Below are 288,358 nucleotides of genomic sequence, written 5' to 3'. Positions count from 1 at the left end.
CCCTAAATGAAGAAGGCTCTGGGGAAATGCGGTAACAGGTGATAAATATCCCCACTGAACGTATCACATTCCTTCTCAAATAATAAACTGGAATGACTCAGAGAGGTTGAATAAGTTGTCCAAGGTCGCAGCAACCCTGTGAGATAAATAATCCTACGATAATCCCCATAATACAGATGAAAACACTGAGACCTAGCGAAAGTAAGTACTTGCCTAAGGTTTCAGAGGCAGTAAGTGGTAGCACCAGGATTTCAATCCAGATTCTCCATTTGGTCTCCATTTCCGGAGACCGGGCTTATCATCATCTGAAAAATAGAATTTTTTTTTGAAACAGCTACTATAAATATATTTAGAAACCCAGAAAGTTTAAAAATACATCTAAATATGTGTCAAAATATAGACCTTAGGCCGTCAGGCTGAGGGGTAAATCAGTGTTCTTGATATTGACCTCTTCCTGTAATTCTTACGGGGTTGTTTAAAAAACACTCCTTAAGCGTCCGACTTCAGCCAGGTCACGATCTCGCGGTCCGTGAGTTCGAGCCCCGCGTCGGGCTCTGGGCTGATGGCTCAGAGCCTGGAGCCTGTTTCCGATTCTGTGTCTCCCTCTCTCTCTGCCCCTCCCCCGTTCATGCTCTGTCTCTCTCTGTCCCAAAAATAAATAAACGTTGAAAAAAAAAAAAAAACACTCCCTGGGGCACCCGGGTGGCTCAGTCAGGTAAGCATCCAACTTTGGCTCAGGTCATGGTCTCATAGTTCATGAGTTCGAGCCCCTGCATCGGGCTTTGCCCTGACAGTATGGAGCCCGCTTGGAATTCTTTGTCTCTCCCTCTCTCTGCTTCTCCCCCACTTGTGCTCTGGCACACACACACACACACTCTCTCAAAATAAATAAATAAACTTAAAAAAACCACTCCCTGTGTGCATATCATTCAAGAGTTAAAAAAAAGTTCATAACTACTTTTTTTTTCAATATATGACATTTATTGTCAAATTGGTTTCCATCATAACTACTTATTTTTATAAGCGGCATTACCTTTTGGGATGTGGTTTCTAGAAGTTTACCATCCGTTTTGGAAAGGATTTGGGAACTTTAAAGACGTCGCTTAGAATATAGCACTTTAAGCGTGTCCGTGCGTTTGAGACAATTGTCAGCCTTGGCTTCCTCAACAGCCCTGGTATTCCGGTTTCCCACACCGCAGCAAGCAGGGAGGGTGACAGAATGCCCATCACTCCCCTGAGTCACGACATGGCCCCGCAGCTCCTCAGGCGTTTCCGAGAGTCCCCCTGTGGAGTGTCCCGTGTGTGCATAAAAATGGGAGCACTATTTATCCAGCGTCTGTCTGTGGGAACTACGTCCATGGCGGGTTTAGACAAGAGGATGTAGGGGGTAAGAAATCGACTCTCTCCTCCTCCTAATTTCCTCCCTCTTCAACTCCCATCAGGGACCTGGCCTCACCTGATTCCTTGCAAATCTCCCTCTCTTCAACGTGGGCACAGATTCTGTCTCGTGTATGGTTCTCCCAGAAGCAGAACTTGGGATAAAGGTTTGTGTGCACGTTGTTTATTGGGCAGGTGGTACCAGGAAGTACTGAGGAAGGGGTAGGAAGTGACACGGGGAGCAGCTGCCACCGTAGGCCACTGCGGTTGAAGGCTTCCTCTGCAAGCGAGTGTGAAAAAACGCCTCACATTTGCTCCCCCTGTAGAAGAAGGGAGTTGATGTATTTATACACCGACACTGTCCTTGTTGCTTGAGGGCTGCTCCCCGGCGTGCTCCACCATGCTGATGGCCAGCTGGTCTCCAGAGGCTAGAGAAACCCTTCAGACAAAGAAACGCAAGTGCCATTGGCTTCGATGCACATTCATCGGGTGATAAGGGCCTGGCCTTGACGGTGGTAGGGACGGATGCCACCGAGTTGCCGACTCCACCGAGGAGAGAACTTGGCATGTTCCGGTCCAGCAAAAGCTTTGACTCCAGAAATTCCATATCACCCATCTTCCTTTTCCGTGTCTAGAAAATGCTGGAATAGGGGCGCCTGGGTGGCTCAGTCGGTTGAGCGGCCGACTTCGGCTCAGGTCACGATCTCGCGGTCCGTGAGTTCGAGCCCCGCGTCGGGCTCTGGGCTGACGGCTCAGAGCCTGGAGCCTGCTTCCGATTCTGTGTCTCCCTCTCTCTCTGACCCTCCCCCGTTCATGCTCTGTCTCTCTCTGTCTCAAAAATAAATAAACTTAAAAAAAAAATTAAAAAAAAAATAAAAAAAAATGCTGGAATAAAATGTTAATACAAGTCTATGCTTTGCCAAGAGTAGTGTTTTGTTGTTTTTCTTGAGCTGTCTTGGGACAAATTAGTGAAAGAACATTTTCTTGTCCACACACCCCCTCACCTTCAGTAGATACTCCTCAGATCCATTCATCATGGTTTCTCCTTTTCCATGTGATGATACAAAGAGTAAACCAGAGAATTTCCTTTTATTCCTCCCCCCTTTTCCTTGTCTTTGTTATTACTTATGTTTCTGTTTACTATTTTTTAAAAATGTTTATGTACTTATTTTGAGTGAGCGTGAGGGGGAATCCCAAGCAGGCTCCACGCTCAACACGGAGACCCACGCGGGGCTTGATCTCACCAACTGTGAGACGGTGACCTGAGCTAAAATCAAGAGCTGGTCGCTTAACCGACTGAGCCACCCAGGAGCCCCTGGTTCTGTTTATTTTAATTAGAATTTAGTCTTTTATTGAACCTATTTTACTTCTGTAGTATTTTTATAAGCAGTGTTCAGGAACTCACAGAGTCTCTAATCAACTAGAAATGATTCTTTTTTTTTTTTTTCCAGTCAAGATGCTGTGTGCCATCTAGGCTCGGAACTCATGGACCAGAATTAATTTCGCAGGTTAGGCAAATGGATCCTCATAGCAAATGGAGCTAAAGGTTATTCTTTGCAATCATTCCAATCCTAGTATCTAAACACTGGACATTCGCTTTATTTTTTTACTATTATATTTATTGGTCTTTTTATACACTAGCTGTTAACAGCAACCCCAATAGTAGGTAGTATTAGCTAGTGCTCCATGTCTCCAAGCGTTGGAATCCCTCTCCCCTCTTCTGGCTGTGTTATTTGGGATATGTTGCCGTACTTCTCAACTGTTCCTTCATATGTCAGGAGGACATGAGAATAAAACCCAGCTTCTATTTGGGAAGTAGACTTAATGCGTATAAAATGCTCAGTCCAATGCCTACCACACAGTAAAGCCTTTGCTCAATGTAAGTTTCATTACAAAACACCAACACGCACACACACACACACACACACACACACACACACATTTTATTTAAATGGAAGTGATGTTGTTGACTTGTGAGCCTGTATGTGCATCTAATCTTGAATTATCAAGTGACCGATTCATGCCTTGTGTGCATGCTTAAGTAACACGAAGCCGGTAAACAAATGTCTGTGCCCCAATATCTGTGAGTCGTGCTCTCGTCTCTGTGCCTGGAGTCTTCATTCTGCAATGTTGGTTATATCACGGCTTAGTGGGTGCACACGGCCGTGTGTCTGGGCACCCTCTGGCCTTCTTGATCAATACTGACCTAATTCTATCCTGAGTGAAGGCAACGAGATGATTACTCTGAAGTGAATCTCTTTCGCCTGTGCTCCTTCCCCGACGTTAGTGACTGTAACTCACCTCTGGCAGGATGGGGAACCGCTCTCCCGTTGAGTTCTCAAGCAGTAGGAGGGAACAAAACCCTCAGGCATAGCTGTTACTGAGAACTCCTCACGTGGGAGCATTTCACCCACCTTAGCATCAGAGCCTCTATTCCTGCCATCCCAAGTTGATGGGTGGGGAGGTTGACGTAAGTGAGCCCCCAAGGATGTTGAATAAATACACGGCAGGGCAGTCAGATGGCAGTCACATGGCAGTCAGGTGGGCGGCTTTACACTAAAGTTTGCTGTTTAAAAAAAAACAACCACCTTCGTTTCGGAATAATTTTAGATTTACAGAAAAGTTTCAGAGATCGTGTGAGCCTACCGATTAACCACTGAGTTTCGCTGTCTCTTAAGGCTCTCAGATTTTACCAAATCATGTCAACTTTATCACCAGCTCATCTAGCTTCTTAAGTGAGTGTAGCTCTGACCCCAATTAGAGGCTCCGATTATCTACATTCAGGGCTCCGTCACGGAACATAAGGCAAAGTGTATTTTTTCATTCCGCAAGTAATGATCGAGTACTTTCTATGTACTTCGTATGGTGTTAGGAACCGGGGTTACGGTGGTGAGCGGTGCGGTACCCCTTTTTTCCCTAGGGGAATCTGACATTGTACATGCACACACACACAGAGTCTACACAGAGTAGAATTTACAAGAGTAGAATGTTAAGGGGCTTGTGGTCTTTGAGGCCTGGGGCAGAGACCAGAGGGTAGAAGCAGTTTCCCTTAGGAGGTGAGGTTTGAGCTGATACTTGGAAGGCAGCGGAAACTAAAGAACGGAGGATGGGAAGGGAAGACTGTTCCAGGCAGACGGAACATCTATCCAGACTCTGGTGTGTGACATCAGCTTCCCTTTGATGAGTTTCTGGCTCAGAAAGGTGAAAAAAACTTCTAGTTCTTAGAATGTCTGTGCAGATCCCATTTTTTTCCCCTTCAAGCCCCTTTGTAGATTTCACCTGCTGTGTGATTTCTCCTCGGCCTCCTCTCTCATCCCAGAATTAACCACCCTGTACTAGAGCCGAGTCCCGGACCTGCTTCTACAATCTCGTAAGGACACTCTTTTCATTCTTTTTTCCTGGGAATCTCTCTCTCCTCTGCTACATTGGTTATTCCTTGAGGAATGCGTTTTGTTTATATTTTATAACTTCAAATAACGAGTAGCTGGCATTTATTGAGCACTTACTAAAGCATCAGGCATCAGGCACTTTGCTAAACCTTTTCATGCACTATTTTATTTATTCCTTAGGACAGACCTGTGAGATAGTACTATACTGTTCAGTCCTTGTTATTCATTTAGCAAACATTTATTCAGCGCCTATCAGACACTGTTCTAAATCAGGATCCCTAGACTAGGTCCCACGGATCCCCTGTGGTCTTCTGCCTATTTATGGAAATGCAGTTTTATTGGGACTCAGCCATGTTCTGTTTATATCTTGTCCGGGGCCACTTTTCGTGCTACAATGGCAGAGTTGAGTAGTTGTGACAGAGACTGTGTGGCCCACAAAGTGTAAATGTTTACTCATTAGTCTTTTAACTTTAAATTTTTTTTTAATGTTTATTTATTTTCGAGAGACAGAGACAGAGCGTGAGCGGAGGAGGGGCAGAGAGAGAGAGGGGGACACAGAATCCGAAGCCAGGCTCCAGGCTCTGAGCTGTCAGCATAGAGCCCGACGTGGGGCTCGAACTCACAAACCGTGAGATCATGACCCGAGCCGAAGTCGGACGCTTAACCGACTGAGCCACTCAGGCAACCCTACTATCTAGTCTTTTATAGAGAAAAGTTTGCTGACCCTTGTTTTAGATACTGGGAAAGCAGTGGTGGAAAATAATTGGCCAAAATCGTTGCCTTCTGGGCGCTCATTTATGTAGCACTCGTAGCAGAGATTGCTAACTGTTCAAAACTGCTCCTGGGTGATACCTGTACCACGTTTCCTCGCCTCTCTTGCAGTGGGGTGAGGTCCCACGACAGTTCTAGCCAACAGACTGTAAGTAGGAGTCATCGGGGCCATCTCCTGGTGTGGCTCATAAAAATCTCTTACGTGTGATTTTCCATGGTTCTTCCTTTTGGATAAGGATGGCCACAATAAGCTGGAAGCCACCTCCTGACAATGAGAGCACTCTATCATCCTGGCCTTGAATGACAGCATGGGGCGGGACCCTTCCTCTCCCCACTACAGACACGCCAATCTGGAACCACTCGATACTGTTGTATCAGTGAGAAATCGTGTCAGTTATATTTGAGCCATTTTATATTGTTTCGGTCAATTCCTGCCATCATCTAGAGTTTCTCTGCTAATGACAATTCTATTATTATCTTCATTAAAAAAAATTGTTTTTAGTTTATTTATTTATTTTGAGAGAGAGAGCACAAGCAGGGAAGGGTAGAGAGAAGGAGAGACAGAATCCGAAGCAGGCTGCACACCATCAGCACAGAGCCTGATGTGCGTCTTGAACTTGAGAACCCTGAGATCATGACCTGAGCTGAGATCAAGAGTCAGACGCATAACCAACTGAGCCACCTGAGCACTCCTATCCCCATTTGTTAAAAATGTATTTATTTATTTTGAGAGAGAGAAAGAGTGAGCAGGGGAGGAGAGAGAGAGAGAGAAAGAGAGAGAGAGAGAGAGAGAGAATCCCATGTGGGGCTCAAACCCATGAACTTGGAGATCGTGACCTGAGCTGAAGTCAGAACCAACTGAGTCACCCAGGCACCCCGTGATTATCCCCATTTTAACATGCCTTTATTAAGATATGTTCTCTGTTGCCTAAAGACCTGGGGATAGGCAGTCAGGGGTTTTCTATGACGTCCACCATGACCTAGATTCCTTTCTCGTTGGCTCTCCCATCTCCTGGAGTGCTGCCTTTGACACCGTGGAGCCCAGGCGATGACTGCCTCCAGAAAGGTGCGTACGACCTGCATTGACGTTCTCTTCACTTTCGCTCATGTCCCCTAGGTCATTGTGGAGGCCCATGGCCACATTAGGCTAAGAAGGAGGCCAGGGAATGTATTCTCTGGCGGGGTGACCCTGGGCCCAGCTAGTGACCTGGGGATACAAATCCCCACTTCATGAGAAGAAAAAGTGACATACCCCCCTGGAAGAGGACACAAAACTGTTAGTTTGTTTATTTGTTTAGTAATGGGCTTAAATTGACCAAACTTCAATTGAAAAATCTAAATTAAAAATTTTAAATCTAGGGGCTCCTGGGTGGCTCAGTTGGTTGAACATTTGGCTCTTGATCTCGGCTCAGGTCATGATCTCAGGCTTCGAGCTCCGTGTTGGGGTCTGTGCTGACAGTGCCTGCTTGGGATTCTCTCTCTCTCTCTCTCTCTCTCTCTCAAAATAAATAAATAAACTTTAAAAAACATTTTAAATTTAAATGTACTCAATTTTAATGTCTGGTAGTAAGTCTTTTAATAAAAACAAGTGCTTTCTAAGTGAGAGTGCTTCTAAGACAAATCAGACGTGTACAGGCATCCTACTAGAAGTCTGTCTTCATCCCTCCATTGACTCCCTGCCCCTGCGACTCATTCCCTAGAGCTGGGCTTGGTGGAATCTGATCCACAGGGGGCCTCCGGCTGCCCCTGCCCCTGCCTGCTCTTGTGAATATATTTTATGGGGACCCAGCCACGACATTTCACTCCGTATTGTCTATGGCTGCTTGGGTGGGCAAAGTTGAATGTGCCGGAGACTATAATGCCCACAAAACTGGAACTATTTATTATCGGTCCCTTTGCCTAAAATGTTTGCCAGCTTCTGCTCAAGAGCTAATCCGGGTTTACATTTTGTGTCTGCTATTCCAAATCCTTTTCGAGTTTTTGAGTATGTCTGAGTATGTGCGTGTGCAACCACGCAGACACATTTCCACACACAAACACCCACATATATATATATGCACATATATGCACACACAAATACATGCACACACGCACACACATATGTATTTCTAGCCAAAGGAAGTCATACTGTGTACATATCTTGGAGGATTTTCCATATCAGCGCCTATAAGGCTACTTTGTTATTTTGAGGAAAGCATATATTCCATGGTATGGAGGTACAACTAGGGACGTGATCATTCCCTAGTCCACTGATGAACATAAAGCTTATTCCCATTTCTGTCAGCTGTCTTGACTGAGTCGTCACAATGTCTTTGAAGACCCGATTGTAGCCGCCATTCATCTAATTTGTAAAACATTAAATCTTTGCAGCAGGGAGGTTAACTCCATCCCACGCTAGCGTTTCTTGTACACAGTAAACAGGATCAAAAATATATTCTGCATTTCGGATCTTAATGATGCATTATGCACTTAATTAAAATTCACATTGTCAGGAAAAGGTAAGGACTATATTAGATTGTGGTTGTTGGCATCCTGCTTAATATACATTAAGCTTTAAAATCTGTTGTTACATTATGGTAGATCTTCCAGAAGAGACACGAGGCTTTAAAATGCATTTTAAAAAAGACAGAAGGAGATATGAACTCAGTGGAAGAAATCCAGCTTATTCCAGAGCAGATGATAGCTATATATAATAAAAACGGGAGCCAAAAGTCACACCTTAATTTGCGTGTTGTTTAAAGCAGGCAGATTCTTCTCTCTCTTCCTGAGAATTAGAACCGTACAAAGCCGGCGAATGAAAAATGCAAGCTATCAAACTCCAGGGTAAAGCTTGCATGCCATTTTCCATTTTACAAAACCTGATACCTAAGTTTTACTAATCCGTGGGTCAGCTTTAGGTGGGCGCACCTTCTTGGTTTCTTCCTGAAGCTTACCTCCTCCACGCCGTCACATTTTCTTATGTGAGAGACTCATTTTCCTTTTTCTGACCCTAAGAAGCTTCCCTTTGTTCTGAGACTTATCTGCGGGCTTGATGTGAATTTTCCACTTTGTTTGGTGCGTTTCCATTTATAAGCTGTGTTTTTCTCACCTTCTCTGCTTCACGCTCAGTTTATTTCCCTTAAAGATTGAGAAAATGGCTGTGAAAAGTTTGTTCACGTTTTGAGGTGGCCTCAATTCTTATACTTCTGTTCGCTGGAATCTGCCCTCCCACCCCCAGCTCTTGATGATGATTTTGCCTTCCTGGTTCAGCTGTTGGTCATGGTGCGTCTTAAAACCTTCTTCACTTTGTGATTATGAATGTTAAGTTTGCTCTTAATTTTATTGTCTTCCTTTGTTCCTTTGTTCTTTGTTCTCAGTATAGCCGACCTGCTGCTTCTCTGTGATTGTCTTTATATCTCGAACAATTTTGAGTTGTATATTAAACACCCAAGGCAGAGAGTGATAGGTTTCTTTTTCCTCTTCTTTCTCAGGAATTGGATCCCCCCAAAGGTTACCCAGGCATGTGTCACTGAGAACAATAATGACACCTCTCAGCATTGATTGTGGCTATGAGTGACTCCTCGACCAATTTCTGGCCGATGGGATTTAAGGAGGGTGCTTCTCGCCACTATTCGGAAGCATCTTTGCCCAGAGAGGCCATTGGCTGCTTGCTTGCTGAACGTGGTTGTGGGGGTTGGCAGTAGAGTGGCTCTCTTGGACCTGGACGTGTGTGTTGACCTTGGTAGATCTGATAACCAGAAACGCAGGGTAACATGGACATCTCAGTGCATGCTGGGAGATAAAAGACAACAACACCAGAGACCACAAAATATTAGCAGATACTAGTAGAGAGCAGAGAATAGCGACAGACCAGATTCTGCTTCCGGATGTGATTATACTCCAGAATATCTTCTTCCTTGGTGGCTCCCCAAGGGGGAAGGAAAGGGTGTGTGTGTGTGTGTGTGTGTGTGTGTGTGTGCATATGTATGCATGCATGCAGAATCCTGAATTGATTGTGTTTAACTCAAAATGATGGCATTTACCCGGAAGTGACTAAATTTCCTATTAGGTAGATTGCGGACTTGAGAAAAAAAAGAAATTAAATTGAGTTATAGAAAAACAAAAGACGGTTATATTTCTTGCACACTCAAATTTGTGTTCTGTGAAAATCATATCCACTCTGGGAGTTTGGGCTCAAGTAGGCAACCGGGAATCATTGCTGAGTTTTAAGCACGGCAGTGACACTGTCAGATTTGTGTTTTCTTCCAAAGTCTTTTTTCTAGAGCTGGCGGCCACGTGATGGTCACGGATCGTTTTCACCCTCTCGTGGAGACTCTTAGCTGTCCTACATATGTCACTATATTTCTGCAGAGAAAGATGGTCTTTCCTGAATTATTTTCTATTGTCATCATTTGTGATCTTCACTATAGCCCTGTCTTTATATATTTTCTTCAAAATAGGCTTCCAGTCAATTTTTGGAGAGAGTACTTAGATTCTCTTGGTCAAATTTAAGAGCTCGCAATTGGCTCAGGTCAGTCAACTGATAAGGAAGAGTGAAAAAAATGGAGCATGACTTTCATTTGAGAAATGAATTTTTAAAATATGGTGCCTTTTCATCCATCTTCTCTCAATTTTACTTGTTGCTAAAGTGATAGTATGAGGATATTAAAGGACTTTATAGAATAAGGAAAGAAAGAAACCCATTAACGATGACCTCATTTAGGAGTTTTGAAAACTGAATTGAAGCAAGCTAAGATGGAGAAAGAACATATGGGATTAAGTCACAGAAAAATCCAGAAATAGGGCTTGTTTCAGATAAGGCTCCATCCGGAAACTCACGTAATGTCCATCTGGCGTCATGTTTCTTCATTTTGTAGTTCTGTTTTGCGATGTGTGGGCATCATTCTTGAGCGGGACCTACCCTTGAAGTGGCAAGACGATCATAAGCAACTCCAGCCTCCGACACCATAATTTTAGCAATCTCAGCAGTAGGAGGTCTCAACACTAAGAAAAAAAATCCGAGGGAGTGGTTCTCATTGGTCTGTGTGGGCCCATGTTCCTCTCTGAATGAGCCACCATGGCCAAGGTGATGAAATGACTGATAGGGGCCAGGTCTGGGAACTCAGCCTTACTTTGGATTTGGGGGCGGGTTCACTCCAGGGATCACATGGATTAAAGATGATGGAAAGGCAGTTCTCTCTCCTTCTCCCATCCCCAAGTCAGAAGGATAAATAAGTGCCGAGCAGGCAAAAATAACTGGGTCACCAAACTGGTAATTCCATTCCCCAAACACAAGGAACCCTTCCGTTCTTCTGTGTTCCCTTTTGTCTATGTTCATAAACATTATACCTGTGCTTGGTTATAATTGTTATATGCGATAGCTCAGGCATCAGCAGACTACAGTCCAAGGGCCAAATATGGCCCATTGCCTGTTGTTGTAAATAAAGTTTTATTGGAACACAGCCATGCCCATTCACTCAGAATTTTGTCTATGGCTGTTTTCATGCTCCAACAGACAGTTCAGGCAGTTCGGTAGTTGTGATAGAGGCCATATGGTCCAGGAAACATAAAAATATTTACTATCTGGTCTTTACAGAAAGGCTTTGCCATCCTCTGGTATATATTAGAATTAGAATTCTGCTTTTTCACTTAATGATTTCTTTCTTTAAAATTTTTTTTTAATGTTTATTTATTTTTGAGACAGAGGGAGACAGAGCGCGAGTGGGGGGAGGGGCAGAGAGAGAGGGAGACATGGAATCCTAAGTGGGCTCCAGGCTCTGAGCTGTCAGCACAGAGCCCGACGTGGGGCTCGAACTCACGAAACGTGAGATCATGACCTGAGCCGAAGTCGGACGCTTCACCGACTGAGCCACCCAGGTGCCCCTTCACTTAATGATTTCTTATGAACAATTTTCATGTCTTCAGATTCTTCATGATGATTATTATATATTTTGGCCACAGAATACTTCCACTGGGTTGAATTACTCTTTTACTAGTTTGCCCTTAGTGAATAAAGAGCAGTCCTAACGGTTTCCTCTAGGAACTCACTATTTTTCTGCATCTGAGCAAAATGTAGAGGCTCCTTTCAGGTGCTCACTTCACGGCCACCTACGCTTAACTCTCCTGAAGCCCTATCATACCGTAGTTATGTTTGCTTTATATGAAATATCTTGATTTCAGGGGAAACGATTCCCTAAGCATCTTGTTTCTAATATCTAGCACAATGGCAGGCAGTCAATTAAGTGTATCTGCTACCTGTGAATTCACAACTTCTGCTGCTGATGGTGCAGATTATATGATCCCCTGCCTTAGTTAAAACCTTCTGTGACTCTTCCACTGCTCTTAGGATAAGATAAAAAAAAAAATTCTTAACATGATGTATGGGTCTCGTACGGTCTGGCTTTCTTCCTCTCTGGCTTTCTCTGCTCAAGCCATGCTGGATTGGTTTCCATGCCTCCAGTGCCCCCTGCTTCTCCCTGCCTTAAGTCTCTTGCACATGCTGTCTTCTCTGTCTGGCCATCTCCCACCCACGCTTCATCTCATGGAAATTGTTCATAAGGTAGGGCCAGGGATCAATGCCTAAGACAGACAATGTGTAATTCTCCCTGATGTATATGCACCAAACCCTCCTCGTCGTGATTCCATCCAAAAACCTTCACACAAAATAATTCACTTAACAAACCTTTTTGTATTACCATGTGCCAGGAGCTGTTTTAGAGTCTGGCATTAATGCCACAGTAAATCAGGTGTAGCCCTGCCCTCATGGAGCTGGTATTCAGTACCAGCACCAGACAAGTAATCCCCAAGGTTCACACAGTGACATCTGGGAGTCCAGGAAAAGAGAAAGCAAGGTGAGAGCAGAGATGACGGAAGCTGGCCAGGCCTGGGGGGGGGACTCCGGAAGATGGCTAGCAGGTGTGACATTGAAGATGGCAGTGGATGGATGCAGGCTGAGCCCGTACAGAGAAGGAGGGAAGTGGGTTGCAGGCGGAGGGGACTGCACGTGCAAACCCCAGAGGTGAGGACCAGGAACAGAGGTGATTCGGAGCTTGCCAGAGAGCCTGGAGAGGGAGGAAGCTACCTTTACTTCCCAGATGCCTCCTGGTCCCACGGTGGTTCCCTTTCACTCTTCTTGGACTTCTTCCTACCCTTTTGTGCTTTCGCTTCAATCCAATTGTCATCAGGGGCCAGCACTAGAGTTTGGATGAGTATCTTCTGCTATTTTCTTGCAGATAATGACTTAGATTATGATCTGGGGTTGGCTAACTTTTTCCATAAAGGGCCAAGGAGTAAATATTTTAAGGCTTTGCAGGCTATACAAGTCTCTGTCATAATCACTCAACTCTGCCATTAGAAAGCAGTGTGGACAATATGCAAATGAGTGGGGGTGGCTATATTCCATTAAAGCTTTATTTAGAGAAAAGGTGGTGGGTCAGACTTGGCCCCAGGGCCATGATTTGCTAGCCCCCAACTTAGATGATCAACAATATCTTTATATATACGTATATATCTGGACTTACTATTTGTAAAACAGAAACTTCTAGAGTAGTGATTTTCCAATTGCGCTCTGCAGTCCCCCAGGGTTTCCATGGCATTGCATTAAGTCTCAGGAAGTGATGGAAGGATTAGAAGCAGGGGAAGAGGGAGGATTAACCCCAGGCAGTGGGTGCGTTCATGAACCTGACATTGTAAGACACACATCTTTGGAATCAGATCTTCTTTACATGTGCATGAGGATAAGAGCCAAAGTGTGATAAAGCATGGGGATATTTTTCCACAGGAAAAATGAGTTTTTGTGAGTAACTCTTTCTGCAAGGATGAGGTCCCAAAGGAGTTGTGTTCTAGTCTGAAGGAGCAGGAAGATCAGAATTTATTTAGTTTGGCTCTGACTTCTTGTTTGTTTCAAGAGAAAGTGATGGCTCTTGTAATGATCCAATTTACTTTTCAGTCAAACCATCTAGTGACAAGGTTTTGCGTGAGGGTCGAATTCTTATTTTCTGTTCCCGTGAAAGAGGTTATTTGAACCTTATTGGGGCCTCTATAATGCCCTACCCAGTGGTTCTCCTTCCCTCATCTGTGCAAGGATTAGGGGCAATATTTCTCTCTCGTCTGCCGGCTGTCTCCGACTCTCCCCTTTTCTCTAATTCACAAACCCTTCCCTGACTCTGCATTTTCAACTCGTGGCACTCTCTCCATATCCTCTTCCTTTAGAACGCTTACCACCACTCGTCGCATTCTAGCTGGGAGCGTGAGGGATTATTTGTTCTGTGCCCAATCCCACCTGGCCAGGGACCACATCTGATGGGTTCACCATTATTCTTCTGGTGTTGGACGCCGAGCCAGCACTCTGGAGGAACCTGCCGAATGAATTAGCGTTCATGTCACCTCACTGGTACGGGGTTCCAGTTAAACTTGAGGGGTACAAGTTACTGAGCGGAACGGTTCCATGGTGATGTCGGTTAGGACGACGTCTGCAACCGTAACAGACCATCAACAAATAGAGACTCCGCATGTAAGACCTTTATGGCTGACTGTAGAAGCAGCTGGTGAGGTATGAGAACTCCACCTGCCATCATCCCTTCCCCCAGCCTCCCACAGACACGGTGTCATCATACGGGCCGCTGGCTTTTTACTCAAAGCAGGTTCTCTGCCTGAGGGTCTTCTCCTCACTGGGCCTCGGATGTCCGCGGGGGTTACCTGTCCATCAGCACACTCTGCACTGGTTTCCTTCCCTTGCCGGCCTTACTTCCCGCTCCCCTGCTGGTGCTGCCTCCTGGGCCTGTCTTCCATGTCAATTATTTGCGCCCAATGCTTGTCTCAGGGTTTTCCCTGGAGGAACCCAGTGTAAGTTACAGTTGGCCCTTGGATAACGTGGGGGTTAAGGATGCCAAATCCCCGTGCAGTTGGAAATCCACGTATAACTTTTGTCTTCCCCGAACTTAACTATTAATAGCTTCCTGATGACAGGAAGCCTTGCTGATAACATCAACAGTCGATTAACACATATTTTGAATTTTAATTTTTTTTTTAATGTTTATTTACTTTCGAGAGAGAGAGAGAGAAAAAAGCACAAGCTGGGAAGGGACAGAAAGAGAGACATAGAATACAAAGCAGCCTCCAGGCTCTGAGCTGTCAGCACAGAGCCCAATGTGGGGCTTGAACTCACCAACTGTGAGATCATGACCTGAGCCAAATTCGGACCTTTAACTGACTGAGCCACCCAGGCGCCCCAACACGTATTTTGTATGTTATTTGTATTATATACCGTATTCTTACAATAAAGGAAGCTAGAGAAAAGAAAATGTTACTAAGAAAATCATAGATGGGGCACCTGGCTGGCTCGGACAGCAGAGCATGTGACTCTTGGTCTCACGGTTATGAGTTCGAGCCCCGTGCTGGGCATAGAGCTTACTTAAAACAAACAAATAAATGATCATAAGAACAAATACATTTATAGTATGTATTGTATTTATAAAAAAAAAATCCACGTGTAATTGGACTCAAGTTGTTCAAACCTGCATTGTTCAATGGTCACCCGGATTTACTTAACGAGAAGGCTGGAGGTAGACAGTGCTGGGGCTGGTCAGCTCCGCATCTCAGCAAGACCAACCAAGCACGCCGACTTTTCTAGCTGTCTATTCCTCCCCCCTTGGCCAGTGGCTTTTCACCTTCCGTTATGTCCCTTCATGATTGCAAGATGGCTGCCGCAGCTTCAACTAACGCACCCCCCACTGAGCATCCAAAGTTTCAAGGGCTGGAGAGGGGAGGCATGCATCTCTCCTTGAAACAAGGAGAACGTCATTCCCAGAAGGCACCCCTCTATGTCTCATTGGCTAAAATTGGATCCCATGGCCAGCACTTTCTGCAAAGGAGGCTGGGAGGGTGAATCACTGGTTTTCAGCCTCTAGAGTGGGAGATAGTTCTGGCATTGGGAACAGGCACCCCGAGCTACCCCATCACCATAGCCTGGTGCATTCTTCTTTTTTAAACCCCATTTTGTAGCAATGGGTGGTAAGACCACTAATCTATTTGTCAATTCAAAGAGGGAATACAAAACCAAATGTGATTCCAGGAAGGAATTTTAATCTGTTCGTGGCTGAAAAGTTTAAATTTTACAGCAAAAGTTTGAAATCTCTGTAAACGACAGAGATGAAAAGGTCGGCATTTAAATCTGTTTCCTTAACAGATGGCTCCCAGAGTGAGCCGAGATCAGAATTCGCTTTCTGGGCTCAGCCGCTCTCCATAAAGCTGGTTGTGCGGTTTATGACATCAGCAGAGCCCCAGAGTGAATTACAGCTTATCCTTGTATTCACTGTGGTGCCATCTATTATGCTACTGTGTGTAATGTTGATTAGGAAGGTGTCTTTGATAGCTCAGTGGAGGAAAAAATGCTCATGTTGGAGGGCTGAATTACAATAATGGTTAAAGACAAAGGTACATAAAGAGAGGGTTGGACATTAACAGCCTTTTGCATTTTTGCGTGTCTGTGTGTGAGAAGCAAGAATAAGATTAGATCAAGTCATTAAAAAAGGAGATACTCCCCATTTATGAAAAAAGACCTTGCTACTTCCCCTTCCACCTTCATACCTTGGACAATTCCTAACTGAGATCTACATATCTCCTTAAAAAAGTCCTACCACTCCCCTGGTGTTGTGTACCATTGAACCAATAATTTTTGAGCTTTGGAAAAAAAAAAAAAACAACACAAAAAACTTTCCATCATTCCTGGCTCCTGAGAGTCAAAATAACAGGTCAAAGTTCGTTGCAACAAAAGTGAAGGGATGATAGATGGATTTTTCTCCACCCAAATTTGACTGGGTTAGATACTGCTTAAAACACCATTGGTTGCAGTCGGGACACGTTGGGGGCCACAGAATTGACCTGGAGATGGTATTTGTAGTAACATTATTGGGAGGAACTAAAGAGATTTAAATAATTGATGTAAAGACAAGCTTCCTTCATAAACTATAACATAGTGTTTCTCAAATTTGGGGATATTCCAGATGCCTGGACCTTCTACACGTTTGCTTAATCAGAGTCTTAGAGGGTGGGGCAGCCATACCTGTATTTTCAACAAGCTCTTTCAGGGATTCTGACAGGTTATACCAATATGCCATATCACTGCCATAGAGCTTCTTTGAGAAAGCCCTAATAATATCCTGGATGGGTTTACCAGCTGTGCTAGGATTTAGGGGTTAGAAGTACCCGGCATAACGGCCACCAGGCACATGAGCTTATGTCAATTTTTAATTTATGTTAATTAAAGTTAAATAAAACAAATTAGTTCCTCGGTTGCGTTAGCCACATTTTAAGTGTTCATTTTTTTTAACGTTTAAAAATATCTATCGATCATCTATCTATCTATCTATCCTTGAGAGAGTGCAAGCAGGGAGGCGCCAGGAGAGAGGGAAAGAGGGTCTGAACGGGCTGTGCACTGGTAGCAGTGAGCCCGATGCAGGGCTCGAACTCATCGAACCTTGAGATCATGACCTGAGCCGAAGTTGGATGCTCAACCGACTGAGCCACCCAGGCGCCCCACATTTCAAGTGTTCGATAGCCACATGTGGCCAGCAGCTAACATACTGGACCGCTGAAATAGCATTTTCATCACTGCAGAAAATTCTATTGGACAGTCCCGGATTAGACAATCACAAAATAGACACCATGTCCACCCTCATGGACAAAACGGATCAGCTCCCTGGCGCTCCCCCCACCTCCATGAACTGATAAATAAACAATTACAAATTCCGTTTTATGATGGAAACCAAGGGCTGTGATCAGGACTGGTTACATGAGTTGTGGGGCCCAGTGGGAAATGAAAACGCAGGGCCCTTACTTGTTAACAAAATTAAGGATTTCAAATGGCTACAGCAAAGCATTCAACTAAAGACGGGCTCTTCTGAGGAGAAGGTACAGGCCCAGCCTGATTATCATAGGCTAAAGCCACGGGGTTAAGGATGTCACAGACGCTCCTACCAGAAAGTGACAATCTGAGGTGGAAAAAGGTAAGAGCTGGAAATGCAAAGCGTGTGGAAGATGTTGAGTGCACAAAGGACCCAAAGTGGGAAAGAGGATGGCTTATTCTAGAAGCCGAAAGCATTCCAGAATGATCGAGGGAGGGACGAACAGCACAGCGCGAGTCGAGGCTAAATAGCTGGTCACGGCAGTGTCCCTTCAGCTGGTGCCCTGCGGTCAACCCCCAAATCGCAGGAGCAGCTCACTTTCATGGTTCAGCCCACGGACCCATTTTTGGGTTTCTTTTGAATTTGCAAGCCTCCCCAACCATAAGGGATCCTTACGAGGCAGAATGAAATTCTACTTTTTATTTTTAAGACAAGAGGAGAGAGGAACAGGAAATTATTTGCTTTGATTCACAATCTGGTGCGGTAGCAGGTTAAGGAAATGGGCGAGAACGTGCTCAGCTCTGCGCACGAACCAGGGCCCCTCCGGGATGGGGGGCGGGGCGGAAGATTCGTGATGCTGCCTGTGCTGGGGAGAAGCGTTGCCTTGCACAAGCCACTTCCCGAAAAGGTGTTTCATCAACAGAAATGCTGATTCTCTGGCTCCCTAATGCTATATTTAGAAGTGACATTTACATTTCCACAGATCAACAGCTCCGTTTGGTTACAGTTCCAATGCTTTGTGGTGACAGTGAAAATGCTGGCTTTTATTTTACCCTGTTCCCCTTTCTTAGCTGTTGGGGGTTAGCAAAATGAGGAGGCACCTATAATTTGGTAGGTGAAAGTAGTTGAATGTGATTAGTTCGTACACTTTTCAAGAGGTCACAGCGCTGTATCTTGACTTGAAAAAGAGCTTGGGGGAAATTTTATGCTACACCATATTTTCTGTCTCATTCATTAAAAAAAAAAAACCTTTATAGACTCCTGCTTTGGCTACAACCCCCCAAATCTTTCTAATTTTTTTGGGGGGGTGTTAATTTTGAATCTGAGTTTCTGATATCACAGGGGACTTACCTATTGATAGTTCAGATTCAGAGAAAAATTTGTTTTACTTAGCAGTAAGCCACTATTTTGTTGAGGCTTTATATCTGTGGTATATGCACGTGCATGTTATTTTGTGTGTGATGGCATTCACATATTCTAAGTATTATTTTTTGACGTATTTCCGTTTTGGCAAAGGAGCTCTCACAGCTCTTGGTAACAAAGGAAAGGATCAAGTATCTTACTTCCCTGTCAAGAGGGTGGAAACGTGGAAAAGTAAAGATAACCATGGGTACCCATTAATCTATAGGATTATTGATATACCTTTGGTAGTAACATTCTGCAGCCTTCTGGAACCTGATCAGGGGGACCCCATAAAATTATGAGCACGTGTAACCATAAGAGGGCAGTGTGCGCTCTCTCCAAGAGCCCATAAAATTATATGTTTCCCTGCCATAGCTAAAAGGATTTGTCCGGCAAAGGGCAAACCCATTAGGCATAAACATTCAGCATTTTTTTGCTGTTGCCTGTCATAATGGAAACAATGATTTGGAAATGCAAGATTTCGAATCTAGTGTATGTCTTCAAGCATATATTTTTAAAAGTTTTTTTTTAATTAAAAAAAAAATTTATTTCCAACCGTGCTAAACAGACATGAGTTAGACCTAGGATAACTCTTTCAGGGCTGTGGTAGGGAAAACTCACTTGAATGTCTGTGTTGAAGCTCTCATTGGAATATAGATGATCATTAAGTAATAAGTCTTTATCAAAATAATGTCTGAAGTTGAAAAAAAAAATTTTTTTCAAGACATAAAAAGTGATTAGCTCCACAACATGCTGGAAAGTTCCCACCTGCCACAAGCTCATGCAAAGAGGAAGAATTAGGGAATTACCTTCTCAGCCCTGGTGTTTCTGAGATGCATAAACAAGAAATCTCTCTCTCTATGACTGTTGCTAGGCGAGTACCCAAAGGCCGGAGAACGCATTTGTACAAACCTGAGTTTGCGCATTTAAAATAAAACCTGAGTGTTTGCATTTAAATACGGCCCACGGTTACTTCGGAGAGTAGTATCGGAATTGGATTCATCTGTGGGCCTAAAATCATCCTGCCGGAGAGTGGACCTGGAATTGGCCAGACTACGATTGCGTCAACGTTGAAGCCAACGTGGGCCCCTGGTTCTGGCGAGAGAGATCGTGAAGGAAGGGTCTGGTAGGCTCGTCTTTCAAAAAATTCAGCAAATTGTTTGCTTTACAACTGTCAGGCACGGCTGTGTCTGGCAGTGTTGTTTTTCTGCTGACTGCGGCAGATCGAGCTCTTCTGCTGGAATTTCTCTAGAGGGCAGTAAGGATTCGAGGTTCTTTCCGTATTTTTCTGCAATGACCCCTCATCAACGTGCAGCTGCAGCGGTTAGGGAGGGCGGCCCATGCTCCCGGTCGGAGAGAGCGGTCGAGCCCTCCAGAAGGGAGCCACCGCTGCATCCTGTGATGTCCTCCAAAACAATTTTTTGTGATAATCTTCCCCGTTTCAAAAAGAAATGTCTGGATTTGTTAATAGAGTAGAGCTGTATAGACAACAGACACGTATTCCTGGTTTTAAAAACTAAATGGCTCCTGGGTTGGTGACTCACCGGCTGGGTAAGGCCAGGAACAGTTAATCTGGCCGGCATACCTGGGAAAGAGAAATCCATATGAACCAGTGGTCCCCAACCAGGGGCAGTTTTGCTCACGGGGGACATTTGGAGACGTTTTTGATTGTCACAACTGGGGGATGCTCCCGGCACCCAGTGGGTAGAGGCCAGGGATTCTGCTCAAGCCCCTGCCGTGCCCAGGACAGCTCTCACAACAAAGAATTCTTTGGCCCCGAATGTCAATAGTGCGGAGGCTGGGAAGTCCTGATATAAACAATCGGGTAGCCAGGAAGAGAATGTGAAAGTAGATTACAGAAGGTAAAGAAAATCTAGGTTTTGTTTTCAGTGTGTTAGGCTCTGGAGATGAAAAGCCAGGAAGTCTGTGATATTCAGGATTGTTTCTCTTGTGCTTCCTAATGAAAGCATTAAGTTCGGAGACGCGAGCAAATTTGAGCAGTTGGCAAGAGGGGACACTTAGGGGCATTTGCCGAGCGGTGGGAGAATGCCCTTTTCTGTGCTGCTGTGAATATGAGGCCAGTCTTCGCTGCGGTTCCCTAGATGCAGGGCCTCCTGACACACTCATGTTTTTTAAACTGCAGGTTCAGTATAGAAACGCTGATAAGCCGGTGCGGAAACATCCTCTCGGGAAGGAGGTCCTCCAAACGGATCTTTTGCAAATGGCAGACTTTGGTTGGGTGTTTCCGTGGCCATAGGGGTGGTTTTGTCCCCAAGGGGACATCTGACAACGTCTGGAGACATTTTTGGTTGTCACAAACAGGGACGGCGCTGCTGACCGCTATTGGATAGAGGCCAAGGATGCTGCTGGAGACGCTGTAAGGCACAGGACAGCCCCCTCCCCCTCCCCTAGTTCGGAAGTTTTGGGCCCACGGAGGAGAAGGCTCGCTTTATGGTTCCTGGCCCCGTGCAACACATCATCATACATTCCCCTCCCTTTCCTACCCTAGACTCAAAAGTCTCACTGTTATGAAAGTGTCCTAGCCTCAAGCATTTCACAGGTGATTTGCATTTAGGGGCGAAAAGCGGGAGTTGCAACCATATGTTCCCAGGGCTGAGTCACGTGTTGCTAGGCATTTAAAGGGACAACCGTGTACCCAGGGGTGGACAGTTAGATGGAGGAAGCAGGCTGCGGACATTTGGTGGTCCTGGAAACTCCATTTCTACAAGACCCGGTCTTTGCAAGAACCCGAAGGCGACACGTCTCGACAGAACTGTCCAAGAAAGAGTGAATGTGATAATCTGTCAAGAGACAGGCGGGCAGAGTAAAGACAACCTGAGGCCCGGGTAAAAAGCTTGTAGTCAGGAGTTAGCCTGAAGGGCGTTTGCTTTATTCTGCTTTCTATTTTTTTGTCACGGGCCAGGCCTGATGTGGCGAAGGAGGCCACTCTCTTTCACACCGGACACTAGACAGCGGAATCTCGTGGAAGTGAGACTAAATTCCTAGGCCAGTTCACGTGGCTGGTGTGTAGGACAGGAAGTGTACGTGTTGTCAGTGGCTGTGTGACAAGGCAGAGGGAACTTTCCCATAGGCACACACTTGCAGAGTGTTTCTGTCCTTAGAAAAGACCCACTGGGTGACCCCAGCCCATGGTGTCCGATGGATGACAGGAGGGCCAGCCTGTCATTCAGTCATTCAGCGGTTTGACAAACACTGAGGACGTCTCACGCATAAGGCAAGGTGCTGCTGAGGCTTGGAGGTTAATCAGACAGGAAATTGCCCTCAGATGACTGCAGAGGAGTGGGCGGTCCCAGAAAGGTCATGTGACAAGCGCGACTCTCTGCTTTTATCAGTAGCGCCCTTGAAACCACATGTCTGGTCGTGTCATGGGTCTCACTGGTTTCGTATCTCACTCAGGAAGCACCATCGTCTGACCTAGAGACTGGCAACGTTTGTCTGTGAGGGGCCAGGGAGTAAGTGTTTTCTACTTTAGGGGCCATATGTCTCTGTGGCTCCCACCCGACTCTGCTGTTATAGTCTGAAACAATATGGAGACAAATGGGCATGACTGTGTTCCAATGAAACATCACCAATGGATGGTGGATTTCATGTCATTTTCATATCCTAAATTCTTATTCTTTTCCTAATTTTTTTCAGTCTTTGAAAAATATACAAAGCTTTGTTTGCTCGGGAACCATACGAGAACAGGCAGTGGGCTAGACTTGAGCTGTCTACCCCTTGCACAGAACATTACAAAAGAGGGAAACCCTACCCTCTCCAAAAGCAGTCCCCCAAATTCGCATTTTTCTGTCTTTAAGATGAAAGATATCACCCTGGAGATTTGAAAACCTGATTAACACCATAGGAATTAATCTTCCAATATCTGACTTCTTGGCTACACCATCTCCGTTGCTACTCCTCGGCCCTGCCTGATGAAAGCACCTGTGGACAGTACATAAACGAACAGGCGTTGCTGTGTTCCACTAAAACTTTATTGATAAAAGAGACAGATGTGGCCCACTGGGCCTAGTATGCTGGCCCCTGCCCTGTACAATGGAAACACCCCATCTCCCTCATTCTGCTGCACCTTCTTCCTCTCCTTTTCTTAATTGTTCTGTCCCTCTAGGATTTCTGCTACTGCCCAGGCATGCCGAACATGCACCGACCTTGGTACTTGGGACTTGTTATTGCATTGGTTTGGAAACCTCTTCCCCAGGCACCCCTGTGGCTCACCTCTCCCCGTGTTCAGGTTCATCTCTGCTCCTCAGAGGTGGCTTCTCTGACTATTCTATGTGATAGCAAGAGCCTTTGTCTTGGTAGACACCATTCCCATAATCTGTTTTATTATTCTTCATGGCACTTCTTGTCATATGTATTTATTTCCTGTCTCTCCCCTACGATGTGAATTCCATGAGCGAAGGGACTTAATTTTTTCCCACTGCTATCCTATCCCAGTGCTTAGTAAAGTACTGGTATAGGGGTGCCCGGGTGGCTCAGTTGGTTAGGTGTCTGACTCTTGATCTCAGCTCGGGTCTTTGTCTCAGGGTCGTGAGTTCAAACCCTGTGTTGGGCTGGGCATGGAGCTTACTTAAAAAAAGTGCCTGGTATATGGTAGGTGCTCAGTAAGTGTTTTTTGAATACATAAATAAAAATATTTACGGTTAAAAAAAATTTTTTTTAACGTTTATTTATTTTTGAGACAGAGAGAGACAGAGCATGAATGGGGGAGGGGCAGAGAGAGAGGGAGACACAGAATCGGAAGCAGGCTCTAGGCTCTGAGCCATCAGCCCAGAGCCTGACGCGGGGCTCGAACTCACGAACTGCGAGATCATGACCTGAGCTGAAGTCAGACACTTAACCGACTGAGCCAGCCAGGCGCCCCAAAATATTTAGTTTTACTCTTTGGAATCAGCCTTCGATCTCTTGTCTTAACCCACACAAGAGGTTTAAGGTTTCTTTCATTCAAAATTTTCAACTGTTTGGTCTCCCTGCTCACGGAGGCAGTGGGATGTTCTGTAGTAACACTAAGAGTAGTAAAATAACACAAGCCACAAATGTAATTTAAGATTTCTCTTGGGGGGCTCAGTTGAAAGAGTTAAAAGAAAAAAGTGAAATTAATTTTAATAATATATTTTATTTAGCTGAATATACCCAAAATATACTATCAAAATGTAATCAGTATAAAAAAGTTATTAGTGAGATATTATTCACTTTCTGGGGCACTGAGCCTTTTGGTACTAAAATCCAATTTTATTGTATCCTATACTTGCGGTACGTTTCAAGTTGGATTAGTCACATGAGAAATCTTCACTCGCCATATTGGTTATCGGCCAGCACAGGACTATACAGTTTGAGTTTAGGACATGAGACAGAACGGTGCCCTGGTGACTCATAAACAGTTCTTCAGTGGCAGCTAAACACCTGATTTTGGCCAACCTTCCCTGCGTTTCAGTCTGCCAAAGTTTTGGGACAAACCATCACTGTCAAAATTTATTGGTACTCAGGGGAAAATCAAGCTTCCTGTGGCATAATGCAACGCCATAAATTAAAACAAATGCTTTTAAAAAATTATGATGTTACATCATGCTTTGATGTAATGTAATGTGACGGGTTGTAATTTTTATTTTTGTAAGATTTCCCTGATGGAAAAGCAGGAAGTGAATTTGAGAAGGTTTTCACTGCCCAGGACCTCAGAACCTCCGCCATGTTTCTGTTGGCCACAGTGGTGTGCCACTGCCCATAGGATGGGGCAGTAGATTCCAGCTGAGGCCTTAGTCCTGTTTGGCAGGACCCTTGGATGGTCCCTTTGGATTCTAGGTTCATTCTAAGAATGTTCCCAGGTTTAAGAGGGAAATAAAGAGAGGCCTTTGTAGACTAATCCGCTCTATGGGGTTGTATCATTTGGAAACTGGAGTCCGCATTGGTCCACGTGGCATGAAATTTCATCTCATATGCAAACCGAGATTGGTTTTTAATGGTTGTTTAGAGTCCTGTGTTAAGAGAGCTTCGAGGATGCCTTAAAGTCACGTGAGGGAGTACCTTATTCAATCGGCCATCTTTGCAACGTGCATGGGAAAGAGTAGTTGCAGTTTATGAGCTGGGTATGTGACCTCCCTGAACAAATGTGTCTGTTTCCTGCTTCTGGGATGGGCACAAAATGGAGGAGTTCCTTTTCCTACGGTAGGAACAGTTCCAGATTGGAGGTGGAGATCCTCCAAGTGGGTTGGGTGGGTGGGATCCAACAAGTGGGTTGGACTCAGAGGTAGCTCACTTCGCTGGAAGGCTCGAACTGTGGTCGAACAGTTGCTGAGTTTGTTGTGTTGGCAACAATATCCAGTGGTAAGTATGGTGGTTGGGGTGGGATGAGCTCAAGTCTGCAAGCCAGAAGGATCGAGGGGAGAATGGCACATTATAGACAATAATTGGAGTAAGCGATTCTGGGTGGAGAAGGAGACCCGGCAGGGCAATGGACTTTATCTCCCGGTAATCCAAACCCCTTTGTAGAGCCTGGAGCTCTGTGCTGGAGCTGAGGTTGTGTGAGGGTTTAGGGAGAACGAGTCACGACTGATGGGTAATATCTGCCATGAGTGTAGAAGTTATGCAAACCAGCACATATGCTACATATTTACCATCCCTGAGTCATGACTTGTCAACCTCTGTTATAGGGGTAGGGGTTATACAAGACAGCATGCATGTTACATGTTAGCAAACTCTAATTTAGAAGCATGGCATAGTGATGGCATAAATACATTCTCTGGTTGTCTTTGATGGCTGCGTGTTTTGTTTTCTCTCTTTACATTTACATCTGTATTCTTTGCCCACCTAACAGATGCCCGTTAGTTGTCTAGTTCTGTGCTGGGGTTAAGCCATATTCACTCAGTAATAACAAAACAAGTCTCCAGATACACAATATAGGCGGTGGTAAATGCCATCAAACAGGTGGAGGAAAAGGGCCATGGGAGTCTAAGAAGGGCTTCATGAAAGGGATGGTGTTTGGAGGGAGTATTGAAGACTGGGCAGATTTTCAGCGTGTGGGAATGAGCGAAAGGGCATTCGAGTGGGAGGTGCTGGGAGGAATCCGTGAGTGGATATGGGAAATAGCAAGTCGGGGGGGGGGTTTGCAGGGGTGAATGTGCATAGAAAGGACAGTGAGAGAGAAGGCTGATGAGGTCAAATGGGTAGATTCTGATGAGCCTCAAGTGCTGAACTAAAGGAACTGGGGCTTAACAAGCCAACTGCTTGGATGGTGTGGAATGTTCAGTAGCTTCTGCAGGGAAGCTCGAAGAGGCACCAGGTAGAAGCTTCTGCAACCTGCCGTTCCCCCGTTGTAGTTTAGTTTTCAGAGCCTAAACAATTGTGATTTCCAAGAGCCTACAAATGGGTGACAGGAAAATGCGACATTAATTTTGGAATGTTCCTCATCCTTTCCACGTTCCTAAAGAAGACTCTGGCTTAGTTTGCTTCCATCTTATGCCCTTTTCTGCCCTTCAAAGAGGGTCTTGTGTCCCTTGGGTCTTTGAGGTGGAGAATAAAGAGGGAGAAGAGGAGGGAGGAAGGGACAGGTGTTTGAGTGTTTGGGCTGGGGGAGCATCACAGAGCGGTTTGGGGTGAGAAGCTGGGTTGTGCGAGGCAGTAGGGGAGATAGGACAAATATTTAAATGGTCATTTAAGAAATACAAATAAAAAAGAGATAGGACAAATACTTAAGTGGTTATTTAAGAAATACAAATAAAAAAGGCACTTGGGGGGCTCTGTGGTTGGTTGTGGTTGGTTAAGCCTCTGACTCTTGATTTCAGCTCAGGTCATGATCTCATGGTTCGTGGGTTCGAACCCCATGCTATGAGTGCAGAGCCTGCTTGGGGTTCTTCTTCTCCCTCTCCCTCTGCCCCTCCCCTGCTTGTGCTCTCTCTCTCTCTCTCTCTCTCTCTCTCTAATAAACTTAAAAAAAAAAGAAATACAAATAAAGGACTGTCATGATTCTGAAATTGCTTTTGCTCACGTGCAATGTTTTTTTAACTGTGACACAGATCAGGGGCTGCACAGCACGGGTCCTGGGTCCTGCTTCGGAAGCATTACCGATGGAGGCCGCTTGTGCCACACTTTATTCTCAGCAGCTCCTAGAAGACGCTCATCTCATCTCATCTGGGAGTTGGGTTCTAAAGTCCTCACTAAAGGGAACATTCTCGTAGACTCAAAACTACCCCTGAAAAATCTCCGAGCTATAACGTAAAAACATAGCGTCTTGCATGAAGTCCGAGGGAGCCGGGCTTTCTTCTAGGTTAGTAGGGATCACAGCTTCTCTGGTGGAAACTCCAGCTGAAGAGCTGGCTTGCATTTAGGGGCCATACTGTATGAAAAATTTGCCCCGGATCTATGCTCAGCAAGGTGAGATGGTCACCTATGGGAAGGACGTGGGGGTGAATGACAGAGGGAGGCTCAGATTTACACCTCATTTCCAAACCTGTTCGGGGCACATATTCCTGTGGGAAACAGGGACCAGACTCACCAGCGTGCATGGGTTTCTTCCCTTTTGCCTCTCTCTGTCTCTCTCTCTTGGCGTAGCACGTATCATTTATCTGACATGAGTGTAAGGCACCTAAGGATGTGACTTCATGGCATAGCATTATCAGGACCCCTCCAGGATGGCTTTATAGGACTGTCACTGGCCAGTCAATGGCCAGGAATGTCAATGGCCAGGAAGTTCTCACTGCAGGCTCCCCTTAGGCCATCTAGCCCTGAGAAGATCACGCAGGGTGATTTTGGTGGCTGGGAAGAAAAGTTAACTCAAGTTTAAGCGTATTCTTTACTTCTGGTGCTGTTCCTAGATTCTAAATAAATGCAGCCCTGGGACGCAGGCAGCACGGCAGATGCAGAGGCAATCACGTGGGCATGCCTCCCTCTGGAAGCCAGCTAATAATTTCTCATTAGCAAGAACAAGTGAAAAAGATTGCTGTTCCACCAGAAGCCTATTGAATATGATAATGAAGCTCCACCTCTCCTCTCCCCCCACCCCCGTCCATGCTCACATTGAGGCTGGAGACCAAGCCTGCGCCTTCCTGCCCCAGCCCAGAAAGGAGGAACCTGTCTGTTCCTCCCAGCCTCAGTGGAAATGCGGGGGCGAGGTGTGTCTTCACAACTCATGCCCTCGAGATAATGGCCCCATTGTTTTCCTGCCAGATTGGACGGGACCAGTTGGAAGGTATCTGGCATTCCCCCCCCCCCCCGCCCCTTCTCCCTTTCTCTGTTCTCTCATTTCACTCCAGATTTTTCTTTCAGTTTTTGACTTCTTTTCTATCTTTCTCTTCCCGAGCTGCCTTCGTGTGGCTGCCAAAGGAAGGCTTGAGCTTCCGTCTGGAGGAGAGGGGTCTGCCACCTCCCATGTGACGTTTGCTTCATGCATTTCCTGACCAAGGAGGCTGGTGGCGGCGTGTGAGGGGTGTGTGAGGGGCATCTCCCCGCTGTTGAAGGTCCCCATCACACAGCTGTTCATCAGGCCACGTCACATGGCCTGCAGAAGCCGTACTTGATGAGCAGCAGGTGTCCCCCAAGGTTGGCTTTTTTGGGGGGTGGGGAGAACTGGGGAAAAAGGGCCCCACTTGACCATGCCTTATAGGCAGAGAAGGCAGAAAACCCCTTTTGTTTTCAAAGTCCTGACTTCTTTAGACTTCAAGAGTTTCTACACTGGTTAGGCTAGAACATACTTAGACTTTTTCTGAAAATTCTGTCAATGGTCTAAATTTTCGTGCCCTTGGATTTAGGGAGCTGTATCCAATGGGGATAATAAAACTACTAAACCGAAGGCACCAATCGGTCAAAAGAGGGGCCTAGCCAATCAGAACAGATGCTACAAATGAATTCATTGGCCCTGCCTTGCCGGGGCCTCCCAGCTGAACGCGGCCTTAGATGAACTCCATGCCGTGTGCCATTTAGTCACGTTGTGGTCTCAGAGGGGGATGAGTGAGGTCTTCATGTATACCTCCGTCGTATACCAATGAAAGCTATACAACACAAAGGAGAACAAGAGAAAACCTAGAGAAAGCTGGGGAATACAGTCGCCAGTCTGCTTACCATTTTATGCGCCAGGCAGAGCCGGAGATGGGAAATGGGAATCTGTGGTTCCACATTTTGCTCCAAGAGCGGGCAGATCACCCCATTGGTCATGGTTCTAGCATTTACAGAGGCATATTGGTCACATGACATGGCCTTTAAATGTAGGTGAGCTACAGGGTGAGCCAGAAAAGCAACCATCTGTTCTAATTCCTTGGGAAAGATGGTCTGTGTCCGGCTTGCTAGGTGTGCAAGGTGTAGACACGATACCCTTTTAAGGATAATTTGGCCATTTGAAATTTATGCTTTTCACGCTGCCTCGAGAATCCAACTCCTGCGCAAATTGCCACGTCGTTGTGTTTGCGTCTTGTTACCTGGCTAACGAGCACGTCTTAACTTTGAAGGATGTGGTAAAGCTGCCTTCTAGGAAAATGAGGGTCGACCTAAGACCACACAAAAGGATTCTCTTCTTTAGGTCCCGTATATTTCGTGGGGGTTTCCAGACCAAATAATCCTCTCATTTCATCATTGTACCTCCTCCTGCTGTGATAATCCAAGCAAATCCCAAGTTTCTGACGGTTTCTGGTATTGTGTCCATAGAGTAGAAATAATACGGGTTGTGTGTTTGACTTCTGGATCATCCATTTTACATCTCCCAAATGAATCTCTCAGTCCCTTAACATCTGGGTTTCCCACTTGCAAACAAATCTAAAATTACCTAGGAGTTTAAATTAGACTTTCATCCAGATAAATTGTCACACAAATCTGGAAGGAGAAGACTGACTTTAAATGAGTCGTAGAACAAGAGTGATCATATAGGTATCTACTACATTTTATGTTTTGGCTTGAATATTTTGGGCAAATTTGATTTGGAACTTGAGACCCCATGTAGGTTTTGATCCTAAGTAGGTTCCAAACAGAATGTGTTCGGTAACAAAATCCTATGCATGATCTGTTTGCTGAATCATACTGGGCCTTTCAGAATTAAAACATCCATTTATTATTTTCCTACCACAAATCATAAGAAATTGGACAGAATTACTCCCAAGTGGATTTCATAGCTAAAAAAAGTAGTAAACACAAAAAGACAGGAAGGAAATTTAGTTTAAAAAAAAATTTTTTTTTTAACATTTATTATTAAGAGACAGAGCGTGAATAGGGGAGGGGCAGAGAGAGAGGGAGACACAGAGTCGGAAGCAGGTTCCAGGCTCGGAGCTGTCAGCGCAGAGCCCGACGCGGGGCTCGAACTCACAAATTGCAAGATCATGACCTGAGCTGAAGTCGGACGCTTAACCAACTGAGCCACCCAGGTGCCCCGGAGATTTAGTTTCTTAGTCCTAAGTGCTACTAGGCACCAGGATTCAATAAGCCTTGTTGATTTGATTTAAGTTGAAAAGAGAAATGAATAATTGGCATTTCTTATATTGGTGACCACTGTGAAGACAAAATTAAACTCCTAATGCAGGCAAATAAAGGTCAACACTTGAGAAGTTTGAAGTCCCGAGACCAGCAGTAATCCAAATATGATACAGAGAGTACATGGAAATTGTCACCTCATCTCTTTAATAACAACAAATACTTACACATGTCTTAGAACAAAGTATGATTCCAGGTGGAGCTTATGTATCTTAGGAAGTTGAAGTCATCTCGACTAATACTGTGTTTCTAATGATGATGGCTTCCATTTGTGAAGTAATTGACTAGCTCGAAGAATGACTTTGAAATCCATACATTTATCCATTGGTTTTCCTTAAAAATTAATTATAATTAAGAACCCTTCTTAAGAAATGTGCACACACACAGGCACACCTATTGGCATTTCTTATATTGGTTATATCTTATCCTATACATTTCTATACATTTCTATACATTTCTTCTAGCCTGATGAATAGGATCCATTGTTCGGTCACCTTTCGCTCACATGGTAAATCAGAGAAGTGGGCTGTACTTGTTTCAGAGGCGGTGTTTAGTATTGAATAATGTTTGTTCTCAAGAGGACAGCGAGCGACAGCTTTGATCTCTTCTCTGACGTCCCTCCCTCCCACCTTTCCTCCCTTCAGTTTCTGGAAGAAGAGAGCCATGGTGGCGTTTGTCCACCATGGACTGGATGCAGGGGCCTCCTGGACGTGTCTGCACATTTCCACACTCACTTCCCCTTCTGGTTGTACCCAGATTCTCACATCTCCTTGACTTTGCTGGTGCCATTTCCTCCTCCTGGAATACATTTCTGCACCCTTCCCCCCATCCCAGCTAAATCCTACTTGAACTTTAAGACAGCTGAGACAGGGGTGCCCGGGTGGCTCTGTGTTAAGTTGGCTCTTAACACTCAGTTAAGTGTCCAACTCTTTTTTTTTTTTTAATGTTTATTTATTATTGAGAGACAGAGATGGAGTGTGAGTGGGGGAGGAGCAGAGAGGGAGACACAGAATCCGAAGCAGGCTCCAGGCTCCGAGCTGTCAGCACGGAGCCCGACGCGGGGCTCGAACTCACAAACCGCGAGATCGTGACCTGAGCCAAAGTGGGACGCTTCGCCGACTGAGCCACCCAGGCGCCCCTTAGTGTCCGACTCTTGATTTCAGCTCAGGTCATGATCTCAGCGTTTGTGAGGTCAAGCCCCATATTGGGCTCCACGCTGAGAGTGCGGAGCCTGCTTGGGATTCTGTCTCTCTCCTCTCTCTCTGCTCCTCTCCTACTCACACACGCATGTTCTTCCTCTTTCTCTTAATAAATAAATTCATAACAACAACAAAAAAAGAGGATGCAGCTGAAGAAATTGGCGATTGGGCATCCCAACGCGGATTTAGGTATACCCTTGGCACTCTCTTTGCCTTCCAGAAATCTTTTTGTGGTAACACGTTGGTAATTATTGTTCTACCTGCGTACCTCCCCACCTAATCTGCTTTCTTTTGAGGGGCAGAGACTTTGTCTTTCGCCTCTTTATCTCCAGCATCCAGCAGAGTCTAGAACATGGTGAGGTTCAATTAGATATGCTAGTCAGTATAATCAGTTCTCTTCCAAATGCTTCTATGTTTTAGTGGGGGAGACTATCCAGAGGTTGGGCACATTGGTAAGGATCGGGCTGTGTGTGTTTTTTGCCAACAGCAGAGTGCTTTATTTCATTGTTTTGGTTTATTTTTCATGATGATATTTAATTTCTTTTGAATATTAAATAACATTTTTAGGGGGCATATTACTTTGTTGTTAAAGGGAAGGGCCCTATATTTTGTTTTATTATTTTTGCTCTATTTATTTTTTAAAATTTACATCCAAGTTAGCATATAGTGCAACAATGATTTCAGGAGTAGATTCCTTAGTGCCCCTCACCCATTTAGCCCATCCCCCCTCCCACACCCTTCCCATAACCCTCTGTTTGTTCTCCATATTTAAGAGTCTCTTATGTTTCACCCCCCTCCCTGTTTTTATATTGTTTTTGCTTCCCTTCCCTTATGTTCATCTGTTTTGTCTCTTAAAGTCCTCATATGAGTGAAGTCATATGATTTTTGTTTCTCTCTGACTAATTTCACTTAGCATACTACCCTCCAGTTCCATCCACGTAGTTGCAAATGGCAAGATTTCGTTCTTTTTGATTGCCGAGTAATACTCCATTGTATATATATATATACCACATCTTTATCCATTCATCCATCGATGGACATTGGGGCTCTTTCCATACTTTGGCTATTGTTGATAGTGCTGCTATAAACATGGGGGTGCATGTGCCCCTTCGAAACAGCACCCCTGTATCCCTTGGATAAATACCTAGTAGTGCAATTGCTGGGTCGTAGGGTAGTTCAATTTTTAATTTTTTGAGGAACCTCCATATTGTTTTCCAGAGTGGCTGTACCAGCTTGCGTTCCCAGAGTTAATGGTTTTGTTTTTGTTTTTTTTTTTTTTTTGAGAGAGAGAGAGAGAGAGAGAGGGGAGGAGGAGGGGGCAGAGAGAGAGGGAGACACAGAATCTGAAGCAGGCTCCAAGCTGTTAGCACAGAGCCCGACACGGGGCTCGAACCCATGAACTGTGAGATCACCACCTGAGCCGAAGTCGGACACTTAACCGACTGAGCCACCCAGGTGCCCCAAGTTAATGTTTTTAAAAAACTTAGTATAGTGCCTGGCACCTCATTAATGTAACCTCCTGCTTTTTTACTTTGTTGTGGTGAGGAAAGATAAAGAACATCCTACTAAAGAATGAATGGGCCTGTGGACCCCCATACTTCACTCTCCGCTCCTGGGGATTCACCCTTCTCACCAGAGCACCACCAGGTATCCAGCTGTGGAGTTTCAGACTCTGCGCTCCCCCTGTTTATAGAGTCTTAAAGGAATTTAAACCCTCTCCTTTCTCCCTTTTTTGTTCAGTCCCCGTGGCTGTTACCACTTTTCCATTTTCTCTCCAGCTGCTTTTTGGGGGGTGCTTTGCCCATACTCTCCCCCGCCCCATCTCCATCCTCTCTCTGCATGCAAAAACAGCTCCCTGCCCTCCATGGCTTCTCTCTCCCCCAGTTCACCTGTCCACACTGCATACCTGCTGAGTTCTGTGGTTCAGGTTGTGCAGATTGCTGTGTTAATCCTCAAATCAGTTTTCTAGGTGTGCAGGATGGTTTAGTGTTGATCTTGCTGCATTTCATGGACATGAAATGCAAAACAAATTTCTATGCTGTTCTGCCATCTTGGCCCCTCCCCCCTTATTTTTAATTTTTTTAAGTTTATTCATTTATTTTGAGAGAGAGAGAGAAAAAGAACACACGAGTGGGGAAGGGGCAGAGAGAGAGAGAATCCCAAGCACTGGCAGTGCAGAGCCTGATGTGGGGCTCAAACTCATGAACTGTGAGATCATGACCTGAGTCAAAGTCAAGAGCCAGATGCTTAACCAACTGAGCCACGCAGGTGCCCTAGGGTCCTATATTTTAAATATAAGAAAATACTTGCAAATATCCCCTTTAATCATGATAACAGCTAAATGTTGAGCGTCTACTATGACCTAGACAACTTTGCCAAAACAGATATCTGCTGCTTGAGTGCCAAGAGCTCACTTGTTAAATCCGGCTTGGGTGCGTTCCATTGGTTGGAGAGGTGTCCCATACCTGCATTATAACTACTAGGGAGGCTTGGCATGTGAGTTAAAGGATTTCAGCCTTTACAGTTGTAGGTGGTTGCTACTTCTCATCAAGACTCAGTAGTAGGCGTCCACCCAAGTGGATCAGAGAGGGTTCATATTTGGGAACAGGCAAAGAAGCATGGCAAATGGTCACTACATCTTATGAGTGACAGCAGGTATGCTCATGATTCTGTCCCTTTGCCCTCTCTTTCCCAGAGGTCTTTCTCGTGCTACGAGAGCCTGTTTTATACTGGACGCCAGAGTTGCCGAGAGGTACCCAACATGGTAAATGCACTGACAACAAACTTTGTATGGGCTGCTCCTCTCTCCTGTCTCACACTCCTACTCCCCCTACTGGTGCTTCCTGGGATCACATACAAAATAGACTATTGCCATATGCGGATCCTTGCACCAGTTGTGGTGGTGGGGTGGGGTGGGGGCGGGGGGTGCGGTGCTCAATGGAGAACTCTGTTTGGGTCAGCTGGGATCTTGTGCCCACCTCTGCATCCTGGACTTGGGGAAAACCCCACTTAAGCCACATGGGCCACAGATGACAGAGGCCTTGTTTTCCAAAAGGGATCTTGAGGGCAATTACCAAAATAAGAGAGAATAAACTCTGAGCAGAACAAAAGAAGAATAATACACTAACCACGTGTTGGTCAGCAGAATGAATGATTCCACTGGGGGAATAAAACCCTCCAAACTTGAAGGTATACATGAAAGAAGAAGAGAACAGGGAATCAGGAACGGCTTGGGTGTACATTTAGATCTCCCACAAATGCCTTAAAACAAGGTTTGGGGGGACATCTGAGGGACAGGTGGAAGGTTCCAGACAGAAATGAGGATGTTAGGAGAGGCCAGGAAGTTAGGAGAACTTGTAGGGTCTGGGGTCCCAGAGGACAGAGCAGGGAAGGGTTGCAAGAGGGGATCAAAGTCAAACGCCATGGCGGTAACTGGAGGGGACCAACGGGGAAAGTCGCGAGGAGTGGGGAGCAGGGTGGGACACTGGTCTCAACCGAATGCAGTCATGCTTTTCCACTTTGGCTCTTACACGTTTCTCACACTGAATAATCTAGACTTCAGTGTAAGTTTTTGCCAGCCACCGTTCTCTAAAACAGGAATCGCTAAGAATAATAAGACTCTTACATTAAGAGCTGTGAACTTACAGGAAATTATTGAAATGTGCTTAACTCTTGATCGTCACAACCAAGAAGTCTTGAAATGCTTAAACCGCTTTATCATAATTTTGCTTTGTCTCAACAAAGTATTTTGAGATAATTTTTATGGAAGATGCCACATAAAAATAAATTGGTTCGAAATGGCAGAGGCTTTAAAAGATCGTAATAGATTGATAAAGTGGGTCACCGCCTTACATGTCTGGCATGATGCCCAGAGAAAGAACGTGAAAAAGTAGGAAAGAGACCCAAATTGGGAGAGAGCGGGAAGAGTGTTACCGGAGAAAGGCAACCACACCAATATTCAAGGACAGTAGTGACCTGTCAACTTTCCAAGAGTGACCCTTGTCCTCATGCTGAAAATACGTTTTGGTGGAAAACACTCCCATAACTGAAAGGTTTCTGAGAGGAAGAACTAGGGCGCAGATGTGCCTGTGTGAGTGAGGGTGTGTTTGTGTGCACCCCGAGGTAGAAATAAAACGCACATTGTGAGCCCACGATCTTCTTCTCCACTTAATATTCCAGGAAAGGTGGGAAAGTTGGTAAAAATCAGAACGTTAGCCCTTGGGCAGTTGGTGCTGGTCTAGAAACTCTGCCGGTTGTCAATATATTGATGCTTCCTTTCACACGCCTGGTGAAATCTCCGGATGCCAACGAACGCGGCTCTTTCCAGCATGAACTCTTTTGTAAAAAATTGACTTCAAAATGCAATATTAATGTGGGCTCAGTGCAGAGATCTGGGCAGTAGAAAGCAGCCCCTTGCACTGACCACGCCTGCTCTCTGAGAATGTGGAGCAGGGCTTTAGAAGCAGGTCTTGGTGTTAAAGCCACTGGAGGTATTTGCTAAGAATGCACGATGTTCGGTCAGGGTTTGGGATTCTGTCTTTTCCTTCTTGTTCAGATTGTTGAGTTTATTGACACCTTTAAATGGAGATTTTGTTGACTGTTGCCTAGAGGATGTGTGTTTATATGCGTAAACTCAAAAGATTTAAAAGGATATACAGGGAATTTTAAGACTTGGTCCCATATCTGATTTTCAGGATCCTCGTTCCCCTGAGGTACAAACCCTGTTACCAGACACGTGATGCTTGTGTAAGCGTATAGATGGTTCTCTCTCTTGATAATATATGACTTACCCACACACACATATACATGTATATATACATGTCTGTCTATAGGTACATGCATTTATAACAGGGTAGCAAACCGTATACACGGTTCTAATTTTTAAACACTCAATCCTGAATAATTCCACGTATGGGCGTTCAGAATGCACAGTATGGGCTACCTTGTTAGCTTTTAGCCATTGATTTGATACTTCGTGATTGATCCGCCTCCTACTCTGAGCATTTAGGCGGTCTCCAGCATCTGCCTCTGACAGACGATGTCATAATGAATATCCTTGTTGGTTTTATACAGAAGAACATAGTCCACGTCAGTTGGTCTTTTTGGTTTCACGTCACGGAAAATGAACTCTGGCTTTTTGAGATAGAACAGGAATTGATGAGAGGGTCTGTACGGGGCCAGAGGGCCAGAGAAACCAGGTTTTATCGCACCGGCGTAGCTGTCCACACTGCGGGGCCCAGGTGCTGCTGCCTTCACCGGGGCGCTCACCGGGGCTGGGGCTTCCGTGGGAACCACCGCCACCTACATTTCTAGAAACTGGGTGTAGCTCTGTCACAGCTGCTGGTGCCTTTGGCAGAGTAGCTGATACACAAGCCCCGCTTCTTTGTCCTAAAGACTCACTTGACTGTCCGAGCCTGTTCTGTGCATCTTAACTACAGCGGAAGTGAGAATAAATCTCCTACGGGGTGGGGTGGGGGGAGCGTACGCCTCCACCAAAGTTTCATAAGAGAGTCTAGTCCCTCATCAGAAGAGGGTGCATTGCTTGGGTTTCTCCCCAAAGCAGATCCATTTCGTCCCAGGGAGAGAAAGCGTCCTAGACGCTTGAGGTGGGAAGCGGTCAGCGTGCACAGAAAACGTCCCCCTTGGTTTCTGGCAAGCTTGGAAGTGGCCTTGAGTCTAAGGGCGGGAATCCGCAAAGTCCGTTACAGTGGGTTCGTAGACTGGTAACCAAAAAGGGGGGTCTGGGAAGAACCCCAAAGGGGAAAGAAAAGAAATAACCTTATAAAAGAAAGACTAAACCCAAGTGTGGTTTCTTCACTGATTGCGGAACAAACGTTCTCTTGATGGATCTGGTGGCTCATGAGGAATGCATAAAAATACTCGAGGTTGGGGCGCCTGGGTGGCGCAGTCGGTTAAGCGTCCGACTTCAGCCAGGTCACGATCTCGCGGTCCGTGAGTTCGAGCCCCGCGTCGGGCTCTGGGCTGATGGCTCGGAGCCTGGAGCCTGTTTCCGATTCTGTGTCTCCCTCTCTCTCTGCCCCTCCCCCGTTCATGCTCTGTCTCTCTCTGTCCCAAAAATAAAAATTAAAAAAAAAACGTTGAAAAAAAAAATACTCGAGGCAGAGGGTCCGTATTGTTAGGATCTTCTAATTTGTTTACTATCGATAGATACCCGCACATGTGAGGACATTAGACACAATGTTTATTTTATAATTATCAGCTTGTGGGAATATATTTCTATATGCCAATTTTTTTTTTTTTCCTGAGCGGTACTGATGAGTACCCATGAAATTGTGACTGCGCCATTAGGTTTGATGAATCCGTATAATTGCTGCACAAATATTTTGAATTTAATTGCATGTAATGTAGTTAACGCTCAGTTATCAGCGCCAATAAGGGCAGGAGCATGGTTAATTCAAAACAGTGGAAAACCCAAAATCATTTATGTGAGACTTTGGAGGTCCATTTGCAGGTCTACTCAGGGCTGCAGATTCACCTTTCTAATTACATTTTGCTTTAGACGAGTGGGAAAACGTGTTTTCATTTGATAAAGCGTGGATCGACGGGGGAGGAAAGTTGTTGAAGTGTATTCTGGGTGGTTGCAGGAACTGGCAGGAGAAGTTTTCGGCGGATAGCCACACTGAGGTGATTGAGAGTTCACTGGCCCAAATCTCATTAAAGCGAGTCTGGTTATTTCTCTTCATCGTTCGTGTATGTTAAGCACCAGGCACTGTATCCAGCCCTTTACAAAGATGATCTCATCCTTCCTCCAACGCTGTATAATTAGGGGAGGTCGTGTGGTTCGGAAGAATGGAACTTTAAGAACCAAACTGTAGGGATTTCACGTCTTGCTTTTTGCCAAGTTGTTAGCGATGTGACATTAGTTCAAGTTACTGAATCGGGGAAGTTTCCTCTTCTGCCAGTAATTGTAGTGGGTAACCCATAGCTCTGTTTATGGCCCATGAGGACTGAATGAGATCATCTGTGTAAAGCGTGGTGACTGGCTTATTATGATGATGTCCACAGTCAATTATACAGAGAGTTAGTTTCAAAGTCAGAATTCAAGGGGTTGCTCTGCCTACTCCCTAGCCCGAGCTGTCACTGAACCCTCCAGAACAGTGCCACTCAGACTTTTCAGTGCATGAGAATCACCTGGGGACCTTGCTGAAGTGCAGATTTTGATGCAGTAGGTCTAGGACAGGGCCTGAGATTTTGCACTTCGAATAAGCTCCCGAGTGATGTTTGTGCTGCCGACCTGTGGACCACACATCGGGCAGCAAGGCACTAGATGGTTTGGCTCAAACATTTTCATTTCAGTGTAGTTTTCTCCTTGCATCTAGAAGCAGGGTCAAAGAAGTGATGCCTTCTGTCCTTCTTTGCCATATATGGTCCAACCCAGGTCCCAGACTGCTACGAAGTCTTTCTAGGCTCTCAGATCCCTTGGATTTGTCCCTTTCTCACTCTGCTAGTGTAGCCATATGTGTTCTAACATGCTGAGAAGCAACACAGGGAAGCAGCTGTGAACACAGACTCTGGGGTTGTGCAAACACAGACTCTGGGGTCATGCAAGCTCGGGTTCGAGTTGAAGCTCTGCTACCGACTAAGCTGTGTGACCTTGGACCCATCACTTCTCTGAACTTGAGTTCCCTCATCTGTAGAACGGGCATGTTGAGAGAACTCACCTAATAGGTTTATTGTGAGACTCAGAAGAGATTGTTGATGTAAAAAGTCTTTGCTCAACGGTTAGCGCCAAGCAGGTGCTCAGTGAAAGTTCCAGAAGGTTGTCAGCAAGGTGAGGGTGGGCGCTCTGTGTGTTTTGTCGTTTTGCTAGTGAGTCTAACTCAAATGTGGCTGACTCTCTTCTTGGCCAGTGACTCACTCTTCCAGCCCCCCTTCCAGCTGAGGGCCGTCATGTGACTTAGTTCTGGCCAATGAGATGTAAGGCAGAGTCGTCTCAGGACCTCTGGGAAAAATTTGGGATCGGGGAAAGGAAAGGGCCCCTGTACCTTGCGTTTCATACCTCCAACTTCCTGCCTTGGCATGTGGTTGTGATGGTGAAGATTGTGACAACTCTTTTGTTGCCAAAGTGCCACAAATCCTGTCTTGAAGCTGCATCACGGCTCGACTTCCCCCTCTGTCCAATCCTCCTTCCCTCCCTTCCCTTCTGAGATGTGGATCCTAAGAGCATTTCCTCATAAAAGCCCAGATGCTGATTTCTGTCTCAGAGTCAGCTTCCCTGAGAACCCAATCTATAAAAATATATTTGTAAATATATAAATAAAAATTTCTCCCTCTATACAATCCTCTTTCCCTCCCCTCCCAGACATTGATCCCAAGAGCACTTCCCGATAAAAAACCAGATGCCGATTTCTGTCTCAGAGTCAGGTTCCCTGGGAGCCCAATCTATAAAAATATATTGGTAAAAATATAAATAAAAATGATTTAGATTTTGGCTACTCATAAGGACTTCTATGCCTCTGCAAAATAGGTAACCTTGAGCATTTTGCTTGTTTGTTTGTGGTATCTGAAACCCCCTCTAAAAGGATTTTCCCACCATATAAATGTTGGCTATAATCAGATCTTTTTGTTCAAAACTGAACATATCAAAGGCCCACTTTACCAGACTCCCTTGCAGCTAGGATGTCCCGGACTTCTCTGTGGCAAAACTCCTTTTTTTTTTTTTTTTTTTTTTTTTTAACCCCAGTAGCCAGTGATGATCAAGAAACCATGGCAGAGGACTCTCTTTTAGTGATGCTGCAGCCACATTCATGTTTCTGGAACAGCAGTGCCCGCCCCAGCAGCGCCCGCCCCAGCAGCACCAAGTTCATGGGAACAGCCTCTCTCCAGGGCTTGGGGGCTGCCGGGTTGGTGGTCCTGGCCAGGCGGGCTGCAGTCCCCCCACGTGTGGCCACAGCACATCCTTGTCAGACTATTACGAAAGCTGTAATGTGCTTCGTCTGTAATTCTGGATGAAAAACCACCTTTTGTGCGACTGTCTTTAGAAGCCGTTTTCTCTAGCCTTTCTCCGTGTTTCTGTGAGCTTCTCGGTAAGCTCTCCTGTGTGAATCGACCGTAGTCGGTTTTTCTTATTTGCATCACAGAACCATGGCTGAGGCACACCAGGTAGTAGTATTTAATTTGTATCCATGGACATCAAAGTCTTGATATGTATTTGGTTACCGATAACAACAGTAACTTTTAAAGACTCCTAGTTCACAGAGAGCCTACAAGTGCTCATTTCATCCTTCCTCAAAGACCACTGGGGGTTCATATATTGTATTTAACTCACATTTTACAAGGTAGCCTCTGAGAGGTGGGATGGCTTATCGGAGTTAACTAGTAAATAGCAGAGCAGGACCGAAATCCAAGCCCTTTATTTAATTCTCTTAAAGTTTCAAATCTTTTGGTGGCAAATACTATGCTAACCAAAAATTCCAACCTCTGATCATATTGGATAATGGAAACTTTCTAAAAATGTTTATTTATTTATTTTGAGAGAGAGAGAGAGCACAAGTGGAGGGTCAGAGAGAGAGAGGGAGAGAGAGAAAATCCCAAGCAGGCTCCGTGCTGTCAGTGCAGGGCCTGATGATGTGGGGCTCAATCTCATGACCATGAGATCACGACCTGACTCATTGAGTTAAGAGTTGGATGCTTAACTGACTGAGCCGCCCAGGGGCCCTGATAATGAGGATGTTTTAAGTGAAAAATCTCAAGTCTTAATAGAAAACCATATTTTTCTTGATTTAAACGCTACAGAAGGATAAAAGATGAAAAGGTTACTGGAGAAAAGAGATGTTAACAGTTTCTTTTGTGTTCTAATAGAAAAAATTTAAATATAGGCAAGCATATTGAGGCACATTCTTTTTTTAATTTATAAAAGTCAGTGTCCATTATACATAATGTTGTTTGCTTTTTTGAGGAAAAAAATCTTAGACTTCTTGTCAACATCGCCGTAAATAGCTTTGCTTAATTCTGATTGGCATTCATGATTATATGCTTAGGATTTAATCTAAATGATCAGTCTTCTATTGATGAATGTTGTCTTAGTCTGGGTTTCCTAGAGGCAGCGCTTAAGAGAAGCATTTGTATACACATGATAGACTAGTGGAGAGGAACCCAGCCAACCCTCCGGAGAAGGCTCAGGTTTGAGCCCTTAGTGGCCAACCTTCACTTTTGCTTGGAGGGAGGGACACCAGACCCTTAAAGGGATCTGGGTGGGACACCAACAGCATTAGCTTCATATATTTTTTTGGTTGCCAGTCTTCATTTTTTTTTTCCTATTGACCTACTGTGATGAATATCCTCCTATCTTTGTGTGCTATGAGAAATTCTTATAAGATGTGAAAATTCTAAACCAAAGGATGTGGCAGAGAATGCTAGAAGCCTGTACAATGTCCATTTTCCATTCTCCTTACCGACAGAACAACAACTTGCTGGCTGCACTGACATTCCTAGTTAAAAACATGCCATACTTCTCAGCCTTCCTTGGAGACAGAGACCGTTTTGATCAATGAAATATAAGCGGAAGTCATTGGATGGGGCTCCACAGGAGTGGAAGGCAATGGCAGCCACATTCACCTGGAACGTGTCCTTTGCCTCCTGACCCTCCCGTTTTTCTGCCCAGAACAGAGATGTGATGCTGGAGGTGGTGCAGCCGTCTTGTGAACGTGAGGCAACAGGTCCTCAGTTGTCTGAGCAGGAGACATTGTGGAATATTACACAGAACGTTTAGCGGCCTTGGATTCTCTAACACTGGCTTCTATTTATGGAAAGGTAAAAAAATGCCTTATTTGTTTAAGCTTCTAGCAGATGTAGAGTATGTATATTTAAATGTTGGTACGTACCGTGAAGTTGGATTTCATGGAACATTAGACACTAAAGCAGGGTCTCTCAACCTCAATACTCTTGCTATTTGGGGCAGGATAATTTTATGTCATGAGAGTCTATCTTGTGCATTGTAGGATGTGTAGCAGCATCCCTTCCCAATTACAAGAAAAATTATCTCCAGACGTTGCTAAATGTCCCTTGGTTGAGAAGCACTGCTTTAAAATCAGATTGTAAGGCAAAAATTACCTATAGTAAAAAAAAAATACACTTGAAGGATCTATTTAATCACTGACAAAATAGAAAATTCATTCATTCCTGCAAAAGTATTTATTGAAAGGCTACTACGTGCCATGTGCTATTCTTGATGCTAGAAATGGTGTGGATACAGGGCACATAAAAACAGGTAAAGATCGCTGCCCTCCTGGAGCTTATATTCTCCCAGGAGACAACAAATAAGAAATGAAGTACAAACATATATGGTATGTCTTGAATCTTGCGGCATTTACCATCCTTTTTTTTCATATATTTTTAAAAATTTAAATCCAAGTTGGTTGACATATAGTGTAATAATCATTGCAGGAACAGAATTTAGTGACTCATCGCTTACGTATAACACCCAGTGCTCATCCCAACAAGTGTCCTCCTTAATGTCCATCACCCATTTAGCCCTTCTCCCCACCCAACACCCAGCCAGCAACCCTTAGTTTGTCCTCTGTATTTAAGAGTCTCTTATGGTCATCTCCCTCTCTGTTTTTATATTATTTTTGTTTCCCTTCCCTTATGTACATCTGCTTTGTTTTTTAAATTCCACATATGAGTGAAATCACATGATATTTGTCTTTCTCTAAGTTTGCTTAGCGTAACACCCTCTATTCCATCCGTGTTGTTGCAAATGGCAAGATTTCATTCTTTTTGATCGCCGAGAAATATTCCATTGTGTGGAATGGAATACATACATATATATATGTATACACATTATATATATACACACACACACACACACACACACATATACACACACCATATCTTCTTCATCCATTCATCTATGGATGGACATTTAGGCTCTTTCCATACTTTGGCTATTGTTGATAGTGCTGCTATTAAACATTGGGGTGCATGTACCCCTTTGAATCAGCATTTTTGTATCCTTTGGATAGATACCTAGTAGGGCAATTGCTGGGTTGTAGGGTAGTTCTATTTCTAATTTTCTGAGGAACACCCACACTGTTTTTCAGAGTCGCTGTACCAGTTTGCATTCCCACCAACAATGCAAAAGAGATCCTCTTTCTCGGCATCCTCGGCAACATTTATTGTTACCTGAGTTGTTCATTTCAGACGTTCTGACAGGTGTTGGGTGGTATCTCATTGTGGTTTTGCTTTGTCTTTCCCTGATGATGAGTGATGTCGAGCATTTTTTCATGGGTCTGTTGGCCATCTGGTTGTCTTCTTTGGAAGAGTGTCTGTTCATGTCTTCTGCCCATTTCTTCACTGAATTATTTGTTTTTTGGGTGTTGAGTTTGCTAAGTTCTTTATTGATTTTGTATATGTCATTTGCAAATATCTTCTCCCATTCCACTGGTTGCCTCGTAGTTTTTCTGATTGTTTCCTTCACTGTGCAGAAGCTTTTTGTCTTGATGAGGTCCCCATAGTTCATTTTTGCTTTTGTTTCCCTTGCCTCTGGAGATGTGTTGAGTAAGAAGTTGCTGCGGCCAAGATCAAAGAGGTTTTTGCCTGTTTTCTCCTCGAGGATTTTGATGGCCTCCTGTCTTACATTGAGGTCTCTCATCCATTTTGAGTTTATTTTTGTGTCTGGTGTAAGAAAGGGGTCCAGGTTCATTCTTCTGCATGTTGCTGTCCAGTTCTCCCAGCACCACTTGCTGAAGAGACTGTCTTTATTCCATTGGATGTTCTTTCCTGCTTTGTCAAAGATGAGTTGGCCATACGTTTGTGGGTCCATTTCTGGGTTCTCTATTCTGTTCCATTGATCTCTGTGTCTGTTTTGTGTCAGTATCATACTGTCTTGATGATTACAGCTTTGTAATACAGCTTGAAGTGTGGAATTGTGATGCCTTGGTTTTCGTTTTCAACATTACTTTGGCCATTCGAGGTCTTTTCTGATTCCATATGAATTTTAGAATTGTTTCTTTTAGCTCTGTAAAGAATGCTCGTGGTATTTTGATAGGAATTGCATTGCATATGTAGATTGCTTTGGGTAGTATCGACATTTTAACAATATTCTTCCAACCCATGAGCATGGAATGTTTTTCCATTTTTGTGTCTTCTTCAGTTTATTCATAAGCTTTCCGTAGTTTTCAGTGTATAGGTTGTTCACCTCATTGGTTATCATGTTGATGTGTGTTCTTTATCGTTATCAATAATAACAGTAAACAATGGTTTGGAATAGGATGTGTATTCTATAGCCCATGGGACAAATCTGGCCCATCACTTGTCTTTGTAAATAAAGGTTTATTGGTAAATAGCCACACCCATTTTGTAGGTATTGTCTCTGGCTGTTTTTGTACTACCTTATCAGAATTGCATAGTTGGGACAAACTATACGACCCGAGAAACCTAGAAATATTTACTAGCTGGCCCTTTGCGAAGAACACTTGCCAGTTCCTGGTTTAGAGATTTATAGTTGACAGAAAATCTGTGCACACATTATCTTATTTATTCCCCAAAGTAATGCTGTGTCCTTGTTGTTCGCTCTTTCACTTCGTAGGTGGGAGTTTGAGAGCTGGGACGAGTTTCTTACATTCCCTCAGCAGTTCAGGGTGATGGGCTTGTGGGGGAGTCTGTGGCTGTACATAGGATCCTGGTGGGAGAAGTCACGGAGAAGGTGATGGAGACTTGAGGCAGTGAGGGACAAGCATTGTCGCAGAAGGAAGGTGGTGCACCACACGTCTGAGGAACAGTGAGAGGTCAGCAGAGCGAGTGTGAGGGAGACTAGCGGGAGCTGCGGTGGGAGAGGGGAGCGGAGGGGGCAGGTGGGGCCCAGCTCTGGCTTGTCGATTGGAGAAGGTCCTGAGTCTTGTGGAAGGTTTGAGGAGAACGGGGGCCCCATCTGGCTTCCGGTTTAACAGCTGCCTGTGAAGCCCGGGCTGAGAGGGTCAAGGGTGGACGCAGAGCCCAGGTGGGGACAGACTGGTGGCGGGGCCGTGGCCGGGTGCGGGGGGTTGGATTCTGGACTGACTTCGGAGGGAGGCTTGGCTGCTGGTGGGTTGGATGGTGGGAGGTTGAAAGAGAAAGAGGAGTCTGGGAAGACACCAGGGGTTTCAGCGCGAGAACTGGAGAGATGGACCGGGGGTGGCAGAGGTGGGGGAGCAGGTTTGGGAAGGGGCCGTGAACCTGGAGTTCAGTTCTGGACGTGTTATGTTGCAGATTCCTCACCACATTTTGGGAACTGCTGGGGACTCAGGACAGAAGCAGAGGGAAGGTGCATAAGCACGGATCTGGTTCCTCAGACCAGACCATCCTCCTGGGAGAGAACGACAGGTCTCCCTGCCATAAACGGAGAGTGTGGAGAAGATTCTCGGGGTTTTCTGTCTTGCCTCGAAGGTTTCCCTAGGCCTGCAAACCTTTTCGGTAAAGGCCTAGGTAGCAAATATGTTAGGTTCGGTGGGCCGTATCAGTCACCTCAGGCCGCCATAACAAAATACCGTAGACCAGATGTGTTCCATTTCAACCTGTTTACAAAACAGGAAGCTCTTTGCCCACCCCTGGTTTTCTGCCGTTCTGTGAACACGACAGCTGCTAACGGATTGGTTTGCTCTGGGGACGGAGGGGAGAGTAGCATAGGCAAGAGGAACCCAGCCCAGAGCCTGGCACACAGTAGGTGCTCAACACACATTTGCTTCGTTGACAAGAGGGGGGCTCCCTGGCCCCTAAATTGGCACCACGTTGGCACTTCCATTGCCTCTGCTCTCTTGCCCCTGGTATTGCTTTCCTGACCTTCTGCCTTACAGTGACATTGCATCTGACAAGTGCGCCAGGGTCTAAAGTTGCTGTGACATTAGCTCTTGATGAAAAATCATTGTGTCACGGAACCAGCTCTAACTTGGTCACTTATGGTCCCATCACCAGTGGATGCCGTAGAGAGAGTGGATGCCAGATTTTTGACCACTTATTCACCTACGTGTCCTTACATTTAGAGCAGGACAGGAGAGAAGTCAATCCATTTATCACTAGGACCTGGGGAAAAAGACTAGGGAGTCTTTTTTTTTTTTAACAGTTCTGAAATTTTCTGGAACAATAGATGGGGAGTTCTGTACAGGGCAACAGAACCTGGAGTGCTCAGGTGGGTTGATGAGGTGGTGATTCATTTTGATGTGGCTGTGAGGGCTGCACCGGGATGTTACCACCACGAGTCTTGTTAGCGCAAAAATATTAAGCCGGTTCCTGCTCCCTGCGTGCCTCCGATGGGAGAGATCCACCATACAGGAAAACAGGATTCTTTACTAGAAATATGGCTTTGCGTGCTTCTCTTTCATTGTTTTGTGTGGCCGGGAGAAATCAGAGGAAAAGAAACAAGGCAGTGAGCAGCCAGAACTGTGGGGACAGATAGCATATCTGGGGTCTGAGCAAATAGATCTAGAGAATGCAAAGTAGCCTACTGATTTGTGGCAGTGGTGGGGCAGGTGTCCCCGGCTGGTGGCGGTAGTAAGGGGATTCTGAACTTCCCAATAACTATGCACTGTGTGCACGTGAATAGGCATGTGGTCACCTGAGTAGCACCACGCAGAGCCCCATCCCTACAATCCCCAGCCCCTTACTTACATCTCCAACCCTGTGCTGGAGGGCTTAAAATGCCTCGCAAAACTAGTCAGTCTTTCCTTCAGGGAAGGAGGTTTCTTGGTGAAGCAGAATGAACATGAGCTTTGGTTTCCGCGAAGGGCTTGAGGTTTCTGGAGCGCTGTAACAGTTATCTGTCGCTGCAGAACGAATTGCTCCAGACCTCAGTAGCTTAAAACAACAATAAACACTTAGGACCTCATGGTTTCTTTGGGTTAGGAATTCAGAAGCGGATTAAATGGTCAGTCTGGCTTGACGTCTCTCCCAAGACCGCAGTCTGAAGGCTTGAGTCTAGTGGACGCGAGCGTCTGCTTCCAAGAGGGTCCACGCACGGGGCCAGCAAGCTGGTGCTGGCTCTTGGCAGGAGACCTCAGCCCCTGTCCCTCTGGCCCTTCCAGAAGTCTGCCTGAGCGTCTTCACAGCAGAATGGATAGCTTCTCCCAGAGTGAACCGAGAGCAAGGCAGGAGGTACGACGTCTTTTGTGACCCAGTCTCCGAAACTACGCACAGTCACTTCCACAAAACTACACAGCTCTTTCCCATTTCACGTGACAGTGGCATATATCCCCCTCTGCCGGTGACATCAGGAGGCTGGCATCCCTGGGGTATCCTGGAGGCTACTCACCATAAGCGCTTGCTGTACGTCAGACACGTGTGCTTTCTCATTTGATTCTCAGGGTAACAGCAACAGGACAAGGTGGGGTCTATTATTATGAGAAATGTAAACGAATCCGTTTCACTAATTTGTCTGAGGCCACACAGCTAGAGAGCGGAAGGGCCGGGATTGCTGTTTACATGGCCGAGTTCAGAGCGTGGAGGTGACCTTGATCCCCCCACAGACCCTTCTCAGAGAGACCCGAGCTCTAGTCCTAGCTCTGCCTCGATTGTGATAATGCAGCCTGTGTTTGCACAGTCCCAACAGACAATCTGGAAAGCACAAACACCGGGCTTGGCATGTTGAGGTGTTCGGCAGATGTTTTCTGTTTCTTCCCCTTGACTTTTCCGTACCGGGGTGCATAGGGGACAGGTAGCATGAGAGAGAAATTTTTATATAGTGCACGTATGAAATGTGTATATTTTTTTAAGTTTAAGAGTTATGCGTGTGTTTTCATGTGAACTCGGAAAAAATAATGAATTGTAATTGGCAAATTACTTAATTGAATCTCAGTTGTGATATCTGTGAAATGAGCACAAAAACGTGTAGCTCTTGGAGTTGTCTGGATTGAAGAAAGATAATGCATATCCAGGGCCTAGCAATTTATGGTTCGTAACAGGCACTCAATGATATTTATTACTATTAACCCGAGATGAATGTAAAGTATTCTGGGAAATGTGGGAAGTGGATTTCTGTACCTTCTCTGTTTTAAGAGAGAATCTCTTAGCGATTTGAGTTCCATTTAAGATTACGACCCTGCGGTAGAGGAAGCTACGAGGGAAATGAGTTTTCCTCCTTAGTTATGTTCACGGCATCGGTGAGAATTAACTGTTACCGTCTCGACCTTCATAAGGTAAGATCTTTAAAAAGCGGATGTTTTTATGCTGGCGAAAACTGGCTGGCTATAGAAATGCACTTTCGAAAATGGTTTCCTTCCCACTCTGTGGTTGCCTAATTGTCACGGATGCAGGTGTCCTGGCTGCGCGCTCCTTTGGGTATGAAGCCGCCACTCTGGTTTACCTTAAGTGGAGGGACTTCCTCTCCTGCAATTTAATTTCCAAGCCCTAATGCAAAGCAGGCTGATTCGCTTTGACAGGAAACTACAGGATACGCAGAGAGGGGCACGTTTGTGTAGTCAGGTAGCGCTCTGCTATTATGAGTAATACGGCTTAACAGGAAAGGAAAGGAAACAAACAAGATCCCAGGGAACCATGAGTTTTCCCCCAAAGAACTTATTTCCAATGAATCCTAGAAAACAGAACCAGGAGAGGCCCTTAGATGATCAGGAGAAACTAATATTGATCGATTGATTCATAATTTGTGTCTCATCTTCTGAAAATAAATTGTTGTAGTTTAGAAAAGTCATTGACTCTCCCCCCGCCCCCTCAGGATATTACTGCAGGAGCATTCACATACCTTTGGAATAGACGGTCACATTTCAAGATGTCAAGCCACCGATTTGACAATATCTGATTTTGAGATTTTTTTTTTTGTTAGCTTAGGCTATAACCTTAGGGATGAAAACAATTGGCACGGAAAGAAAGTAATGTGATTTTTGTCTTTTTATGTCCTGTCAAAGGCTGCGTGTGTTTTTGAAACATTTAAGCAATTAAAAAGCAAAAGTAAAACGTAGAAGAAATCGTCCTTTATCCCTACTGATGTGAAGAGTTTTGAGGCTGGAGTGGCATTCATAGTTTCTGGTGGCTCTGGGCCATCTCCCTTTCTGAAAACAACGGTTTCTTCTTGTGGACTTGTTTCCCCCACTAACCTAACCCCCTCTGAAGGAGCAGGGGTCGGTCCAGAGCCTCCTGGTCTGTCATATCACAGTGGTGATAGAACAGGGGCGGGACACGCTCTCAGGTTATGGCAGACACCCTGGGATGAGGTTACGTGTTCCTATTCACACTTGGGAGCCGACTCCTCTGCCTGATGTGTTTCCGTGATGGGAGGCTGGAGGCCAGTGGCAGCGTGAGAGCCCCTGATGGCACCGTGTGAAGGTGTGTGGCCCTCAGTCATGGTACACAAACATGGGTTCGAGGGCTGAGTGAGCCACCGACTGCTCGGGTTCTTTCAGGGAGCCTGTGGTAACCCTTAACTCTGCATTCACCACAGAAGATGCTGGAAAAGCAGTTCCAGAGTTAGGTGGAGGAAATGGTGAAATAAATTACATCAGCTTTCGTTTTGTTTCCATGCCTTCTCGTTTTCCTTACGGCTTCCCCTGGTTCTCTTAGAAATACGGTTCCTCAGCTTCTGACCTGATGACCTCCCTTTGCTCTTTTTTACCTTAGGGCCCCAACCCTTTTGGTAGAAAAGATTTGCTAATGCACTCTGATGTGTTAATGATGACTGATTGTAAATATTTATTTATCTTTGCATTTTGCTCCGTAGGATCCTTTTGCAGGGACCTTTTAGCTTAAAGATGGGTCACCCATCGGGTTGCTATTTGGGATTGGGTAGTCATTCCATGCATCCCACTCCCTGTTTCCCTTATCCCGAGGATATCTTCTCCCCAGCATGAAGATGAAGAAAGGGTAGATGGGGTGGTCACAATAGGCTTCAATGCCAAGATCTCCTTAGATTAGATATTAATTTCTTGTTCCTGTAAAATCTGCGATGGTTTGCACAACTTTTCGAGGTAGCATTCAATGACCCTGCTCTGTATCTGGGGATTAGAGGTTCCTGCAGACGTGTCCGGGTAGCAGGAGAGGACACTGCGGAATTAACTGACCATTGACTTGTAAATGCATTTGCTCAAATCTCATTGGTCAGAGCAGCCACACGGGTGGGAAAGTATAATCCTGTCCAGTGCTTGGCAGAATTGGAAATCTTGGTGAGCAGAATCAAGGACTGTCATTCTGAGTCTCTAGTATGACGGTGGGCGAACAGGGATATGGGTATTAGTGTCTTAGGTACTTTGGAATCTCAATAGTTGGACTCCGTCTAGGATTTGAGGTGGGGCTCATTCAGAGGAAGATATTCAAAGGTCTGCTTTTCTTTTTCTTTTTTAACAGTTACCTACAGAGCAAGTGCGCTAAATAGGGCACCTACTTCAGTTGTCTCGGCAGAAAAGATTTATTCTCCCCAAGTAATTTTCCGTTTTAGTCAGCATTCCACTGCCAGCATTCTGTTGTAGCAATTTGGAGGCTTTTTAGGTTTTTGAGAGAATGAATCATGGAGGGAAAGCTCTCGGGTAAGCCTGCATCCTTTGGGAAGTGTTGATCCCCCACGCAGGAAGAAGTTGGACCCTTGTGCTCCTAATGAAAAGAAAGAACAAGAAAAGGAGAGCTGCTTTTGTTTTGGGTTTAAGAGTCTTTCTTAATAAGGAATGATGAACATCAACACCCAGTTATTCAGTAAACCAATTAAATTAAATTAGCACAGCCACGGAAACGAAGGAACAATCCTTCAACTCTTGCATTTATACCATAGACTCAGCAGTCACAATATGAGGCAGAGGAGTAACGATACGGTCTGTTGAGACCATTCACAGTGATTTTTCACGTTTTTATCAAGTTAAAATATTTAAAATGCCTCCCTCTGCCCCAATAGACAGTTCCAGTATGTTGTTTCTCTTTTCTTTCCGTTCATGATAAAATTGAGATAAAATTAGCTTTTTGCACCTTTCCTATTACTGGTTTATATTCAAGGCTGTGTCTTTGAAACAATTCTAGCCAGTCTCCTTTTGAGACTTGTTCATTGCTCTCCCTAGTTAAGCGGCAACAAGGATGGGCCAGTATGGTAAAGAATGCCGGCTTTAGAGAATGGTCTTAGGTCAAGAATTATTATTGCTTGAGGCCTCCAAGATCCAGTTATGGGTTTCTGCAAACCCTGTGGGCTCTTATGATAATGCTTTTCTCCACTATTATTGTTATAAGGCATTAAATCAGTCAGATTCATGAGCAACAAGAGGTCAATGTCTGATTGAAATTCATAAGGTCAAAAAGGAAACTAAAAATCAATTTATAAGATATGAAGATTTAGGTTCAAACTATATCCATGAGCAATAAAATTTCACATCCATAAATGTAAGAAAATCAGTTATTAAACTTGAGGGGGTAAAGAAGACTTATTAAGTTTTACACACACATAAGGCAGCTAACACATAATTTTATCAGACATTACTGAAATCCTGTGTGTAATATAAGCAATGATGGGCTAAAATGCTAAATGGTTTAGCACTAAATTATTAAGTGATGTATCCCTAAGGTATTAAACAGATAGAAAATGCAGAGCAGGTGTCTCTCCTAGCAGACTTGATCACCAGTTTAAGTGCATATTGATAACAAATGCACTTCAGAGGGAAAATAGTATTAGTAATATTTTTGCTGCGTGAAAGCCTGGTGTCAGGATGACTAAAAGCCTCTACCTGACAAAGAAATGTTCATTTCTCTCTCTCTCTCTCTCTCTCTCTTTTTTTTTTAAGGAAAAAAATTAATCATGATAAATGTTAGGTCCCCATGGAACCAAAGGGGAATTCTGGAGGGATTTGAGCATTTTATCTCTTTTCTTCTGTCATCTCTGCATTAAAAAAAAAATTGAATGAATGGAGAAGATCTCTCTACATTATGCAGTAAAAATTGAAATCATGAACACAGTTCATGTGGCAAAATAAAAATATAATTCTGCCAGGATGAGTGCGAAGAAAACTTTGTGAAAGCAAACATTTGGGTTAAAAATTCCAATCATTTAGAAACAAAGCACAAGTCTTCATTCTGTCCTACCAAGACCAGGAAAAGAGAACTTTCTGCTGGTTACCTGCTCAGCAGAGGCTCCAGTTGAAAATTAAAACGCAAAAATACGTGTTTGCGAGTGAGCTGGATGGCAGCTTTCTCTTGTCTCTCTAGACGCGATATGAACCCAAATGTGGCTTCTGGTAGGTGCATGGAAACAAGACATTAACTGGGTCTCTCTGGCCCTTGGATGTTAGATAAGATAGGCTGGAGCCTCACTGCATACAATGGAGGTTCGGAACAGTCTCCCCAAACTTCACGAAATTCCTAGGAGGCTTATTTTTTTAAACTCGACCACCTTTGGATCTGAGGGCTGTGTTTGCTGCATGACTTGGGCTCACGAGTCTTTCCACTCTCCCACCTTGCTGGTGGCCCAGGTGTTAAAATTACACATACATATAATTTGCACATCATCCACTCGGAGAAATTGCGTAGAAATACAAATTCAATAGGTGTATGAAGTACACCTACTCTTCATTTTATACTTTGAAACAGGTTTTCGAGAAAGTTAAGTGGCTCAAGGCTATGCAGCTTGTGCATGGAGCTGGGACCCCAACATTGGTTCCTTTTTTTGTTTAATTTTTTAATGTTTATTTATTATTTTGAGAGAGGGAGAGACAGAGTGTGAGCAGGGGAGGAGCAGAGAGAGAGAGAGAGAGACACACACACACACACACACACACACACACACACACAGAATCCGAGCAGGCTCCAGGTTCTGAGCTGTCAGCACAGGGCCCCACGCAGGGCTCGAGCTCACAAACTGCGAGATCATGACCTGAACCGAAGCCGGCCATTTAACCAATTGAGCCACCCAGGCGCCCCCCAACATTGGTTCTAAGTCCATGGTCTTATTCACTCTCTTCTAGGCTTGATATCTCCCCTTGGGTTAGACATAGGCCAACAAACGATGTCCCACAGGCCAAATCTGGTCCTCCATCTGTTTTTATAAATAAAGTTTTATTGAAACATAGCCGTACCCATTGTTTACTTATCGTCTATGGCTGCTTTACCACTGCAATGACCAAGCTGAATAGTTGAGACAGACACAGCATGGCCTGCAAAGCCTACACTATTTATTCTTCAGTCCCGTACAGAAAAAGTTTGTCGACCCCTAGTTTAGGTGGTAGACTAGTATCTACTCCATGGACAACTGTTTTCATGAACATTAAGTATGACATGGTAAAAAGAAATGTTCTGGGGTCAAATAAGTTTGGGAAATGCTAGGTCGGACAAAGTTAAACAGCCTCCTTTCCAGAGCCTTTAACCTGTGTGTGTGCTGTGTGTGTGTGTATCTGTGTGTTACATTTCATAGGTCACATCTGAGAAAGGCTGGGTTGGGTAATAATTTGGGGAATATACTCCAGAGGGCTGCCATTTGAATGTCTGGGTGTTCCTTGGCAAGGCGGCTGGAAAAGAGTGGAACTTGCGATGGTTATTTTAATAGAATCTCCAATATTACTTTAGAAAAAGATTTTAGTCAGTGGTCTAAAAGATCATTGGAGTTTTCCATGACCTGGGCAGAAGCTAATCTTTTTTGACTTTGTAGGAAAAAAATGACCCACCAGATACAGTTTTGTTCCATTTTATTTTCCTTCCTGTTACTCTTTCTTGAGTCTGTCTGTGAGTACCGGCTTCAAGTGACCCAATGGATGAGCGGGAATCAAATGATTGTTAAAAAAAAAAATTGTAAATGGCAGACCTTATTTAATTTAATATTTTTTAAATAAAAATATTACATTTTTTTAAATGAAAAATACTACATTTTTAAAATAAAAATATTACATTTTTAAAAATAAAAAATATTACATTTTTTAAAATAAAAGAATATTACATTTTTTAAAATAAAAGAATATTACATTTTTTAAAATAAAGAATATTACATTTTTTTAAAGAAAAGAATATTACATTTTTAAATAAAAGAATATTACATTTTTTAAAATAAAGAATATTACATTTTTTTAAATAAAAGAATATTCCATTTATGGTGTTATAATGTAGTTGTAGCATGTAGTTATTTTCTGCCTAATTGATTGCTCTCTGGTGGATTCCTGTATTTCATGGTGTTCTGTAAACAGTACACGTGGCTTTCAGGGGCTCTAGCTGGCTTTGGGAGGTTGGGACAGCTGTGTTAAATTCTGGAAGGTCGAATTACTTACAACTCATTTGGTTGCGGATGACAAAAACCCAACTCCTACTTGATAAGCCATTGATTTATGTAACCAGGAGGTGACGTAGAAATGGCTTTAGGCATGGCTGTTTCCAGGAGCTCCAATGACGTCACTGGGATTCTTTCTCTCCTTACTTTCTCTCATTGATTTATTTCTCTCTTTATTTCCTCTAGTTGATTTATTCTCATGGGGTGTCTAAGATTATTGGCATTGCTAGCTCACACGGTATCGATAGATAAAGATTCTAGATTTTCTTTTTTTTTAATCTCAGTTTAAAAAATTTTTTTGACAGTTCATTTTTTAAAAAATATAATTTATTGTCAAGTTGGCTAACATTCAGGGTATACAGTGTGCTCTTGGTTTGGGGGGTAGATTCCCGTGATTCATCCCTTAAGTACAACACTCAGTGCTCACCCCAAGATCCTATATTTTCTTAAGCAGCTTCCTAGCAATGCCTGAGAATGTCTCTGCTCGGTCCTGCCTGGCTCATTTGCCCAATCCTGGACCAATTGTGTCCAGAAGGAGGTATTCTGATCGGCCAGACTGGATCTCATGGCCATGTGTGTGGCAGGAGGGGCTCCACGTTTGACAGTCCCCTGGGAGGCAGAAGGGGCAATTCCCAAAGGGAAAGGGAGGAGGCTATTGCCTGAAGAGAAGGGAAGTAATATTAAATGGGGAAAACTCACAGAGGTCTATTTTTGGCAATAGGAGGAAGAGACACTGGCTGTGGTCAAAAATATTGGTTGAAAAACACGAGGCCCCACCAGAATGTAAGCTTCAGGAGGCCAGAGTTTTTATTTTGGTCACTACTCCTACAACAGGGCTTGGCACAAAGGAACAGGCATCCACTGAGTGAATGGCTTGTTTAATCGGCTGTAGGAATTTAAGAACTGAGCGCAAACGTCGTGGATAATCCTGTGTGTGATGTGTTTATAAAATGATTATGGAATGTTCACAATTGTCCACTCCTCTGGACAATTGTCCAGAGTTTTTTTACTCTGTTGCCCTTTGAGCCAGGCTGAGCTAGACTGCCGGAGGGCGGGGTGGGGCGGAGAGGGGTGGTGGTGAGAGACCACGTGGACGAGAGCTGAGGGGTGCTTTCCAGCAGCCAGCCAGACCCCCAGCCCACTCAGAAACCAATCAAATGTCGCCAGTGAATCCCGGTCAAGGTCAAACAGGCTTGGCCCGGATCTGCGGACCCTCCCACCCCAACTGCTAATTTGCAGACTCAAGAGCAAAATAAAGTTCTTGTTTTAAGTCACTGAGTTGTTTGTTTGTTTTTCGGTGGGGGAGGAGGGTGTTGTCATGTGAGGCACGTTCACTGATGTAGTTATAGGTTCTTGCCTGCATGGCAATACTATCAGAGTCCAACACTCTGGTGACCAATTTTTTCCCCCTTGTATTTGGTCTCACTGTAAAGCCTGGAAGGTTTAAGGTCCTCAAGTTCATGCTCTGGGTTTTCCTTCCCCTGCTGTGCAAATATATGCCCAACATTTGCATTTTGATCAGTCTTTCTATAATCCCTGCCAGATTTGCAATGGAGGAGGAGAGAGTGTTTTATAATTATTAGTATTATTTTATTGTCACATATATATCTCAGTTAATGCCGACATGATTGTTCTTGCTGTTGTAACGTGAATTAGAAACGTTCACAGCTGGGTATTGATCATTCATGTAATTGTATGAAGAAAGAAAAACAATCCCCTCTCTGCCTTTGAGAAACCAAAACAGAAGGAAGGATGAGGCAAATAAAAAATCAAAACATATGTGGTATTTTAAGGGGCACTGTCTTTATTATTATTTTTTCTTAACAAGAGAAGCTATTCTTGTTTTAGGGAGTTTTCTATTATAATAAATATCAATAAAGTTGTTTATTTGGGAGTTAAAAAATACATGCTTATTTGAAACGATTTCCAGGTAAAGTTTTATAAAATTGCTCTTGCTTTATTATATTATGTACATTTTTATGATATTAAAGTATAAATTATATTACATAGCATTATAAATTGTTATTAAAGCGATCTGCGGCATAACTAGCAGAGAACTTAAATATAACTGTAAAAACTGAAATAAAAATCTATTAATGCAATAAACCCACTTAATAAAAGTTACTTTCGTATTCAAAAACAAAATATTAAGGCATGCTTCAGATCTGAAAGTCAAAAATGAGGGAATAAATTAGTGGAGGTTTAGAACCTTGTAGCAGCTGACTAACAAAGCTCTAGGGGATTATAAAATTTCATGCTCTTGTAATAAAAAGGATAAAGGATTGGCTAGAAGACCACTAAAAGTTAAAATAAATGAACATAAAGGAGATGAAAAAGTCTGACAAGGCTGAGACCACTAATGTGTGAAGACTAAAGAGATGACATTAAAGTGTTAGAGGCTGGAATTAAATGTAAAATGAATTCTGGTAGCAGATTAATAGAAAATTATAAAGGTAAATGAGTTCGGTTTCATGGTTTCGGAAAACTTTATATAGCTCATTATTTTTCTTAGCACTTGAGAAGAGGCAGAGTAAGACAAATTAAAATCTGGCGTAAACCATATTGGAATCGGCAAGTGCCGATTATCCCTCAGTGCTCATCGCCCCTTACTCCCTAGCAATTGACCTTTAATTGTTGAGTGGCTCGTGGAAGCCCCAAATAAAGCGAGATTTTGCAGATTCCCTTGCTCCTAAGTGGGACCGTGAACCCGACTTCTTGTCCAATTAGTTGTAAGAGTCCGTGACAACTTCTGAGAAATGTATTTAAAAGGAGGTGGTGGGTACTTCTTCGCCTTCGCCGCCGTATTCCTTCCTGATGGCTGGAAGGTGGATGTAACAGCTGGAGCTCCAGCAACCGTTTTGGAGCAAGAAGTGGTCATGGGAATAGGAACTGTGCATGGGGGAGAAATAAGACAGAGGGAGCCTGGAATCTTGCCACTCTGTAGTTTCCGTGTCAACCCTCTGCTTCTGAGCACCAGACTTAAGAACTTTCCCTCAGTGCTATTTTGGATTTCCTATCCTTACAGTCAAAACTCATCTTAACGAAGACTGGGTTTCTCCTGTCTCCAGGTGGGTATGTGAAAACTGATATTGTGTGTTGTAATCAGCAAATGCACAAGCCAGTGGTCAAACTCAGCAAATAAGAACAGCTCCCATGTTGGAGCTGGGGGAGTGGGCAGCTGAGGCCGGGACCCCTGTCTTTTGTTGGTGGTGATGCTGAAAATAAATAATTCACTCCTAGCCGAGGTCTGTTCCAAAATTCAGTACCAGAGCGACCTGGTTAAGTGGTGATGGAATTTGTCCCGAAGCTGGACTTTTGTAGAAAGAACACTGTTGTTCAGGTTGCATTACAGATCGATATAAATAGCTGTTTTGAAAAGTAAATAGCCGCTAGTCATATTTTCTTAAGATCAAGAAGATGTCAATTAATAAAGACAAAGATATTATGCTACTGCTTCTTTGGGCTGACTTTTGAGGATAATGGATTTCATCTGGTTGGAGGCAGACTCAAGCCCTCCACAGCCCCCCTCCCCCATCCCATCTTGGCCCCTCCACTGCCGCAAGCACATTTTCTCTTCCCCTTGACCTTTCCCAACTCAGTCTACCATAACAGTTGAAATGGCACTTGGTTGCTCTTAAGGAAACATCCAGAACCTTTGCTGTAGGTAGCATTTGCCCCTGATCCAGTGTAGATTTTCCAAACCATTAGAACAACTGCTGACCTGCACAGAAATTCTCCTTATGGTCTGAAATTAACGATGGTGGAACTTTCCCGGAACTGTTTACGAAAAGTACCTGGCGGCTTTTGTTTTATTCTGTTCTCCGGGAAGACTTCACAGCTTGTATCTCTTCCCCTCTGCGCTTCCTGCCTTTCCTCCCGGTACCCACAGGGCACCCTCGCCTCGTGCTCGCCTTTGCCCTTGCACTTCTTTATTTCTCCCCCTTTTCCCCTTCCCTTTTCCCACCCTCCTCCCCTCCCTCTTTTCCTCCGTCCCTGTCTTCCATGCTTCCTTCCTTCTCTTCCATCACAGATGCTCTGTGCTACTCGTTTTCTAGGCACTGGAAAGATCGCGGGCAACAAAACACACAGAGACAGTATGTTTTTCATGGTTTTTGCTAACTTGCTTGTCCTTGGAAGGCCCTTAGCGCATAGGTGTTCATAACCTTTGCCGAGGTCCGGTCTCGGCGTGCTCGTCAACTGCAGTGAGGGGTTTACGTGACTCTCTTGGCCTCCGCTCTTCTCACCTACCTGGAAACGCTTGTGAAGTTAACAACAAGTACAGATTTGCTTCTGGTGATGACCATGGCTTGCACAGAAAAGCGTAGAGGTGAAGGAAGGAGGAGGGCAATGGGGGATAGAAAGATACGATTCTAACTAGAAAGTGGAATTTTTAAATAAATTGAGGAATGGAGAAAAGTATTTGATGGTCTTGGGTCTATGGCTTTGTTTCTATAAAGGAACATAGAAAAGTGATTTGGGAAACACAGGGCAGACATTATATTTTAAAATGCAGGTGGATAACCCGAAGCATGGGGGTTAAGGGAGTATCTGGAACTCGGAAATTCACAAAGGAGGTATCCTTTGTCAAAATAGGGCTGGTATCATTTAGGATGGGATAGTCAGTGTAGTAGCTAACAATCCCTCAATATCAGTGGCTCAGCACACACAAGTTTATTTATTTCGTATTCATGCTAGACCTCCAGCAGGGCATCTCCATGGGGTGGGGACGATCTGCTCCCAGCAGTCACCAATGGGCCCCCGAGGTTGAAGGAAGCGATCCTTCCACACTGACCCGTGTCACTGCAACAGTGGACCAGAACATTGCTGTCTTTGTTAGTTCTGGCACAGTCAGGACGCTTATGTCTCATGGTTCTGGAGGCTGGATGTCTGAGATCAGGGTGCCAGGATGGTTGAGTTCTGTGAGAGCCAGAGTCTTCTGGGTTGCAGGCTGCGGACTTCTCATGGTCTCATGTGGTGGAAAGAGAGTGAGCTATAGCTCTGGCCTCTTCTTATAAAGGCACTAATTGTATTTGGGAGGCCACCACCCCCATGACCTACTCACCTCCAATGGCTACACCTCTTCATATACCATAATGTTGGAGAATACATTTCAATACGTGAATTTCAATATATGAATTTTGGGAGCCCAAACATTTAGCCCATAGCGATGGCAAATCACTTACCGCCTCTTAAGGCTTCCACCTGGGAGTAACACAGGTAGCTTTTGTTGACATTTCATTGGCTAAAGCAAGCCACATGGTCACGCCTTTCCTCGAGGGGGTGGGGAATTGCCATCTTACTGTGCACCTGCGAAGTGAGCATCTGAACTCCACGGTGGGCAGCACCATTGTCTGCTGTAGTCCCGACACTTGGCCCTAAGGATGCCATTTCCCCAGGGCACAGGCATCTCCTTCAAAGTGCAAACACCGTCATGCAGATCTTTGAACAACTCGTCTCTAGCTAAGTGCCTGGGACATAGTAGTTTTTCAGTAAATGTTTGTTGTCCTGGATTGATCTCCACTCTGCGTACTTCCCGAAACCTCTCGTGATTTATTGGGAGAATTTTCCACCCTTAATTAGTGAAAAAAAGAAACTCCTTCTATGAGTTTATAAATTATTTAGCTTCAAAGCCCTTCTGAGCTCTTCAAGTACACTGTAAATAATTTACGTTCATACTTGTATGATTTCAAATTTGTTTATTAATGTTATGTTGGAGATAGAAAACAACCTAAGTGAAACCACACTGCGTGATTTTGCAGATCGTTCGGGGTAAGAAAAAAAAATGCTTTTCTTCTCATGTGAAACTCTTGGTGACCCATCATTAGTAGGGTGTGAAGCCTAGCTCTTTCCCAGTGGTACACAGATGTTTGGGCTGATGTAAGCCATGGGGTTCATGCATTTGCCATTTATTGAATTCCTACTATATGCCAGGTATTGAACTAATTGTGTCTACCCTGCCCAATAGATCTGGTGTGGAGCTTTCTCCTGAACGCCAGCATCGTGTTTCCAACTGGCCTCTTGATATCCCCACGTGGATGCATTTCATTGGCCCCTGAAACGTGACATGTCCAGAATGAAACCCCTGGTTGCCAGCCTCCCACCAGCCAGCTCCAGTGGGCTACAAACTCTACCCATTCAGTATCTCAAGTCATAACTTTACATGCAGCCTGACTTCATGCCTTGTCTCACACCCCCAGGTCTGGTCTTCTGAAATTCTCTCGGTGCTACCTGCAAAATAGAGCCAGAGGCCAAGCCGCCATTACTACTCAGCTAGTCTATTCTTAAGGATCTAATGGCTTCCTGTCTTCACCGCTGGCCCCTATGCTCTATTCTTTGCACAGCATCCCAAGAAAGCCTTTTAAAATGTAGGTCACTCCTCTGTCTAGAAACCCCAGCAGCTCCCATCTCAGGCCAAGGAAAAGCCAAAGTCGTCCGTAAGGTCCCACCTGACCTGCATCCCACCCCCCAACTGCTTCCCTGATTCCATCCTCTTATCACTCTCTCCCTCGCTCACTCTATTCCAGCTACAGACAGTTCCTAGCTTTCTTGGGGGTATTCCAAGCAAGCTCCTGCCTCAAGACTTTTGTGCTTCCTCTTTCCTCTGATACAAATGGTTTCCCCAATGTGCCTCGGTTTTCCCAGTCCCTTCATGGACTCAGCACCCCTTCCATACCTTTCACTCTGCATCTTCTGGGGGGGGGGGGGGCGAGGGGTGCAGGGTACCTGGTGGGCCCATGCGGGACACTTATCCTGTTCACTGTGATTGTTTATTTAGGTTTCTATTCCCCCTCGAGATACGAGAGCCCCCCTCGAGATTCAGGGGCTTCTCATCTTTGTATCCCAGAATGTAAGATCTTCTAAAGTTTGTATTAGGCATTTATCTGCATTGACCTTTAAAAGCAAGGTTGAAACATGAACCAAATCTACCCTTGAGATTATCTCCCACTAAGTCAATACTGGTATAAATGAGTAAAAAACTGAGAAGGCTTTATTTTTTAAAAGTTGGTGTGAAGGGCTCAGGGAAACATCAAAAGCCAATTTCTCGATGATGTGCAACTCTTCAAGTCAGAATAATTTAATTTTAGGAAGAATAAAGCAGGAATGGATTGAAAACTGTCTGAACAATTTGAACATAGAATATCTCGCTGCAGGGGACAGAGAAAACAGGGAAGAGACTCCAAAGTATAGAAGGGCCCAGTTCTTACCCAAGTAAGGGTGCATATAAGACTGAGGCTTTTCTATGGCACAGGATGTGCACTCTTGGTTTAAGTAACATGCATGGATTTAAATCAGTATTAGAAAAACATCTGCTTTTCTAATTAGGCTCATACTATCATAAGTTTCCTGACTCAATGCTATTTTTTTTTAAGACAAAACATTGCATCGATTCAAGAAATGGTGTGAAGAAAAAAATACGACACGTGGTATTTGGATGCCTAGTATATTAATGGCTGATGTTGGGACCACTATTTTGAGGACCTGGATTGGCCATTGAGAAGCCAGTTTTCTAGACCTTTGGATCCAGGTGCTTGCCCTGTGGTACTTGCTTAGGATAACCGACGATGGCTACCCTACCTTTTGAATTACGAGATGTTGCCCCTCATCAAACTGATTGGATTGAGAACGTGCCCCTCCCTTAAGCTGGGCCAATCAGATTCTTCTTTTGGGAGTTGAGAATTGGGAGCCAGGGAGACCAGAGGGGTTCCGAGCATGGTTTCCACAGCAGACTTGGTCGTTCTGGGGCTGCTCCATTTTTCTATCTGGATGGAAAAGCAGAGGTAGCTGTGAGATGAAGAGAGGGAGATAGGGAGAGAAAAATAACACAGGTGTATGTACAGAGGAAAAATAGAAATGAGAGATGGGACCTGCTTACTCTCGTTTCCCAGGTTCCTGTCCATTCTTGGTCTGGCTGCATTCTTGCCCTTGGGTTTTTCTGAGACACTATGGCACCCTGATACTCAGTCTCCACCTACCAGCCCATCTTACGTCCAGCATCGTACTCTTAGGCTTGTCTGAGTTATTACTGTTCCTTATTGCAAAGATCCTCTAACAGTGAATATGGAAGAGGTTATTTACTTTCTCTGGGCCTCGGTCACTTAGAAAATGGGAGAAGCTGGCCTAGTGTTTTTCAAAATGCAGGACACAGACCACTGGAGAAAGATGAAATCTTAGATATTATTTAGATCTGACCTCGTGCAATATTGAACCATGTAGCGATTCCTTTTCTAATTGTCTTCAATCCTTCTGCTTATATATGAAGGAGAAAGTCAGTTGGACTCCAATATGTTTGTAATACTTTTCTAACGCCTATTAAGCTCTTTAACAGAAAGACACAAGACATCAGCCTTGAAAAGCTGCAACACCCAGCTAGAAACCTGATATAAATGGTTTTCACTGAATTTATTTTGTACTGTTATTTTTTTAGCCTCACAACACTTGTTTGAATTCTGATTTTTCAGTTATGGTATAAAGACAAAAACTTCCTTTAAAAATAACTAAAAAGTGGGGGCACCTGGGTGGCTCAGTCGGTTGAGCGGCCGACTTCGGCTCAGGTCACGATCTCGCGGTCCATGAGTTCGAGCCCCCGCGTCGGGCTCTGTGCTGACAGCCTGGAGCCTGTTTCGGATTCTGTGTCTCCCTCTCTCTGACCCTCCCCCGTTCATGCTCTGTCTCTCTCTGTCCTCAAAAATAAATAAACGTTAAAAAAAAAAATTAAAAAAAAAAACAGAAACATTTAAAAAAATAAAAAAATAAAAATAAAAATAACTAAAAAGTGGAGGAAAAGAAACAGCTACTGCCTACAATGGAGCTCCAATGATGAATGTCGAATGACAAAAATAGCAATCACCATTTGGCAAACACCACCGTAATAATTATCGCAGGCAAGAGGCGTCAACGGATGCTAACATTTGTGGATGAAATTAAGGGGAGGAGGAGGATATTTACACAGTTTCAGGGAATTTCCCCACAAGACCCTTACGACATACAAAAGGAGGAAAGAGTAACTTGACAGTGGAGAAATTGTAGGCTCTGCCTCACCAAGCGATCCAAATTAATAGCACATCACGTACCTCATGACATGATGCACTGGGAAGGACACAAACACTAACGTGGCACTCGTGGCAAAAAGGCGTAACTCCAATCTAGTCATGAAAGCACACGAGACAAAGCTACACTGAGGAATGTTTTACAAAAATAACGCATCAGTGCTCATCAAACATATCAAGGTCATGAAAGAAAGACCTAGGAGCTGTCACAGATTTGAGGAAACTGTAGGTACCATGACGATTACATGCAATTTGTGATCAGGAAAAGGACATTGGTGAGACACGGGTGATATCTGAGTAAGACCTATAAACTACCTAATACTATTATATCAACATTGATTTCCTGCTTTTTCATAATTGGACTATGGTTGTGTAAAATGGAAATATTTGAAGAGTCTGGGTAAAGAGGATACAGGTATACTATTTTTGCAAATCCCCCCCATAAGTCTGAAATTATTTCAACATGAGAAGCCTCAAAGTCTAAAACTATGTTTTTTCTTTTCTTTCCTTTTTTTTTTTTTTTTTTTTTTTTTTGAGAGAGAGAGAGAGAGAAAGAAAGGGAGGGAGGGAAGGAGGGAGAGAGATCCCAAACAGTCAGAATCCCTGACTCAGGGCTCAAATCCCATGACCCTGGGATCATGACCTGAGCTAAAATCAAGAGTTGGATGCTCAACCAACTGAGCCACCCAGGTATCCCTAAAACTATATTTTTTCATTGATCAGTGGTTCTCAGTAGGGACAGTTTTGCACCTGGGGAGTTTTTGTAGGGACATTTGGCAATGTCTGGAGACAATTTTGGTTGTCACAACTGGGGGAGGGGTGCTACTGAATCCAGTGGATAGAAGTCAGGGGACATTGCTAAATATCCACATTGCACAGACAGCTGCTTATACCAAAAATTTATCTAATTCAAAAAGTGATTAGTGCTGAGCTTCATAAACCCTGTTCTAGAACGATCCAGCTTTTTTATTTTTTATTTTTTTAACTTTTGATTTATTATTGAGAGACAGAGGACAGAGTGAGACAGAGCATGAGCAGGGCAGAGAGAGAGGGAGACACAGAATCCGGAGCAGGCTCCAGGCTCAGAGCTGTCAGCACAGAGCCACGCGCGGGCTGGAACTCACCAACCGTGAGATCATGACCTGAGCTGAAGTTGGACGCTTAACCGACTGAGCCACCCAGGCGCCCCAAGAACGACCCAGTTTAAAAAAAAAAACATGAAAACAAGGAATGTATGAAATATTATGGTATAGAAGTTATGTGAATATTAATATGCAACTGGCATGCAAATCTCTAAGCCTCATTAGAATGTGATCTCTGCATTTCTGGTATTTTGGATTCTGTGAGTTCAAGAGCGGTGTTACCTAAGGTTAGAGGTACAGGCAGGAAGCTTTGTGATTGCTCAGCGCAATTGGCCATTGTTGGTCAACTATTGTCATTGTTTTCCTGGTTGCAGAGTGAAGCACAATCAATCTGACCATTTCTAATGAGATATAGGATAATACCGCGTGGTCGGCTCTTGCTGTCAGCCACTGCCTGGTGGGCTTAGCAAAAGAACGATCCTTCATTAATTAACCTTCACTTCCTATGTAGATTTCATTCATTGAGATGCAGGTAATTAAACCAAGGTCATTTCAAGGACAGACAGGAGAAAAAACCAGCAGTTGGAAGGTTGGTAGAGTTTTTTGGGTAGAGAACTTCGATTCTATTTTTATCCTGGTGCAGAATTGCGGAATCATCTTTTCTCCACTTTTAAATAATCTAACCTTTTTTAGTGGGATCTTTTAAGTTCATCTCAAAACCGTATCTCAAGAATTTTTAAAGATTTAGGTTATAGATACTGCCTGCTGGTTTAGAAATAAATGTAAGGCAAAAGTTTACTTTGTGGGGGGGGTTTAATCATGTAAAGGAAAGGAAATAGGATTATGTTGGAGAGGGGAAGACAAAGAGAAGAACAAGTTTTTTGGGAGAACAGTTGCTATTATCTCTTAGTTTGAAACTGTATACATTTTTTTTTTTTTTTGCTTTTTATTGCTTATAATATTTGGCCGGTATGATATATTCTAGCAGTTAGGAGCATGGGTTTAGAGTAGGTAGATGTGGATTCATGTTCTAGCCCTGCCTATTAACTTAGACCTTGGAAGTTCATTTCACTTACTTGGGCATTGGTTTCCTTATCTGTAAAATGGGTCTGATAGATCAAACCACTCTCAGTATTGTTGATCAGATTCAGTCAAATACGGCACGCATGCATTCTCGGGTGTTCATAGGGTTGGTAGCCGCCTCTTAAGTCCTGCTTGCTTCGTGCTAGGCACCGTTCTGAGGACCTTACTTAGACCAATCCATTTAAGCTTCCCATCAGATCTCGAGTTAGCTACTGTGACTGCCTCTGTTTTATAGATGAGGGAATGGAGACACAGAGAGGTCAAGTAATTTGCCCCCAGGTAACACAGCTGTAAGGAGCAGAGTTGGAATTGAACCCAGGCGGTCTGGGTCTAGAATCTACATTCTTTACTACCACACCATCCCCCCACCCATCTCAGTAATTGTTGGCTCTTACTGTTAATCTCCTCCCATGTAACACTTAAAAATGGACTGCTAAAAGTGAACCAACCCAGGAATCCTTCCCCCTTTGGAAAAGAGGTGGTTCATGATGGGTTAGGACTAATGAGCTCTTTGAGGTCAACAACAGCCATATCGTCAATGTCAGGAAAAGCCTATTTTACTTCATATATACATATGAAGTCTGTCTGTCTGTCTATCTATCCATCCATCCATCCATCCATCCATCCATATCTCGGATAGCAGTTGAAAAGCATCGCCACCTAGTGGGAGGCTGAGTCATGACAAGACAGTGTTGGCTGCCCTTTTGGAATTGCTACGGGTTCCCTTTTCTGTCTCGGCTCCTTAATGTGCTTAAAACATTTTTTTTTTTTCCCCCGTGTCATAGTCTCAAAGCCATTTCGGATTCTGACACGAATGCATTTGGAATTGAGGTTTTACAATGAAAGTTACAATATTACAGCAGAAGCCAGTGACGTTTTGGCTTATTCATACCCCTTAAAGGAGAGCGTATGAATTTCTCAGCTTGCCTTGCTAAGCACTTTACTTTTGGTCATAAAGACAAAATGTTTAATTTGTTAAACATATACAGAATCAGAAGCAGGGCCGTTTAGTATATCTGATATTGCTTGCAGTTATTAAAGTCAGTTTTTATCTGTTTAAACAGGTCGCAAAAAAACGCAGAGTCTAAAGTAAAGGGCTACCCCCCCCCCCCCCCCTACAATATTTAATACATGCTCAAAATTCTGATTAGGAATCAGTGCAAACCAGGAGAGAGAATGAGTTAAGAGGCAGAAATAAAGTTTCAGCCTGACTGGCATTTGAGTTCTAGTCAAGGTTGGCCAACCTTTAAATGATGCAGTGGTTTTCATTAACTTACATCAAAACCGTATCAAACCGGAATTCTCCCTCATACACTCACATATGTATCAAGGCATTTTCTAAAACTGCAGGCTCATGTGTGTCCCCCGACTACTGCCATCTATAGGTAAGCTGAAGAAATTCATCTAACTGATTACACTTTTTGTTCGTCTTGTTCTGTTATTCTCACTTTTTTCTTTAATTCTTTCCTTTTTGTGATATCACAGGGCGCAAACAGCCCGGCGCATTAGAATCCAGCATAACACGGCATAAGATCTTTGACTCTTGTAACACGCAAATTCCTTACCTTATGGGAGAAATGCTATTTTATTCTTCTAAAAATTAATCTATTCTATTCATTTAAAAACTAAGAGTACTAACTGAATGATTTTGTAAAAAGGAAAGTCACGGAGACATGTATAAAAGCCCCTGTGCTCATTATTCTCATTGTTCTGAGAACACTAAGTGATTGATGTACATGAGCCTATTGTCTGGGCTCATGCAAAGCTACGCAAACGTATATACACCTGCTTAACCTCCCTGGGTCTTGGTGTCATCATCTGTAAAGTAGAAGGCAATAGCATTGATATCCAGGCTCTCTCCCATAATTCTGAACCCAAAAGGCTCTGAAAACCTAAAGATTTTCATAACTCATTTGGAAGCAAATCTGACCTAAACTGACATTCAAATGTTTTGATGCAGAAATATCAATTTCTTTCTTTTAAGGTGCTGTCCCAGACTCCGCTGTAGGCATCCGGTAATCCATGCTATGTGCTTCTGGAGAAGGCAGGCTCCAAGGTGGCTTCCCAGATCCCCTATCGCCTGACATTCATGCCCGTTTGTAAACTCTCCCTCTGAATGTGGGCTGAACTTCTTGATTTGCTTCCAACACATAGAAAATGGCAGAGGTAGTGGAATGCCACTTTTGAGGTTAGATTAGATGGGATGTCACTTCCGTCTTGGGTGTTCTCTCTAGGATCACCTGCCCTGGGGAGGGGGGGCAGTTGGCTGCCGTGTTGTGAGGTACCTTGGTAGAAAAATTCAAGTGGTGAGGAACTGAGGCAAGCCACGACTGTGTGGGTGGGGCTGAAGCAGTTTCCCTATTACCTCTGGTCAAGCCTTCAGATGAGACCACAGCCTTGGCCGACATCCTGAGCGTAACCAAGAGGCACAGACACCAGCTAAGCCACACTCTGATTCGTGGACCTTAAGATCTGTGAGAGAATAAATGTTTTCTTTTTTCTTTTAGAGAGCCCAAGCAGGGGAGGGGCAGAGGGAAAAGGAGAGAGAGAACCTTAAGCAAGCTCCATGCTCAATGTGGAGCCTGATGCAGGGGTCAATCCCATGACCGAGAGATCATGACCTGAGCTGAAATTAAGAGTTGGATGCTTAGCCAGCTGAGCAACCCGGGCACCCCAAATGTTTTCTGTTTTAAAGCCACCAAGTTTTGGGTATTTTGTTTCACAGCCATAAATAGCCAACACAGAACCGCATTTTCTTTTTTTCTAAGATTTAAAGTAATCTGATTTTCAAAACATTTCTGGGCCTGAAAGATTCAGGTAAAAACAAAACCTGAATGAGAGACAGTGGACCTGTCCTACCTACTTCATAGAGTTTTTATGGTAACTAAATGAGATAATGCTTGTAAAATGCTTAGAATCATGCCTGGCACATTGAAGTGGTCAGTAAATGTCAGTTACTGTCAATCTTACCAAGATTCCCCTCCCCCACCCCCCCCATTTATGAAAGAGGACTTTGCCTCCATTTTGATCTCCAACTTTCTGGTTGGGTTCTTCTTTCCAGCTCGTCTCTTGGCCCCGCGGGGAGATCCTGAGGGCAAAGCTTCCCCTGATGGGAACCGAAACTACCCCCTCAAGCAAAAGGGTCTGCCCTGAGCCAGCAAGACCCTGCCAGTGATTGACTGTAAGACAATGTTTGGTGTGATTTTCACTGTTTCCCTGCACGTACACACCCACCTTTGCCCCCCAGTTTCCTTATGTAAACCGGGACGTATTTTCAGCCCTTTGGAGGCAGTCTTTGAGCCACTACTTTGCGGTTTTCCCGGAACTGGCCTCATGAAATGAGTTCCTTTCTTGCTTCATTACCGCTTGTCTCTCTGCCTTTGGATTTCATCAGCAGAGAGGGGCTGGACCCTCGTCTTGCATCCCTGTGCCCCGGCTTCTCCCTCCCTCCCTTAGTTCCTTCCTTTCTTTTTCTTTATTTCTTCATTATTTTTATTTATTTATTTATTAAAAAAAAATTTTTTTAACGTTTTTATTTATTTTTGAGACAGAGAGAGAGCATGAACGGGAGAGGGTCAGAGAGAGGGAGACACAGAATCTGAAACAGGCTCCAGGCTCTGAGCGGTCAGCACAGAGCCCGACGTGGGGCTCGAACTCACGGACGTGAGATCGTGACCTGAGCTGAAGTCGGCCGCTTAACCGACTGAGCCACCCAGGCGCCCCTCTTCATTATTTTTAAAGGTATTTTTATTTTGAAGTAATCTCTACACTCACCGTGAGGTTCGAACTCACAAGCCCGAGATCCAAGGGTCACATGCTCTCCTGACTGAGCCAGTCAGGCGTCTCTACAATTATTTATTAAATGAGAGCCACTCCTTCAGGGGCTGCTGGTACTGCTCTTACTGGGACATTATTCTGCAGTTTGCTCCCCTCCCCCAATTTAACAATATTTTACAGAGTGTTCCACGTGAATATATTCAGATAGGAAGTCATTTTTTTTTTTTTATCAACCAAATTCTCTACTTTATCAACATTTATGTATGTAGCTTCTAGTTACTTTTTTTTTTTTTTTTTCCATTTTGGTCATTACAGACAACGCTTCAAAAAACATTTGAGGATATTGTCAACTCACCTGCGTAGTCAGAATCCAACATTTTGAAAGTCAGGTTCACAGAGATGCGACGTACAAATAGTAAAATTCAGCTCCTGGAGGCACACAGTTCTCTGTGTGTTTTCACCAATGTATAGGGTCCCGTCGTTACCACTATATCCGAGCTATGTCACGATTCCCTCTTTGCCCAAACAAAGTCACTTTTGCCTAATATCTTTTGTTTAACAAAGTAGCAGCTAAAAAAATAATACCAGTGCAACATTTTAGGCGCAAAGCCTGTGAATCATCCTCCCCCTGTTCCAACATTCAAAGGAAAATCCAGCCAAACTGGAATGGCTCTTCAATCACTCTCGAGTTTTTTAGCCTTTGCCAAAAGTGTGTGAGCTTAATTAAGTTAAAATATTTCAAAGGGAGCCCAGTTGCACTCATTTGTTTATAATACAAGATTCTCTTTGATCATGGATGTTCACTTTTATAGAAACCCTGTTATCATTTTTGGGATAAGGGATAAAGTAAATTAACTTTGTGTTGGAAAAAATACAGGAAATTAAAGAAGTACCTGAGGTGAACTTCCTTATTAATAACAGAAAGAGGTGACTTTATTGAGCCAGTGGGGCCGGTGGAGTGGAGATGAAGTCTGTGGGAGAATAGTGTGAGTTGCTTAGAGATTATGGATATAATTTATTAAAAAGTTGGCTTTAAAAAATACACTTAATATCCCTCTTTCTGCTCTCTGTGTGAGCCCTCCTGGTTCCTGCAAAAGACAGGCATTGCCTTGGGAAAGTGAATTCAGCAAATGGGTGCAACACGCTTGTGTAATTTAGCTGGAATTTACTAGGGAGGGATTTACATCAGCACTAGTGGGCATCCCAAGCTGGGAGAAATTCAGTGCCCCTCTTCCAATTCTTCCTTTCAAAAGATTCCTCTTTGCTTTGAAGAGTACGTATGTATTTAATTTAATCGTATTTAAAAATCTGACTTTGAGGATCTCCCGTCCCTCCTCCTATTTTCTTTCTCCCTTTCTTAGGCTTAATTTTGTTTTCTTTTGATACATCATCAACATTAAAAAAAGATAGCGATATGAGCACTAGCTAAAGAGTAGCTGGATGCTTGGGGTGTTCTGGGTGGTGCAGCCAGGATTTGCCTTGAGATCAGCAGCCACGAGCTATTGGAGAGACAGTAGATCTTTTTTGTCGAGACTGAGGTTCAGAGACCTAAGAGCGACGAGCACGTCAGGATTTTCTTTACCCTCTCTGGAATTCAGTTTTGACATCTATAAAAGGGGACGCAGCTTTTCTTCACAGAATTATTGGAAATATCCAGAGGACGAAGGTATGTGCAAAGGCTTTGGAAACTACAAAACGTAGTATAAATGGTAGAAGAGACATCTGTAGATAGTTGCTCACCGGACTTGGGTTGGACCCTGGGTCTGCCCCTCACGAGCTGCTTATCCTCCCAAGTCTTGTGTTCTTTACGGCTGAAATGGGGGATGATACGCTCATTAGATGATTGTGGCTTTTGTGGAGTCGAGGCAGGTTCAAGTGCTCTGCAAATTTCAAAGCAGGAGCTGGAAAACTTTTTCTGAAGAGGGGTCAGGTGGTAAACGTTTGAGGCTTTGCAGGTTGTGTGGTCTCTGTTGAAACTACTCACCGCTGCCTTCACTGTGCAGAAGGCAGAAATGAGTGGGTGTGGCTATGTTCCAGTAAAACTTTATTTGCAAAAACGGGTGGTGGGCCAGATCTGCTTTGCCAGCTCCTGTTCTAAAGCACACGTTGCAGCTTTGTTAACATTCTGAGCATGCTTTAAAAGTGGTTGATAACTACCATTCATTCATTTAGCCTCACAGGCTGTTACCGGGAGATGGGGGACATTGTATTCTAGGTTAGTAGAATGTGATCTCAGATGGGAGTGGGGTGGGAAGTTGAAACTATTCAACAATGGTATGGGGGCTTTGAAGAAAACATTTAATTGGATTTATACCTCAAATTTGTACACCAACGGAGATTACAAATAATGTAAACATTTAAATTTGAAATAAAACAAGCAAGAAAGAGAAGGAAGGAAGGAAGGAAAGAAAAAGAAATAGAGAAAGAAAGAAAAATTGGTTTGTAACCTTGGCTTGGGAACAGAGGTTTTGAATCCAGAAACCATAAAAGAAACATTATTTCTGGTACCTTCTCTACAAATAAATGATTGATCAATTAATTCCTGAAATTCCCACTTTATAGAGCAGGGCCAAGGTAATTTTGGAAAAATTTCACCATAGGTGTTGCTTTCACCCAGTGCAGCTGTAGAAAATCTCAATGATGCTCTTATGAATCATCTAGATTCAAGCAATGAGCATCATGGTGAACTCACTGGAAAGAATTAATTGCAAAATGTGCCCCCAAGTAGCTAAGTAAATTAACTTGCTATATGGGATTATAGGTGTTAAACCAATTAAATTTTAGAGAGCATCTGTCAAAAATAATGATTTTTGTTTTTAGAGTAGTTAATATTAAGACATTTCTAAAAGTAGTTAAACAGCAAGACCGATAGTTTGTTTAGATGGATTCTAAATTGTGTCAAGAAAAAGATCATTAAAAGGTTGGAAGACCCTGTCCTCATTTGTACTGTGGCAGCCATTCATTCCTACTGTGAGTACTTATGAGGACCCACTATGTGCCAGGCAGTGCACGCAGGAGTATGCAGACAGATGACCCAATATGACTTTCCACAATTGAAATAGAGCAGAACTTTTTTAAAAAGTTTATTTATTTTGAGAGAGAGAGTGTGTGTGTGTGTACTCGAGAGAGAGAGAGAGAGAGAGAGAGAGAGAGAGAGAGAGAGAATCCCAAGCAGGCTTTGCACTGTCAGCATGGAGCCCAGTGTGGGCTCAAACCCATGAACCATGAGATCATCACCTGAGATGAAGTTGGATGCTTAACAGACTGAGCCACCCAGGTGCCCTGGTTTGTTTGTTTGTTTGTTTGTTTGTTTTTTGTATTTTTAAAAGTTTTTATTTATTTTTGAAAGACAGAGCAGGAGCGGAGGAGGAATGTATATAGAAGGAGACACAGAATCCGAAGCAGGTTCCAGGCTCTGAGCTGTCAGCACAGAGCCCGACGTGGGGCTTGAACTCACAAACCGTGAGATCATGACCTGAGCTGAAGTCAGACACTCAACTGACTGAGCCACCCAGGCGCTCCCCCTCCCCCAGAATTTATTTTAAAATAAGAGAAGGCAGAGTGTGGGAGGGAGTTTTAACCTGATTTTTAAAAAAATACCATTATTATTCTCTATGAAACCATTATTGACAATCCTTTTTATTAGTTTTTAGGACACCACCCACCCACGTACATACATATATACATACATGTGTGTAGTTATGGCGCTTTTTTCTAGCTTACTATGAGCATGCAGTAGTTTTATGAAAAATTAGGAAAACAGAAAAAAACAGGAAGAATGCAATAATTTTCACTCATAATACCACCAAGTAGCCATTATTAATATTGTATTTCTAGCCAGGCGCTTGTCTGTCTTCATGGAAATGCATAAAATTGAATGGGATTGGCATCATGTTAACTTTGTTATTTTATGCACTGTTTTTAAAATTTAGCAACTTATTCATAATAATTTTCCAGTGTCATTAAATAGACAGGATATTTCATTTTTTTTTTCAGTATATGAAGTTTATTGTCAAATTGGTTTCCATACAACACCCAGTGCTCATCCCAAAAGGTGCCCTCCTCAATACCCATCACCCACCCTCCTCTCCCTCCCACCCCCCATCAACCCTCAGTTTGTTCTCAGTTTTTAACAGTCTCTTATGCTTTGGCTCTCTCCCACTCTAACCTCTTTTTTTTTTTTTCCTTCCCCTCCCCCATGGGTTCCTGTTAAGTTTCTCAGGATCCACATAAGAGTGAAACCATATGGTATCTAGACAGGATATTTCAAATGTTGTCATTAACTAATTTGTTGATTGTTGCCAGGTTCTTACTATTATAAGTAATAAATGTCCTTGTAAATAAGTCCTTCTGTGTGTTGCACACACATAAGTTTCTAGGATGTAAATATTTTAGTATGTTTTAAGAACAGGGATACTGAATTATAGTTTCAGTTCATGCTTCTACTAACAGAGCGTGACTATTTGTCTCAGGGTGGCATGCTCCATAGCCACAAATATCAACTTTTTTGTTCGTATTTGCCAATTTTATTCACCTTCTTTGATCTTAGCAATGACCGACTACAGTTAAAGTTGAGCTTTTCTCATGTTTATTTGCCACATATGTTTTTTTTCTTTTGTGAGTTGCCTGTTCATGTTCTTTGCTCCTTTTCCAAAGGGATGCATTCTTTTTCTTGCTGATGATAAGAGTATGCTTTCTGTTAAGATCAGAACCATTATTATATCTCTTGCAATGCCACTGAATACCTGGCACTTTGCCTTTAATTTTAATTATGGCAGTTTTTCACATGTATCCTTTTAATTAATTAAGTCAGACAATTATGCATTTAATAATAAATGCAATCAATTAAATGGGAAGTTAAAAAAAAAATCTCAGACTGGTTTTATTGAGTGGACTTAACTTGAAATTTCTTCCTCTCTCCAATTAGCCACATTTATTGGATAGTTTATAACGTCACACTGATTGACGCCTTGGTCCAAGGGCCTTGGACCTTGCCTAATTGTACACTAAATTCTTATATATGTTATAGTTGTTGATGGCATGTCTGTTCAGATCCAGTAGTAAACTGTCACCACATTTTAGTCTTGGTGCTCGCTTATTACTGTTTTATTTCAAGAATGTCTGGTCTTTGCTCATTGCCTAATTCTTTTCACTGGGCTCAGAGATGTATTGAAATTAAGCTAGGAAAGAGGGAATTAATTAGGACAATGAATGTGGCTCGGCCTTGGGACTGAATAGGTCTTGGCCGCTCTCCTGGTCTCACAGTCCGTCTCATGGCGGAGCTGACGGCCCTTCCTCTGCTCATCGCTCTGTCCACTCACTCTGTGCCTACTTCCTGTCGTTCACACCGAGATCCCTTGTAAGGTCTCCTTTGACCTATATTGGCTGAAGAACTAGATTGCTTGGGAGGTGAATCAAGAATTTATTAGCGTTACCCTGGAAGGAAACGACAGGGCCTTGGACCAGGTTGGTAGCCGCAAAGTGCCAGACAGACGTGAGACGTTATTTGGAAGATTTGGGATTTGACACGCACCCTGGCAAGATCGACTGAGAGATAAGAAATGAAGGACAAGGGAAGAGGATGGATCAAGATTAAAAAAAAAAAAAAAAAATTCTAGAAGTCATGCCTGTTCGTTGTAAAAAATTTGATAATATAAAAGCATAAAAACAAACAAAAAGCTCTAATCCCATTATAAATGTTTTAGTGTGTTTCCTCTCAAGCTTTGATATATCGATGAAAATAAAATTAACTTTTTGACTCTTGGTCTGGATTGATTTAAACCTGATTTCGAGGGTGGATTTAGGATGCCCTCTCGTAAACTAAGGGTACGTGCCATTTACAAAATCCACTTTGGAAGGACAACTTGACAAAGCCTATGGTCATTGTTTCGGAGAAGTGAAACTAGGGTAGAATGTGTGATGGGCGTGAGCGCAGACTGAAATGCGCATGTATTAAGGTACCGTGGGCAAAGGGCTGGTGGCTTCAAATAGGGGCCCCTGGGCCGCAGGTGCCAATCGTGCACACGCCAACTTGATTATTCTGATGACGTCTTCTCACATGGGCTGCTCTCCAGACTGCTCCCGGTGAAAAGCAGCAGGGATTTCTCAATTTAATGCTGTTTGGCTAACATTAGTGAGCTGAAATAATTTCCTTAACATCTACCTCTATAAACCCATTTCCACTCTTACTTCAAGGTTGAGGTAGACATCTGTGTGTGTACATATGTGTTAAAGTCTGCATTATTCATCAACATTATGTCACCAATATCTTCTGATTAGTGCTGGCATATTTTCAACATTAATTCTAGAACGGACCTACTTAATTAAACTTTATTTCTAATGGCTTTTCAATGGATTCTCTTGAGTTTTCTAGAAAAGTCTCTCATATAATTGTCCAATACTTTCACCTTATCATTTCCAATAATTGTACTTATGATTATTTTCAAGTCTGATTTTCTTAGCCAGGTTGAAAAAAAAAGTCTAATAATATTGGCAAAGGCAAAGGCTTCATTTATTTATCTGTCCTGCTTCTGGTTTTAATGGGACTGTTGTTACAGTCTTTAAAGCATGATCCAATCTATTGATTTGAGATCGATATTCTTCTTGTGTTTCCGAAGTTTACCTGGACCTCAAGTTTATGAAGAATTTGTCATTGTTCATTCAGAAATTAGCCTTGAATTTTATCTACTGTCTTCAGATTAAGAGGATTAAGATTATGGTGGTTTTCTCGTTTATACTGGTATCTTAAATTTATTTTGAGCTCCAATAATGATGCTTTTAGGAAAACAATACTTTTCTTTTAAATACATCAATTTTTAAAATAAAATACGTACTGACTGTCTTGTACACTTCAGATCCTGTGTTGAGTGTCTGGGATACCCCAGTGAACAAAGTAGATGTGGTTCTTTCCCTAATGGATTGAATAATCTAGTTGGGGAAAACGGGAAAAACAGCGTGGCTTGAAGTTGGCTGTTTTCTTGGATGTGATTTTAGGCAGCCCACATTCATTTTAGACGAATAGAGCTCTCATTTTAAAATGAAAGACAGTGTGATCATAAGATGTAATGGAGGATATGGTTTTAATGCACGTGGTTCTAGAATGAACTTGCCCTATGATGGAAAAGACCTATTAAAATTTAAATTAAATATTTTCAGAGATATATTTATAACTCCAGGAAAGGCAATGCAATTCAAAGTTCATTTCACTGATGTTTGAGGCTTGCCGATTCAATCAAGTTAGTATCCCTGTTTTGATGTTTTGGCTAAGTCTGCTTATGATGCTGTTGGGAGTAGACATGTCTCAAAAAAAAAAAAAAAAAAAAAAGAAAGAAAAAAAAGGTAGTTTTAGTGTTTTTAATGGAAGTGATTTTCTACTAAGAGATGACTCATGCATAAACCCTGATATATATAATAGACATTGCTAGTTGTTTGTTGGTCTCTTCTTATGGTACCAATAAAACTCTGATTTTCTTTGGGGAGGAAATATGTCCATTGAAAACATTCATATCCAAGACTCTTGCAGCTAGGATGGCAACTGACCCAGTTTTATCTAATGAGATATAAATACTAGGGTTTCTGGGAGAGATTTTGCAAAAAGGTTTAGACTGGACTGGCACTTTCTTTATGGCCTCTTGCCTCTGTTCTCTACCTGGGACACAGACGTGATGCCTGCAGCTTCAGCAGCCATGTTATGATCAAGAGGATAAAGCACGTACTCCAAAAATGAAGAAGCAAGGTGTAGACAAAGCCTTGATCCTGGCTGATAGACGCATACAGGTGGAGCTGCTCCCTCTGAATTTCGGTTACTATAAACAAATAGACCTACATGTTGAGTATTTTGTTACCTGCCGTCACTTTTCTAAGAAACGCACAGGCATTATTTAAAAATAAAAACGAGACAATTGCTGCCACGGGGTGGAACCAGCTCTGTCAGAAACTTTGGTAACAAAGGTGACTGTGTAAGCCCACATATTTTCAAAGTACATATCTGGGCTTGGGAGAACATTGGGACAGGATATTGGGAAAGTGTCTGGAATAGTAACCCCAGCTTCAAAGGCTTATCCCACTGAAAAGGATATTCTATTCTATTCTATTCTATTCTATTCTATTCTATTCTATTCTTTTATTTCTTTTATTATTTTATTTTACTTTTTGCAACTCAAATGATATAAATGCTCAGTGACCTGGAGACTTCTCTTGCTGCTGCTGGTTTTCGTCACACACACAATAACAGGAGACCATCGTGTATTACAGATTTAAAATCTCACTTGTGCAAGGAGAAACTTTCTCTTAAAAGTTGACCGATATTAATTGTATTATCGTGCCTTCAAAGAACACAAATGACATTTTAGTTTTTATTTTTTTAGAGAGAGAGCATGAGAGAGCGCGAGCAGGGGAGAGGGGCAGTGGGAGAGAGAATCTTAAGCCGGCTCCATGCTCAGTGCGGAAACTGATGCGGGACTTGAGCCGATGACTTGAGCCGAAATCAAGAGTCGGATGCTCAACCAACTGAGCCGCCCAGGTGCCCCAGCACAAATGAGCTTTAAATGTTTGTCTTCAGTGTACCTCGGTGTGAGGAGGAGTGGGTTGTTTGGGATACCACCCTGGGGCCGGGTCTTGTAGAAATAAGGCTATGCGGCAGCTGGGTGGTTCAGTCTGTTGAGCGTCTGACTTTGGCTCAGGTCCTGATCTCATGGTTTGTGAGTTTGAGCCCCACAATGGTTCTCTGCTGTCAGCATGGAACCCTCTTCAGATCCTCTGTCTTCCCCTGTCTCTATCCACCCCTCATTCTCTCTCTCAAAAATAAGTAAACATTGGGGGGAAAAAAAAGAAATAAGGCTAAAATGAGGCAACACTCAACAATCTATATTAGGTAACAAAGGCAAACAAATCAAAGAAAGCATGAATGATTACTGTGTCTGCTTCATAGAATCCTTACTTGCCATTGGTTGTCAGGGTCGTGGAAATCAAATTTCTTAATTCTACTTTCCCATGAAGAGGAAAGACCAAGGTTTGCACAGTCCTTGGCTACATGGCCACTGTCTCCATGTAAATCAATAACATGCTTCTGGGATAGGGTGTGCACTGGCAAAAATTTCTTAGTGGAACATCTGTTTCAGCCAAATAAAGATGTTTCTTATAAACAAAATGTAACTATGGCCATGAGAATCTCCTTATCAATTCCTTAGCTTTCTATGGGCACAGGCAGGATAATTTTTAAGAGACAGATGAGAGAGATCCAGATGTTCTCTCCCCAGAATAGTGTCTTATAAAAATGTGTTTTCAGGCTGTTTGGATTATTAGCAAATCACAGCGGAACTGACGGTCTCTCAACTCATCGCGAGGGCCAGAACTTCGGGACGATGCTGGGGGTTTTTCAAGGCTGTTGGAAAGAACTGTGCCATGAAAACAAAAGTTTGCGAAGTAAGAAAGGGAACTCCTGTTTATTGGGCACCTGCTGTATGTAAGCGCTCTGCACCATGCTTTCGTATATTTACCACGCAACCACACCGTGAGGAAGGTGCTGGGTCTCTCCTTTACTGATGGAGAAAGAGAGGCTCAAGGTCACGCCTTACATAGCGGAGCCCACATCCATGAGCAGGAGAGTAAATTACGGAATCTACGCCCTTCCATGGAGCCATGTTGGCTCAGGCTCATGGTAGACAGCAGAGCCTAGTTGGGGATATGCGGTAGGAAATGTTAACATGAAGTGTTAACAAATAAAAACAAATTTTAGCGTGCAGATATGAGAATGCAGCCCGTGGTTGACCGGCAAGTGAGAGCTAGGAGTCGTGAGTTTGTTGTGAGGCAGGGCGACCTGGGAAGGCCTCGCCTTTACGTAGGACGTAGGTCCAGATGAATTCTGGGAAGGCTGGAAGCTATGAGTCTTGTAGGTGATAAGCATAAGGTGTGCTCGTTGCGTTGTTAGTAGCTCGTTTGACTACGGAAGGTTTTATGAAGGAAGCTTAAAGAAAGCCTTCAACAGGTCATAAATTTCAGGCTCTCTAGACTTTCATTCAGTAGGTCAGTTTTGCTCTTACCAGGGTCAGTGGACTGTCTTTCCATCCCTCCTCCCACACCACCTTGGGGTTCCTTGCTCTTATTTTCAGGGGTTTTGAAGTTCTCCAGGATAGTTCATTTTTTATTTTCTAAATCTTGGTGATAATGAGAAAAAAATCGTGAGCACATGATGGAAAACCAGCCCAATAAGTGTATACATACTATCTCGTGATGGTCTTGCCACATGGAGGCTAGATAATAGCACAGCTGCTGAAACGCATCAAAATCTCGCAGTTGTTGCGTTGAGGAAGGTTTTGGAAATTGAATCTGCACACCGCATCCAGTAGGCTGGACATACCAGACTTCCCTTACAGAGTGCGCGTCCTACCCAGCTGAGCCGATCCCGTTACGAAACTTGCCAACGTGAAACCCTTCGGTATTGGACAGTAGAGCTATTTATTAAAACCCAACGAAGAAATAATCAGCTCTGGAGGCAGATGCTGTTGGTGTCCCATTCACATCCGAATGACACTTAGTGTTCTTGCGTGTGCCTAGGTAATCAGCTACAGGTACCTCTGAGTCTTTCCCTAGGAGATTTCTCTTGGCACCTGTGTGCTTGGGGCAGACCGGTTGTGTTCGGGAGTTAATGTGAGGAGCAGTCATCCACAATGACAAAGGGGCATTGGGGGGATAAATACCCCCGTCTCCTCTACCTCCTGGGGGGTTAATTCTGTGGTTCCAGGGGCCCTGAGCTCTATTCGCCTATCACAGTAACCTGCTTATCAGTGTATGGTCTATTGGCCTCCCTTCCTTCTGTACCATCTCCCTACATTGCTTACCGGGGCTTACTAAGATCACTTCCCAAACAAACCCCTGTTCCAAATCTTTGTCTCAGGTTTGCTTTTGAGAGAACCTAGCCTGATCCTGATCCCAAAGCATTTCATGACTATTTCCATTCCAACACAGTGCTCACATTATCTGTAACTGAACGAAACAGTTCTGCGGAGTTCTTAATCTACGCCTCAATATAACTGGCATACGAGGATTACTCTTCGGCAGGCTTTTGGTTCCGGTTATCCTGAACTAGAAATAAAAAAATGTCCGTGATTAATACAATTTTAGACACACGTTTCTGACCACGGCTCTTCCTTGCGTTGGTATTATTGAAGTTGAAATACAGAAACAGATTAAGTAAACAACCCTGAGGTTACATCCTTCTCCTATTCAACCAAATATCAGAGATTTTGTTCCAGCCAAATAACATCATCTGTCACATTAAATTAATGCTGGGAATTTAAATTTTACTGGTTTTGCGGTTGTACTTGAATATCATTTGAAAATTCATTCTGGATTTGTAGTCCTATCAAAGCTGTCAGTTTAAGGAGTTTCTCACTAGGTTTATGTTTATACGTATGAAATTAAATTATAATGAGAGTCCATGAGAATACATATATATATGTGTGTGTATACATATGTATGTATGTTACATATGCATATATATATGTATGTGTATGTGTGTATATATATATTTCCCTTATAAAGGAAACTACTCAAGCCTAAGGAAAAACTCCTTTAAGTGATTGGGAGCCACTGGAAGGTTTTGATCAACAAGGTGACCTCGTAAAAATGGTGTTTCAAGACAAATTAACGGAGGACGACTTTAAGTCGAACACAGCAGTGCCTGGATGATAGCACAGACACAGTAGTATGATACGTATAAAACTATAACTATCAATAATTATAAAATAATATTTATATTATTAATGATAATAACTTATATCAATAAATTTAATATAGATGATTATAATACTAATTTAAAAGTACAGATTAAAATGTAATAACTATTTACATATATATCTAATATGGGTTGCTATAATTAGAAACTGGCGGGTCAGAGGAACTGTGTGACTCTTTCTACACGGGACGTATGTGTATTAGTCCCACTTCCACCGGAGCGGAACCCTGAGATGAGAGTTCATGTAAAAGTGACTTATGAGGCATGGGCTCCCAGGAGGAACCAGTAAACGCGCGATTTCCGGCAAAGTTCCCGGAGGGTAGCTGAAGTCCGACCCCACAGAGGATCCCTGGGATAGAAGTTACACCTCCAAGTCGATCCGCATTTGAGCCAAGCGAGCTGGGCTTTCCGACTCCTGAACCAGCCAGTCATTGGCTCAGGGCTGTCGTGTGGGATGTACCTTCCAGAACATCCTGCTTTCCTTAGTCAGAGAGCAGTCTTCCAAAGAGGGTAGCAGGGGACGGTCTAAAAGCTAAAGCACCCATAATCCAGAAGGCATGTTCCCGGAGATGGTCAAAGGGGCCCGAGGGCATCTGTGTGGAGTGCGGACAGTGTCCACTACGAAAAATAAGGCCTCGAGGCGATCTGAGTGCTCTCCTCTGTGATCTGACAAATGGACGTCTCATTAGTAGAGAAAAGGAATTTGGGAGGGGAGCTGGGCAGGGGGGGGGATGATGACTCACAAGCACCCGAGTTTTAGGAAGCATGAAACAGCCTAAAATCCCCTCCTTCACCACTGCTCTACTCCAAGCCGTCATTATTTCTCAGCTGGATCACAGCCTCGTCCAACTACGTGCCTCAATGTACCACGTGCGTGTTGACACCTTCCTGCCAATCATTCCCTCCCCGAGAGATGGGCTTTTCACCCTTGTCCACTCCTTCCATCCTTCGACACACATCTCACGTATTACCTGCTCTGTGAAGCTCATGCCAGAGTTACTCAGCACCTCTTTTTGTCTTCTCACGGTCCTTGAATCTGACAGAGCTCGTAGCATTCCACACTATTTTCCTCTTTGTGTCTGTCTCTTCCGGAAAGTGGAGACACGTCTTCTTGTATCTGCTGTGCTCCTCGGTGATCAGGATTCTGCTTTCAACTGTGATCTTCAAACTTCATTAATGGCTACTCATGATATGAATTACATTTTACACCGTGATTTACTACATATGCTCATAACACACACACACACACACACACACACACACACACGCACACACACACACACACACACGAAACAAGAGTTTCATGGAACCAAATTTACGATGATAGAATGCCATTCACTCTGATGTTTTCTATTCCATTCTATTCTGTTTGTCATGAAATGTGTGCTGGCCAAAGTCCGCAGATCAATTTATCTCCTAATGAGTCATGATTCTCAGTTTATAAAGCTCTACTTAGCGTAAGCTGAAGAACTCTTTGTTGATGTGAGTTGAAAAGCATTGGTTATTTTGAAGCGAACTTCAGACATCATGCAATTCGGTCTATAAATACTTCGGTATGAATTTCAAAACCATAAAAACTCTTCATTTTTTCACACTTAAAAATATAACATTTGCATCTAAGATATATGACAATGTCTTGAGATCATCAGGTATCTATCCAGCCACAGTTCACGTCCCTCAATTGTTTCAAATAGTTTTTAAACACTGTATTGGATTAACATTTCTTTTCAATCTCTTTTAATCTATTAGTTATTCCTGCCTCTTTCTTTCCCCTTCATCATGACGTTTTAGGTCTTTTATAATGTGGCTTTGCTATGTTATTTGAGTATATGAAAATCTAGACAAGAAAGCAAATGGGGTGGATGAAATCCCTAAGTTTTAAGCATCGAGCTAGTGGCTTATGAGGTGCAAGTGACAGTCTATGTTAAGAATAAACAATGACTAAGGAAGAACCTTATGGGATGTAGGTGGAATTCATGAGACATGTGAAATATGCAGTGTAAGCGGGTAACTTACAAGAATGATAAAGGCAGAATAAGTGGGATATTCAGTGGGACCCATAAGAATCTTACAAGTAAATAGAGATGCAAAGCCCAAGTCACAATGAATGATCATGACACTTCTGGGCTGACCGCTCTGTCATCCCTAAATCAGCCCCCACAGCAGACACCCAGTGTAGTCCTCTTCTGTCCTTGCCTGTGCCCCACTCAAGACACACAGAGAAAACCCATCGCTGCTCGGCAGGGTAGGTGGCTAACGACAGCTGTGGACAGGCGGCATTGCTCGGAGAGAATGAGTCGTGTGTCCCTGGTCCTAAGCATCTTCCATCTGCGGCCCCCTTGCTCAAACCACAGCTCTGTTCCTTGCAACTCCTCTCTAGGGTTGGGGAGTAGGTGCTAACGAGAGTGGACCTATGAATGTTTCTAATTCCACAACTCAAGTCCTGGGATCCTTCCACTTGCTTGTGCCGTATCCAAAGTGTGTTAACCGCCCGTCTCTTTCTCCTTGCTTCTTCTTTAAAAAAGTTTTTTTTAAAAAAAATATTTATTTATTTTCGAGACAGAGAGAGACAGAGCGTGAGTGGGGGAGGGGCAGAGAGCCAGGGAGACACAGAATTTGAAGCAGGCTCCCAGCTGTCAACACAAAGCCTGATGTGGGGCTCGAACTCACGAACTGTGAGATCATGACCTGAGCTGAAGTCAGACGCTCAGCTGACTGAGCCACCCAGGTGTCCCTCTTCTTTTATAATCAAAAAATTTTTTCTTTATCTTTAAAACTTTTTTTTATTTTAGAGAGAGAGAGCACACGTGAGTGGGGGAGAGGACCAGAGGCAGAGAAAGAGAGAGAGACAGAGAATCTCAAGCAGAGAAAGAGAGAGAGACAGAGAATCTCAAGCAGACTCCATGCTCAACACAGAGCTCGGTGTGGGGCTCGAACCCACAATCCGGAGATCACGACCTGAACTGAAATGAAAACTCTGATGCTCAACCAACTGAGCCACCCAGGCGCCCTTCTTCCTTTATAATTTTAAACACTATTTTAAAGCCTTTAGTTTGGCCGGTTTGTGAGACTGAGCCCTGTGTTGGGCTCTGTGCTGATAGCACAGAGCCTGCTTGGGATTCTCTCTCCCTCTCTCTCTGCCCCGTCCCCACTCATGCTTGCTCTCTCTCAAAATAAGTAAATACACTTAAAAAAAAAAAAAAGACTTCAGTTTTTCTGAGCAGTTTTAGGCTCCTAGCGATATTGAAAGGAAGGTATGGAGATTTCCCACCCCCCTTGCCCCTGTGCATGCATAGCCTCCCCCACCATCAACATCTCCCACCAGCCTGGGGTATTTGTTATGGGCACACCACTTTCATCCAGAATTCATAGTCTACATTAGGGTTCACTTTTGGTGGTGTACATTCTGTGGGCTTAGACGAATGTATGACAACCCCTACCCGTCATTATTCGCGTCCTACGAAGTATTTTCACTGCCCCCCCAATCCTCTGCTTATTCATCCATCTGCCCCCACTCCCCTTCCCCATTCTTGATAGGTGTTTAAACTGATTTGTTAGACTTGATTCAAGCATCTTCATTTGGTCTGTGAACCCTTCTGTGGTGTGACTTCTGGGATCTGGTAATGTGTTTGGGGGGCAACCATTGCCTGAAAGTAATTTCCCACGCATCTTTGCAGCCTAATTTAAAGACGCTGCTTGTAACTCGTTTTTAAGTCACCTAATGCTGGTCGCTGATCTAATTTCCTCCCCGCTCCCACGTCGGTATACTTCTTTTTTTTTTTTTTAAGTTTATTTATTGAGAGAGAGAGAGAGAGCGAGCTTGAGAGGGAGGGGCAGAGGCAGAGAGAGAAAGAGGGATAGAGAGAATCCCAAGCAAGCTCTGCAATGCACAGAGCCTGACCTGGGGCTGCACCGGATCAACCCTGAGATCATGACCGGAGCCAAAATCAAGGGCCTGGGGCTGAGCCCAGGGAGCCACCCAGGCGCCCCCTCCCCCTACTTCCCTCCTGATAGAATGCTAGTGTTCAGACAGCCCCTCCTTCCCATTCAATCCGGGGCCGAGGGAGGCCAGCTTTACACCTGATTGGTCTAAGGCATTGCCATTCAAATTCCGCTTGGCAGTGATTGGCTCATGCATGATCACTCGATGTCGTTCTGGCCAATAAGTTGTGAAGGGAGGCCTGCTGGGGCGGGAGGGGAGGAGGCTTCTGTTAAAGGGTTCTTCAGTCCCAGGGAAGAGATGCTTCGCAGGCAGAGAAGTCGTATTTCTCTCTACGTTGGGTAAGGAGGTGACACGTGCCATTGAGTCACCTTTGTCCATAGCACCCCTGGGATGCAAAGAAATGAGAGATGGACGCAGATCCTCCTTGTCTAATACAGACATCACTGAGCTACTGACTCAACCCACCCTGGGACCCACATTACCTCTTACCTTTTTGTTGATAAAACGTCTTCATTCTTGAAACGCTTCAGCGCACCTTGGCATTGCAAGTGAAAGCGTCTTTAACGGAAACACCTCCCCAAAGCTATGGTTGGAATTAGTTACACTGGTCATTTCTTAATAAATGGTTGTGGCCTATCAGTACTAGAATCTTTGGGGGCGGTTTCTTAAAGCACACAGTCTGGGCCCCCCCGGCAAACATATTGAATTCAAATTTGAGTGGGGCATCTGCGTTCTCACGCACACACAAAGGCATTGGAAATAATACCATCAGCTTGATGAGATTCTGTAAAGAAAAATTACCCAGGGGCGCCTGGGTGGCTTCCGGCTCACATTCCAAAAGTTCGAGCCCCAGTCCATGAGGTCGAGCCCCGTGTCGGGCTCTGTGCTGACAGCTCCGAGCCTGGAGCCTGCTTCAGATTCTGTGTCTCCCTCTCTCTCTGCCCCTTCCCCTGCTCATGCTCTGTCTCTCTCTGTCTCAAAAATAAATAAAAGCAGTAAACAAAATTAAAAAAAAAAGAAAAATTATCCAAAACTTGCCAATAAAGCTAAGGCTGTGTGTTTCCTTTGTTCTGTTTTACTGTGAATGTTGAACAGACTCACGCAAGGGTTATTTAATATCTAGGAGAATGCATCTGTGTTCAATTTGCTATTTGCTATCTGGTTAAAGTCAGATAATGTAAGTTATATGTTAACTTATAGATTTCTGTGTGTGGGGGGGAGAAATAACCCCCAATGGTTACTATTGAGTGATTCTGCAGGACATCGCCTGCTTTTGAATCTCTTAACAAATTCATTTCAGCTTCCTTTTGTCCAACTTCTAAATTTGCGTTCTGACTTCTGCTTTGAGTCTCCCTTGCCATCATATTGGTTCCCTCATTTATTAATGAGTTGAATAAACATTTTGACACAAATTCATTCTATATTTGTACATGAGCCATGCTTTCAACTTTTTGAAGATTAGAATTTAATAGGATTCTTAGCCCTTTTGTTCATTTTTCCCCTCTGGAGGAGGTGTGACATGATTCCTTATTACCATTAACAGTTGCTTATCTTGATACCTGTGGGAAAAAGGTGAGGAAAGGACTCAATTTTTCCATTTGTGCAACTGGCTGTTTGTATGTTTCTAAATTAGACGCTGCGGAGGCTATTGTTCTCACCTTTGGCCACTGTCCTTGGTGACCGTAAGTGATGTTTCGAATGCATTCTGGTGCTGAGCTAATTTCCTGTTTTTACGGACAACACGATGGCTCTATTCTCTGGAATACGCGTAGAGCATCTAGGGCAAGTGCGACCCAAGTTTTAATTAGCTACCATTTAAAATCTGATTGCCAGAATCAGATGATGCCAGTTTGCACAATCGTTTGGAGCAGGTTTCTTTGGAGGCAGGTTGCCTGGGGGTTGGAATCCCAGTCTTGCTGTGCTGAGCATTCCATGGCCTTGGGCAGGTTCATTGAAATTATTTTGTCTTTCATATGAAAAGGGGGATCACAAGCAGCCACTTCAGAATGTAGTTTTTTAAGCAAGAGGGAGGAAGTTGAATGGGGTAACTTGGAGCTCACCTCTGAGACCGACATTTAGGCCTGTGATTTTTGCGTGTTGCCTAATGTCTTTGAACACCATTTCTTCATTCAAGGCAGTTCCTGTCTTGTGAATTGCAGTGAGTTGCCAGCTTCCTTAAACCTAGTCCTTTGGTCCAGCATTCACGTATTTCGTTGTATCTCCACTTCCTCATGCACACTTATCACAAATTTTGTCATATTTAGGTACTGCTTATACCTACGTGATACTGCTTATATCATCTACTTAATACTTTCATTTAATTAATTTCCTTAACCAAGTATTTGCCGACCATCTACTTGTCTAGGCACTGTTGAAGTTTGGGGACACGGCAGTGAACGAGTAAGACAAAGCCCTGTGCCTCCGCAGAGCTCCTGTGTCACATTTCTCTTCAAAAGACGCTCGCTCCCGTTCCAGAGAAGGACAGATGTCATATGTTCTCACTCCTATGTGGATCTTGAGAAACTTAACAGAAGGCCATTGGGGAAAGGAAGGGGAAAAAATAGTTACAGAGAGGGAAGGAGGCAAACCATCAGGGACTCTTAAATACAGAAAACAATGGGGCGCCTGGGTGGCTCAGTCGGTTGAGCAGCCCACTTCGGCTCAGGTCATGATCTCGCGGTCCGTGAGTTCGAGCCCCGCGTCGGGCTCTGGGCTGACAGCTCAGAGCCTGGAGCCTGTTTCGGATTCTGTGTCTCGCTCTCTCTGACCCTCCCCCGTTCATGCTCTGTCTCTCTCTGTCTCAAAAATAAATAAACGTTAAAAAAAAAATTAAAAAAGAAAACAAACTGAGGATTGATGGGGGGGTGGGGAAGAGGGGAGAGTGGGTGATGGGCATGGAGGAGGGCACTTGTTGGGATGAGCACTGGGTGTTGTGTGTAAGTGATGAACCGCGGGAATCTCCCCCCAAAACCAAGAGCGCACTTCACACACTGTATGTTAGCCAACTTGACAAGAAATTATATTGAAAAATATAATGAAACTATTATATGCATTTTGACTAAAAGCACTCAAATGAAAAAAAAAGATACCAAAGACACTCGCTGTCAATTGAAAACCAATATAACCTGAAAAAAAAAAAGGTCATTAAAAAAATGAAAGTCGTAAAAGCAAAACAACGTTGGCCTCACAGATTCCGGCTAGATAGCTTTGCCCTTTCTTTGTTTAAAAGGGAGATTTTCAACTGTTAGGGGTGCTTTGGACTGACTGGTAGCACACTGAGGCTTTCTCCTTGGCATCACTGGGAAAATCAATAAAGACCCAGAAAAGAGAGAGCTTTTCTCCATGTGCGATTCGGTGTCGTTTAATTCTGTTGTCCCAGTTGACTTCATTCATCAACAGGTTCCTCCACTGGAGATGCCACTCAGATCTGACCCAGTAATGCGCTTAGCACGTTTCCTGGCACGGGGAAAATGCTCATCGGAGCTACTTTTGGCTGCAGTAATACTCACCATCAAATAGCACACGTTCTGCTGCGCACCTTCATGGATAGGAAAGGTCTGGGGCTCCTGGGCCCGCATTCTAATCACTCATAGATTTCATGTCTGTTTCACCAGGCTGCTATTTCACTATTCCCTCTTAGACTCTGCCTTCAGAGCTCAGGGAGCTCTGGGCGTCTTGTCTTTGTATCATTTGGCTTCTAGTACTCAAAGCCACATCCTGTTATGTTTGGTTGCTAGGTGGAGAAATGTTATCATGGGCTTCAGCAATAATTTATCCACAGAGCTCAAGGAGTTGTCATGTTCTCCTGACAGTGAGCTGTAGCACTTTATCAGCTCGCCTGTAAATCAGGCATGTGTGGGTGCGGATGCCAGTACTGTTTGATCTCTCTCAGACACTGTAATAATCTGCTTTTGTCTGATTGATTCCTTCACATCACCACGCACGTTGCAACAGAGAGTGGAGTGCCCTCTGTTTATCTCGGCTGGTCATCTGCGGGAGGCCAACAGGGCAGAAAATGCTCTTCGTGCCGAGACGTAAGAGTTTTTGGAATCAGGGCCTTTCCGTCATATCCCCGAGCTGGTTTCGTTCAATAAATCAATGATAGCAGAATTGAATGCACCATAAATACCTCAAACCATATCTCTTACAAGAATGTAAGAGTAATTCATGGAAACAGGAAAGGTAACTTTGTGGGGAAGAATTACGACCCCTACAAGCCACGGACATTCAGGGCTTTTTATTGCCTGTGTTCACAACTCACCCTTTGAACTTTGGGGGAAGGAGAATACACACTCGTGGCTGGCGTTGGCTTCCGGGGAGTGCAGGGGGTAGAGACGAGTAGAACGAAGCCTGTCGAGACCGATCACTGCTTTTGAATCTAAAAATGAGTTTTTCTCCAGTTCTGTCGGCTTCTGTTACATACGGTCCTCTTTATCAAAGGGTGCGTCGCATCTTCATAACGGAGGGAATTGGGCTCTGCCGTTTGATGGCTGGGAGTCGCTCTCTGCCACCCCCACGCCAGGACCACCATCGTGTGACGTTTGCTCGCCTTTCTGATGCTTAAAACGTCTCCCTATCCGGCAAGCCTGATCCCTGTTTCCTGGGCTCCTAATTACTGACAGGTAGTTTGGGGCACATTTTGGCATCCCCGGCCCCCAGGAGTCGGGCAGAAACCCGTGAGCTGATTACTGCCTTGGCATAGCAGCAGCTCGCTGTGCCGTGACCCAGGAGCAGTAGCATGTGTCCGGGCTGCCCTCGTTGAAAGCCGAGGTCAAGCCGTATTGTAGATGTGATTGACTGAATCCCACCGGAGAGGATTCTGACGCAGCGTCCCTCTCTTGGATGGCGGCAAGATGAAATTACATAAAGAAGCCTTTCAGCTCAGAAATGAATGTAGCTCTGGGAGGGGAAAAAAAAGACAGCTTGAGCTGGCTGTGTAATGCACAGCCAGAAAGTTGTGCTTATTTTCATAATGGCAGTCCAAATAATATTAATGATTATTTGTTCCATTTCTATTGGGTGGTCAGGCATATTTTAGAGGCACCAGATACATGTATTAGAAGCAGTAAACGTCATGTTTAGGAGTAGGCAAACCGCACCCAGGGGCCAAATCCAGCCTGCCACCTGTTTTTGTCAATAAAGTTTTATTGGAATACAGCCACGTCTATTTATTTACAAGGTGTCTATGACTGCTTTCTGCTACCACAGCAGAGTTGAGCAGTTGTGATAGAGACCATCTGGGCTGCAAAGCGGAAAATATTAACTATCTGATGGTCCCTTACCGGAAACATCTGCCAGCCCTGGGGTTAGAGGGTTTTGCCTGGAGCCAGACTGCCTATTCAGATCCTGGCTTCACCACTCACCAGTTCTGTGACCTTGGGCAAGTTACATAACCTCTTTGACCTTTAGTTCCCTCACGTGTAAAATGAGAATTGTAATAATATTTATTTAATCAAATTGATGGTGGTCTGATGTTCACATTAGCTACAACAGCTGGGTAACAATATTCCTCCGGAATGACTTCTTGTCTGTCCCTTTATGTCCACACTGAGGCTGGCCTTTCACTGCTGATGTCTTGCGTGTGCTGTCCCCATACGTCCGCATGTATGAATTTACAGGAGTAGATATGCATGGCCTAGAACTTCGGAAAAAGACCAGGGCAGAGTTACAGGCTTCTCAAGCAGTGATGCTTTACAAGTACTTCAAATATGTTCCCAGAGTCAGGAGATTTATTCTGAGATCTGCACAAAAGTGAGTTGATCTGGCTGTTGGAATCAGAATGACGGTGGCCTCGGTGGTATCATGGGATGATCTACAACACATTTGAGAGGGTGTGTGTTTGCTCTTCATAGTTTTAAAAGGTCTTAGGTGCAGTTTAAACACAATGAAGGCTGAATCCACTCTGTGAAACCTTGACTCTTGGAGACCGGATCTTGAAAGCTGTGTTGCTGCACTCTCCCACTGGGGCCAGCAAACTTTGCATGTAAAGGGCCAGAGAATATACGTCCCAGCCCTGCTTCTATTCGACCCTCTCACTGTAGCATGAAAATGGACACACATGGGCATAGTGATGTTCCAATACAACTTTACTTACAGAATAGGTGGTGGGCCATGGGCCCATAGTTTGCCAACTTTGCTTTGCCATCTATATTGTAGTAAGGTTCAGAGTCAGTCCTTGTTTTCAGCTTCTTATGGGAATTGGCTTATTAATTCTAACAAGGACCTTACACGGTAGGTATGTTGATAGCTTTATCACGCATCTTCACTAACGAGGAAGTTGAGGGACAGGGAAATTAAGTAATTTTGCCAAGGTCACACTGCTAATAAGCGGTAGGAAGAGGGTGTGAACCCAGCCCATCTGGCTCTGGGTTCAGTACATTAAGCCATTATCTCTACTGACTCCTTTAGTCTTGGTGGAATTCGTGCTTTTCTTGGTAAGAAAACCAGTCCAGCCTATGTACCTATTAAAGACTTCTTTACCAAAAACGGTATTTTTGACTTCTCAAAGTGTCCCTTGCTGGGTCAGTAACCAAAGAAGGGGACACTCTGTCTTTATGGATGCTAACGGTTTGGGGGTCACTTCATGGGCACATGACCAGCTCAGAGCCACAGGATCCCGCACTCAGGAGCGGGGGGTGGGGGGGGGGGTGCGGAACCTATGTTTGGGGTTGAATGTTCTTGGTTGCCACCTTGAGATCATTAATTTTATCTTAAAATTTTTGTTTTGTAAGTCCGACGGGACATCATTTGTGCCAGGGACTTGGGGCCTTAGCTCACACTACATCCTCCCTTCCGCTGCCTGCCTGGCTCCCTGGGTTCTCCCAGCCTACTCCCCCACGCTGCCCAGGGACAGCTGCTGCCCTTGGCTCTGATCCCCATGCTCAAGGGAGTGCCAAGAAGCAAATCAGAAACCTCCCTGACAAATGGAAAGATGGACTAGGGAAGAAAGGAAGAAAGGAAACATTTTTCCCCCCCTTTGTGTACAAGGGGCCCTGCATTTTCATTTTGCACTTGGCTTTACCAGTTGTGTAGCTGGTCCTGGCTGTCAACAGTAGCATCACCTGGGAGAATCTCAGACCCCACCCCAGACCTGCTGACTCAGAATCTGCATTTTTACAAGACCCCCGGATGATTCCTGTCCATTCAAGTCTGAGAGGCTCAGCCATCATTGGATGGCCTCCAAACGTGCCGATTATCTGAACGTCTGAAAAAGCATCCCAGGTGATTCTGAGGCTCAGCCAGCAATGGGGTCATTGCCTCGTGTGCATATTTCCCAGCCTTACCTGATGATCAGAATCACCTGGGGCAAGTTTTTAAAAGCAGAAGCGCCCAGGCTCCATTCTCTATTTATGACAGTCTCCAAAGGAGGGCCTTTGGGAATATATATTTTTAACGAGCACTCTGGCTGACCCTTCCTACCCGGTAAGTTTGGGAAACTCTTTAGAACTGATGCACTAGGACCTGGAAGCATCCCCCAGATGCCTAACTTGTATCTATATCTGTCACTTTACCCGTGGGCCCTGGCTTAACCTCGCATGTAATTTATAAGCATTTTAACTAGCGCTGCTTTATCTCAAGCGTCTGTGTGTTTGCAGGTAGCAGTTAAGAGCCATTTCAACGTGGGTTACGGTGGATTACGATGAAAAGGCGAATGTGTGTGTTTTGACACCCAGGCCTGGTATTGTAAAGATATCGAGACAGAGCGGGACAGCCCGGCCCCTGGGGGTTAGTTCTTCGGTCAACCTCTGTCAACATTAAGAGGAGAGAAGGGAGGAGAAAGGGCAGTGCCTCCATTCACTGGTTCTGTGCGCACGCACAGAGGCTTCTTAAAGACAGTTGTGTGGCACGGGGGCCGGGAAGGTCAGCGGAGTACCAGACAGTGTCAGGGGTGACCAAGAACGGCAGGGCCTCATCCGGTACAAAGCACAGGGTATTGGGATCTGGGGTACGGGCATGGTGTCTGCCGCTGTCCCCGAAAACAGGCGTGGAAGGGTGGAAAGAAGCTGGTCCTTCTTACGGGAGAGGCACTGGGCAGTCACCACTCAAAGCCCCGCTAAGGGAGCTCGAACTTTTCTGTCCCCTACAGAGACTGTAAAAGAGCCATAGCCCCAGACGGACAGGAGCTTTAAAGCAGGAGTTTCAGGCTCCAAAGCTTCCAGGGGTCAAGGCAGGCCAACTGGTGTCCCGTAGCCTCTGAATGGGACAGGCCTGCAGCTCAAGCCAGCGGCTGCCGTGTGGGATGTGGGTTCAACCTTCTCCGAGATCCTGGTTTCTTTTCTTGTTTTTGTTTTTTTTGTTTTTTGTTTTGTTTTGTTTTGTTTTGAGACACCCGAAGCCTGGATTTTCATGTTATTTTCTTTATGAAAATAATGACAATGAGGGGCGCCTGGGTGGCTCGGCAGTTGAGCGCCCGACTTGGGCTCGGATCACGATCTCACGGCTTGTGGGTTCGAGCCCCGCGTCGTCTCTCTGCCGACGGCTCAGAGCCCGGAGCCCACTTCAGATGCTGTGTGTGTCTCTCTTTCTGCCCCTCCCCTGCTAGCTCCCTGTCTCACTCTTTCTCAAAAATGAATAAACGAAACCAAAATAAAAAAGGCAGTGACTCTTGAATTTGGCGCAAATTGAAAACAGAGCTGAGGCCAAACCAATCTCATTTTGGGGACTGATCTGGTTTGCAACATTGGTTTTCACTCTTTCTCTGGTGAATAAGGAGGAGTCACGGTGGGCTGGGGCTCTGGTGCCTTGGCCAGAGATGGAAAACTTGTACATGCAATGTGTGTGTGAGTGTCCCAACTCCTTTGCTCCTAAGAAATTAGAGTTGAAACATGCTTGTCTTCTTGGGCTCTTGTTCTCTCTCTCTCTCACACACACAGGCACTCCTGCGTATACACTGATGTGTGAATTCACGCAACTGGGCCCGTGTACGCACATGTATACGTAAATGTTAGTACCTGCCGTTCCCACCTTTCATCCCTTTGGACCGATCAGTGACCATGCAGTGCCAGTTGCTAAAACCTGTACACCATACATATAGAATAATTACAAGCTGTTATGTTAACGTATATCCATATGTGAGAAAATATAAGGAAATGCAAAAACAAATGTGAAGAAAATATAAGTTACGTAGATCATTTTATATCGCGTGACACTGTATTATATTGTGGAATGTACATATGTTGACCTATGTCAAGTCCTCCCAAATGTCAGACCCTGGGCCAAAAGTCCTAGCGGCTTTGATTATCTCTGGACCACCCACTTGGCAGTTCTTTTGTTAAAGAAGCAATAAATATCCCTATGGTTTCAGCCCCTGCTACTCAAAGTGTGGTCCTTGGACCAGCTGCACGGGCATACCCTGGGAGCTTGTCAGAAACGCAAAATCTGGTCTACGGCCGTACCACCCTGAATGTGCCTGGTCTTGTCTGATCTCGGAAACTAAGCAGGGTTGGGCCTGGGTAGTACTTAAGCTGGAAAAATGCACACTCTCAGGCCCCACCCCAGACCTATTGAATCAGAATCAGCATCTTAAACATTATCTCCGGTGATCATGTACACAATAAAAATTTGAGAAGGACTTTTGAAAGCAGACTCAATGTCCTTCTTTTATCTTGGAGCCTTTTTCCATGCTGTCTCTTTGCCCCCAGATGTTTTCCCCATCCTTCCCTGCATTGCGCTAAATGCTGAGGGTTCACCCCTGCTCGTGTAAGGATTTGCTATCTAGTGGGCCTCTTGCCTTGCGGGCTAGTGCTTTTTCCTTTTATTTTAGGCAAGCTTTAGAGCCTCTTGTGTTATCTACTACTGTATAACAGATTACCGCTGCATTGAGCAGCTTAAAACAACACGCGGTTATCGCGGAGTTTCTGTGAGTCAGGAACCTGGGTGCAGCTTCGTTGGTTTGTCATGAGGTTGTAATACGGGTGTCAGGGCTGAAGTCTTACCTGAAGGCTTAGCTGGGCAGGACCCATTTCCAAGCTCGCTCGCGTGATCCTTGGCAGAATTCAGTTCCTTTAGGGTTGTGACACTGAGGTCTCTCTTCTTTGTTGGCTGGAGGCTGCCTTAGTTTCTTGCCACGTGGGCCTCTCCAAAATGGCCGCTTACTTTATCGCCTTCATCAAGGCAGGGGGAGTTTGCTCTCAAGAAGGAAGTTGGAGTCTTTAAGTAATGGAATCACAGAGGTTAGTCACTTCTCTTCAGTGCTTCCATGTTCTCCTGCTAGAAGCAAGTTACTTCATGGAGGGAATTACACAGCCCATGAGTAGCGGGAAGTAGGGCCATCTTGGAGGTGGTGGCCTGCCACGCCTTTCTGTCTCAGTTTTCTTATTCACAAAACTAGAGAAATGACAAGACCTAGTTCACGAGGGTCGAATTAAATGAGGCAGTTTCTCATGCAGTCCTTTGCCACGTGCCTGGCACACAGGCAGTGCTGAAAAACGTTGGTTTTCTATTCTTATCGTATATGGTCTTTTTCGCACCCTGCTGATTAGTATTGCTGTTGTTAATGACAAGCATTAAACAAATGGAGAGCTCAATAAGTAGAGATATGTACCCGAGATGATGCCAAATATGTTACGTAAAACTTCTAATGTAACCTTACTAATAACGATGTGAGGTAGGTGCTAATTTATGAATTTCACCATTTCTATAATTGACCAAACGAGTTTTCAGAAAAAACAAACTCAGACTATTTCCCAAGATCATACTCTTTGTAAACAGCTAAGGGTGATTTAGGGATTTCTCTACCATTGTGTGTCTACATGTATCTAATCTGGACATTTTCTAACACTCTTGTAGGGTATCCACCTCCCCACCTAGGAGTCCTTGACATAGGCAGTCAGGTCCTAGGAGTAGTTTTGTCAAGGAATGACTGCATTATACTAATGACTATTGGGTAATGACTGCTCTGCTGTCTTGCAAGGGGAAAGACATTGTGTGGGCTTATTTCTTAAACAAATGTGTAAATTCTCCATTGGTTTTGTTTTCTCACTTTATGCGGGGCACCAATTATGTGAGAGGCACCCATAGTATAAGACCCTGAGGCTGTGGGGATAAATAAAGCTTTGTCCTTACCCTCCATGAGTATCTAGTCTTATGACCATGATGTCTGCTGCCTGTCATTCTGTCTGAGCCAGAGGGACCTAGTTGCCCCCAAAGTCAGTTGTTCCCTTTGCCCCGCTAGTAATGGGATCCTTGATTTCATCTGGGAACATGGCAGTCTAGCTAAAGACTACATTTCCCAGCCTCCTTTGCACTGGGCACTGGCCCAGAGAAAGTGAGCAGAAGTGGTAATCAAACCTTTAAAGAGTGGGGGCATTTCCTCTGGTTTTCTTCCCCTTCCTGCTGGTTGAGATGTGGAAGGAAGTGGTGGGGATTGGATCAGCCACCTTAGCCGGTGAGAAGTTGTGTGTCGAGAAAGACAATCGACAAAATACAGGAGACTGTGTTCCTACCATGGAGCGACCATATCCGGCCTCATGCTGGTGCTTGGGCTGTTTCATGGAAAAAAAAAAAACAAAAAACGCCTTTTTTTTTTCTTTATGTTATTATTATTTTTGTCTTTGTTATGTCAGCCAGACCAGTTTCCCAATTTACAAAGTGCCTAAACTCCGTGCCTGGCAATGCTGTGTTTCACTTTTTGGTCTTTAAAGGCATCCTGACGGCATCAAATTGCTTAACTTATGCCATATACTCAGGACAGTGTTTGAAACATAGTAAATTCGTGACAAATGAAGCAATGATTATTATTATTTACCATCGCTAGTAGGAATAGAACCACTGTAGTTCAAGGGAGACTTCGATGTCACAGATAAAGAGCTTTGAGAAAAGGTTCCGTTGACCCGCAAGACTGTAAACTTTCTAACAGCAAAGATGCTTTACTTAAGTCTGTGTCCTTAGCACATAGCCTAGTGATGGGAAAACATAGGCATACAGTAAGTATTTGCTGAATAAAGGGTTGAAAAAATAACCTATATTCAAGTCTAGGTTGCAGTATGTCCTTAAGTGAGTTACTTAACATCTCTGGGCCTCATTCGTCTTTGAAACTCTAAACCAGGTGACTTAAAAGATTACTGCTTGCTCTAATATTTGGTGATTTTCTGATCTTTTAAGCAATCATAGAGGTTACTTTCTTTCTTAACAAATCTGCTAGACACAGAGATACCTGGGTAGGCAGGTATGTAGAGGATGAAGTGACCTATATCTGGGCTTCGGCCCCTTGGATTTCCATAGCTGCTTGTCACCTATGTGGCCTCAAGCAAACTGACTCCTTTAGGAGTTCTGTATTCCTCATTCGTGAAATGGGACAGTATGTGCAAGAGGCCTCTGTTGCTTTCACCTGCCCCATATATCCTGTCCCCTTCAGCTGGTGACAAAGTCCGTTTTCTCCTGGAACGGCTCTTCCCTCTTCTCTCTGTGGTTTGGCTGGGACGGATGCCATCCCTGTTCCAGGGCTCTTGGGGCCTGGGGGGATGAGGTCATCAGCTTCCCCCCCTGGTCACTGTGATGTGTTGTTATCACCTGCATCCAGGCCTGACCAATGTAGGGTTCTGTCTTCCTTCATCTCAGTGACCGGTTTAGAGGCGTGTGTACGTGAACCGAGCTGGGACAGCGGGATACAATCCTGGTACTTTCATCCTGATGTTGAAAAGAAAGGAGACCCATCTTCCCACTGAACCTGACGTAGATGGGCCTTCTGTAACCCAAGACCTGCTGGGAGCACCAAGTGGACAGAGCGTGGCCAAGAGGGCAGCCAGTATTGCCGAAGGCTGACCGAGAGGCGGACGGAGTCTTCACCCTGTTTGAGATTCTCCGTCCATCCCTGCCTGAGGCCTGTGGTATGTGGGGACTTTCCAGTTTTTTAAACCAGTGATTTCTCTTTGAAAGTCATTCTTAAAGCATTTCCTTAAGTTTTCTTTTCAGTAATCCAGTTTAAATTGAAGTTCAGTCCCTTAAATCTGACCAAAAAAAAAAAAAAAAAAAAAAAAGAATCCTTACCGATATAGTAATAGTTATACTTTGGGATTGAAGTTTTGGGGAAAATTAAGTGAGACAATCCATATGAAGTTCTGGGCCAACAGGTGCCTGGTTAATGCTAGCTACTCTAGTGATGGCATCGGGGAGGCAGGAAGAGGTCAGGGGTGACGGCATGGCTTCTGGAACCATATGATCCTAACGGCAAGTCCCTTCGCCATCATGCAGGGGCCCTCCCCTCTGTGCTTTCGTTTCTCCTCCTGTAAAATCGAGATAAAACTGATATATGCATCGTGTTAAAGGGGTGAATGTGTGTGACAGCATGCCCTGTGTCTGGTGTTCAGTTAATGGAAGCTGTCATTTCCTGTCATTTGTCCTATTACATCAGGTAATAAATTCCTAGGTTGCAAACTCTGTTGTAATGGGAATCTTACTTGTTATTTTTATCTTTATTATTTTTTAAAGTTTATTTATTTTGAGAGAGACAGAGAGAGAGTGAGCACATGCACAAGTGTGGGGGGGGGGCATTGAGAGAGGGAGAGAGAGAACTCCCAGCAGGCTCTACGCTGTCTGTGCAGAGCCCAATGCAGGGCTTGAACCCGCGAACTGTGAGATCATGACCTGAGCCAAAACCAAAAGTCTGATGCTTAACTGACTGAGCTCCCCAGGTGCCCCTATTTTTATTTTTAAAAATTACACACACACACACACACACACACACACACACACACACACACAGAGTGTGTGTGAGTGGGGGAAAGGGGCAGAGTGAGAGAAAGAATCTTAAGCAGGCTCCATGCTCGGTACGGAGCCTGATGCGGGGCTCAGTCCCACGAACTGTGACATCATGACCTGAGCCGAAATCAAGAGTCAGACGCTCAACTGACTGAGGTACCCAGGCGTCCCAGGAATCTTATTTTTTAAAAAATTCGCTGCATCTCTAGGTCCCAGCCCTGTACTTGGCACACGGTAAAGTAAGACTGAAGTTTGTCATATGAATCATCTTTTTTAAAAAATCAAATCCTGTTTGACTCAGTCCTTATAACCTCCTGAATGGATGTCCTGAATTCAACCTATTCTCCATTTGACCTATTCTCTACTGATTTGTTTGCAACCCATTGTCACTGAGTGCCCACTGGGGGCCAGGACTTGGGGCACTGGTGTTAAAGCAGGGAACAAGACAAGGGGCCCACTTTTTGGGGCTCAGATTCTAGTAAGACAAATACAAGATAAACTAATGAATATATACTCTAATAGCAGGAAGGGGAGAGAACTCCCAGGCACATAAAGCAAGGTGAAGAATAGGAAGTGAGTATCTCTATAGATTGGGTTCAATGCCATTTAAAATCCTGCAGTCTTGGGGCACCTGAGTGGCTCAGTCTGTTAAGCATCAGACTTCGGCTCAGGTCATGATCTCACAGTTCGTGAGTTCGAGTCCCATGTCGGGCTCTGTGCTGACAGCTCACAGCCTGGAACCTGCTTTGGATTCTGTGTCTCCCTCTCTCTTACCCCTTCCCTGCTTCCACTTTGTCTCTCTCTCTCTCAAAAATAAATAAACATTAAAAAAAAAAACAAATAAAATCCTGCAGTTGATTTTCTTATCAGTGATCACACCACATCAGTTATCAAAACTTTCTGTGACTCCCAATTGCTTTTGAGATGTAGCCTCTACTGATTTCGCTTTGCTTCAGTGCTGCTGGTCTTTGAAGTCTTAAAAAAAAAAAATCCATCTCCATGCTGCCTGCCTCAGGGCCTTTGTGCATGCTACTTTGCTCTCGCAAGCATTCCTTTCTCTCCCTTGACCACCCAACACCTGTTCATCTAGTACTTCCTGAAGGCGGTCTTCTTTGACCTCCATCGGAAGACTAGATCAGCTTCTGTGACACATTCTCCAGGGTTTTGTTCTTCCTGAAAAACACTTCTTACACTTGCAAATAACATATCGAGTACTTGATTTAATGCCTACCCCCCTCTGATAGTTTTATAAGCCTCCAAGAGCAGACTTCTTGGCTTCTGTACCGGTGTCCTCAGCCCTTAGGTGTCAGCATAAATGTTCAATATTAAGTCAATAACTATCATTACGTGTTGTAAATATTCGGAGGCAAGACTGGCATCCACCTTCGCCCTTGCTTGCCTGCACCCACTTCCTCTCCTCTGTACCGCACACGCAGATAACATACCGGCACATCAAGCGAGTGTTACAGGCAGGTTGGGGCTTAACAACCCAGACAGGGGAGAAATGGCTCCTGGCAGCCCGTGGGGAGACATGAAGAGGGCTTTTGAGAAAGCTCCTGGGAGGGGTTGTGCTTGGAAGGTGCCTCTAGGAATTAGCCAACCTGGGCCTGTTGGGCTTCGATGAACTTGGGGCTCCGGTGGAGGGGAAGATAGAGTTAACCCTTTTCTGGTATGAAGTGTGGAAAGAGTCTAAACCGTGAGGACGAAGAGAGGCGTTTGTCCCAAGAAATGCCACTCTCTTACCTGAAGCCGAGAGCTGCAGAAGCTGCTGACCAAGCAGCGAGGATCCCGAGCTGGCTTCGGGCAGCGTCACGGTCACGTTTTCCAAACTGTTACAAAGCCTCCTTGGTGAAGAACTGACCTTTAAGTTTACATCTGAGTGACTCTGGCCGCAGCGTTTCTCATGATGAGAAGGTCTTAAGCCCTTGCTGTCCTGTTTCATGAGAGTTGAGGTTTCCTCTACCATTTCTTAATGAAATGCTTCAAAAATGACTTTTCAATCAGAAAGGGAAAGCCGATCGCTTCTCGTTCGGTGATTCTGCGTCCCCTGAGCCGGGAAGAGCCGAAAGGGATTGGAACATGACAAGGAGGAAGCTGGCTGACCAGCCCTGGGTGTGTTTGTACTCACTCTTCCCACTGAAAGGATGGCCTGGCCCCCCCACTCCTCCTCTAGCCTCCAGCTTGCACTTGTGTTCTTTCCAGAGCCTTGAGAGACGCCCCACGCTGGTGACATCACTTTATGACTATCAGCATCCACCCATCTTCCGGGAAATAGCAGCAGAGTGAGGGTCAGGAAGAAAAATGTCCGAAAGGTCTGCATACTGAATGGTCCAAGAAGCTCGTAAGTATTTTTAGATGATTCCCCAATCATGGGCTATTTGACCTTCTGGATGTGTGGTCACTGTTTGCACGTAAAAGGGAACCAGCATAAGAGCATCCAGTGCTTAAAATACTCCCTTTGTCCGTGCAAAATCATCTAAGGTATTATTTTGACCAAAAAAAAAAAAAAAAAAAAAAAAAAAAAACCTCTCATTCCTCTTCGGATTTTGTTAAAGTGAGAATAAAGGTGTTTGTTTTTTGACTTCTTTCCTTTTTCCTCTGAGTCTGTTCCCGATTAACCTCATAAGCACTTCATAAATCTTGCACCTGGGTAATATAACACTGCACAGTGCTTTTTAACCAGAACATTTTGTTTTTTGGGTGGATCTGGCACTGAATTGCAGAAAGGGGCAGCGTTGGGGAACGTAGAAAGCGCTGAGCCCTGGCTGGGGCAAAGCCTGCCAGGACCGGCTGGAATTTCTGGAGCGTTACCAGTGAGTTCTCTGTCGCAGAGTGGGGCTTCAAAGCCACACCAAGTTACTTCCCGTTCCGATTTCTTGCTTTTCTAAATTTTCTGCGTCTGCTGCAATAAAACTTTATTTCTTGAGATTTTTTTTTCCTTCCCCCAAACAGAGCTGTCTTTTATTTCCTCCCGCACTCCTTCCTCTGTGCTTCTACATATACCAAGAAATTTAATTGTGACTTTAAGTTTGCTAGGTGGTATCTAACCAATGCTTGATTTATTGGGAATAGGGGAAATTTGCTACTTATAACCTGCCTTGTCCTAAAAGGAATATGTTGTATATTACCACATATTGCACACACAAAGTAGTGAATAAAATGAAATCATAAAAGGCTGTAAACACAGAAATTCAGGATCAGGGAAAATAGCAAATATTAAATCAAGAACATATTAAAGAAGTATATGTAGGAGGCATGTTGCCAAGCTCAGCTACAATGGTGTTTTATATTTGGCTCTGAGCTTCCTGGTAGCCAAAGAAAAAAAGGCTCATTCTAAGAAAACCCGAAGTATTGTGAGTCCACAGGAGATGCACAGCATTTCATAAACCTTAATTTGGGAAGGCATCTCACGTAAGGGAATGGGGGTGATCGACGAATTAAAGTAACAAACAGGGTGGTGATTTTCGTGGGATTATACCTGGTAGCATCATTCAAGAAAAGCCAAGGCCACAACACGAATGTGCTCAGTGAGGGGTTTCCATAAAGGTAGCATGGTCTGAGAATAAGGCGTACACACAGAGGGAATAATTAGGAGAATCTGCTTTGTAGCATGGGTACGTGGAGAAATGAATGTCATGTCACTTTTAGAGAGATTGTCCCTTGTGGTGGCCAACAAGAGGCATAATAAAAACCATCTGTCTAGATTGGGGACTATGTGGATGGACTGGCTGAGTTCTCACCTGGGAACACTGAGCTTACGTGTGATTCATGGGGACACATTTGACCTCTTGCGTAGATTAATGGTTTAGTTGACAGGGACTGCTTAATTTCACAGTTGCATTATGGGGGTTTCTCAGCCCAAATCCTGCCTGTCTGGCTATGACTGAGACTTTGCCTCTCAGACGGGCCCAGAGCTTTTAACATGCCTCGGACAGAACATTAAACGCCTTGTCATGCCTCAGTCCACTTAATCATTACTAATGATGATAATAAAAATGATGACAGTATTCGAGGCAGAGGCGGACAAAGGCAGGGTGGTTACTCACAGAGTTGAGCAAGGTGTCAGGGCAAGAAAGCCCAGGCTGGAGAGGGAGACTCGATTCGTGCCCCAGCCCAGACGTGATTTGTAAGCTAGGGTAATTCTTTCCTGGCTTCAGTTGTCCTAGGTCGTAAGGGAGGCTATCGTAGGACTTCTCAAAGTCCCCTCAGGCCAGCAGCATCAACATGAATTTGACCTGGGAACCAATTACAGATGTGGGTTTGAGAATGTGGCACAACCGATGGGATGCGGTTTCCAAGTCAGCTGGTCCCCTCTCCCTCTCTCTCTCTAGTCTCTTTTTCCAATTTCTCAGAACCCAACCATGAGACAAGCCTGGACTGACCTGCCAGAGGATGAAAATCCACACAGAGGAGAGCGGAGCCATTTCTCCAGAGGCTGTCCTAGACCCGCCAGCCCCCAAGCAATCTGCTAGCTTCCCAAGAGGAATAAGTGAGCTCAGGTGTCATTAGGTGGGCCTGGCCCATCCAGAAGATACACTAAGCCAACCTACAGACTTGTGAGTGGACGCAAATGGGTATTGCTTTAAGCCACTGGGCTTTGTGGCTTTTTGCTATATAGAACTACCAAGGCAATAGTGGTTCAAAATCGAAATTTTGTAATTCTGCAATTCTAAAGGTCTTCGCTTTCATCTCTTATTAGCAATCCTGAATTCACAGGTAGCAGATTCAGGTGTGAACGTAACCGTTGCTTTATTTTTTCTGGACTGAATTGATTTCCTCTTCCGAGCCCCTGTTCCATCACGAGGCGGGCAATTAGTTACTTAATTTTTGGTTGATTCCAGGCAATCTAGGCCAACACATTTATGGCAGATGTTACTTCTTACCACTACTCCACTTCTTTCCTTCTGAGTGAACAGGAGGACAGCACCTCCCCACCTCCTTGAAGGTAGGTGTGACCAGAGGACTGTTTTTGGCCAATGAAATGGGAGCAGGAACCGGTCACTTCTGGGAAGAAGCATTTAGGAGTTTCTGTGCAGTTGTCCGTGTTCTTTCTTTCTCTTCCTTCAACCGTGGAGGGATAGGTTGTTACATAAATGCCACAAAACTGAAGTACCTTGAATGCCAGGGTACCACATGGGGGTCTTCTGCCTCAGGGGGTTGCCTGGACGTGTACTTGGTTTTTCATGAGCAGGAAAGAAACTTTTGTTTCTTAATTTTCTCACAGTTATGGAGGCTGGAAGTCCAAGATCAAGAGGCCTCCAGGTTCGGTTTCTTCTGAGGCCTCTCCCCGCTTGGTGTGCAGACGGCCGCCTTCTCCCTGTGGTCCGACATGGTCTTTTGTCTATTCATGTGTCCCCAGTGTCTCTCCGTGTGTCCAAAAAAAAATTTTTTTTTTTTTTAATAAAGAAAGCGATGGTTTTGGATTAGGGCCCACCCAACTTAATCACTTAAGCCCCATTTTAACTTAATCACTACTTTAAAGAACCCTATTTCCAATATAGTCACATTCTGAGGGGCTGGGCATTAGGACTTTGACATATGAATGTGACCCCATAAATCCTGGAAATGTACATTCTTTTTTTAAATTTTTTTTTTAACTTTTATTTATTTTTGAGACAGAGAGAGACAGAGCATGAATGGGGGAGGGTCAGAGAGAGAGGGAGACACAGAATCTGAAACAGGCTCCAGGCTCTGAGCCGTCAGCACAGAGCCCGATGCGGGGCTTGAACTCACGAACCGCGAGATCATGACCTGAGCCGAAGTCGGACGCTTAACCGACTGAGCCACCCAGGCGCTCCGGAAATGTACATTCTAAAGGCACTTAAGTAGGACTAGAGAGTCAGTGGATGGTTGGGGTGGGGTCAGCGCGTTGACTTTCCGGTCCACTGATGGAGTGTTTAGTGTTGTGTGGTCCATACATATTACTCCCACTTTGCTTGTCCTGACCCAGACAGCTGGTTCATCCTGCTCTGTTGGCTATATCTGCATCATTCCTGGCCCTACGGAGGAAAAGCAAACCATCCTGGGCACACCGGCGTGAAGAAGCAGAATGAGAGCCTTCCCAGGCCCATCTGATTGGGGATTTGCCTAGTCATTTTTCCACTGCTTTCACACCAACTGAACTCTCTCCACAAACCTTAAACCCTTCGGATTTCACCCAGGGATCAAAGCCCGGCCCCCTCTCCTTTTGGATCCCTCAAAGTTCTCTAGGGTTTCTATCATTTCCCTGAATTTGGGGGCTATTCTGGGATCTGTATGTGGGCCTGGGATTTGAGGCTCCTTTCTAGAGACCTACGGTTTCACAAGCATCTAAATCTGTTTGCCCTGGCTCTGTCTCCACCTCTTCTTGGGTGGGGAAAACTTGCATTACCTAACCATATATTCTTTAGTAACTTTTTAAAAAACTTTCTTTCTTTTCTGGACCTCGACACCTTTGCCCTTCAGATCCTCTACTATAAACCTAGCTGGGGGCAAGATCTGCGCATCTCCATGCGTATCTCAAGATATGCCAAGTTAAATCTTTTTATTTATAAAAAGACTAAACTTTGAATGGAGAAAAGCCATGAGATGGGAATAAATTGCCAGGAATTAAACACACCTCACTCAGCATGTCAAAATACTTACCCCTGCCTCAGAATAAATAAGTTTGCCCTAGTAAGATTTCTTCATCTCAACACCAAGAAATAAGTCTAAATTCCACTTCGAAGGAATTCAGCTTTCACAGTGAGAAGGCGACACCTTTGACTTCGAAGGCAAGTTCAGGGTCCAGAAAAAAGGGGAAAGTGACTTGATTTTAGCTGACCATTGAGAAAACTAAAGTAGTTCATTTGCATGCAGTGTTTGAAATGTAGTGCAGAAAGTCAAATATCTCAATATAAGAGCAACACTGATAGTGCACAAATATTATGAATGCTTCCAAGCAAAGTAAGAACATTCTGAGTGCAGAAATGAATTTGTGATCGATATAAAGAAGGATGAATAGAGAATGATCTATAGCGTTGGTCTGAAACATTGTAAAAATGTATCTGAATACTGGTTTTCCCCAGTTTCATTCGCTGTGAATCACTGCATGAAAGATGTGTCCAAGTGAATGAGAGCCTAGGAATCCTTTAAAAATAAAAAGTTTAACTCTCTAAGAGAGTTTTCTCCTTAGGGTCAGCTGGGTCCTATATGTTGAGATTAGGATGCTTAACACCCGGATTCTCATTTTCCCTCGTGAAACCTCACTCTCCATTGTCATTTAGTCCACCCCTCTGGTCCTTCGTGTTTTCTTGACCTCTCCAATCTTTTCAGGAGGGATGGATTTCTTGAGGCAGTTTATTGCTAAGCCACCAAATAAGAAAGCATTCACAGTATGCTTTGTTAATCTATTCATTGGTTTAGTGTAGGGCTCAGCAAACATTTTCTACAAAGGGCCAGATAGTAAATATTTTTTGGCTTTGAAGGTTGCTCTGTCTCTGTTGCCATGACTCAGCTCTGCCAGCATAGGGAGAAAGCAGCTCTAGGCAGTAAGTAAGTGAGTGGTCGTGGTTGTGTTCCAATAAAACTTTATTTACAAGAAGAATAGGCAGTGAGCTGGATTTGGGTCTCAGCCTGTCATTTGTGATTCCTGGTCTACTGACCCCTTGGTCATCATTGGGTGTGGGGGTAGTGGAACTCTCCTAATAATGGGAAAATGTCATTTTCTGGTGAGTTCTCATTTCCATCCTCATTTAAAATTTTTTTTTTTAATTTTTAAAAATCTTTATTTATTTTTGAGAGAGAGAGGCAGTGTGTGAGCGGGGAAGGAGCAGAGAGAGAGAGACACACACAGAATGCAAAGCAGGCTCCAGGCTCTGAGCTGTCAGCACAGAGCCTGACGCGGGACTCGAACTCACGAACTGTGAGATCATGACCTGAGCCGAAGTGGGACGCTCAACCCACTGAGCCACCCAGGCACCCCTACATCCTCATTTTAAATTTCTAAATGCTCCGTCTTTCTTCTTTCCTCCTGTGGTTCAGGGACCTATATGTTGAAAGAGCAGCTGGCGTGAGGTGAGAAGGTGAATTCTATTTTGGATTATTCTGGTAGTTCAGTAGAAAGCATCACCTAGATTGATGTGTGTATGTGTGGGGTGGGGGTGAGGGTGGGGGCGGGAGCAAAGCACCTACTTGCTGTGAAACAGAATGAGGTAACATTTCTTGTAAAGAAGAGCTGGGCTGCAGGCTTGCTGGGTTCTTGCTTGCTTTCAGCCTCATTTTCTTCTGTTCATGGTCCCTGGAAGCTCCTCAAATGTGGCCCATTCTCTCCAGAATGTGTATCCTGTGAAAAGGCTAAACGATACCTAACACGAGCCAACCTAACACGACCAAGGGCATTTTCTTTTACCAGAGGCTTTCCAAATATTTTCATATTTATTTTCTTCTGATTATAATACCTATATTTGTTTCTTATCAAAATTTGGCAACTACTGGAAAAGTATGTTTGACAAACTACCATTTATTGAGTCTCTTTTATTCAGCGCCGTGCAAGTCATTTTATGTGTGTGTGTGTGTGTGTGCATGCATGTGCATTTATTTACATCTCTCTCTCTCTCTCTCTCTCTCACACACACACACACACACACACCCACACACACACACACGCAATCCTAAAGACTCATGACAAATTGTCGAGGTAGCTAGTTTCAGGGAGAAAAAATTTGAGGCCATTGCCCAAAGTATATTGGAGGTGGAATTCAAACATAGTTGTCTGATTGCAAAACTCCCATTTGAGTTTCCCAGGGTACTACACTACCTTTAAGAAGACAGAAACAATAATCACCTGCAGTCTCCCTCAGGGAAAACCGGGGTTACTTTTTTGCTGTTTTTCCCTCCCCGCCAAGGTTTTCTGTGTTTCCTTCTATTTTTTAAAGCCTGGTTGAAATCATGCTGCAAAGTATAATTTTATTTCCTTGTTGTTTTTCACTCTACACGATTATTTGTCATTTGTTGGTTGGTGACCCTCCCGGGAGCTTGCCCGGTATCGTCTGAGACTGGCCTTTGTATTCCAAGGCCCTGGAGAGACCGAAAAAAGAGGCAGGCAACTCCAGGCTGATAGGTGGCAGTTTTAACCAGCAGAGGGAACTTTTACACATGAGGCGTGTGTTAGGCGAGACAAATGGTAGCAAGACAAATGGATCGTTGCACCTGCCAGCCAAATCTAAAAAGTTTATAAAGAGGCCCTGACTGGGCTCAGTCACGTATACTGTGCCTGTGTTCTCAATATCACATCACGATCTCACGGTTACGTCCTTGGAGCAGACCCTGGGAGCAGGGACGGCAAGCAGAACCCGTATTCCAAGGACAGGGGAGGGGCCGAGGAGCCCCCGAGTTCCCTGGGACCAGCACACGGGTCACCCGGTGGTCACGACTTTTTGATGACCTTCCCCGACCCATTCCCAAACCTCTTTGTGAGTATCCCTTTCATGGTGTATACTATTTTGTTTTTCATTTTGTATATTGCAATTTCTTTCACCAACTCCCCTCTGTCGAACATTTCAGTTATTATTGCTAGACTTTCACTGTTTTAAACAAAGAGGTAATGGACGCCTTTGAGTGTGAAACATGTGAAACTTCAAAACTCTGAAAAGTTTTCAAGAAACCTACAAATACTGTTCTGTAAAAGGGGCAGCTGAGGTCAGTGAGACAGACACTTGCTTTGGGGGCACCCCAAAGTCTTAGTCATTGAGAAAAAAATAGTATTTCGGTGCAACATTTAGAAACGAAATCTAAATGAATGCCCGAAGTCCAAATCCATGATGAACAAAATGGCAACATTTTAAATAAAGGCAGGGTCAGTACGACAGATTTTTCCTTTAGTCTTTGGCTCCAATATGGCTGGGCACATGGTCTGTTACTGCTCCAGTCCTGGCTGAGGTGGCATAATTGGTGTTTGGAAGGAGGTACCTGGAACCAACTTTATTCCTATTATTGTGCTCTCCGGGAAGCTATCTGTTAGGTGTTTTCTCCCGAGAAGGGGTGCAGGGTGGTGGGTATTCGCAAGGGTGCTGGCGAAGGCTGCCTGATTTCAACCCCCAACTGTGCCACTTACGTCACCAGCTTGGCCAGAATACTTCCGCTCTCTGGACCTTGCTCTCCTGATGTTCTCCATGGTGATGATGATGACCCTTCATGCCTTCCATTGCTGGGAGGACTTAGTGAGTTACGAGTGGGCCCCTTCTCACAGCCAGTGCTTAGCTTGTGATAAAGAGTCAAGAAATGCAAGTCCTTCTACAGCCAAGGTGTAAGCCTGTGCCCCCAGGCCGAAGGTAGCCCACAGGTCTGCTTGCTTCCTTCCATGGGGCGTTGTTAGATTAAAACAAGAAATTAGTTGCCAGAATTGTAAAATCACCAGGTCGCACATTAAAAAAAAAAAAATCCTACAAAAATCAGAAGATCTGGCAACCTGCTTGGTGGTCACATTTGGCCAGATCTGCCAACCAGCAGATTTCTTTAGATGAAATGAATTCTCCCCAGTTCACCCCAGACCATGGCTGTCAGATTTTGAAAATAAAAATACAGAACACCGGTTACATTTGAGTATCAGATAACTGAATAATTTTTTAGTGTAAGTATATCCCACGCGATATTTGAGACATATTTACACTAAAAAGCTTACTACTTAAAGATTTCTCCTGAAATATTAACAATGCTTCGTTTGTCTGAAATTCAAATGTAGCTGGGCATCCTGTGTTTTATCTGGCAAGCCCTCCCTGCCCCCCACACCAGCTTTACTGGTCTGTCATCCCACTTGACTTCTGTGGTCAGCGGTTCGGACCAGGCATGTCTCTAGGCTATAGAGCTAAAATTCCAGGCAGAGGTAATCTCTGACAAGCTGCGCAGAAGTGTGGTCACTGAAGTGCTTTTTAGCTGTTTAATGAACTTTCTTCAAGCTTGGGGGCCTTCGCTGCCTAGGTGTGGTGGAACAGGTGCAAGGAATAAATAAAATCATCTAACGCTGGCTCAGCACCGCTGGGCGAGTCCCCTGGGCAGGTGCTTATGTGTGTGAGCGAAGTGAGATGAACCCCCAGCACTCGGTGAGCCTTTGTCTTTCTCTCGCCGTCGCTGGAGTGTTTTCAGATAGAGAACCAGGTCTGACAACATCCCTGTGGAAACAGCAGCCATTTTTTTAGGACCAGGACATGAAGGGTGGTGATGTTTTCCTTACACCAGGTTGCGAGACCTTGCCAAGGATCTCTACTTATGTCTCTGTTTGATGGAAGAGAGAGGTAGCTACCTCTAACAGGACTGCTCTGCACACGGACTGAAGATTCTATTCTCTCTCTGGCTTCCAGCAAGGGGAAACATGCAAGCCTGAGCAGGAGAGCAGAGATTAGCTAGAACAGGTGTCTCAACCTTGGCACCATTGGCCTTGGGGTTGGATATTTTTTTGGCATCGGGGGCTGCCCTGAACAATGAAGGGTGTTCAGCAGCATCTCTGACCCTCACCTCCTAGATCCCAGTCCCTCCCACTCCCCACCCACCCCAGTGTGACAACCAAAAACATGTGCCCATATTTCTAAATGTCACCTGGGAGACAGATTCTCACCTAGTAGAGAACCGCTGTACTGGAAATATCACCAAGAGGCTAAATTAGGGCACAGATGCCTCCAAGACCAGGGAGTAACCTCACTGTGAGAGCCAAGTTTAAGGTCATGGGGGTGGGTGGGCACCTAGAGCTGAAGTTCAGCGATGAAGGTTGTTGGCCAAGTTAACGTCTTCTGCGGGCAGAATTTGGGCTAAGAGGATCTAGTCTGTAACAATCCAAATGGACAAATTAGCTTAGTTACTGTTTGGTTTATGGTACTAGTGATTATGTATTTCACCTCTGTGTGTTTACCGCTCCTTGGATACCTCTCTCGTTCTCTCTTCAGCCCTAATCTCTCACCCCCACAAGTGCCCTGTAGACCACTGCTTCTCAGCCAAGGTGACCCCCCACCCCTGGCAACGTTTAGCAACGTCTGGAGACATGTGTGGTTGCCACAACTGAAGCACGCATGATGGGTAGAAGCCAGAGATGCCACTGAACATCCTGCAATGTGCAGCATAGCCCCCCACAACAAAGAATTTTCTGGTCCCCAATGTTCACACTCTGGAGGCAGAGAAACCTGGCCATAGTAGGAGTGAATATATACGCTCGCCTAAACAGTCCAGGAGAGCCTTCCCTACGCAGCCCAGGCACCTGGGGGTTCATGGGACTCGTCTTAAATTCACATCTGGGCATGGGTCAGTATTCAGACTCTATGGAGGGACATTTTCTTTCCTTCCCATGTTGCACTCGTGCCCAGAAATAGCAAGACCAGCAATACTGTGAGGATATAGGTTCTTATGGAACCGTTCCCTTCTTTCTTTGGGGGTTTGGGTACTTTACAGAAGCTCACCTGGGTCTCAGATTCGTACCTGATCCTAATCTCTGATGAACACCATCAGATAAAGAGATTCTCCTAACACATTGAGGACAGACAGTGCAGAAGTTTAACAGGTCTGGTGAGGAGAGAAGACTACCGGCGGCTCGGGGAGAAAAACAGACCAACTCAGTTTCCATACACAGCCTTTTATCACCTCAACATCATTACCAAAACACCATTTCCACTATTTACGTGGTTGCAAAAGGGAACAGCTTTGACCACCCGTGTTTGATCGCGTTCCTGATACACCCCTCCCCCAGCACCTCGTGCCTTCTGTTCCCTTTGAAATATTATTTGGTTTCATCTTTTTTTTTTTTTTTTTTTTCCTGCTGGGACTCTGTGTTTCTCTCTCTCTCTCTCTCTCTCTCTTTGTGCGTGTGTGTGACCACAATTGTAGTTTCAGTAAATAAAACGGCTGCTTGATAACGTGGAACGGCCCGGCGCTTAACTCTGCCCTTGGAGATCCTTTACATCAAACCAGCGATCAAAAAGTGGTGGAGATAAAATTTGTCATCAGGGATTTCCTACAAAAGAATTACAGTGGAGAAATGGCCTGATCGATACTATGGATTTTCACTGCAGGGGCTGGTGGTCCAATTGCTGTGAGACACTCACACAGATAAAAGGGCATGGCCACCACTCTGTCACAGACTGCTGACTCAGCAAAAGCTTGGCAGGTATTTATAGGCCGGAGTGATACAGAATTATCACCTTGCAGTGCCCGGCTCGTGTTCCTTCTGAGATTGCCTTCCTTTATGGGATTGCTAAATGCAGGTGAATGGAAAAATGATGGCTAACAGCTGTCAAAATGCAACAGAATGAAGTACTTAAATCTTTTTTTATCCATTAAAAGGGTAACAACCATACATATATCATGGCACAGACGTTGTAATGATATTTGGGGGCTGGTAAACGAGGGGGTAATAAACAATGCATGTTCTGATCAGAAGAGCAGAGGAAATAGACTTGGGGGTTGGTGGGGGGGGGGGGAAGGCCGGGCTTCCCTGAAGCCTTATAATTACTTTAATGGTTGAACATTATCTAACAGAAGGAAAACAGAATTACATTTGCGTCCTAATCTTTGGGAGACCCGCTTTCCCCTTAGTTGGCATTTCGAAGGCATGGAACTATTCCCTAAAACACTTAACCAGGCTCACTGCGTTCTGAAATTACTGAATTTCGTGTATCCTAGGTTAATTAGAGCATGCGCAAGACCAGTGATTTATTGTTAAGATTCTCCAGGTGTAAGGCCCGGGGTCCGGTGAGAACTTCCCCTTGTGTGTTTCCAACCTCTGTGCTCTGGCTGAATTTCAGATGTGCCGGGGGGCGAAACTTTGGAGGCGGAGGAGCGCGGACGTAGCTTCTCTCCCACGGAGTGTGGTTATTCCCGGAGGAGAAGTCCTATCAGCCGGTCGCCGGAGCTCCGGAGTTCCTTAGCCATTACTTACATAAGGTAGGTAATTGCCCTGATTCCCAGTTAATGTTTCCTCGAGGAACTCCTCTGGAAAAATCTTACTAGCCCCTAAAACATCCATCTTGTATTCGTCTTATTTTTTAGTTAGTGGGAATCAACTTCCAGAAAGATTTGAAATACCTCTTATGGTTCCCCTGTAGAATCATGGCTTGTTTGAAAATATGCTGCATTGTGCCTTATACATCCCTTTCCCTAAAATATTTTACTCAGTTTTCAGTGAACCGTTTTTGGTACGCTTGAACATTGAAAGAAGAATCTTTTCCTCATTCTCAATATTTAAAAAGTATTGCAAGGCAAAAAGGGAAAAAGTATATATATAGGACGTCATCAATGAGCAGGCCTCTTGACAGTAATGAATACTCCATTTCTTGAACACCTGTGGTGAGTTAGGCCTCATGCAGGGTGTTGAAGAAACGCAGTGAATGAAAACAGGCTTTCAAGTTAGGGAGTTTACGGAGAGGAGGACAAGGGAAGATATTTATTGAACAACTACTTTGTGCCAGGCCCCTGGCGTATGTTATAATGAAACAGCAAACAGCTACAAAATGCCAGACGGACTCGTAAGTGTTCTGTCGACTTGTCTGCTCCTCATCACAGCTCTGGGAGGCAGTGTTACTACCACGCCCGCTTCACAGGTGGAGAAACTGAGGCGTCAGAGTGGTTGAGTAATTTGGCCAAGGTCACGTGGCCAGGAAGTGGGGGAGCTGGAATATAACACAGGCTGTCTGACTCAAAGGTTCAGACTCCCAGGGTTCCCGGGTGGCTCAGTTGGCTGGGCATCCGACTTCCGCGGGGGTCATGATCTCACGGCTCGTGAGTTCAAGCTTGCCACCCGGCTCTGTGCTGTCAGGGCAGAGCCTGCTTTGGGGCTTCTTCCTCCCGCCCTCTGCCCCCTGCCCCTTCCTGCTTGCACTCTCTCTCTTAGAAATAAATAAATCTTAAAAAAAAAAAAAAAAAAGTTTCAGAGGCCCTACTGCAGAGCTACCCAGCTTCTCCCTGCCTGGAAACTTTCTCCTTTTATCCTCACGAAGGTCCCACGAAGTAGGCGTTCCTACTGAGTGACTTGAGAAAATCTCACGGGCTCACGAAAAGTGAGCATTTTGCCCGGCCAGCTACTTGCAGAGCTGGGATCTGAACCCAGGCACACCCGCCTTGACATTCCCTGCCGGTTGACTGTGTGTCATTTACAGAGGACCCACCAAGCCAGCAAGGCTCTGCAGCTTGTAACTTCAAAAAACAAGTCAGGGAGTGCAAGCCATAACCTGCAGTCCAGGGAAAAGAATTTAATTTCAGGAAGCATGCCACTGCCTGGAAGGAACATTAACAAGACTTTTGTACCCAGATCGTCCCTGGCCAGCGTCGGGTAGGACTCAAAAATGTAACCGGCACCTTCCGGAACTGTCCGTGGGGAAATCATCTTTGTGCCTGTTTGAACTGCCTTATACTGGTGGAAATCATTGCTACTATCATCACAGGATTGTTGTATGGGAGTTTACTGTCACTGGCAATAAACATAGATGAAGGGGGGGGGGAATAAGAAAACAAAAGGGAAAAATAGAAGCAAAAAATGCACCAGAGTGAAAAAAGTATCCATAAACGCGTTGTTTTTTTGTCTCTCTAGTTGCTCTGATGTGCACAAAGGAAATAGATGGAATAAAATCACATCTCAGGAACACCAACATAAATCCCCCCTTGCTTTGACAAGTACGTAATTTTCTTCAGAGATGCTCTTCACGTCTGGAGAGTTATGAGCCAATTTCATTCCCATCTGACAAATTTACAAAGAAACATTAGAGAAAAGGGATTAGGAAAGCGAGAAATCTTTATAGACTTTTTCCTCGGGCTGTATTTCCCTTCCATCTTTTGGCTCTTCCTTGAGGACCATGCATGAGCGACTCACGCAGGACGGCCCCCATAACTGAGAGCTCAGCTGAGGCACAAAATGAGACATGTGCTTTCAATTAGCAAATGGTATTTACACGATTGGGGGGGTGGGAGGCGGGACGGGGGGGGGCGAGAAGAGCGTTATTGACAAATATTTAGATGAAGTCTCTAAAGTATCGTTCAAAGTGGTATTTGTGAAATTTGACTTTTTTGTGAGAAATGCAGGGAGAGAGAGAGAGAGAGACAGAAGAAGGGAGGGAGGGAAAACTGAGTGGTCTAAGGGGGTTTATACTGGAGATAAGCATTCCAGAATAACAATAAAGGATTGATTATCACAAAGCATACATTTTTTCCCCCCTCCTGGTAGGAACATAGGTTCTAAGAGGAACGTGGAGCTTTTTTGACCTTTAAAAAAAATCTCCATTGCCAATTTCATTATACAGTGTTTAGAGTGACCGGCTGTGTAGTTTGCCCAGAACTGTCCTGGTTTCTGAACTGAAAATCACGGGTCGTGGGAACCCTTGCCTCCCAGGCGAACTACGAGGGTCAGTCGGTCACCCCGTACTTGATGCCGGTGGTTCCCGCCCAAGTTGCATGAGTTTTTGGCCGTTGTTAATTCTCTTCAATACTTGCAACCTTGGATTGTTCACTTTTTGGCTTTATTGACTAGCAGAGTTGCTGCGCGTGCTATGCCGCACACACACTTAAATGCATATCCGTATGTATTTTGGTCAGTTTGAGATTCTAGCAAGAATCTTCGATTAAGGTCACCGTGAGGGCTTAGAATTTTGATGGAAAAATCATACTAGTGCTCAGAAGTTCAGGAAATGTATTCCTTTCCTGGAGTTGAGATTAAACATAATATAATGCAGATGCTGTTGGATGCAGAGCCCAGATGACAAATGTTTTATAACAGGGACTTAGGGAACGGAGTAAAGTAAGAGATACATCGCTTCCAAGGCCTTCGTTGAGAGCCGCAAAGCACTCATAATACTGGATGTATAATTTGGCAGGAGGAAGGTGAGATATTTGTGTGTGTATTGGCATTGTATATTTTTCAGAGGGTCCAATCGGATTTATGGTGGTCTTGTTGATAATTCATTCACCTTACAAGAGAGTGAAATGGAACCTCGTTTGTGTAACTAATTTCAGCTTTCTGTTCCAAAGCGTGCCCACTGCTGCCACTATTCAAGTTGTTTGCATTCTTAAAAAAAAAAAACAACACAAACCTCTATCTTTGGCAACGCTTACTGTTTTTCTTTTTTGAAAGTCACAAGAAAATCTCTATTGTTTACCTTCATGAGAAATGGCGATTTGTATTGATTGGAAGGAGGTGTTCCAAGCCTTCAAAGTGGAAGAGAGACAAACATTTCCTTTGCCTGCAAAAATCCTCAAAGGTCTTGCATTTGGGGGTTCAGTTCAGGATCCCCAACCCACGCGTGGACGTGTAATTTGGATTTGATCTCTCTTGAAACTCTTACAATAAAATGCTCCCTTTGGTCTGACGGCTGGACATGAAAAGTGGTGCTTCTCTGGACGAGGAGTCTTTGTGCCCAGACTCAGAGAGAGAAACAGTGACAAGGGGTGCCCATCGATAGAGAGTCCCAGAATGGAAGAACAGGGATGTCGCGAGGTGTCTGACCTGCCTGACCTCTGGAAAACCTGTCCCGCAGCAGGTGGGGGACATTCCATCCTCATAGAGCTGATGGAACTTGCAGATGGCTCTTCACTTAACAAGGGAGCTGAAGTACAGCGTTGCTGAGAAATGAGATTGATCGTGATGAGAGAAATAAAAATTTAAAATATCCCCTGGTGGGGAAAATTTTTCTTTTTATTTCTGCATTTGAATCTTTTAAATACTGTAACTTTGGGGGGAAAGTTATTGAGACATAAAAGGAATATTTGAACTGCTTCGGAGTTTATGATAACCACAGTATAATACATTATCTTGAAAGCCTTTATAGTATGCAGTTACAAACTTCCAGGAAATCTATTAAAATGCAGCATTAATTAACATAAACTTTTTATAGTGTTACTAATATTCTGCAAACAACTAAGAGTTTAAAAGCCCTTTTTTACAGGCATTTCTTGCTGCCTATACACCATGATCAGAGTGAGTTATAGGGAACACTAACGGAAAGAAAGAAATGAATTTTCGCGGATTGTCCTGAACGGGATATTCACCTTCAGTATCTGCCTTGAATTTGCACAAGTGTAAAGACAAAACTTGCCAGTTTGCCTCGTACTTTCTATATGCTTAGGCACCTGATCATAGGCAACACGCTGATGTTTCACTCCCCATTCTTCCAAGCGATGGTAAATAGCATCTCTGAAACAACTTTCGAAGTGAAAGCAGCTCCTTGAACTCTGCGTGACTGAGTTTGGCCGTGTCCCCTCCCGCCACGTTGGCCATGTCGCTGTCTTACCGTGCTGCAGATTCCATTTAGACACTCAGGGATATGTCAAGCGGTCACAGACACCGAAGCGGTATTTTTATTTTTTTGACGTCTGCTTCCGGGTGGCGCTGGTAAATCTCCCAAACCCGAGTCGTGACCTTTTTTAGAGGGATGTTTTTCATTTCTGTTTTGAATCCCAGAGGGGAGGAGGCATTTCGACATCTATGCCCAAAGGGCACAACTGTCTCCACGCAGGAGCGGAATGAAGATGAGCTGGCCCGGAATTATCCAGCCTTAATTACTCCCCAACTACCCATGCTTTGCTGCGTCCGCTCAGACACAGATGGGAGGGGAGGGTCCCTAGCTTGCCTCCTCTGCCAGTCCTCTGTAAATACTACAGCTACGATTCCAGCCAATTCCTTAGTTTCCTAAGGAATTCCATGATTCCGGCTATGATTCCTTCGTTTCCCAGGTCTTTGGTGTCATCTGGGTAAGACTGACGATGTTTCAATTTTAGTTATCTTCTTCGAACGACACGCTAGCTTTACTCTTTCAAAAAAATTTTTTTAGTTTTTTCCAGGTTTCTTTCTTTGGGCTGTAGAATCCTTCAAAAGTGCCTTGCCATATTTTGCTTTTCCCTCTTCCTTCACGGCCTGATTCTCAATCCATACGGGACTGAGATTCTAACCTGCCAATCATAAAAACGCATTGTTACGCACATGCATCGTTCTCTGTGTGTGTTTCCGCCATGAAGTCTCTCGCGTGTGGATCCAACGGATATTTATTAAGTGTGTATTACATGCCAGGTGTTACGGAAGTGCCGGTGAACGTGACTGATGAGCTTGTCTCCTCGTGGGGGCAGCCATCGCAAAGGGCGAGCAATGGAACGAATAACAGGGTGTGAAATCTGTCGAGGAAACACCCTGATGCTGTAATTGGGTGTCGCCGACGGGGCACTCGAGGCAGGGTGGCGAGGGACATCTTCTGCAAGGTGGTCCCATCATGGCTGCAACCTGAGTGATGAGAAGAAGCTTGTGACGCGCACACCCCGGGGACCAGTGTTGCCGGCAAATGGAGCGCCAGGTGCACAGGTCACGTGGGAACTCCCCTGGTGTGTTTTAGCCAGAGCGCTCAGGCTAGTGTGGCTGGTTCTGGGTGAACAGAGATGTCAGAGAGGTGGGAGATACGCAGTGTCTGTGATGATAACAGCTTCCATTGATCAAGGTGGGCACTTAGAGTGCATTACCTCTATACCTTCAGGGAGAAGATTATTGTCACGTTTAACAGGTTCAGAGAGGTAATGTGACCCCTCCAGGGTCACACAGCTGATAAGTACCGGAGTTGGAATTCAAATGCAGATTCGTCTGATTCCAATATTTGTACACACACACACACACACACACAACATGTTGCGTACTTAACTCAATATGTGCTTGGCACTTTGTAAGAGTTGACGGTAAAAAAGCGGACAAAATAAAATTCTGACCCTCACCTCCACTAGAGGGAATCTGAAAAGAACTAACTGTAGTTTGTCAGATTGTGGAAAGTGCTGTGGAGTTGGACGAACCAGGGTAAAGACTGGAGGGGAATCCGTGGAGCTTGGGTTTCTCTCTTATGTAAGAATTTCAGAAAAGGCCTCAGTGGTAAGGGCGTCCCTGAGCCCAGATGTGAAGTGACAGCAAGCCAGTGGGCTCTCCAGGAAGAGCGGTCCAGGCAGAAGAGCAGCGAGGGGAGAAAACTCTGGAATGGGCATGTGTGCGGCATGTTGGAAGAAAAGCAAGGATATCGGGGTGCTAGATTCAAGTGAACGAAGGGGAGAACAGGAAACCTGGTGGGCCATTGCAAGGATGTAGGCTTTTACTCTGAGTGAGGTGGGAGTCATTGGAAAGTGTTGAAAAAAAGGAGGCCGTGGTAGCAATTGTTTTTTTTTTTTCTTTTCTTTTTTAAGTGTATTTACTAATTAAAAAAAAATTTTTTTTTTAACGTGTATTGATTTTTGAGACAGAGAGAGACAGAGCATGAACAGGGGTGGGTCAGAGAGAGAGAGGGAGACACAATATGAAACATGTATTTACTGATTTTGAGAGAGAGAGAGAGCAAGGGGGGAAGGGACAGAGAGAGGGAGAGACAGAATTGCAAGTAGGTTCCATGATGTCTGTGCAGAGCTGGATGAGGGACCCAAACTCATGAACCGTGATATCATGACCTGAGCTGAGATCAAGAGTCAGACGCTTAACCTACTGAGCCACCCAGGTGCCCCAGCAATTTGGGTTTCACAGGATTCATCTGAAAACTGGGTAAAATGTAGACCATTGAGGGGGGTGAGGCAGAAGTAGAAAATCAGGTCAGATATCGTGGTGGCTGGGAGTAGCACTGTGGCAGTGAAATGGTGAGAAGGGGGTAGACTTATGATATGTTTCAAAGTAGAGCGAACAGAATTTGCCGTTGATTGCGCGGTGAACCCTGAGAGAAAGAAGTCATGGATGGCACCACGTTCCAAACAATGAGAAGGATGAAGTTGCCATTTACCGAAAGGGACAAAAATCATGGGGCATGGGCCTATTTTGGGGGGGACAGGTAAAAGAATTTGGTATTCGCCCTCCCATCGTGTTCCACGTCTCTATTTATACCGTCACGGATACCTCTTGTTTTTGAGAAGTGGGTCAGCTGACGGGCAGACATTATTGGAGTAGAAGAGTGTCTACATTTCTCCTCTTTCTAAAAAAAAAAAAAAAAAAGTTGGGTTTAAGTCAAGTGGGAGGGGTGGGGCATATCGCTAAATTAGAAACATTAGAAACAAAATGACACATAAACCTATACCCGTCCAATGAACCCATTTCAAGGGCAGATTCTCCCCGAGACCGGCTGGTTTGGGAATCTGGTACTAGAGCTGGGAAGAGTTGGGCGTATCAAAGGGAAGTTTTGTTTTGTTTTGTTTGGCTTCTAAAAACATATCTGTAGAGGGGCGCCTGGGTGGCTCTGTCGGTTGAGCGTCCGGCTTCAGCGCAGGTCATGGTCTCACAGTTCGTGGGTTCAAGCCCCACGTCGGGCTCTGTGCTGATGCCTCCGAGCCTGGAGCCTGCTTCCGATTCTGTGTCTCCTTCTCTCTGCCCCTCCCCTGCTCATGCTCTGTCTCTCTCTGTCCTTCAAAAATAAATAAACACATTTAAAAAAATTAAAAAAAAAAGTATCTGTAGTACATCAGCTCTCTCTCCTACCCTCCTTGACTAGGTAGTTATTTGGGGGAATGACAAAAAGAATGTGTCCTTTGAGACTGGGGCAAGAACTAGCTAGAGGAGCTCCCTTCTTTGCCAGAGATAGATGTTGAGATTTCGTTCGTAATTCTCTTCTTGTCTTCACGGACCCAAGTCTTCACACAGAAAGCCATTCGTGACTTCTGGAAAGGAGCCTAGGCACAAGTTTCCTGGGTTTTAGTATGGGGCTGGGGAGAGCAAGGAAGAAATAGAGAGGTATTTATGCAAAACCCAGACTGTGTTCTGCCCGTGTCTGAGGTGTGGAGGGAGCTCTTGCTGGCTGGTCTGCAAGCCAAGACTCGAAGAAAGGCCATGCTTCTCACTGAAGGGCTGTTCCTTGACGTCACCAAGGGCATCCAAGGTCAAGGTTATGAAATCTCTTGCCTAGCAGAGCATTCCCCAAGGCCTTGCGTGGTGAGACGGTCTCTCACGAGGACTCAGGGCTGCTTCTGTTCTCCACGTGGGACCTGCCTGCACACGCCTTGGTGGGGCCGAGCGGCCAGAATATTCTCCCGCCACAATGTTTGGGAACTGGGAAGAACCAGGACATAGGTCAAAATAGGTGACCCCCAGTAAATTCAGCTTGCAGATCCATTTTAATTGGCCTGTGTAGCAATTGTAAAGTTATGTATATTTACAAATTGCATATGTGTCCACAAATAAAAGTGGAAAAAATGTTGTTATTAAATTTTTTTAAATATTTATTTATTTTTGAGAGAGAGAGAGAGAGAGAGAGAGAGAGAGAGACAGAATCCGCAGCAGGCTCCAGGCTCTGAGCTGTCAGCACAGAGCCCGACACGGGGCTCAAACTCATGAACCAGGAGATCGTGACCTGAGCCGAAGTTAGACACTTAACCGACTGAGCCACCCAGGAGCCCCCAAAATGGAAAGTTTTATGTAAAGATTCAGATTCCTGGCTTCTGAAATTTGGAGGCTCTGGCCATACAGGGCCATATTTCTCTGGCCACAGTCGGCAGAGAAACATCGACTCATTTTATGGTCTCTCCAGTTCACTTCTGTCCCCACCCAGGCATTGTTTTACCTGCCTGCCTCTTCTGGACGGTTGGGAGAGGACCCCTGACCTCTATATATGTATGTGTAATATCGGTGGCTGTAATATATATTGCTGTAAATGCCTTAGATATCATCTTTAATTTAAAGAGCGGCCTGCCTTTCAGATAATCACCTTCAGCTTTTTAAAACCAGAATTGTTAATTACCCTGGCAGCATTTTCTTTGCTTTAGACCCGATAAAGTCACTGTTAAGGGATGTGATTATTTGGTGGGGGAATCCGAAAGGTACCCTTTCCCTTTTTTTTTTTTTTTCCTCTCTTCTGTTCTATTTTCTCTTTGCTCACACCCTCCCTGCCAACCAGCCCAACACGCAAGAAACCCTTCAGGTGTTTAAAGGAGCTGGAAAATATTCCAGGAAATGCTGAAAGTTTGCCACGTTGTCAGAGGATAAAAGCGCGATGTTCAATCCAAAGGCTTTGTGTAGTTTTTTCCTTTTTTTTTTTTCTCTCAATGCAAGTTCCAAGTTAAATTTTTGGATGCTTATCTTCTCTACATTTTAATGAGAAGCCTTTGCTCGGGATTTTTTTTTTTTTTTAAACAAAGGCACAAAAGTTTAAACCCTTCGCACAATAGCAGTGTGTATGAAGTGACATGCTGTTTTTATATTTTGAAAAACACCAGTGCTCACATAATCAGCAGGAGCAGGGATATTGGACAAGTAAATATGGAATATTTCGCTCGCAGGCAATCACTGAATCTATTAAATATGCAAACCAGGCAGCATCGTATGGATTTTTTCATTGCAGCATTTTATAGGGGTAAGTGTGTAAGGCTGGGTATATAGTCAACTTTTACGAGTCGGATCATTTTTTCCCCACTAGTTTCTGTGGTAATTACCAAGATGCTTATTGTAATTTCTGATTGATCTTCAATTGGCACAGCCTCATAACACTTTATCTTGACAATTCTCTGCCTGTGGGCCTTAGTTATGTGGTGAATGATTTATCTGTAAACCTTCGACGTACTCAGGGGTTCCATGTTCAGAGAGATCTGCTTGTGAAGCGAGGAATGCTTTAATAAAGCAAATAATCGAGGTGGTTTCTGCATTTAGGAGAATACGGCACATTGACCCTGGTGGGAGGGACCTGTTCTCCTTCATAACAAGTCTATGCATAGTTGTATATTAATTTTTCGCTTTATTTCATGTCTGTCTTCCCACCGGGCTGTCATTTCTCTCAGAGCAGGAATCCTGCCTTTGGGTGTTTTTTTTTTTCTTTTTCTTTTTTCTCTCTCTTGTTTTAATTGTTATTCTTTAAAAAAAAATTTAAACGTGTGGTAAAATATCTGTAACATCAAATTTACCATGTTAGCCATTAAAAAAAAATTATTTATTTATTTTTTAGAGAGAGAGAGATGGTGGCGGCGGGGGAGGGGGAGGGTTAGAGGGAGGGAGAGAATCCCAAGCAGCCTCCACGCTCAGTGCGGAGCCCGGAGTGCGACGCGGGACTCGAACCCCCAACCCTGGGATCATGGCCTGAGCTGAAATCAAGAGTCAGACGCTCAACCGACGGAGCCACCCAGGCGCCCCTGCCGCGCGAACCATTTTTAAGCATACAGTTCAGTGGCATTAAGCCCATTACCTGTTGTACAAGTGTCCCCACTGTCTACCCCCAGAGTGTTTTCATCTTGTCACACTGAGGCTCTGCCCCCTGAAACAGTAACTCCCATTCCTGTGTCCCCCACCCCCCCCGCCCCCCGACCCCTGGCAACCACCCTTCTGTCGCCCGTTCTGTGAACTTGAGTGCTCTAGGTGCCACCTATGAGTGGAATCACACAGTATTTGCCCTTTTGCGACTGGCTTATCTTGTTGAGCGTTAACGCCTTCCAGGTTCATCCGTGTTGTCGCCTGCATCAGAACGTGCCTTCGTTTTTTTATAACCACATACCTGGGATCTAGCGGAGTGTTCGGATTCTAGTGGGTGACAGCAGACAACGATACGTGTTTGTCGAGGGAATGCACGAAAGAAGGAGCAAATCGATCAGCCACCCTCAATTCCTCTTCTTGGCCTCAGGACCAGAGACGCAAGTAGGTTCTCCGTAACTCTTTGAGGCATAGAAAGGAGTGACCCGCTTTCCCGGCTCGATCCCCAAGAACAACCGAGATACTTTTCGGAATGTGAAAACGCCACATTTCCCCCTTGCGTGTGTTGCTTAAATCCAACGTACAAAACACAAGTCGGTGGCATATTTTCTTGGGCTTGTAATTTGGGTTGCTTGCTGCTTGCTGCTAATTAACCAGTTGGCGATGTACTCTCTTTTCATCTGCCTCTGAGCTTGTCAGGAGTCACTGACAAGCCCAGTGAAACTGGGGGGCACTCCGATAATTAAGGTTTGGAGGGCTTCTTGCCGACCCCATCACGTACCAATCGCTTTCTCTGCCTCGACTGATGGGTGGCTGACATATGACAAAACAGTGGCCCTTCTCTCATATACACAGCAGCAGGACACTTTCCCACCTTTTAATGGCTGAGCGAATTTCATCCCCAGCAACTCTGACAAAATGAAAGTGTATTGTCAAAGTTGTTTGTGAAGATGACTGTGTTTAGAAAGAAAAGTCTTGATACGTTCAGAGTGCTCTCTCTTCTCACACACACACACACACACACACACACACACACGAGTCTGTATTCTTAGCATCGAAATGCAAAATGTAAACTGTACAAAGTTTTATTTGAATATTTAAATGGTATAAGGAGAAATGGCTTGGCGTTCTGGATCCTTCTGCAACATTACACTTACAGTCGCCTGAGCCTGGTTCTTATCTTTAAAGAAACGAGATTGATAGAAGGGTGTCCAGTAGTTTCCTTAAAACTGGTAAGATCTTCACGTGCAGACTCTGAATCTGTAGCATAAAATCATCAAAGAGTCGCAAGTCATGTGTTGGGGGGGAAGGGCCTCTCTATTCCCCTACTGATGTTTACCTTATGTTTCCCTGCATCTTGCATTTCTTTATTTTTTCTTAGAAAGAGACAGAGAGAGAGAGAGAGAGAGAGAGAGAGAGAGCGCGCAGAGGCTCTGTCAGTGCAGAGCCTGATGAGGAGTTTGCTCCCGCAAACCGTGAGATCATGACCTGTGCCGAAATCAAGAAGCGTCAGAAGCTTACCTGACTGAGCCACCCAGGTGCCCCTGTATTCATCTTCTATCCACATGTTCGTTCATTCATTCATTCATTCAGTAGACATCTCTGTTAGTAAAGTTGGTGGCACAGGGGACAGATACAGGCACTGAGACAGAGTTTAGGGTTCGAGATGTCTATTTGGAAGCAACATCTGCTAAGGGGAGAGTGGGAAGCACGTTTGGACGGAAGACCTGGCCAACTGTGTGGGGAGCTCTGGAGCATGCGTTGTCCCTCGGAGAATCATGTGTTGGGCCAAAATGGCGGGGATTTATGGCAACGCCTTGCTTGGTCACGGCTAGCGGGCTGCCTGGGCAGGGCATGACCTCGAGGAGACAGATTTCTGCACACGTAGACCCTGAAGGAGCAGCTCTCTGGTGACTGCACTCCTGAAGCTGGGCGGCGAATCCTTCGGTGAAGGGAAATCTGGGTGGGACGTCTCTGTGTCTGCCATAGGTGACGAAGAGGCAAGGAGAATAACACTGTTCCGTGACGTAGTCTCTAGAGGCTGACTTTCTAGCTTTGATTTCTGGGCCAGTCACTCCTTGAATGAGTGACCCTGCCTGGTTATTTGTCTTCTTCGCGGGTCAGTGTTCTTATCCATATTATGGTGTTAATGATACCCACCTAACAAGGTAATTTGAAAACATGGCGCAAAAAAATGGACTGGAGGCACTTAGGGGGCACTTAATAAAGGTTAGTTGTCACCATTCACACAGTAACAATATTCCATATAATATGTAATGAAAAGGTGTAATATTAAGTAATATCACAAAAAGAAATGGAGTCTTCATTTGCTTCTATGTAGGAACAAACACGCTGGGATGACGTTCGTGAGGAAAAGGGCAGTTTTATCTACACTGTAGATAATACAGATAAAAATTTTATTCCTCTGGGTTTGAGGACCATCCTTGCCTCCTCGATCGCTGGGCAAAAATACATTTGTGTCCTGTGTGCATTTTTCGGCCCCGTCAGAACAGCAAGGATCTTCTCTCTTGCCCTCGGGTAACATCTTTCAGGAAGAGACCCAACCAACAGATTTGTAGAAGACGATCTATTCTGGGGATGTGTGGGGCTCCACCCCGACTGCACGGGGTCTGTTTAACCCGATGATTTGGTGTCTTTTGGATCTCAGAGGGGTTCTCGAGGACCGCGCTGACAAGTTCAACAGTGAAGACAGAACACCGAGATTAAGCAAGGTTGGTTACATTTGTAAATGAGAAAGGCTCAGAGCTTTGTTTGAACAAATTGAAGCAATAGATCTTAGGTGAGCTAGAATTCTCACAGCACTGCAAAATTTCTGTGAAAAAAACCCCCCATCGGTGACTGTTGCAGTCCTGGAATTAACAGCCCTACTGTGTGTTGACTACGAAGACCGTCGCTGTTTTGGTGTTTGTTTTTTTCCTTTCCGTCTCCATTCCCCCTTGTGGTAATAAAACCCACTCTCTGCGTAAGCTAGGATTATGGTCTGCTTTGCCCAGGCCCCTCAAAATGGTAACTTAAAAAAATGGAATTTTATTTCGGCTTCACAGAAATAACAGCCCAAACCGATAGGGTGATCCTGCTCTGTTAGGAACCTTGGGTCCTTCTGTCCCATTGCTTTCTATTATGATGATGCTCTATTGTCCGCAGGACCCGAGATCGCCATCGTAGTGGCTGTATTCCAGCCAGGAGGGAGGGAGAAAGGGGGTGGCCCTCCCTTCCTTTTAAGGGCACGATATGCTACTTGTACGTGATCATTTCTGTTGACACATTAGTTAATCACGTGGCCCCAACCACCTGCAGGCAAGACTGGGGAATAGGGACTTCGTGTGGCCACGTGTTCAGCTAGAAAGCCTATGACTATGGAAGGCAGGTTGGAGAGTGTCCTGTGTCATTGCTCTCAGACTTCCTTGGGGAAAACTGCTTCCCCGACTCTCCCAGGGTATGTGGTTGGTGTGGGGCCATTCCTACCTCTGGTTTCCAGCAGTGGGCAAGTGACCCACTTGGTCCCTCCAGGCACCCCATCACCATGACTGCAGAGGTTAGTTTACAGTTGTCCGGGCAACCCAAGTGGGGCCAAAGAGGTTCGGTCCCGGGTCCTCCCTCCAACTAGTGGTGAAGAGACTGCTCGTTCTTCTGGGGTTGTTTTGTTGGTTGAGTGTGGAATCCTAGGATGGCTTCTGATAGTTTTGCCTCCTCTTGGGACTGGGAAGCCAATACAGAGAAAGCAGAGCGAATGGACTGCTCATGACATCGTTAGGGCGTCACTATATCTTGGTCCAAGCCATGGACATTTCTGCCTCAAGTTTATAGTGGCCTCCTCCCTGGTGTCCCTGTCTTCCTGCCTCCACGTCTCTACGTCCACCTGTCTGCCTGTCTGCCGAATGTTCATAATATAGATCCAAACAGCCTCCCGAATCCTTTGGAACCCAAGTCAGGTGTTGTACTCAAAACCTCCAGTGGCCTTTCCTCTCCCCTCTGGCTCCAGTCCTTGCAGTGGTCCCTGAGGCCCTCCACCTGCCTTCCCTTTGTGACTATGACCTCACTTCCTAACACCTTCTCTCCCTCTTCTGCTCCAGACACAGTGGTCTCCTTACTGTTCTCTCACAGGCTCTGCATGTTCCTGCCTCAGGGCATTTGCTCCTACTGTTCCTTTTGCCCGGGAATTTCCCCCCCACCCCCCCATCCCCAGTTACAGGCTGGGCTTGCTCCCTCTTGTCCTTCTGAGCTTTGTTCCCCTGATGCTTTTTCTCCATGAGCTCCTCTCTGCCTTCCCTGTTGCCCCACATGCCTAGACCCCTGGGAACTGCTTCCTAATGCGAGAGCCACCTTTTCTTGACCTAAGGGATTTTTCTTCCTCTCTGTGAGGGATAGGGCAGACGTTCTGGGGGAGTTAACAGCTCTGAGAGCAACCATAGCCAGTGGCTGATTAAGTGGTGTGGATAAGTACCATAGGCTCCTTCACTTCTGGGGCAGGACGACTGAGGCATGCTGCGTATAGTGGCCCAGAGGGCCCAGTGGGCCACGAGTCCCACTTGCTCACAACCATATTGGCCGCCTTCCCTTGACAGTCTCACCTTCTCACTCCCCTCCTGTGATTCCCCCCTCCCAAACAACCTGCTTACTCTTAAAATCCTCATCTCAGGGTCTGCTTCTGCGGGAACTCGGCTAATGACACCCTTTGTCCTGCTCTGTTTTCTCCGTAGCACTCATCACGGACTTTGTCTCAGTCGTTTTGTGTGGTCTTCAGATCGCACGTCAGCACCCCCTGGCAGTTTGTGAGAAGGGCAGCTTCTCGGTGATTCTCTAACTTTGACTTGTGTCAGAATCACCCGGAAGTTTCTCAGACCGCACATTTCTGGGCTTCCCCTTCTGAGTGCGTGATTCGTTAGGACGGGAGGGAAGGCCCAGATGTGGTATTTCTGAAAACGTGCCCAGGGGACGCTAACGTGGTTGACCCATGGGCCACGCTTTGGGATCCAGTGGTTCTATGGTATTATTTCTTTTTATTCATTGTCTGCCTCTCCCCGCCGGAATGCAAGCTGTGTGGTGGCAAGGATTTTAATCTCTTGAATTCACTGTATTCCCAACACCTAGGTCAGTGCCTGGGACATGTGTAGTCAGCACTTGAGTTACATATTTTTGTTTTTGTTTTTTAATGTTTATTTATTTATTTTGAGAGACAGAGACAAAGCATGAGCAGGGAAGGAGCAGAGAGAGAGACACAGAATCCGAAACAGGCTCCAGGCTCCGAGCTGTCAGCACAGAGCCCGACGCGGGGCTCGAACTTACAAACCGTGAGACCGTGACCTGAGCCGAAGCCAGACGCTCAACCGACTGAGCCACCCAGGCGCCCCAAGTTACACGTTTTGAAAACACGTACCTCAGGCACAGATGAAGTTTACTTAACCGAAGAAATGTTTAGAATTGACTATCAGCCTCTGGCTTGTTAACCCGTCCTCTGGTCTTCATGACTCGTATTTTAGCTTTGTCTCTCCGTAGCATAAACAAGTCTTACAACAGTCTTATATCTATTATAATTGCGGTTATTAACCAACATTTATTGCACACCACATAGATGCCAGTCACCGTGTTAGCCACGTCAATGCGTTGTCTAGTTTACTCCCTGTATTAACTCTGGGAGGTAGGTACTATTTAATCTCCATTTTACCGACGAGGAGACCGGGGCTCGGAAAGCTTCATGGACTTGCCCAGTTTTACGCTACGAGGTGGTAGGAGATGTCAGAATTCAAGCTCGGGTCTGACTTCAAAGTCTGTATGCTGCCCCCTGGGGTTCCCCTGTTAAACTTCTTCCGGTGCCTTCTTGCTAGGTGACCCACGTGGCTCTCCATAGCTGAGTCCGCACGTGTAACTTGGTCAAAGAGTTGACTGGTGCTGGTTGAGTCACATTTCCAGATACTAAATGCTGATGCTGATGGCCCTAGTTGGAGCAGACGGGTAGGTCCAACTCTTAGGTCCTCTTAATATAACTCCATGCATAGGTTTTCCAGACAGGATTTTTTTAATGCCTCATATGTGGCTCTTTGTTCCCGTATATGTGTAGAGTGAAATTTTGGGCAGTCAGGTGGAGCGTTGGTTAATCGTGTGTGTGTGGGGGGGTGGGGGGGTCGCTCTCAAGGGAATTTGAATTCATTACTACCCTCGGGCCCGGCACCTCATGCGTTGTCATTGACTACCAGTAGATCGGCCTTTGGGGACCGTGTTCTAGCTGTGTCCTCATGTCTCCCATGGCCAGTGTCAAGGACTCTGCCTTCATTTATTTGCTCTCTTACACCCATCCCTTTCTATTCAGGCCCTTCTTCTTATGCTGAAACTTTTGCATTCCCCCCGCCTTTCTGTCTTCATCAGAGAATGTCTGCGTTACGAAGATTGAGAAACGGGGATTGTTTGTATAGTCACAGCAATTGTACATAAAAGATGTCAATTCTTTTGCGTTTTTTTTTTTTTAAGATGACGTCTCTATCATCAGTTGACTCTCTTGTCTCCTGTGGATTTTGTATCACACAGGCATGACGATTTCTATATTTTAACTTACATTTCCATTTAAGTGTAGAAAAAGTAGTTTTCATCTCCTCCATGTTGGTCAAATGGCCTTCTGCTAATGATGTAATTAGTGAAACCATACAAGACAAAGGGGGAGATCTTTCCGTTTTACAAAGTCAATGAAGTGGCAAAATGCGCCACGTTTGCTGTGTGTGCGAAATATTTTCCCGAGCTCTACTGTAGTAATGTGTTTTTTGAGCAGCTACTGTGTTGCTGAAACTAACTTATAATAATTTGATGACTGTGTGCAAGATGAATTTGCTGAAATACGGCCTCCTCGGTGGCTGTCATCTTTGGTTTGGGATGCGAACAGGCTCTCTGTCACCCGTGGTCGCAGCCAGAATGTATTCTGGCCTGGAAATTTCCTTACCCAGCCTCCCTCTGTCTGCTACCTTGTCCCCAGAATCTCCCCACAGTTTTTTCTTCCAGAATTCTGTTTCCCGGCAAACAGATTCTGCTAAATTTTTACCAGCTTTGAGAGTTGTTTTCCTCCTTTCTCACCTCAGTTGAATACCCGAGGTCACCACTTGGTCAGGGGGAGGCGTTATCTCTGTCTCCTCCATATTGTTCTTGGTTGGGAAGGTAGGTGGGTGATATCTCACTCACTGATGTATCTTTCAGATGGTTTTTCCTACTCCCTCATGTCAAACTTTCTGTTCATTTGAGGTTCATTCCCTTTACCTGTGTCAACCTATACGCATCCCAGGGTTTGTTGGAGCTGGTTTGTACTAGCTCCGCAGGGCTAATGGGGAGCAACTTTTCCCACCTTCTGTATTCAATGATGTCATGCTGGTAGCTTGAAACTGGCCACGGTGGGAGTATTTACACCATGGAAATTGGCAAAGGCTACCAACCAGAGCTAGTTATTAAATATTTACCAGCATATCGCTGATCATGTCTCTGTGATTTCCTGGCCACCTTCCTCATTTGTTGAAAACTTGGCTCACGGATTGCAACCTTCTTTTTCCCTTCCAAGCCTGACAATCCTCTCAGAGATGTCTATGTTGAATTAGTGGGTGAGGGCCAGGGTTACTCAACATCCTGCCATGTGAGAGAGGGTCCAGCACAGTGAAGGATTGTTTCACATCCCCCATGACTTTCTAGCCTCATGTCAGAAAGTTGGGTAGTTAAAAAACACGATTATAATGATCTTGACCTAGAACCAAATTCTGCTTTATATATAGCACAAAGTGTTCTTTGTATACTTTTAATACACACTGCATAAATGGAAGGAGAATTGTACTCTGTTTTGTTTGGAAATTCACCAGCAGTTCTTCACTGTTTCAAAAATCATGTCCCTGATGGCAATGACACCTTGGTCACCTCTTCGACCCACCTTATCAGTCTGTATTTGATTTACTTTTTATTGATTTGCTTTTCTCCATAGCACTTATAATCATTTGATGTATTTACTGCTGCCCGGAATGAAGGAAGAGCTGGCTCTATTTTACCATTCTTTTTGTTTTTGTTTTTTTCGTCTCCAGTTCCTGGAATAAAACGAATCAGGGCCGAGTAGTAAATAGCTTAGGCGTTCTGGGCCATGTGACTCTGTTGAGTCGACCGACCTTGGACACTGTAGTGTGAAAACAGCCACAACAACATGTAAATAAGTGTGTGTGTCTGTGTTTCAATAAAACTTTATTTAGAGGGACTGAAATTTGAATTTAATATCCTCTTGCCAGGTCAGAACATGCTGCTTTTTTTGATTAAAAAATGTGAAAATCCTTCTGAGCTTCTAGGCCTTACAAAAACAGACAGAGGGCTGAATTAGGCCTGCAGCCTCTAGTCTGTCACCAACTGTACTGGGTGTTTAAAAATCACTTGTTTCGTGAACGAACGCACGACTATGGATGGGCTCTGTACATATTAATGCATGTTTAAGGCACATATTAAAACCTATTTTTTAGGGGCACCTGGGTGGCTCAGTCGGTTAAAGCATCCGACTTCAGCTCAGGTCATGATCTCGCGGTCCGTGAGTTCGAGCCCCGCGTCGGGCTCTGGGCTGACGGCTCAGAGTCTGGAGCCTGTTTCCGATTCTGTGTCTCCCTCTCTCTCTGCCCCTGCCCCGTTCATGCTCTGTCTCTCTCTGTCTCAAAAATCAATAAATGTTAAAAAAATTTTTTTTAAAAACCTATTTTTTAGCTTATGTGTTGGAACAGATATGGACCCAGATCAAATGGGAGTTTCGAATACGTCTGCCTTGCTCTTTTCAATATTTTAAGCATCCCTCACTAGACAGAGGGATTAATACCATGAAGTTCAGAAACAGAATCTGACTTAGCAAATGTCTAAAAACTCTAATGTGGCTCATAGACTACAACACAAATAATCTCCAGTCATATGTATATTATATATATATAATATATATATATTCTCCAGTCATATAAATATATATATTATATACATATATATATATATATATATATACTTTATTTATTTATTTATTTTAATAAACAGAAGAGGGGCAGAAAGGCTCTGTGTATTTTCAACTTGAATGAACATCCACAGCTTTTTCCTTTGACTTGTAGAGTTTATCTTAATTGAACTTTTCAGCACTGCCATTGTCTTTCTCTGCAAACTCTGTTTGGAAAAAATAGACCTTAAGACCCCGGTAAGAGCACTCAAACTCCTCAGAGCAAATAACTTAAACATAACAAATTGAAGCTTACAAAAGTCGGAATTGTAAAACTAATAGGGCTGTTAAAACCAGCTTTCCTGAAAATTATGAATTGGTTGGCCTGTTTCTTATAATGGCAAATAGTGAATCTTGATCATTCATCAGCGCACATGTCATAAATTAGGAACCGAGAGTGGCTGCAAAATTCTTTATTGCACCGCCGAAAGCTGCCTTCCTATCACGTTGTTAGATTCCGGTGGTGCCGGCACAGATCTGGCAATGAAAGTTTTAAAATCGTAACAAGTTGTCAAATGTTTATCAACGGGATTTTATGAAGGCCTAAAAAGTTATGTACGATACGGCACAGACCATTAGGGGAATAATAATAGTAATAAAGAGACTTTATTCTCATCAAGACTTATGTGGCAGCTAGCTTTTTCTCCCCAAACTTGGTTAATGGAGGTTGGGAGAAGCAAATAATTCAATGCTAGAAATAGAACAGCTTGTACCGTGAGATGGAGTATCGGTATTATGTGTTGAATGGAACGTAATGGATATGTGGGGCTGTATCTCTGCAGATATGTAGATCTCTCTGTGTATTTATGGAGAAAGATATTCCGGGATGAAACACAGCCTTAACAAATGCCGTGTCAGCTGTGTTTTATGGGTTCTGCTGGGTAACGGGATGATGGGCTCTGTGATCAGGCTGAACTGGGTTCAGTTCCTGACTCCTCCACCCAGGATCTGTGTGTCCTCTCTGCCCGGAAGCCGCCTCTTGCGCAAAAAGAGGGGTAGTGGGGCGCCTGGGTGGCTCAATCGGTTAAGCACCCGACTCTTGGTTTTGGCTCAGGTCATGGTCTCACGGTTCAAGAGTTCGAGCCCCATGTCTGCACTGCCAGAGCAGAGCCTGCTTGGGATTCATTCATTCATTCATTCATTCATTCTCTCTCTCTCTCAAAATAAATAAACTTAAAAAAAAAGAGGGGTAGTAATAAAACCTATCTTATGAGGCTCATTGTGAGGTTTGCAAAAATAAAGCATCCAGCATGATTCCTCCCACGTGTAGAGCCCAGATCAAAAATAAACATCCCATTTACATCCCTTGTTAGCTGTGTGACCTTGGGTGGGTCACTTTACCTCTCCCGTCTTAAGTTTCTCCACTGACCCTAGTAGAATTAACAATTTCTGCTCACTATTTTTTGTGACATTGCATGGGGGTTCAACCAGATATTCTATGGAAAGAGCCTTGCACACAGTCAGCCATTTCACCCGGGTTCATGCTAACACCCCCCCCCCCCCCCCCGCCCCTTTCTTTTATACCTAAAGGTGAGGCAAAATAAACTATATCTTTGGAGATGCAGTAATACAATAACCCTGTTTCATAAACCACCATTAGCCTTTCTTCTAAAGGTTCTGGAAACTTCACGAATATCCCCAGGTTCTGCGTCTACCCCATGAGGCTGTGGGAAGGGAAGCAGAGGTAGGTACATTCCACACCGTCCGCGGGAGGGTAGGCCCCCGGGTCTCCCGTCCACCTCTGCATCCCTAGCATTTTCGTCTGGCATGTTCATGTTCTGTTTGTAGATGCCCAGTTAATATCTTTAGACAGATGTATCTCCAGCAGGGAAAGGCGACAAATAAATCAACCAATTCATGTTCTATTTGTTCGTCTGCACCAAGGGTGGGTGTACTCTTCATCAGGATCCCAGCAGGAAACAGACGGTGTGCTCCAGCTGGGAAATTGGAGGAGAATGTACAGAAGAGGGTCTTGCCGGCAGCCTGGGTGGCTCATGTGGACACCACACGGGACGGGGCAATGTCTTGGGTGGGCAGATGGAGGGAGATCCTGCAAGAGAACCTCTGGCCGGGAGGGTAGGGCTCCCGCCCCGCCGTGAGCTTTCCTTGAGGAAGTTGCTGGCTTCGGATGTGTTAGCACGGCCCGGCTGAACCACGTCTCCCAGAATCCCCTTCTGTGGAGCTGTGCGGTCAGGGAGGGCCCCCGAGAATCTGCTGTGGGATTTGGAGCCACTGTGGCTGGTCTGCTGACTCACTCCCTTGGCCTGGAGACAGCAGCTGGGCCTGTCATCGCTCCCATCTCTGGGGGTCTCTTCCAGTTTTGGGGCTCCCAGGCCAGGTGAGTGTCCAGCTCTGGGACGCAGGGCCTACAGCCACCAAGCATCCTTGTCACTGTGGTCAACCTCGTCACAGACAAGAGGCCGTGCAGGCTTCGGTCTCTCTGTCTGAGCCCCAGCTCATCCCCGTGGGTTTCAGTTTGTTCTCTGTCTTCCCCACTTTCCATCCATCTTCCTCCTGACCGCCTGCCCTATGGACCTCAGACTCCAGCACCTGATGTAAGTTTATTTATTTTGAGAGAGAGGGAGCTGGGGAGGGGCAGAGAGAGAGGGAGACAGAGAGAATCCCAAGCAGGCTCTGCACTGCCAGTGCAGAGCCCAATGTGTGGCTCGAACCCACGATCCGTGAGATCATGACCTGAGCTGAAATCAAGAATTGGACGCTTCACTGACTGAGCCACCCAGGCGCCACTGGCCTCTTCTTATAAGGGCACTAATCCCATTCGTGAGGGCTTTCTCTCATGACCTAATCATCTCCAAACACCATCAGGTCAGGATTAGGGTTTCCACATAGGAATTGTGAGGGTGTATGCAAATAATCAGGCCCTAACAAACACTGACTGAACCAGGGAAACCAGCTCTTGGTGATGTCACTGACACTGACCAGGGGTGGGAAGAATTAGTACCTCGATCTTACTCTTCTCTCTTGCTGCGATATCCTGCCTTCATCGCCCTTTAAGCAAATCCAACCAGAAGGCAGAAGGTCAGTCTCCTGGAGCCCAGAGAAGAGTGGAGAAGAGTAGAGAGAGAATCTAGAAGATTAAACCATCTCTAGGGAAATGTCTTCCCCAAAGGTCATTTGTTTAGGTCACTTTATTTATTTTAGATAAGTTAAATTCATTCATTCAGTGGTGAATTTCACATTTATTTAATACCTGTAGGCCAGGCACTGTGCTAAACGCTGGGACACACACACACACACACACACACACACACACATACACACTGACTGTAATGTGGGAGGCAATTTATTGGGTCTCACTGTGTATTTTAGTCTCTCTGATATATTTCCCCTGCCATGTGAAGAAGGGAAACTGAGACTGTGAATTTGCCTGGTTGAATTTCAACAAGTCTGTTTAAATGCCTCATTTAGCATTTTACAGCAGCTTGTGTGCTGTAGGGCCAAAGGCAAAAATTTCCAAGCTTAAATTTTGGAAAATCTACAGTTGTTTGAAGGGTATTGTACTGGAGGAGGTAGAGACCAGAACTTTCGGGAGCAGATGGAGAGAGAGAGGTTGGGGAGCAGCCTCGGAGCTGGTGGAGGGGATTTGCCTTTGCATTTTTGCCATCGGATGGGTCAGGTCCCGCTTTTTCAGTGCCCCCCAGGAGGTGGATAAATCTTAGAGGGGATATCTGGGGTGCTCTACAGATATGATACTTTTGGAAGAAGTGTGTGTGTGTGTGCGTGTGTGTGTGTGTGTGTGTGTGTGTTTTGGGGGGCACAGCATGTATCAGTAGTGATAGCTATCATCTAAAACCCCAAAATCCCTTTTCTGAATGTTCTGAATGTTTGGAGCTGTGTTCACTTCCTGGGGTCCTTGCCTGATCCGAGAGAGGGTTCGAGAGCCCCTCCTGATAATGAAGATTGGGTTTCTCACCTGCCTAACAGAGGGCGTTTGAAGCAGATTAAGCTTAATCTTGAGAAATATAGAAATATCACATCTTGTGTATTGGCCGTTAGTGACTAAAATTTGTATGTCTACAAGAGTTACATTAACGGAAGCTACTTTTCCAGAAGGGGCATTATATGCAAAGTGTTGCACTAGATGTTTTTCTCCTTTAATTCATTTGTCTGTTCAAAGACTATTTATCAAGGATCTGTTTTGTGTCAGACGCTGTTCTTAGAAAGGTTTTTTGCTTTGCGTGAAGTTATGACAGTGAGTGAAACAGACAAAGCCCCTCATGGAGCTTAAATAGTGGTGGGAAACAGAGATCCGAATGAAGCGGAGGAGTGAGCTATGTGCAAATCAGGAGGAAGGACATTCTGGGCTGGAGGAACAGCAGGGACAAAGCTCTGGGGCTACGAGGCTAGTGTGCTGCAGAGGGAGGGAGGCGGAGAGTGATGGGGGATGGGGACAAGCAGGTCTTGTACTAAGGACCTTATTCTACTGGCATCAGGTCTGTTCGTAAGTACTACTTGGTGTCTATTTTAGGGTAATTTTGAGTCTAGTGAGGAAGACAAACCTATAATCTGGTAATTCTTTTTTTTTTTTTTTTTTAATTTTTTTTTCAACGTTTATTTATTTTTGGGACAGAGAGAGACAGAGCATGAACGGGGGAGGGACAGAGAGAGAGGGAGACACAGAATCGGAAACAGGCTCCAGGCTCTGAGCCATCAGCCCAGAGCCTGACGCGGGGCTCGAACTCACGGACCGTGAGATCGTGACCTGGCTGAAGTCAGATGCTTAACCGACTGTGCCACCCAGGCGCCCCTATAATCTGGTAATTCTAACCAGTGTGCCCAGGGGAAAAGCTCAGCGCCAACTCTGGGGAGCACAGGGTGGGCGTAGTCTGATGAGTCGAAGGAGCCTCACAGAGGGGCATCTTGAAAGATGTAGAGCAGTTTGCCAAGGACGGTGAAGGGTCTGGTCTTTTCTGTCCTGGAGTCAGAGACAATGGACTTTATTACTCAGCACAGCCGACTGTATGAGCTGTGTGTTTGCATTGGTTCCCCTTGTTTCCGAGGTCCCCGGGGGCCCAGTGGAATGGCCCAGGTAGATGCTACATGTATAGGGTTTGCAACGCAGCTAAGGGGCCCATAGCTCAGGAAAGTTGATCTTTTATAAGGGAGCTTCTAGCAAACTTTCATTTTTGCCCTGGAGAAGGACATTATCTTTTTTTTTTTAATTTTTTAACATTTATTTATTTTTGAGAGATAGGCAAAGCACAGTCAGGGGAGGAGCAGAGAGAGTGGGAGACACAGAATCCGAAGCAGGCTCCAGGCTCCGAGCCGTCCGCACAGAGCCCGAAGCGGGGCTCGAACTCGCCAACTATGAGCTCATGACCTGAGCTGAGGTCAGACGCTTAACCAACCGAGCCACCCAGGTGCCCCAGAGAAGGGCATTATCTTTATTAGACTGGCCAGGAAACAAATCTGCCTTCTGCCCGGAGGGTGCTACTATTTCTGTCTTTCAAGGCTGTGTGCTATATGAACATCCCGGAAAGGATAGTCCAGAACAAAAGCTGTTAGGGCCTCTGCTCACTGGACGTGCAGAAACATGAAACATGAGGAACCTATGGAGAACTGTCTCCCCGAAGAGGACTGAGTTAGTGAACCCTAAACTCTATTAGCACTTTTATGAGTTGACATCGTTCCGGGCCAGGTTAAATAATGGTGTTGCAGTTTTTCTGAGTGTTTAGACTTCCAGAGGGAGGCAAGGGAACTATTGATCATCAGAGGCGAGTGGAAGATTCTTAGGGGATAGACGAGGGTAAATGAGGCACTTCAGGTGAGCAAGCTTCAACATTCACTGATCATTTTTTTCAGCAAGTATTTCTGCAGGGCCTGCTCAGTGCCAGGTGCCGCTGGGGCCGCATTTGGGATGAGAAAAAAAGGATGTGCCGAAGGTCCGCAGGGCAGGCCACAAAGGGGTCAGAGTGCACTGAGGCCAAGTCTGTGGTCAGGTGGATTTCTCAGCCTGGGGGCCTGTCAGAATAATGAAATCAAAATCTCTGTGACTGGGGCCCTGGTATCTGTGCTAGTTGGAAAACGGTGTCCCCGGTGAGTCTTAGAGGTGGCCGGGTTTGAGAACACTGCCATGGACGAGTGGAAGTGCCAGGTGTCCCTCCTGCCCCGGCTGTTGCTATGACTCTAGGGGCTGCTTCCGATCTGGTGGGTTTTCCATCTGGAGCTGCTGTTTTCCCTGAATTTCTGCTATGAGGGCCCAGGAGCCTCTGAGGTGGGACTCATTTCATTGTCTTTAGCGTAAGTTCTGATGCTAATACAGGGTTGATTATTCTTTCTTTCTTTCTTTCTTTCTTTCTTTCTTTCTTTCTTTCTTTCTTTCTTTCTTTCTTTCTTTCTTTCTTTCTTTCAGAGAGAGAAAGAGACAGCAGGGGAGGGACAGAAAGAGAGGGAGACACAGAATCAGAAGCAGGCTCCAGGCTCTGAGCTGTCAGCACAGAGCCCGATGCAGGGCTCAAACCCACGAACTGTGAGATCATGACCTGAGCCAAAGTCGGATGCTCAACGGACTGAGCCACCCATGCGCCCCAGGGTTGATCATTATTGATACAAGGAGAGGAAAGCAATTTTTCTGTAGCTCCAAGGTCTGGGCTGGATGTTTTAACATGCCTTGCCTCTGGCCGTGTGCTAGCACATTTTGGGCTTTCACTATATCCCAGAACTTGCATATCACCAGAAATTGATATTTGTACAGAATCAGAATAGGAGCAAAAACACAGACTTTTGGATCGGAGGAATGTAGCTTCGAAATCTGGCTCCACCCTTACTGGCTCTGTGAACTATTCTGGATTTCCTACCTTCTGAGGGGCTCGGTCTCCTCCTTAGCCTGGCAGAGGAAGATCGTACCTCCCCGGCGGGGTTGTTTGGAAGGTTAAATGAAATAAGGCACCTAAGGCTTAGAACTGTGTCTTCCTACATAGTTAGGATTCAGTATATTTGAAATTTCTTATTACCTCACTTAATCCTCAAAAAGACCCCCACACTATAAATCTGCATTTTCCCAATGAGGAAACTGTATCTCAGGGAGGATAAATAAGAATATGGGAGTATAGAATATGGGTAAGAATATGCATATAGAATATGGGAGTAAGAATATGGGAGCCTGGGTGGCTCAGTTGGTTAAGCATCCGACTCTCGGTTTTGGCTCAGGTCATCATCTCACGGTTTGTGGGTTTGAGCACTGGGTCTTAAAATCTAGCTGAGCCCTGGACGGACAAAGGGGATGGGAGAGAGTATTTATCAAGAGGGAGCAAGGCACAAGCAGAGCTCAGAAGACAAGAACGGATCATATTTGCAGAACTAACCATGTTAATATACATAGTAATTCAAGTTTATTGGTTTTGCTGGACTTTAATAAGGTAAGTATTTTCTCATTTTCATGACCTTTTTCTGGCAAAGAAACTTAATTAACAAACCTTTCCGTTTCTTGGAGGTCTTCTCTCCAACAGCCCCACATCAGTTTTGCTGAGCACCACACTATGGTGTATTTGGATATTGATATTCTATCTAAATCATGCAGACAGGGAAGCTCGGAAATGCAGGGCTGAGGGTTCTCTTGATCCGTGGTGAGGGAACACATAAGGCTCCAGGAACCGAAAATCACCCTGGGATGTGCCATGTGGGGTAGATTCCACCAAGAACTGGGGGTGCAGGTGTCAAGCTAGGCCACGAGTTGAGAACAAATGCCCCACCCCCACCCCTACTGAAATTTGTTCTGTTTTGTGTTGTTTTAACCAGGGGGCCAGGAGGGAAATCTCCTGTACAATATTAAAAATTCACAGCCACAGTTTAAAACATGGAATTACAAAAAATGAGATTTGTTATTTCTCTGGAAAAGTTGGATGATTGGCATATCACCAAGAGGTACTTTGGGCCACAGGTGACAAATAAAACCTAACTTAGACTGGTTTACACCATAAGAATTTGTTATCTCAGATGAAATAAGCTCCAGGTGTGGCGTTTCAGGGATCTGGTCCAGATGACCCCAGGGCTCTGCATGGCGAGACGGCAACAGAAGTTTCTGGCATTATAGCAAGACAAGTCTGTCCGGTGGAAGAAAGACTATCCCTTCTTGTTTCTTTGGAGCTCCCGGCATTAATTCCCTTAAGTCTCATCCCCGAGAATTGTGTCACACATCCGTTCTTATGCTAGTCACCGAAAAAGGAAACAGAACTTTCCTAACTGGCTTTGACCAGTATGGTTCTAGACCTGGAGGAACAATGAGAATAGGATGACCTTTCCCCGAGTCACTTAGGGGGACGGGCTTACATGTGCAAAGAAGGAGAGGGTGGGAACTGGGAGGCAGTCAACAGCATCCATAACAACTTGACATTATAGGTTCCATGCTGCCTCTCGGTAGAAGTTGGCTGGACCTGGGTATGTGTTGCCCCCTTTAGAGGGATGGGGAGTATTCAGTTTGCCACAGTATTATTTTATACCCTATGTGCCTCAATATCTACTTTACCTGCTTAGCTCCTCCAGGCATTGGAATTTGGGGCCCCGTGTGTACCGCTTCAATATGCCATCATTTTGTTAAATGGTATTTCCCATTGACATCATCTGGCATGCTTTGATAATCAATTAGAGTGATTGCTTAATTGTTCCTCTCCCGCTTTGCCCATTAGATACTGCTTGTCAACCTTCCAAAGGCCTGATCTCTTCTTTCCTCTTGTGGCCAACGTCTCTTCTCAAATCTTACTTTTGATGACTCACTGAATCTTTGGGCCACCTGGAAAACCCCAGCGGAAGTCCTTGGTCCCATTCACGCTGCCGTGAAAAAGTCCTCAAGAATTTGAGTCTTCACAAAGCTGTCTCCATAATGAACTAGACTTAGTGAAGAGAGAAAACATACAGTGTCAATCTTGGCTAGTGACAGGGTACAATTAACCCAGGATCAAGTTGCAACAAGATGGATGGGGCCAGATGGTCTTGTTATCCTAACAAAGGGACTATACAGTAAGTGCCCTTCAGAAGGGAGACATTTTTCCTACATAGAACTCTGGAATGAAAGGAGACAAGGGTGAACTCTTCACAATTTCCAAACAGATATTACAGAGTAGGAAAACTAGCAAATGATGTTTTAAATCATCCTTCCATTGCAGCTACGGGAAGATTGTGGGTTGAAAATACTGTAACCATCAAAGACCCATTAGGAAATTCCGAAATCTTAAAGATAGTGGGTCAGATAAGACAAAGAATGCGCATGGAATCAATTCATTCCTTCAATAAGAAAATAACGTTTTGTACACACGCATCTGAGTGTTAGGGATATGGCAATGGACAATTTGGATAATGTCTTTGCCCTCTTGAAATTATGGCTGGAAAAGTTAACAAGAAAGTAAATGACACATGGCAAAGATGATTTCCGAGTGGCGCCTGCTAGAAAGAAACTGAGAAGCCACGTGTTAAATAGTAACAGAGAACAGAAGTAGGTAATGGTGCGCCCGTAAACGTTCGATAAGTGGTTCTCCGGGAGGAAGAAGCCCTTATTTGTAGTGTTGGTCGATTTCCTTGGTGTTGTAAATACCTCCACCATGGCTGATCTCAAGCTAGCACATGCTGAGCAGTCGGAAACAGGGGCCCACGGTATGAGCCATCCCCCAGGCACCTCTGGGAATGTGGTATAGTACTTTCAAAAGTGGGCAAGGAGGCAAAGTCTCTTTGAGAAAGTGACATTTGAGAGCGAAACTGTGAAGGGTAAGGAAGCGGCTAGCCACGGGGAGGAAGGTCCAGCGGGAGAGCTCTCCAGGCAGAGTGGGCATGTTGCAAATGCAAAACGTTAGCAGATCGGAGTGCCGGGTGGGATCTAAATCATGTAGGGTCTCGGGACCATTGTAACAAATTTAGATTCCATTATCCGTTTCCGTTATCTGAGGTTTAAGCCGGTGGTCAGCCCCGTCTGTTTAGCAAGAGGCTGTATTGAAGTTTCCCGGAAGGACCTCGGTATATGGTTGTCCTAGAGCAGGAAGAGATGGAAAAAGAGAAACAGAAGACTTTGATTTGACAGCTTATGTTTTGACTTGGATTTGCTCAAGGGAAGAGCTGTGTGTGAACCAATTGGTATCATGTCTGGTGCACTGTAAGCACCGGATAAATGCGAATTATTGGAGATTTTGGACATGGGCCTCAGGAAACGTCACTGACGTAGTGATGGCATTGGACGGGCCACACAATCATGGCATCATGGACGAGGGCGTCATAGTAGAGCTCAACCATGTTGCTGAAGATTGTTTAAAACCAGTCGCTATCTCCAGCCTTTGAAACTTAGTTGAGGTTAGATAGATATCAGCTTGATACTTATCTCACAGGGATGAGAGCTGGCCAGATTATAAGCCACATTTAAGCCTTAAACTGTAGTGCACTTATTCATTTATTCATTTGCTCTGATCAGGGGCTCTTGTCCGGCCACCAGAGTGGACCCCACCTGGTGCCTTCACGCAGGACATTTTAGGTGCAAGGGAATGAAAAGGAAGATTCCTTGTGGGGTTTTCCTTGGAGCTCTTGTTGATTTCTTTCCCTCCTTTCTCTGCTAACTAGTAAGCAGGGATTGTTCAAAAGAATGTAGAAATATTTTTATTTGTATTGACAGAAACAAAACCATGGATGACATTAGTAGGAAGCCTTTAGCGAGTGCTTGCTACACATTTGTGCAGTGTGCCAAATGCTTTACGTACTTAGCTAAACTTAATAACAGCCCGAAGAAGTGAGGACACAGTTACCTTTATTTTGCAGATAAAGAAACAGATGCTCAGAGAGGTTGAGCAGTTGCCCAACCAAGGGCCTATGGCTAGAGAGTGGCAGAGCTGGGATTCACCCTGGTTTCTGCAGACTTTCTACAGCCTCTGGCCCTGACCCTAAAATCCATCAGGGAAATACACAACTTTCTAGAATCTGGCCCTGTGTCTTCTGAAGTTCGTTCTTTGTGTTGCCTCTTTTCTTGCCGCCACTCCTTATGTTCCAGGTCCGTGGGGTTTCCGTGACATCTTCCAGTGGGATCTACACTTTCAGTCTGTCCTCTTCAGTGCTAACTTATGAACAGCTCTAAATTGAACCCTTTATGGGGTAGCTCGGGCCATACCGTGCCTTGACTTAGAAACCTCAGTGGCTCCTTATTGAATGAAGAGCAGACCTTACCTCCTGGCATTGTGAGCTCTGGCAAAGAGCTTGTACTTCAGCCCAACAAAGGACTGAACACTGGCCTTTTTTGTTCCCTGGTGGAGGGCTGGCTGTTTCTGTGTCTTCATCTCATGATGTGTCTCCTCTGTGCTACTCCCTTCTCCCAGCATTGATGTTAAGAGTTCGTGTTTCTGGAAGGCAGAGAGAACGTTTAAGCAACGTGAATTTACATCATGACTATACAAGAACGTCACATGCCTTTATTCTTCAAAATCAAATGCAATCTGTTTGTTCCAAGGTCCCCCCACCCCCCAACCCCGAGAGTTGGTGAGCACCTCTCCCTAAGGATAGTCTAATCCTGTTCGGTGATTCTTAGTTGTTCAGCTTCTCATGGTGTCAGTTTCCCCATCTGGCCAATGAGATTACAGTGTAACTTGCAAGGCATTGGAAGATCCTTTACACGTTTAATGCAGATCTGAGCACATAATGAATGTTAAGATCAAGCTAAGCAAGGGATACAATGTGCTTTGCTCAGTGTCTGGCAAGTAGGAAGGGCTCAATTAATGTCAGCTATCACTACCTTTGTTACCAGCATTATCATCACCATCCTCACACGGCGTACTGCGTGAACGTCGCAATGACTAATGCCTGTTGGTTAGTGAGAGCAATCAATCTGAAAAACACCAGGAAGGTGGGGGGAGCTTAATTCAAAGATCGTACTTTGCCTGAAGTTTTATGCATATTCAATTCTTCTCTAAAAACCATTTTGTAAGAGTTGATTCCCATGGTTTTGCACTTAATGATATCTAAATACATTAAAAATATGCCTCATGGAGCTCTCTGAGTGATATAGGATTTTGATCAACCTCACTTGTGCTGGAAATGAATTGATTCAGTTTAAATATTTTGTCTAAAAGTTATTTGGCCTGGAAAATACCAATCTAATTCCCTTACAAGTAAGAAAATTATAAAGAGGGAGATCTAATCAGTGAGTAGAATATAGCCTGAGAAAATGTGTATCAGCATACCTTAACGTAAGTAGAATAAATCTTGGAACTTTAATATCCCCCTTTCTTGGACCTAAATAGGCCCCTTTGGAAAACTATTTTATTGTTTCTCATTAAATTAAAATTGTGCTGAGGTGCCACTATCTACCGTTTCCTATTATTATTAATGTAAAAAAAAATCTCTGCATATTCAGCATTTCCCCAGTTAAAGCCAACAGAAAATCTTCTCCACACTTAAGCTTAACTCGGCTCATTTTTAAACAAAGTTCTTTTTTTGTTGTTGTTGTTTTGTTTACAGCTGCATTTAAAGATAGCAATCCTTTCTAGTGACAATTAAGTGAATTTAATGTATAGGTTTCCTCCTGTTCCATTAAGGGAGCAGCTCTTGCAGAAGCCTGGGAGGTGTTTCAGAGGAAGGCAGTGTCTCATTAACCTTAGGACAATGCAGTCATCTCTGGGAAACCGGATGTAGGAAGCATCATTTTTCAAAACACGCTAGGCTATAGTACATTAGAGAAAATACTCTTAAACTTTTGTTCCAGCAGTGAGGTGGAAGGGGTTTCAGTCACTTTGGGCAGATACGACAGAAAATCACCGACTGGGAGGGCCTATAACCCCAGAAATTTATTCGTCACAGTTCTGGAGGCTGGAAGGCCAAGATCAAGGTGCTGGCAGATTTGGTTCTGGTGAGAGCCCGCTTCCCAATTTGCAGATGGCCATCTTCTCATTGTATCCTCACAAGGCAGGGGGCAGAGACAACCAGCTCTCGGCCTTTTCTCCTAAGGTCATCAATCCTATTCCTGGGGACACCATGCTCCCGAATTAATTCCCTCCCAAAGGCCCTACCTCCAAACACCATCGCACCGGGGGGGCAGATTTCAATGTAGGAATGTTGAGGGGACACATTCCGCCTATAACAGAAGCCTTCATGTAGGTTGATACTGAATTTCTAGAATATTCTTGCCGTTCGCAATATTTCTCAAAAAGGCCACACTGCAGCATCTTATCTGTTCACGAAATGGATGCTGGGCAACAACAGAGGCCACCCGGGTGACCCACGAGGCACAGCAGGCCCAGAGAGGGGTGATGTTTGGGCCTAGGACCATGTTTTGTACAACAGCGGTCACTGGAGCCCTGTTTAGACCAAGCAGCCCCCTCTAATCCCCTTTTGTATTACTAGTAGCTTCTGGTCCCCCAGACAGAGTTTTCAACCTCCGTGTAAAAAGCAATGAGCATGTAAGATGGTTCCAGATGCTACGGATAGATCATAGCTTCCAAGGTACCAAAGGCACAAAACATGGGGAGATCCTTTATGCCACTCAGGGTAAGTGTCACAGCCCTCATAAAGGCTGTCAAACCCTTATGTGGCACCTTTGTCCCCCAGCCCTTACCACATTATCTAGTGCTTTCTGCTTGGCTCACTCCACACCAGCCTCATGGGCCCCCTTGCCCCTGGAGTCGGTGACACTCCCTCACCTCTTTCTGTTTTTTTTTTTTTCTTAAAGGCCACCTCGTCCGGATCATTTTCTCTGGCTCTCCTTTTTAAAATGTATGGGAACTCTCTGCCTTCCAGCACTCACTGATCCCGTTCCCAGCTTTGTTTTTCTACCAAAGTCTTTGCCACTGTCTGAAGTGCCGAATATGCTACTTGTTTCTTCATTCATTGTCTGTCTCTTCCAAGATAGACCATAAGCTTCGTGAGGGCAGTACCTTTGTCCTCCTCACCTCCGTCTCCCCAGCACTGACCGTGGCACAGGCATCCGATACACAAACTGAAGAATGAATGCGTGAGCGTGATACAGGCCGAAAGAGGCCCAGGATGCTATGGGAACTGCAAGTGCTTCAGTGAGGCTGCATCATGGCGTTTGAGGTTGGGTGAGGGAGAGGTGGGGGGAGGGGCGGACACGCGTGTGAACTTGGACGGGGCTACAAGGGGGAGCCGTGGAAAGACGAGCGCCCAGAAGGCAGCAGAGGAGCAAGAGTGCCAGGAATGTTTTGCACTCTGCTGTTTTGCAAACCAAAATAGTGTATGTCGTTATTAATTTCTATGCATCTGAGAACAGGACCTTTTTAAAAATAAAAAAAAAAAATGCTAATGAGTCTGTTGAGATGGCATTTTCCCAAGATCCTAAGCACGTGGTTTACCTGGTCTTTTCCCCGAGATACTGGCTTTGTCTCAAGCAACTTCATGCCTCAGAGAGTTGATCAGAAAAGGAGGTGGGTGAATGAGGTAGATCCAGCTTGCACAATAGGGTCACCCAGACTGGATTCAAATCCCAGCTCTGGTCCTTGCTAGCGGCGTGACCTGAGGAAAATTAGTGAACCTCTCTGAAACTTTATTCTCCTCTGCAAACTAGGATTAAATATACCTACTATTCCAAGGCATTGTGAGCATTGAATTAAAAAAATAAACACGTGGGGCGCCTGGGTGGCTCAGTCGGTTAAGCGTCTGACTTCAGCTCAGGTCATGATCTCACACTCCGTGAGTTTGAGTCCCGCGTCGGGCTCGGTGCCGACAGCTCGGAGCCTGGAGCCTATTTCCGATTCTGTGTCTCCCTCTCTCTCTGCCCCTCCCCTGCTCACGCTCTGTCTCTCTCACTCTCAAAAATGAATAAATGTTAAAAATAAATAAATAAATAAATAAACATGTCATATGCCTCCTGTCATAGTAGGTACTAAATACATGGCAGTCATATTTATGACTTTATGTACTTTATTAATGATTTATTTATTTATTTATTAATGATTTATTAATGATTATGCAAATTAGTGCATTTTATTTTTAAGAATGCTAAAGGTTGACCTAATTTTTGCAAGGAAACTATAACTGAAAATGTAGTATTGTGGCTTTTCCTGTCTTTTTTTCCTCTTTGCTTCCTAAGCATGCTGCTGAATAAAACATAAAATATGTAATATATGATATATGCAATAATATACAAGCACTTGCGTTTTGCTTATTAGCATCTCCTAGGGCTGTATTTTATTGCGTTAGAGGTCAATATGGCCATGGGTGATTTAGCAGATATGGACCATTTCTGTTTCTGCCTCTGTGTCCTTCCCTAATACGGGTGTAAGTTGCCACTTTGGGGGAAGTGATCCCTGAGTTGTAGATCAATGCCATAAATGTCTCCCTCTTTTGAGGAGTCAGGTAGACGCTGCTTGGAGACCACAGAAGAGCACCTCATCATTTTTTGAATCCTATGAGTACTATGGATTACACTTTATTTAATATATACAGCATGTAAATAAGTTTCAGAGGCATAAAAGCTTCAAAACTAAACGAAAAGGAAAATTTAATAACCGGCCGATTTTTAGATTGTGCACTAAATAATCTGCTTTTCATCCTAAGAAAGGGGAGGAGGAAGGCAGAGTTTAATAGACATATATAACAAATTAAAATCCAGTATCTAGGGGGTGTAAATCACATTCCGTGAACCAAACAATGTGGTTTTCATCAGATCTCCTCCAGCCACTCCGCCTGGGAACCCAAGCATAATTCAGCCAACTGTAAAGCAGGAAGCCACCCCCGACAAAGGGCAGAAGACAGCCCAGAGCCCACGGCTCGTTGCCAAATTCTGCCCAGCCCAGCTCTGTGTATACTACCATGTCTGTCACACGAGGTGTTCGGAACTCTCCTCCTAGGGCTAGGGTTAAAAGAAGAGAATGTAAAAATAAATGAGACCTTTGTGCAGCTGTGCCTATCTCGGGGTTGAAGAAAGGGAACTGGTTCCGGAATATACAGGAGCAGAGGTTCAGTGGGGCACGATTTCAAGTGCTAGGGGACGTCTGGCCACGTCTGGAGACACTTGTGGTTGCCCCAGTGGGGCAGGTGCTCTTGGCTTCCTTCGGAGGCCAGGGGTGCTGCTAAATAAACTTCCCACAATACATGCAACAGCCTGCCTGCCCCAGTAAGGAGCTAACCCAGTCAACAGAGCGAGACTGAGAAATCCTGTGGAGAGGTCGCGACTCCAACTGTTGGTAAGTTTGAGATTTTATTCACAGGACTTGGTCGTCTAAAGTCCGCGGGGTTAGAAACAAGTTTTTCTGTTAGGACGCCCAAGGCTCCGCTATCAACGCGAAGGCTCATTTCTAGCACTGTCTTCCACGGGAGTGACGTGGACGCGTCCTGTCCTCATCTGCTCTGGGTTCTCTCTTCGCGTTTGGTGAGACGCCACTTTGGGTTGGCACAGGGCCCCGAGCAATTGGTTTTGATTTGGTCTGCGGAAGGGCGTCGGTGTGGGGAGATCCCTGGTCTTTCCCTCACGTGGATGGGAACTTGCATCCTTGCAAAGTGGGCCCATGAAATGGCAGTGATGAAACCCAGCGTGAGCCACCGCGGCCCCTTGTTCCCTACCAGTGTCTCCTCTGGAAGGCTGAGGAGCAGAGGCGGGGAAGCAGGGACGATTTTTCTCTGCCTCTGTCTGTGTTTCACCCGGGCCTGTGGTTAAACAGAAGACTTCAGTCTCCAGGCCTGTCAGTCCCCCTTACATAGCATCAGATTTGTTGTAAAAAATTCATGCTGTGGGCTCTGAGGTAATGATCGTAGCTCCAGAAAAGTTTGTTAAAGATTGCATTAGAGAGATGCTTTTTAATGGACAGTCTCTGCTTGGGCGTATGTACTTCATAATGGTATATTTGGGAGAGAAGAAAAAAAAAAAATAGGAGAGCCAGAGGATTTCCAGCAAATTTCACTAAACTCTTGCTGTCGTTGTCCAAATGTCCCTGAAAATTTTATGGGAGGAAGAGTTTTGTCCTTCTTATGCTTGACTGAATAATTTGTTAAATTATGTTTTAAATCAGCATTTCCTCAAATTGAAGAACTAATGTTAAAGCATATCATGGATTTATTATACATGCAATCTGCATAAAAGTTAAAAAAAAAAGTCAGCACACTTCAGTGGTATCAGGGTGCCGCCTAGAAAGATCGTACAAAACCGGTGGCTAAGATGAATATTGTTGGTGTTCAGACCTTCTGTTACCCAATTATAAAAAAAGCATAGCGTAGCCACCCGATTGAGTGGGCTCATAATCAAATCATAACCATTTGGAATAAAATGGAAGCTTAATGTGGAACTGCTGATACAGCGATTTTCATTAAAGCTCTTTTGTATTTTGAAAGTAAAGTTCTAAATTTCAGCTTTCAGTGATTTCCAGACTGTTCTCTGGATGCAAGTGGTAGGTGTGGATGCTGGAGGCATTCAGGAACCCAGGGACTGCTGAGTGCTTTGGATGTCCAGACTTTCACCCCAGGCTTTGGCCAAAACAGCCGAGGGTCATCTGTTTTATTTATAGGACTTCTACAATTTTTTTGTGTGTAGAGACAGGAATCTATGGCTAAAAAAAAAATGAGAAAAGTATTGGAGTAGTTGTTATAGGTTTCCAGGTGAAAGAGCTATTTTTTAAATGTATATAAAAAATGCAAATGATTCACACTGAAGAGCAAAGAAAAGATTTTATTTATTTTTTTAATGTTTATTTTTGAGAGAGAGTGTGAGCGGGGGAAGGGCCGAGAGAGAGGGAGACACAGAATCCGAAGCAGGCTCCAGGCTTTGAGCCATCAGCACAGAGCCTGACGTGGGGCTCGAACTCATGAACCTGCGAGATCATGACCTGAACTGAAGTTGGACGCTTAACCTACTGAGCCACCCAGGCACCCCAAAAGAAAAGATTTTAAACTCCTAGATGAAAAAAAAAAGGCAATATGTACTGTAACTCCTCTTTTCCCTGGTGGTCTGTTGAATTTAATTAGCTTTAACTGGAACCTACACATAGTTTATAATCCCTTCCTCCCTTTTTTCCTCCCTCCCTCCCTCCCCCCTTCCTTCCTTCCTCCATTCCCTCTTCCTTCCTTCCTTCCTTCCTTCCTTCCTTCCTTCCTTCCTTCCTTCCTTCTTTCCTTCCTTCCTTCCTTCCTTCCCTCCTTTCTTCCTTCCTTCCTTCCTTCCTTCCTTCCTTCCTTCCTTCCTTCCCTCCCATACATATCTACCGGGTAGCAACTTTTATACAAATACAAAAACAAGATAATTTCAGGCAGTGATAAATGCCAGGGAGGAATTTAACAGAATGATCTGATAGTGCCTTGCCAGAAGTTGGCAGAACCTATTTTGGACAGTTACTTTATTTGGAACAAAAAAGTTGGTGCAAGTCCCTGAAAGTGTGCCCTGTGATGTGAGAGCCTCTTTTCCATTCCATTCCCAACCCAAGATACAATTTTGAAATAAAAAAGGGTCTTATATGTCGTTAGTTACATCATGTATTTTTTTTTAGTGTTTATTTTTGAGAGAGAGACCGAGAGAGACAGAACGTGAGTGGGGGAGGGGTAGAGAGAGAGGGAGACAGAATCTGAAGCAGACTCCAGGCTTTGAGCTGTCAGCACAGAGCTCGATGTGGGGCTTGAACTCACGGAATGCGAGATCATGACCTGAGCCGAAGTCGGACACTCAACCGACTGAGCCACCCAGGTGCCCGCGTCATGTATTGTTATACTTTCTTACATGGCAGGCATGGCATTGGGTGACATCTGGCCTAAAGTCTAAGCATCACACCCGAGTAGAAGGTACTAAGTAGTTACATTCGTAAAGATTAACTTTCATTTGGGTTAAAGTTGAATGCATGTGCTAACAGAGGGCTCCCAGAGAAAATGAATGTGGTTTGTTGTGGACTGTATCTTTTCAAGGGCAGTACATCACCTGCAGGATGAAGGATGAGAAGGAGCCAACTCTTCCGAGATATGTAAAGACATAGATAGTCCTCACCGTAAAGGCTGGTGAGGAAGAGCTCACTATGTTAGAAGGACAATACGGACATTCATGACAGCTCTGGGATCTCAGAATCAGATGAGGCTGACGGCCTTCCCCGACGGGATCACATCTAGTCTACCCTGTACTGAGCTTCTCTGAAGGGTCCTTGTGGTGTTCTGGGTGGTCCCTCAGTAGATGTTGATGGCCTTCATGCATCATTGATATGAAAGCATGAGGCATAAGAGACCCCTCACCCCCACCCCCCGCCCGCCTTCCATCTCTGTAGCAAAGAGCTACATGGAATCCAATGGCTGATTCACATCCGCTGTTTCTGGTGATGGTAGGTTGACAAATTCCATGGCAAGTCTAGTTCAACATTTACAAGGCATTTTAGCCACAGTTTAAGATCATTGCCATAATATTTCTTAAGTTGAAATGTAAAGCTGACCCCAAATTAACCATCGGTAATGCCATTGAATATATCTTTCCAAAATGTTTTGGGTTTTTTTGTATGTAATAGGTAACTATATAATTCATATGTTAAAAAAGCTTTAATTGTGTATGCAGGTGTGTATATAAATCTTTTTGGAAGACTATGTTCCTTATCACTATTATAGATCTACGTGATACTTTTTAATGCTAATAATTCATCCTTTGGAAATAACCACGATTTATTAACAGGGCATGGGAATCCTGACTTTGTTGTCTGTTCGTTGTCTGCCCTTAAGCAATTTATTTACTTAGGTTAGGAGAAGAAGAACATTCTAGGCAGAAGAAATGTATGTGTGGAGTATGAAGGTGGGAAAGAACTTGGCCCACTGAAAGGACAGAACAAAGGCCAGTGTGTTGGGACTTAGTGGGTGAGGATGTAGACTGTAGATGGTGAGACAGATGCACCAGGGCGTGGCCATGTGGGGCCTTGTGCTCCATGGAAAAACCAAGAAGGTTAAATTTTTTTTTTAATGTTTATTTAATTTTGAGAGAGAGAGAGAGAGTGAGGCAGAGAGAGAGGGAGACACAGAATCTGAAGTAGGCTCCAGGCTCTGTCTGAGCTGTGAGCACAGAGCCCGACACGGGGCTCAAACTCAACAAACCGCGAGATCATGACCTGAGCCGAGGTTGGAGGCTTAACCGACCGAGCCACCCAAGGGCCCCAGAAACCAAGAAGCTTTAAACTCATGGAGTGATATGACAAAATTTGAGTGTTCAAAATTTATATGAAGAATGGCCTAGAAGAGGGCAGGAGTGGAAGGATATATGTGTGTGTGTGTGAGACACACACACACACACACACACACATATATGTTTTTTTTATTCTTGGTTGAGTATTTCTCATTTATTCTTTAGGGAAAACCTCTCTAGAACCAAGACTTCCATGCGAATGCTACAAATATTTGCTTTTTTACTTTAATACATGTGAAGTACCCACATTTTGCAAATATTTGCTTTTTGTCGTAATACTTGAGAACACTCTGCTGAGTCCTGGGTGACTGGTTGAAAGAGATCACCAAAACTTAAAGACACGTGGACACCCGCTGAAGTGACTTCTCTAAAGAGAGAAATGAACGGGTTCTGTAAAACGTAGTTGGGGGGCAGTTGGTTAAGTGTCCGACTTTGGCTCAGGTCATGATCTCACAGTTCATGAGTTCGAGCCCCTCATTGGGCTCCGTGCTGACAGCTCAGCGCCTGGAGCCTGCTTCGGATTCTGTGTCTCCCTCTCTCTCTCTCTGCCCCTCCCCTGCTCACACTCTGTCTCTCTCTGTCTCTCAAAAATGAATACATGTTTAAAAAAATTAAATAAAAAATAAAAGGCAGTTGGAACACCCAGACCGTATTAGCATAATATTGCTACCACATTTTTTTTTTAAAAACCTTTTTATTTAGAAAAAGTTTGACTTAATATATCACAAAAATAGCACACGGATTTCCCAGAAGGCACCTTTGTTTTACTCAGATTCTCCAAATGCTGACACCTTACATAAACAACGGTACAATAATCTAAACAAAAATTAAAATTGATTCAGTACTAACCTACAGATCTTATTTGAAATTCCAAACTGCCTTACTGAGGCCCCTTTTCTGGTTCGAGATATAATCCAAGATCCTGCATTGCATTTAGCGCGTTCTATCCTCTAGACTCGTTGGATCCGGGTTACTTTTTCCGACTGTCTTTCGTATTCGAAGAGTACCAGATGGTTATTTTGTAGAATGCCCCGCAACTTGGGTTTGTCTGCAGATTTGTCTTGGGTAGACCAGTGTGGTGCAGCATTGGGGAGGATTCCACCGGAATGGTGCTCTGTCTTTCCCAGTGCACCACTTCAGGAGGTACACGATGTCAACACGTGTTACCCTTAGCGATATTAACTGTGATCACTCAGTTAAAGCGGTGTCTTCCAGGTTTAACCACCAAAATGTTACTATTTTTCCTTTAAATTTTTTTTTAAGTTTATTTATTTGGAGAGAGAGAGAGAGAGAGAGAGAGACAGCATGTGAGTGGGATAGAGACAGAGAGAGAGAGAGAGAGGGGAGACCGAGAATCCCAAGCAGCCTCTGTGCTCTCAGCGGGGCTCAAACTCACAAACAGTGAGATTGTGACCTGAGCCAAAACCAAGAGTCGGACACTTAACTGACTGAGCCACCCAGGTGTCCCTCTATTTTTCCTTTACAAACATCCCATAAGGAGGGACTGTGAAACTGTATAAATATTCTGTATTAGTTTCCAATTCCTGCCTTAACAAATTACCACAAATTTGGTGACTTCAGACGACAGGGATTTATACAATACTGTACGTTAGAACAGATGCTGAAATGGGTTGCACAGGGCTAAAATGAAGGTGTTGGTAGGACAGTGTTTCTTTCTGGAAGCTCTACAATTCAAATTACCCCTTGGTAAGTAACACAACATATTCACAGGTTCCAGAGATTAGGACATAGATATCTTTGGGACCATTATTTTGCTTACTACAATTCCATTCTTCATGAAAATTTCAGCCCCTGCATCTATTTTTTTTTTAATCATTACAGACTCATGTGGTTTTCTATTTTATTCAACAGATTTTACTGTTATATATATACTTTACTGAATGATACAAATATTATTTTGACGCTCAAAGTATTTGAGATCCGGCACCTGGGAATCATTTAAGGATGACTCCTGGGTCCTTTTGACCTGTTGGTGTGTTGGTACCATCGGATGTTCCAGGATCCTCTATTACTTTGCTTGCACAGCTCCGGAATCAGCCATTTCTCCAAGGGTTCCTGGTTTCTTTTATCAGAGAACGGCATTTAGAAACCAAGATTCGGTGCCCAGTGTGCTCATTGCTACTGAGTCATGTCTGCCTCTTGGTCCTCCCAATGGTCAGAGTTAGGAATGTAGGCAGAGTCCTCTTTTCCTCATAGCCTTCAAACATTGTAAATAGATTTACTTCTTTTCTTTTTTTTTAATTGTTATTTCATCCATTTAGCTCTGAATTTTATCAGGAGTCAGGAGATTTGTTCCTAGACAGTAAAATCACTTAGGTATATGTTACTGATCTGTAAGGTGAAAGTTGCTTATAATAAAACTTAACTTGCTTCTAGTGACGCCTGAGGATTCCTCACCTCTCCCATCGATTTCAGACCTTTATCAACCCTCAATAAGTCCAGCATAGCCAGTTTTACCTCTGGCAATGAAAACAATTGCTGTTTCATTATTTGAACCACGGATACGCGTCCTTATTCAATGAAATGGAGGGTCGCTCATACCAAGAGGAAAATAGAGACCCTTCCCCTACAATATACAGCAGGTTCATATCTTTTACCTCACACTTCTGGGCATATGCTCATTTGGTATCCTTTTGGTAGAATATTCCGTACCGACACTGCCTTTTGTTCTGAGCACCTACAGATGAACTTAAGAAAATTAAAAGCATATGAGAAACTTTTTCAGTATGTATGTGAGGTCACAGACACGGTTCTTTTCTGTATAGTAGACACTGAGGAAATACATGGTTGATGAGTAAACTAAAGTTTGAGTGTTTTGTGTCCTTTGAAAACTTAGAGCCTTGTCTGTTCTTCCTTTAATGACAAATTTTACTGCTCTCCTTGTATTACTCCATTTTATTTGAGCTCTGTTTCTTTCTTTTTCTAAATAAAAATGTATCGATACTGGGGCCTGAAGAGAGTGAATAATTCACACATGTTTAAATTTGGTATACTCTTTCAAAGGGGATATCGTGGACTTGGGGGTTGCACGGGAACTTTTCGAAGGAGTGAACTTGAACTGTCACTAAAACACCAAAGCCCCCAGAGGACTCTTTGGGAAGACATGGTTCCAAGTTCTATTTAAGGGCACGAAGCTTATTATTTACTGCCAGACCTACAACTTGTTTCCTTCCAGAACTGTCGCTTTCATTGATGCAGTGGAGGGTCTTTCTGCAGGCGAGTTTCTTATTTTCCCAATTCTGGAAATACTGACTCAGTGAACACTTCCTCCAGGTTTCTGATACCAGGAGGTCACAGACCTCAGGAAAGCTCTACATTCTACACGCGGTGCAGCCTGGGCACGATTTCTCTTTTAAAGGAACATTACAGTTCTAAGCAGACTGTCCTGTTATGTTGACCAGACTTTATTTTCTCCACTTTTCGCCTAGTTCACGTGACAATTTTCCGTTCTGCTACGACAGGAAGACAAGCAGGTGGCAACCTAGAAATTGGAAAAACAAGCAAGATGGCTTCTGGGCAGAAGCTGAAGAAGAGTAGGGGAGCTTCTCAACTGTTGTCTTAATCAGTTCTGCTTTGCTACTGATTAGAGGTTCAGAACTCCTTTAGAAGGACCGCCTCATCACTGAACATCTTTCTGCCAACACAGTGCGGAAAAGCAAATTGAGATGTTTCACCCATGAAATGCTACTCTTCCTATTTTAGTTTGTCTGATTTTGCTCCTACCCTCATCCCTATCTTATTGTTTGCTAACTGGAACCAAACAAAACACAGGGTGTTAAAGTCCTAGCTTCTCTCTCTCTCTCTCTCTCTCTCTCTATGTACTTTACCAACGTGAACTACTCTCAGAAGACAGTGTAGTGATTGCCAGCATAGGTTTGTTCTCAGACAGACTTAGGACCACTTCACGATCTGTCCATTATTATGTCTAAATATTCAGAGGAGCTACTTAGCTGTTAAATTTATTTATTTATTTATTTTACATTTCATTTATCGTTTTTTAATTTATTATTTAATTTACATCCAAGTTAGCATACGGTGCAACAATGATTTCACGAGTAGATTCCTTAATGCCCCTTCCCCATTTAGCCCATCCCCCCCCCACAACCCCTCCAGCAACCCTGTTTGTTCTCCATATTTATGAGTCTCTTCTGTTTTGTCCCCCTCCCTGTTTTTATATTATTTCTGCTTTCCTTCCCTTATGTTCGTCTGTTTTGTATCTTAAATTCCTCATATGAGTGAAGTCATATGATATTTGTCTTTCTCTGACTGACTAATTTCGCTTAGCAGAATACCCTCTAGTTCCATCCACATAGTTGCAAATGGCGAGATTTCATTCTTTTTGATTGCTGAGTAATATTCCATCATATATATATATATACATATATGTATGCATATATATATATGTATATATATATACACCAAATCTTCTTTATCCATTCATCCATTGATGGACATTTGGGCTCTTTCCATACTTTGGCTATTGTTGATAGCGCTGCTATAAACATGGGGGTGCATGTGCCCCTTTGAAGCAGCACACCTGTATCCCTTGGATAAATGCCTAGTAGTGCAATTCCTGAATCATAGGGTAGTTCTATTTTTAATTTTTTGAGGAACCTCCATATTGTTTTCCAGAGTGGCTGCACCAGTTTGCATTCCCACCAGCAGCGCAAAAGAGATCCTCTTCCTCCGCATCCTCGCCAACATCTGTTGTTGCCTGAGTTGTTGATGTGAGTCATTCTGACAGGTGGGAGGTGGTATCTCATTGTGGTTTTGATTTGTCTTTCCCCGATGATGAGTGATGTGGAGCAGTTTTTCACGCGTCGGTTGGCCATCTGGATGTCTTTGGAGAGATGTCTATTCATGTCTTTTGCCCATTTCTTCACTGGATTGTTTGTTTTTCGGGTGTTGAGTTTGAGAAGTTCTTTATAGATTTTGGGTACTCACCCTCTATCTGATATATCATTTGCAAGTATCTTCTCCCATTCTGTCGGATGCCTTTTAGTTTTGCCGATTGTTTCCTTCGCTGTGCAGAAGCTTTTTATTTTGATGAGGTCCCAATAGTTCATTTTTGCTTTTGTTTCCCTTGCCTCCAGAGATATGTTGAGTAAGAAGTTTCTGTGGCTGAGGTCAAAGAGGTTTTTGCCTGTTTTCTCCTCGAGGATTTTGATGGCTTCCTGTCGTATGTTTAGATCTTTCAACCATTTTGAGTTTATTTTTGTGTATGGTGTAAGAATGTGGTCCAGGTTCATTTTTCTGCATGTCGCTGTCCAGTTTTCCCAGCACCATTTGCTGAAGAGACTGTCTTTATTCCATTGGATATTCTTTCTTGCTTTGTCAAAGATTAGTTGGCCATATGTTTGTAGGTCTGTTTCTGGGGTCTCTGTTCTGTTCCATTGATCTGAGTGTCTGTTTTTGTGCCAGATACTTAGCTGTTTAAACTCCATTTTCCGTATCTATACAATAGGTGTAATAAAACAGTGAAGTCACAGCTTACCCAGGGTTCAGATTTTAAATTAACTCAGAAGCTCTAAATTGGCTATAGTTAATGTTATTATTTGAGAACTCTCCTATCACCTATTAAATAGAGTACTGTTGGTTTTATGTATACAATTATACAGTATAGGTTAGGTGTTTGTAAATGTATAGCAATGCATAAAAGAAAGTACACTATAAAAGAGACAGCACACATGCAAAACATAATTTTATAGTATGTCAGATATGCTATTAGATTGCTATTTGTGTTTTTTGCTTTTTTCTCCCTATTAACGTGGTTGAATTCACATATGATGCAACTCCAGTTTATCGCAAGGAGTGGTGAGGAATAAAAGAAATCATGTGTGATTGGCAAATTGCTAATCCCATGTGAATGATACAGGAGGTGATGGTAAAGATGATGAAGAAGAAGATGATGATAAAGATGATGATAAATGATGATGATTTGAAGATTTGAACCATATTCAGTTTCCTTAGGCTAATGCTTATTATCGTAGGGTTTCCCACACTGATAAAAAGGGGGAAAATCTCAAGCGTAAGACAATATTCTTTCCATCAGTCAACAAAATTGATGTAAGTGTACAGAATCTAATACCTAATGTACAGAAAATTGCAGCTCCGACTTTAATTTCACTCTGTTCAATGGCTCATAAGCCCAATGTACTCTCACCCGAACCGTGTGACTTAGGTAGGGTTACACCTTCCACGTGTAGACGGAAGTACTTTGGTCTCTGTTGACGCGAAAGATCACGTAGAACAACGTTATTTTGTGGTTACAAGACATCAAACCGCAGTGAACTTTAGTTCCCTAAATGACTCTTTAAATATTTAATATCATGTTGAAGAATGTACAAATGTAAGAGCAGAGAGCAGGTTAGAAGCTGGGAGGGAAGAACATCACAGATGAAGGACGAACAATGGGCTCTTTGTAGAATGTTCACTGGGTCTCCTTTTGCTGAGAAAGCAAATCACGTGGCTGATTATTTGGGCCATATCTGCAGATAACAAACATTATTCTGCAATAATAAAAATATGCATTGTTATAGTCAGAGGAGATTTTTTTAAAAAAGGGTTAATCTGGCCTTTTGAAATTCCCTGTTTAAATATTAACTTTTTATTATGGAAATTATCAAACACGTATTAAGTAAGGAGAAAAGTAGAATGATCCCCTTTTGTACCCCATCAATCAGCTCCAACCGTTACTGACATTTTACCACCTTTATTCCATCTTTGCCTCAGTAATCCCCAGCCCCATCTGCCTTTTTTACCTGGTGTATTTTTAAAAATTTTTAACGTGGTTTTTATTTATCTTGGGAGAGGGAGAGAGAGAGAGTGAGAGAGACAGGATCCGAAGCAGGCTCCAGGCTCTGAGCTGTTGGTACAGAGCCCCACGTGGGGCTCAAACTCCCGAACCATGAGGTTGTGACCTGAGCCAAAGTTGGAGGCTTAACCGACTGAGCTACCCATACGCCCCTTCCTGGTGTATTTTAAAGCAAATCCCAGGCGTTGTATATTTTCATTGTAAGTTATTCAATATATGTATGTACCTTTATAGAGTAAAATTGTAAAAAAAATGTAACCACAAATTAGTAGTAACTTTTAATACCACAAAAGTCAGTTGTAAGTCCCTTTTAAATAGTAGGGACATTTAAATTTTTTTAAAATGTTTATTTTTGAGAGAAAGAGACAGAGCGCCAGTGGGGGAGGGGCAGAGAGAGAGGGAGACACAGAATCCGAAGCAGGTTCCGGGCTCCGAGCTGTCAGCACAGAGCCCGACGCGGGGCTCGAACTCAAAAACCGCGAGATCATGGCCTGAGCCAAAGTAGGGTGCTTAACTGACTGAGCCACCTAGGCGTCCCCCGATAGTATAGGCATTTAAAACTATCAGAAAACCTTGCCTTTGGTAATAAACCTGTTTTGATGAACTGTTACACTGGTAATTCATATTAAGTACCCAATTCCACCCCGATTTTGTATATGTGCTGCCGAAGGGAGCACATTTCCACCCTGATTTTGGCAACACGTGCTCTGGAATTGTCATATTACACGTGGTGTAGATCAGCCTTGGCAAGATGCTTCTGTAAAGGACCCAGATAATAAACATTTTCAGTTTTGCTGTCCATCTGGTTGATCTCTGTTATGGCTACTCAACTCTGCCATTGTAAGTAAAAGCAGCCATAGATAATATGTAAATTTATGGGCATGGCTGTGTTCCAATTAAATGTTATTTACAACAAAAGGATTTGGCCCTTGAGCCACAGTTTGCTGTCCCTGGCTATAGATTAAGCAATCCGATCCCTATCCAAAGAAGGGTCTGCGAAGCCTGCGGTCCACGGTGCCTTGACTTCATGGTTGGCGAGCAGGCCAGAGCCAGACCTGTTTCCAGCATTTGGAAGATCTTGAATAGGTCACTTTTTGATTCATGGTTTGTCATTTATTAGATGAAAATGGAAGCGCCCGTCTTTCTCGCTTAAGGAGGTTGCTGCTGGACTGAATGAGATCAAGAATGTGGGAATGTTTACTGAGCCATCGGTGCTGCTCAAATAACAAGGTACGATTATCCATTTTATGTTGCAATTCTGGATGGTTCTCTGTCGATGATTCTTAATTACACATTGTTTCCCCCCGCCCCGCCTTCCATTCTTCTTTGTAATGATGAAAAGCAAACTTGGATTCACCGAGCGCTTTTGCATATCTGCCAGGGAGAGTTGTAAGGGGGTCAAAGGGTTGACAGGTGTCATCCTGGTTGATTAATCAGGTGCTATTATCTCAATTTTAATGGCAAAGCAATGGAAATGGACAAAGGTTCAATCGTGGCCCAGCACCCGCTGGGAGTGAGTGACAGAGTCAGGACTTGAACTGTCTGACTCCACAGCCTTTGATCTGCCCCTCTAGTGACATTTAGGGTGTCTGTCCCCTTTCTCCTTTTGGCAACAACCTGACCCTTTCATAGGTTAGGTGGTGCTTCCTTACCTACCTGAGTTCCTTTCATCTTCCCATTGGAGACACTAAGTAACTCATCCAAGTCGCCACCCCGGATACCACCTATGCATCCTCAAAGATCTATTTCGTCGCCATTTCCCGAGAGGGACCCCTTATCCTGCAGACTGGGGCAGGTCTCTGCGTGAAGTGTGTTTTCTGTTATACCCTGTATTTGCTTTGCCATGCACCGCTCACTTCTGTAAACGAGAGGGGGCCTCATGGAAAAACCTGCATGAAAACAGAAATTATGTTGCTCGTGTTCCCCCCGCTCTATCCCCACACCTGGCCCATCATTACTCAAAAAATATCGATTGAACACATGTTTTGTTTTCCCCTCTAAAAATGCCAGGGATAAAAGTTGTACATGTTTGAGTGAAGTCTGCATCCTAATGATAGGTATTGCCCCCGTGAGTTGAGTTGGTTGTGGGAACCTTCTTGCGGGGAGGCTGTGAGGAATGGCAGTGTAGTGAGTCTATGCTGGGGGGTGTGGTCTCATAGATACCAAGCCTACCTGTGACCGCTATGTCGCTAATTAGATGGAGGGGCAGTGGTGGGAGTGAGAGGGTGCAAATACCATGTATCTCCTGCCTGGGGAGGGGAGAGGTTGTCCTCCTCCTATTTGGGAACGTGAGAAGGGTGTGGGGGTGTGGGCGGTGGGTGAAGGTCACCTTGGTATTGCTCGTGAAAGCACCGAGGGAAAACGACCTCAAAGGAAGGGAAACAGTTGTTGCCAACTGAACTATCATCAGAGGCCGAATGGGTAACGGGAGCGTGGGAAGGGCTGGGCGTAAGAGAGGGAACGAGAAGTTCTCCGGTGACCTGGGTTTAGCAATTTCTGAACAGATAGTTGGACCAATTCCACTGTTCCTGGATACTTCTATTCACAGGTTTTCTTCTTCCCCTATTAATTTCTGATTTGGCTGCCAGGGCCATTCTGCCCCTATTATCTTTAATTAGGGTCTTTGCCATTTTTCATCAGCAGGGGCCGGGCAGGCGATGCCAAGGTGCCTGAGGGCTCTGTGTGGGCACCTAGGTTAATGTCGGGCCGTGCTGGAGTCATAAAGTGTGTAAGAGTCACTCATTGGACCGGACCCCCATTTATGTTTAATTATCTTAAACGTTGCAAGTTCAGCTCTTAGGTTTGCCAGGGTCTGTTGGGTAGACAGAATGTTGATGGAGTCGCCTTTGAGTCCCTCCAGGGGGCCAAAGGGTAGACCCGAATGAGGCTACAAAGACCAAAAGGTCTTACGGCAGGACTTAGGTGAGAGAACCGGACAAAATTACCATCGGATCCAGCCCTTGCCGTTGAGAAAACATCCGGAGGCAGAACCTTAATTGAACCAACTGCTCAGGAGCCTGGGTATTTAGCGGACGTGAAACCGTCTGGGATGAACCCCTGGGATTGGTTTCTCCCTCGGGGTGTGTGGGGATGGGTCAGGGAAGGAACAGGTGAATATGGAAGCCCTCGGATGAATACGGCCTCGAATAATAAAATACGGCTGCAACGCACCGTTTCCTGTTTGTCTAAACACGTGTGCCCAGCAGTTAAAAGCAATGAGGAGGAAGGAAGTCTTTCACCAGGAAGAGCGGACTAGGGGAGTGGAGGCCCTGGGCCTTCACGTGGTACTTCTCCTGATTACTGACACCCGCGTGCTCATAGCAGCCCGCAGAGCTACAGCCACCAACCCCGGTATTTGTCACTGTCACTTCCCAAGCGCTTGGCATTGTTCAGGAAATTGTATGTGTAAAGCGGACCTGCCTGCGTCCAGCTTCGACAAGGGAACAGCCGTGCAGGGGTGCTTGAAACTGAAACGGGCTTATGTGTCCTATGATGTGCCCCAGCAAGAGCCATAAATAATTGTGACAAGTTTTTTTTCCCATCCCATGTGACAGTCCTTGACTCTGCCTCCTGTCTCCTCTCCCCTCTGCCTCATAGACTAGACCTGCCAGGCTGTGTGATGATAGATGTTACCGGGCAGCAAATGACAGCTGGATAGATTTTTTAGTTGGTGCTTTAGAGGGAATCAGATATGCTGTATAAAGCAATAAAAAAAGCACACTCACAAGGTGGGTTAAAAATAGCTAGCACAGCAGTAACCCACTTTGTTGTTTATCAAAAGTTAAATCTTACATGGTAAGTCCTAGTGATGTGTTAATTTTTCAGGCTTCTGTCAGAGTGACGCTGACGACAGCCCCTAAAAAAAAAAAAAAAAAGAAAAAAGGAAAGCAAAGAAAGAGAAAAGAAAAGAAAAGAGCAGGGATAAAAGCAGTTGACCATTTCTGTATTTTTTATTTATGTATATATATATATATATATATATATATATATACATACACATATATATATATATACACATATATATATATATATATATATGTCTAATGGGACGAAAATACCTTCTTTTCTTCTTTAAATGGTATCGAAGAAGAGAATTGGGCTCTGGGTGCCGTGCCATATTGCTGTGATATTTTTTTTTTCCATTCTTTTCGATCTTGAATTTAAAACATAAAATTGGAGATGTTGGAGGCCTGGAATTATTCTACCCTTGTTCAATTAAATCATTATTATTATTTTTTAAGCATTGCTCGTCCTCCTCCACACACTCTATTGATCTAGATTCTGTGTAACAAATGGTCTGGTTTCCCAACCACCTTGGAAGTGTCATGTAAGCGTCAACAAAACTACTTAGTGTATGTTTTATAAAGAATTACAGCCTCCTCCGGATTACTCAGGCTTTCATCTCGGGCAAGCCGGCTTGGCTACCTTGTGTCTCGATGGATGTGCGGAGGTGTTAGGACATGATTCAGTGACCCGCCCCGCTCCCCAGTTCACGTTCGTGACAGCCTGCCATGTGCTTAGTCACCGCATTTCTGTCTTCCCCTGCACTATACGGGGGGTGGCTGTGCTGTAATTTAAGAGTGCCCAGTATATCAGATCATGACTATTTTCCCCCTTGATTTTTCTGATGGATCACGTTAGCAGGGCTATAGCTCTCACCTGGCAGCATGTGGGCATGAGGAGGCTAGGAAGCACAAAATGTTTCTCAGAAAAATATGTCGTTCGGGCTCCGTACCAGGCAAAAGGGATAATTTGAGTTCTGCCTCTCTCATTCAAATTTGGGGATAGTTCAGCACCAGTACGGTCGCATTCCCGGCAATATCAGCGTATACGTGTGTTATTGGGTGGTGTTTATTATTTTGATTGTTGTAGCATTATCTCTATAGAACAATTTCCATAATAAAACGTACATTCTGTGGCTCTATCGCTCAACTGGTTCATTATTTTTCCAGCAGACATGAATTGATGGGATGTAAGAGTGGCACGAAAACATAATGAAATGGTCAACAGGGCAGGTTTGAGGATCCTGTTGCCAGAATTCAAATTCCATGTCATTTTCTTACTTCCTGGGCGGCCTTAGCGAGTTATTCCTGGGCGGCCGAATAACTCCCTGCGCCTTAGTATCTTTATCTGGAGAATGGGGGTGCTAACTACCCCATATAATACAGTTGTTTCGAGGGCTGAATTGTCTTGGTACAATCCCTGACAGCACGTGTTGAATAAATATTATTTTAGTTATTACAATAATTATTAACTTAGTATAATCATGACTGGGGTGGTTTTACGCGGGTTACCTGCATCTCTCTGCTCCTCGTCTTTCTGATTTGATGACTGTGTGTTGGATGGGTGGATGGAAAGTTACTTTAGGAATGGAGCCCTCTCCGAGCTTAAAGAAACCATAACAATATACAATAATAACAATAACAAAATATAACAACAATAACAAAAATAACAATATTCTGTGTAAGTAGTTTTTGATAAACCATCCTAGTGTATGGGAGAATATTCTATAGATCACTGATAATGCTTTTTTTGGCAAATATCATCTGTTCCTTAATGGGAAAGAATCTTAAATGAGATGCTTTGTGTAGACATAGCTAGTGGAATACTGAATTTTTTAAACTTTTATTTATTTTTGAGAGAGAGAGAGAGAGAGAGAGAATGCGAATGCATGGGTGAGGGAGGGGAAAAGAGAGAGGGAGAAAGAGAGTCCCAAGCAGGCTCCACACACAGCATAGAGCCTGGTGTGGGGCTCAATCTCACAAGCATGACATCGTGACTGGAGCTGAAATCAAGAGCTGGCTGCTTAACCAACTGAGCCACCCAGGTGCCCCTACCTGAATTTGCTAGTCAGACTTGCTTTTCTACTCCTCCCTGCTCACCATCTAGCTACCTTACGTAATGGTACCAAAGACCTCTTTGAGTTGTAAGCATAAGACATAGGCAGGTTATAATCTGCTTCCAGAATCATTGAAAAAAAATTTCTGGACTGTGATTCATAGTGAGGGATACAATCATTGTGACCCAGCATGTGTGCACATACATAATATACGCACATTGTGTTGAAGTGAATGTTCCACAGAATGCTAGTTCTCCTTCCCACACGGGATACACTCTGGTATTTTCAATTCCTTTCTCTGTCATTAAAAAAAAAAATTTTTTTATGTGTATTTTTTAGAGAGAGAGAGAGAGAATGAGCAGACTAGGGGCAGAGAGAGAGGGAGACGCAGAATCCGAAGCAGGGCTCCAGGCTCTGAGCTGTCAGCACAGAGCCTCATGCGGGGCTCGAACCCACGAACCCTGAGATCATGAGGCCAAAGTCGGCCGCCCAACCGACTGAGCTACCCAGGTGCCCCCTTTCTCTGTCATTTTTAAAAAGTAGTGCTCTAGACCAGAAGTTGGCAAACTTTTTCCTGTAAAAGGCCGGATAGTAAGTATTTTTGGCTTTGAGGACTAACTCCCAACTACTCAACTCTGCCGCTGTAGAGTGAAGGGATCATAGACCACACAATCAGATGAGCATGACTGTGTCCCCCAGAAGACTTTGCTTATGGGCACTGAAATTTGAATTTCATGTGTTTTTCTTGTGTGCGTCACGAAATAGGATTCTTCTTTTGATTTTTTTCAACCATTGACAAATATAACAATGGTTCTTGAGTTGGGGGGGGGACGGGCAAGATGGGTAAAGTCAAATGGGAGGCATAGGCTTCCACTTACGGCAAGAACAAGTCAGGGGGAAGAGAGGTAGCTTATGGGGACCAGGGCCAATGGTGTCGTAACAGTGTCGTATGGGGACAGATGGCGGCTCCCCTTGTGATGCGTTGTACACCTGAAACTAATGTAACATTGCATGTCAACCATACTGCAATTGAAAAAAAAAAATTAATGTAAAAATCCATGGAAACGTGGATGGAAATTTAGATTCTATGTTTTCAGAGCATTATTTTTTTTTCTGAAATATTCAACATTGTCTACGAAAATTATAAAGCCAACGCAAAAAATTAGCGAGTATTAAAAATACTCAAATTAATGGGTATGGAACATTCTATTTAACTTTTTGAATCTACGTAAACCTCATTCTGTATGTCAATGAAGTTAAAACGACTGAAAAAATAGCCACCATCCTTAACTTGCAGGCTGTAGGGAACAGACAGTGGGCTGGATTTGGCCCCTGGGTCGGAGTTTGCTGGTCCCTGTGGTAGTCGACTGAATGGACCTGATGGACCCTAGTTTATAGGACGCTCTTCCTGGGTGTCTTCCAACGTGACTTTGAAGAGATAGTTGGGCAGGGGTGTAAATAGTTGCTAATGGGAAGCCAGCATCGTTGTTCAAGTGGACTTGTGAGACCCCAGAGTGAAAGAAGATGTTTACCTTTAGCAGAAGTTCTGGGCCCCGGTGGCTTACCCCACACCCCACGACTGTGTAAAAGCGGTCCCATAAGGCTGCCACCTCCTGCTGTTTGACCACCGACACACTTCACAAAACGTCTCTGGGACTTGGGTTCGGAGTGATATCCTTGTGGGAGCCCTATTTCAAAGCAGGAATCTGGGGAGTCACCCTCCTTCACTGGTGGCAAGCGTTATGCGTAGGGATGCACAGCACTCATGAGTGAGAAAGTTCTTTGGCTGTGAGTGGTGTCTCAGTTAAGGAACCCATTTTGGAGGCTCCTCTGTGCACAGTACTGCATAAAGCACAGGGACAAAGTGACAAGCCTAATTCTGTATTCTTGGGGGGTTTACAGATGAATTTGAACTTGGTTAAAGGCAACAGGTCAACACGTACACACACACACACGCACACACACATACACAGAAACATGGTCTCATTCAAACGGGAGCCTCAAGTGTTGCTAATATCACAATAGGGGTGGCAACGAGAATACCTACAAACATTTTACCATTTTGTAGTTTTCCTGTTGTTTTTACATAGGTCATTTTGTTTGATTCTTCTTTTTTTTTAATTTTTTTTTTAACTTTTTATTTTTATTTTTGAGACAGAGAGAGACAGAGCACGAACGGGGGAGGGTCAGAGAGAGGGAGACACAGAATCGGAAACAGGCTCCAGGCTCTGAGCTGTCAGCACAGAGCCCGACGCGGGGCTGGAACTCACGGACCGCGAGATCATGACCTGAGCCGAAGTTGGCCGCTTAACCGACTGAGCCACCCAGGTGCCCCTCATTTTGTTTGATTCTAACAACAGCTTTGTGAGATGGAGGGACCGGAGGTCGTGAATCCATCTTAAAGCAGGAAAATGGAGTAACTCCTCTGAGGTCCCACCTTCAGTGAGGTGCCAGGCTGAGGATGCAGGTCTTAAGAATTCTTATGGTTTCCACTAACAGTAGTGGAAATACTTTGAAAAGGAGGAAAGTGCCAAGTGGGTTCTAGAAAGTCTCATGGCCATAGATTCTCAAGAGAATCTGGAGATTCTCCAGGTGTACTGCAGGTGTATTTGTGTGTGTGTGTGTGTGTGCATGCACACCCTTACCCAGGTAATGTTGATTTTGGAAAAGAGCACAGGAGTGGAAATATAAGTTCTGTGTAGAGACAGCAAAGCCCTTTAAAAGGACCACCGATGGTTGCTGAATTAAAACCAACCAAGGAACCAGCCCACCAAACCAATCAAATACTCTTTAAGCCCTGTCGCCCCAAAAAGGCAATTCCAAGTGAGAACCCTGGAGTTAAAATTCACCTCCTGGGGCGCCTGGGTGGCTCAGCTGGTTGAGCGTCTGACTTCGGCTCAGGTCACGATCTCGCGGTCCGTGAGTCCGAGCCCCGCGTCGGGCTCTGTGCTGACCGCTCAGAGCCTGGAGCCTGCTTCTGATTCTGTGTCTCCCTCTCTCTCTGCCCCTCCCCTGCTCATGCTCTGTCTCTCTCTGTCTCAAAAATAAATAAAAAGCATTTAAAAAAATTTAAAAAAAAATTCACCTCCTAATAACCACCCTGGCACCAGCTTCCTGTCTCACAACTGTCGGATGGTCTACTGTGAAACAGTTCGAGTAACATAAAAACTACCATCAAATCCTTTGGCGTTGTGTCTGAAATTAGCCAGCAAATTAGGAAATGAGGAGAAACGTTGTTCACCCTTGGCCTGTCCCCAAAAGATGAATTGAGTGCCAAGTCCCTTTATGATTCTGTTTTCTCCAGGAGAACTTTCATGAAGATAATTCGTCTCTGTTGAAAAAACATTTTAGCAGCCTTGAAAAAGAAGGTTTGCGTAGTTCAAGAAGATGTAGATAAAGGGGGCCCAGTCACTTCAAGTTTTTGGAAGTCGAGAGGGCGCCATGGTTTCAACTCTATGAGTAGTGAAAAGAGGCGACAACTGACCTGAGGTCATGGCACTATTTCCAGTGAGAGAACCCTGCCCCCCCCTGCTTCGAAAAAGGGTGCTGCACATTTAAAACTCCTATCTCCTAGTGCCTGGGGATTAAGTGTTCCGCACAGCCCCTGGAAATCTGTAATGTTAACAGGTTTGATTATTCTTGCCAGCATATGCCTACCTTCCACAATTTTGAAAACAGGGTCGAGTGAGTCGGTTGCTTTGTTTTCTGTTTTCTGTGTTTTGCACCGTGAGTCTATGAATTAATGGACGTCAAGTGCAGCTGACTTAGGGAGTTAGCGGTTTGCTCAGCGATGCCTAGGTGAGCAAGGCGCTTGGTTAGGTCCCAGCGAGGCCTTCCTGCCGGCCCCATCTCAAGTAACCTCCACCTCTCAGACACTCTTCAGTACATCTTCCGGTCTTAATTCCTTCATGTCCCTTACAGGAGCCTGATGTCATCTTGTTGATACATTCTCTACTGCCTGTGTCCATATTGTCACTCCCGTGAGAGCACCCCCCCCCCCCAGTTCTGCACGCGGGGTCAGCAAACCATGGCCCGCGGGCCGTATCCGGCCTGCTGCTTGTTTTGTGTGGCCCAGAAGCTAAGAATACATTTTATATATTTTTAAATGGTTGGAAAAAAAAAAAAAAAACATCAGAAGGATAGTATTTCATGACCTGTGAAAATTATGCGAAATTCAGGTTTCAGTGTCCATATGGAAAGCTTTACTGGCACCCCGCCACGCCCATTCATTTATGGATTGTCTGCAGCTGCTACAACACACAGACGCAGAGGTGAGGACTTGTGATAGAGACGGTCTGGCTGCCACGGAGCCTAAAATATTTCCTGTCTGGAGCTTTGCAGACAAAGTTTGCACACCCCTGCTGTGTGCCCAGCACTGTGCTGGGTAATGCATAAGCGCCCAATAAACGAGGCAGACGAATGAACCAAGAGCCGAGTGTGGGGCACGTTATTTCCCCATGTCCCTTCCCTGCCCCTAATAAACAAGGAAAAGGAACAGATGACTTTTGACCGCCCCCAGTTCAGCAAACTTCCCTTCCCCAAAATGTCAGCTCTTAATCCCCTCAATAAAAAGGCCCGTGTAACCGAGAGAATACATTCAGAATCATCCGCAGTACAAGAAGACGGTCTGAAAATAACAAGGGGAAAAAATGTACTAAACGCATCTGCACACACACAAAGTTGCTAGGGAAACATAGCAGTTCCCTGCGAAAAGCCAGCACCATCACATTTATAAAGAATTGACAAGGGCTGACCTTTGTCTTCTCTTTTTCTGCCTGCTTTTTACCAGGCACAGAAGAGCCCTGTGGCTTGGATGATGCTTTTGATAGGCAGATTTTTGGATTCTGTGCTGTCTGCCGGATGAGGGGGTCCTGCTTTACGGCTCTGCTAAGACCTAGAAAAATCTTTTATGAGTGTCACCTCCAGAACGACCCAGTCTATGCAATTGAAAGGTGCATTTTCACATTGGGATTTGGCTTCTATAGTCCTGAGGCGAGAAATGACATATTTTGTTGCATTATTTAAATATTCCTGCTGAACACCAAATTAAAAATATCCATTAAAGGTTTATTTGATATCTTCCTAATTATTGCCCATTGCACATTTGACAAATTCTTTACACATTTTAATAATTGCGACTTTCTTTGGAAGTGACACAAAAACAATTACTTTTTCGAAATTCCACTGTGTATATGCTTTTGAAACTACATAGCCATTAAAAACAGTCTGTCGAATTAAAGGTTGGGCAATTAATTAAGTGCAAATTCTGTAAAACTGGACCAAGGAGAAAATTCATCAAACCTATGAAATATGACCTATCTTGTCCAAAAGACAAATATGTTTAAACAAAAGATGAAAATTGATGACAAAATTACGGGTAGCAAAATGCACACAGAGCAAATATAAGACAGCTGTACTTGGTTTCTGCGTGTTGGGTTTACCCTTACAGGATTCATGATTCATTACCTTCATGGTCTTGTAAAACTTTGCGCAGTTAATCTCCAAAGTACTGTATCTGGAATAATAAAAGTTCTCAGGAAGAGCATGGAAGGCCGTTATATTAGCGATTTGCTGGTCTGTAGAGGAGCCTGATGAAATGCAACCCAGTTTGGGGACGGCAGCCCAAGGGGTGGGCCCCCCGAGGAAATTGAAACCCGGGTTGCCCGCGTGGGCGCTTCCTTCTGTTTCTCTCCTTTCGGACCTTCTGACGTGGCCTTGCCTTCCTTCCTCACTCACGTGAGTTTTCAGTATCAGAAGCCCCCACTGCACGTTCATCTAGAAAGGACTCTGCCCATGAGAGGGCTTTGGCTCTTACCAAAGCGACAGTGCTTGGCTCTCACCGTTGACAACTGCTGGGTGCGTTCGGAGCGTCCATCGGGCCACCAGGAGGCAGAACGGTATTTACACGCGTTGGGTCTGTAAGGGGCCCCGCACTCGTGCATTACAAGTTCTGGGTATTACACTCACTGAGCGTTCAGGGTCAAGAATCCACATCAATCCTTGTCTGAGGTGGACGGAGGAGGGAGGTGGATTTTCGGGCTGTGGGGATTGTTAAGGATACAAGGCTGTTATTTCCATATTAAAATGTAATGGTCTCATTAAAGTTAAAACCACTGTTAAACTTGATTGAGTAAATTAGTTAATTAACCATAGCATCCAGAGCATTCCTCCGGGGCATACCTCTATTCCTCAAGATGCTGAACTCAGCTCAGAGTATCTTATGCAGGGTAGTATGATAACACTCATCGTGGACTGACTTATGGCAGAATCTGTTAAAAAAAGAAATCAAAAGCTACAAGGTGAGGGTGTTACTCGGTGTTAAAGGAATATGAAAATAGCCTCCAACGAAAGAATTTTATTTTTATGCTGAAATCTCTCAAGGTTTTCTTGATTAAAAAAAAAAAAAAGCACCTGATAAGCAGTTTGTGGAGTGAGTGTTTTAGCCAGCAGACTAGAGGGCTTTTTTCTTCTTGATTATTCTGCCTCACTTTCCTTCTCTTTGCTTGAATATCCAAAGATATCTCTGTGGGGTCAGACAGAACTTTTCCAAAGCTTTTTTTTTTTGGGGGGGGGGGTTGTGTTTAAGTAAGCGGCTTTGAATCAGGGTTGCAGTGAGTTTTTGTGGGTGAAGGAATGGACGGGGCAAATTTAGGAGACATCTCAAATTTGCTGTTGCAAGCCTGGTCTTGAAATGTCGGTTCTCATTGGGTTGGCTACCCATGACGCAGACGGCTGAAGGAACCATTGAAAGAAGTTCCTGAAATTTGATAGCAGTCAGCCCAATTCCTGGTATGTCTTAGTTCCTGCAAATATACAATAATAATGATAAGCAACTACCTCCTCAGGGTGTCGTGAGCATTAAATGCGGGAATACATGTAAAGTGCTTAGAATATTATCAGGCATATGAAAATTCCCAGTAAGTACTGACTCTTATTAGGGTCACTAGAGTCAGTAGAGAGAGGAGGGTGGACAGGGATGAAGAATGGTCCCGAGGCAATGTGGCCAGAACATTTGCTCTGCTCATCACCTCCCAGATAGGCTTTTTCTTGGGTGCTGTGTGCACATAAAGGGGCCAGGGAATCAATCTCCAGACACTGAATGGCCAGGAAACCTGGGTTTTATGTGACCTGTCTTTTTTACCCGCTCTCCTTGAACGTAATGAATGGCCTAATCAAAGCCTGGGAGGGAGCGGTATTTGGGGTAGGGTCCTGCAGGTGCGGATATAAAGGTTGACCCTCAGAAAGACGAGTCTTGTAAATCCAATGCATAGAGGGGTCAGAAATAAACAGTAAACCAGAACCTAGACGTGACTGATCTTCTCCCTCCATAGATACATATGGTGCCTATTTACAGATTTAAAAAATATTTAAACAATTTTTCATAACTATTAAAAAATATAATTTTCTATCTCATACCCATTTAGGTTCCCCTAAAAAGGAGAATTTGAAGGATCTGAAAAGCAATCGTTGATTTTTGCTGTTAGGGCAGGAAACGTGGTGAGAGGTTTGAGAAGAGGACACAGAAAAGGGAGGGAAACGTATGAAACGGTTTCCAAAAAGTCAACCAGGTCAGATGAATTATTTTCTAAAACTGCAGGTTTGGAACGAAAACCAGATAGCAGGAAACCTGCCAAAATAAATGACAGACCTGTAAAATAAATGACGGCATTTACCAGGCGCTAGATAACGTCTCTGTAACAACCGTGTGATGAACGGGCTGGTGTTATCCCCATTGTGCGGGTGGCAAAACCAAGGCACAGAGGTTAAAAGACTTGCCCAAGGTCACCAAGCTCCCACGCGGCAGTGTTAGGATTTGAAACGATACAGTCTGGCCTCAGAGCGCATGTTGTTACCCCTCTGCCCCGCTGCCTCGGTTTCAGTGCCACTCGCCAAAGGTGGGAGAGCTTCTTAAGTCCCCGTGCCTCGCTTGCCAGTGTGGCTCAGGGGTCAGATGGTCTTGGCTGTTAGCTCCTGCTCTTTAATTATTCTATGTGTGATCTTGGAAAAGAATATTGATCTCGGAGCTTTCATTTCTTCACCTATGACATGAGGATAATAACGGGGACTATCTGCGGGTAGGTAGGAGCTGCCTCCCTGGTGTCTCCAGGGCTCACCTTGGAAGCAGTTTGCTGTTGAGAGGAGACTCTCGGGCCCGCTGGGAGCTTCTTCTTTCAAGCATCGGCATCTCTGCTTGGAAGTTCTCTCTGCCCAGCTGGCAGTGCTGGAGGTGATGCCCCCAGGCGCGACCTCTAAATCATGGGGGTGGGAATTGATGGATAAACATCCCACATCCTCCCCCCTCCCCCCCAGGGGGACGACACTGTGTCCCACACATCTCTGGGGGGGGGGGGGTGGGTGGGATCCTGAGTTAGATCCGGCTCCAGACACCCCCGGTGGCAACCAGCTTATTACAGCACGCTTTATGGCTTTCCTCCCTTCCGCAAGTCCCCCTCCCAAGCCTTCGCTATATTCCCGCCCTAACTTCTCAAATAAATGCCGTCTTTTCAAATCCTTTGAGTTCCCCTTCGGGGAGAACCCGAACAAAGGCACCAGCTTTTAGGTGGGTTAGGAGAATTCAGCGAAACAATGTGTGTAAATAGTGGACGGCTGGCATGTTGCAAATGCCCAAGTTAGCCGTCCGTCTCATTGTGTATCGATCATGATTTCATTATCGGAAGATATGACTGAATTGCGAAGCTGTCATAAAGAGTCTGGTTCCCTTTCCTGGATGCTTGACGGCTGACAACTTTTAAAACTCACGTATCCTTTTTCTCCTGCCCCACATCTGGGCAAGCGGATAAGAAAGCCCAGGCGATTCCTACTTGGTTGCCGGGAGGAATTTTCGACCACACATGGAAACCCTGGTGGAGATCACCTCTAAACCACCATAAAAACCCCAAGTCACGCTCCTTTCTTTGTTCTCCCAAGGCCTTTTGGACCTGCTCCGAAGCCTCCCCTGCTCACCCAAAGAGCCTTATTATGCAGTAGTAAACCTTTCCATATGCACCTGATATGTATGCGGTGTCGTCAGTCTTGACATTTGAACCAGATCTTAGGTGAGCGTCCATCCTGTTTCTATGGAGTGGCCACAGTAGAAGCAAGTCTGGTCCCTACCACAAAATGCAGCACAGCCCTCCCTAAGATAACAAAGACATGTGGGAGGTTTAAACATTGGTATTATTTATTCAAGGAGGGGTTCATGGGGGCAGTGGCGAGGGTTCAGGGCAGGGGTCTGGAGCTCAATGGCAGAGACTGAAGGGATGAGTCATGGAAGGCTGATGAAGGTCGAGACATCGATCCGCGGAGAGTGAGCTCACCGTTCCCTTCTCAACAGCAAGAATAAACAGATCTGGGATTCGTACACAGCTTTTGCTTAAAGGAAGGTGTACCTTTTTGACCGTTGCAACACATTCATCGGACACGGACACGGACTGGGATTTCCATGAGGAGAACTGGTGTTCCAGGGCGCAATCTGCATTGAGCCTTACAGGACAGAAATTTATTTGGGGCTTAGGCCAATGGACAGGGTAGGAATACTGATCCTCGGAATGCAGCAAGACCATAGATGTTCTAAATTCGTATCCCATCGTTTGTAGAAAAAGAACCTCCATTCCAGTTTTCATAATTTCAGACCAGGTTGCCCCAATCCAGGGCACTGAATCAGAATTATATAACTTAGGTCCTCACCTCTCCAGTCAAGCGTTGGCACGTGTGTGCAAATTTCAAGGAAAGGCTGTTTGCTTCATGATCCTGTGATCTTTAATTTTAACCTTTAAATTTAACAAACATTTCATCCTGATAACTTCTTAATGGACAACGAGGGAGAATTCTTTCCAAGACTGTAAAAATCTTAATTTCACCCTATAGGTTTGTTTTAACTAATAAAAAATTCTGCTTCGTATAAACATTTAAATGTGAATGATGTTAGTAGTCAAGGATACCGTGCAGCTAGTTGCTGGAAACATTATACAGATTTATACATTTCGTACATTTCTGCACATTTAAAACATGAATGAAGTTAGGATGTTACAAGTAGACTTTTTTTTTTCAAAAATTGCTTTAAAACCAAGGCACTCTTTTATACAAAAATTACAGAGAGAGGGGCGCCTGGGTGGCTCAGTCGGGTCAAGCGTCCGACTTCGGCTCAGGTCCGTGAGTTCGGGCCCCGCGTCAGGCTCTGTGCTGACGGCACGGAGCCTAGAGCCTGTTTCAGATTCTGTATCTCCCTGTCTCTCTGACCCTCCCCCGTTCATGCTCTGTCTCTCTCTGTCTCAAAAATAAATAAACGTTAAGAAAAAAAAATTACAGAGAGATCGCTCATGAGAGAGACACAGGTGACATGGATAGGCTCATGGTTAAAATGCAATCACAACAAAGAAGTATCTGGCAGGAGGAAAAAAAATATCAGAATCCCAAGATGTTCAAATTCTGGCATCCTTGCTGTAATCGATAGTGCTCGCTGGGGAGACAAATTAGAGCAGGTTTTTTTTTTTTTTAATTGGGAAGAGAGTGGGCATGGACTGAAACAAAAGTAGCAGAATGTCATTCCCTCTGTGACAAGTGGGTGCCTGTGTTCACCCTTGTTCCCTTGGAATTCCCATCTCCTACACGCCGGTGGCTCCCTCGGAGAAGCTTTAAGTCTCAGCCTGAGGGATCACTCTCACCACGGGAATGTGAGCCCGTGCTTGTGGGCGCAGTTGGTAGATAAATATCTGAGCCTTCTTGCCCTTACGTAGGAGACTTCTGGGTTGTGTGCCTTAAGTCTTCCCAAAGCCCTCAGTAGGAATGAACCCCAGTTGCTCACAGCATCGCCAGCTCATTCATTCATCCTTTCTGGAAGGGCTCCTATCCTTTGTTCACTGCCTCATATTCCCCTTCATCATGATCCTGGGATCACCCTCCAGTCCTTGTCTTTCTGGGGGAACCAACCTAAGATAACGTCCAGGAATGCATTTGTCTGGTGTCCATTTTTTGCATCCATCCCTCCTTTCCTCTTTCTCCCCCTCGTATTTTTATTTTTTTTAAATGTTTATTTTTTTGGAGAGAGACAGAGAGAGAGAGAGAGAGAGACAAAGACAGCATGAGTGGAGGAGGGGAAGAGAGAGTGGGAGAGAGAATCCTAAGTATGCTCGCGCTGTTAGCACAGAGCCCGATGACCTTGAGATATCACAACCTGAGCTGATATCAAGAGTGGGAGACTTAACCCTCCGAGCCACTCAGGCATCCCTCCCCCTCATATTTTTAGAATTTTTAAAAAATATAATTTATTGTCAAATTGGCTTCCATACAACACCCAGTGCTCATCCCAACAGGTGCCCTCCTCCATGCCCATCACCCACTTTCCCCTCTCCCCCCGCCCCCCCACCAACCCTGTTTGTTCTCTGTATTTAAGAGTCTCTTATGGTTTGCCTCCCCCCCTTCTCTTTTTGCAGCTGCCCTCCTATTTTTAATACCAGCTGTGTGCACAGTGTTGGTGGAGGCTAGGAAGCTTCCAGTCAACTAGACTCTAGTGAGAGAGACAGATGGGATAGTAGATACCGAGTTCAACCTTTGGGAATTCAACGAACACGAGGTATGAAAAGTAAGAGACAGAAATAATGATTTCAGTGGCTGTTATTCCACTCATAAATGCAGACCCTAGCTGGAATATGAGGTGGGAATAGGAAGCTGGGGTTTTCTCAGGAAGCCTCGGGTTGTGTGTACCTCTCAGAGAACATCTCCTGTTGAGTGCGATTTCTCACATCTAAAGATCCAACATGCTTCTGTTTTTCTTGCAATGTGGTCTCTAAACGCGAGCCAACTACTTTATGAGGGGCCTAACCGAAGGCACAGTGTTTTTTTTCCCACCACGGGAGGAAAAACTAGCTGTGACGGTCTGGGCGAGACTGTCCCTCTGTATCATGGGACCTTCGTAAGGGATTTTGAAAGCTATTTTCTCCTTACATAATCTTTGCTCCAGGCTGATTTTCCAACCTGATTCTCTGAAGATGTGACTCCACCCTTGTCACAGGGCAGCGTGGTGGATGTTTTCGGGAAGGCCTGTGCTGACACACGCCTGCAGACCCGTGGCCCCTGGTCAGCCTGGGGAAGACGTCTCAGAGCGGGTGGAGTTTGGACGGAATCTCTGAACCCAGGAGCCATTTGCCCAGGGTTTGGCAGAAGAATCTAACGCAGCTCTTAAACTTTTACCGCACAGTGTCGGCTTTGCCTTCCTCAATCCCTCTACCCAGATCTTGTGGATTTCACCGCCGTCAACATGGTAGACCGTCTGTGGCGCGTGGCTTGGAGACGATGAGACAGAGATTCCCCCAATCAGAGATTCATTTCAGACCTCTGATGCGTGGACAGAACAAGCCGGTGGGGCACTTTCCTGCCTGGCTGTCGTGTCTCCAAAAGATGTGTTAGGCATGTCAACCTGCGAGCCTGGGTTCTCTGAGAAGCAGACGTGGGGCAGGGTGGACACACATGAGCTCACTGGGGGAAATACCTACAGAGGACAACAGGAGGGTCCTGGAGAGATGCGGGGAGAGCCACCAGCCTGCGGGAAGGGTCTGATTCAGGTGAAGAGAGGTGGGACGGAACCTTCTAGTGAGTAGCGCAGTTCTGAGAACGTTCGACAAGGCTGATGAGCCACAGCGGCCTGGTGGGCGAGGACCAGTCTCCTGGCCTCAGTACCCTGCTGCCTCAGTCACGGCTGGGAGCAGCCTGCGGGATGCGTGGCCTCTGTGAGAACGTGGTGGCGGGTCAGAGCACAGGGTCTGGGCTTGCTGGTCAGTTGTGCCCCGCTGTCTGGGAGGCCCGACTTCACGGCCACCGTGATCGGTGCTCCCCCGGCTGTGGAACACCTACCACAGAGAGTACTTGAAACAGTTTTAGGTAGTGCGTTGAATTGTTTGGTATTCAGATTATTCTTTTGATAATTCTCATTCATTCTGGTACATGCAGGAGAAAGACTCGGGTGGATGTTATCGTTTTTAATCCCCCCCCTTTTAGCAATAGGCAAGCCTCAGGCTGAGAAACCTTAGCAAGTTACAGCATCCAGGTAACACGGAATACTTGTATTCGCTGTTTTGTTTTCATGGGTACTTATCATCCTGGGGGATTTCAGTGTATCTCCATTTATGGCTGATGATACTGATTTTCAATTTCTCCTATTCAAACACATTTTTTTTTTCTTTAAAAGTAAATCTAAGTAAATAAATGGTAATCAACTTAAATAAAATGTGAAGTAACTCAATGGAGAGCAGGGGGTCTTGGGGAGGGGTGTGTGTGTGGGGGGAGCTTATGGCGTGTTTTACAGATGCCTGCAGTTTGGATAACCTTGACTTAGGTCAGGGTTAAGACCAAGTAACTTGCTCGGTCCGGCTTCTCTCAAATTTTCACAGCAAATGGCTCCCCTGCCTCACCATTTTAAGTTATGCCCTTTTCAGTCTCGATGGGGTCACTGATGGGACTGTCCGGTTTGCCAGTGTTTTCTGCGATCTCGTGGCTGGAGATGTTCACGCTGCTGCTCATCCTTTAAACAAATCCCCAGAGGACACATCCAGCTTGAATTTAGTTCTAGGGGGATCAAAAGTATTGTCTCTGAACGAAGGTGTATACTTTTTCCTGTCAGAAAAAGACAAGTATACCTGTCAGGATGCTTGCCTTACCTTCTAGAATCCTTAGGGCTGAATTTACTGCTTTTCTGTTCGCATCTGTTTCAATCTGGCATCTGAAAGCACACCCTCTCTCTAGGTCCTTCAGAGGACTCTGTTATTTAAAAAGATCTGCAGAAGTCTCTCACGTCCCTGCGCCCTACCAGATGGTTCCTCCCATGGCCACGAGGACTGGCGACCTGCCTGTATCAGCTAGAATAAGCAAGGTAGCACTCCGATCATAAACCAGCCCCAAATGTTAGTGACCTAAAAACAACAAATGTTGATTTCTTGCTCAAGCCTCATGCCTATTTCAAGTGAGCTGGGGGCTCGCTCTTAAATCTCCTCACTGAGAGAGCCTCCAGACAGAGCCTTTATTACCTGCATGGTTTTTGGTTGTGAGGCCAGGGGAACAAAAGAACATGGGTGTTTATTCATATTATTCAAAAGGCATCACCAGAAAAGGGACGGAGGCCACGTCCGTTCGTATTCCATTGGCAAAAGCGAGTGTTGGGACCATGCTGACCTTGGAGGAGGCGAAAATAGGCAGTTCTACCATTTTCCTGAAAGGTGGGGCACTGATGCATTGGTGAGTAGCCCTCGATATTCCCACACTGCCATACTTGTTCCACAGCCCTACGACCACCTCTTGATATCTCCGAGGCTTCCCGAGTCAGCCTTTGCTCCAGTCCATTTGTCTGACACGACCTGTGTTTAGTCATTGCTCTTCCTTCCTGTGATTGTCATCTAATCTTACTGGTGGTATTTTAACTCACATTGGACAACATCTGTGGTCCCTTGTTCCCCCAGTGCACCATTCAAGCAACGTTTTTGTTTGTAGCGGAGTTTTATTGCTGGTTTGGGGGGCAGTCAAGGGAAGTTACAACCCAGGGTAGCAAACGGCCTCAAACCGTTGAGTGTATACTTTGGGTAATTTGTTATTTTTATGGACTTAACTGTTGTGTCTCTGGTGCCCAGAACAGAGTATGGCACAGAACAGGGGCTCAATAACCATTCGGTGAATGAAAGCGTTCACATTATCCTGGACGTTAAAAAAATTTTTTTTAATGTTTATTTATTTTTTTTGAGAGAGAGAGAGAGAGAGACAGAGTGTGAGTGGGGGAGGGGCAGAGAGAGAGAGAGGAAGACAGAATCCAAAGCAGGCTCCAGGCTCTGAGCTGTCAGCACAGAGCCCAAAGCGGGGCTCGAACCCACAAACTCTGAGATCATGACCTGAACCGAAGTCAGATGCTTAACTGACGGAGGCACCCAGGTGCCCCTATCCTGGACATTTTTAGATCTTTTCCTGTCGCGTGGAATTTCCCGCAGGCTGACACCTCCTGAATGCCTCGCGTGTTTTCTGGAATCTCCTTCCATTCTCCTTTTCTTTACATTATATCTTTTCTTTTCATTCCAGACTCCTCACCTCACAGACTCTAGATTTGCCAGCAAAGGGTCATCCTTGTTCATCTTCTTTTTTATATTAAAGTATTTATCCCTTCCTATGGTTTACTCCAGACTTCCATACTATGCCCTGAAAGGTCCCAGGTTTATGCTCAAAGTATCCTACCAAAGAAGTTTCCTAGGTTAAAAAAAGAGGGAAGGGACCTTCCTAGGGATGAATTACATCACATGCCTTGAAAGCAGACATGGTCTCAGTCAGTGCTTATTTTCAATACTATTTATTGCCTTTCTGTTAAAGTATATTTTAATTTGAATCGCTTGTGCCGAGATTTTTTGTTTTTCAGAGCAGGTGCATGTATCAATAAATAGTTCATTCTTTTTTATTTTATTCTTTCTGCTGTGTGGATAATACCACATTTTGGTTTTCCATTCACCCGTTGATGTGCATTTGGGTTGTTCTCAATTTTTGGCTATTGTAAATCATATCGCCATATGTTTTCATTTTTCCTTAGAGGGGATTTTCTGGATTATGTGATAAGTGTATATATTCTTAACTTGTTGAGAAACTTATAGGTCTGTTTTCTAAAGTGACTGTATCATTTTACCTTTCTACCAGTGGTATTTGAGGGTTCTAGGTGCTCTCCATTCTTACCAATTCTTGGCATTGCCAAACATTTATATTGTAGTTATTTTGGTGGATTTATAGGAGTGTCTATCTCTTTGTGATTTTGATTTGCATTTTGGTAATGACCAAGGATGTTACATACATTTTCATGTATTCCTTGATTATTTCTATGTATTGTTTTCATGAAGGGTCTGCTCAAATCTTTCACCTGTTTGTTTTTCCACCTGTTTGTTTTCTTTTTTTTTGAGACATTGTTTGCATATTCTGGACACGGGTCCTTTGCAAGATGTATGTTTTGCAACTATTTTTCTCTAGTACTTTATTTTTTTCTTTCTTGTACTTACTTGGAGTTTAATTTGCTCGGCTTTTTCTAGCTCCTTAAGGCAAAACTTAGGTCACTGATTTTGGACCTTTCTTCTTTTTTGATGTCAGCAGGGAGGACTACAGATTTCCCTCTGAGCCCCGCCATAGCGGCGTCCCCCCAATTTTGATATGTTGTGTTTTCATTATTGATTTCTGATTTAATTCGGTTACGGTCAGAGTACATATTTTGCGTGGATTTAATTTCTTAAATTTCTTGAGACTTTAAAAAATAGGCTTTTTAAAAATAGTTTTAGATTTACAGAAGAATTGAGATCAGACAGAGAGTTCTCATATCCCTTACACCCAGTTACCCCTATCCTATTATTACCGTCGTATATTAGTATGGTATAATCGTTACCGTCAGTGAACAAATATTGATACCTTATTGTTAACTAAAGTCCGTAGTTTATTTAGATTCCCTTTGTTTTTATCTGTTGTTCTTTTTCTGTTCCAGGACCCCATCCAAGATGCCACATTACACTTAGTTATCCTGTCTGCTAAGCTCTTCTTGGCTGTGCTAGTTTCTTGGACTTTCCTTATTTTTCATGACCTTAAAAATTTTGAGGAGTACTGGTCAGATACTTTGTAGGATGTCCCTTTACTGGAATCTGTCTTGTGTTTTTCTCATGATAAGACTGGGATTATGGGTTACTCAGGGAAAGATGACAGTGACAAAGTATAGTTTTCACAATATATCAAGGGTATATGATACCCATGGTTGACAGCTGTTGATGTCAGTCTTGATCACCTGGTTGGGGTGGTGTTTGTCAGGGCCCTTCACTATAAAGATACCCCTCCGATTCCATACTTTATACTTTGGAAATAAGTCATTATACACAGCCTACACCTAAGGAGTGGGGAGCTAGATTTCCTGCATGTAGAAGTCTCGGTTAACTGAGCCTCCCTCTGTATTTTGGATATGTCATTCCAGTATCTTCCGGCTTCCATATTTCTTATGGGAAGTTAGTAGTTGGTCTCATCTTTGTTCCTTTGGATGTCTCATGTTTTTCTCAGGGGCCTTCAAGATTTCCTTATGGTTTTTGGTGAGCCGTTTTCATTAAGCAGGGGAAATGTGTTACTTCTTCCAGAAGCTGAAGTTCCTGTCCTGCTCGTGCTAAACAGTGGTGATGATGGTAGTGAAAAATGTGTAGCCTCTAAGTCACATTTAGAGGTATCACTAAGACATAACAGTTACTAAATGATGTTGTGGTTTAATTTGGCCACTTATTGATTTAGTTGAGTTTTCTAGAAACTTCTAGCCGAAAAAAAGGTGAAATTGCTGCAGGTAAATTTGGGTTCATGTACCTCTAGGATCTCTCCTTTCTCCTTCTACTCCCTGAGTAATTTTGTTGGCATTTTGCAGAAGCTTGCTCGAACTTTCACTTTAGTGTCTGGGTTTGGGGCTCTTACGGGTTGGTATATAGCCTTGACATTTCCAGAAGACATGACCATCATGTGAAAACTATTATATATGGTGGGGAGGAGGGGAAGACTTTCTTATTTTGATGAAACAGTTCTGAGAATAATCTTGTTGCTGACTCAAACCCATTGTCATGGTTTTCTTGTTGGGCACAACATCTATTGGCTGTTATTGGATCCCTTCGTTCTTAGAGGCACCATGAACAACCCGCCACTTTGATGACAGCAGAATTGGATAGCAAGAGAATTCTATTCGTATTCAATCTCTGATGGTAGCAAAGTCATAGAGAAAATAACTGATATTGATTGACAACCTACCATCTGTCAGATGTCATAGTAGACCCTTTACATACTTTTCTTCTTTTTAAAAAAAATTTTTAATGTTTATTTTTGAGAGAGAGAGAGAGAGAGAGAGACAGCACGAGTGGGGGAGGGGCAGAGAGAGAGGGAGACCCAGAATCCCAAGCTGCTCCAGGTTCTGAGCTGTCAGCATGGAGCCGGCCGCGGGGCTTGAACTCATGAAGTGCAAGATCATGACCTGAGCCAAATTTGGATGTTTAGCCAATTGAGCCACCAGCTGCCCCCTTTTCTTCTTCTTCTTCTTCTTTTTCTTTTTTTTTTAAAGTTAATTTATTTTGAGAGAGAGAGAGTGAGTGCAAGTGGGGGAGGGGCAGAGAAAGAAGAAGAGAGAGAATCCCAAGTAGGCTCCATGCCGTCAGCACAGAGCCATTCATGGGGCTCAATCCCATGAACCATGAGATCATGACCTGAGCCGAAATTAAGAGTCAGACGCTTAACGGACTATACTTTGGTTCTTTTTAAATCCTTAACACAATCCTTCCAGGTAAGTATTAATATATCTAGTACTCATTATTTTCATAGAAGTTAAATTTTTCTTTCTATTGTTTTTTCTATGCAACTGATGTATGGCAGCTGGTGTATTTGGCATTGCAGAAGGTTTTCTTACGTTTGAGCCCCAAGTGTCTATTATTTCTCTGGCCACAGTTTTGGTCAGTAGTGGTCACATGACCTAGTCTGATCCCATGAGAGTCAGCCCCAGAACTTTCATCTCAATTGTTGGAGGGAGAGAAATTTTATTTTACTGCTGGCTTTGACCATGGGAGAATCTCACCCTATTGATGCTAGTGGCCATGTTGCTATCCCACAAAGCCAGAAGAAGAAAACCTCGCTGACAGCCCAGGGATATGGAAAGAGTCAGGTCTGGGTAAAATTGTTTAACTCTTGGGCTAACTCCTACCTGAGGACAGCTACATCTCTATCTTTTAGTTACGTGAGCCAACAAATTCTTCTTTGGTTTGAATCAATATGAGCAGTTTTCTGATGGTTGCAAGTGAGATGGCCCTGATTCGTACAACCTCTTTCTCTCTCCTGCACTGAGCAGAGCTCAGCAAAGGCTTCTTTGGAAAGCAATTGCGCTGAGATAAAAACAAAATATTTAATTTTTAATTTAATTTAATTTAATTTTAATTTAATGTAATTTAATTAATATTTAATTTTTAATGTTTAATCCTGCAGTTTGAGGACTAAGTGTCCTTGGACCAGTCCTGTCCTCTTCCTGGGCTTTGATCTTCTCTTTTAGGGAATAAATTCATTTCTCTGTAAGTGGATTAAACTCTATCTCTTATGGCCCCCCTTGGTCTAAAATTCTCTGATTCTGGGAAGTACTTATTTCAAACTGAAGTGTTACTGACTTTAAGATTTAATAGCGGTTATGAGATTGAGGTTTATTTTTTTTTTTACACTGGGTTTATTAAAAATGTTTACTTATTTATTTTGAGAGCGAGAGAGGGAGTGAGCCGTGGAGGGGCAGAGAGAGAGGGAGGCAGAGAATCCCAAGCAAGCTCTGCACTGTCAGCATGGAGCCCAATGCAGGGCTCAAACTCATGAACTCTGAGATCATGACCTGAGCCAAAATCAAGAGTCGAATGCTTAGCCAATGGAGCCCCCCCCAGGTGCCTTGAGGTTTTCCTTTTTTAAGCTTATTTTTTTGAGAGAGAGAGAGAGAGAGAGAGAGAGAGAGAGATTGGGGAAGGGGCAGAGAGAGAGGAAAAGAGGGAGAGAGAGAATCCCAAGCAGTCTCCACACTGTCAGCATAGAACCCCATGTAGGGCTCAAACTCACGAACCATGAGATCATGATCTGAACGAAAATCAAGAGTTGGACACTCAACCAACCGAGCCACCGAAGTGCCCCAAGAGATTGAGTTTTAAAGTCAGACAGACACACACACACATTTGAAACCTGGATCTGCCTCTTACAGTTATATAACCAAAAGTAGATTTCTTAACCTGTTTACCTGTCAATATTCCTAATTACAAAGGGAGATGTAATTCACAGGGTGGTTGATTAAATGAAATAATGCATGTGTAATCATATACGGTAAGGACTCAATAAATGATAACTATCATTATTTATTACTCCTTCCCAGCGGCATCTTTATCTTAAAATAGCATTTCCCAAGATGTGTTTGGTGGAAAACAGTCCTGCAAATGCCTGCACAAAAGGATTCTGTAGTCAAATACATTTAGGAAATGCTTATGCTCTGCTTTCCCTTGTTTTTCAAGGCACATTAGCATATTAAAAGCTCTAAAAAGTTCTTCAATAAATAAATCTGCTTAAATTTGTTGATCCAGCATCTCAACCCGTATTTGGCTACACAACACTTTCCCCTTCACAGGTGCATACCTATTAACATATATTAACAAGGAAAAGAGTTGAAACCTTGAAGGTATGATTTCAGGCACCCATCAGTGGGTGGGAGCAGTGGAACGGAGCATTTGGGGGGAATCTAGACCTTCCCAGATGTGAGTGCTTACTTTTAAAATTGATTATTGAAGTGTAGTTGACGTGCAACCTTATATTAGTTTCAGGCGTGCAACATAGTGATTGTGCAATTCTGTACATTTTTCGGTGCTCACCATGCTTTGTGGGGTCACCATCTGTCCCCATAGAACACGATTGCAATATTGTTGACTCCATTCCTTATGCTGTCCTTTTCATCTCCATGACTTAGTTATTTTATACCTGAAGTTTGTAACCCTTCGACCCCTTTACCTGTTTCACACATCCCTCTCCCTCAACCTCCTTTCTGGCAACCGCCAATTCTCTATACTTAAGATTCTAGTTTTTGTGTGTTTGTTCTAGATTCTACATGTACGTGAAATCATATAGTGTTTGTCCTTCTCTGTCTGACTTATCTTACTTAGCATAATTCCCTCTAGGCCCATCCATTTTGTTGCAAATGGCAAGATTTCCTTCTTTTTTTTTTTTTTTACAGCTGAATAATATTCTGTTGTGTATACAGACCACATCTCCTTTATCCATTCATCTATGGATGGATACTTGGGCTGCCTCCCTACCTTGACCTTTGTAAATAATGCTACAATAAATACAGGGGTGCATGTATCTTTTGGAATTAGTGTTTTCATTTTCTTTGGGCAAGTACTCAACAGGAATTGTTGGATCACATGCTATTTTTATTTTTAACGTTTGCAGTTCCTATTCCTTACTAGAAAACATGGCTTTATCCAAAAATGTAGCCTACAACAGAGGTTGGCAAACTGTGGCCCCTGGGCCAGCCACCTGGTTTGAGAAATAAAGCTTTATTAGCACATAGTTGGATCTGTTTGTTTATGCATTGTCTGTACCTCCTTCAATGTTACCAGGGCAGAATAGAGCGCTGGTGACAGACACTGAATGGCCTGCAAAGGCTAAAAAATAGTTAGTATCTGGCTCTTAAAAAGAAAAATGTGTTGACCCCTAACCTGATGACAAGATTACATCTGTAAGAACTACAGGAACTCAGAGTAGTTTTTTTGTTTTTGTTTTTTTGTCCATCTTAGTAAGTTCTTCTTTTTTCCAATTCATAAGGTGACATACTATATCTTTACATTAATAATACTATTGAAAAGATGTCAAAAGAGTTCACCAACTGTTTTATTCAAAGGGAGCAGAAAAAGCAGGAAATTTCCTGAAAATATAGGAATTTGTAGCTCACAGAAATTTAATTGACCTTCAGCTTTCCTGGCCCTTAAATGAGTAGTTCTTGTGGAAGTTACATAGTTGCCCCATTTTCTTAGGAAAATGTGTCACGTTCTCTTCATGTAGTATCCAGTTGTCCTCCTGGGAATAAATGACACATTATGGGATGTTACTGTATCTTTTGTCGTGTCTAGTAAGTTGCACGGTTGAATCAGTTTTGGGGTAGCAGTGCCACTGAGGGGGAAAAGAAACAGCATTTAAAACCAGGCTCCTTTGGCCCCCAAAGGAGGTTTGAATGCGTGGCCAGGACCCCATCACGGGCTGTCGAATGAACCTTCTGAGAAGAGTCACCTAAGTTCCTAATTTGTATCCTACCATAAGGACTTTGAAGGAGCTCCTAGACATAGCTGGCTGAAATTTCTCTCTTCCAGTTTTGGGAAGACAGGAAGAAACCGTGCCTTATCCTACAACCTAGGAATCCTTGGTCTCACGGAAGACTGAGTTTGTGGTTGCAGGAATTAATGTTGAGTTCTGAGTTTTAAGGGTCTCTGTCTATCCATTCACTCAACAATCCACCGAGAACCTTCTCTGTACCTCACACTGAGCATGTAGAGGGGCGGGAAAATTAGACAACATCCCTGACTTCATGGAGATGCAAAATCTAATGGAGGGAGATATATCGCAAAGAAAGTACTCAGGTAACTGTGTAATTGTCACCTGTGATGAACGCTCTGCAGTGATACAGGAGGGATCCCTTAGCTGCACAGAGTGGTCCAGGATTCTGCGTCTGAGGACGTCACCTAAACCCTGAGAAACACCAGAGAACTGGGTCTACCTGGGAGAAGGAACCTACATTCTGGGTAGAGGGAGCAGCATGAGGGGAAGGCTTTTATTTTATTTTAATTTAATTTTTTTGAGGGGAAAGCTTTGAATCTGGTGGCTGCGATTTGGCAGTAGACCCTGCCAATTCTTGAATTGGTTGAATTTCAAATGACTTCACTGTTCCTGGCCTCAACGTTTCCATCTCCTAAGCGGCAAGGACAACTTTGACGTGAATGCTTTGCAGGGAACCGTGGGAAATCCTGTTAATATTTTTGATCAGAATTAAAGGGAGAAAAATAGCTTTCATGTTAATGTCATCTCATCTATGAAAGTCTTGCATAACGGTGCCAAAAGAATCTTAATGGTCACTCAAGCATCCTCAGATTTGTGAAGAGGTAGGGTGGGGCAGAATCGGAATAGAATTAGAATTCCATTCCACGTTTTCCTAATTCCAATCAAATCCGCCAAATCCAAGATCATATTACTTCCTTCTAAGCTGCTGACTGGAAGAAAACTTCCCAGTGAGATTCACGTAATTTATTGTGGAGTTAAAAAAAATAAAAATAAAGTAAAATCAAATAGAATTCCTTATTAAGCAATTTGTCCCAAACTCAACCATACTAATTAAGCCTCCATGGATAAATATATTCATAAATAGTCATGTTTTATCAAAGTCAAATACGGTGCAAATTCTTGTGTTCATGCACTAATAAACCTGAGTTATTAAATAAACTCGGTGCTCTACTCTTTAAATTAAGGCTCCATCCACTAGTAAATGTTTAATAAAAATGTAAAGATGGGATGTTGTTTGATGAAGAAATACATCCCCAGTACTTTCCAGTTGAATCCAGCTCAGTGAAATGCAAATTTCATAAATTCCAATCCATCAAATAGAAATTTTACTATAAAAGGTTTTCATGGCAATAATAGCTGTCAACTACCAATTAATGCACACGGTCCCATTTTCCTTAAGTACGGTATTGAACTTTAATGAAAGGTTACTTATTCTATCAAATTGCTTTATACTTGGTAAGATTCAACTTAACCAAAAATTAACATCAGTATTCCACAAAGAGAGCATGCAAACAAAATTCACCCAAATGACAGGGGAGCCTAAATGTTTTTGTTGCACACAGAGAAATATGCTTCCAACCCACATTTTAAAAAGTGCCAAGAATTCATCTTTTAAACTGATGTTATCAGGAAATTTAACCCATTCTCGACTGTATGTCTTTCCTGTATTTGTTTGCCTCCTTACTCTGAGCCACATAGAACACGTGAGCATCATTTTTGTGTATGCCAGGAGGGCAAAAGCTTAACCTCACAGCAGCCAGCCAGTGTGGGATACAGCAGCGAGGCCAGGGACTTGAGTCTAACGTGTCTGGGTTCAAATCCCAGTTCTGTCATTCACTAGCTGTGCGATCCTGACCTGGCTGCTTAGTCCAACTGAGCCCCCGATTTTTCATCTGTAAAATGAGAACAATAAACTTATCTTTGAGGATTGCTCTGAAAACTAAGGAGAAAAGAGTATAGACACAGTTTGGAACACAGGACGTATCTAATAAACGGTAGCTGTGTGTATTATTACAGAATTGGCGTGAGGTAGGGAAGGATGTCAGTATCCTAATGCAGAAAGTCACAGCGCACCCACATTTAGATGTGTGCAAAGATGGGAGTGTCTTAATGGATGTTGCAGTTTTGCAAAACAACGCTTATTCGGATCTCCTAGAAGTAACAGCGTGCGTGGGCCATAAGGAAGACCGATCAGGATCACGCTAGTGACCCAGGCACACTCTGTCACCTTTGAAATCTCCCTAAACACCAGGATTAAGTGTTTCTTCCGAAAGCCATGCACCTATCAGTGTGGAATGTCACTGAGTGATTCCTACTAAATAAGCAATAAAGTGGAATCAGGAGTCTGGGGTTCTCGTCCCAGCTTTGACACCAACCAAATGCATGTCCTCGGACTATTCTTCTCCTTTTCTAGACATCAGTGTCCTCATGTGTCAGCTGAGCAATAGGCAGGGGTAAGTGGAATAGTATAAGTAGCAGGGAGGTGGTGGGGTGGGGTGGGGGGAGCTCTGGCCAAATGGCAAGCGTGTGTGTCTTCCACAGGGACAGCCTCAGCTCTGCCCTAGCTGTCGCCTTGTGGGAATCTGGACCAAGTATTGCCAGATCTGCAAGAAAAGTCAGAAATTCAGACTTGGCAAATAGTTAAAAACGATTATTTTAAAGCACTCTGCTAGTCAAAGAGAAACGTTTATAGGACGATTTTATGCTTGTGGGCTGCCCATGTGTAACTCTGGGCTGGATGTCTCCTGAAAGCTCTGACCAGAGCACATTTCTAATTTTAGGGAAGTCTCAGTTGTGTGTGTGTGTGTGTGTGTGTGTGTGTGTGTGCGCGCGTGTCTGATTTTTCTACTCTATAATCCTGAAAAATGATTTACAAAACCTAAATAGATTCTGGCATGAACTAAGCTTAAACTGACTGCTTTCTATCACGAATTAATATTAACCAGAGCTTGTCAGATACTAAATATTTGTTTTAGGAATACACACAGCCCCGGCTTTCATCTGGGGTAGGCTCTAATCTTTGGCCTGTCAGTTCTGGGATATAGCACTGGATAAATCATGCTCTCTTGAACAGATAGATGCCAGGGTGGTTGTGTACAAATGGAACAATGTGTCAATGAACACCCGAGTTTGGGTTACATCTACTATAAACATCGACATTCCTTTGCAATGAGCCCATTTGCTGGTTAAGCAGTTACAGCTTTGGAAGGTTTGATGCTTCTGTGCTCAATCAGGTTCTAATGATTTCAGATGTTTGCAATTAATGAACCATTAGATTAATTGGTCGAGTACCAGAAGAGGGGTTTAAGAATTGGGTCAGAACCACAGACAAACTATTACCCACAGGAACAGCAATCACCAGAGGCAAAACGGTGCGACATTGAATTAATGATTTTATTCACTGTCCCTCATCCCTCTCTCCCAGTGTTTTTTTTTTTTTTCCCCTGGACTTAAAAAAAAAAAATAGCACTGACCAGTCTCTAGGTTGGGCAAACACAGAAAGGGAAGAGAGGGCTGAAAAAGAAAAAAGAAAGAAAAATGGTTGCTTCCTATTTCTGCAGTTAAGACTTGATCTTCTGAAGACTGAGCTCTTCATGGGTACCAAAACATGACTCCGTTTCTCAGCGTTTGGCTGGATCTCTCTCTCTCTCTCTCTCTCTCTCTCTCTCTCTGGGCTTTCTTCCTAAGCTCCTGTGTTTTATTAATTATGTAACACGTCGGCCATCTTAGAAAAATGATTAATGGGGCTTCAGAAACATGGAAATAAATAAGGCAAGCCTCAATATATGATTATGTAGGCTTGATCTAAACCCCAGGGTGGCCATCTTTTAAGAAGTGTGTTAGGAGTGGAACACCAGCCCGTCTCCACAGTACTTAAAAGCTGGCATCACCTGAGTTATCGCCTGGCAGTGGATGGTGCTTTAGATGAATTCGTAATTTGAAAAGTTAAATTAACCCTGAAATATATTATTTGCTGTCTGTTTCCTACTCGGGAAGGAGATCCTCACGTAAACAGACCCTTGCTCGCTGGGGTGAAGAGTGAGCTGTGCTCAGATCCTTGCGAAATTGATGGTCACTGTGCTTTTTCCTAGCACGGAAGGGCAATGTTTGGAAAAGGGCACCACCACCACCACGAAAGCGTATTTTCAAAGAGAATTCAGGAGCTTTCTTTGTAGTCTGTGTTGCTGTTTGACATATCGTGATGGTTTACATGCTTACTTGTTCACTTCTGGTCTCACAGCTAGAACGTGAGCTCCGTGAGGCCTGGGTCTTGGTCGTTTCGTTCATGGTTGTATCTTCGGCGCACTGCAAGAATCCCGGCCCCCAGCAGGCACTCAATAAATCTTGGTTGGGTGAATGCAGAAAAGAGTATTTGTTGTCAAGAGAAAATGACTTTGGAATTCCTGTGATTCTGGAAGATTGGCCAATAGAAGTTGGCCCAGGCAGTGACCTTATTGCTGTGAGGACAGGCTCATTTATTAGTTTATTCGACCAATCTTCGTTGAAGACCTCCTATGTGCCAGACCCTAATCCAGAGAGGCATGAGATGTCATTAAAGCATTCCGAGTAAGGTAGTAAGGTGATAAAATTTTAAATTTAAATTTTATTCAAGGGGCAACCGGGTGCCTCAGTCAGTCGAGTGTCCAACTTCAGCTCAGGTCACCATCTCGCAGTTTGTGAGTTCAAGCCCCGTTGTCGGGCTCTGTGCTGACAGCTCAAAGCCTCCTTTGGGCCCTCTGTCCCCCTGTCTTTCTGTCCTTACCTGGCTCATGTGCTCTCTCTCAAAAATGAATAAACATGAAAAAAATTAATTCAAGTAAATTAGAAATAAAATTATTCTTAGACGGTGACAGGTGCCCATTTTTAGTTTTTTGGTTATTGTTTTTTTTTTGTTTGTTTTGTTTCTTGTTGTTTGTTTGTTTGTTTGTTTGTTTGTTTTTTTGGAGGGGACTCCCTTACAAGAGGGAAAGTTAGTTACAGATGCTCCTAAACTAGAGTAAAATGATAAAGAGCTAATGGTGTGGAGCGAAAGGCCTTACCTCCCATAATCCATGCACTAATCCAGTCCTGCCCCAGAGACGTTTTAGTCTGAGCCTATTTCTAAAAGTAACTCAAATTTCAGAGATTTAATGAGATTGATTGGTTTCACTTTGGATTCAGTAAGAGTTTGCTAGAGTGGAAGGTGTTCAAAACGTATTTTCTCCTTTTGTCAAACTTGCAAAGATACTGTCAATTCATGAAATTATTTGATCAGTTCTCCATTTGTACAAACACGTAAGCAGGTCACATATGTCCTGCCTTAGTTGCCAGGGTTAGAAATGAACATAAAAATGTTGTCTGTGAGTCATGTAGATGGTACTCAACAAATGTTCGATGAATGGTGAAATGATACATAGGGTATTCCCAGTCAGAAGTGGGTATGTAAATAACACAACCTGGTCCTTGTTAGAAGAGATGTAAGAGAAAGTCGGTGCTGTGGGAGAAACTAATCCTCCAGGAGCATAAAAGGAGGAGATCAGCTCAGATCCCTGCACCAACAGTTGCTACGGGATTTGGAGAATGAATAGGAGTTCCTAAGCAAAGAGCACAGCATAGCCTAAACAATGGCCAACATGTAGCAGTGTCTAAATCTCTGTCATTTTGTAATTTAACCTTTTGCGTACCCTAATTTTTGCCATGACCTTTTCTTACTAGTTAATATTTTTATTTAAATAGTCTTTGTAAAATGAGCCTTATCCTGAGTAATAAGAGCTATGAAAGCATGGTTCAACGTGCTAATGTTAGATTTTCCTAATACACAAACATGACATAGATTGCTATCCACTGTCCATGTCCCCTCTTCCCTCTCTTTAACAGAACCCCAGCATGTTGGGTTATCCAACCTTCCTCTCTCCATGCAATAGCATGCTTCAAGGAAAGCTGACCACCTTTCCAATTCCAGAAGGTAGAACCTAACTAGTCTAAGCCAGTCATCAAAACTTTATTCCCTTCTTCGGTGATTGGTTTGGGCACAGTCGGATGACCCAGTTCTGGCCAATGAGAGGTAAGGAGAGGTCCACTGGCATATTTCTGGAAAAGGTTTTCTTATTTGGAGGGTGATATTTCTACATCTCTGGAGCTAAAGAAACTCATCTTATGACCATGAAAGAAACTAGCCTGTAGGTAAAGCTCACGCTATAAGGATGGATGGCAGTGTGGACACATGGAAAGAATCTGTGTTGATGAATCATAGAATCTCTCTCTCTCTCTCTCTCTCTCTCTCTCTCTCTTCGTGTGTGTGGATGTGTGTGTGTGTTTATTCATCTTAGAGAGAGGAGGGGGGAGGTGCAGAGAGAGAGGGAGACATAGAATCCGAAGCAGGCTCCTGGCTCTGAGCTGTCAGCACAGAGCCCGACACGGGGCTCAAACCCACAAACTGCGAGATCATGACCTGAGCCGAAGTTGGATGCTTAACCAACTGAGCCACCCAGGTGCGTCTAGAACCACTCTCTTAACCAGCGGAGAGTTGCTCTATGTCTGGGCCTCGTGCTCTATGGGACAATAGTGAAGGGCCAGATAGTAAATATTTTAGGCTTTACAGGCCGAGAGGCAAAAATCAAGAATATTATACAGGTACTTATAGATTGACAGGCAAAACAAATTTCTACCAATTATTTGTTGATGAAATTCAAAATATAATTAATAGGGTATAATTTTTTATAGCAAAGGTTTACTAATGAGAAGAATGGGATTCTTTTTTTCCTCTTTTTGTTTTTTTTAGTGTGCATCACCACCAAATTGTTTGCAAATATTCAGAACTGTTCTTGATTTGCAGACCATACAAAAAACAGACGATGGTTCACATTTGACTTGTGGGCTATAGTTTGGCCAACCCTTGTTTTAAGGCGATTTTTATTTTGAAGTTTGTATTGGCTGAAAATGATTATTCACAAATAATCTCTACTTTTCATAGCCAAGGGCATCCTTATTGATACACATTAAATATTAAAATAAAAATTTCGGTATGAATCATGCCAACCCACCTTCTGTCCACCAAAGGCATGATTAGCAAACTTTAGGAAATAGTAGTTAAATTCATTAAGCACTTACTTTGTGCCCTTTCATCCCCATTTATGTGCAAATGAACCATATACATGAACTGGCTTCTGATTTGAACTTCCCAAACTAACGGGCACATCTCAGGGAAGTCAGATATAGAAACAGATGATGCAGCTTTAAAAAAAATTATCATCACATTTCTTTATGGTTAAAGAGCATCTGGAACAATCTAAGGAATTAGAAGGGGAATAAGATGTTTTACAACATAATATGCCCCAGGACTGCCATACAAGTGGGAAACGTGTTAGTTGAATAATGGCTCTGTGCCTGCATTTTTTGTTTTTTGGTTTTTTGTTTTTTTTTTTTTGTTTATTTTTTTTTTGGTCTGCTTTTTCCAGATCTTGAGAACATTACTGTAGTGAGGTTAGCTCTTTATTTATTTAGTTTTGAAAATTTTTCTTTAATTCTAGCATTCCAGGGAATAATGTAGCACTCCAAATAATAATTTATCCTAAAAAAGGAGAAATCCTCCCCTTCACAGGGGAGAGAACAAAGAATAAAAATGTGAATCATTAAAAAGCAGGAAAAAAAAAACCCCACAAAGACTGTAAATAAACCCCTGTAATTATGCATTACAAAAGGAAAGTCAACTCCAAATGGTTCAGTAACCTCATCACCAGCCTTACTAATAATCATGGCAATATTCTTTCCCTTAAGATAATGAGCAGCGCACGCTGGAAAGAAAAAAAAGTGTAAACACGAGCAACGATTTCTCATCTAAATACAAAACAAAATGCAGTGACTCACCTTAAGGTTTGCGATCCAGCCCTAGTGCACAGAATTTTAATTTACCGTCTCTCTCTTCCTTTAAAAGGTCAACCAAGGGGGGAAATACAACCAAATTATGAAACTTGCCTTTCTGACTCGACAATACATTTCGCCCGGGGCCCTCCTCCGACGGTGGTCCCACCTGAAAGGAACCCAGAGAATGAGCACTTCAATCATTAACCGAATTTAAAGACAATAATTAGCAAACAATTTTGTCATCTTTAGAGCTGTGCCGCCGCCACGAACATTTCTGTAGTTCTTCAATTACGTGATAAATCAAAAGTGATACAGAAAGACAGCGTAATAATGCGAACGCGGTGGCTGCCTCGAACACCCCGATATCAGCTTCTCCTCCCCTCCGCCGTCCTTCTGTTAATTTATTTTACTTTCTTAGGCAGTGTAGCCACGAACGCATCATCGTCATCAAGGCTCCTTCTGTCTCAGAAAATGATTCTTACTGGTTGAGCCCAGTGACAAGGTAGAGAATGGGGTTGCGTTTTCCTTATTCTCCACACCTGGCCTTTCTTCCCTCGAATTTATTTGGAAAGATCGAGAAAAAAAAAAAAAAAAGAAAAAATCTTCATGGCCAGGGACGAAAGGACGGAAGAGCATTATGCAAAACGGATGTAAAACAGTCTCTATAATGTTGCATGCCGCTATTCTTTCTTTCTTGCCTGTCAAGGCAACTGATAGAATTCCGCCCTGGACTCCTACCTTTATGTTTCCTCTCGATTATGGCTGTTCCCCATAAAATTGGATCATCTCTAACATACCTACCAGGCTATAGAAGGAAAGATAAGTCAGATTTTTTTTTTTTTTTTTTTTTTGGAGGTTTTATCTGTTGGAGTGGGTTCAAGTGCCGTACTCTTGGAGCACATCCTATTTTTTTTTGCTCCTTCAAGAAATCATTTGAGGCCCTGCTTCTTGGGTAATGCAACCTACTTCATTGAAAAAAGAGTGGCTCTCAGCCTCGTTGCATATACATGGGCTCGCGGAGCGCTCGTGTGTTTGGATATCACACGCCCGGTTCGAGGCCTCTCTCTGCCTCCCGGCGTTGGCCAGCGCAAGCTCCTTCAGATGTCCCCTCGCCGGCTCCCCCCACGTGCATGTGGGAGGCTGTCACGTAGGGCTAGGTGATGTCAGTCACGAAGGTTGGAAAATTGATTTCAGCTTTTCGGGAATGTTTTGCGCTGCAATCACACATACCCGAGTTGGAGAGACGTGTCCGCCGTTCGTATGCCGTCATCTGGTGGATTTTCTTTTCAAAACTGCCACCTCTCTCTCTCTCTCTCTCTCTCTCTCTCTTTGCCCAAGGCCCCGCCCCACTTTATTTGCATTAGTCCTTGAGCTCATTAGCTCATCTGACAAATGCGTAGCAAGTATTAGGCACTGCTCTAGAAACTGGGGACCCGGCGATGGACAAGATGCTGTGCGGCTTGCGTTTTTAGAGGCAGTTTCTAGAACAGAAGCTCTCCAAAGCCTATGCCAGTGAGGGTATTTCCCTGAAAGCCTAAAGGAGCCCGTAATTGGAAATGGCAATCCCTCATGGGATCTGGAGCCAGAAACTGCTATTCTGTTACATATAAAGCCACTGTTTTATTCCTTCTGGGGCCACATTGCGTCTAGGCTCTCTTTGTTCCGCATGTCTGCTCCAGTGTGCGAGAGGCCCCTTCCCGGGTCATGTGCTGGGGCTGGGAGGACAGGGGCACACCTCTCATGACTTATTTTATGCCTTATGTTGAGGGCATTTCTAAAACACTTTAAATTCCTCTTATGATCAAATTAATAGTATGTTCAGTGGAGGAAACTTGAAAATAGAAAAAAAAAATCAGGAAAAGAAAATCCCAAATATTGTCACCTCTTAGAGACAACTGCCATTAATATTTTCTATGCTCATGTTTGTGTGTGCAAATAAAACTGAGATGTTATTCAACACATTTTCCAAAATAACAGTATTTTTTAAAACCCGTGATACATATCCATTGTGTGAAGGAGTATAAAGAATGGAAAATGAAGCTTTTCTCAGAAATGCCCACCCTTCTGGGGCGCCTGGGTGGCTCGGTCGGTTGAGCATCCGACCTCGGGTCAGGTTATGATCTCACGGTTCGTGTGTTCGAGCCCCACGTCAGGCTCTGTGCTGACAGCTCGGAGCCTGGAGCCTGCTTTGGATACTGTGTCTCCCTCTCTCTCTCTGCCCCTCCCCTGCTCATGCTCTATCTCTCCCTCTCTTAAAAATAAATGTTAAAAAAAAAAAAAGAAATGCCTACCCTTCAGAGATAACCATTGATCCCAGATTGATATATATACTACCAGATTTTCAAGCTATGGATGTGTGGTTATGTATCTTTCTATGTAAATATATATGCATGCCATTCTTTTATAGCCTTCCATTTTTTTAACATTTATTTTTGAGAGAGAGAGAGACAGAGAGAGAGAGCAAGCAAGCAAGTGGGGGAGGGGCAGAGAGAGGGAGACAGAGGATCTGAAGCTGGCTCCAAGCTGTGAGCACAGAACCCAATTCAGGGCTTGAACTCATGCACTGTGAGATCATGACCTGAGCCGAAATCAAGAGCTGGCCACTTAACCAACTGAGCCATCCAGTCCCCCATTCTTTTATATCCTCTAAACTTTAGCATAATATTCTACTGAATGGATATACCATGATTAAATTAAGATTCCCTTTCAGTGGACATTTGGTACATGTCCACTTTTTTTTTTTTTTTTTTGGTAATTATTAGTCAATTTTGCCTAGTTGTCCAAATATTTCCCTAAGATAGACGGCCACATCGGAGCCAAGAGATGCCATTTTTTAACCAAAGAGAAGGGAGACTATCGTGGCTAAATAGGTATCAAAGAAATAAACCAAATAAAGTAAGCGAGCAAACAAAAAAACCCCAAGACCTGCAGTATCGGAAAGTTCTTATGTGAGAACGAGAATAAAAAATATAAGAGGCAGTACCTAAAGACGGCAAAAGCAAAGGAAAAAAAAAAAACCCACCACTTCTTTTAAAAGAGGCATCTACAAATGCAGAGGTGGAAGCTGATGGCAGAATTGCCTCTCGGCTCCGGATTTCTGACGTCTGTGAGGCAGGCACAGAATTCCCTGTGTATTCGCTGCATCGTCTAGACTTCCTGATACAAACTCGTCTTGTGCGCCAGCCCACGCACTGGCAGAGGGGTAGTTCCTGGGAGGAATCTGGCATTTGTGTGTTAAGTCTACACTGGAACACAGGACAGACCCCGCTCCAGAAGGTCAGTGCACCTTGAAAAGCGGAGGGGCTGTGATTGGGAAGGGGAGTGATTACGTTATAAAGGGATCCTTCAATTTTAGGACGTTTAAAGTGAGGGCACTTAAAGTTGGGACGAGCACCGGGTGTTGTATGGAAACCAATTTGACAATAAATTATATTTAACATAACAAAAATAAAGTGGGGCATTCTTGTACTGAGGCAAAACTTCAACACATCGGAAAGAAGATTTGATTTCAAAATCACTTGAATCATTTACTGTAGGTACTTTCAAAGACACTACTTGGGGTGGCGGTGGCTCTTGGTCACATGTATTTTCTGTCACAAAAATGGGAGGTAATATTTTGTATGTTTATGTTGCTTTTCCATCCAGTTTCCATTTATTGCTTGACTTTTCTTCACACAGTGAGGAAAGATATAATCAGAAGTTGGTCCAAACCTGTTGCCCTGGTTTGGTCTTGTGATTCTGTTTAAAGGTTGAACAAAGCAGGGGCTCCTGGGTGGCTCAGTAGGTTGAGTGTTCGGCTTCGGCTCAAGTCGTGATCTCTTGGTTTGTGCGTTCAAGCCCCGTATGAGGCTCCCTGCTGTCAGCATAGAGCCCGCCTCGGATCCTCTGTCCCCCTCCCTCTGCCCTGCCCCCACTTGTGCTCTCTCAAAAATAAATCGAACATTTTTTTAAAAAAGTTGAGCAAAGTCTACTCAACAAGGGTTGAAAACGGCGTTACCTGATCTTTCCATCCCTCCTGTTTATCTGCACACCACGGAGTGGAATTATTCTAAGCATGCTGCATCTATATACTGTCTCTGAGTCTCCACTCATTATGGTAAGCTCCACCAAAAAAAAAAAAAAAACAACTATACACACACACACACACACACACACACACACACACACACACATACCTGGAAAAGCAAAAGTTGTACTTATTAAGAAATCCCTCTTAGCCAGTGGGGCTCCCGCAGAATCTGGGGACATCAACAGTTCCTTAACTACAAAACTACTTCCTAGCCTTCTGAATTCTAAAAATCTCTGAAGTCCAATATGGATCCCAAACACACCGATAGGGTTAGAAATAGCATTCTCGATAAAGAATGCGTAAGAGTAGGACACGAAATAATGTATTTCTCTTTGAAACCATGAAAGTACACCGTATTTGTCTAGAAACGTGTGTGTGAAATTTAAACAACCCCGGAAGACATCCATCAATTTTTTTTTTGTTTTTTTTTTTTTTTTTAGTTTTCAATTGAAATTCTACTCTCTCAAAGTTTGTGTGGCCGGCTCCCAATTTCACACTCTTCCTCGCTCCCGTTTCCCTCAATTTCCTTTCCTTTATGACCCCTTTCGGTTGCGTCCCTTGATTTATAGTCATTTGTGGGATTGCTCTCCTTTGCTTTATGGCAGTTTATGTCATACTGGTCTTGTCATAAATGACTACCATAAAGTGAGGTAAAATATCGTAAAACATTAGTGAGTCCCTGATACTCAAGGTTCTTCGGAATAAGCCCTGACAGATTCCAACCGTGAAAAAACAGATTTGGCCCTTCGAAAGGGGTGGCATTTGTAAAAATAATAAAAGCCTGGTAATGGCCACTGAGGTTTACTGAATTCTTTCTGTGTGCTAATCACCAGGTTAAGCCCATGTCACACGTATGATCCTCCGTGCTTCTCTGTGCGACAGATAACAAGTTTGTCATCGCCTGTATCGTGCGGACAAAGAAACCGAGGCACGGAGAGGTTCAGCACAGCCAGCAGGTGATAGAACTTCGACAGAGTTCACACTTCACTCCAGGGCCCGTGCTCTTAACTGTCAGGTGTGGCGTTGACTGAAATGTGGCGGCTGGCCTTTGGGAGACCGGTTCCGTGCCCTGTGAGCGCTTGTCCCAGCCTCCGGTCCTGCCTGCCCACCTCAGAAGCCCCCCCGACGCGCCGTGACGGGGTTCCCCACACCGCATGCATCTCCTGACCTTGCCTGACCGCTGCAGCCCCCAAGTATTGGCGACATTGTCCTCTTCCCGGTGTGAACTCCCCAACTTGTGCCTCAGGATCTCAGCTTTGCCAGTGCTTCCTGGAGCCAGAAACCCCAGAGCCGCTTTGGACTGCTCCTCTTGCCACACGACTCCTGTCTTTGCTCCCTGGGAGCAAATGCATCTCCTGCGGGCCCACACTTCTTCGCTTTACCTTCTAGGAGCTGGGGAGTGCACGCTGCTGTTATCTCTGTCCCGGATTGCTGGAGAGCCGGTTCCTGCCAACACTCCCAACACCCTCTCTTCTGCGTTCTGCGTGGGAGCAGACGCCTTCATAAAACACACGCCGCCCCTGTGGGGCTCTTAGCCCCCCTTGTCACTGTCACTGGCTTCCTATTGCACTCTGTCTGACTCCTGCCTCCTCCGTGACCTTGTCTCAGGCCCTTGTCTCTGCCTCACGGGCCTCCCTCTGAATCAGGAGAATTCTCTTCTCATTTAGAACCTTCAGACCAGCATTCCTGTCCGCCTAGAACTCCCAGGCCCTGACTCTTACCTGCTTTTATTCTTTACTTTTTTTTTTTTTAATTTTTAATGTTTATTTTTGAGAGAGAGAGCACGAGCAGGGGAGGGGCAGAGAGAGGGGGAGACACAGGATCCGAAGCAGGCTCCAGGCTCTGAGCTGTCAGCACAGAGCCCGACGCGGGGCTCGAACTCGCGAACCGCGAGATCATGACCTGAGCTGAAGTCGGACGCCTAACTGACTGAGCCACCCAGGCGCCCTGCCTTTGTTCTTTATGTAGCAAATCCGCTCTTCAGTGTTAGCACCTCAGATAAATTCATCCCCCGTCGTTCTTTAATTCTCTGTTACGACAACTGTCTCCTTCATCTCTCTGCTCACATTGTTCAGTGGTTTGTCCACTTTGTGCCGATCTGTTTCCCCATCGAGATTGTAGGCTCCGTGAAGACAAGACAAAATGCCTCTTGGACTCAATAGGCCTAGGGTCCAGCACAGCAGCACGCTGGATCTTTGTTGAGTGGGCATGTGTGGCCTTGTAGGTATATCTTCATGCTTTATACTGGATCGCGAAGCCTGGAAGGACGGTTGTGTATCCTCTGTTTCTGGTTAAATATGTTCTAGTGGGAACGTTCGCCTTGTTGGCATAACATGGATGTTAATTTAATACGTAGCAGTTGACTGAAGTATAGCAACTCTCACAAACCTTGGCACGTAGGATTAAGATGCTGCCCTTGGGGGCGCCTGGATGGCTCAGTCGGTGAAGCGTCTGGCTCCCGGTTTTGGCTCAGGCCATGATCTCACAGTTCCGTGAGTCTGATCCCCATGTCGGGCTCGGCACTGACAGTGTGGAGCCTGCTTGGGATTCTCTCTCTCCCTCTCTCTCTCTCTATCCTGCATGTGTCCTCTCTCTCTCTCTCTCTCTCAAAATAAATAAACTTAAAAAAAAAAAAGGAATTAAAAAAAAAAAGTGCCCTTCACTGAGAGGCAGATGGAGAGAGAATAAAAGGCAGGAATGGATCATAAGACAAATTAGGATGATGGTTTCTCTGATCCATTCAATTTTTTAAAAGAAATATTTGAGCGTTTTGGCTACAGAAAAAAATAGGAAAAGAGAAGACAAATAAGAAGCAGGAGGAAAAATAGAATCAGTGTGGTTTCTCTCTCTCTCTCTCTCTCTTTTTTTTTTTTTGCCCCCTCATCTGCTGTCTTTTCCAAAAATCATTTTAGGTTTCTTCTGTCACATCCATAGTGAAGTGTAAATTACAGTTTCCAAGATAGATGGCCATTTGCAGTGAATTTTAGCAAGGAACGAAATTTTATTTGAGACTGAAATTTGGCATCCCTCTGCCTCTTCATGCTGGGAACTATTTTTTGTCTTTACAGAATGCAATGAGACATAAATCCTGTTGCTTTCATTTCTAAATGGTGCTACACCAAGCCGAAAATGGACTGGGAGACAGGAGTGTCTCCAAGCTTGGGCCAGCCTTGGCAATCCTCATTTATAGTGCCTGTTGTACTACGAGGGAGAAATCCAATCAGGGTCCTATAAAAACGGGAGGCTATTTTTAATTGCACTCACTTTTAATCCCCTTCCTCTCCTTGCGAATTTCTTTTCACCCTGGCATTCCTAGCCGAGTGGATTGCCACCCACAGGAGAGCCTGCTGCATCCAACAGCTAACATTTGACGTGACACCGTTTGGAAAGCTGGCAGCTCACAGAGCATATGGCGGACTTCAGATGGTTTTGAGGGACATTTGGCTCGGGGTTTCTCATGGTGGGAGTGCGACTGGCACGTGGAGAAGGCCAGTTCTCCTCTCTGTGGGACTGTCCTGTGCGCGGCACGATGGTTAGCATCCCCAGGCCCCCAGTATTTCATGCTAAGTGATGCCTCGTCACAGTGACAAATCAGAGTACCCCATCCCCAGTTCTAAACGTTACCCTTGGGGGACACTTCTGCTTTGGGAGAGAAGCACCAGGAGGGTTTTAAAATTTTCCTCAATCGTCTCAAGATGGAGATTCCATCTTGTGGTCAGGAAAAAAAATGTCAGTAACAAATCCTTGGCTGTTCTTAAGTGGTAGTAAGAAGGACAGCAGTGATTAATATCGCTGGGGCATTTATTATGTGCTAGGTGCCCTCAAAGCATTTTGTATGCGTTTCTCCATTTGGTCCTCCATGAAGTAAGTGCCTGTGTTGTAGTGAGATCTATTTAATCGTGAGACCCAAACATGTCCAAAGACCCATCCAGGATTGTTCCCGGAACCCCAAAGACTGGACATGGCTGAGATCGTAGCTGGAAGGATCGATTCTGTGTTGTCTCCCCTGTGCCTCCTCTTTCCACTTCTTTTCCTTTTTTCTTTTCTCTTTCACTTTCTTCCCCTGTATAATTAAACAAAAAATTGTTCTTTCTCAATGGCTTCTTGCTTGGCATCCCAAATCGTTTAATCTGGCAAGCAACTGGGTTTTCTATCTGCTGCTTACGACATCAAATAATAATAGATCATCACTAAATTTAGAGGGCAGTTTGGGATATTGGGGTTTCTGTAGAGTCGGTAAAATTCACTTTGTGGTGGTGGCTGGGTGGGGGACTTCAGGAAGAAACCTGGTGATGTTGCAGGGTGGCCACGACAGGTCCAACAGGGGGCTCATGTGACCATCAACTAGGAGAGATGGAGCGTAGCAGGATAACACGGTCAGAGTAACCAATGATGCTTTCAGGGTGAGCCCCAACCAGAGGTCACAAGGACAGATGTTTGGAATCCAGGGATTGACCTTCAGTTGAGTTGCTGCACCCTGGGCAACTCCATGCGGCGTCCTCGGGGGGAAAGCCAGCAGGAGCTTCTTTGTTCACCAATGTGTCGTGATTCTTCTGTGCAAATGTGTATTGAGACCTGCTCTGTGCCGAGGAATGGGGGTGCAAGGGTGCGTAAGATATGACCCCAGCTCTCCGGGAGTTCACAGCCTGGTAGGGCAAATCGAAACATGAATCGTGTCATGCCCATCATAACAGAGGATGATTTCTCAACCGCAGCACTAACGCTGGGGGTCAGATCATTTTTGGTTCAGTGGGAGCCGTCTTGCTCATTACAGGACATCCTGTTTCTTTCTTTCTTTCTTTTTAAAATTTTTTTACATTTGGGAGACGGAGAGACAGAGCACAAGTGGGGAGGGGCAGAGAGAGAAGGAGACAGAATCCGAAGCAGGCTCCAGGCTCTGAGCCGTCAGCACAGAGCCCGACACGGGGCTCGAACTCACCAACTGTGAGATCATGACCTGAGCTGAAGTTGGACACTCAACACCCAGGTGCCCCAGGACATCCTGTTTCTTTCTAAGACATGAAATTTTAGCTCTGTCTTTTGTTTGACCTACTATGGCCACTCACACCCTTGAATCAGAGCATTTCCTTAAACAAAGTTAGCTACCTCCCTAAGAACATTTCCTCCATGCTATATAGGCATGTTAGAGTTTCAAAACCTTTGTCTTTTGTGTATAAACGCATTCTTTATAAAGTAAAAATACTTTAAACGTCAATATAGAAAGATAGGTTGTATTGTGTTCGCATGTTCTTCTAGTTAAGCTCTTCCAGCTGCAAGACTAGGGGTACTCTGAACTTGAATCAGGCCAGCAAATGGGCACAGAGATAAGGGAGCTGGCCGGCGGGTACTATGGTGCTTGGGGGCCTGGAGTTGGCGACTCAAAGGGTAGAAAGTGCAGAGTCGTCTGTAGAGGGTGACAGTAGCCGAGGCATTACGATGTCAGACCACAGCGTAGAGCCAGGAGAATGCCAGCTTCAGAGGGCCCAGCTCCCAGAGGCCATGATGGCTTCTGCATGGCTCCTGTTGGATGCACTGTATGTCCTTGGGGCCTGGGTGTGAGGCGAGTCCTGTTTTCCTTAATTCCCTTTGTAGTCTTACGATAAACCCTAACACCTGAGGTAACATGAGCATGAGCCCGTCCCTCCCAACTGGGAAAATAGATACCTTGATAACATCCATGCGCATTATATAATTGTGGGGAGGGCAGAGAGGAAAGAGGGGAGACATTATCTCACCTCTGGGGCAAATCCTTGCTTTGTTGAAGTTGATGAAACATTTGAAAGTTAATCTGTTGAAGGAACTGGAATTCTCTGGGCGCAGGCCAACCCACCATCGGGAGGTGGGCTTGAATTGTTGAAGAAGTACAATGGCTCGTGAGAAGAAGTGTGCCTCTGAGTCAGTAGGTCGATGATTCATGAGCAGATGATCAAGATCTAGCCAAGACAATATAAGAAATATTCAAGCATCGGAACGGGCTCATTTTATACGTCATCTTCTCAAGGAAGGCTGCTTGGATACCCTTCTTTGCCTTTCAAGACCGACTTCCACCCCTACCAGCCTCTGCCATCTTCTACCCTCCTTCACACTACTTTGGATTATAATGATCTGTTTACCCATCTGTCACTTTGCTGGGCTCTGGGATCCTGGGAGGCCGGGCCTGTGTCTAATTCATCTTTAAATTTTTTTTTTTTTAAACATTTATTTATTTTTGAGACAGAGAGAGACAGAGCATGAACGGGGGAGGGGCAGAGAGAGAGGGAGACACAGAACTGGAAGCAGGCTCCAGGCTCTGAGCCGTCAGCCCAGAGCCCGACGCGAGGCTCGAACTCACGGGTCATGAGATCGTGACCTGAGCTGAAGTCGGACGCTCAACCGACTGAGCCACCCAGGCGCCCCTGTCTAATTCATCTTTATATCCCCAGCCTCTAACCAATAACCTCCATACAATAGGCGCTCAATAAATTGTTGAGGGAGTGAATGAACGAATTCACTCCTAAGACTTACCCACGTACTTTTTAAGGAGGGGAAAAGAATTCATTTTAACTTGAATATAGGTTTTCTTCCCCAAAGAGCGTATTGATAAAGAACAGCTACTGATTTCTTCCGAGAGAGAGAAAAATGAGAGAACGGTCCTCCATGCTATATTTCAAACTTATGTCAACTTTTCTTTAAAAAAAAAAAAATGTCCGTCCACCAGCACTCATATCATTTTTCAAATTTTATGTCATCCTTTTTCAGATGCTGCCCATCCATCATTTTAGGCAGGGAGTATCCATCATGATAGAAGCTAAATGATTTTCAAAGCTGTCAGGGAGTGGACACCAAAAAGGTCCCCGTTTCATCTGAACAGAGTTATCTGGGGCTGGCAGTGAGGATCCTGCTGGGATAGGAGAGGTGGCATCCTGGGAGCGCCTCTCAAATTGGTTTCAAATGGAACAGAGGAAAAAAATTCATTCTAGAAGGTAGATATCAATTCTCCACGTAAAATGTCACACATAACACCCATCAGTATCACAGTTAGGCAATAGCTTCTTTACAGAGCAAGGTTTTAGGTAAAAGTTTGTGTTTCTAATGAATATGGTTTCCTTAAAAATATCTCTCGATGTAGTTTTATCTCATTTTTGAAGGAAATCAGGGGCACTGGGGTGGCTCAGTCGGTTAAGTGTCTGACTTCGGCTCAGGTCATGATCTCACGGTTTGTGGGTTCGAGCCCTGCGTCGGGCTCTGTGCTGACAGCTCAGAGCCTGGAGCCTGCTTTGGATTCTGTGTCTCCCTCTCTCTCTGCCCCTCCTCCACTTACACTCTCTCTCTCTCTCTCTCTCTCTCTCTGTCAAAAATAAATAAACATTTTTTTAGAAAAGGAAATCATGTTTACTTGCAAAATATAGAGAAAGGTAAGCAAGAAAATAAAATTTATGAATTATCCCACCATGCAGAGATAGCCAATGTGAATATTATTTTTGGTACATTTTTCTTCCGGACACACAGACACATTGTATATGTGTCATTTGTGTGTGTGTGTGTGTGTGTGTGTGTGTGTGTGTGTGTGTGTGTATATATATATATACACATATATACACATATATATACATATATATATATACACACACATATATGCATATTTGTGTGTATATATATATATGTGTGTGTGTGTGTGTGTATACCGAAATTATTTTTGACAAATTTGGTGTTATATTTTTTTGTGGAAATAAATATGCATATTTGCAAATAACATGCGTATATGCAAATAGTGCAAATAAATATGCATATTTATTTGTGTATATATATGTGTGTGTGTGTGTGTGTGTGTGTGTGTGTGTATACTGAAATTATTTTTGACAAATTTGGTGTTATATTTTTTTGTGGAGTTTTCTCTCCGGACTGTCTCACTAAATTATATCCTAAACATTTTCCTATGTCATTAAATATTCTTTGAAAACATGATTTTTCAAGGCTACAGTCTATTTGATTTTATGGATATACCATAATTTATTTACCTCTTGTTAGCCATGCTGATCGTCCTGGCTTTTGGCAATGTGGTATTTTATTTATTGCGTTTTCCCTGTCTTTCAGCTTTTTTGTGTGTTTGTCATCTACATAATTCTCAAGGATCATAATCTTATCTTTTTATTAGAATGTCAAAGATAGGTAAATGGATTTTGTTTTTATAACTCACAAAGACGCAACCTACAGGCGGCTTTTTGGTTGTCTCTTAAATCAGAAAGAGCTATTATATACGTTCCCTTTTATAAGATGGATTAAATTCTGTCAATTAAACGAGTGTGCTTGTATGTCTTTCCCATTTACTGATGTGTTGTGAGGTGATGTACAAGTCCTCGTTGTAGATCAGAGGAGGCTACAAATATGTCCAGAGCACATACCCAGGAGGTGTCTTTAAAGGAGAGAATAAAATGATGGCTCAGCCCTTGCCAGATTGGAATCTTAGCCCTGCCACTGTCTTGCTGGGTAAACTTGGGCATCTCTTTTGGCCTCTCAGAGTCTCAGCTTTCTTGCCCGTAAATTTTCTAGAGACAGTAGCATCTAAGATTTTGCAGGTTAGATATGAGGATTCTCTGGAACAAAGCATACAGAGTAACTATTGTGGGGTGCCCCAAACAGGAGTTATTGTTAATTGTTTATCCTGGTTTCTACCTGCTTAAATACGAGAGGTTTCTCTTTGGAGAAACATAATCCTTTTTGGGTAACCTGGTATTTGGGACTTCTTTTGAATTTTCACAGCTTTATTGAGGTGAAATTTACCTACCAAAGAATTCACCCATTTAAATGTACAATTCATTGATTTTTTTTTTTAGTAAGGTTGTGGAATCGTACACTTACTTCCACAATCCAAATGTCGGGTAGGCTCTGAGATGCAAGATAAAGGAAGTTTTGCCCAACAAAAATGTGAGCCATCTCATTGTTTAGCCAAAGGAGCTTAAATGGTCATGAGTTATACCCAAGAAGTATCACCCAGAATATATGACCGGTCGTACATGGTGAATATAGGTATTGCTAGTTAAAAGGGAATTAGGTAAGGCTGAGTGTCTTTGTAAAGAACTTATTCTGACATGATTTCTGACTTAAAGAAATGAAGCAAGAATAGTGCAAAGTATCCCTAGTTATAGGTTACTGAGATTCCCCAAATATTAATATTTACTATATTTCCTTCTTTCTTTTCATGTGCTCTAATATATCTTTATATGCATCTATGCCTGAATCCGAATCTATATTTATATGTTGTAGACATACAGCCTATGTATATATCTATATTATCAGTCTACAAATTATAGCTAGATATGTGTGTATGCACATATATCATACAAAATTATATATATATATAAATTTATATAAATATAAATATAAATATATATATATTTTTTCCAGAACTATTGAGTAGTAAGGTGCAGAGATGATGTCCCTTTATCCCTAAATACTTCAGTGTGTATTTCCAAAAAGCCACATTCTCTTATTCTCTTATAATAATCATTAGAAAAGTAAAATTCACCTACTACTGCTAACATACAGACTTCTCTCAGATCTTCCCAATAATGTTCTTTTTAGTCAAATAAAATCCAAGATCAGGTGTTCTTTATAATAAACTGAAATATAAAATCAAACATAAGTTTAATGTCTTTATAGGCTCAGTACCTTATAAAAGGATCAAAGGGTGTGCCTACTCTTGGTTATTTTTAGCAACTCACACAAAAGCCATTTAAAAGTCTTTCATGGTCATGTTAGATTTAAAACTACAACTCCTTCTGTTGCACCAGGCAAGGAGAATTTCTTCTTGGTATTCTCAGGAGCTGGCTGTTCCTGGCCTATAGTCAATGATTGGTAAAGGTCTGTTAACCAAACTTGGAAAGAAATCAGGTTTAAAAGTGATTTCTACATCATCGAAGGACAAAGGTATTTTAAGCTTGATTCATCTGGGGATTGTATTTTCTGTTTTTAAATTATATATATATATTTTAGAGAAAGCGTGAGCTGGGGAGGGGCAGAGGGGATGATGGGGACAGAGGGTCCGAAGCGGGTCCTCCACACTGACAGCGGCTGACAGCAGAGAGCCCGATGTGGGGTTTGAACTCATGAGCCACAAGATCATGACCTGAGCTGAAGTTGGACACTCAACCGACTGAGCCACCCAGGCACCCCTGTGTTTTCTAATTGAACTTTAGGAATTGAGGAAGATGCATAGAAACGTCTTTCTATTATTCGGGTGCCACTGGGCAAATTGTGATGTTATTAACAGTAATCATTACGAAAACCTCTGCAGTGAGACCAGTTCCAGTGCCTATGGCAATAAACTGAACTTTCTGTTTCTCAGAACCAGTCCTTCTAGAACCTGCAAATGGCCTTCAGTCTCAAACTGAGGACACTTTTGAACGGGGCACCTGGGTGGCTCAGTCGGTTAAGGTCATGATCTCATAGGTCGTGAGTTCGAGCCCTGCGTCGGACCCTGTGCTGACAGCTCGGAGCCTGGAGCCTGCTTGGGATTCTGTGTCTCCTCTCTCTGCCCCTCCTCTGCTCATGCTCTCTCTCTCTGTCTCAAAAATAAATAAATGTTAAAAAAAAAAAAAAAACAAAAACAAAAAATGGGAGAAATGGCCTGTCCTGGTTGATTGCAGCCTTGTCTAAATTTTCAAACAATGACACTGCGTGGCGGGCACGAAGGAAAACGTTAGGAGAGGCAGGTAAAGTGAAAGGGAGGAAGTTTATTTCTGTAGTTTCAGCCTCTTACATTTCCACTGGCTTTATCTGAACAAGAAGCTCAGCCTGCTTGGACATTTAGATTGCATGAACTAAACGGCTGAAAGATATTTCCAAAATGAAAACGGCTATTGAGACTTCACGGGGATTACACTGAACCAGACATAATGAGCCAAGTTAAAAAACTAATAACGAAACAGCTTAGGTTGTGATGAAGGGTCTTTCCGAGAGAAAATAAATCTAGCCACGTGCCACCTAAATATACTTTTCTGTTTTCACTGTCTAATAATATGCAGAGATTCATTTGTGGAAGGACTAAGGCCATAGTGTAAAAAAGCAGTTACCGGAACACAGAAGTTTATGCTTCTCGAAGCTCAGTGAAGAATTGGTTGGACCATCATTCTGGTCCCTGAACTTGAAGAAGGAGGGGAAAGATCTAACGAACCCCCAGCACTAAAGGATTCGGGTTACAAAAACGTTGCATGCCAAGAGTTTCAGTGAAAAATGGGAATGCGTTTGTACCAGCATTAAGCGCTTTCATCCCTCTAGAAAGTGCAAACAAATTCCAAGAGGTCATCCGGCTTCTCTGCAGCCATCCGTTTCTTAAGTCCTCTGAACATTCTGGCGAGGTGGAGACAGCACATTTTAAAATATGGGGCTTTCTCCTTCCCTGTGGGAGAGATAAGCCTTGATTGACTTTCCCTGAAGTGCGCCAGACTCGGGGCTGCTGAATCTCAAAACTCCCTGTTGCCTTTGACGCAAACACGTGCCCCGAGCAAGAGAAAGTGACGGGAAGGAGGGATCCTGGAGATACAGCAGGAGCACCAGCGTGGGCGGCTGACCTCAGAAGAAGAGAGGGGCCGCGGCTGGAGGATGCACAGTTTCCCGTCTGGCCCGAAGTTCGTAGAAACGCAGCAAGTAACCAAACGCGGCCCCCTGGAGTCTGACCACGCCTGGATCGCCAGGGAACCCGGCATCACCATTGACAGTACTGTGTGTCAGGCTTGGATTTGCGTGTTTTCTCTTTGCCAGTGGTTCCCCGGTGTCTCAGTTACTATTTTTTCCATATACTATTAGAACAAAAACAGTGTACTCAATCAGGTTGTCACGTAAGGTCGCGTGCGCATACACACACACACACACACACACACACACACACACACACACACACACACACCTATCATCCAACATCATGGTAATTTCATTTAAAAATAGGAAAAATGCCTCACTTAAAAAAGCCATTCCCAGAGGCACCTGGGTGGCTCAGTCGGTTAAGCGACCGACTTCGGCTCAGGTCACGATCTCACGGTTCACGAGTTCGAGCCCCGCATCGGGCTCTCTGCTGTCAGCCCACAGCCTGGACCCTGCTTCGGATTCTGTCTTCCTCTCTCTCTCTGCCCCTGCCCCATTCTCTCTCTCTCTCTCCCAAAAATAAAACATTAAGAAAAAAGCCATTCTGAAAAAACAAAATTCTGACAAGGGTACAGGGGAAAAAGTCATTCTGCAAATGTACCACCCTAATTCAAGATGTAGATAGTAGGGAAATTATATGCACGGAAAGATGGGAATGTGAGAATTCTCTGTACTTTTCCATCTTTCTATAAACCTAGGACTGGCCTAAGAAAAAATAAAGCCTATTAATTTAAAGCAATGCTCTAAGATAGTGTAGCTGCTTTGTAAAAACAGTTTGGCAGGTACCCAGAATGCTGAGGATAGAATCATATGACCCAGCAATTCCACCCATAGGTATAAATGCAAACAAATAATAAAAAATTGGAAACAGGTATTCAAACAAATACTTGTGTATTCATAGCAGCGTTATTCACAATAATCCAAAGGTGGAAAACACCCAAATGGTTATTGACAGATGAATAAATAAGGAAAATATGTCATATCCATACCAAGGAGTATTATGCAACCATAAAAAAGAATGAAGTTCTGACACTGGCCATGATCTGGTTGAACCGTGAAAATACTATGCTAACTGAAAGAAGCCAGACATGATGGGTCACATTTTGCATGCTTCTATTTATATGAAATACCCAGAAGAGGCAAATCCATAGAGGCAGAAGGGAGATTAGAGGTTTTCAGAGGCTGAGGGGGTGGGCACCGGGAAATGACTTGCTAATGGGTATGGGTGTCCTTTGGGGATGGTGAGAATTTTTGGAGTAGACAGATGTGATGGTTGCACAAATTTGTGAATGTGCTAAATGCCCCTAAACTGAACACTTCACAATGGTTCATTTTATGTAATGTACATTTTACCTTAAAACTAAAAATAGAGACGCGTCCTACAAAATAGCTGACCCATAGTCCTCAGTATTGTCAAGGTCATCAAAAACAATGGAAGTCTGAGAAACCGTCACAGCCAGGAAGCTCCGAAGGAGACATTATAACTAACTGTAATGTGGTATCCTAGACGGGACCTTGGAACACAGAGAGGACGTTAGATAAAAAATAAGAAAATGTGAATTAAGTACAGACTTTAGTCTACAATAACACAGCAATATTGCTTTATTAATCATAACAAATGTAACATACAAATGTGAGATGTTAATAAGAGAGAAAACTGGATGCAAGGTATATGGGAATTCTCTGCAATATCTTTTCAATTTTTCTCTAAACCTCATTAGTTTAAGGTATTAAAAGTTTAGAAAGAGGTGGCTATCTGAGCCTCTCCGCAATCTGCCCCCCCTCCTTTTTTCCTGCCTATTTTGCAAACTCATGGCCTGCAGGAGGAGCAGACAAGGACCAGCATCAGGCTACTGAGGGGGGACGGGGCACAGAGGGAGAGGCCACATCAGCCCGGAGCTGCCTGTCTCCACACTCTTTGCTCCCCTGAGAATAATGGAATAAAATAACCATTTAGAAAGGGCCATTCTTTTAATTTTGTTTAACTAAAAATGCACTGTTATCACATATATTCATTTTCTAGGTTTGCCATAACACGGTAACACAAACCGAGTGGCTTAAAACAACAGAACTGTATTGACTCACAGTTCTGGAGGCCAGAAGAGTGAAATCAAGGGGGCAGTGCCGGGGGCCCTCTGAAACTCTGGATAGAATCGTTCCTTGCCTCTTCCCGGCGGTGGTCATTGAGCCTTGGTTCACAGCTGCCTGGCTCCAGTCTCTTTCTCCGACTTTATACAGATCATCACATGGCCCTTCTCTTTCCGCCTCTGTCTTCGCACAGTATTCTCCTCTTCCGGTGATGCCATCATAGTGGATTAGGGCTCGCCCTAGTGACCTCATCTTAACTTGATTATATCTGCAAAGTCCTCATTTCCGGATAAGGTCACATTCATAGACAGCTGTGAGTACAGCCACAATGTAATCTTCTGGGGGGACACGGTTCCACCCATGAAACAGGATTCTTCTTGTTCAATGGTGGGCCCATGAAAACATTTTCAGACACCATCACGGGTCTATTCACTGGTATTTGGGATGAAGGACGCGCGTGTGATCTTTTTTTCTAACGTCACAGCTTTATGAGGTAGGACCCTATTTGTGCCCGCCGACGGTCTCTCCCATTTTGCTGGTGATGCAGTTGAGGTATAGGAAATTTCAGTTGTCTTTTTTTCGGGCTGCACAGCTGAGAAGCGCCAGAGCCAGAATTTAAGCCTAAACTAGGTTAGAAGTTTTTGCCCTTTCCACTAGTGACGCTGTGCTTCATCACATGGTTTTTGGCCGTCCACGTTCTTAATGAATCAGAGCAGGAGACTGCCAAGAGTTGCTGACTGGAGGCGATTTGGGGGGGGGGACATTCTTATGTTCCTCCGTATTGGTTTAGTCTTTCCCTCCTTCGTGTTTCCTGCCACTGTCCTTAGTGAACTGAAGGCTTGCCTCATACCCTGGTGTGCAAGCCTCTCTCCCCCTCCACCATTCTGGCTCTCGAGTCTGATTTACTGATATCTACTTGTCTCCATGATAAAACGGAGAAAGCTTTTACCAAGTAAGTTTATCATAGAAATGTAACTATTCTGTGTATTGTGCAAAATGGTCCCCCCCCCCACTCCCCCGCCTTTTTTTTAAATCCAGGCAAATACATTGGAGTCATTAATTTGAATACTAAGTACAAGGTGCTGTTTAAAAATCCACAAGATGAATAACAAATCATAATTCTGGCAAGGCGAAGGCATTCTTCAAAGCCATCGTTTTTATAATCCGTAGACGATACTACGATCGTAGTCGTTGATGGCTGATTTAGAGTTTAGCACATGCGCCATTACCTTTCCGGGGGATATATTTCATGCACCCTCACGTTGCAAGCAGTTCCTGACTCCAAAACGGAGGGGGGTCACGCGGCTGTGCGGAGAGCCTCCTCAGGGTGGCTGCTGCCCCTTCACCCTGGGGTTCACACGGGGGTCCCTCCCCCAGCTGCTCCGAGGACCCGCCGCACGACTGCAGCCACCCCCGTCAGCCCGCCGCCGAGGCCCCGGAGAATATTTCCTTGTTGATCAAAGTCTCCGCGCTTTGAGGCTGCGCGGCATTTTTGCAGCCGGAGTTAACATGACAGAGGTGGGCGGAACTCCTACTCTGCGCTGATCGCTGATCGTCCCCAAAGCAGCTCTGTCATTACTGTGGCATGGTGTGGGACACGGGGAGCCGGAGCTGATGAGAGCCTTGCTCACTTCCCCTCACCTGTCAGCATTCTGGTACGGGCCCCAGAATTCTGTCAACTCCTCTCCGGAGAGCCTTCTCAGGCAAGAGGCCGGCTGGAAACGGAGGAGGCATTCATTCATGCCCCTAAAAACAGCCTCTCAGCCAGCGATGGATGTGAGTCGGGGGATAAATACTCCAGCTTCCTTGCTTCTTCCTCCCCGTCTCTTAGTTCCCCGGCAGGACTGGGCCCCAGTCGCCCTCGGGGTCACCACGCGTGATGGCACACAGTCCAGCGGCCTTCCCTCCCGTCTTCATTCCTCGCCGACTACCGGGTCTTCCTGGGAGCAGGTCCAGAAGGAGGTCCCTGCACTCCTGTCTTTGTCTTAGGGCTTCGTTTTGGGAGAACCCAACCCAAGACAGCCACCGCACTGGAGAGTGGTTGTCCATTTCCATTGCAAGTGACAGAAACCCCAACTTAAACTGGCTCAAGCAGAAAAAGAATTTATCGGCTCATGTAATTGAACAGTCCAGGCTAATAGCTCCAACCTCAGGCACCATTGGACCCACTTCTTTAAACGATGTTACCAGCCCTTGATTTCTCTCTTTCCTTCTCTCTGCTCTTGCTCTCCTCTGCATTGACTTCTTTCTCCGGAAGGGGAGCTTTGCGGTAGCCACAGATTTAATGCCGGAGGGAAAGGGAGCGACTCCTTTCGGAGAACTCCGGCAAAGTCCTGAGACGAGATCTGATTGGCTGTGGATGGGTCATGTGCCCATCTTTGAACCAGTCGCTGTGCCCAGACCCCTGTATCTGGCTACTCTTGGGCCCCACCGCCATGAGGAAGGCTGCACCCAGTCTGTGGCTAGGAGGGAGAGAAGACAGGGTGTGGTTGTTCTCCAAGAAAAACTAATGTTCTTTTACCAACAAATCAGCGCTGTAGAAATCCACACCCACACCTTCTGAGTAGTACTGCCTTCCTCTGAGAACAAGTGCTATCTTCCAAGAAAAAATAATCTCGTTCCAGTTCATTTCAAGTAAACTATGTCATGAATGTTTTACTATTATTGGGGACGCTGAGATGCAGAAAGGGAGTGAAGTTCCTAGGAACCATGAACTAATTATTTTAAAATGTATTAATCATCTCATCTGCAGTTTTTTGTTTGTTTCCCAGTAGAATTATGGGAGATGACAGAGGGGCACATGATCAGGGTTCAAAGGATAGAAAATATTCTAGAAGGGGCACCTGGGTGGCTCAGTCGGTTGGGCGTCCGACTTTGGCTCAGGTCATGATCGCACAGGTTGGTGGGTTCGAGCATGGGTTGGTGCTGACAGCTCAGAGCCTGGAGCCTGCTTCGGTTCTGTGTCTTCCTCTCTGTCTCTCTGCCCCTACCCCGCTCGTACTCTGTCTCTCTCTCTCAAAAATGAACATTAAAAAAATTGAAAAAAAAATATTCTAGAAGAAGGCAATGTTTACATATTGCAGGATGAGGAGAGCTGGGAGGGACTGGGGTGGAGGCTTTTTGGCCCCTCGATTTGGCTCTTCTGATTGAGTTTTCACGTAACAGAAAACTTCAGAAGCTAATATGGTCACATTTCATTTCTGCCCATAAAACAATAGTGTGCCACTTACTGTGGCTTTATTTGCACATTGAAAAAAAAAAAACAAAAAAACAACCCAAAATGTAATGGCTTAGAGGTCAGCACACTGTTTCTATAAAGGGACACGGACCAAATATTTTAGGCTTCATGGGCCAAGAGGCAAAATAGAGGACAGTATGTGGGTACTGAGGTAGCAATAGAGAAAACAAATTTCCACGAAATTTTTCTTGATGAAATTGAAAATACAGTAATAATGCTCAAGTTCAAGGTTTTGTAAAACGGGCCTATTCATGAGAGAAAAAGAATTCTTACTTTGCAGGGGATAACGTTTTCTTTAATTGGGATTCAAAGTTAGTGTGTTCACAATCATGAAAGTGATCGCAAATATTCATTTGTAAAAACCATTCTTCCCTGGCCATGCAAACACGTGTAGCCGGCTGAATCTGACCCACAGCCAGTAGTTTGCTGACCTCTGGCTTAAACAAAAAGAGAATTTATTGACTCACATAGTTGAAAAAATTTGGAGGTAGTGCAGGCTTCAAGCCGAGCGAATTCAGAACTGCAGTTTCTTTTCTTTGAGAGTGTCTTCATTCTACCCTCCTACCTAGGTTGGCTTTCTCCTGAACCTGGATTCCTTCAAGGTTGCCCTTGGAAACTGACACTGCCTGCTTCCTTATTCATATCCAGTGAGGGCGAGAGAATCCCTTCTCTGGGCCACTGAGCAAATGTCCTGAGCTTCCCTCTTGTAGGAGCGAAGCTGAGCCGATCACGTGACGAGGGGGTGGCACCGATAAGAGAATTTCCCTGGGTCCAAATCTCAGCTTCTGTGCGGTGACAGCGACATGGGGTGAGGGGAGCAACGGCGACACCTCCCCCCCACAAATAAACTTCGAAGAGTTAGGACACCGGGGGCAGGGCAGACGGGCAATTTGTACAAAGTGAACATATTGGGACCTTATCTCTAGGTTTCTGTATCTTGGAGAGGTCCTGTTACCCTGGGATATATTTGTATTATTAGGCTGTGTTTTCTCAGAACGAACAGTAGGAATTATTAAAAAGTAGTTATGGCAGTGGTTCTCGGAGGCTCTGTCCTCAGCACCTAAAGTCTTGCCCCTCGAATTGATTCCTCATTAACAAAACTTTAACATTCACCTGAGTGTTTCTGTCAGTTCTACGTCCTCTGGCTTTTAATGGATATTTTCTATTACTTTCTCCTTCTTTGAAAGGGATCCCTGAGAGGAGGCATTCAGTAGCCTTGACAGAATGATTGAGTCATGCCTCTTTTTAATTTTTTAGGGCGTAAGCCTGATTTTCTCCACGCCTAGCCTGGCACTTCTGATAACATGGAGGGGTCCGGTCTGTGGATTTCCCTGGGCAGTTACCACAGGTCCCCGTGCGGATGAAAATTTGTCTTAGGAAATAGATCACATGTTTTCCCATCGTATATGACCGTTTTTAAATGTCGGTGAAGGCCTTAGTGAGCCATAAACTCATATGATGTCATATCTCATATGATCAAAAAACATCGGGAACGCTCTTCTAGGTATGGACTATGGAGTCCTATGGTACAGGACTATAGAAATTACGAGATGAACATGTCAGAGCCTAAATTCTTAGGAAATTCATAACATAGTAGGGATAAAGGAATATTGTAGACAGGACGCCTTTGGTTACGAGCAACAGAAATTCAATTCAAACTGCCCAAGAAGGAATGCGCTAGGTTATTTGACCGAAAAGTTCAGAAGTACGAATTTACTTAGCTCACTCGTGTGTGCCTAGATCCAGAGTCTAAGTTGTCTCATCAAAATTTAGTCCGTCCCCATTTCCTGGTTTTGCTTTCCTCTGTGTTGGATTCACTCTGTGTGTGTGTCACTGCAGCGTAGACAAATACCGTCCAGGATTACGTGATGGAAGCTCCAAACTCCTACGTCCCTCTAGCAGGAAGAGACATTCACCTTCTCCATAGTTCCTTTGAATTAACTCCCAGTGGTTGGATTTTTCATGTGAACCAACCAGCACGGCAACAGGAATGGAAGATACTGACAGGACGGATTTGGGACACGTGTCTCTATGCATCTGGGAAGAGGTTAGCGCCAATCAAACCATATGGACTGATGATTCAGTCTGTGGATCTTTGAGGGGACAAGGAAACGAACGCTCTTGTAAGGCAAAGGGAGAGTAAACTCTGGAAAGGCAAAAAGAGCTAACACTCCCTGGAAACAACAGAATCCACGCCCCAAGGAAGAAAATAATGAATGACAGGAGAGAGACTCAGCTGCTCCTTCAGTGCTTTCTTTCATAGGTATTTACTGAAACTTTTTATTTTAGCAGAGACTGTCAATTGCCAATATCTACCCCCACCGTCTGTTTCTTCTTCCTCACAGAGTCACTGACTTTGTCCAAAGCCCCACCCCCTTTAAAGGGCCATGCGTTTGAGAGAAGGCTGCGGTATCTCCTAACCCAGGGGCAGATCCTGATTGTCACGTCAGCCCTGTCCGTTTTGCTATGCGACTTAAATGTTGCGACGTACGCAACATTTTGGGCAATGGAGTGTGAAGTCTCTAGGAAGCTTCCAGAGAAGCTGTTCTTGCGCTTGGAAAATATATATAATTAGGAGACCTCTTCAAACCTTAAGGAAGCTATCCCGTAGACCTAGCTCATGTGAAAGCGATGTTAAAGTAGCTTGGGTTCTTGCATGCTGTCACAGAGGACACCAATGGCTCCAAAAGTGACCCCCCTCTAGATTTCTAGCTGTATGGGAAAATTACTTCCCATATTCAAGTGACAGTGGGGTTTCATGTTACTTGAAGTGAATGCAACTCCTATTTGCCATGGGCCCTGAGCCAGGCCCTCAGGATAAGAAATGAACTGGATATATGCCTCCTGCTCACGCGAGGCCTACAGTCTACTAGGGCAGAAGTTGTTCTTTTTCTCGGTTTATTCCACTCCTTGCTCTCCGCAAGGTCAAAGCATCTCTGGGGAGTGGATCAAGAAAACCAGGAAGACAAAGTCCACCAGCGCGGCCCCTCCCTGATCACATGCTGTGGCCTTGCCAAGAGAATCGTGGAGCCTTTGGAGCCAATAGCTCTCATTGTCGGGAAACGACATTTAAAGCGCCTGGCCCTCCACTGTTGGGTCAGGACCGCCATCTTCAAAGACAATGGAAAACACTTACTTCTCTGTTCCCACTTTTAAAACCCCAATTACAGGCACGATGAGGCTCTGTGGAACCCCACCAGCACCAACAAAAATAAAGCACTTAGCTCATGCAATCTTGTCTCTTTATTTTCAATATCACTTACAATATAAGCTTTTTACAAAATCAAATCCTTTCTCACCAATGATATGATTTTCCCTGAAAAGGCTTTGAAGTACCCTGCCGTTATCACTTCTGTACACAAACATTAGCAGAAGCCCTGCCAGGCAGGAGGGACAAAAATAATTGTTCAGCCTTCATTTTAATTTAACCTTTCGCAAATTCCTACTTTAAAAAAGTTCCCCTTGACTTACTGGCATCATATGGAGATAATTTATGAGGCAGTCCATTCTTGTTAAGACAGCGAATCTCCATGAATCTTTTCCTCCATGAAAGACTGTCCTGGACCCTTCACCCCTTTTAATTTAGGCATCCTGCTCTCTTTCTTTACCATTTGCATGGGTCCTTTTGTCACCTTAACACTCTTGTCTAATGGTTTCTGTACAATTAAGGCATTATGGAGGTGAACGTTAATATGTCTCTGAAAATTTACGGAGTCCATATATCTTGATGTTGCAAAAGGATTTGCCAGAAACTGACTAGGAATGCAGGTGTCCCGCTCTTCTAGCTGGTATGCGAAACGGAGTTCATTATCTGTCATATTGGTAGTGGGACTAAGCAGAGACCGTGGCCAGGAAGGTGTGAAAAGAGAAAGGGTAGCCAGCGAGGTGTAAATCAAGAGGCACCCACTGGTTGAAACTGTTTTAGCATCAGATTTAGCACAAAAGTGGTTGAAAATGTCGGCTCTGCATTCAAATCTCCCTGTGTTCGATTCTCGCTCAAACATACATTCGCCATTCACTTTTTTATCATAATGTGTCTAACCTTCAGTTTCTCCCTTGCCAAATGGAGGCATATTTAGAACACAACCCTGGGGTGCCTGGCCGGCTCAGTCGGTTAAGTGGCGGACTCGATTTTGGCGTAGGGCATGATCTCACGGTTTGGGAGTTCTAGTCCCGCATCGGGATCTGCACTGACAGCATGGAGCCTGCTTGGGATTCTCTGTCTCCTCTCCCTCTCTGCCCATTCCTCACTTGTGCTCTCTCTCTCTCTCTCTCTCTCTCTCTCTGTCAAAATAAATAAATAAACTTTTTTTTTTTTTTTTTTACGGAAGAGCACAATCCTAACTCCTTCTGGCTCACCAGGTTCTGCTTGATCTAGTCTCTGCCTGGGCTTCAGCCCCTGTCACGCTGAGCACTGTAATTCTACCCTGTTGGCCTCCTTCAGGTGCTCGCGTGAAACAGCTCCTTCCGACCTCCCGGCCTTTGCTTGTGTGGCTGCTTCCTCCTCCGTGAAATACTTTCCCCCCAGATGCTCACAGGGAAGGCTGCTTCTCCTCCCTCATGGACCAGGAAGGAGAAGGAAGCTTACCTTCTCGCAGGAGATCCTCATCAAAGCATAGGTTCCCCAAAGGCAGACCTGAGTAGTTTCTTTGGGAGGGGACTCCAGGAATCAGTCCCAGGAAAGGAATAAGGAAACGGGGGGAGTCGATTACAGGTGATATTAATGAGAAATTTACTACTATAGACAAGTCAATCTGCTGGGGAGTCTCTGGGAGACTGTGTAGGACCTCCTTAAAGTTGTCCCCGTAACGGGGCCTGGGGGCCAGGATAGTTATCCACTGGTGCATTCCTCCTCTGCTGAGGGTCACTCCTGGAGGTGTTAATTATCTAGCACTTCTGGCCTCTGCTGCCACGGCGCTGAGCATGAGGCCACACTGGAGGAAGCCCTACGACAAAGAGAGGCAGGTGCTAGAGGTAGGAAGTCCTCTACCTGGTATATGAGGGAATTGCCCACCAGGCTTCAGGTGGCATTATGAGTGGACCAAGAGAATACGGTGGCTGCTGACTGGCCTCTAAATGCCTCACTTTTTCTCTATTCCTTTAACCTGTCTGCTGTGGTCTGAATGTTTGTGTTCCCCTCAAATTCATACGTTGAAGCTTTAATCCCTAAAGTGATGATCTTTGGAGATGAGGCCCTTAGGAGGTGATTAGGTTTAGCTCAGCCCCTATGATAGGATTAGTGCCTTGAGAAGAGGGGGAAGAAACCAGACCCCCCCCTCTTCTCTCCATCCTGTGAGGGAACAGCAAGAAAGAGGCCAACTGAATCCAGGAAGAGGGCTCTTACCAGAACCTGACATGTTGGCACCTTGCTCTTAGACTTTCAGTCTCCAGAACAGTGAGACATAAGATGTGTGATTTAAGCCCCCCCTCCCCATCTGTGGTAATTTGTGAGGGCAGCCTGAGCTGAGTGAGACCCTGTCCGTTGCTTTGACTCCACTTACCGTGATTGGTAATTACACTTTTATTTATTTGCATGTTTATTAAAATTATATGTTATGGGGTCTACGATCACAGGGAATATGTGTGTTTGTTCTTGAATGTTTCCTGAGTGATCCGCAAAATGAATGATATTCAAAATATTTACAAACCACCATGGCAGGGCTGTTGATCATTCACAAGTTTGCCCACCTCATAGTTAGAGGAAGTTTCTAGCACTGGAATGGCAATTCTATGACATGAGGCGTTTAAAGTAGATCAGACCTTTGTTGGTGAAAATCCTGAGATTCTTCCTAAAGCCAAACCTTACAGGTTCAAAGTACAGTAAGGGGGGCAAGTTAAAGCCCGAGGATCTCAAAGATGAGCGTCTTGGGAATGAACATGAAAGATTTTTTTTTTTAAAGAGTAGAATAAGCAAGATGAATTTTTGCATATTTAAAAATTAAAATGTGCGTGTGTATGTGTGGTGTGTGTGTGTGTGTGTGTGTGTGTTTTAGGTTCCACTAAAAGCCCATTTAAAATCTACTTGAGTGCTTTTTCATTTGGTTTGTAAGTATTCAGAACAGCAGGATAAAAGTTCAACTTTTGGCAAACCTCTACCTTCTCAAGCCAGGATGTATGACTAAAAAATTGGAAGAGGGAAACAAATCTAACACCTACTTTGGGAATATGCGGACGGGTTTCTCCCTAAAAGGTTAACTAGAGACAATAATTACTTTTTCCAGAAATCACCCGACTGACATGCTGCTGTCTTGATTTCATTGCCGTTCAATGATGTGCATTTCTTGCCACTTATAAAGGAAACAAATGAGGTTAGATGGCAAAGATTATGAAAGGAATTAGCAATAATGAGCCTGGTAACAAAAAACATTATTATAGAAAATCGAGTTGACCTTACTTTCATAATTATTCGCCTTAATTGTTTTTTTGTAGTGTAATTTGAATGAAATTAAATAATACTAATATTCCCCCTGCCACTGACTAGGAATTTTATGTAAAGATTAATAACTTTCAAAACTAAAGATTTGGCTGCTATCTTTCTAGAGACCACTGTTGCTATCCCGGAAGCTACATGTCCTCAACGTGATTGAAGGTCACCTATGTCAAGACCTATAATTTACTACTCAAATACCTTGAGTCATGTGGCCCAGCGGCATGGGAATCAGGGCATCTGCTTCTAAACTTGATGGGATTCGATGTTCTCCTGATCTTGGTCCTCATGGACTTTTCCCACTTTGCCTCCAGCCTGTTGGTCTTGGTGGATCAGCCATGGCTGACACTTCCGTGTAAGGGAGCCAGACTTTTTCAGTTTATTTGCTTGGGCATAATTGGAGTCTGAAACTTAAAGTCTTCTTAGGACACTCCTTTAGAGCATCCCACACGTAAAACTGGGATTTTGAAAGTGGATAAATATGGCGCTTTTTACTTTTTTCATAATTTTGGACAATAGCAATAGAAGATTTGTGCATTTTTCATGTACCAGGCACTGAGTTGAGTCATTCACATGCACCATGTCACTTAGCCTTTTCTATAACTGAATGACATAGGTACAATTGTCATCTCTGTTTTGCAGATAAGGAAACTGAGATTTTAAAGGTTGGATGAGTTGCTATGGTCTGAGCAGCGCTGATCCAGGATTTGGACCCTCCCATCTGATCCCCGAGCTCTTAGTTGGTGGGTTGGAATCAAACTGGCAGAAGTATTGGTCTTGGCATTTGGTAGCTTGTGGTCCCTCTCAGCTCCCTCGCTTAACTTCTTTATATATAGCTAAGATCTCTCGGTTCGAGTTCACACTTACAAAATTGGAATAACACTAACCTACTGAGTTGCAGTGAATATTAAATGGAGAACACAGTGAATTGCCTTGAACCTCGATGAACAGCAAGGGTACTCAATAAATGCTCACTTTTCCTCGTGACTTTTCCCCTCCAAGGTCTGGAAAACATTTAGCACAATGCTCGGCCCATTGGAACCAATCAGTAACATTATTAGCTAATGTTATTTAGCTAATAACATTAGCTATTATTTACTGAGAATCTGCCAAATGCTGGCCCCCTATGCTTTGCAGGTGGCATATCTCTAATCGTCACAACCACCTCAAGCTATAGATACTATTTTTGTGCCAATTTTAGAGAGAGGGGCTGGGCGATGTCCACCTGGTAAGCAGTGGAGGTGGGGTTGAGGCTCAGAACCTAAACTCTGAGTCAGTCTCGTAGGGTCAGCTACTGTGGTTCATTACGTCAACTGTGTGAGTCTATGATTGGCTTGTAATATCTCCTTTCCATCACAGCTGAAGTGATAGCTCTGATTTGAACTCCAGTGGCCTTCACTGTCTGTCTAAACCAGCAGACAATAGATCATGCCCTTGAATTTATTGCGGCCTTTTATGCTTTCTGAAGTGTGTAAATCACTATTGCCTTCGTTCATTCACTGAGTCAGTCACTCAGTCACTCAGCAAACATCATTGTATCTCTATTATATTCCAGATACTGTGGAGGTGCCGAGGGTACAGTGGAGAACAGAAGGGGTATGGTGTCCATTAAGGGGAGAGCCAGATTTTATGGGGATTAAACCCTTCCATTTGGAGGGCTCTCTTTTGGAAGAGAACATTAAATTATGTACACAAAATTAAAGGCCTCAGAAGGGGCCTGTGTAGGCCCTGGGTCCTGAAACTTAAACTCATGAGCTCAGTGGTGAACGTACTACTGGAATTTGCCATTATGGATTTTAGAATGCTAGGATCTGTTGAAGGCCAGATATAGGAGGGAAGCCTTGAGACCCCAATAGCCATCAATAGACCAAATCAAAACGAAGCAGAACGTAAATATGACCGTAGACCTTGAGGAATTGTGAAAATCCTTGCTTCAGGTGACCTTGAAGGGACTGACAGCTGAATTTACTCAATGTGCCATCCACACAAGTTCCTAAAAGTCCTTTTCCCCAAGGTGGCCCAATCAGATTAATGTTAATATAGGCCATTTGGAGGTTTGGACTAGAGCAGTGATTCTCAACCTCGAAGACACATGAAAATATCTGGAGAGATTTTTTGTTGTCACAATGGGGCGGGGGGGTGCTACTATGGAGCAGGAGGCCAGGGATTCTGCTAACGTCTTGCAGTTCACAGGAGCTGCCCCATAGCAAAGAGTTATCTGGTCCCCAATATCAGTAGTGCTGAGATTTTTAGAGCCTGACCCAGAAGACACGGAGAAACAAGTCTCCTACAAAGTAATTAATTAGCTAATGAACTAAATAACTAGTCAGTTAACTAACCAACCAGCTAATGCTGTGGAGCTGTTTTGACTGGATTGATGGCGACGTTTCCCCCGAATTAATAATCGGTCAATTTGTGGGTGGGAAAGCCTGTTGAGTTGGTTATCGTATAGAACCAGTCTCTCTGTTCAGTTACAGTGGCAATGACAATGTGCATGTGTGTGCACAGGTGTGCGTGTGCGTGTGTGCGTGTGCACGACGTTACCTGGCAAACTAATAACTTTTTCCTTGACCTGAAGTTTCCAGTGTGGTTGTGTATCAGTCACAGCTTTGAAGTCTCTGCACAAATTATCTACTTTATTCCTCACTCCAACACTGTGGATGGGATTAGTCCCATTTCGTAGACAAGGGCTCTGAGCCTTGTAGGTAAGAGGAGCCGGTCCCAGCCCAGGCTTCTCAGCCCCAGAGACCTGGCTGTTAGCTGGGATCTCTGAAATGTCCTTGCTCCACACCCTCCTCAATGAGTTTTGCTCCCACCAGACATTTGCATTATTATTTTCCTGATTTTAAAAAATTTAAATAAATTTGACCTCAGCCTTTGAGATCCTGGAATTATGGGTTCGGTGCAATAGCATGTATTATTTTTCTAGTAAATTTTGGGGAAACACCACCTTAAACCCACGATGTGGAATTCCTTCTTGCCAATATCAAAATGGATTTTTAATGATCAAGCACTATATAAGTGGAAATTATTGCAATAATGGATTCATTAATCCATGTGAGGGCCACGGAGCACCCTCTAGAAGAGGGTTGAATGGCCACATTAAAGTAAGATCAGCAAAATAAAGAGTGATGATAAAGTAACAGATTAAAGGAACGCGCTTTTAAGGGGCTCCTGTGATTATATGCAATCAAAGGAGAGCTAGTGGGTTAGCTCATTTCTGCCGAGCACAGTTACATAGCGTTCAATTTGATAAAGGAGTCTGCAGTAACTTTCAAACAGAGAAATGGGAATTAGTGACATTCCCTCTCCAATTACTAATTTTATAGAAACGCAAACAGCTCAGCAAAGGGACATATTGTCTGTTCCGGGGCTTTCCATGAACAAATACCTTGGATAGTGAGATGACGCCCTGAGTGAAGCAGGTGCTGATTTCTGATGTTCCCTGGAGTTCTTTTATTTTGTTGTCAATAGGTTTTGTAATTGATTGGGGGGGAAGACACAATAGGGTAAGAACAATACCAGGGTTATCTCAAGAGTTCTAGAGAAATGATTTGTGTCAAATGAGGTGAGTATTCTTTTTTAATTTATATGTAGTGCAGTTCACAAGCTAAATTCTTATTGATTTAGCCTCTCCCCACCACCCCCTCCATTCAGCTGGGATAAACCCTCGTGGCAAATCTTCTATGAATAAAATTGTCAACATCTCCTAGGAGTGACTCAATCTATGATATCTGTAGACTTCAAATATGAGTGTGGCTGGCATAGTATAAGGAAAATAACTGCCAGAATATAAGAAAAGCAGGTGGATTCCCCCACCTGATTATGATTAACACACCTTCGCAATGATTCTTGACCAAGATTTGTAAATAGTGACTGTCATGGCTAATTGAAGTGTTTCCTGTAATTCCCCATAGACGTTCAGCTTCTATCATGCCAACGTAAAGAATTGCTTTGGCGGAATAGCTTCAGGATAATCTCATCTTTTATAATCCTCGTGATCCCCCCCCCCCCAACTAGGCTTGAGAAGTAGGGAGGAGCTTTGTCTTGATTGCCAGTCCTTAAGATCTTCCCTACGTGGCACTTCCTGCATTCTACCCAAATGCATTGTTCGTTATCTGCCTTTCCACTTGCATCATGGGCTTATGCAAAGCGACTTCCCATGGGGCTTTAAGTGTAGCAGGTATCTAGCAAATGTCCACTAAAGAAATGAATTCCTCTCTCTCTTGAACTCTTTTCTCTAGACCAGTGCTTTTCAACAGGGGGCAGTGTTGCCCCTCAGGGTGTATTTTGCAATATCTGGAGACATTTTGGGTATCCCAAGTGGGGTGAAGGTAGGGTGCTACCAGGGAGGTAGAGGCCAGCGATACTGCTAAACACCCTACAGTGCACAGAACCACCCCACCCCCCAGCAAAGAATTACCCAGCCCCAAATGTCAATAGTACCCAAGTAGAAAGCCCCTCCTCTAGAGGTATCTCACACAAACCTAGAAAGGGAGATGCATTTTCTGTGACGCCGATAGACCTAAAGCCTCTCAGAGGTACCCTAGCAATACACTCACCATGTATTTTTGTCCAATTTGCACCTGTAGGCGGCTACTGGCAGGTTTTGGATTTGGCTAAGGGAAAGATCTGGGAATTCATTTAATCTGGGTTTAGTGGAATCTGCGTGTGTGGTTCTAGGTCACCATCTGTATAGTTAAGTTGCTACTCACTGTACTGCTCGTAGCTCAACATTCTGGGATGGCTTCCAGAATATTCCTAATGCCCACTTTGCCATCTTCCCCAGGATGGAGACACAAAGGTATGGGCTAGAGGTTCTATAGAGATACGAGTATTTCCTAGGCACCCAGCACTTGATGTATGTGGGTAGTGGAGAAGATACAGGTTTAAGACCTATGGAGCCAGAAACCAGTCATGCGAAATTTCTGCAGTCATTAAATGTATAAATTGAAGCAGAGGATTAATTTCGTTGTCATGATGCCATGACCAAGCAGAATTTCTTTCCTGCCGGAAATAAACTTGATAGTACATTGTATACAATTTTAAAAGCACCGTAGATTATTATTGTTTTTAAAAAGCGATGTCAGATAAAACTTACCAAGAGTTCTTGAATTGTAAGGCATAAACCTGTACCAGTAGTAAGAAGGCAAGTGCATCTTATATGTGGGGTCACATGTGTTGTGTGTCCCAATTATCTAATAATATGCAACCAATTTCAATTAACCGCTAGAGACAGGTCTGAATTACGTGACTTTTTAATGGAAGATATTGAAAAATTATTGTCATAAAAAAGGCTATCAAACGGTGGTATGCAGTCTAAAATGTGGAAAAGAGATGTATTATAGAGGTATATCAGGCAGTGAATTAATAGGAACTGTTGTGTGTTTTTTCTGGATCTTGTGAGGCATGTGGTATTTTTAGCTTTTGAAAATTTGTGGTTTCTTATTTCATAAATATTCACTTCTGTGCCTGATTTTACATTCTTGCATTGTTGTTCGTGGTTAGCATCTCCAAATTGTATAAACTTCAGGCCCCATGTAGGCAGGACCTTCCCATGCCCAGATGACTCGTGCACTGATAGCTCTAGACTAGACGTATCCTGTGAGCCCCTTTGAGTGCTAGATTCACATTCAATCACCTTGACCTCAGCTTTGAGGTACGTGGAATGTCAGAGACATCTCCAAACCCAGTATGTCCAAAGTCGGTCTCATAACACGGTGCCCCCTTCCCCATTCCCCCAACATAGAGTTCTGTCCGTGTTTTCTCTCGAGGAAGGGAAATAACCTATTTGAAAACCTGCAAGTCTAGGGCTCATCCTTGGTACGTATCTTTTGGCCACCCCTTTCCCTGGTTCATGGCATCCTGCCTTTTTTAGGTTTTGAATATCTTCGACATCCATTTGTTTCCCTCTCTACTGCCTCCATTTGTCTGGTCCAAGGTACCATGACCGACATCTTGAACTCTGAGAACCTCCAGAGGCCCATTCGTTTTACCCCTGGCTCCCTTTGAAACCACTCTCTACAGAGAGTCCAGGGTGATCTTTGTGAAATACAGATCTAATCATGCCAGGTCCCTATGCAAATCCTTGGGTGGCTCCTCAGTGCTCTGAAGGTTATAAACCAAACAACTGAACGACTTTACAAATGGCTAAGAAGACTTCTCTCTCCGGCTTCATCTTGGGTCTCCCACTGTGCTATCACTCTCTCTCTCTCTCTGGGCTTCCTCCTGCAGTAGGATCTTTGCACTACCTCTACCTCTGTCACTTCCACCTGGTGCATTCCTGTCCATTCTGTAGTCCTCTGCACACCATCACTTCCTACACAACTCTTCTCTTGACTTCCCGAGTGGTTCAAATCCCCCGTTCTTACTACAGAGGGTCCGTTCGGAGCGATTGTCATGGTTGCCATCTTAAAATTGACATTTGCTACTTTTTAATGAATGTCTCTTCCCTGCTAGATGATAAGTCCATGAGGGCAGGGACTAAGCCCAGTTCTGCCCATCACTGTGTCCTTAGCACTTACGTAATACTTACCCATAGTTGGCGGTTTATAAGTATCTGCTGAACGAGTGAATTAATAAAGGGTGTATCAGGGACGTGGGCAGTCACAGACGATAATTTCCAAAATGGCTGTGGCAAAGGCGTTTCATTGCATGTGACAGTTTTGATGGATGGGGCAGCCCTCAGAGCTTAGTGTTGAGCAGGATCCCGAGGCTGCATTCAGGCTCCACTGAATAGGACACCAGACTTCATTAGAAGATTTGAGGTAGTGCCCTGTTGGATCAATCCTGGAGGGGATGTTTTCTCATATCTCGTATCTCTCCTATCAGACAAGGCTCTGGTGTGGTGAGACTGGAGTTTTCTTGGGGGAAGAGCAAGTGATGAAAAAAGACTTTTTAACTATTGTTTCTCCTTCCAGGGCTTACTCTTTTGGGATCCTCATTTTATCTTTTATTAACTTCCTTCCATTACTTCTCTTGCCTGGAATACCACATGGTTATCATGCATGGATGGACTTGAGAATGACTACCATTTATAGAGGAGCGTCCTACCATTGGAAAACCTAGAAGACAGTAGAGTTCAAGGAGAAAAATCCATGCAAATATGCACCTGGACTTAGAAGGTGTAGTGAACTGAATGGGGGCACCAAAGGATCAGGTTCAAATTCCTGGAACCCGTAAACATGACCTTATTTGGAAAAAAGGGTCTTTGCAGATGTGATTCAGTTGAGGGTCTTGAGGTGAGATCATTCTGGGTTATTCACTTGTGGGCTCTCACAAGTGTCCTTGGAAGAGAGGGATGGAGGGAATTACACACACACACACACACACACACACACACACACACACACACACACACCATGAAGATGGAGGCAGAGATTGAGGTTGTGTAGTTACAACCTATGGAATTGCTGGCAGCCAGAAGGTGCTGTGAGAGGTAAAGGAACAGGCTGTCACCTAGGGCCTCTGGAGGACTGTCACCTAGGGCCACCATGGCCCTGCTGACACCTCGATTTCACATTTTTGGCCTCTGGAACTGTAGGAGAATCAGGTTCTGTTGTCTTAAGCCATCAAGTTTGTGGCGATTTGTTACAAGTGCCACAGGAAAGTAATACAGCGAGTATTATGATTTTTTTCACTGCATTCATTCTTTTCTGTGACCTTTCTCATCCTTAGGGTGATAAGAACTTGGGCAGGATTGGCTACTGAGAAGAGGGTCAAGGGAGAGTCTGTGGGCTTTTTCCTTCTATGGGGTTTTAGATCTGAAGTCTTGGCTGGGAACGAAGAGTAGGTTCGCTTAGAAGACTCTGAGATGAGTAGACATTTCTTAGGGATGTAATGCAATTGAGCACAGGTAGATTCAGGGCTTGGGGTATCTTGAATTTTTCTCACAGGAGTATAACCTCATATACATAGGGGATCAGCTATTGACCAACTCTAAATCTTAGGATCATGGATGACAAATCGGGGGAAGTGGTCAGTCCTCAGTAGGTGGGTGATATTTGGGCAGAGAACACAATAAGGTAGCCATGCAGTTCCAGGCAAGAATTTAATTTGGCCACAAAGCCACAAAGGCTCTGAGTCAGAGACCACTTTGGCTTTATTTAAGGAATGGCAAGAAGGCACAGAAAGCTGGGACTCAGTGAAGATGTCGTATTATTTGGTGCACATAGGTTTTTGATTATTGCATTTTCTTTGGAAAAACATCTTCTATCACGACATTATATTCCCCTGAACCTGTTCTTACTTTAACCTTAAATTCCACCTTGTCTGGTGTTAACTTTGATTTTCCTGGTTGGTATATGTTTTCCCATCCCTTCATTTTTTAATTAGAAAGAATCACTTTGTTTAAATTGTATTTCTTGTAAATAACAGATATCTAGGATAAATTATGTTCTATCTCTCCAATTTGAGAAGGCAGGAAGATATGAATTCCATTTAGAAAGATTTCCATCAAAATTTGTAACATGAAAATGTCTTGGTACTAAAGAGACACTTCCATTAGCTTAATGTAATTTACATATACAAAATAACTCATTTCCTCATGAGTTTAAGTAATTGAGGAATTACTGCACATGTCATTCAATATCTCAAAATTTTAGCATCTTTCTTAATGTACATGAGTTTTTAAAAGTAAAGTCACAGCTCCTTTGATCTGTAAAGAGTGAAATGAAATTTTACTGAATGTAGGCAAAAGTTGTTAATTTATGCAACTCATAACAACATCGGTCTCTATCTCGGTGAACAGTCACACTGTCAGTATGGCACGTGTTCTGAAGTGATCCAACCGTGTGGATGGAGTTACTGTGACTCATCGAGGGTTTCTCAACTGCACTGAGGACCAGAGTGATGCTCCTGGGAGGGGACCAGCTGTGGCACAAGCCATAGCCTGTGACTCTGGGAAGTATAGAGTTTCAGCCCATGAGGGAATTTTACCCCTGACCTTGGCCTCATTAGCACTATGTTGAAGCCAACTGTGCTAATTGGTCACACATGGCAAAAAATTTGGAGACCTGGAAAAGAGGTCAGAGCATAAGATTCCAGATTTTAATGTGTTTGTTTTGATGAGAAAACCCGAGACTCTAGAGTCAGATGGAGCTTGGTTTGAGTCTTAGCTCTCTTCCTCTGGATGGCTAGGTTACTTTGATTTAAACTTTGAACAATGGGGATAATGATGCCAACTTGGAAATGGTATTTATTTATTTATTTATTTATTTATTTATTTATTTATTGAGAGGGTGCAAGTGAGCCAGGGGCAGAGAGATAAAGAGAGGAGGCGTAGAATCTGACAAGGGGCAGAGAGAGAGAGAGAGGGAGAGAGCGAGAGCGAGAGCGAGAGAGAGAGAGAGAGAGAGAGAGAAGCAAGGCTTCTCACCCAACGCGGGGCTCGAACTCAACAAACTGTGAGATCATGAACGGAGCCGAAGTCAGATGCTTAATGACGGAGCCACCCAGGGACCCAGAAATTGTTTTGCAATGTCAGTGTAAGGAAAACAGCCTTCATGGGGATAGCTGGAATAGGGGATAGTACACAGTCAGTAAATATTCTTCTGTGGGTTGGCGTGCGTCATTATGGAGTGAGCTGGTGACGGAGATCAGCAGTCTCCTCCTAGTTGGATTCTTTCCCCGCTTTCTCCACCCCATTGCCTTCTGGGACACAACTGACATGTGTGGGTCCCATTCATAGCCCAGTGCAATATCAATGCAATAAAAATAAATTCCCCATAGAGCAGAGCCACATAGAGTGTTTTTAGTCTGTTTAGCCCTTAGTCTGTTGAACATATTGGGATGAAGTGCATTCAGGACCCATCCCTCCTCATGTGTGCTCAGAGAATATACAATACAGGAATACAGGGCGGAGCATTTAACCCCTCAAAACCTTGGTTTCCTCAACCGTAGAGTGGGGACTATAACGGTTGCTATCTCGAAAGGTTGTTGTGGGGATTAATTGGGAAGAGACAAGTGAAAAATCCAGCTGGACGTGTGCAACAGCGATTGAAAGCGCTCAGTAGATTCACATTACCAACATCAACACCGAAGCGACAATTGAGTTTTCGCGGCTACCACCCAAGAGCCCGGACATGTGTCTTATTCACAGGCTCTGCCCATTACGGATGGCCAGGGCTGACTTCCAACTTCTCTGAGCTGCCCTTTTCTGAGCGCCCATAAACTTTGAGCCCCCATAAACTTATTTACTCAGAATGTAAAACAGCCGTCTTTACGTCAGTATGTGGACCACGTATACACGAAATATTAATTTCGTCTCAGGAATGAGTACCCCATGGTAGTCTCTTAAAAGGCTGATACTCAGGGTCTCGTCCCAACATTAGCCTTGGTCCTCTTCCAAGGATTTCTTACCCCTGGGCTCTGCTCTTTCATTCTGTATCAAACGATCCTGTCTTATCATGAATCAGTGGTGCTGACCTCTCACGGACTCCTCAGAGCCATTTTCCTCATTTCCTCTCTCTGTTTTTTCTGTCCAGTTTCTCTTGACTCCAACCAGGTGTTATTCATGTTGTGTATTCTCTAGGCTAAACTATATTTTTTTTTTCCCAAAAGAGTTTCCAATGTATTCATTCCACTGCCCAAGTCTGTTTTTCCTCTGCATCTTTCACAACCCCTGTGCCTCACATTAATCCCCTTTGCCCACATGCATGTGCTGAGCCTTGGGACTCCCCGACCTCATTCACACAATCATTTCCTCTTCCTTACTCAGAGTCCTTTTTTCCCTCCATTTTTGAGCGCCTTTTGTAGCCTTACTGTCTTTTTATGAGCAGTGGTAACATTTTAAATATGATGGTTACTTTTGCCTCTCAAAATATCCATTTAATCAGCATAGACCAGTGATTCTCCATCAAGGGTGATTTTACCCACCGAGTGACATAGGTGACTGCCACCAATGTGGAGGTGCTTCTGGCATCTAGTGGGTGGAGCCAGGGATACTGCTAAATATCCTTCAATGAACAGGACAGCCCCCATGACAAAGAATTATCTGGCCCCAAATATCAATAGTGCCAAGGTGAAACACTCTGGTATAGGGGCTCCTGCGGGGGCTCAGCCGGTCAAGCATCCGACTTCAGCTCAGGTCATGATCTCACAGTCCATGAGTTCAAGCTCTGCCTTGGGCTCTGTGCTGACAGCTCGGACCCTGGAGCCTGCTTTGGATTCTGCGTCTCTCTCTCTGTCTGCCCCTCCCCTGCTCACGCTTTGTCTCTCTTTCAAAAATATAAACATTTTAAAAAATTCTGGTATGGATTATAACGTATGTTTCTCTTAAAAAGCTAAAACAAAATAAAAGACAAAGCAGTCATAGGATAGTTATAAAATAAGTAGTAATAACTGATTTATTGTTGATGATTTATTGTTGATAATTTATTACGTGACAGGCAGTGTGCCAACACCTTTCCCTGCCTTTTCTTATTTCATCCTCGTAACTACCCCATAGAGTAGGAATTACTATGATCCCTCTTGCAAATAGTAACACTGAGGCCCAGAGAGTTTAAGTAATGCAATGAAGGTCACACAGGTGTTTAAGGACCAAGCTGAGATACAAACCCGGGCAACCGATGGGAAGGGCTTCCTTATTTTGAACCACTGTCGTCAACATTGATGCATCTAGGAGGAGACCGACCACATATCACAGAGCGTGGATGCTTGGCCTACAGTCTCTTGAATAAGCTTCAGGAGGCCTGTGAACCCCCTGGAAATACGTACATGATTTTCATGAATATGGATTTTTTTTTCCTGGGGGGAGGGGATACGGCCCAAATGGTCCAATTATCTCAAAAGAATTTGCCGCAAGCAATACATAGGGAATCCATGAACGTCTTATTTTTGACTTTCAGGAAAAGGAAAGGATTTGGGCCCTGGGTAAGGCTGCCTTCCTGGAAAGGTATGATTCTTTGCTAGTGGGCTCAAAACCTCTGATTCAGCCTATGGACCACCATTGGTTGAACTTGATAAGTCACCAGGCAGTGTTGGACTTCCAAGGACTGGTAAACAATGGGCATGATGTAAATTTGTTGAAACCTTAAAAAATGGGGTGGCCTCAGGTGATTTAGTTATATATGACTAGGAAATGTAATGGCTTCAGGTACTAACTGGTTTCCCACTATTGGCATATTTGACAGTTATATCAGATATCTGCATTTGAAGATAGGGTTGCCCTGGGATTCACTCATGTTGTCCTCTGTGACAATGGGAATTGTCTCCAAATTCATGACTTACTTAGTACACTGAGTATCCACAGGATTGCTTATCTGCATTAATACCTTCAACCTGGCTACCTCCAGCTTTGCAAGCTTAGGGTTCACCTTCACACTTCCTTAAATTTTCTAATTGATTATTTCTTTCTAATTATTTATTTTTGAGAAAGAGACAGTGGGAGCCAGGGAGGAGCAGAGAGAGAGAGAGAGAGAGAGAAGCTGAAACAGGCTCCAGGCTCTGAGCTGTCAGCCCAGAGCCCGATGCGGGGCTCGAACTCGCGAACCGGGAGATCGTGACCTCAGCCGAAGTTGGATGCTTAACCGACTGAGCCACCCAGGCGCCCCTGGAACATTTTAAATGCCCATCTGATATTCAACAACTTTGATATTTTCTCTTAGTTGTGATCGTTTGTTGAATCTCTATTTTCCTTATTGATGAACTTGTCTGCTGCAAATGATGATAGTAACTGCTTCCTTTTTTTTAAATTTTTTAAAATGTTTTTTATTTTTGAGAGAGAGACAGACAGACAGAATGTGAGCAGGGGAGGGGCAGAGAGAGATGGAGACACAGAATCCGAAGCAGGCTCCACCCTTTGAGCTGTCAGCCCAGAGCCCGACATGGAGTTCGAACTCATGGACCGTGAGATCATGACCTGAGCACAAGTCGGAGGCTTAACCGACTGAGCCACCCAGACACCCCAATTGCTTCCTTTCTAATCCTTATCCTTCTATTTGCTTTGCTTTTCTTAATTTGTTGGCCGGGACCTTCAGAACTCTGTTGTCCGGCATCAGTGATGGGGCATGTCTGTTGTGTTGCTAGATTTAATAGCAACTCTTCTGAATTTTCAACATTAAGAGTAACATTTGCTATAGGTATTTACCCTGTTAAGGAATTTCCTCTTTACTGTTGTTTTGCTAAGTTCCTCTTATTTAAAAAAAAAAAAAACCCTGAAGGATTGTTGACTTTTATCCATTTTGCCTCTATTAAGGGCATCGTGTAGCGTTTAAAATTATATTTCTAAGTTGACTTTGCGTTTCCCTGCTTTGATCCACGATGTTCTAGTTTCCCAGTTTAGCGCTCAGAAAACAATCGTATTTATAGGACTTTGAAGTCCTATGCACACTGTTACCACCCATGTGTATCTTACCGCTACATTCTACATGCTCTTGGAAAGACATTGGCTGAAATGTAATAACTACTGAAAATATTGCCAACCTGACCTACTTAGACAGAAGGTAAGGGAGAAAACATATTTATCATTTTCCATAAATATATATGTCTCCAGATGTACATATTCACAGGGAGTCTGAACAAAACTGCATTACGAAATGTTCCGTGAGGTCTCCAGGGTCATAAATCAACTGAACTCAACCAGCAGTGTGTCTTCTTCAATAGGCTATCTTTAGTCCTTGGGTCCGTCTATGACCAAAAGAGAACCAGAGAATCATTTTCCTTTATAATAAAGTTTATTTTTTCCAGCGCTAAATACTGGCCGTCCTTGCTTTGCATGGCTCTGCCATGCACAGACGTCAGTTACCCTGTTATGGTTAACTCACACCAGTCCTCTCGGCAACATGATTCGGTTTTGAGTTGTCACCGTATATTAAGTGTGAGCAGTTGCATGAAATACAAACTTCACCGCCAGCCCTTCGGGCCACGAATCACCACATTCGGGGAGCAGAGGGGCTCCCCGAGGAGGGACCCATCTCATCCCTTCCTTGGTCTGTCGGCGACTGGTTTCTGCACATCTGTGTGCGGTCCGCACACAGACAGCAAAGCGTGTGGCCGTGTCGCCTCCTTGCCCTCCCAGTGGAAAACCCACGTGGCATTTTATGCAACTGACCAGTCGAAGGAGGGCACCATCCAACTAACTTAAAAGTACAGCGAAGAAATGAAAATTGACTCTGGGAGTGAAACGTTATCGGAGGGACAGCTGTCCACGGGAATGTGGCCACCGCCGGTGCCGGAGAGGCTCTAAATGTGCAGCTGAAGGAACTTAGTGGGGACAAACGTGTCAGGAAACAAGGGAAGTGTTCGTGACAAGGAGAAAGTGACGCTGACCAAAGCTTCACATTTAGGAATCGCAGAGATAGCTCATGACAGTGAAAGCAAGGAGATCAAGGTGTCGGAAGCTGATCTGAACTTCAAATTAAGCATGACGATTCACCGAGGCACGGAAAAGAAGCTCTTTTTTATATCCTAGGGTCTATAATGAGAAGACGACCAACCAGCCGTATTCAAACAACTTGATGAGTGTTCACAAAGAAATACACACATTCATTCCCAGTGTTTCTAATGATTAAAGTATAGCGTATGAAATAAATTTTAGCTTTGCTATTTCTTTTTAGCATTTTTGTATGCATTTATAAGCAACAGTAAGGCAGTTTTAATGTTTTGGCAAACATTTTAAAGGTCACGGAACGATTGGAATTTTTACCACTGATTATTAATATCGTTTTGCACAGTTTCAGCCTGTAAAGTCATTTTTATAGTCCCACATTACTCTGCAAAGTGAAGCCTGCCCATACAATTTGCTTGTTGAAGAATCGGTGGAAAATTAGAGAGGAAAAAAAAAATACACATAACCCCACTCCTTTATTTTCAGTCTTTTAAATACGCTTTATTTGATTTTTTTTTTACATTTATTTATTTTTTTGAGAGACATAAAGAGACAGAGCACATGTTGGGGAGGGGCAGAGAGAGAAGGAGACACAGAATCTGAAGCAGGCTGCAGGCTCTGAGCTGTCAGCACAGAGCCCGACACGGGGCTCGAACCCACAAATAGCGAGACCATGACCTGAGCCAAATTTGGGCACTTAACTGACTGAGCCACCCAGGTACCTCTTAATATGCTTTATTTTTAGAGCAGTTTTAGATTTATAGCAAAATTCGGCAGAAGGTACAGAGAGTTCCCATAGAGCCCCTCCTGCCCCCACGCACCCAGAGCCTCCCCCACCCCCCACATCAGCACCCCACACCAGAGTGGTACATCTACGACAACCAATGAACCCACATGGACACATCATTGTCACCCGAAGTGCATGGTTTACACCAGGGTTCACTCTTGGTGTTGTGCACCCTATATATTTTGACAAACGTATAAGGACATGTATCCACCATTAGAGTATCATGCAGATAGTTTCACTGCCCTAAAAATCCTCAGCGCTCTGCCTGTTCATCACTCTCTCCCCTAACCCCTGGGAACCACTGATATTTTTAATGTCCCCATAGTTTTGCCATTTCCTGTTTTTTTTTTTTTTTTTTTTTTCCCCTTTTGGTTGATTTCAGAAGTACAGCCATTAGGTCATCAGCCTCCAGTGGTAGTCAGTGTGTCAAATCTAGCCCACAGATCAGTTTGCTTTGGCCAGCACGCTTGTTTAAGTGTATTTTATTTTTAGTGGAACCAATAAAACAGTTTGCATATAAGTATGAATTTCCTATTTTTCTTGAAGAACCGGGAAATAAGGGTTCATGTTCCCACATGCTGGCAGGAAGCTGGACATCAGTGACCACTGTCCCTTTAGAGGGCCATTTCCATGTCCCTATAAGCATTTGAGTTCGGATATCCTGGATATGATGATCGAATGATTTTTAAAGAAAGAAGTGCCACACTCTTATCTGTAATACCAGAGAAAAATTTTAAGACCCGTAAATAACTCAGTTTAATAAATTGAAAAAAAGTTGAATAAACTTTGATGTATCCACTCAATAAATTATGATACAGACAAAAGCAATTGTTAATAATGTCTGTATCTTAACATGGAAAATTGATATTAAACCAATCAGCACATTTCATTATCCTTGTGTTAGGCAGCTTCCAGAATGGCTGTCATGATCTCATCTCTTGATATTCATTCACTCCTTGGTGTAATTCCTTCCTCGTGAGAGTGAGCTAGCTCCTAATTTACTTGTTCCTAAATGAATAAAATATGGCAAAAGTGATGGAATATTACTTCCAAGACTGGGATTGAAAACTGAATTCCATCTCTCTGTTCTTTGTCTCTCTCCCTCTCTCTCCCTCTCTCTCCCTCTCTCTCCCTCTCTCTCCCTCTCTCTCCCTCTCTCTCCCTCTCTCTCTCTCTCTCTCATTTGCTCTTTCTGATAAAGCCAGAGAGACACATGTGGCAAAGAGCAGACAATGGCCTCTGTCCAACAGCCAAGGAAGAACTAAGGCCCTCAATCCCAATATACCATATTCTGCCCACACCCCTGAGTGAATTTGGAAGCGGATCTGGCCCCAGTTGAACCTTGAGACAACTGGCCAACACCTTGGCTGCAGCCCGTTGGAGACTCTGGAGTTGGAGGACTTGGTTAAGCCATGCTTGGATCCCACTGAGACTTTGAAGTACTAAATGAATGTTTGGTTTTTGTTTTTTTTTTCTGCTAAGCTTTCAGGCATAATTTGTTACACAGCAATAGGTAGCTAATACACCCCTGGTAACAACAGTTGGTTCAGAAGTATGCACGTGAGCAGTTCTAGGCAATTGTAGGCAGACTCTTAGTTTTTCTTCGCTTGCTTGGAGATGAGAGGGGAGAGAGACAGAGACAGAGACAGAGAGACACTATGTGTTCTGGGGCTATTGCTATCATTTTGAGACTCGGTGGAGAAACCCTTGTCTAAAAGAAATCTAGCACAAATCAGAAAGCAAAGCTGAGAGGTGACGAGATATCAGGCTCTGGTGACATCATCGAACACCTTCATCCCACGGTGACTGAGGCCAGCCCTCTACGCATAAGCCATAGACTCCCTTTTTTCTTAAGCCTGTTTCTATGTTTAATAACCGAAAGAGTCTGACCTGATACAGATCGTAATAAGCTCATGACCAGAACCTCAGCTGTCCGGAGGAGGAGGACTTGTGACCCTGGAGCGGGCAATTCCCATTTTGTTTCGACTGACCCTCTTTGCAGTGTCTGTTTACAGCTTTACGGGAGTGAGGAAGAGGCATTTGTGAGTTTGTGAGCACAGGTTAAAGAAAGTAATTGGAAACTAAGTAAGCACAAAAACATCTTCAATCAAAGAAACATTTTGTAAGCTGAAATATTGTTCATTTTTATGATGGTGCCTGTATATCTTCATATACAAAACTTCAGTATCATTAGGAAGTGTCACACAAAATAACAAACACACCTTTTTCAATCTGGTTATAAATATGCGGAATGGAGTTTACTTCACCCAAGCATTACACGCTTCCAACTGATAATATATCAATAAAAGCTCTCACTCCGAGACGTCATTAAAGCCACATTTGTTCATTTCTATTTATTATGAGGGGAAAAAACCAAAAATGAAAAAAGTGGATTTGAGTCATATTTCCTGTGAGTTCATCATTTGCTGGCATATAACACTTGTGAATTTTATTCAATTCATTTAAAATGATTTCTAACATGCAGCCAGAAAGTTAAGAGCAGCAAAGAATTCAAACTGATCAGCAGGCATCTGAGATTTCTCAGGAGACAGATTTAGAATCACAGCGAAGGTATGTTTTCCTTAAGGAACTGTGTCTTAGAGAAATTATCTCTAATGAACCGGAATTTTCCCTAATAAATTCAGCTTATTTGTGCTTTGGAATCAGTAGACTCAAGTGACCTTCTTAAGATAGGTGTGTTGTTTCTTTCTTTCTTAAGAATAGGTCAGATATAGGCCACGATCTATGATGTTCATTTCAGACGCCTTCAGAATTCATTCTTTTTTTTTTTTCTTTCTTATTTATTTTGCAACTATGTGTGATTACAAAGAAGTCAGCTGGGCTAAAGTGATGGGAACTGATGTAAGTCTTCTCCCAGAATCTGAACAAAACCTTTCAGATTCTGAGAATACCCAGATAGTTTTCAGAAGAATTAGGAAACAAAAAAACAAAAAAAAGAAATTCCAATCATACCTAAAGCAAAACAAGGTGAAAAAAGGCATGTGCCTTCGTAACAATTCCCCCATTGTCCTTGGGAGTTGAGATGCTATAAAAACCATTTTCTTTGTAATGATTCTGCCGATTTGAAGTTAGCCTTGTGGGAATCAGGTATCTTAGAAGATAACCCTGTGGGCCTATAATTTTAGCGAAACCGCACAGAGGGTTGCAGACCTGGGGATTAGTAGCAGATCCTGTCAACGACTCAACCTGAATGAATCTGACCACAACAACAGCGGGTAACGTTCTTCGCGAACGCCTGATGTTCATGTGAGCCTTTGTGGACCCAGCCACTCGTGTTCCGTTTCTTGCCCCTCCTCCAGAAGGTTGGAAAGCTCCATAGCATAACTCCCAGATTCTCCTGTAGTTGGGACTCTGTGTGAGAGTTAGGTACTGTTCATCGGTTGTCCTAGGGGAGTCTGGAAGGTAGGAGTGACCATGAGGTCTGGGACTCTGATACCTGACAAGTAAGCACTGCGTGGTGATCCCCTGGCGGCCTGTTGCCCTGTTCCAGCGTCTGGTTGCTAGGTGGCAGGGCTAATAGTGGAGGCTGTCCTAGCCCCAAAACCAATGCTGTGACCTTCAGACCAATAGTTCTTTCTCCAAGCCTTCCAACGATTTGATGGGCAACTCCTAAGTCCCTTGCATAAGGCTTCCATTCCGAACCCTCCTCGTGTCCATGTTCTTGCCCCATAAATGGGCCAACACGGCGACCAATACATCCTGTGGGGACCCAGGACTGTCCCAGTTTTAACACTAAAACTCCTGTAATCCTGGGAAACCCCTTAGGCTCTGGAAAACCAGAATGGTTGGTCACCCTCACATGTAGCCGCCCTGGGTGGGACTTTCTGTCTACCCCCACCCTTGCCTGTGAGCTGACCGTGTAGCTGGCTTTGCCAATGGGATGCTAGCAAACGTTACCCAAGAAGTTCTTTTGCTCTTCTGCCCGGGGAGTGGCCTGGGTCGTCCTGCTGGCGAATGACACATTTGACCGAGATGCACCGGCCAACAGCACCAAGACATGGACTGAGCCTATCATGGCCAAGAGAACCACTCAGCCAAGCTAAGCCCGAATCTCTGATCCACAGACCCATGACTTAAATAAATGCTCTTTGTCTCAAGCCAATGTATGTGTTTCGACATTATCATAATAACGGAGAGCATACCTAATACCCAAATTAACTCATTTCATGCTTGAAATAGCTCTAGTGAGTTCTATTTCCTGCCTCGAATCTTCACTGATGTAGAACCTTATGCACATTTGCTCTTTCAAATGTCAGAACCACCTGACGGGTAGGTGTGATTACTGCTCCCATTTTACGGATGGCGGTCGTAGATGGTGAGTGCATCATCCAAGTCCACACAACTGGCAAATGTCAGAGCCGGGAAGCAATCTGGATCTGCTGGACGTCAAAACCCACATTCCTGACTGTCAGACCACACTGACAGGCAAACTAAATCATATCTAGAGGGGGGAAAAATGCAAGCATGTTTCTGCTGGGAAGATTCCAGAAGAAGCCAGGTTTCCAAGGTCCACATGGGATGGGGGCTATAAAGGAGTGCAGGTTTCATGCAGAGAATCTGAAGCTCTTGCATATTCCAGAGCTGGATTCTTCGAGCGTTGTGCAATCTCGTCATCTAACACGATTGGATCTGGCCCTATCTTCAGATTGACTCACTTCTTCCACAACAACGTGTTAAATGACCATCTCAGATAATAGCCCACTCGTCTTCGCAAAGGGAATACACCTCACTCAGGCCCTTCTTTGATTTATAACCTAGTCTCCTAACACGTGGACCCAACAAACGGGAGATCGCTGACTAGCTGGAACAATGAACTTGTTAGTTAACAGAATTAACCGTGTGTTGTTTAACCGTGATGACAGTAATAAAGCAGAAGATGTGGAGCCGATATAGTCACAACTGAATCGTAATGGATGAGATATTTACAGCAAAGCTGTTAAAACATTGAATAAAATATGGGAAGAGCAAAAGCAGATGTGTTTTTATTCTTCTGAGTTGAAGCTTGTAAGGTAAAAAGATAGTTTAAGTAATAATCACAGGTTCTGATTCACAATGCATTAATAAATATTCATGTGGTACCAGCCGCTGAAACTTTCCAGATACAGAAATAAAGTGAGGAAGCCTGTTCTTGCCTTACACTTTGCTAAGTTTAGATTTCCAGACACACATGTCAATATCTCCATTAGCTTCTTGTAAAAGTTCTCTTACTTTCTGCAGCCTTCCAAGTCTTGCTGGTGAAACACTTATCTGTCCTTCCCCCCCGCCCCCCACCTTGCCCCGAAGTCACAGTATTTCCCCCACTCAAACCAGAAGAAAGTAGAAAGAGGCGATGGTCTATTAATAAAGAAGAGACCTATAATTTAAGTAGAAGATTGAGGTGGAAGGAAATGAGCATTTCTCTTTTGAATTAGGCACAGGTAAATGAGCTTCATATCCCTCTGGAAATCCGCAATCCCAAATGAATCTGAGCGGCGGGGGTGCTTGGCTTTTGCAAGATCAAGCAAAATGCATTTGTGTGCTTTAACACCCCTTTTGTTATTATCTTGCCTTTGTTTTCAAAGGTCAGGGGAGTTTTCGAGAGCACAGATCCGAAACAATTTGGGAAGCATAATCTGGGGGCCTTAGTGTATCGGGATCCTGCGTCCAGACTGTTTCCCTGCATCTCGGCAAGAAAGACAGAGGCTTGGCACGCACCTAGCTTGGATGTTAGGTGGGGAGGAAGGGAGAAAGAGTGGCCAGGCTGTGTCGCAGAGGCTCAGACACCTCCCACTGGGGCGGCCACAGCCCTCCCCGTGTGAATGCCGTGTTTGGATCTCGGAGGCTCCTTGATGGATGACCAAGAGCACGGCAGTTGGTAGCACGACGGGGCTTGTTGAGGTTGCTATGACATCCTTTGTTCCCCACTGTCCTGCTTTTATTGGCGTGTGTATATACCTTGGCTGGTATGTAGAACCACAGGCCTTTGTGTTGCGTTTTCGCTTTCCCTCTGCTTTATTAATACCCGTGTCTTTTTGTCTCCTCGCTCGTCACTGCATCTTCTGCCTGGATTTTCATGGAATCTTCCGTTTGGGCTCCATTCTTTGGTTTCCCTCAAATTATCTCTGTTGGCTCCAAATTCCGTTGTTGCTTTCCACCTCTCTTCCCCACTCTGGTTTTTTGTTTTTTTTCCTTTCAACGAATGCCAACCCCACAGACTCGCATCGTGTTTTTCATTTCCTGGCTGGGTTGTGTCTTCTCCGGAAATCTGCATGTGATGTTCTGGGCACTTGTCTGTGGTCTGGAGTCGTGGGACGCGAGAAGTCGGGGAGGGTGGCTTCCTTTACTCAGGCTGAGGCCGGATGGGGAAGCTTCCACTTACCAAAGCTCCTTCCCTCCCCCAACCAAGGGAGGATCGTTCCCTGGGAACTTTCCCTGGGCACAAATCCCAGAGCAAGCAGACCTCTCAGGGGTTGAGAGGCCCCGACCAGTTCCTTTCTGGGGGATCCCAATAAAAACATACCAGAAAGGAGAATGATACAAATTGCGATATATTTTAAATATGTATGCTTAGCAAAGGAACACTCCTTGCACAAATCTAAGGCTGTACCATTGTGTCACTGGAAGATTTAGAAACCGTGTTGACTCGGCACGTGCACTATCGATAGCCTCGCAGGCAAGAGTCACTAACCAAATCCAACCACACAAGATGATACCTTAGAAGGCATGCGATATTCAAAAGCTCATGTCACTTGGTTTATTGCCTAAGTCCTGAAGGAGTTGGTTGGTTCCCTGATCACATCCTGGTTCTCTCCTTGCTCTGTGCATGATTAACAAGGCATTTGTTCTCAATGGGGGAAAAATGTGAGTTCTAGAAGGCATCCCCCCTCCCCCCATGTAACTTTAGCAGAGGAATTAATTATTACTATGTAATCATCTCTTTGGGAAGACTATTTAGAACGTGCTTCTTGTCTCTTTTCCCTTCAGTTTTTTTTTTCTTTAAAATTGGACAGCCTAAATGTTAACTTTACTGAACATACTATAACACTTAACCCAGGTAAAAAATGACTGCTTGCCAATGACTTTTACATCTATATTAAGACCATGCTGGTTATGTAGTGTGGTTAAATATAATCTGTTCAGAGAGCGTGGTGGGTCCAGGCGTCAATGATATGCTTCCTTTGAAAACACAAGGATTTTGAACAGTGAGTCAGGTAGGGCTACTTAGAAATTTGTGCAAATAAGAAAAGTATAGCTATTTTTTTTTTAGGCATCAGTCTGTATAACTTTACTCTGTGTGGGATTTTTTGTTCATTGGCTCAGAAAGATTTTTGGCTCTCAGTGGGGCTTTGCTTTTTTCCCTGCGTAATTGGTAAGTGAAAGAACCAGCCTCTAATGAGTAAATGACACATCTCCTACATTGAATAAATAAGTGGTTCAATACTGTTGGCGTAACCTGGGCTGTGATTTTTATCCCAGTTTAAATCCTTAGCATACTCTGGTCCTAGGACCTCATTCTCTCTTTTTTTTAAGTTTATTTATTTATTTTGAGAGAAAGAGAAAGAGAGGGAGAGAGCGCGCGCGCAAATAGGGGAGGGGCAGAGACAGAGGGAGAGAAAGAGAATCCCAAGAAGGCTTCTCATTGTCAGTGCAGAGCCTGATGCGGGGCTCGAACTTAAGAACCATGAGATCACGACCTGAGCCAAAGTCGAACGCTCAACTGACTGAGCCACCCAGGAGCCCCAGGACCTCATTCTTGAGGTAAGGCTCTTTATGAATGACAAGTATTTACAGAAAAGGAAGCATCTGGCTGAGTCTGGGCCTTCTTCCTTTTGCGCAGCACGTCTGAATTCAGGCTGTGTAACGGGCTCTAATCCCGTGGTCCAGCAATTGGACCGTCCTCCCTCTGCTTTCCCGAGAATTAATTTCTCGTTATAAATAAATATGTTCTGCACCAAGGGCTGAGCATAGCAATGCTGAGCACATTTCCTAACAGATATTTCAAGGATACAGAGGAGTGCTTGCACCTTCCCAAAAGCAAGACGAGGGACATTCACAGCAGGTGGAGGAAAGGTCCTTTTGGCAGGCAGAGAGGATGCGAAGGTTCTGCTGGATGAGGCTTTCCTGGCCGAGCCTGCCTGTGTAGCTCAGGTTAACGCACACACATCTTCTGCTCAAAACTGGGCCCACGGCTCTGACAATGAACTGACAACCTGGCCAATCAGATCCAAGTCGGCCATGTTGCCAGGGTAACCAATACACAGAACTAATACACAAAACCAGAATGATCACAGTGGGGGAAAAGCATACAAAATGCATTATTTTTACGCCTAGAGAGAAAGGAAGGAAAACAACCACATAGGTTTGACCATAGGTAGAGAGAACCGGTGCCTGTTTATCTCTTAAGTACGCCCCACCCATTGATTTAGGACCCTGTGCACAATGTGTATGTTTCCATATATGCACATGTCTATATTGATAGAAGATATAGTCCTCGCTTCTGGGACAGAGTGAATCTAGTGTGGAAGCATGATGGCAGCTTATGGTTTGAGGTAGAAAGATCTGAAGGTGCAGGGCAAAATTTAGCATCTGTCGTGTTTTCTGACCAACTCCTGGTTCTGCAGGATTCTTCTGGGCTCACTGAACTCCGTGAATGGTCCCTCGTTTCGGTATGTAAATGATGCTGCCGACTGACTAAAAAACACCCCGAGCTCTTACCAGGGGTAACTATTTCTGGTTGCACTGGGCCTCCCACTTTATCAGGCATCCCCCTATCGTAGATGCCAAGTGATCTTTTGAAAAATGCAAGTCCCACGCAGTCCTTCCCTGGTCTCCAGTCGTAGCGAGCAGCGTTCCTACCGTGGTCCTCAAGGTCCCCCTGCACCTGCCCCTCCCAACCCTGAGCCCTTTTCTTATTCTTTCCCCTGCAGACCGGCATCCCTCCTCTTCTTTTCTGAGCATGCCTTTCTTTTTTGAAGGTTTGTTTATTTATTCAGAGAGAGAGAGAGAGAGAGAGAGACACTGGGGGAGGGGCAGAGAGAGAGAGGAGGAGGGAGAGAGAGAGAACTCCAAGCAGGCCCTGCACTGTCAGCACAGAACCTGACATGGGGCTCGAACGAAGGAGCCGTGAGATCCCGACCTGATCAGAAACCAAGAGTCAGATGCTTAACCGACTGAGCCATCCAGGTGCCCCTGGACTTTATTTCTTTCACAGACCTTATGTCCTCCTGAAGTATAGTCCCCCTTCCTCTCTCTGTGGTAAACTCCCAGAAGTCATTGTGCACATCTTGTTTCCTGCTCTATTCCCAGAGTATAGGACAGTATCTGAAACCAAAGAGGTGCTCGATAATAATTTATTGAATATAAATCTCAATCAGAAAATGCAGGGAATGTGGTAAGCTGTAGATGAGAAGGCTGAGGGTTCAGGTACCGTACTCAACTGGTCATTTAACAAGTGTTTATTGAGCATCTGTTATGTGCCAGGCTCTGTTCTAACAGCGGCAACGAAGGCATGGGAGCGAGACCAACAAGGGCTCACCCATGGGAGTGAGCCCCACAAGACCAACATCTGTTGCATGTTGAGTTTTAGTGTTGCCAAGAACGGCTCTCAACACCTGTGTGGTCGTCCCACACCCCAAAAAAAAATACAGGCGACAAGTAAATTATTAATTTTGCTGCTTTCTCACGAGGACATATTTCAGAGCAGTGAAATAAATGGCCCAGGTTCACATAGCCGGTGAGCAGGAGCATGGAGACTCCTCTCAGGCAGTCGGATTCCCTGCCCCCCACCCCTCCTGAACTGCTCCATGATGCACCAGTTGAAGAAAACGTATTCTCATTTATTTATTTTATTTTTTTAATGTTTATTTATTTTTGGGACAGAGAGAGACAGAGCATGAACGGGGGAGGGGCAGAGAGAGAGGGAGACACAGAATCGGAAGCAGGTTCCAGGCTCTGAGCCGTCAGCCCAGAGCCCGACGCGGGGCTCGAACTCACGGACCGCGAGATCGTGACCTGAGCCGAAGTCGGACGCTCAACCGACTGAGCCACCCAGGCGCCCCAACGTATTCTCATTTAATGCTGGCCAGAAGTTCGGGTGGTGGGTACTGTAATCAGCTCCATAATCCTGATGAGGAAATGAAGTGCAGAGAAGTTAAAGCGTTCCACACAGGCACACAGCCCACAGGTTTGTGGGCAGATGCAGTGGGGTGTGCTTTTCAACTGAGTTCGGATCCCAGGGCTCTCGACTGCTACAGCGTGTAAGTATCAGCGGTCATTCTGAAGCAGCGAGTCAGATGTTTCCACTATCCTGATGTGACCTCCCGGCTTCCTGGCGTTTCTTGATTTCTCATTCATTTTAATATTCTCCACATGGCAGGCTGTGTGCTTCAGGATGACACCTGAGAGTTTGGCGAGCTCCGTGGCTTAAATCACTCCTTCTCTGTCTCCCCTGAGATAGACATCTGTTATATTGCTTGCCCCAAGTCCAGTCCTCAGATTTCCTTCTGGGGACTCTCTGCTGTCCCGCATCTCAGTCCATAAAGTCTGGAGAGGTATGAGTCCTCTTTCTGCTCTGGGTGTGACAAGTGATCCCAGGGTGGCCAATGATAGTGATGCCAGGCACTTTAATGAGGTCTTTTGGGAGCCAAAAGCCACCTTTTCACCAGGACCACAAAATCCATAGATGGAAGCCTGGTGCTTTGTTACTCCGAGGGGAAAGTCAGCCAGACAATAAAGCCAGCGTTAATGGAAACAGAGATGAGAAATCAAGAGAGAAAAAGTCTTGATGAGATCTTGAAATTGCTGGATCTAGCCTTACCTGAAGGTAGATGATATGCCACTTAAACTTCTATGGTATGTAAAAAAAAAAAAAAAAAAATGAAGGCTCCTGTTTGCTTAAGTGAGATTAAATTAGGTTTGTGACACTTTCCGCCCAAGTTCTCCAAAGTGAAACATCTCCTTCAGGCAAAACTCCCTTGTGTTCCGGAAAAATTTCCATCAGAAACTGGATTGGCTCCTAATGGTATTTCAAACTAAGGTGTGAATCACTGGGAGTACTGAGTCACCATTGGTATGTTTTGGAGATTAAATCAATATTTGAAAGCAGCTGGAGGGTGACTGACTGGCAGTAGGTGCTTAAAAACTGCTCTGGGCCTTTACCTAAACTGTGCACTTTCTTTTTTTTAAGTCCTGGAAAATATGTACTTGGCCAGTTGCACATACATTTCTAATTTGTGGGGTATAAAAAGATATTTCATGTGAGAAGGAGTTCTCATCATCCTTTTGTGCCTATTTGGTTTATTTAGCATGGCTTTGAAGTACAAAATTCCAAGAGTTTTACTGTTTTCATAACCTTCTTCCCTCTTGCCTCCTCCCCTGTCACACTTCCCCCTCCTGTCCCCACCTGTCAGGGGGATCCGCCAGGTGGATCTCTGGCTTTTAAAGACTGCACACTCTTCTCCATGGGAAGGAAGGGCGTGACTCACGCCTGACTTGTTTTAAGATCACACAGTGAAGTTATAGGATATCTCTTTTTTGCTTTGTTAAAAAAAAATTACAAAACAAATACCAATGCATTATAATAAGCGCAGAAATGTAGTGCATAGGATTTTTTTCTCTATTCCCCTTCAGTGTTGTCTCTATTAAATTACTGATATTAACAGCCTGATGCGCGTTCTATTCCTTTTCCTGTAGCTCGATAACCAGATAGGAGCACGTGGGTGTGTGTGCACGTGTGCATACACATACCTGTCAATTTGCATTCTCTTGCACGCTGTTGCTTTTGGACTTATTCAAATGTAGGACCGCTGGGTCAAAGAGTATGTGTAATTTTAACTTAAGTAAACAGAGAGGATTATTTTCCAGAAAGTTTGCGGGGCTTCACTTTCTTACCAGTCTGTACCCCAAACCACTGCCAGCCAAGGACGTTTTTGCATTTGGTACCATCTGTCAGTTTAATGGGTGAAACAGGTCTTTTGTTGTTGTTGTTGTTGTCTTTGTTATTTATTTAGTTATTTCATTTAAAAATTTTTGTTGTTGTTTTTGTTGAGGTTTTATGATCATTTAGATTTCCTGTCCTGTAATTGTCTAGTTAGCTGATGTATTGTTGGCCCTTTTACTTATTTATTTGTAGGAACTCTTTGCATTTTAAGGATTAAGGATTGCCAAACGTGTTGCAGGCATTCTTGTCTATTGTTATCTTCCCACTTGATTTATGGTATTTTTTTTTCTTTTTGCAAAACAACGTGTTTACCTTTTTCTGTGATTTAAGACCTTTGTTAAAATGGCATAAGTACTTCCCATTCCTGTGGGTTAGGAACTAGGGGAAGGATTTAGGGCACTTTAAAAGTTACAGTGAGACTACTGATGGTCACATGTCTCACAGAAAGTTCTAGAGAAACGTTGCCATGCTTATGGAGAAGCAGTTGCAAATGGCAGACACCCAGTCCATCCCAGTAGAATTGATGTGACAACAAAGCTTATTATTGTGACTCCTGGGGCACCTGGGTGACACGGTCAGTTAAGCATCCGACTCTCGATTTTGCCTCAGGTCATGACCTCAAGGTTTGTGAGACTGAGCCCCGAGTTGGGCTCTGTGCTGACAACACAGAGATTGCTTGGGCTTCTCTCTCTCCCTCTCTCTCTGGCCCTCCCCTGCTCTCCCTCTCCTCTGTCTCTCAAAAATAAATAAATAGATATTTAAAAAAATTATTATTGTGTCTTCTTCATTGCTGGTTGGCAATATTTGAACCAATCCTCCTCCTATTGGTAGGAAGAGGATGCCACTGTGACGTGACTTGTGGCCACTATGATTTCCCCCGGTCACTGGAGTCAAACAGTCTTTAAAGGGAAAACTCATGAAACAAATTCTTTTTTTCCCCCCAATTGAAGCCTTCTCTTAGAAATTCCACTCCTCTACCCACTGTGGTATTATTATATCTTCCGAAAAAAGATCCCACAACATTATTTACTCGGTCAAGAGACGGCAGCAGGTTGCCCGTGGAGGGCAGAGGTTCGAAGGTAGGCAGGGAAAGGACCGTGTATGCAGGTCCTGTAGGCATTCCCGGGGTTTCTGGTGGTGGGTTCACGATTCCTATCCAAACAGAGTCTGAGGAATCATTTTCTCAAACTCCAGATATAAAATGTGAGCGTCATTTTGAATGTGTCCCGGGCTCGGAATAAGCCTTCCTTCTCTTCTCTCTCTACCCTGCCACCCCTTTGCTTTGGTGTTGGGCACTGAATCCTGGGACAGCTAATATGTTCAGAGACCTTTTGCAGAGAAATTATTGTTTTTCTTTATAGGACTGAGCACCTTCCCCATATGAGTCTTTCTGGAAATACCCCTTAGAGTCTAATACACAGTCCCATTTCACGTGGTTTTCCTGCCTGTTGTGTGTTTTTTAGGAGGTTTCCCAAATGATAATGGCAGCTGATATTTATTAGGTGTGGCTCGTGGTGATTCCAACACCCACATACCATGCCGGGTAGGTTCTTCATGGAAATTATTTTCTCGGATTTTCACAGCAATCCTATGAAGTAGCTAGTCTTCTAATCCCCTCTTTTACAAATTAGGGAGCAGGCTCAGAAAGGGTAGAGTAATTTGCCCAAACACACGGAGCTAGTAAGGAACGGAACAGAGATTTGAACCCGAGAAGTCTGGCAACTGCAACACACGTTGCTTTTCTAAGTACTCAGGATGAGATTTATTTATTTTTTTTAACTTTTACTTAAATTCCATTTAGTTTACATACAGGGCAATATTGGTTCAGGAGTAGAATTCAGTCATTCGTCGCTTACATACAACACCCAGTGCTCACCACGACCAGCACCCTCCTTTATCCCCGCCACCCATCCAGCCCATCCCCCTCCCACCTTCCTCCATCAACCCTCAGTTTGTTCTCTATAGTTAAGAGTCTCTAATGGTTTGTTTACCTCTCTTTTTTCCCCTTCCCATATGTTCATCTGTTTTGTCTCTTAAATTCCATATATGAATGAAATCACATGGTATTTGTCTTTCTCTGAGTAATTTCACTTAGCATAATATACTCTAGCTTTGTCCACGTCGTCGCAAATGGCAAGATTTCATTCTTTCTGATGGCTGAGTAATATTCCATTGTGTGTGTGTGTGTGTGTGTGTGTGTGTGCGCACACACACACACATCATGTTTTCCTTTTCCATCAGCCAATGAACATTTGGGCTCTTTCCATAGTCTGGCTACGGATGAAAAGGCTGCCATAAACATCGGGGTGCACGTGCCCCTCTGAATCTGTATTTTTATATCCTTTGGGTAAATACCTAGTAGTACAATTGCTGGATCATAGGATAGTTCTTTTTTATTTTTTTATTTTTTTATTTTTTCAACGTTTTTTATTTATTTTTGGGACAGAGAGAGACAGAGCATGAACGGGGGAGGGGCAGAGAGAGAGAGGGAGACACAGAATCGGAAACAGGCTCCAGGCTCCGAGCCATCAGCCCAGAGCCTGACGCGGGGCTCGAACTCACGGACCGCGAGATCGTGACCTGGCTGAAGTCGGACGCTTAACCGACTGCGCCACCCAGGCGCCCCAGGATAGTTCTGTTTTTAATGTTTTGAGGAAACTCCACACTGTTTTCCAGCGTGGCTGCTCCAGTATGCATTCCCACCAACAGTGCAAGAGAGCTCCTCTTTCTCCGCATCCTCGCCAAAACCTGTTGTTTCGTGCGTTGTGAATTTTAGCCATTCTGACAGGTGTGAGGTGGTATCTCATTGTGGTTTTGATTTGTCTTTCCCTGATGATGAATGATGTTGAGCATCTCCACGTGTGCCTGTTAGCCATCTGGATGTTTTCTTTGGGAAAGTGTCTATTCATGTCTTCTGCCCATTTCTTTGCTGGATGATTTGTTTTTGGGGGGAGGGGTGTTGAGATTGATAAATTCTTTGTAGATTTTGGATATATCATTTACGAATATCTTCTCCTATAGCATAGGCTGCCTTTTAGTTTTGTTGAATGTTTCTTTCGCTGTGCAGAAGCTTTTTATCTTTATGAGGTCTCAGTAGTTCATTTTTGCTTTTGTTTCCCTTCCCTCCGGCGACGTGTCTAGTGGGAAGTCGCTACAGCTGATGTCAAAGAGGTTGCTGCCTGCATTCTCCTCCAGGATTTTGATGGTTTCCTGCCTCACATTTAGGTCTTTCATCCATTTTGAATTTGGTTTTGTGTATGGTGTAAGAAACTGGTCCGATTTTATTCTTTTGCCTGTTACCATCCAGTCTTCTCAACACCATTTGTTGAAGGAACTGCCTTTTTTCCATTGGCTATTCTTTCCTGCTTTGTCAAAGATTACTTGACATATAGTTGTGGGTCCATTTCTGGGTTTCCTATTTTGTTCCATTGATCTATGTGTCTGTTTTCGTGCTGACACCATACTGTCTTGATGATTACATCCTTGTAATATAGCTTGAAATCCAGAATTGTGATGCCTCCAACTTTGCTTTCTGGGTTGCTTTGGCTATCCGAGGTCTTTTGTGGTTCCAAACAAATTTTAGGATTGTTTGTTTTAGCTCTGTGAAAAATTCTGGCGGTATTTTTATAGGGGTTGCATTAACTGTATAGATTGCTTTGGGTAGTATCGACATTTTAGCAAAGTTTGTTCTTCCCATCCATGAACATGGAATATGTTTCCATTTCTTTGTGTCCTCTTGGATTTTTTCCATATGTGTTCTGTGGTTTTCAGAGTAAAGATCTTTTACCTCTTTGGTTAGGATTATTCCTAGGTATCTTACTGTTTTTGGTAAGATGGGATTTCTTAAAGCAAGGCTCAGGCCAGGGTGAGAGAAGTCCAGGAAGATTCTGAAATTTTGTGCAGAGAGTTGCGCTAGGTTTAATTTGTTTTGTTAATTTCTCAGTGGCTGGTAAGTTGATCATGTACCCCAATTTTAATATATTTTGAGCATGCTCCACCAATATTTTGTATATTTATTTACAAATTATATATTTACACTAAGGTACTGATATCTTATTATCTACTGTAAAGCATATAAAAAAGTTAGAGTTTTAAATAAGTTAAAACTGAAATGATCTATAATCGAATTATTCATTAATAGGGCAGGGACCTCTTTGTTCTCACTAAAGAAAATTAGTATTAGCAATGAACTGCATGCTTAGTTTTACACATTTGATGACTTGTGATTTTTTTTTAATGTTTATTTAATTTTGAGAAACACAGAGAGGGTGAGCTGGGGAGGGGCAGAGAATCCTAAGCGGGCTCCCCACTGACAGAATCAAGTCTGATGCTGGGCTCAAACTCTCGAACCACGAGATCACGACCTGAGCCAAAGTTGGATGCTCAACCGATTGAGACACCCAGGTGCCCCTTGTGATGGTTTTATACCACTATTTAAAAACACCAAGACCTAACATGTACTTGGGATGAAGTCCATTGTTCTGGACACCTACTGCTGTGTACCCAACCATCCCCACATTTAGTGGTTTAAACCAACAGTTTTCTTTTGTCACGATTTCCGGGGCAGGAATTAGGAAAGGGCTCAACTCAGTGGTCCTCGTTTGGAGCCCGCCATGTGGTGCAGTCCACTGCTGGCTGAGGAGGCGGTCATATGGACATCCACAGGGGCCCTGGGGCTCGGATGGGGCCATTGAGCAGAGCACAGTCATATGGTCTCTCCATTATGATGGTCTCAGTGTAGCTGGATTTCTTACCTGACAGCTTGCTTCTTAGAACAGGCATCCCAAGAGAACCCAATGGGGAAGCTGCATGGCTTTGCTTGACTTAGTCTCCAAAGTCACATAGCATTTCTTCCTCCATAAACTGTCCATCAAAGTGGTGCTAAGCCTGCCCACGTTCAAGACGCGGAGAATCAGACCATGCCTCTTAAGGAGCAGATCGTGGCACTGTATTGTGGACCGGCATGTGGGTGGGAGATGTTGTCAGGGGAAAATATAATCTGCCCCACTCATCATTAAAGATTCAGTCATTGAAGAATAGATATTTATAGAACACCTACTATGTGTCAGGCTAAGAATATGGAGGAGTGTTGGAAGAAATGATGTCCTGATCCTTCTGGAGCCTATGTTCTAGTACAGAAAATATTGGACCATGGATCTAAAAGTAAATCTAGTATTTTATTTTATTTTATTTTATTTTATTTTATTTTATTTTATTTTATTTTATCTTATTTTGTTTTATTTTATTTTATTTTAAGTTTATTTATTTTAGAGAGAGAGAGCAAGCAGGGGAGGGGCAGAGAGAGAGGGAGAGAGACAAAGAATCCCAAGCAGGCTCCGCAGCAGCAGCATGGAGCCTGAGGCTGGGATCGAACCAAGGAACCATGAGATCATGACCTGAGCTGAAACCAAGAGTCGGACGCTTAACTGAATGAGTCACTCCGGCGCCTCAAACGTGAATCTATATTTTAAATAGTCTCCTTGATAACTTTATGGGGTTTTGCTTCGATTGCTCGACAGATCTGAGCTCAACATCACTGTTGTTTGTTTTCGTTTTCGTTTTTGTTTTGTTCTGTTTCCTGCCAACACGGTAACAGAAAATTTCATCCTAGGAATAGAAGCCACAGCTTAGCCCCTTCCTGGTTGTATGCAGATGCTTGCATTGTTGGAACTTTCTTCAACTCAGGTTTCTTGGCAGGAATTTTAAAGCCACTGGTACTTTCTGTGAGAGGTGCTGTAGTGAAGAGCAGACCATGCCGCATGCGAATTCGCATTACTGGGCACACATCCATTGCAAGAAGCCTCAAGAAGCTCTAGCCTAGAGACAACCAGAACTCCACTGTCCCTTCGCCCCCAACCCCCCTGCTTTCTTCCAGGATTCCTGGAACACCCTATGCAACCGACGCAGACCGAGTGAGGCAAATGTCAAGCTGTTTTATTAAAATACAACAAAGCACAATTTGTTGTTGTTTTTGTTTTTTTTAGTATGACAACAAGTATGAATAGAAAGTCTAATGTTGCCTTTTTTTTCTACCCGTTTTCCATTTTGGAGGCCAGTGCTCCAGACACAATCAGAAGATGCTTCCTTGGGGCGCCTGGGTGGCGCAGTCGGTTAAGCGTCCGACTTCAGCCAGGTCACGATCTCGCGGTCCCTGTGTTCGAGCCCCGCGTCGGGCTCTGGGCTGATGGCTCGGAGCCTGGAGCCTGTTTCCGATTCTGTGTCTCCCTCTCTCTCTGCCCTCCCCCGTTCATGCTCTGTCTCTCTCTGTCCCAAAAATAAATAAAAAGTAAAAAAAAAAAAAAAAAAAAAAAAAAAAAGAAGATGCTTCCTTGCCCCTCACCCGTTAAAGAGGGCGATGCTTCCACAAAGGACACAGTCCCCAGGAACGAACAGCCCCACGCCTTATCTCCTTTAGTGCCTTCCCTTGAGGAAAGATGCAGAAGGAGCTGGAATAAGTTGTGTCTAGAAGGAAGTAGCCTGACAGTCAATGCTGTTTAAACCAAAGCGGACGCAAAAGAGAAGCTTTTGCTAGTAAATGGATGGCGGGGAGGGGGGTGGGGGGTGGGGAGGGGCAGGTTTCAGTTGCTGGTCTGCGTTGGGCGGAGACTCTGTGCTCCGAAGAATCTTACAAATGTTTTTGTCCAGATATTAGAATATCTCAGGCTTTCCTCCCTGGAAGCCTTTGTGCTCTTGTTGTCTGAGGAATCTGCAAAGGGCGATAAGCCGTCTTGTAAATGGAGCTGGAATGTGAGATATTCTTGTTCCTTTCTTGCCAGGGGCCACTTGCTTTTATTCCTGAGTTGATGCATCAGTGACCAGGCTTATTGTTCCCAGGATCCATGTGAAAACACACCAGCCACACGGAGATTCCTCAGCTGTGCTGTGAACTCAACCCCGGGCCCCCTCTCAATTCTGGTGAAATCATTCAAAACTGAATAGCGATGAAGATCTTAACGGCAACCCTAGTGTTAATTCTGATAGCTGAGAGGAACGCAGGGCCTGCTCCTTGCCAGGCGCTGGGCTAGGTAGTCACGTGGATTTACTTCTCGCTCTGCACCGCAAGCCTAGGAGGTGCACCGCTGTTGGGTTTCTGACATCAGCAGAAGAAACTTCTCTGAGGTTCAGAGAAAGTACCACCTCGACAAAAAAGGGGCTGGGTTTACGGAAGACAGGTGTAGGCCAGGGTTGCAGAGCTAACGTTGTCTCCGTGTGCAGCATTAGAAGTGGGGGGAGCCAGCTCCAGCTTTGAGATCGCTCTATGCTGATGTCAGGGATGGCAGGCAGAATGCTAATAGGGCTCTCAGTGATGCTTGCCCTGGGTAATCCCTGTCCCTTGAGTGTGGGAGGAATCTATGAATACGGTGAAAGATCACTCCAGTGGACAAAAGGATTTTGCCAGTGTAAATGAAGATGCGTAGTCAGTTGACCTTATGATAGGGAGATTGTCCTGGGTGGGCCTGATCTAATCAGGCGAGTCCTTGAAAAAGACTGAAGGGAGAGATTCCAAGAATGAAACAATTCCACATGAGGGAGTGTCTCCAATGACAGCCATGAAGATGGAAAGGGCCACAGGGCAGGGAGTGTGGGAGGCCTTGACGAGCTGGGAGCGGTCCCTGCCAACAGCCAGGAAGAAACGGGGACTTGCGATCCTCCGATCTTTTTTTTTTTTTAATTTTTTTAACGTTTTTTTAATTTATTTTTGAGAGAGAGAGAGAGACAACATGAGCATGGGAAGGGGCAGAGAGAGAGGGGGAGACATGGAATCCAAAGCAGGCTCCAGGCTCCGAGCTGTCAGCCCAGAGTCTGACACGGGGCTCGAACTCACAGACCGCAAGATCATGACCTGAGTCGAAGTCGGACGCTCAACCGACCGAGCCCCCCGGGTGCCCCGAGAGATCCTCCAATCTTAAGGAACTGAAATATGTCAACAACCTGAATGAGCTAGGAAATAGATCCTTCCCCAGAGACTCCAGGTATGAGTGCCACTCAGCTGACCCCTGGGTTTCAGCTTCTTACTCCTGAGCAGAAATGCCAGCCATGCCGTGTCCGTACTTCTGGCCTATAGAACCCATGGCTGCTAACTGGGTGGGGTTGTAAGCTGCTAAAATGTTGGTAAGGTGTCACCCAACAATATAAAATCAATATTCCAGGTGTTCCTTTTCTATACTGCAGACTCGCTGAATTACTACCTGTCTTCCTTCCTTCCTTCCTTCCTCCCTCCCTCCCTCCCTCCCTCCCCTCCTTCCTTCCCTCTTTCCTTCCTCCCTTCCTTCCTTCTTCCTCCCTCCCTCCCTCCCTTCCTCCCTCCCTTCCTTCCTTCCTTCCTTCCTTCCTTCCTTCCTTCCTTCCTTCCTTCCTTTCCTCCTTCCTTCCTTCCCTCCCTCCCTCACTTCTCCCTCCCCTCTTTCCTTCCCTCTTTCCATCCTTCTCTCCCTCCCTCCCTCCCGTCCTCCCTCCTTTCTTCCTTCCTTCCTTCACTTCTCCCTTCCTTCCTTCCTTCCTTCCTTCCTTCCTTCCTTCCTTCCCTCCCTCCCTCCCTCCCTCCCTCCCTCCTTCCCTCCCTCCCTCCCTCCCTCCCTCCTTCCTTCTCCTCTTCTCTTCTGTCTCTCTCTTTTTTAAATCATCTCCTTTGCATTGTGCTGTAGAGATAGCAGATGCTGGAAGTGTGGGCTGGGGGGTGGGGAGTGTTCTGAGTTTGGTTAGAATCTCAGGCTCTGGGTCCAGAGTGCCTGGGTTTCAAACTGGCACCATCTCTCCCTGGCTTTGGGATCTTGGACAATGACTTACTCAACTGCCCTGTGGGAAATGTGAAGGGAATGATCACATTAGCTCCTGAGGCTGGTGTGGGGCCGAAATGGCGTTTGCATGTGAAGTTCCCAGTGCGTAGTAAGAGCTCAGTAAAATGTCAGTTATGATTGTGCCTCTCATGAATTAGCAAAGCAATTTCAACCACTTTGGGCAGAAACCTTACAACATGTCCGGAGCAGATCTCTGCTTGCCTAAGATGAGTTCATGGAATTCTTCATAAACTTTCCTGGGCTACTTGTTATTAAATTATTGAGGCATCTATACTATGGTGATGACACCCTGGAGAACTGGGCGCCTCCCCTAAATTTTCCCATTTGTAATGATTTTGACTTGAATTCCTTTGGGGAGACAACTTGTACTCTTGGAATGAGCCATCCACATATTGGAATGTCTTGGTGTCTGCTGTACGTGTTGTTTTCCCTTCCCTGTTGTATTCCTCCGGGTATAGCCACGTGCTGTATCTAATGTAGCCACTTCTGGTTTCCCCACGTTGCCGTGGACTGAGAAACCCACAGTTATCCATCAAGCGTGCTAGATATCAGTTTGCTCCTGTAGATCTGCTCTCCACTCCCGACCTTTAGGGGCGGCATCAACGGGTTTCTTCCCTCTCCAGCTTTCAGCTGGGCAAGCCTGACAAGAGACAGGAAGGAAGAGAGTATGGCCGCCATATTGATTTCCTAGGGGCCTTCCTCTGGGGTTGTCTCAGTGGTTGTTTCCTCGATGGCCACTATTCCTTTCAATACAACTTTTCCATACAACTTCTTTCTGATTCTGGAAACGTCTCCTTCCCTAGTCCAGGCCTAGGGGTGGGAACACCTCCTTCAACTTCCCTACACCAAGCTCCTTTGTAAACGTTGCCTTTACTAAGTTCTCTGTGAATTATCCTAATTGGAGAATGCCGTCTCATTTCTGATGGGCTCTTGACTGATACACCGAGACGGTTAGATTTTTACGAATAGTTGTGTAAGGGTCCATAGGTTCTGAGTGTTGCTCTCTCATTAGCAAAATGGTTGGATTTGGCAACATCTATTTGGGCTACGCTGAAGACCATTTTCTTTTGCATTTTGTTGGGTTTTTCTGGGGTTTTACTCTAGGTGATGGAAGTTGGCAGAGAAGTGACCTCTGTGTGAATGAGATATTGCAGAATGTTTAGCTCTCCCACTCACCTGCATCTTATTTTGAAGGAAGTTCAGGTCTGAATCTGTTGAAATAAGAGTAAGCACAAATCCTCAGATAAGATGGTTCTTAAAGGTTCTTTGTACATGCCTCCAGCAAAACAAAATTTTCCCTTGAATTCCACTTTCTGCAGATTATTTTGGGAGCCTCTAGAAATGGAGAGTGTGCTTGGCATTGATCCGGGACGCTTCCATTTTGCATATTGACGTGCATTTTTAACAAGAAAAAGGCCAGTGTGGGGACAGCGCCGCCTGTTGGTGTGGCGGCTGACATTTATGGAAGCCTTCTCCATGCACTTCAGTTTAAGATCATTTGGCAAAATAATTGTCACGATTGATTTTTATTCTCTTTTTGGACCTAGAGTTCACCCTCGTGGCTCTGGGGCTAGGTAACTTTCAGAAGCTTAAATTTCCCTTTGATGAAAATTCGTTTCTTAAGTTCTGGGTGGATGACAAATTTTGATTAAAATCACAAACTCTTCTACAATGTGTTGGCAAAAGCTGGTGAACCCAGCTGCTATCGACATATTCTTTGAGCAGCATCTTTCGTCAAGTGACATTCGAATGGCAGAAAACGAATGGTTGGAATTTTTTGAGCATACCCTTCTTCCTTGGAAACCACATCCTTTCTGAGGCTGTTGCTGGGGCCCTGGGTGAAATATGGGCATTTAAACCTTGTCATTAGAATAGTAGCAGCCAGGTAGCTTGACCTAATAATTTTTTGTCCACCGATGGTATGATCATACTTTTGCAAAAAGAGAAGAGAAAAAACTTTTGCTGATGAGAAAAGAGAGATGTGCTTGGGGACCATGCACGACACTTAGATCACAAGAAAGGAGCGATCAGAACTGCAACAAAGTGAAACTCTTCTGCCCAGCAAAGGAAACCGTCAACAAAACGAAGAGACAGTCCACTAAATGGGAGAAGATATTTGCAAATGATGTACTCAATCAGAGGTTAATATCCAAAATATATAAAGAACTTATACAACTCAATTTATACAAACTCAAAAAAACCACATAATCCAATTAAAAAGTGGGCAGAGAACACGGATAGACCTTTTTCCGAAGAAGACATCCAGATGGCCAACATACACATGAAGAAGATGCTCAACATCACTCATTGGAGAAATGCAAATCAAAACAACAAGCCTCCCACCTGTCAGAATGGCTAAAATGAAAACCACAAGAAACAATGAGTGTTGGCGAGGACGTGGAAAAAAAAGGAACCCTCGTGCACTGTTGGTGGGAATGGAAGCGGGGGTAGCCACTGTGGAAGACGGTATAGAGGTTCCTCAAAAAGGTAAAAAATAGAATTATCATATGACTCCATAATTCCATTCCTGGGTATTTACCCAAATAAAATGAAAGTACTAATTCAAAAAGATACATGTACCTCTATGTTTATAGCAGCATTATTTAGAATAGATATGGAAGCAACAAAAACGTTCATCAATAAATGAATGGATAAAGATGTGGTGTATTTATACAATGGAATATTACTCAGCCATAAAAAAGAATGGAACATCATCTGTATTAAATATCCACTGTGTTTTCTATCCCAACACTGCTGGTTATGAGTTTCTGTGCTATCATTCTTTTTCTGCATTCTCACACTGTGAGTTGTAGGCAGGGCTGACCCCACTTCTGTTTCCAACTCCAGGGGTGGGCATGTGTCTAGGCTGAGCAAATTAGCACAGCAACAGGTTCAGGTGGTCATCTGACCCAAAGTATTACATTAATATTCAGTCTTACACTTGGCAGGAACCAGAGGAAGACAAGTCCTCATCTGCTATACTTGCACTTAATAGAATTTCTAGGTAATGCGATTCTATAATTTCTAGGGGCTACCACACAGAGAAAACTCATCAAAAACTGAAGCCAAACACAATGGAAATGAGAGCTTAGAGACCTATAGCGATGAAACCTGTGGGACGGCCTTTGGCTCCTGGATCCAGCTATTTCTGAAGCTACATTTACTCTTCTATGCCCAGGCATGTAAACCTATCCGTTCTCCTCTTTTATCTAAACCAATATGATCGAATTTCACTCATTCTGTCTTCAAAGACCCATATGTTTAATTATGACTATACCAGTTGTTGTGGATTTAAAGTTGTGGATTTAATTGTGTCCCCCAAAAAGATATGTTGAAATCCTAACACCTGGAATCTCTAAAATATGACCTTATTTGAGCATAACGTTGTTCCATAGATAATTAGTTAGGATGTGGTCATACTGGAGTAGGGTGAATCTTTAATCCCATATGATTGACATCCTTATAAAAAGACATAGAGATACTCAGGGAGAAGATCATGTGAAAATAGCAGCAGAGTCTGAAGTTGTTCCTGTGTGTGTGTGTGTATGTGTGTGTGTGTGTGTGTGTGTGTGTGTGTGTGCACGTGTGTGTGTGTAGTTTCTACATCAGATATAGCTTTCTATGAGGCTGATAAATATAAGTACTTGGAAGTAGTTTATGGATCAATGAAATATTAATGGACCTGGAGGTGCTTTAAATGTATTTATAAAGCTAGGTTATCTATGGGTCAAATACCATTGTAGCGAATGCAATTGTAATGAATATCTTTGATAAATTTGAGTTTTAAGGCCCAATACATGTCCTACTTATTTCAGACAATATGTGCCCTATGATCACAATTCCTTGAATGCAATTTTGAAATCCAAAACAACCACATGAACTAACCTGATCTGTATCTATCTCTATCTCTCTCTCTCTCTCTCTCTATCTCTCTCTCTCTCTCTCTCTCTCTCTCTCCTCTCTCTCTCTCTCTCTCTCTCTCTCCCTCTCTCTCTCTCTCTCTCTCTCTATCTCTATGTCTATTTCTATATCTATACACATATATACATATATAATATCTATATATTTTTATATATGTATATTTATTTATAAATATTATATATGTATATATTACCTATGTATAGATATGTGTATAGATATACATATATATTTATATATTTCTTTAGAAAATCATCCTGCTGGATGGGAATACTCATATGTTTGACTGCAGAAATACTGGGTTTGATTACAGTGATCTGTCCCAGTCCCATCTGTGAGTGTTAACTTAATAAATCTCCACCAAATCACCTGAGATCCAGGAATACCTGAATTTGAGATATATTGGCCCTAAGGTGTTCCAGAGAGAGGATTATAGACCTGGACGACCCTACATGACTGTTTCTTCAGAATACATGAGAAAAGCGTTTGAGTCGTAATTGATAATGTTAGAAATTTCGTGGAAACATTTAAGAGACTACAGATAGAGAACTTACACAAATGCTAATAATATTTACATTTTCCCGTAAATGTAATTTTACAAAACATTTATCTCAAGGTCATCCGTTTTGTTTGTGGATGGGGAGGGGACGTCTCTCTCCTATGAGGTCTGTGAGGTCAGGGACCAGGATGCTTATTTGCACTCCTATATCCTCCATATATAACTGAGCCTGATAATTAGTGCAAGCTTAATAAATATATGCAGGATGCAATATTAAGTCCACGGAGGAGGCTGGGGATCAGATTTCGGGTGACCCACGCAATTTCTGGGGTTGGTGGACTAGAACTCAGATCTTTCATGTGTTTTCTCACCCTACCATCACCGTCTTGCTAAGACGAAAAGAAATTCGCAGCCCTTTCTAAAGTAATCAAAGGGATTAGACCATAAAGAAGAAAGAGGAATGCCAGGGGTCTTTGTTTCAGTGGACAAAGCTAACCAGTCTGCATAAATAGCCAAGAGCCTTGTTTCTGGATAAAAGGAGCTTCTGGTTGGTTCTAATCGGAGAGCATCCTTGGCGGTGAGAGATTGTAAAAGCAAAATATTCACTTTGAAAAATGAAACCCATTAAATTTGAGGCATTGTAATTTCCTATTGTGAGATTGTGGTACCAGCGATTAAATTCTATTGTGCGTCTTCAGTCCTTGTTACCGACGATGTGTCGTGTTATTAACGGAGATTCTAAGAATATCAGCTCTCCATAGCTAAAGTGCTATTTTGCTTCTCATGTGAAATCATTTGCATACATCTAAGAATTCATCCTTGAGTTGTCTCTTTCCCTTATTCCCTCTATCCTACTTAGAAGTCAGTCCAGGGCCCCTGGGTGGTTCTGTCAGTTGAGCGTCCGATTTGGGTTCAGCTCATGATCTCACGGTTCGTGAGTTGGAGCCCCACGTTAGGCTCTGTGCTAACAGCTCAGAGCCTGGAGCTGCTTTGGATTCTGTGTCTCCCTCTCTCTGTGCCCCTCCCTTGCTCATGCACACATACTCTCTCTCTCTAATATAAGTAAATATTTAAAAAATTAAAAAAAAATTAGAAGCCGTTCCTGCAGACTACCCCTCCAGATAGATTTTGTGTACAATCATTTCTCTGCCCACGTGGTCTTACCTGGACAACTCGAGCAGCTTCTGAGCCAGTCTGTATGCTATCCATTCTTGACTCAACAGGCCAACTGCTCTCAACAGCCACAGGAAATAAGCATGGTGGTTAATTTCATTCTACTGGCAAGGAAACTGAGGCACAGGGTTTTATGTAAATTGCACGTGACCATACAGTCAGGAGTGCTGAAGATAGAATGTGATCCCAGAAGTGTTAGAGACTGTCTTCTTACCTCTAGCTTCAGATCATGCTATAGCATCTCACACACAAGAGAAGTGGACAGCAGCTGAAGGGCCACAGGAAGCCTATAAAATTACTGCCTTATATCCTGCCAGTGTCAAGGTTATGAAAGTCAAGGAAAGACCAGAGCGACTTTCCAGACCGAGGAGGATAGAAGCATAAGAACCAAACGCAGCAGGTGATTCTGAACTTGATCCTTTTACTACAAAAGGCATTGTTAGGACAGTTGGGGACACATGAATGGGGTCTGAGAATTAGGTGGTAGGAATATATCATGTTAGTTTCCTGATTTTGATCGTCGATTGTGGTCATGTCAGAGAATATCCTTGTAGGGGATATACACTGAAGGGTTTAGGGCAGTAGGTCAGCAATTTCCTCTTAGAGATCAGGGGGAAATGATTCTTTTTTATTACTTGCAACTTCTCTGCACTTTTTTTTTGTAATTCTTTTTTTTTTTAATTTTTTAATGTTTATTTTTATTTTTAAGACAGAGAGAAACAGAGCATGAGTGGGGGAGGAGCAGAGAGAGACACACAGAATCTGAAGCAGGCTGCAGGCTCTGAGCTGTCAGCACAGAGCTCGACATGGGGCTCGAACCCACAAACCGTGAGATCATGACCTGAGCCAAAGTCGGACGCTTAACCAACTAAGCCACCCAGGCGCCCATCTTCTCTGCACTTTTGAGATGGCCTCAAAATAAAAAATATATATATACTCAGACAACACTTATTGAATAATTATCTTAATTACAATTCTTAGCTTTGAATTTCAAAATAGATATTTAGTAAGGCCATAGTCTTAAAAGCTAGGCATTGACAGGAAATCACTGTTACTCTTGATATTTCCCAAACTGGGCTTTTACCTCTCGGGAGCCTAGGCTTGGTGGGCAGACCACAAAGTGCAACTTTGAGTGGCAAAGGTGAGGCTAGGAATTCAGAGGAATTTCTGATCCCATAGGATGGAAAAAGCCCTTGGGGGCCAGAAGGAGGAGCCCGGAAATGTGACAGGAAGAGAGGAAGGCAGGAATTCTGAGAGGAACATCTTGGTTCTGGGTCTGAGGCTGTCTAGAACTTTGGGTCTAGACAACTCTTTAGTTCAAAGTTTGGAGAAATCATAAGCCCTTCAGGGCAGCACTGTATTGGGCACAAGGGTACCTCTGACTTGGCTTATGGCAGGAGAATACCATTGGGCAGCCTGGGAAACCCCAGCATGGGTGGGTGGGGGGGGGGACAATCAGCTACAGTACCGAAGGGGATGTGGAAGAGTTGTATGGACCATTTGGCCTGGAAGAAGACTGGGTTTGGGAAAAGGAAGTTTAGGTGGCTAGGACTTTATGCCCGGAGGCAGTGGTGAGATCCATGGACTTTAACGCCGGGTGCCAACACAGAACCCTTTAAAAGAGTACATGGGTTCAGCTCCATCTTGGTAGACACCAGCCCAGAGGGCCCACTGAGCAGGGGGGCCACACTATGGGACAGCAGTTGCAGTAAGGATGGTGAGTGTGATGCCTGAAGACCATAAACACAAGGAGCCAATGTGGAAGGGGGCCTGGTGGGCCAGACACACCTTCCCAGAGCTATGAGGACATAGCCTTTCCATGGTACCCTAATGCGTTTTGGAGAGCGGGTGAGAACCCCGAAACGAGAGAGAACTTTGAAAGGTCAGAAGGTAACTCAAAAGAAAATGGAACAAAAAGAGGCGTGATGCCCTTGAGTGATAAATGAAGGGATTTCTGCTGTCAGTAGTAATGAAATTTAAGAACAGAAGCATTATATGTTAGGCAAAATGATTTATATACTCGGCTTCACCGCCACTTTTTTACACACTTCAGTCATTGTAGTAAATGTCAACTTTGTAGAAATGATGCAGGTGATAAAAGTAATTAGGAAGATGAGGGTGAGGCCAAGAGCATCCTTTGACAACACGTTCAGAGGAGGCTGTGCCAGGAGAACCGAGTCTTGGTTGAAGAGGAGGAGCCACGATGGAAAAATTGGGAGGTAGGTGGGCCGGGAAGAAGGAACAGCCCAGGCAAAGGCCTTGACGTGTGATTATGCTTGACGTGTTTTAGGTCATGCAAGGGGGCCCGTGGGGCTGGAGCTTAGAAGGTCAGGGCAGGAGAGGCTGAAGATGAGTGAGGAGGGAGAGGTGGGCAGGGACTAGACCATGTAGGGCCTGGCAGTCCACAGGAAGGAGGTCTGGATTTTCTTGTAAGTGCAGTGGGCACCACTGAGAGAGTTTCAAGGATGAGTCCATGGATTTAGTTTGTGTCTAAAGTGATCACTATGGTGGCGCCTGGGTGGCTCAGTCAGTTAAGCAGATGACTCTTGATTTCAGCTCAGATCACGATCTCATGGTTCGTTGGTTCGAGCCCCACATCAGGCTCTGCACTGACAGCACAGAACCTGCTTGGGATTCTCTCTCTCCTCTCTCTCTGCCCCCCCCCCCCCCAACTCATGCTCCCTCTCTTTCAAAATAAATAAAAAAAAAATAAAGTTATCACTATGGCCTGTTGGATGGAAAATGGAACCTGGGAGAACTGGAAAGAGGCTATGGCCATGAATAAGCAGAGACGGCATGAAGTGAGTGGTTTCTGGATATAATTTGGAGGTACAGTTGCCACATGGATCGGCTGTGGGAAAGAAAGAAATTGGTAATTCCCAAGGCTTTGGATTGAATAAGTCAGTCACTGGGGTAGTGAGGGTGAGGAAGTCATTGACTAAAGTAGGAAATCTGGAGCAGAGGAATTTGGGGTGGGTTCGGGTTACTATATTACTGCTAATGCTTGGCCACTTAACTGATAACACTAAAGAACCTGGGTGTGTACAACCACAATCTGCCCCTCTAACATCAAGATAATGACCATAAACATGGCATGTCTCATATAAAACCACTTCCAAGGCCGTGTGTTTCTAGTATAAGGTTTTTATTTAGTTACTAATTTAGTAATGACTCTGTTGACCTTTACACTTGGACACCTTGCTATAATGAAAATAACTCCCAAATTTATCACGTGAGCCCTGAATTAAAGACCCACCAAAGGCTTTACATGATGAAAGGAGTCTCCATATTCTGTTCTCTTCAATATGAACAACCACACGAGTTTTTTTGACACGTGTAATACTTGACATCAGTCGATAAAAAAATACAACAGAAATATTCCATGTTTAAAGCAGAGCTGAAAAAAAAAAAGACTAAGAAAATTCCATATTGCATAAAAGAAAGAGATTGCCACCAAAGTGAAAGGAAATCAATGGGACGACTTTGGAGACCCATTTCAATCTGTTGTTGACATTGTTTTCTGGGAGTAATTTTCTCAAAATGTTAACAGTATTGAGTTTGCCTATTGATTCTATTATTTTTGACCTTGCATTAGTGTGGGCTAATCTTACATGCCATAAAATTTCCTTTCACAGCTAAAATTATTGTATGACTCTGGAGGAAACCTCCAATCAGGTCAGGCACCCCCCTCGGGATTTTGATGAGTGTATAAGCGGCAATAATGAGTTATGTTGACTTCAATACACTTTCATGCTGTTTACATTTCCTTAAATGGTTTAAACAGGGTCATCATATAAATGATCAACATATTGACTGAAATACTCAAGCCTGGATGAATGGAAGGCCACGGCCAGCCAACCAGATTGGCCAGCTTGAATTTGAGTCAATAGCGTAAATATATATTTGGCTACCGAATCGAAGCCAACTTCACATTCGTTCTTCTGAAAACGTGGCTAAATAAAATAGCTACAAAGTATATACCACTGGAAGATGCCCTTTGTAACTCCCCAGTAGCCCTCCTCCCCAGCTGTGCCCGTCCGAAAACCAAAGACTCCAAACTGAACGAATCCAGCAGAATTAAGGAGAAAAAGCTCTTCAGTGGTTTTCCTGGGGAAGGACTAGAGGTATCATTGGCTCTGAGCAGGGGAAATTCGGCAGTTGTATTTTCAAAGGGTTTATGAAATACAGTCACAACATGCCATTGACGTCCTATCCGTTCCCCACCCTCCCCAACCCGCCCATCTCCATGGGAGGTCAAACCACCTGTGGGCCACACTCCCCAGCCCACCCCTTGCCTTTGATGCTGCGCTCACTCAGTCTGCCTGCAAAGAAATTTCAGGATTTACTGGCACAATGCTAATGGGTTTGCCCACAAATACTTAGAAGAGTATCGCTAGAGGAGTTAATTTGCCTCTTAATGATTTAATTACATGCTACAGCTCGGGTGTTACGAGAATAACAATGTTCCTTACTTTCTGCCGCTACTGGGGATGCTGACTTTGGAAACTTTTGGGAAAGAATGACACTTGCTGTCCGTTAGAGAGAGGGGCCTGGAGTCACTGGGCGGGGGGTGGGGAGAGCAAAGGGGCATTTTCCCATGCCACAAAAGAATCTTTCTTACTCATCTGTGTTGGAGTGAGGGGTCCTTTCGGGATCAGGGACGATCATTATAGGATGCGCTGTGATTTTTATTCACGGTGTCTTGACTGTTTCCGTGAAGTAATGCTCGTCTTTGTTTTTATGTCAGTTCAGTAGGTTTTACCCGGTTTGCCCAACACAGAGCTAGAAAGTGCATGAGCTGGGCTCCGACTGAGTCTTTTGCCCTAAAACCTAATTATTTGAGCCGACCTTTCTGTGGCTTAAAAGGCCTCACTGGGTGTATAGTGCAGGTTGAGTTCTTTGGAAGCTGAATTGGAGGTTTAAGATGTTTATTGGTATTGATGCCTCTAAAAAGAAGGGGAAGAAGCAGGACTGCGCAGAAGCAGGAGTCAAGCTGAAGGGCAGGCTCAGTAGAGCCTTGGCCAGCCCTGTGGGGAGCTCCGGGGCCGGGACTGTCCATCACGGTATCCCACATTGGGCAGAAATGGCCAGACCTCCATGCCCCCACGTTACTTTGTCGCTGTACCAGCCGCTCCCAGGGCATGACCTGGGGCCAGCGGGCATTTCCCGGCTGTGGCAGTCCCTGAATTCAAGAATAGACAGACGGCAGCGAGTCTTAACCCTGAAGGGGGGGTGCGGGGGGTGCCTCTCTGTGTCTCCCACACACTGTTTGCGGATAGATCTAGAGAGACACAGAAGAGGCAGGAGAAGCACTGTAGGCTTCTGGACCAGGATGTCCGAATTCATATCCCAAATGCACCTCTTCCCAACTGGGGCACTGTGGTGGATTAGTTGAACCTGGAGATCAGTCCAATCTGGAAACCTGGCATACTGGTAGCACTTTATTGAACTTGTGATGAGGACCAGGAATAGTTTCTGTAAAGGATCTTTGGTCAATGGATATTTTTATGAGCCTCTGGAGGAAAAAAAAAAAAAAAATCCATGCTCTGGGCCATCCATCATTCTCTCAAATTCTGACCTGAATATACCTTCTCCTGGTTTTTAGCATTCTCTTTCTGCTCAAGACTCCCCGAAGCACCATGAGGACTCGTCTACCCACAGCTGGATTGTCTTCTCGGATTTTCGTTCTAAGGTCCCATCCCAGGGAGGCTGGGAACCAAAGAGGGGAGTCCTCTGAGCTTAGAGTCCTGTGAATGGTTGTACCGCTCATGTGATAGTCCCTGTCGGGAGCTCCATGCCAGGTCCCAGAACACGGGTTTCTCGTCTTTGTTCTGGGCTGTGAGGGAAGGCCAAGCACCAAGGCACGTGGGTAGTGCTTGGGGCCAGAGGTGACTGTGCGCCAGGCTTTCGTGGAGGCAGAAGGATACTCCTGAATATTTATTGAGTGCTTATTATGTGCCACCATCCAGTCATGCCTTTTGCATGAGTTTCTCATGCAATCTTCACAACAATTTGAGGCGTTATCCCTGGTCATATTTTAGTGAGAAAACAGAGGCTTACGAAAGATTGAGGGAACTTCTCCAGTACCTACAGCTAGTGAGTGTTGTCACTCGAGTCGATCTCGGGCAGTCTGACACCAGGCTCAGAGTGAGAGGCAGATGGGGAATGTGGGGAGGGCTTAGCACGTTCACTTCTGGCAATCTGTGAGGTCTTACAATTCCTGTGTCAGCCTCACTGCAGTGGGGCCCGGGTCTCTTTCGTTACGGAGAGAGAGTCTCATTTTTGTGTTTATGCAATTACTCCTGGCTCTAGTTTTATCTTCCCACAGATTAGATGCCTCCAAGCTTCTGTTGTGGGTGCCCGCACGTTTGACATCCATATGAGAAATTAAGTTTACAATGGTAGAATCTTACATGGAAAACTCGCTGGCACTCTGTTAACAATTCTTCCCTGTTCAGCGGACTTTCCCCTCTGATGACGATCAGTTTTTATATGTTCTCTGTCTTCGTGCCTGATTTTGAGTGGAGTAATTATCAGCTTTACTCAGATGATGTTTATCAGTTCAATTGCACCGCAATTTCACTTACAGTAATCACTGAGTGTAGAATTCTGCAGTCCGACTCTCCTAGATTAAAAATCCCAGCCCTGCGATCTGTGAGCTGTGGTGACATGACCTTGGTCAATGTTTTGAGCTTTACTTCTCGAACTTTCTATCTGTAGAATGGGCACGATGTTACTTACGGAGCCGTCCGGTGAGACAGTAAGCATCGGAACACAGAAAGCCCTCGACAAATGTTTATTACTGTTACCCCACGCGGTTCTCTATGAAGGATAAGCCAACAGATTTGAGGTTGTCTTTTGGTCACACAGCAGGATGGCTTTTGTTATCATTTGTTGGATTTTTTTTTTTTTTTTCTTCTTCTTCAGGTCAGGAGGAAAGGGCACGAGGAACAGCGGTGATTACTAACATACTCTCTGTTTCAACCCCCCAAAGGTTACTTTCAAAAGCCGCTGAGTTAAAGTCTTCAAGGGGGTTGGAGTGGGGATAACTGAAAAACTCCTGAAGAGGTCCAGGTGGACTTGGTTTCTCAGTGGAAACAAAGGGACTTCCTTCCTCAGTGAAAAAGAGTCACCAAGTGATAAACCAAGCACCCTCTTTGAAAATTTCCCCGTATATTTGTCCCTAGGGGAGTGTGCCTCAGGGAGATTTATTGTTGGAAGCTTTTAGCCTCGAGCTTCATTTTAAAAGTCTGTATTTCCCTGGAAACAGAGGAGCGCCATTTATAAGTCACAGGTGCCCCCAAGCCCTGCTCCGGAGATCCTCTCGAGTTTCATTCAACACCAGCCTCACACCTGGAGACGAATTCTTTATTTCATCGCGCTGAGAATGGATTATCCTTCCGTTTCCCATTCCCTGCCATCTCGAGGCCGAGGCCGGAGACACCAGCCCTGAGAAATGAGAAGTGAGCGGGAGTAAAACCTGAGCGCCACGGATACGCAAGAATATCGAAGGCAGGGACATCACCTGCCCCACCATTTGGTCCATTGTGCGCCTGTCGCGCCTGTGTCGGTTGGAGCTCCCCCCAGGGCCCACCCTGAGATGGGAAAGTGAGCCAAGGGCGTGGGAAAGTGAGCCAAGGATGGGAAGGCGTGTTGTCCAGGAAGCTCACTCCTGCCAGGGACCCGGGAGACCGAGTAGAAGAAGACAGAGTAACAGTTCTGAGTGATCCGTGCCGTGGGCAAAGGAGCTGGGTGTTTGGCCACGTTTCCGTCAGTCACTGGTTGAGGGCTGGGGCCAGAGGCGTCCATTCTCTGGCACATCGGGCCTGCCAGGTTGTGGCGAGGGTGCACCTGGAAGTCAGAGAAAGCCCTGGCACACAGGGCATCAGGGCAGTGTGCCCGGACGTGGCAAGGGCTGAACAGCTATGGTGGGTACCAACGACAGTGGCTCAGAGTTCTATCAGTGGGTTGAGTCTTTGGCTTCTTTAAAAACAAATTTTTTTAAAATGTTTATTTATTTTTGAGAGCGCGTGAGAGAGAGCGGGAACGGGGAAGGGGTAGAGAGAGAGGGAGACACAGAATCTGAAGCAAGCTCCAAGCTGTCAGCACAGAGCCTGACGCGGGGCTCGAACTCACGAAACGTGAGATCACGACCTGAGCTGCAGTGGACACTTCACCGACTGAGCCACCCGGGCGCCCCTGAGCCTTTGGCTTCTGGTCTGTTTTAAGTCTACGTAGGTCATGGGTTGGTGCTGAGATGATGTGGATGATTAAGGTCAAGTTCTGCCCTCATGATATTCACAAGTTAGTGGGGCAGGTAACAAATAGTTTTGAGCCAGTGGTTCTAGTATTATAGTATGATGTATTTAGCAATATGTGTATCATTTGTGCCAGGCTCTACCCCAAGTACTCAGGTTAATCTGTTTGATCCCCACAAATCCCCCACAAGGTGGGTGCTTTCATTGTCGAGTTTGGAGACGAGGAAACACATGTCAAGGTTTGTTAGCCAGGCTGTGGCAGAGCCAGGATTTGAACACAAGCTTTCTGGTTCCAGAGCCCTGTCCTTCTCTGCTACACTGCGTACATCAGGGTTCCTCAACTCTGTCAATATTGATTCTCTGAGCTGGATAATTCTGTGACATGCGCTGTCCTGGGCTTTGTAGGATGGTTAGCAATATCCCCGCTGAAAGCCAATGGCACCTCCCCCTCCTCTATTCCCACCTTCTGAGTTGTGACAACACAAAGGGGCTCCAGACATGGCTAGAGTTCCACGGAGGGGCAAATGGTCCCAGGAGAGAACCCCCACTGTCTATGATAAAGGAGTCGTATTTCCTGGGAGGTGGACGTAGAACGCAGGTGAAAATTCCTTTCTTCTCTATTGCTTAATCTTCCTTCCCCCAAAATAAGAAGAGAAGTAGTATTTTGGAGCCCATCATATCTATAAATCAGTAGCCAAATACCTTTCAGGGCAGAGAAAATGGCAGGAGGAATGGAGTAATTGAAAAGTTAGATTTTTTTGTGCCTCTGAGTTGTGGGATAGGCATTCTTGCGCCCTGTACTGTGTTTCATGCCCTTTGGGCAGACTGCTTCCAAGGTCATGGTGTTTAAATGTTGCCTCGCAGCTTGATTAGCTGAGCAATTTGGGAAAAGACCATCAGATGGGAATACACAGTGAGTTTGTATGGAGCTGTTTGTTGTCTTAGTTTCTGTTTCCTTGGGCTATTTTAGTCATGGTGTTTTAGAGTTCTGTTTTGAACTCCCCCTCACCCAAGGGAATAAATCCCTCTTCTTTCTGTCACAAGCCTGGAGATTCCAAGCTTTATTTTTCAAGTCCTCCAAAGCCCATTTTATCCATGTGGCTTCTTAGAGTCGGTCAAGTTTGAAAACTGATCCTTGAGATTTTGGGGTGTTTTGTGTGAGGACAATAGCCATCGCTGTGGCATTAACGTGTCCTTATCTGTCTCCTTTCTCTCTTCTGGCAAAAACACTTTTTAATTCAACTTCTTCCAAATTTGGCTTTATAGCTAAGCTATGTGATCAGAGAAGCTTCAGTTTAATGTTGAAAGCCTGTAGAATTCACCTTTTTCAATTGGTCATGAAAGAGTAATCCCATGGTACCGAAGCATTCTTTAAAACAAAGCATTTCCATGTGCCTTTGAATAACTTCTTGAGCGGTACTTTGTTAACCTGCCTACAACTCCCTATGACCAGTGCTTTTGTTGGTCCCTGCTTCTGGTCATGAAGTAAACAATCACCCTGATGACTTGAATTCTGTTTGTGTGCTATTTTTGAGAGTTGAAGTGCCACCATAGTCCAGAGTGTAGGCTCTGGGGTCGGATAGAACTGGTTTTGAATCCAGTCCCCAGCACTATTAGCTTTGTGAGATTGAGCGAGTGTGGAGACAGAAAAATGGCTGCCCCAAAGATGCTGGTGCTCTAATCTCTGAACCTTGTAAATACGTCCCTTACCTGGCAAAATGGACTTTGCAGGTATGATTAAGGATCGTGAGGTGGAATATGATCCTGGATTATCTGGGTGGGCCCAATATCATCACAAGAAGGGGGTCATAGAGAGAGACCGGAAGATGCTATGTTGTTGGCCTTGGGGACGGAAGAAGAGGCCACAAGCTAAGGGGTACACACAGGGCCAGAAGGTGGGCGAGGTAAGAAACAGATTCTCTCCCAGAGCCTGAGTGGAGCCCTGCTGACATATTGATTGTGGCCTAGCGTGACCCATTTCAGACTCTTGGCTCCCAGAACTGTAAGATAAATTTGTATTGTTTTAAGCCATTAAGTTTGTATTAATTTGTTACAGCAATAATAATAAACGAATGCGGCAAGCAACCTGATCTGTCTAAAGCATTGTTTGATCATGTGCAAAGTAGAATAATAAAGATATTGATCCCATCGGGCCGTTGTGAGGTATAAATGAGACACGTCCTTGGCACAGGGCCTGGAAGAGAGCACGTGCTTAAAGATACTGAATTAGCCTTGGCCTTTTGAGTTTGCCACAGGGTAGCATCTCCGTCACCCTGCCTACTGTTGAACTTCCAAAATAGCCACCTGTGAAGGTCAATGTTGTGTGCCAACGTCGCTAGGCTATGGTGCCCAGTTGTTGGGTCAAATACTAGTCCGGCTGTTGATGTGAATTCCTAGCACCTGTGTTTGTGGATGTGGTTAACATTTATAATCAGTTGACTTTAAGTAAAGCAGATTACCCTTTATCATTTTGGTGGGCCTCATCCAATCAGTCGAAGGCCTTAAAAGCCAAGACGGAAGTTTCTCAAGGGAGAAGTCATTCTGAATGTAGACTGCCACATAGAACCCTACCTGAGTTTTTCTGCCTGCTGGCATGCCCTTAAGAGTCAGACTTCAGGCTACAACATCAACTCTTACCTGAATTGCCTGCAAGCCTGCTCTACAACTGGAATTGCCAGCCCCCACTGTCATGTGAGCAAATTTCTGAAAATAAAGTTCTCTCTTTGTTTACATCCCACTGGTTCTGTTTCTCTGAAGATCCCTGACCAAATGCACCAGCCAAACCAAATGCAGCACACCAAAACGTTTAAGATTTTGAGAACAGAAGAGATGGGGGGACTGACAACTACAAAATATTAAACCTCCTCTCCAGTTTGCTAAGATCTTTGCATTTCCTCATTGACACTAACAGGGATTACACCCCAGTTGTTTCCTTTCCTCTTTAAACCAAAAGTGTGTAAGTAGGGTTATGGTAATAATGGAATCTCTTATGACAAAATGTCACAGCCAAAGAATTGGGATGGTTCTGTAACATTCTTTGTAATGAGGTTTGACCTTGAACTTAGAGTTGATAGTCAACAGAGATGATTGCATTGCCAGATCAGTTTGTATCTGGATCCTTCTAGTTCTCTAAGCCCCTTTAAGTGCCCTTACCCTCTCCTGGCCACCTAAGGCTCGACCCTAGGGCTCCCTAGTGGTTAAGCAGCTAAAGGGCTAACGTCTACACGAGGGCATGTCTGTTCTGATTGGTTGGTGTTGGTGCTACGTACGTTGTTGATTATCTTGGTATTGTTTTTGCCTAAAAATCATAGTGAAAGAACAAAATACAGTGAAGAATTGTCCAATTGTTCACGTCGTAAATGTCTACAAATGTGAAATTTCACTGTATGTTATCAGTTTAAAGAAAAGATAGGTAAAAATCTTCATATTTTGGGGGCACCTGGGTGGCTCAGTCATTTAAATGTCCAACCCTTGATTTGGGCTCAGGCCATGAGCTCACGGTTTGTGAGTTCAAGCCTTGCGTTGGGCTCTGCACTGACAACACAGAGCCTGCTTGGGATTCTCTCTCTCCCCCTCTCTCTCTGCCCCTCCACTCTTGCTCTCTCTCTCTCTCTCAAAATGAATAAACATTAAAAAATCTTTTGAAAAACTTCATATTTTCCTTTTCTTGGAGACTATTTTAAATCTTCTTTTTCAAGCCATCCTTTTTAAGGATTAATGTAGTGTGTCGCTTTTTACCTTTTTCCTTAACAGATAGGAGACAAGTGTGACTATTTTCAATTGGACAAATATTTAGATTTTCTCCTCTGAAGATAAGTCTCACAGTGCTGCTTGCTGATTCACATATAATTCTTCCGTGTAAATTTTTTTGTTATCGGTCTTGGAAGAAAAAAACTAACTCGTTCATACTGTTGGACTATCTTCCCCCAATTTCATAGAGAAAGTAATTTGCCAAACACAAGGATTTGATCAATAAACAACTTGCAATCCCTATGAGGCCTATAAAGGGCTTTGGATTGTCAAACACTGACTCAGGATTTGTTCTGGTAGTTGTTAAAAATTACATAAACATAAGTTGCCTTTTTTTTTTTTTAAACTTCAATCAACTGAAGGGTCAGTAGCAGGAGAAGATTTGGCCCTGTTATTGATTAGTTGTTATAGATGCTTCTTCCAAAGAAAGTTAATCAACAAGATGTTGACAATATCAGCAAAGTTTTGCGTCTTTCTTGGAAACTGTTGCTTACAGAGTGTGGAGTTATTCTACACCACGCCTTCCTGCCAGGAAACAATAGAGGTGAGATTTTTTTTTTTTTTCCACACCAAATCTTCTAGGAGCCTGTGGGCCATCCCTGTCCCTAAACTAAGGACTGCAGTGCAGTTAGGCGGGACGGCTAGGCCAGAAAAGGGAAGGTTCCTTAAAACCCATTCCAAACTGAGCTTCCTGATGCTAAAGACCACGGCCATCGTATGAACCCAACTTCCTAGCGCCTAACAGTACTGGTATAGATTGCTCCATAAATATATGAGATTTCCATGCATGCCAAGGTCATGTGATAGAGAGATAAACAGAGAGGGATTTGATCTTTCATGGTAAAGTTGTATTACAAGACAAGGCTATTTATAGTAAAGAAAGAAGTTTTATAATGGGTATTCATTATTTAGTCCCTGATAGATGCTGAGCGTGCGTAAGAAGAAAACACAACTTATTGAGAAAAAAAAAATTGTAAAATGTAACACAAGAGTTATTTTCAGGTGAATTTAATAAGAAATAAAAGAACATGAGCCACATTCCTAGATCTTGAACATATAACGCATCAACCTCATGAATACTGTCTTATACATGTAAATAATACTTAAATTATATAGTGAAAATTAAAAGATGTTATATACTCATTCTTTATTTACTTTTTAACATTTATTTATTTTTGAGAGACAGAGTGTGAGCAGGGGAGGGGCAGAGAGAGGGGGGCACAGAATTCGAAGCAGGCTCCAGACTCTGAGCTGTCAGCACAGAGCCCGACGTGGGATTCGAACTCATGAACTGTGAGATGACCTGAGCAGAAATCGGACGCTTAACTGATTGAGCCACCCAGGCACCCCCTCATCCTCCCTTTTTTAAAAGGTGAACTTTCAGGGTGGGGCGAGTCTCAGGAGCCCTTAAGCTCTAACATCAAAGGCAGAAGCCATGCAAGAGAGGAGGAAATTATGCAAACAGAGGAAGAGTGGAAGAGAAACTCACAGCCTGTTTCTCAAACCCATGTCGCCCAGAGACTAGGACAGAAGGACAGAAGGACAGAAGGCAGCTGCAGTCCACAGGAGGCTTGAATTTTTGTTGCCTCATCAACATACTTCAAGTCAGTAAGGAAGGGACAAAGTATGGACAGTATGCCATGATGAAGCTTGGCTTTCTGCATTTCGAGACGCCATGGCTCCACTCTCTAGTTAGAGATATCACTTACCAAAAGTGTGAAATATGGGGGCGCCTGGGTGGCTCAGTCAGTTAAGCATCTGACTCTTGATTTCAGCTCAGGTCATGATCTCATGGTTCCTGAGTTCGAGTCCTACATAAGGCTCTGTGCTGACAGCTCGGAGCCTGCTTGGGATGCTCTCCCTCTCTCTCTCTGTCTCTCTCTGACCCTCCCCCACTCGCACTCTCTCTCTTTTTCAAAAGAAATTTAAAAGAAATTTAAGAAAAAGTGAAATATGGCTTAACATGAAATACGTCCTTAAAAGTTCGTTCTAGAAGTACAGAATGATAAGCAAGCACTATTTAATATGATCTCCAGTATGTATTGCATTCATTGCCAAGGAAATGACAGTGTTCCAATTCATCCTCGTAATTCTCGAAGATCCCTTCTTTTATCTCTGATATGGTTTCTGGAAGTCGGTTCCTTATCTTACTCCCTTCCTTATTTTTCCCAACGTTCCATCCTCTAGTCTCTCTGCTGTTCTTTGGGTTTTCAGGGTCACTTTCATATTTTCAAATATGCTAGTTAGTTACTTCACTAGGTGATCCTTCTACCCTTCCAAATGCTGAGAGTGAGGCCTTCCTAAACTCTGTGCTGTATTCTGGGCCCTGGTTTGTGTTTTGTCAGACCCAGGAAGGATGAAGGAGAGCCATTTAATAGAACAAGCAAAGATGACGTGACTTTTTATAGTGAAATGGAAAGATGAGTGTTTTAACCCAATGGGTCCCTATTTCTAGAGATAAAATATTAACATTTTCTATTAAAAAATTAAAAACAACTTTAATTTGTTCTCTGTGTGGGCAAGGACAATCTAAACCTTAAAAAAATTATTGACATCACAAAGAATCCATTAACAATTTAAATAATCTGTCTATATTTTATTTTTTAAATATTTTTTTTATTTATGTATTCATTCATTCATAGCAGGAGCAGGGGAGGGGCAGAGAGAGAGGAGAGAGAGAGAATCCCAAGCAGGCTCTGTGCTGTCAGCGCAGAGGCTCATGTGGGGCCCGATCCCACGAACCTTGAGATCATGACCTGACCAGAAAGCAAGAGTCAGTCACTTAACTGACTGAGCCACCCAGGCCCCCCTGCAAAATTTCTATACTTTAGAAAGTAACATAAAGCCTATTAAAAGGCACACTATAAGCATGGGTATATATGTGCCACATATATGGCTCAAAAGGTGTAAATACATTTACTGTTGAAGAATTCATGAAAACCAATTTTTAGGGACTAAGGTCTAGGGAGAAAAGTGAGCAAAAGACCAAATATTCCATTTATATAAGAGGAAATACAAAAGGCTAATAAACATTTCATAGTGTTCAACCATAGTAAGAAAACTTCATATTAAAACAGAAATGGGAACCCTCTTGCACTGTTGATGGGAATGTAAACTGGTGCAGCCACTCCGGAAAACAGTGTGGAGGCTCCTCAAAAAATTAAAAATAGAAGTACCCGATGACCCAGCAATAGCACTACTAGGAATTTATCCAAAGGACACAGGAGGGCTGATGCATAGGGGCACATGCACCCCAATGTTTATAGCAGCGCTATCGACAATAGCCAGATTATGGAAAGAGTTCATCAACTGACGAATGGATAGAGAAGATGTGGTTTAGATATACAATGGAATACTACCTGGTAATGAGAAGGAATGAAATCCACGCCATTTGCAGCAACGTGGATGGAACTGGAAGGTATTATGCTGAGTGAAATCAGTCAGCCAGAGAAGGACAGATATGATTTGTTCTCACTCCCATGTGGATCTTGAGAAACTTAACAGAAGACCATGGGGGAGGGAATGGGGGGGGGGAAATAGTTACAAACAGAGAGGGAGGGAGGCAAACCATCAGAGACTCTTAAATACAGGGGACAAACTGAGGGTGGATGGGGGAGTGGGGAGTGGGGGAGAGGGGTAAGTGGGTGATGGGCATTGAGGAGGGCACTTGTTGGGATGGGCGCTGGGTGTTGTATGTAAGTAATGAACCACGGGAATCTACCCCAAAAATCAAGAGCACACTTTACACGCTGTACGTTAGCTAATTTGACAATAAATTATATTTAAAAAATAAAGAAAACATGATCTCTTTCCTCCTAATTATAAACAAGTATAAATTGAAAAAAATACTCAGTGTTGGGGAAGGTGTGGTGAATCTGTCCCAGGGAAGTCAGTTACGAGCACTTTCTGTTTCTCACCATTTCCCTGATCTCTCTCCTGGTTCAGCTCCTGTGGGGATGAGTTTTCTGATCTTAATTTGTAGGACCTTCATGTTAAATGTAACTTTTGTGTCTCTTTGCCCCCCCCCCCCCCCCGCCTTTTTTTGCCACTGTGCCTTGGTTGAAGCCACTAGGTTCTGCATTGACCGTCCTCTCTAACTCGACTCTCAAAAGGAAGTTCCTGGTTCTTTATGCACTGGTCTACTTCTTCCCTGGGGTTCTGCCCTACTGAGGGAGCTGCAGTAGAAGGTGACCAATTCATTCCAGTGTGCTCAGACTTTCCCAGTTTTAGTATTTAAAGTCCCTGTGAAAGATCCTCCATGCTGGGAAAAAATGGGAGAACTGGTCACCCTCTTGCCGTGTGCCATTAAGCAAAACTCCTATCTCACCATTTCCCCCAGGGTGTTAGTTTTCTATGGTTATTGTTACAAAGTAGTATAAGCTGGGTGACTTAAACCAACAGAAATGAATTCTATTACCCCTCTGGAGACTGTGAGTATGAAATGAAGGTGTTAGCCAGGCCAGCTTGGTGCTCCCTGGCTTGGCAGGTACGTCAGTCCAACTTTTGCCTCTGTTACCACGTGGCCCTCTTCTCCCCATGTGTCTTTACATTGTTTTCCCTTTGTATGGTGCCCAAATTTGCCTTTTTTATAAGGATACCCGTTGTACTGGAGTAGTGCCCACTCTTGATGACCTCATCTTAACTTGGTTAAATCTGCAAAGACCTTATTGCCAAGTAGGGTCAAATTCTGAGGTACTGAGGTTTGAGACTTCCACATATCTTTTGGGGGAGACACACTTTAACCCATAACACTCAGTCTTGCACTCATTGGCTCTTGGACAACAAACTCTTTAGCGTAAATCATGGAAGATTGTAAGTGCCAGGGTCGAGTCATTTGTACTTCATCCAGTAGGCATCAGTGAGTCATCAATGGCTTCTGAACAAAGGAGTGACATGCTGTAAGTGTCATTTTAATAACATTAATGTGGAAATAGTGTATATGATGGATTGGCTCGTGATGGGAGCTGGTTATTAGGACCATGAGAAATCCCCTGGGCTTGTGCCCAGCTACATCACCACCTCCTGCTGAGATCGGCCTTTTGTTCAAGAGACATCACATACCTCTTCATACTTTCTCAGAAAAGGTATATAAGATCTCTGCAGACATCCTTTCCAGTGCTCAAAGGCAGATCCTCGTTAAATTGTGGCCAAGGTACCCTGTTCTGCCTACTCTCTTGTGAAAGACTCTCCTATCAAATAATAGGGAATAATTTCATCTCTTATCCATTTCTTCATGCTCAACCCACATGCTTGAGTCTTTCTTTCTGTCTTGGGTCTTGGCGTGTCAATATTCCCTTCCCTCCCCACAGCCCATTCCCAGGTGTATACCCAACCACACTGCAGCCTAGACCATGTCTGATTTCAAGTTTGGACATACTTTCGACTTGCTTGCTTGCAATTTGGGAATAATTTACATTCTCCTCCTTAATTAGACTCTTTCAACTTTAGTCTTGGAACCTTTCTTTGATCTCCTGATTAAAACTCCTATTAATGATCCAGGGGTGGGGCGCCTGGGTGGCTCCGTCGGTGGAGCCTCCGACTTCAGCTCAGATCATGATCTCACAGTTGACGAGTTCGAGCCCCGCGTCGGGCTCTGTGCTGATGGCTCAGAGTCTGGAGCCTGCTTCGGATTCTGGGTCTCCCTCTCTCTCTCTGCCTCTCCCCCGCTCATGCCCTGTCTCTCTCTGTCTCAAAAATAAAGATAAACATTAAAAAAAAAAAAAAAAGATCCAGAGGTGGTGGTGGTAGTTAGCACCCACTTGCCATGGTCTTTGGCCTGTGTATTACTTTAGCCTTTCTGCCTTTTGCCAACACGACTTGAGTTTTAGGCTGTGTGCAAGACCTTCGTCCTCTGGATCCCCCAGAAAGTCAGGAAGCTCTTGGAGTCATGACATCACTGAAATCTCTAATACCTACAATTACATAATCTTGACCAATTCACACCCCTTTCTTAGATAACCTGTTTATGTGCGTGGCTTAGAGGATTTATCCCTAGAAGCCTGATTCCTTACCACAGCTGGTTGGACAAGGAGTGAGCACCCAGACAAGATACTCAGATCAGGTAGTTTTTTCTTCCCAAATTCAGAATGACACAGAGACTGGATTAGTTAACTGGTGTAGAACCCAAACTGGAACCCAACTCTTACTAAGTCGGGGTCATACACTCTGGGATATCCTTGAAGATCTACCTGGAAGGGTGTTGAACAAAGGAGTCTGTCTTCAGAGACGGAAGAATCTATCCACTCATTTGACAGATACTGATCGAGAACAAGTATTGATTCAGCAAGTCCAGCCTCTGAGGATTCTAGGCTTTGAGGATGTGGGAGTGACATGGCCTCACCTCCTGGCATTTGCTGTATAGAAGTGGGAGAGAGACAGTACATAACACTGCTTGAAATTATGTTGTAGAGTTAAGAGCTATGAAGAAAGGGTAACAGAATAAGGACACAGGGAATAATTGGAGGGAGTCTTGCTCTTGTAGATAGATTAGCCAAGGAAGGCCTCTCTGAAAGGTCCCACCTGAGCAGGAACTTGAATGAAGTGAAGGAACAAGCCACATGGACATCTGGGGGAAAGGACACTGTAGGCAGAGGAACGAGTGCAAGAGCCATGAGGCATCAGGTTTTCAAGGACTCTCTCTTGCTGCTGTGCGGAAGGCAAACGTGTTGGGGGGAGGGATGAAGAACAAGGGGAGGAGGAGGGAAAGAGATCGACCACCTGTGTATCTTGGAAATCCTCCCTGTGCTTTCTTTGGTCTAGAAATTTTTCTGCATACTTCAGACCTCTACTTTTTTTACTTGGTCAAAGTGGGTTGGATTTCTATTCCTTGCAATCAAATTTTTCTCCCTGATTAAGACCGAGCTCCTAAGAGCCTGAAATATGGTGGAAGTAATACAGAAGGAGAAAAAGAAATGGCCATAAAACTTACCATGGTAATACATTTACAGGACCTCATCATGTATTATTTTTAACCGTAGGTGATGAAAATATAATTCAGTTTGTGGGAAGATCATTCGACAACCGTAGTTCTCAACTGAGGATGATTCTGCCCTCCAGGGACCATTTGGCAATGTCTGGAGACATTTTTGATTCAGTGGAAGGTAGTTCTACTAGCATCTAATGGGTAGAGGTCATGGATGATGCTGAACGTCTTACAATGAACAGAGACAACCCGCCCCCCCCCGCCAACACACACAGCAAAGAATTTCCCAGTCCCAAATTTCAACAGTGCTGCAGTTGAGAAATTGCAAACACAATGTGCTCAGTCATAAGCATAATTATTTATGAGGCAGTCTTCCTCAACCTTTTAAGATACCTCCACTAGACTGAAGGAAGGAGAAAGGATAATGCAGATTATGCTTACCAATTTCGTATGGCTTTCTCAGGTGAATCAGCTCATGTGGCCCCTCCTTCGGTTCATGTACCTGTCTTGCAGCAGTGATCTGCTCTGGAAGAGGCTTCTTTTTCCACGTAGAGGAGGAGGACTTGCCCCAAAGCAGACACTGCATTGGGAGAATGGACTTCTTGCAAATGCACCGTTTTCTGGTTCTTAACTCTTGGTCGTGCTGTAGTTTTGCAGAAGACCATCACATATTGTCAAATTACCATCAGTTTTTTTTTTTTTTTGAGAGAGAGAGAGACAGAGAGAGAGAGAGAGAAAGAAGGGAAGAGAGAGGCAGAGACAGAGGATCTGAAGTGGGTTCCGTGCTACAGCAGAGTCCTACACGGGGCTCGAACCCACGAACGATGAGATCATAACCTGAGCCGAAGTCGAACGCTTAACCGACTGAGTCTCCCAGGCGCTCCACCATCGATGGTTTTTATAGAAGATGTGTGCAAATACGACGCAATCAGATTGATGCCTAATATTTATTGTTAATCTTCACAAATGAGAGGAATAAAAACTCCTTCTAAGACTAAATAATAATTTTCTCTTTCTGCCACACTGAAGCCTGAGCGTCCTTGCAAATTCAATTCAGCAAATAAGTGTTTGTCAAACGGAATTACAAATCAAACCATTTTCGTTCTTAATGAAGGAGGAAGAGAGAGAGAGACTGGTGGTTTTAGGCTAGGATGCACCATACAGATACTCCACAGGAGGAGGGGGAGAGGGTCACCATTCCACGCACAGTTCTTGGAGCTCCTCTTTCCAGAACCTCCAGTTGATCTGTTCCATTGGGAGGAGATTGGTACAGATCCTCTTGGAGGGGGAGGGGGCCGTTTGGGGGATGGTAAATTTACCCAATCCTTTTTGCATGTTATTATCATTGTTGTCCTGTTTATCTCTGAATTGCCATCATGAATTCAGCAAATCTTTGTTGAGCATCTTCTACATCCCAGACACTCTCCTGGTACATGGGCTACAACAGAGAACAAAACAGGCAAACCTTTCCCATCTCCTGGAGTCTGTGGTCTAACTGGGGAGACAGACAGTACACCCGACGCTTGACTCAAATGTCTGTAATTGAGAGGGTCACACGCTAAGAAGACAGGGAAGGGAGTGGTCATGGCTGTCAGATAGACTGGCCGGGAGGAGCTGCATGGGGAGGAGGCCTTTAAAAGACCTCCTGAGGAGCAAGCTCTGGGTTGTCTGAGAGAAGCCAATTGCAGAAGGGCAGAACGGCACCTGTCACGCCTGGCAGGTTTTGAAAACTGCGTCTTGTTGTGCTTGGAGGACGTGAAGGAAAGACAGGGAATGGGGGATCTGGCCATTCAGGTTCCATAGGTCACGTGGGGACTGGGGCTTTTATGAACAAGTGACAGGGATGCCAACAGAAGAGTCCGATTAGAGGCGTAGGTCGCTCGATGTGAATTGCGTTGTAACGGGACGGTTCTGGCTGCTGTGAGGGTCACGTATGGTGGGGAACAGGCCAGCAAGCCGTTCGCTGTCATAATTCAGGGGAGAGATATTGGTGGCTTCGACTAGCGACACAGGGATGGGCATTTGCTGACAATATTTTTTTCCTCTGCATACTCTTGTTTTCCCCATTTCTAGCCAGAGTTACTAATTCATGATTACCGCTGGCGTTTCCTGCACTTTTGTGAGTTTCCTGAGCCCTGTCTGTCCCCCCGCCCTCCGTTTCATTATTGTCAAACAGCGTGGTTGCGATAGACTGCTGGTGTTCATCTTCGTATTGATTAATTTCTTTCTCACACGCACCACGTGCATCTCCGACATCTACAGCGGAATTTTCGTGTAAGGGGTCATTTGCACACGACAGCTTTTCATTATAGAAGTCATCCTCAGAGTAGCAGGTGCTGGGTTCAACTCAGGTAAAATGTTTGCCCAGTGCTTGCTGCTTAGTGCTCTCTCTTGACATGGCATTTGATGGGTTTTGCTTTGTTTTTTGTTTTTGTTTTTGTTTTTTTTTTTTTGAATCAGACCACTGTTGAAATAATTACAAAGCTGTTTTCTCTTATTTATTTGCTGATCAACTGGGAATCGTGTTATTGTTTTACATGGGAAATGTAATTTCAGCAGTCATTCCTTTTAAATGAAATGATAATGCGCTACAGTGTGATTATATGAAATGCCCATTATGGACTGAGGACCGTGGTCTCTTGAGCCCCGGAAGTTCCAACTGGGTGGAGAGGAGAAACCTCACTCCTGCAAGCCCCGAATTGGCTACTTGGAAGTCCCTTGTTCATGGCAGAGTCTGCACAATCAAATACGTTCCTGGGTCAGTCAGCTGATGCCAGCCGGTTTATCAGGCAGGCGTTTGCGAGCGGAGACCGGAGGGGACTTTGGCGAGCCACACCCTCCCAGCCTGTGGAGCCAAGTCGGAGTCTACAGAGATGGCCAAAGCCAGCCCGTTGTCCTGCCGGCACGTGGTCCTGGCTTTGACAGATTTCCTTAAGCGAACTAGGGAATCTGGGTTATTCTGGACATTCTGAGTTTTAATTTCTTTTCACTCCTGAGCAATCAAATAGGTCTTTGTACCAGATCAAATTCAAGCTCTCTGGTTTGCAACTCATGGTTTACAAGGACACTTGTGCACTTCCTGTGTTTATTACGCTGCCTTCATGTGCTCTCAGGGGTGATGACCACGCGGGGCGCTGTAGAGCTGAGGCTTGCCGTAACTAATGGTAAGGAAGTTTACTTAGGTTTATTAACGCATTTACCTGGTTTTGGATAGCTGGCCTCAGAGCAGACTGAGTATTGAATGGTGGTGAGGACAGACCCTTAAGCTCTTGGTTCTGTGCTATGCTGCCCACCAGGTTGTTGATGGTGTCAGCAGAATTTGAACTCAGGCCTTGGGTACCAGATGCTGGTGACAATGCCATCCGTGACATCCAATGAGAACCAGAACTTTAATAATTTAGGTAAACTATTTTAGCTCTATGGTCTGTTTTCAACTTCCTATACTTGTATCTTTTGTCCTGAAATTTCCACATAAGTGGATAGGGGAGGGCTTTTATTTTATTATTATTAGTTTTTGTCTTGCTTGGTGTTCAAAGGCGCATTCAGTTTAAAGATTTTTTTTTTTCTTTCTTCAGCTCCAGGAGATTGTGTTGTATTGTTATCATTAGTTTTATAATTTCTCTGTCTAGAATTCCTTCTTGAGGAATAATAGAAATTGTGAGTCTATGTTCTCTAGTGTTGGCCTCTGGGGTCACACCGTCTTCTTTTCTGTGTGGGAGAGCTCTCTCTGCCTCTTTCTTATAAGGACACTTTGATGGCATTAGGGCCGGGGGATAATCCCGGATAATCTCTCCATCAGTTTAACCCTGTCTGCATTCTGTGCATTTTTCTTTCCCCCATAAGGCACCAGGGACAGGTTCCAGGGACGAGGGACTAGTATGTTTGGAGCCAGTACTCAGCACATTTCAGGCCTCTCGGCTCTTACTAGTTGCAGACTTTGAGGCTGGAGTTGTCTTTGCTGCTCCCTGCACACCCCCTCCTCCTTCCCTTCCCCATTTCCTCCCACCCGACATCCCTGATGCTCAGAGCAAATCCAACACGTCCGGAGTTCCGCAGCATTTCCTGTTGACCGACACTACATTTTCTGCTTTCCAGGATTGGGTTTCATTTAGCTGCAAATAAAAAAAAGTCACGTTTGGAAATTTCTGAAGTTTTCGCAGAGAGAAAGAATATGCGTTGCCATCATAATCCCTGAAAACACTTCCTTGTCTACTATCCTTCTTAGGCTCTGAGCCCTCGGTGGCAAAGACTCTGTCTTATTTGTCTTTATTTACTTAATGCCCAGCACACGGTGTTGCTTCCACGTGTTTATTAAATGAATGTCACTGTGGATTTTGTGAAATGAATTGTGTAAGGTTGTTTTAACTGATTACCCAAATTGATTAGACCGCTCTTTGCCTTGCGCAAAGAGGGTGCTCAGAAAGCCGGCGATTGTTTGGTTCCTAATTTGAAAACAATACTCAAGTTTCTATTAGTCCTGGTGGGTGGAACTTGAGCGTGTCATTAACTCTTTCTCAGAAGAGCAGATTGGAGGTGGGTAGCAGCTTTGTGGCTTTTTGGTATGCAGCTGTTCCCTTGCAAAACTTAATTTAAAACAATAAAAAATGTACCTTGAAATCATTTTGTCTCCCTATTTATTTAATATGATTTATGCTAAATGCATTTCATATCACCATAATGTATCGGAGCTCAGCCACCACCTGTTATTTTGTAGGGGAAATAAACAAGACCTCTCTCATCAGATGAGTTAATTACACTGACATATTCACTCCTCCCCAGAGATACCATAGCTAAAATGCTGCAAAGCTCTAATTCAAACAAGCAGGCTGGAAACCAGAGTGCTGCCGTGGTACATTTTCTCTGGAAGAATCAAAAGCTCAACCCTGTCTTGGCACTGGAGGGTGGCCTCGCCGGAACTTGTCACACGGAGGCCCATCTGGGTCCTATAACAAATCTGTAGGTGAGTTGAGCTCGAACCCACTTCTCAGTAGTTTGGCACTCTTCTCCAACCTTTGTGCTTCTGAGCATCGTGCGGTCGTTTTCTTTCCCTGCTTCATCCAGTAGTTTCTTCCTCCTCCCGGGGGATCTGCGTGGTGGTGGCCGTGCCGGCCGTCGGTGCCGTGAGGAGCACAGCAAAGTGTCCCGTGTGCTACCTCAGCCTCGGTTGGGGGGACGGCAGCCCCTGGCAGCCACGGCCAATGTGGCTTTTATCTCTTGGCAAAGTCAGGAAGCCGAGTGTGGCCGGCGGGGAGGCTGTTTTGGGCGTCTTAGGTCAGATTCCTTAGAAGCAGGAGCTGAGACAAGGATCCATGTGCAAGGGATTTATTGAGAATATGTTCCCAGAAGAATGGGATAAAAGGATCCCAGGGGAGCAGGGGTGGGGAGCAGGACAGGGAAGGGAAAGAAGGCAAGCAATGTGTGACCTCAGGCAAATCCCAGCCTCCTCCTGATCCGCCTGATGGGGGAAGGAGGCTCTGGAGTAGAAACCACACCTCAGAGCCTTTCCCAACTGGTGGCAAAAGGCTTGGGCCTTTGTATTCCTTTCCAGTTGGTCGCTGGCTAAGAGCCAGGTAGAAAGGGCATAAACTCCCAGGACCTAGTTCTCTTGCATGTGGCAAAAACAGCCCCAAAAGCCCAATGGCAGAAACTGGGGGGCCAGGAAGGATGGGGACAGGGCACACGGACAGAGTATGAGTAGGGTTCCGGGGCCGTGAGAAGTGCTGTGTCTGCTGTCTTGTGCCGAGGGCTCTGTGTCGGCAAGGGGGGAGCGGGGGCGGGGGGCATCCTTGTCCCTCACACATTCTGGTCTACGACATGCATTAGGCACTCTATGCCCAGTGCCTACAGCCTATACACCTTTTAGGGGCCTCCAAAATATTTGAAACCTGAAAGCAAAAAAAAAAAAAAAATCAGTTTAACATATAAAGAAAAAATTAATTTGAAAATGATTAACTTATTTATTCAACAAATATTTACTAAGCATGTATTAGGTTCCCTTGGGTTCTGGGTGTATTATAGCGACCAAAACACAAAAATACCTGCCCTTGTGATGAAAGGAGAAAGACAGTACGTGAGATAAATGTGTCTTATGTTCATAAGTCCCACAGGAGAAATAAGGCAGAGGGGGAGTCGTTGGGTGCATGGTGGCCTGGGGGAGAGGCAGGGTAAGTGTACTTGTAAGTCAGGTGGTCAAGGAAGGCTTCCCTGAGAAGGTGACATTTGAACAAAGGCCTGAAGCAGGTGGGGGGATTTGCCATAAAGTGTTACGGGGTAGGGTATTCATGTGAAAGGGACAGTAAGTGCAAAGATC

General features: G+C 44.2%; 1 long non-coding RNA gene across 2 annotated transcripts; it reads left to right on the top strand.

The window, feature by feature from the left end:
• Window positions 1–112,473: 112,473 nt before the first annotated feature.
• Window positions 112,474–260,698, top strand: LOC109272256 (uncharacterized). Of its 2 annotated transcripts, none has more exons than XR_002082357.2 (3): window positions 112,474–112,609; window positions 159,832–159,941; window positions 260,557–260,698. It is a non-coding gene; the product is annotated as an uncharacterized LOC109272256 (long non-coding RNA). The 2 variants fall into 2 exon arrangements; XR_002082356.2 differs by lacking the exon at window positions 112,474–112,609 and adding an exon at window positions 147,593–147,932.
• The last annotated feature ends 27,660 nt before the right edge of the window (window positions 260,699–288,358 follow it).

This window comes from Panthera pardus, unplaced genomic scaffold (assembly GCF_024362965.1).
Source record: "Panthera pardus isolate Hobbes unplaced genomic scaffold, ASM2436296v1 HiC_scaffold_25, whole genome shotgun sequence".
Taxonomy (NCBI): Eukaryota; Metazoa; Chordata; class Mammalia; order Carnivora; family Felidae; genus Panthera; species Panthera pardus.
This window is presented reverse-complemented; position numbering and strand designations above follow the sequence as displayed.